The sequence below is a fragment of the Bos grunniens genome, chromosome 29, assembly GCF_055505025.1.
Source record: "Bos grunniens cultivar Pamir isolate PY7600 chromosome 29, Bosgru_T2T1.0, whole genome shotgun sequence".
Classification (NCBI taxonomy): Eukaryota; Metazoa; Chordata; class Mammalia; order Artiodactyla; family Bovidae; genus Bos; species Bos grunniens.
This window is the reverse complement of record NC_141193.1, coordinates 28,976,746-29,265,103: the sequence shown is the minus strand read 5'-3', so window position 1 is coordinate 29,265,103 and position 288,358 is coordinate 28,976,746. Positions and strand designations below refer to the sequence as shown.

At 38.8% G+C, this 288,358-nt stretch overlaps 4 protein-coding genes, 1 long non-coding RNA gene and 1 pseudogene across 13 annotated transcripts; 3 read left to right on the top strand and 3 right to left on the bottom strand.

Annotated features, from left to right (window-relative positions):
* Positions 1-26,981: 26,981 nt before the first annotated feature.
* On the bottom strand, positions 26,982-37,760 carry LOC147342460 (uncharacterized). Its single transcript, XR_015157999.1, has 2 exons — positions 37,515-37,760; positions 26,982-27,989 (listed from the first exon to the last, which is right to left on the bottom strand). It is a non-coding gene; the product is annotated as an uncharacterized LOC147342460 (long non-coding RNA).
* Positions 37,761-51,912: 14,152 nt separating this feature from the next.
* On the top strand, positions 51,913-64,361 carry CCDC179 (coiled-coil domain containing 179). The gene is made up of 4 exons (XM_086385720.1): positions 51,913-52,012; positions 52,603-52,647; positions 55,553-55,657; positions 64,163-64,361. The coding sequence occupies exons 1-4, from the start codon at positions 51,968-51,970 to the stop codon at positions 64,169-64,171; spliced, it is 204 nt and encodes a 67-aa protein (XP_086241846.1). The 5' UTR covers positions 51,913-51,967; the 3' UTR covers positions 64,172-64,361.
* Positions 64,362-69,246: 4,885 nt separating this feature from the next.
* LOC147342458 (uncharacterized) lies at positions 69,247-76,386 on the top strand. The gene is made up of 4 exons (XM_086385718.1): positions 69,247-69,901; positions 71,958-72,008; positions 72,683-72,796; positions 76,153-76,386. The coding sequence occupies exons 1-3, from the start codon at positions 69,616-69,618 to the stop codon at positions 72,793-72,795; spliced, it is 450 nt and encodes a 149-aa protein (XP_086241844.1). The 5' UTR covers positions 69,247-69,615; the 3' UTR covers position 72,796; positions 76,153-76,386.
* A 5,220-nt stretch (positions 76,387-81,606) lies between these two features.
* Positions 81,607-261,822, bottom strand: GAS2 (growth arrest specific 2). Of its 9 annotated transcripts, XM_086385717.1 has the most exons (9): positions 227,702-227,899; positions 221,063-221,227; positions 208,741-208,862; positions 185,487-185,628; positions 172,852-172,915; positions 158,220-158,361; positions 150,362-150,469; positions 132,981-133,034; positions 81,607-82,794 (listed from the first exon to the last, which is right to left on the bottom strand). In XM_086385717.1, exons 2-9 carry the CDS (start codon positions 221,205-221,207, stop codon positions 82,576-82,578), a joined length of 996 nt encoding a protein of 331 aa, XP_086241843.1. In that variant the 5' UTR covers positions 221,208-221,227; positions 227,702-227,899; the 3' UTR covers positions 81,607-82,575. The 9 variants fall into 9 exon arrangements, with proteins under 9 accessions (XP_086241843.1, XP_086241840.1, XP_086241834.1 ...); XM_086385714.1 differs by lacking the exons at positions 132,981-133,034; positions 227,702-227,899 and adding an exon at positions 261,654-261,822; XM_086385708.1 differs by lacking the exons at positions 132,981-133,034; positions 227,702-227,899 and adding an exon at positions 229,669-229,812.
* Positions 159,643-160,535, bottom strand: LOC147342457 (protein lifeguard 4 pseudogene; annotated as a pseudogene).
* A 70-nt stretch (positions 261,823-261,892) lies between the features above and the next one.
* FANCF (FA complementation group F) lies at positions 261,893-263,148 on the top strand. Its single transcript, XM_086385707.1, has one exon. The coding sequence runs from the start codon at positions 261,951-261,953 to the stop codon at positions 263,028-263,030; it is 1,080 nt and encodes a 359-aa protein (XP_086241833.1). The 5' UTR covers positions 261,893-261,950; the 3' UTR covers positions 263,031-263,148.
* Positions 263,149-288,358: the final 25,210 nt, after the last annotated feature.

Below are 288,358 nucleotides of genomic sequence, written 5' to 3'. Positions count from 1 at the left end.
ATGCAGTCACACACACAGTAGACAGCCACTGTTTCTTCATTTCTTCACCCATCTCCTTCTTGACCTCTGCCTTCAGAAGCTGACTTGTTCTACTGCATCAAAGCTTTTCCTTGGCTTCTACTTGGATTTACCCAATGGGTAGTCCCAACAATTGCTCAAAAGGAACAAGAACATAAGATCATGGTATTGATTCCACTAGCTGTCTGTTTTCAAGTAATCTGTGTCTCTTGGTCAAAGATGTTTGCTCCTATCAAGACAAGGATCTTATTTGACTTTGTCCCTGTATTAATTTTATTGGGTCCTTTCCCAGAGTTTTAAGAGTGTCCTCTGTAGTTGGAGAAGCTGTGAAGCTCATGCCATTGATCATTTCCCAAATCCATTGATAAAATGACAGAAAGTGGAGAGACAACAACTTGGGAATACACTCATTCATAGAAAGAAAAACAAGGGCTTCCTTGCACCATAAATGTCACATTGAAGACTCCAAGATTTGGAATTATGTAGACTTGGGTACTGTGTAATAATGCTATACTATTTAATGTCTCCAGTCCTCAGTCATTATCTTCTATAAACTGGAAATCAGAATAAGCCAGTATCTTTCTCATAAGATTTTTTGATAATTAAATGCATTAGCATATAAGAACAGAAGTAACTTACCATATAATTTAGTCTATAAATAAATTTCCTGAAACGCAACCTTTGCATTCATACATTCTCAGCTTATCAAAGAGTCCAGTGTCTGTTACTTGCTAACACCTTCCCCAGATATGATCAAAAATCCAAGTGCTTACTCTTCTCCAAAGTATATGTTTTCTTTCCTTATCTCTGGAACTAGAGCTTTCGTGGTAGCTCAGATGGTAAAGAATCTGCCTGCAATGCAGGACAGCTGGGTTCAGTCCCCCGGTTGGAACGATCCCCTGGAGAAGGAAATGGCAACTCGCTCTAGTATTCTTGCCTGGAGAATACCATGGACAGAGGAGCCTGGCAGGTTACACAGTCCATGGGGTTGCAAAGAGACAGGCACTACTGAGCACCTAACTCTTCCATTTTTCAGAGCTCAGATATGCCCCGTGAAGGCTGGGGGGATCGTAAAACTGCTTTTGCCACGTGAAGACGGTTCCTCTAAAACAAAACACTATGCTATGTGAACTGCACAGCTAGTGTCAAAGCCAAAGGCTGATTAACACAAATGATATAAGACAAGAATCCCAAAGGGATCCTCCACTTGCTTCTGCAGTCACATCTGAAGTGTGTGGCTAGATCTGAATTCCCTGCTCCAGACCTTGCCACAAGGACTAAAGCAAGTGCTTGCCCCAAGCCACAGTGGATTTCTCTGGAGCTGGAAAGAACTTCCTCTACCCCCAGGGCTGTGCTCAGCAGAATATAGTACTGCCCTGAAGCCCAGTTTGGAGTGGATGCAGCATAATGTGGAGAGAGAAGAGAGGATAATATTCCCACACCCCCATTCAGGAATGACACTGCTGCTTTAGCATCCCTTTGTTTTCTGGGCCCTGTCCTAAGGAGACAGTAGAAACTACTCACTTAATTCAACATATATCACCCTCAATTCCATTTGGTTTGAGTTCCTCTGGAGGCAGTTTGGAAAGATCCTGACTGATCTGGGGGAGTGGGATGCAGGTTGAGTACATTAACATTAAACTCTAGTGGTTATAATGCATCAATGAAATTAGGACTTAGGCCCAATTTGTTGTTCGCTATATCTACACGTTATGCAAAAGCATAAAAATAATATAAATGGGTTGTCTCTGGTCCCAGATAACAATAAAAAAATTATGATTCTGTCACTATCTTTGTAAGCTATTGACCTGTCTGAAATGTTTGCCTACATCTGATAGTGAATCCATTACATCTTCATATGTGTCTATCACAAAGTATTGTTGTTGTTCAGTCACTAAGTCATGTCCAACTCTTTATGACCCCATGGACTGCAGCACACTAGGCTTCTCTGACCTTCACTATCTCCAGGAGTTTGTTCAAACTCATGTCCATTGAGTTGGTGATGCCATCCAACCATCTCATCCCCCATTGACCCCTTCTCCTCCTGCCCTCCATCTCTGCCAGCATTAAGATCTTTCCAATGAGCTTCAGCATCAGTACTTCCAATGAATATTCAGGGTTGATTTCCTTTAGGATTGACAAAATATAGCAAACTATAATCGAAGCAAAGAGTAGAAACTAAAAAACAAACCAAATATGAAATAAAGAAAATATGTTTAGTTTGAGCTGTTGGAGGAACTCATCCAAATAACATGACTGCTGGTTGACCCATAAGCTGGATCTGGACAATAAGAAGCTCCTTACCCCCTCTCCTTTCCTTGAAATACACATTCTTCCCACTGTTCCCATAATGGAGCCATTTCAAGGACACAGCCTTGAGAAAGTGATGTGACATTAAGACCATCTAGACCAAATACATGACTGAACCCTACTGCTGCTACTAAGTCGTTTTAGTCGTGTCTGACTCTGTGCAATCCCATAGACGGCAGCCCACCAGACTCCCTGTCCCTGGGATTCTCCAGGCAAGAACACTGGAGTGGGTTGCCATTTCCTTCTATAAGTCATGAAAGTGAAAAGTGAAAGTGAAGTTACTCAGTTGTGTCTGACTTAGCGAACCCATGGACTGCAGCCTACCAGGCTCCTCCATTCATGGGATTCTCCAGGCAAGAGTACTGGAGTGGGGTGCCATTGCCTTTTCCATGAACCCTACTAAGGCTTCTGTATATAAAGAATCTGTATGCCAATGCAGGAGACACAAGAGATGTGGGTTCAATCCCTGGGTTGGGAAGATCCCCTGAAGCAGGAAAGAAGAACTTGCCCCAGTATTCTTGCCTGGAAAATTCCATGGAGAGAGGAGCCTGGAGTCGTAAACAGTCAGACAGGACTGAGCATGGATGCACATAAACTTTCAAGTTTCTAGTTGGGTGGATGCTGAGATCTACTCATCTTGTGGCCATCCAAGCCAAGTCTTGTATGTAAGTTCCCTTGATTATTAAACCTGCCACCTGCCAATCAGGAGTGTTTCTTTCCCCTCTCTGTATAGAGTTCAGTTGCAAGTTTTACCCAGACTTTGAACCAAATCCCCAAGGTTGCAAACCATCAACTGCCTGATTATTTGTCATTCATTTGGCCACATGTATTTGCAACCCTTTTTTATTAAGGACAATATTTCTCAACAAAGACACTACTGATAATTCTCTGTTGTCATGACCTGTTCTGTGCACTGTGGGGATGTTTAGCAGCATCTCTGGCCTCTATTCACGGGATGTCAGAAGTAACCTCACAGTCCAGCCAAAGCATAACAGTAAAAAATTGTCTACAGACATGACCAAATGCTTCCTTAAACATTCATTTAAGAAATCTCTACCTGGACTTCCCTGATGATCTAGTGGTTGAGAATCTGCCTGCCAATGCAGGGGACACAGGTTTGATCCCTGGTCCAGGAAGATTCCATATGCCTCAGGGCAGCTAAGTCCATGAGCCACAACAACTGAAGCCTGAGTGCCCAAGAACCCACATTCTGCAACGAGAAGCCACTGCAGTGAGAAGCCTGCACCACAACTAGAGAGTAGCCCTCACTCCCTGCAAGTAGAGAAAGTTTGCATGCAGCAACGAAGACTCAGGGCAGTCAAAAAAGAAAAAGAGAGAGAGAAATTCCTACCTAATGAGGCAAATATAATTTCCTACTAAGTGAAAGTCGCTCAATCGTGTCCGACTCTTTGTGACCCCATGAACTATAGTCCATGGAATTCTCCAGGCCAGAACACTGGAATGGGTAGCCTTTCCTTTCTCCAGGGGATCTTCCCAACCCGGGGACTGAACCCAGGTCTCACACATTGCAGGAAGATTCTTTACCAGCTGAGCCACAAGGGAAGGCCAAAGATACTGGAGTGGGTAGCCTATCCCTTCTGCAGCAGATCTTCCTGACCCAGGAATTGAACCAGGGTCTCCTGCACGGCAGGTGGATTCTTTTCCAACTGAGCTATCAGTTCAATTCAGTTCAGTCACTCAGTTGTGTCTGACTCTTTGCAACCCCATGAACTGCAGCATGACAGGCCTCCCCGTCCATCACCAACTGCTGGAGTTCACCCAAACCCATGTTCATTGAGTTGGTGATGCCATCCAACCATCTCATCCTCTGTTGTCCCCTTCTCCTCCTGCCCTCAATCTTTCCCAGCATCAGGGTCTTTTCAAATGAGCCAGCTCTTCGCATCAGGTGGCCAAAGTATTGGAGTTTCAGCTTCAGCACGGCTCCTTCCAATGAACATCCAGGACTGATATCCTTTAGGATGGACTGGTTGGATCTCCTTGCAGTCCAAGGGACTCTCAAGAGTCTTCTCCAACACCACAGTTCAAAAGCATCAACTCTTCAGTGCTCGGCTTTCTTTACAGTCCAACTCTCACATCCATACATGACTACTGGAAAAACCATAGCCTTGACTAGACGGACCTTTGTTGACAAAGTAATGTCTCTGCTTTTTAATATGCTGTCTAGGTTGGTCATAACTTTCCTTCCAAGGAGTATGCGTCTTTTAATTTCATGGCTGCAATCACCATCTGCAGTGATTTTGGAGCCCAAAAAAATAAGGTCAGCCAATGTTTCCATTGTTTCCCCATCTATTCGCCATGAGCTATCAGGGAATTCAAAATTCTCATTTTCCTGTCTTTCTTTGCAGTTGAAGTTCAGGGATACAATCCAGTCTCCTCAATTACATGCACCCATGCTGGTCTTTGAATCATATGTTAGTAACGCAAAACCAGTGACTGCATAAGATCCATTCTACAAAGGGTGGTATCAGTGATAAGCTACACCATATATCTAAAGATAGTGCCATGGACCAGTGTTGATGGTTTCTGCATAGTATACTGTGGTTCCCATGACCAAGAGAGTACCAGACAAGTTCTTCAGTATCATTTGGAGCAATGTTCTTGGATATCAGTTTCTAACCCTTTTAAGAGACTCTCAGAGTTCTTTCAACAAATTTTATGCTCAAATTACTGTTATTATTGCTGCTGCTTGCACTTAATAATCCTGACTGATACAGTCACTATTGCATAGATTCAAATGTTTCAGAAAACTCTGACAATGGCTATGAAATATCTATAATCTGTTTCCAAGTAGATGTTCTTATACATTCTTTTAGAGTGGCTCTTCAACCCCTTACTGATGTCTGCATATTGGAAGAGAAACACCATAGACATTTCATGTTGTATTAGAGAAACAGATTCTTCTGATTCTGATAGATGAAGATGACTTTTTAAGGGAAAATCTAGTTTGAAAGAAGAAGTGTGCCCTTTGCTATATTTTTGCATGGATTGTATAGGTTTCTGTACAATGTAACACCGTTATTCCTAAAAGATGATAACCGGTCCAGTGCCAAGCACTAAAAGGCTCTCTCTCAGAAAAGGCTTATTTAACTTGACTATAGGAAGCACTGTATATGAAAATTTCCTAATCATATTTTTGCCGCTTTCTGAACAGAATGTTGCTTTCGCTGGTGATTTTAGAATAGGAACTATTCTGTAGAAAATCACATAGCAGAACTTTGTATTCAGAGGCCTATAAATCCACTTCTTAACACAAGATACCTTCTGTGGTTCAGAGCTTAGGGAAAGGGGAATTGAAAAGATGCTTGGATATTAGAAAAAGGACTCATTTATCTCTCTGAAGTTGTGCTTTTAAGCCAGGATCACACAATCCTTAGGGGGTAGGAAGGCATCCAATAACCACCGGCCTTGGGCACCCTCTCCTTTTCATGGAAATACACTTAATTCTCTCACTTGACCCATACTCTTGCTTCTGCTCTCCCATCAGGAACTTATGATCTTTCATGTTTTATCTTTCATTCTAGCCTCAGGTGTACTTGAATGTTATGGTTTTTCCTTGTCTTTGAATCCCTAAGCTTCCTGGAAATTAACCTGTACTCATGCAGAGAATTTTTTCTCCTCTGGGTGATTCAGACGCCTACTTCTCCTTAATCCAGCTCTAGCCTGCTACATTCCGGAATAAATCCACCAAAATAATGTTACAGCCTATCCCCCAAGTGAAAAAGAGTATCAAACACCAAATTTATCAGTGAGAAGTCCTGCTCCTGAAAAAACAAAGGCTTCAATAATCACACAACTTGCTAATGAACTAAACTTCAATATAAAATTTAAAAGTTAAAAAAAAAAAAAAAAAAACCCCAATGACCAATGTGATGGTATTAGGAGGTAGGGCCTTTGATAGGTGCTTAGATCTTGAGGGTGGAGCCCTCCTGAATATATTGAAGAAGTGAAGTGAAGTCGCTCAGTCGTGTCCGACTCTTCACAACCCCATGCACTGTAGCCTACCAGGCTCCTCTGTCCCTGGGATTCTCCAGGCAGGAATACTGGAGTGGGTTGCCATTTCTTTCTCCAGAAGATCTTCCCAACCCAGGGATGAATATATTAGTATTCCTATAAGAGACCCCAGCAGGACTTCCCAGCCCCTTCCACTATGTAAAGATACAGTGAGAAGTCAGGAACCCAGAAGAAGGCCCTCATCTGATGACACTGGCACCCTGATCTCAGACTTTCAGGCTCCAGAATTTTGAGAAGTAAATTTCTTTTGTATTTTTTAAAATAAATAATATAGGTGAACTAAATGACACAGGCACTTACCATCTCCTCAGATCTGAAGACTGGACGTAGGAGGGGCCAGCATAGAAGTGGCCATTCAGCAGTGACACCTAAGATGCCTCCCGTCTCTGCAGCCATTGCTGCATCGGCAATTACACTCAACTTGACTGCGAGGTTGCTGCCACAGCTGGGGCACAACAGCATTCTGATCATAAAAAAAAAAAAAAAAAAAACCAGCAAAATGGAGGGGTTTCTACTTGCGTGGTTATCCAGAAGGGAGATTATTCTCAGGATACCCCTCTCAAACTTCCCTCATTGCCTTCCAACTCCCCGACAATGGATATCATGCTGCTGGGCATCTTATCACTCAAACCCATTCGGAATCCTGTTAGCAAGAAAGGAAGAGATGCCTTTAGGTGTTCTATCAAAAACGTCTGCCAGCCTCGCATTCAGCAGGAATAGAGAAAGGCATGGCAGGGGATGTGCTATCCTTGTTCGTCATATATTTTTCTCAAAAAAAAACAACCAGAAGAGAGTCAGAAGTTTGGAAACAGAATTTGAGTTTTATTCCAAGATGGAATATTCAATATTAGCGCCTGTGTAAATTGCAGTATGCAGTCCCAAACTGGAATCTCCTGGGGACTTCCTTGGCAGCCCGATTATGAAGGCTCCGTGCTTCCAGTGCAGAGTACTTCGATGCAGATGAGTTCAATCGCTGGTCAGAGAACTGGACACCACTGGCTGTGTGGCTTGGCCAGAAATTTTTAAAAAGGTGGAGAAGCATGGGGATGGGGCTTTCATCTTTGAAAAAAAAAAAAAAAGGAATCTCCTGCTTGTAAGAAGATCCTTTTGGATAAAGTCCCACAAGAAATCCTCTTACTAAGACCAACATCTCTGCTCTTGCTTTCTTTCATCATGGTTGTGCTGCAATAGAAGGCAGGAGAGACAACAGCTGCAGCAGAGCTGGGCTGTCCACAGAAAGGAGATGAATCAGGCCAGTGCTTTTTTTCCTGCAGGACCCTGGAGCACAACCCAAGGTGGGGTGAGCCCTGCAGTGGAGAGGAATGAGTCAAAGGCTGATGGAAACCTTGTTTCCTATGAGCCATGCAGCCCCAAGGAGCCGGGGTGATACATGTCCAAGAAGAAAGAATTCAGCTGAAACCATTCTGACTATAGGAAACACTGCTGACTTTCTGGGATATTTGCTAAAATAAAAGGCTTTAGGATAGACATCTAAAGTAGAATTTATCACAGAGCACAAACTCCTCAGTCAATACCTGTGGCCCTATAACTGCCGGTGTGAATGGACTGGGTGGGTTGAAATAATCCCCACACCAGAGAAACTTCTTTGTGAAGTTTCACTTTCTTGGTTTCACCTGCTGGAGAAAACAATTTTGAACCTGAGTCATCCGGCTTATTTCATCTGAAATAAGTTGATTTCATTAATCTTAATGTTAAAAGAAGAGTACAACATTGTTAGTAGTGATTGATTTTAAAATAGATAAGGATGGCCATTGTAATAATGTAAAAATGTACAGGAAACACCATCATTATTGTTCTATTCATCAGATTGAATAAAATAGATGATAATAGTATTAATCATTTGTTTCTTGAACAATATTCTCTGGTGTGCTAAACATGTTACTTTTATGCTTTATCTCTGTGCGTGTGCTCAGTTGCTTCAGTCCGACTCTTTACAACCCTCTGGACCATAGCCCGCCAGGCTCCTCTGCCCATGGGATTCTCCAGGCAAGGATACCAGAGTGGCTTGCCATTCCCTTTTTCAGGGGCTCGAACCTGCTTCTCTTCTGTCTTCTACATTGGCAGCCAGTCCTTAACCACTAGGGCCACCTCTAGTGGTTTTAAAACTCCTATCTTGGAAATAACTAATCTGAGGCTCCAAGTGATCTTCCCATGACTATGCAACACGACTAAACCACCACACACAACAGTAAAGAGATGGAGCTGGTCTTCAAATGCAAGCTTGTCTGACTTTAAAGCCCTTATATTTGATATTTCCTGAGATACTCTTTCCCATAAAACCACTTAGACTTCAGGCACATCTAAAAATGTCAAACATGAAGAAGAAGGGTTGAGGGAAGAGTCACAGAGATGAGTTGTCTCTTTTCTCATGAAAGCCACAGAAAGGGATGGGGCGGAAGACTGATAAAAAGTTGTCTTCATAACTTTAGGGATAACTATTGAGAAAAACTGCTCTAAACATTGGACAAAAGTAAACCAAGGGAATTAAAGCAGCAGCTACTGTTTTCACTGATGAATCTTAATATTGATAACATTCACAACACAACAGCATTACCTTGAATTTCTAAATTTTTCTCAATCCAATTAACTAATAGAAACATCTTCAAAATATGTCTGGATTTATCTGTAAGGGTGTTTTCAGATGAGATTAACACTTGAATCAGTCCATCCAGGAAAGTAGATTGGCCTCCCCACAGCAGATGGGTATCATTCAATCTGTTGAGGGCTGAATAGACCAGGTAGAGAAACTTGGAATTCACCTTTCTTGTTTCCCTGCTTACTGGGGCATCTTATCTGGCCCTCCAGACTAGGATTTAAAGCATCACTCCCCTGGTTCTTGGGCTTCCCTTGTGGCTCAGTTGGTAAAGAATCTGCCTGCAATGCAGAAGATCTGGGTTTGATCCCTAGGTTGGGAAGATCCCATGCAGAAGGGAAAGGCTACCCACTCCAGTATTCTGGCCTGGAGAATTCCATGGACTGTTCCGTCCATGGAGTGGCAAAGAGTAGGACACAAGTGAGCAACTTTCACTTCACCCCTGGTTCTTAGGCCTTCAGACTTACCCTGATTTATACTACTGACTTTCTTGGGTCTACAGTTTGCAGATCACAGATCATAGAACTTTCATATGAGCCAATTCTTAATAATAAACCTTTCTCTCTGTGTGTCTCAGTCCATATTGATCCATGAAAATCACAAGTTACAAAGTATTTCCTAGTCTATGATCCAGATTGGAGAAGACGATGGCACCCTACTCCAGTACTCTTGCCTGGAAAATCCCATGGGTGGAGGAGCCTGGTAGGCTCCAGTCCATGGGGTCATGAAGAGTCAGACACAACTGAGCGACTTCACTTTCACTTTTCACTTTCATGCATTGGAGAAGGAAATGGCAATCCATTCCAGTGTTCTTGCCTGGAGAATCCCAGGGACGGAGGACCCTGGTGGGCTACCGTCTTTGGGGTCACATAGAGTCAGACACGACTGAAGCGACTTAGCAGCAGCATGATCCAGATACCACTGATAAAAACTGAAGTCAACCATGAGTAGGGTTCAAGTGTAACCTATAAGTAGCACTTTCAGGTGCTGGGGTTGAAGGGGATAAAGCTTGTCAGCTCAGGCAACAAGGATATGAATTGAGACAGAGTTTCCTTAAAGGAAAACAGATATTGTTTTTACCTGAAGAAGGGTAAAAAGGTCTGCTGAACCAGCTAGAAAAATAATAACTATTTCAAATTGAGTAGATGAGCTATAGATAGATTGGTAGATAAGAGTGAGAGAAGCTAACAGAAAGAAAATAAAAGTGTGACAGAATGTCAATAACTACTTTGTCTGGATGATCATATTATTAGTAGTTTTTTGGAGCTTCCCCATGTGTGGTGGATACTTTGATTCTCAACTGCCATTCCACTCTTCTGCACTTATGTTGTTTGTTTATATTTTTTTCTAATTTTTGTTGGATTGCAGTTGATTTACAATGTTGTGTTAGTTTCAGATGCACTCTTCTTCATTTTGGAGGGTTTGGAAAGTTATCATCTAAATCCTCAAAATACTTTTGTAGCTAGTGTTCTGGATGCAAACTACTTACCATCAGTAATCCAAGGGCAGGATGTAAACCACACCATGTTCCAGGAGGGCCTTGAATATCCCTGGCTTTTGGTATGGGTGGAGTGGTGGTCTTGGAACCAGTCCTCCACAGACACTCAGGGAAGGTTGAAACTGCATCTTTACTTGTACAATTAAAAGGAGTAATTAGGGTAAACAGGCTTTCCTTGTAGCTCAGTCAGTAAAGAATCTGCCTGCTAGTGGGGAGACCCAGGTTTGATTCCTGGGTTGGGAAGATACCCTAGAGAAGGAAATGGCAACCCACTCCAATATTTTTGCCTGGAGAATCCCATGGACAGAGGAGCCTTGCAGGCTACAGTCTATGGGGTCGCAAGAGTTGGACACGACTTAGCAACTAAAGCACCACCACCAGTATTTCAGAAAGATTTGGAAGGCAGAAAGAAGAAACGGCCATTTCCCTATCACTCTTGACTCTTGCTGCTGACAATTTAAAAATGCAAAACTTTCCCATAGCTGCACTCCAGTGTCTGTGTTACAGGTCTGTGGATATTAAAACACAGAGTGACTTCCTAGTCTGGATTTCTGTTATCCAAGTCACAGCTTCACCTTGCTCTTTGTCCAGAGTGAGGCCGTTGTCACAGCGAGGAGTAGCGGCCGCCTCTGAGACTGTAGCTCGCCTTGTGGTTCAGCTCTGCATTACTCTGGGAGCCAGTCCAGAAAGCGTCCAGCACCTGTTCTTTCCACCCTCTCAAAGTTGTGTAAGCACATAATATCTTGTGTTAAGTTATTTTCTCTTTAAAATACTTGGAGTAATTTCTGTTTTCTAAATTAAGCTTTACTGAGTCACCTGTATTTTATTATGTTGTGACTATAAGAATAGTCAAAGCTGTGGTTTTCCAGTGGTCATGAACGGATGTGAGAGGTGGACCATAAAGAAGGCTGAGTGCTGAAGAATTGATACTTTCAAACTGTGGTGCTGGAGAAGACTCTTGAGAGTCCCTTGGACAGCAAGGAGATCAAACCAATCAATCCTAAAGGAAATCAGCCCTGAATATTCAGTGGAAGGACTGATGCTAAAGCTCTAATACTTTGGCCACCTGATGTGAAGAGATGACTCGTTGGAAAAGACCTTGATGCTGGGAAAGATTGAAGGCAACAGGAGAAGGGAACAAGAGAGGATGAGATGGTTGGATGGCATCACTGGACATCAATGGACGTGAGTTTGAGCAAACTCCAGCAGACAGTGAAGGAATGGGAAGCCTGGCATGCTGCAGTCCATGGGGTCACAAAGAGTCGGGCACAACTTAGTGACTCAACAACAATAAGTATTGTATCTTGTGTAACAAAAATATTCCTTTTAAATTTTATGCCATTTCTCTCCACTACAAATTCTTTATTTCAAATAAGATGGTCTCTTTACTCTTCCCAGAAATGCCCTCTGTTCATCATTACAGGCACGGTCCCTCTGTCTACTCAAGCTTGCTGAGAGAAATCATGGCATATAGGTAAGAGCAAAGAGTTGTACATTTCTTTGATTTCAGAAATCAAAGATTTCTGCCATATCCACCAGTAAAGTAACAACAGTCCTAGGGGAAATGGTGGCGTCCAACCTGGCAGGACGAAACACAGTGAAATAGAGCCGTGAACAATCCCTTGGGCCTAAAGAAAATTCTAGGTAAAAAGAGACTTTGTAGAAGGCTAGAGTTTCTGCTGGAGCTGGTAAGACCAAAATCAAGGATGATTTGGAAGTCTATGTTTACTTATTCTGATCCCTATGTGTGATTTCATTAGTATTCTTCTCACAACAGAGCTCTGAATTTTGACAGTGTACACTGGAAATGAATATCATCTTAGACTCTGTTTGGCCATGATTCATTTCCTCCTCTTTATTCTTATAGAAGAAAGTGAACAATAGATTGTATTATTCTGTGTCCTTCTTAGATTTTCTTTTTAAAGATAAATGCATGTGGGAAAAATTTGACCCACAAAAAAGTGTATCAAAAGGGAGGCTCCAATTTTCATGTTTGCAGCTGTTCCAATATGCACAGAGAAAACTGCTGCTACCAGATTGGATAAAGACTTTCTGATATCTTTTGATGTATTCACATCATTTTTTAAAAATGGGAACACTGTTTACTCACAAATAGTGAACACAAATTTGTTCAAAAGAATGAAATCCAAGATTTAAAAAGCCAAGTATCTAAAAATATGACAAATGTTTACAATAGGTGGAGAAATGTATAACTTCAACATGTTTAACCATAAGCTAGTAGTCAATTTGATGAGGGACAGAAAAGGGAATTCAAGGACCATTTGAACACAAATACCCATACTCTTTGCTAATCAATAATTTTTCTTTTTTTTTTTAATTTTTTTATTCAATTTTAATTAAAAAAAATTATACATGTGTTCCCCATCCTGAACCCTCCTCCCTCCTCCCTCCCCATACCATCCCTCTGGGTCGTCCCAGTGCACCAGCCCCAAGCATCCAGCATCGTGCATTCAACCTGGACTGGCATCTCGTTTCATACATGACATTTCACATGTTTCAATGCCATTCTCCCAAATCTTCCCACCCTCTCCCTCTCCCACAGAGTCCATAAGCCTGTTCTATACATCAGTGTCTCTTTTGTTGTCTCGTATACAGGGTTATCGTTACCATCTTTCTAAATTCCATATATATGCGTTAGTATACTGTATTGGTGTTTGTCCTTCTGGCTTACTTCACTCTGTATAATAGGCTCCAGTTTCATCCACCTCATTAGAACTGATTCAAATGTATTCTTTTTAATGGCTGAGTAATACTCCATTGTGTATATGTACCACGGCTTTCTTATCCATTCATCTGCTGATGGACATCTAGGTTGTTTCCATGTCCTGGCTATTATAAACAGTGCTGCGATGAACATTGGGGTACACGTGTCTCTTTCCCTTCTGGTTTCCTCAGTGTGTATGCCCAGCAGTGGGATTGCTGGATCGTAAGGCAGTTCTATTTCCAGTTTTTTAAGGAATCTCCACACTGTTCTCCATAGTGGCTGTACTAGTTTGCATTCCCACCAACAGTGTAAGAGGGTTCCCTTTTCTCCACACCCTCTCCAGCATTTATTATTTGTAGACTTTTGGATCGCAGCCATTCTGACTGGTGTGAAATGGTATCTCATAGTGGTTTTGATTTGCATTTCTCTGATAATGAGTGATGTTGAGCATCTTTTCATGTGTTTGTTAGCCATCTGTATGTTTTCTTTGGAGAAATGTCTATTTAGATCTTTGGCCCATTTTTTGATTGGGTCATTTATTTTTCTAGAGTTGAGCTGTAGGAGTTGCTTGTATATTTTTGAGATTAGTTGTTTGTCGGTTGCTTCATTTGCTATTATTTTCTCCCATTCTGAAGGCTGTCTTTTCACCTTGCTAATAGTTTCCTTTGATGTGCAGAAGCTTTTAAGTTTAATTAGGTCCCATTTGTTTATTTTTGCTTTTATTTCCAGTATTCTGGGAGGTGGGTCATAGAGGATCCTGCTGTGATGTATGTCAGAGAGTGTTTTGCCTATGTTCTCCTCTAGGAGTTTTATAGTTTCTGGTCTTACGTTGAGATCTTTAATCCATTTTGAGTTTATTTTTGTATATGGTGTTAGAAAGTGTTCTAGTTTCATTCTTTTACAAGTGGTTGACCAGATTTCCCAGCACCACTTGTTAAAGAGATTGTCTTTAATCCATTGTATATTCTTGCCTCCTTTGTCAAAGATAAGGTGTCCATATGTGCGTGGATTTATCTCTGGGCTTTCTATTTTGTTCCATTGATCTATATTTCTGTCTTTGTGCCAGTACCATACTGTCTTGATAACTGTGGCTTTGTAGTAGAGCCTGAAGTCAGGTAGGTTGATTCCTCCAGTTCCATTTTTCTTTCTCAAGATCGCTTTGGCTATTCGAGGTTTTCTGTATTTCCATACAAATTGTGAAATTATTTGTTCTAGCTCTGTGAAGAATACTGTTGGTAGCTTGATAGGGATTGCATTGAATCTATAAATTGCTTTGGGTAGTATACTCATTTTCACTATATTGATTCTTCCAATCCATGAACATGGTATATTTCTCCATCTATTAGTGTCCTCTTTGATTTCTTTCACCAGTGTTTTATAGTTTTCTATATATAGATCTTTAGTTTCTTTAGGTAGATATATTCCTAAGTATTTTATTCTTTTCATTGCAATGGTGAATGGAATTGTTTCCTTAATTTCTCTTTCTGTTTTCTCATTATTAGTGTATAGGAATGCAAGGGATTTCTGTGTGTTGATTTTATATCCTGCAACTTTACTATAGTCATTGATTAGCTCTAGTAATTTTCTGGTGGAGTCTTTAGGGTTTTCTATGTAGAGGATCATGTCATCTGCAAATAGTGAGAGTTTTACTTCTTCTTTTCCAATTTGGATTCCTTTTATTTCTTTTTCTGCTCTGATTGCTGTGGCCAAAACTTCCAAAACTATGTTGAATAGTAATGGTGAAAGTGGGCACCCTTGTCTTGTTCCTGACTTTAGAGGAAATGCTTTCAATTTTTCACCATTGAGGATAATGTTTGCTGTGGGTTTGTCATATATAGCTTTTATTATGTTGAGGTATGTTCCTTCTATTCCTGCTTTCTGGAGATTATCATAAATGGGTGTTGAATTTTGTCAAAGGCTTTCTCTGCATCTATTGAGATAATCATATGGTTTTTGTTTTTCAATTTGTTAATGTGGTGTATTACATTGATTGATTTGCGGATACTGAAGAATCCTTGCATCCCTGGGATAAAGCCCACTTGGTCATGGTGTATGATCTTTTTAATGTTTTGTTGGATTCTGATTGCTAGAATTTTGTTTAGGATTTTTGCATCTATGTTCATCAGTGATATTGGCCTGTAGTTTTCTTTTTTTGTGGGATCTTTGTCAGGTTTTGGTATTAGGGTGATGGTGGCCTCATAGAATGAGTTTGGAAGTTTACCTTCCTCTGCAATTTTCTGGAAGAGTTTGAGCAGGATAGGTGTTAGCTCTTCTCTAAATTTTTGGTAGAATTCAGCTGTGAAGCTGTCTGGACCTGGGCTTTTGTTTGCTGGAAGATTTTTGATTACAGTTTCAATTTCCGTGCTTGTGATGGGTCTGTTAAGGTTTTCTATTTCTTCCTGGTCGAGTTTTGGAAAGTTGTACTTTTCTAAGAATTTGTCCATTTCTTCCTCGTTGTCCATTTTATTGGCATATAATTGTTGATAGTAGTCTCTTATGATCCTTTGTATTTCTGTGTTGTCTGTTGTGATCTCTCCATTTTCGTTTCTAATTTTATTGATTTGATTTTTCTCCCTTTGTTTCTTGATGAGTCTGGCTAATGGTTTATCAATTTTATTTATCCTTTCAAAGAACCAGCTTTTGGCTTTGTTGATTTTTGCTATGGTCTCTTTTGTTTCTTTTGCATTTATTTCTGCTCTAATTTTTAAGATTTCTTTCCTTCTACTAACCCTGGGGTTCTTCATTTCTTCCTTTTCTAGTTGCTTTAAGTGTAGAGTTAGGTTATTTATTTGACTTTTTTCTTGTTTCTTGAGGTGTGCCTGTACTGCTATGAACTTTCCCCTTAGGACTGCTTTTACTGTGTCCCACAGGTTTGGGGTTGTTGTGTTTTCATTTTCATTCGTTTCTATGCAAATTTTGATTTCTTTTTTGATTTCTTCTGTGATTTGTTGGTTATTCAGCAGGGTGTTGTTCATCCTCCATATGTTGGAATTTTTAATAGTTTTTCTCCTGTAATTGAGATCTAATCTTACTGCATTGTGGTCAGAAAAGATGCTTGGAATGATTTCAATTTTTTTGAATTTACCAAGGCTAGCTTTATGGCCCAGGATGTGATCTATCCTGGAGAAGGTTCCATGTGCGCTTGAGAAAAAGGTGAAATTCATTGTTTTGGGATGAAATGTCCTATAGATATCAATTAGATCTAACTGGTCTATTGTATCATTTAAAGTTTGTGTTTCCTTGTTAATTTTCTGTTTAGTTGATCTATCCATAGGTGTGAGTGGGGTATTAAAGTCTCCCACTATTATTGTGTTATTGTTAATTTCTCCTTTCATACGTGTTAGCATTTGTCTTACATACTGCGGTGCTCCCGTGTTGGGTGCATATATATTTATAATTGTTATATCTTCTTCTTAGATTGATCCTTTGATCATTATGTAGTGTCCTTCTTTGTCTCTTTTCACAGCCTTTGTTTTAAAGTCTATTTTATCTGATATGAGTATTGCTACTCCTGCTTTCTTTTGGTCCCTATTTGCATGGAAAATCTTTTTCCAGCCCTTCACTTTCAGTCTGTATGTGTCCCCTGTTTTGAGGTGGGTCTCCTGTAGACAACGTATGTAGGGGTCTTGTTTTTGTATCCATTCAGCCAGTCTTTGTCTTTTGGTTGGGGCATTCAACCCATTTATGTTTAAGGTAATTACTGATAAGTATGATCCCGTTGCCATTTACTTTATTGTTTGGGGTTCGAATTTATACACCATTTTTGTGTTTCCTGTCTAGAGAATGTCCTTTAGTATTTGTTGGAGAGCTGGTTTGGTGGTGCAGAATTCTCTCAGCTTTTGCTTGTCTGTAAAGCTTTTGATTTCTCCTTCATACTTGAATGAAATCCTTGCTGGGTACAATAATCTGGGCTGTAGGTTATTTTCTTTCATCATTTTAAGTATGTCTTGCCATTCCCTCCTGGCTTGAAGAGTTTCTATTGAAAGATCAGCTGTTATCCTTATGGGAATTCCCTTGTGTGTTATTTGTTGTTTTTCCCTTGCTGCTTTTAATATTTGTTCTTTGTGTTTGATCTTTGTTAATTTGATTAATATGTGTCTTGGGGTGTTTCTCCTTGGGTTTATCCTGTTTGGGACTCTCTGGGTTTCTTGGACTTGGGTGATTATTTCCTTCCCCAGTTTAGGGAAGTTTTCAACTATTATCTCCCCAAGTATTTTCTCATGGTCTTTCTTTTTGTCTTCTTCTTCTGGAACCCCTATGATTCGAATGTTGTAGCGTTTAATATTGTCCTGGAGGTCTCTGAGATTGTCCTCATTTCTTTTAATTCGTTTTTCTTTTATTCTCTCTGATTCATTTATTTCTACCATTCTATCTTCTAATTCACTAATCCTATCTTCTGCCTCTGTTATTCTACTATTTGTTGCCTCCAGAGTGTTTTTAATTTCATTTATTGCATTATTCATTATATATTGACTTTTTTATTTCTTCTAGGTCCTTGTTAAACCTTTCTTGCATCTTCTCAATCCTTGTCTCCAAGCTATTTATCTGTGATTCCATTTTAATTTCAAGATTTTGGATCAATTTCACTATCATTATTTGGAATTCTTTATCAGGTAGATTCCCTATCTCTTCCTCTTTTGTTTGGTTTGGTGGGCATTTATCCTGTTCCTTTATCTGCTGGCTATTCCTCTGTCTCTTCATCTTGTTTAAATTGCTGAGTTTGGGGTGTCCTTTCTGTATTCTGGCAGTTTGTGGAGTTCTCTTTATTGTGGCTTTTCTTCGCTGTGTGTGGGTTTGTACAGGTGGCTTGTCAAGGTTTCCTGGTTAGGGAAGCTTGTGTCGGTGTTCTGATGGGTGGAGCTGTATTTCTTCTCTTTGTTCAGTCGCGCTGTGGGGAGGGAGGGAGGGATGCTGCAAACAAATAACACTGGCGTGCGCTCACAGTGCCTCAGCCACACTGGGTCTGCCCCCGCTCACGGCGCGTGTAGCCTCCCTGCCCACACTGCTCGGGCTCTAGGTTGTTCCGCTGGGAACAATCCGAGGCTGGCCCTGGGTTGGATGTACCTCCCAGGTCCAAGCCGCTCAGGTTCAGGCACTCGGGTAGTCCTCAGAGGCACAGACTCAGTTGGGCCTGAGTTTTGTGCTCTTCCCAGGTCCGAGCAGCTCAAGTGATGAGGTGTTTGGCGAGCGCCAATGCTGCGACTTATCGCCTCCCCGCCACTCGGTTATCTGGGTGTAAAACCGGCGCACCTTCTCAGGCAGATGTTAACCGTCCAGACCCCCAAAAAGTTTTAGTTAGCAAAGAAGCCTGCTTACAGTTTTATAGATAATGTCTCTCTGGGGCTGCGATTGCCCCCTTCCGGCTCTGGCTGCCTGTCACCGGAGGGGGAAAGTCTGCAGCCGGCTATCTCTGTTCAATTCTTTGTTCCGTGCACGTGCCTGGCGGTGTCTTAGGTTGGGGCTGGCTTTTCGCCTGGTAGATATCCCACAGTCTGGTTTGCTAGCCCAAATTATTTCGCTCAGATAGCGCTCAGGGTATTCAGGCCAGATTCTTACTCTAAGCGATGCAGCCCGCCCTGCGCCTCCCTGCCCAGCCCCCGCTTGCTAATGGCGCATGCAGGCGTCTGCGCTGCTTCTCCGCTGGGGAAGTTACCGTAGGACTCGCAATCTTCGAGTTTTAATTGTTTATTTATTTTTTCTTCCTGTTATGTTGCCCTCGGTGCTTCCAAAGCTTGGCACAGATTCGGCAGTGAGAAGGTTTCCTGGTGTTTGGAAACTTCTCTCTTTTTAAGACTCCCTTCCCGGGACGGAACTCCGTCCCTCCCTCTTTTGTCTCTTTTTTTGTCTTTTATATTTTTTCCTACCTCCTTTCGAAGAGCTGGATTGCTTTTCTGGGTGCCTGATGTCCTCTGCCGGCATTCAGAAGTTGTTTTGTGGAATTTACTTGACGTTTAAATGCTCTTTTGATGAATTTGTGGGGGAGAAAGTGTTCTCCCCGTCCTACTCCTCCGCCATCTTGGCTCCTCCTCTCAATAATTTTTCTTAACAATATATCCTGGATATATTTCCATCTCAGTGTATATTACACTAATTTATTCTTTTAAAAGCCTGTATTGTGGCCCATTTTATATACGTAGTATATTTAACCTATATCCTATTAATCAACTTAAAGATTATTTCCTTATTTTGGTTCATGAAAATATTATTATACCTCAGTGTACTTGAAATTAAATTGCTGTGAGGAAAACTCTTCAAATGCAGGTTTTGTTTTCAATCTACCAAAAATAGTTAAGAATTGTTTCCTGTATATAGTGTCATGAGGCCTGAGGGTAAATTAATATTTTTGTTTGTAGTTTAATATAAAATCTGGGTTGAGGCATAAAAGTTAGGAGCTTGTATATTAAGTGTAAACATCTTGATCACTTTTCTACAGCTGACTGAAATTAGGTTCATGAAACAAAGAACTGATTAACCACTTTCATTTATGGATGAACTTGAGAAGATATGCGAAATGCAGAATTTAGATCACCCCTCAAAAACAAACTTTAAAAGTTTTATGGTTCCCAAAACCAAATGTATTCTCAAAAATTTATCAGTAAATGTTATCAGTGAGCCAGTAAATGTTAAACAAAATAGTGTAATTTGAAACAGATAATTTCAGTTATCAAGGAAAAGAATACATCTGAAGCAATTTTAGTTACATTTCCTTTCAGGTATATTCCAAGAAGAGGTTGACAGTGTAAATTTAAGCTGAAATGAGTGGTACATGTTAGGAAGTCACATATTCTCTCAAGTCCTAATCACAATGAAACTTATTCCCCAAAACTCTAAGGAGGAAGTGTACACTTAGTGTACACCCATACTCCATTCAACGTTGGTCTCAGGATGCAATCAGCATGGCAAAGACAGAAATAATCTTTTGAACAAATTATACCTTCATAGCATCTCAGCAGCAGCAGCAGCATCTCAAAGCTCAAAGGGACTTCAAAGGCCATTTAATTGCCCTGCTGGTCCTTGACTTCACTTTTTTGCCCTTCACGAAATTGACTACTAGCTTATGATCAAATGTGTGTTAGCTATAGGCAGGTCTCCACCTATTGTAAAAATTTGTCCTATTTTCAGACACTCAGTTTTATAAATTTTGGATTTCATTTTCTCTGTAAACTTTTGGTCTTAGATCACCACTTTGGGTCCACAAAGAATAAGCTTCACTCGTTTTCACCTGACAGCCTTGTAGATGTCTGAAGACGGTGCTCATCTGCACCCTAAGGTTTCTCTTAAGAGTCACCATCTTGCCAGTGCAAGATTTTCTGAACCCATAAAATCAATTACACTTTCCAGAGTCCTCTGATATTTTTCTTTGGGCATTCATTCCATCAATCAACTAATATTTATTGAGAGCCTCCCATATGTCAGGTATGACATTCTCATTCATTAGAATTTCCTTCTCCATTCGAACAGTACAATAGCTGAGGCCAGAGAATGAAGGAGAAGGGGTGACTGGGAAGTAATGGATGCATGTGAAAGATATGTAGTAGGCAAATGGTGAGAATTCCAAAAAGAACCACCACCAATTTTTAGAATAAAAGTTTTGTATTAACATATGTTTAAACTTTATGAAGCAGTTTAATTTTTATTTTCTATCATTTTAAAGTGATTAGAGACTTGAACATTGACAACAGAATGTACAAAAAAGTTAAACAGTATTTCAGAAAAGGGTTCTCAAAAAACAATAGATGAGGGGGAAGGCGCCAAGATGGCGGAGGAGTAGGACGGGGAAAACACTTTCTCCCCCACAAATTCATCAGAAGAGCATTTAAACGTCGAGTAAATTCCACAAAACAACTTCTGAATGCCGGCAGAGGACATCAGGCACCCAGAAAAGCAACCCAACTCCTCGAAAGGAGGTAGGAAAAAATATTAAAGACAATAAAAGAGACAAAAGAGGGAGGGACGGAGTTCCGTCCCGGGAAGGGAGTCTTAAAAAGAGAGAGGTTTCCAAACACCAGGAAACCTTCTCACTGCCGAATCCGTGCTGAGCTTTGGAAGCACAGAGGACAACATAACAGGGAGAAAAAATAAATAAACAATTAAAACTCGCAGATTGCGAGCCCTACGGTAACTCCTCCAGTGGAGAAGCAGCGCAGACGCCTGCACGCGCCATTAGCAAGCGGGGGCTGGGCAGGGAGGCGCGGCGCGGGCTGCATCGCTGAGAGTAAGAATCTGGCCTGAATACCCTGAGCACTATCTGAGCGAAATAATTTGGGCTAGCAAACCAGACTGTGGGATATCTACCATGCGAAAAGCCAGCCCTAACCTAAGACACCGCCAGCCCGCGCACGGAACAAATGACTAAACAGAGGTAGCCGGCTGCAAACCTTCCCCCTCCGATGACAGGCAGCCAGAGCCGGAAGGGGGCAATCGCAGCCCCAGAGAGACATTATCTATAAAACTGGCTTCTTTGCTAACTAAAACTTATTGGGGGTCTGGACGGTCAACATCTGCCTGAGAAGGTGCGCCGGTTTTACACTCAGATAACCAAGTGGCGGGGAGGCGATAAGTCGCAGCATTGGCGCTCGCCAAACACCTCATCACCTGAGCTGCTCGGACCTGGGAAGAGCACAAAACGCAGCCCCAACTGAGTCTGTGCCTCTGAGGACTACCTGAGTGCCTGAACCTGAGTGGCTTGGACCTAGGAGGTGCATGCAACCCAGGGCCAGCCTCGGATTGTTCCCGGCGGAACAACCTAGAGCCTGAGCAGTGTGGGCAGGGAGGCTACACGTGCCGTGAGCGGGGGCAGACCCAGTGTGGCTGAGGCACTGCACGCCAGTGTCATTTGTTTGCAGCATCCCTCCCTCCCTCCCCATAGCGCGACTGAACAAAGAGAAGAAATACAGCTCCACCCACCAGAACACCGACACAAGCTTCCCTAACCAGGAAACCTTGACAAGCCACCTCTACATACCCATACACAGCGAGGAAACGCCACAATAAAGAGAACTCCACAAACTGCCAGAATACAGAAAGGACTCCCAAACTCAGCAATTTAAACAAGATGAAGAGACAGAGGAATACCCAGCAGATAAAGGAACAGGATAAATGCCCACCAAACCAAACAAAAGAGGAAGAGATAGGGAATCTACCTGATAAAGAATTCCAAATAATGATAGTGAAATTGATCCAAAATCTTGAAATTAAAACGGAATCACAGATAAATAGCCTGGAGACAAGGATTGAGAAGATGCAAGAAAGGTTTAACAAGGACCTAGAAGAAATAAAAAAGAGTCAATATATAATGAATAATGCAATAAATGAAATTAAAAACACTCTGGAGCCAACAAACAGTAGAATAACAGAGGCAGAAGATAGGATTAGTGAATTAGAAGATAGAATGGTAGAAATAAATGAATCAGAGAGGATAAAAGAAAAACGAATTAAAAGAAATGAGGACAATCTCAGAGACCTCCAGGACAATATTAAACGCTACAACATTCGAATCATAGGGGTTCCAGAAGAAGAAGACAAAAAGAAAGACCATGAGAAAATACTTGAGGAGATAATAGTTGAAAACTTCCCTAAAATGGGGAAGGAAATAATCACCCAAGTCCAAGAAACCCAGAGAGTCCCAAACAGGATAAACCCAAGGAGAAACACCCCAAGACACATATTAATCAAATTAACAAAGATCAAACACAAAGAACAAATATTAAAAGCAGCAAGGGAAAAACAACAAATAACATACAAGGGAATTCCCATAAGGATAACAGCTGATCTTTCAATAGAAACTCTTCAAGCCAGGAGGGAATGGCAAGACATACTTAAAGTGATGAAAGAAAACAACCTACAGCCCAGATTATTGTACCCAGCAAGGATCTCATTCAAATATGAAGGAGAAATCAAAAGCTTCTCAGACAAGCAAAAGCTGAGAGAATTCAGCACCACCAAACCAGCTCTCCAACAAATACTAAAGGATATTCTCTAGACAGGTAACACAAAAATGGTGTATAAACTCAAACCCAAAACAATAAAGTAAATGGCAACGGGATCATACTTATTAGTAATTACCTTAAACGTAAATGGGTTGAATGCCCCAACCAAAAGACAAAGACTGGCTGAATGGATACAAAAACAAGACCCCTACATATGTTGTCTACAAGAGACCCACCTCAAAACAGGGGACACATACAGACTGAAAGTGAAGGGCTGGAAAAATATTTTCCATGCAAATTGGGACCAAAAGAAAGCAGGAGTCACAATACTCGTATCAGATAAATTAGACTTTAAAACAAAGGCTGTGAAAAGAGACAAAGAAGGTCACTACGTAATGATCAAAGGATCAATCCAAGAAGAAGATATAACAATTATAAATATATATGCACCCAACACGGGAGCACCGCAGTATGTAAGACAAATGCTAACACGTATGAAAGGAGAAATTAACAATAACACAATAATAGTGGGAGACTTTAATACCCCACTCACACTTATGGATAGATCAACTAAACAGAAAAAAAAAAAAAAAGAATCTGCCTGCAACGCAGAAGACCCTGGTTTGATTCCTGGGTTGGGAAGATCCCCTGGAGAAGGGAAAGGCTACCCACTCCAGTATTCTTGGGCTTCCCTGATGGCTCAGAAGGTAAAGAATCCACCTATAATGTGGGAAACCTGCGTTTGATCCTTGGGTTGGGAAGATTCCCTGGAGGAGGGCATAGCAACCCGCTCCAGTATTCTTGCCTGGAGAATCTCCATGGACAGAGGAGCCTGGCAGGCAACAGTCAATGGTGTCACAAAGAGCTGGACACAGCTTAGTGATTAAACAATAGCAAATACACCTAAATACAATCTACGAAATAGAACATAGTCGCTGAGCAACTAAGCACAGCACACCACAGGGCATTTAATGCTCTCAAGATGTGGTCTTCTCTTGGGAGGACCTGTGGTCTTCCCAGCATTCTTGCCTAGAGAATCCCATGGACAGAGGAGCCTGGCAGGCTATAGTCTATGGGGTTACAAGAGTCAGGCGTGACTTAGTGACTAAACCACCAAGATGAGGTCTTAACAAGAAGTAATCTTTAGATGAATTCAATCCCAGTCAAAACTCCGCTAGGTTTGCTTTTCCTCTCCCCCTCCTTTTGGGATGACAATTGATAAACTGATTTTAAAATCTATGTGGAAATCCAAAGGACCCAGGATATTATCCTATTCCAGGACTTACTTTTAAACAATGTAACAAAGATGGTGCAATATTGTTGTAAGACCTATGGACAGCCCTTGGGAAGAATGAATACTCCAGAAATGCACCTCCCTCTCAGATATGGTGGTGTGATGAATTCAAAGTGCTGGTGCAATTCAGGGGAGAAAGGATGGTGTTTTCAGCAAACTGATGCTTGGAGCTATTAAACATACAGAAAAATAAACTTTGGCCTCTGCCTTTTGGCACACACAGAAGTTAATTCAAGGTGGATCACAAACTGAGAAGTGGAAACCAAAACAATGGTACTTTTAGAAGAAAGTATTAAAAATATTTTCATATTCTTGTGGTAGGTAGGTTCTTGTGGTAGATTTCTTAAAGACATACATACAAAGAACCTATAACCACAGAGGAAAATTGGATTTTGTTAAAACTAGGAACTCTAATCATCAGAAATTAAAAAAAAAAATAATTAAGAAGCTAAATGGCAAGCTGCAGACTGGGAGAACATATTCACAATATATGTGGGCAACAGGGAACGTATATGCAGAACAGATAGACAAATTCTACAAGTCATTAAAAACAAAACAATCCAGTTTTTAAATTTCTTAAATTTATTTAATTGGAATCTAACAATCCAATTTTAAAATGGTGGTGGGGGGAAATTGAACAGACACATCACTACTCAGTAGAGAAAGGCAAATTAAAACCTTGGTGCTGCAAATGCCAAGCACACATGAGAACAGCTACCGTTAAAAAAAGAAAGAAAGAAAAGAAAAAAAAAATTGGAAATGCAAAGTGATGGCAAAGATATGGACCAGCTGGAACTCTTACATGGCTGGTGGGAATAGGTTGGTATAAATTTGGAAAACTGGTTGGTAGTATCTACTCAAGTTACCCATATTCTTGTCCCATAACCCATCAGTTTCACTGCTAGATATATTCTCAAGAGAAATGAATATTTATGTCCACCAAGATACATTTACAAGAATGTTGATAGCATCCTTATTTATAACAGCCTCAAACTGGAAACAACACAAGCGTCATCAATAAGAGAGTGAAAAATAAACTGTGCGTAAAGGAATGAACCATGAGTATGTACCACAACAAGGGTGAATCTCAAAATCATCATGTGGAGTGAGAGAAGGAATACACAAAATAGTATATATGGTAAAAAAAAAAAAAAAAAAAAAAAACAATAGATGAAGTGTTTCAAAACATTTTTCCCCCTAATTTGGGCATGCCATAAAATATATCTGCTAATCTAGATCTTCTGATTCAGTGCTTCATCTTGCTGAGGGAGTCTTAGTGGAAGAATGGAAGAAAAGGAGCAAGGAATTTAGAAGTAGATGAGTCCTTAATTTAAAATATATATATATATAATTTTGAAACATATGAAATTAGAGAAACAGTCAAATTTAAAAAATTTACATAGAATCTCTTTTCTTTGCAATAACCGTGAGTTATAAAAGTAGAGTAGAAAAGTATTTCTTCCTTTCATGAGCTGGTGAGGATTCCTTTATCGTAAAAATAATAAATTTGAAGTTAAAAATTAAAGAATTTCAAACAGTATTGTTAACCACATCCTGATTCAAACCCTGGGGTTCACTAAAACGAAGTTGCCGATTTCAAATGCAGATCTTAGTTTTTAAAGATTGGTCACCTAGCACCATCTTCTGGCTATATAATAATTTTTGCTTTCTCCCTCACTACAAAATTGTCATTGTGTAACATATATGATTGTGGCGCCACCTGCTGGACATTCTTTTTCTAAACATGAACACATTCTGAAGAGTGCAATCAGAAATTTGATGCTATACTACCCTGGTATGACTTCTAGCCACTCTAGAAAAAAATAATAATATTTGCAAAGTAGCTAGACCTTCTGATTCTAAAAATTATTCTGAGTTATTCATCATACTATTTTAATATTATAAAGAAAATTATGATGTATTCTAATGATTGATTCTGATGGAGAAAGAAGGTTTATGTCCCTTTGGTAAGCCATTCTCTATTTCCTCTTTTGCTGTCCCTGTGCAAACTTCAGCCACATAAGAAATTATCCCCAAATAATTTGAAAGAAAAGTAAAATAATACTTGAGCATGCTTTGTACTGTTTTTTAAATCTTACAACTCTAAGAAATAAATAATTAGCTCCATCTTATGGACTGGAGAAGAGTGAGGTGGTTTTTTCATTGCTACTTAATGAGATTTGAGTAAATGTGGATTGTATTATACAAATATGATTTTTAGTATCTTGTAAAAAGTTTTCTCGGAGAAGGCAATGGCAACCCACTCCAGTAGTCTTGCCTGGAAAATCCCATGGACGGAGGAGCCTGGTAGGCTGCAGTCCATGGGGTCGCCAAGAGTCAGACACGACTGAGCGACTTCACTTTCATTTTCATGCATTGGAGCAGGAAATGGCAACCCACTCCAGTGTTCTTGCCTGGAGAATCCCAGGGATGGGGGAGCCTGGAGGGCTCCGTCTATGGGGTTGAAAGGTTGTTGCTGAACCACGCAAAGACACCGTGATTCTTGGCTTCCGGAGGAGAATTCAATCCGGGGCCAGAGATGAGGCTTGATCACTCAGAGCTTTTGTGTAATAAAGTTTTATTGAAGTATAAAGGAGATAGAGAAAGCTTCTGACATTGGCATCAGAAGGGGGTAAAAAGAGTACCCCTTGCTAGTGTTAGCCATGGAGTTACATACTCTAATTAGTTATTACAGTGAATCAAAAGAATGTCTGGAGGTTGGAAAGACCTCACTACTCCATAATTTACACCATAAGATAACAGGATTAGCCAGAAGGGTTTTTCCAGAGACTGTCCTCAAGCAGGATACATTATTGTTATATAATCCTAAGGAATGTAGAGGGGAAAAAAGTTTGTCCTTTCCTCCTCCTTGAGAATTCCAGACTCCTCTCTCCTTGGGGACCCATAGACTTCTTATCAACCTGCCTAGGAATTTACTCTCTCATTCCCCCCTTTTCTTTTAGGAGAATTATGCCAAGGGAAAGGGGCGTCGTTTTCGTTCCATAACTACTTCCTGCTGTTTAGGGGCGTGGCCCCTAAATTGTTGAGGCAACATATTCTCCTAACCTGCATATTGAGTGTCCCTGATCCAGGGGCCCCAAGTAATAGTTGGAGGAGTCTGTGACACTCGTAGGAGCTTGAACAACCATTTGTAACTTAAAAGCTTTTAGACGGTTAGAAAACCCCATTATACAGTTACAGATGTAAGGCAAAATAGTCATTAAACCAACTTAAAATCAAAATGAAAAGTCACATTATGTCCATAGTTACATCAGTCCATCTTAAGGTTGTTAGATGTCATCAGATGAAGAAGAGGCATCGCATATGATTGTTGTCGAAGGTATTCGCAGACTTGGAGAAAGTCTGTTCCTTGAAGTGGAGATGTCCACCACGGGAAGCCTTCCACTGATGAAAAGGGGAGTGCTCCACAGACCCAGCAGTTAGACTGATTGTGGAATGCAGCATAGGAGTGAGCCCAGGACAGGAAGGCATTGTCTTGAGGATCAAACAGCAGACTCAAGATTTTTTGGAGTCAGCACAAGTAGGCTCACATAGATTATCAGGCCCATCTGAAAAGTACAAAGTCAGAGCATAGAAAGTAAAGACATAAAATGAAGTCACTTAGTTCTGGTCAGGGTGGCACCTCTTAACTCGAGTGTGATGTACCCATGAATCAATTTCTGGCCCTTTGACAGCTGTGGGAGAAGAAAGAATAACCTCGTAAGGGCCTTCCCAGAGAGGCTCAAGGGATGGGCCCCCAGACACCAATGTTTTTATGAGGACCTTGGTTCCTGGCTCAAATAGAGGCTTGCTTGACTCAGAGTCTGGGTCAGGAGCTGTCTCCCGGAGTTCTGTTAATGTCTGTTGAAAAGCTGAGAGCTGAGTTATATAACTAGTTAATTCCAAGGCTTCAGGGTCTATAACAATGTCTGTGCATAAGAAAGGCCTTCCATAAATATATTCAAAGGGGGACAGTCCCTCCTTTTTTGGGGCAGTTCGAGCCCTCATTAAAGCTATGGGTAGGACTTTAATCCAATTGTCCTGCGTCTCTTGAGTTAATTTGCACAGATGTCTTTTGATAATGTCATTAGCTTTTTCAATCTTTCCTGAGGATTGGGGTCTCCAGGAACAGTGTAAATGATACTGTATTCCTAAAGCTTTAGACACCCCCTGAGTTACAGCAGCTTTAAAGGCAGAGCCATTGTCACTCTGAAGGCTCCGTGGCAGCCCAAACCTGGGGATAATTTCATGGATTAAAATCTTTATAACCTCCTTAGCCTGCTCACTATGACAGGGAAAAGGCTCAATCCATCCAGTAAAAGTAGAAACCCAAACTTGTAAACAAGAATACCCATTAGCTTTTGGCACATGAGTAAAATCAATTTCCCAGTCCTCTCCAGGATACTTTTCACTTCATTGTAATCCAGATTTTGCTAGCTTTTCAGTCTTTAGGCTATTTTTCTGATGAACCTCACACCTTTTGATAATATTCCTTAAAGTTTTCATTACATTTTTACCTTCAAACAAACGAGAAGCCATCTGGTAAGTACTCTCTGCACCCAAATGAAAACTCTGGTGTAAACCCTTAAAAATTTTCTATTAAGCACTTTCAGGAATTATTAATCGTCCATCCTCAGACTGTAACCATCCTTTATCAGTAATCTTTGCTCCTCTTTTCTCATATCTTTCTAATTCTTCCTCAGTACATTGTGTTTTTTTCTGTTTTTCAGGACCTGTCCAGATCAAAGGCGTCTGTAGTGAAGGGGTTTCGTAAAGTGCTTCTTTTCTGGCTTGACAGTCAGCCAGCTGATTACCTTCAGTTACTTTACCCTCATCTCTGTTGTGTCCTTGGCAATGCATAACAGCTACTTCTTTAGGACAATATATAGCAGTTAAAAGTCTCTCGATCTCTCTGAAATGCTTAATAGGTTCTCCTGTTGTTGTTTTAAACTGTCTCTCTTTCCATACTGTAGCATGAGCATGTAAAGTCAGATAAGCATACTTAGAATCTGTGTAGATATTTACCCCCTGCCCTTTGCTTAACTCTAGAGCTCGGGTAAGGACCACAAGCTCCACTGACTGAGCACTGGTTCCCTGGGGGAGAGATTTTGCTTCTAAAACCTGTTTAGCAGTCACCACGGTGTAACCTGCTTTACACTTTCCATCCTGAACAAAAGAACTGCCATCAGTAAATATTTCCATGTCGGGATTGTCTAGTGGGGTATCCGTTAGATCTTCCTGAGTGGCATAGTTTAAAGTTTGGAATTGGGAACAATCGTGATCAGGTGTTTCATTTTCCTTCTCAGTAAGGAAAGTGGCAGGATTTAAATTTCCACAAACTTTAAGCTTAGTTAACTGCTCCTTCTAACAACAATGACTGATATTTAAGAAGCCTACTGTCTGTCATCCAAATAGTAACCTTAGAATTTAAGATTCCACTCACATCATGAGAAGTCAGTACAGTAAGCTTTTGTCCATTAATTATTTTTAAAGCTTCAGGTGCTAATAAAGCCGCTGCCCCAATTACTCTTAGGCAGTGGGGCCACCCACCTGAAACTACATCTAATTTTCTGCTTAGATAAGCAATAGGTTGCTGGTGCAGCCCTCCGGGTTGTGTCAAAACTCCCAAGGCCACACCTTTTCTTTCAGTGACAAACAAATTAAATTCTAACCCTGTGGGCAAGCTCAGAGCAGGAGCTTGCAGGAGAGCAGTCTGAAGAACCTTAAAAGCCTTTTGAGTATCTGGAGACCAAACTAGTTTGTCAGTTTGGGCCTGCTGAGTTTCAACTATAAGTTTATATAAAAGCCGGGCAAGTTCCCCATAACCCGGAATCCAAATGCGACAGTAACCTGTGATTCCCAAAAATCCTCTCAATTGTCTTAAAGTCATAGGTAGGGGATGATTTAGTGTAGGTTTAATTCTCTCGGGGCCTATGGCCCTAGTCCCTCCTGATATGATTAGGCCCAGATATCTAACAGATTGTTGACAAAGCTGAGCCTTTTCTCTTGATGCCTTGTAACCACAGCCTGCCAGAAAGCTTAAGAAATCTTCTGAGGCTCGCAAACAAGCTTCCTCTGTCCAGCACAGAGCAAAATATCATCTACATATTGCAACACCACCCCTTTGGAGCTATTAAAGTTTTGTAGATCCCGTGACAAACTTTGTCCAAATAAGTGAGGACTGTTACAAAATCCCTGGGGCAAAACTGTCCAAGTTAACTGAGAAGCTGGATGCGTAGGGTCCTCAAAGGCAAATAGAAATTGACTTTCCTCCACCAAAGGCACTGAATAGAAGGCACCTTTTAAATCAATTACTGAGAAATATTTGGCTCGTTCTGGAATTTCAGACAATAGAGTATAAGGATTAGGCACCACTGGTGTAAAGGAACTACAGCCTCATTTATTATTCGTAAATCTTGAAGTAGTCTCCATTTACCATTTGATTTCTTTATACACAAAATAGGAGTGTTGCATGGACTGTTAAAGGGAATTAATAGGCCCTACTCCTTTAAATTTTCTATGATGGGTTTTAACCCTTCCTTAACCTCAGGTTTCAGTGGATACTGCTTCTAATGTGGAAATAAGTGCAGGTCTTTGAGCTTGACAACTAAAGGAATAGCATTTTGTGTTCAAGCCACAGATTTTCCATCAGCCCATACTCTAGGATTTACATTTTGCTCAATTAAAGGGAGAGAAAGGGAAGGCTCCATATTTATGAAAACAGAGGCATGGACCTTGCTCAGTATATCCCTTCCCAAAAGCGGTGAGGGAGACTCTGGCACGATCAGAAACTCGTGTGAAAATAGCACCGAATCCCAGTCACAACTGACAGAAACACTGAAGTAATACGTTTTTGCTCGTCCAGACAGTCCCATTACGGAAGCGGATCCAGAAGAAAGTGGGCCAGGGGCTTCAGTAAGCATGGAGTAAGTTGCTCCAGTATCTAAAAGGAAATCGATGGATTGCTCCCCCCCTCACAGTTATTAATACCCGGGGTTCCTCAGGTGTAATTAGGACGGGAGCTTGTGTGGGGACCCCCAGGGCACCTTCAGTCCTGATTGTCTTGAGAGTCCAACCCCGGAGACCTGCGCCTCTGGGGACAGTCTCTCTTCCAGTGTGGTCCTTTGAAGACCGGACGTGGAGCCGGGGCGCAGCTTAGATGCCTGAGGGCAATCCCACTTGAGGTGCCCCTCCTTTCCACAGTAATAGCAAGCCCATCCCTTTTCACCTGGGTCCCTCTGGACATTTTTCTCAGGCTGTTTAAGAACGTTTTTCATAGTCATTGCGAAGGCTTCTGCCTTTTCCTTTGTCTTTTTCTGCCTTTCTTTCTTTTCCTCATATTCCCTACCATAATAGACTGTCTGAGCCAGTTGTAACAGAGTATCTAAAGACTGATTTGGTCCATATGTCCATTTTAATAGCTTATGGAAGATATCTGGAGCCAACTGAGTGAGAAATCTATCCTTTAAGATCACTTCTCCCTCTTCACTTTCAGAATCAATCTCAATCTCTCAATCTATCTAGGAATTTACCAAGAGCTTCCTTCTCCTCCTGTTCTATGTCTGCCAATTTGCCATAGTTTAAAGGCTTAGCCCCACGTCCAAGGAGCTGTGGCTGCGTGGGCGCAGGAGGGCCTAGAGGAGCTATCCCACGTTGAAGGTCAGGAAGGACGAGGAGATACCCCTTGTCCAAGGTAAGGAGCAGCAGCTGCACTTTGCTGGAGCAGCCATGAAGAGATACCCCACGCCCAAGGTAAGAGAAACCCAAGTAAGATGGTAGGTGTTCTAAGAGGGCATCAGAGGGCAGACACACTGAAACCACACAGAAAACTAGTAAATCTAATCACACTAGGACCACAGACTTGTCTAACTCAATGAAACTAAGCCATGCCCATGGGGCAACCCAAGATGGGCGGGTCAAGGTGGAGAGATCTGACAGAACGTGGTCCACTGGAGAAGGGAATGGCAAACCACTTCAGTATTCTTGCCTTGAGAACCCCATGAACAGTGTGAAAAGGCAAAATAATAGGATACTGAAAGAGGAACTCCCCAGGTCAGTAGGTGCCCAATATGCTATTGGAGATGAGTGGGAAAATAACTCCAGAAAGAATGAAGGGATGGAGCCAAAGCAAAAAGAATACCCAGCTGTGGATGTGACTGGTGATAGAAGCAAGGTCCGATGCTGTAAAGAGCAATATTGCATAGGAACCTGGAATGTCAGGTCCATGAATCAAGGCAAATTGGAAGTGGTCAAACAAGAGATGGCAAGAGTGAATGTCGACATTCTAGGAATCAGCGAACTAAAATGGACTAGAATGGATGAATTTAACTCAGATGACCATTATATCTACTACTGCGGGCAGGAATCCCTCAGAAGAAATGGAGTAACCATCATGGTCAACAAAAGAGTCCAAAATGCAGTACTTGGATGCAATCTCAAAAATGATACAATGATCTCTGTTCATTTCCAAGGCAAACCATTCAATATCACAGTAATCCAAGTCTGTGCCCCAACCAGTAACGCTGAAGAAGCTGAAGTTGAATGGTTCTATGAAGACCTACAAGACCTTTTAGAACTAACATCCAAAAAAGATGTCCTTTTCATTATAGGGGACTGGAATGCAAAAGTAGGAAGTCAAGAAACCCTGGAGTAACAGGCAAATTTGGCCTTGGAATACGGAATGAATTAGGGCAAAGACTAATAGAGTTTTGCCAAGAAAATGCACTGGTCATAACAAACACCCTCTTCCAAGAACACAAGTGAAGACTCTATACATGGACATCACCAGATGGTCAACACCAAAATCAGATTGATTATATTCTTTGCAGCCAAAGATGGAAAAGCTCTATATAGTCAGCAAAAACAAGACCAGGAGCTGACTGTGGCTCAGATCATGAACTCCTTATTGCCAAATTCAGACTTAAACTGAAGAAAGTAGGGAAAACCACTAGACCATTCAGTTCTGTTCATTTCAGTTCAGTCGCTCAGTCGTGTCCGACTCTTTGCGACCCCATGAATCGCAGACCATTCAGGTATGACCTAAATCAAATCCCTTATGATTATACAGTGGAAGTGAGAAATAGATTTAAGGGCCTAGATCTGATAGAGTGCCTGATGAACTATGGACGGAGGTTAGTGACATTGTACAGGAGACAGGGATCAAGACCATCCCCATGGAAAAGAAATGCAAAAAAGCAAAATGGCTGTCTGGGCAGACCTTACAAATAGCTGTGAAAAGAGAAGCTAAAAGCAAAGGAGAAAAGGAAAGATATAAGCATCTGAATGCAGAGTTCCAAAGAATAGAAGGAAGAGATAAGAAAGCCTTCTTCAGCAATCAATGCAAAGAAATAGAGGAAAACAACAGAATGGGAAAGACTAGAGATCTCTTCAAGAAAAGTAGAGATACCAAGGGGACATTTCATGCAAAGATGGGCTCGATAAAGGACAGAAATGGTATGGACCTAACAGAAGCAGAAGAAATTAAGAAGAGACAGCAAGAATACACAGAAGAACTGTACAAAAAAGATCTTCATGACCCAGATAATCACGATGGTGTGATCACTGACCTAGAGCCAGACATCCTGGAATGTGAAGTCAAGTGGGCCTTAGGAAGCATCACTACAAACAAAGCTAGTGGAGGTGATGGAATTCCAGTTGAGCTCTTTCAAATCCTGAAAGATGATGCTGTGAAAGTGCTGCACTCAATATGCCAGCAAATTTGGAAAACTCAGCAGTGGCCACAGGACTGGAAAACGTCAGTTTTCATTCCAATCCCAAAGAAAGGCAATGCCAAAGAATGCTCAAACTACCGCACAGTTGCACTCATCTCACACAGTAGTAAAGTAATGCTCAAAATTCTCCAAGCCAGGCTTCAGCAATATATGAACCGTGAACTTCCTGATGTTCAAGCTGGTTTTAGAAAAGGCAGAGGATCCAGAGATCAAATTGCCAACATCCGCTGGATCATGGAAAAAGCAAGAGAGTTCCAGAAAAACATCTATTTCTGCTTTATTGACTATGCCAAAGCCTTTGACTGTGTGGATCACAATAAACTGTGGAAAATTCTGAAAAGAGATGGGAATACCAGACCACCTAATCTGCCTCTTGAGAAATTTGTATGCAGGTCAGGAAGCAACAGTTAGAACTGGACATGGAACAACAGACTGGTTCCAAATAGGAAAAGGAGTTTGTCAAGGCTGTATATTGTCACCCTGGTTATTTAACTTATATGCAGAGTACATCATGAGAAACGCTGGACTGGAAGAAACACAAGCTGGAATCAAGATTGCCGGGAGAAATATCAATCACCTCAGATATGCAGATGACACCACCCTTATGGCAGAAAGTGAAGAGGAACTCAAAAGCCTCCCGATGAAAGTGAAAGTGGAGAGTGAAAAAGTTGGCTTAAAGCTCAACATTCAGAAAACGAAGATCATGGCATCCGGTCCCATCACCTCATGGGAAATAGATGGGGAAACAGTGGAAACAATGCCCGACTTTATTTTTTGGGCTCCAAAATCACTGCAGATGGTGACTGCCGCCATGAAATTAAAAGACACTTACTCCTTGGAAGGAAAGTTATGACCAACCTAGATAGCGTATTCAAAAACAGAGACATTACTTTGCCAACAAAGGTCTGTCTAGTCAAGGCTAGGGTTTTTCCAGTGGCCATGTATGGATCTGAGAGTTGGACTGTGAAGAAAGCTGAGTGCCGAAGAATTGATGTTTTTGAACTGCGGTGTTGGAGAAGACTCTTGAGAGTCCCCTGGACTGCAAGGAGATCCAACCAGTCCATTCTGAAGGAGATCAGCCCCGGGATTTCTTTGGAAGGAATGATGCTAAAGCTGAAACTCCAGTACTTTGGCCACCTCATGTGAAGAGTTGACTCGTTGGAAAAGACTCTGATGCTGGGAGGGATTGGGGGCAGGAGGAGAAGGGGACGACAGAGGATGAGATGGCTGGATGGCATCACTGACTCAGTGGATGTGAGTCTGGGTGAACTCCGGGAGTTGGTGATGGAAAGGGAGGCCTGGCGTGATGGGATTCATGGCGTCGCGAAGAGTCGGACACGACTGAGCGACTGAACTAAACTGAACTGAAAGGCTTAACATGCACCTGCCTGAGTCCTTCAAGAATACATCTGACAAAATGACTCTGATCCCATCTTCCTTTAGCTGTGTTGTAGTCTCAGTCTGGTTCTGTAATTGGGACCGCCTGATTCCCAGTGGGGAGGGCGGTTATCTTGTCCTCCCTCTTCCCTACTGATTCATTACCAAACCATTCATCTCCATCAGTTCGGTTCAGTTCAGTCACTCAGTCGTGTCTGACTCTTTGCGACCCCATGAATCGCAGCACACCAGGCCTCCCTGTCCATCATCTCCATAAGCAACCGCTTTTCCCAAAACTCGAGTCTTTGAGTCGGGAGTCAGCTTTTGCCCCAAGATATACATCACATCCTTCCAAGTAAGGTCAGAAAGCAAAGTAACACCTTTAAAAGCTCTATTTTGGGGGGTCCTCTAAATAGTCTCCCAGATCCTCCTTGATTCTTTGTATTTCTTGATAAGAAAAAGGTTTATTAACTCTCATAGACTGATTATTTCTCCTGGTGGGTGCTTCATGAAGAGGCAACAGCTTGTGTGGCTGTTCCTTAGTCTCTCTGGCTGCTCTGCACATATGATCCCAGGGATAGATTGGAGCTTTTCTTTATCTCTGCTTTTCTTTATCTCTTTGTCTCCTGTCCTCCATCTCATCTAGCAAAGTAGGAGGAGAGGAGGGAGCCGAAGGTTTCACACCCAAATCTATACCCTTAGGACACAAGTCTGACATATTTCACAGAGAGGAAAAAGGGCAACACATAGGCTACTTCTACCCATTTCCCTTGTTTTCTACAGAACCAGTATAATTGTAAAACAGTATTATACTTAAGAGACCCTCCAACTGGCCACCATTTGCCGTCCTCCAGTGGGTACCACGGCCATGCAGTATCACATAGGAAGACCAGGTGTGTCTTCTTTAAGCCCTGGGGACCCTGGGGATCAAATCTATAGGATACAGTTTAAAGGAGTGAGGCTGGAATTGTTAGCTACCATCTGTAAGAGAGAAAAAAAGCAACCAGTGCCCTCTTTCTACTGGAGGCGTCCCTCCATGCTCTAGACAGACTTTACACCAAAGCTTTTTTTTCCTGGTCAGACTTAGTCTGTCCCTTACCGACGCAGGTGACATACTCGTCCCTCCTGGTTCTACCAACAAAATGGGGTGAAGATGCACTGGGGTAGACCCGATGGCATCCCTGACTGACGTCTAGCTCCTCACCATTAAAACCTTGCTTGCCTCTGATGCTACCCAGGGGGCAAACAGAGTAACCTTCTGGAATGCCTCCCAGGCTAAACTGCTGGGGAAAACATTCGTCACCTGAGTGCCTGTGTATGACCCTGAGTATATTCCTGACCACAATAAGATAGATACAAACATAAAACTGAGATGTTCCTTCCAAGCGTCACCACACAAGTATAAGAGCCTCCTCTGGTCCACTAAGAGCCAGCGTTACCAAAGGAAAAAAACCCGTTATAGTTCCAATCTGAGTAACCTTTAACCTCAGAGATGCTCTTGGAGATAGAACTCCATCTAGCTTCCAAACTTTCCATGCCTAGCAAGGCTAAGTGCTTCCTGACTATCAATCCAAGCTTGGGATCTAAGTAACAGTACATAGTAACAGCATAGATCACAAGTCCCTTGAAAGTCTATGATCCTACAGATTAGGTTAGTACTTCTAATTTCCAAGGAGTTATGAAATGGTCAAAGAGACCAAAAAGTTTTACCAAGAAAGGAGAGTTTGGTCCACATGCTTTACCCATTTCTGGTCGGTCCCCAAAAGGAGACATTGGGTGCCTCTTGGCATTGGCAGGTCGGTATAAACCCTCGACAGGTTTCTGCTATAGCCGTATGAGATCGAGCGGGACCACAGAGCAGGGATCCTCACTTGCTTAGTGCAAGGCATTTCATTCATTCACGCAAGCACACCGTAGAGTTAGTAAAGTACAGCAGAAAACGTGTTTGCTAGGAGAACAAAGAACTAGGTCTCCAAGCATCCTTACCTTGTCCTGAAGAATCCCAGATGAGCCCCCAAGATGAAAGGTTGTTGCTGAACCACGGAAAGATGCCGGGATTCTTGGCTTCCAGAGGAGAAGAATTCAATCCGGGGCCAGAGACAAGGCTTGATCACTCAGAGCTTTTGTGTAATGAAGTTTTATTAAAGTATAAAGGAGATAGAGAAAGCTTCTGACATAGGCATCAGAAGGGAGTATAAAGACTACCCCCTTGCTAGTGTTAGCCATGGGGTTATATACTCTCTAATTAGTTTTTACAGTGAATCAAAAGAATGTCTGGAGGTTGTAAAGACCTCACTAGACCTACTTACATAATTTACACCTTAAGATAACGGGATTAGCCAGAAGGTTTTTTCCAGAGACTGTACTCAAGCAGGATACATTATTGTAATATAATCCTAAGGAATGTAGAGGGGGGGAAAGTGTGTCCTTTCTTCCTCCTTGAGAATTCTAGACCCCTCTCGCCTTGGGGACCCATAAACTTCTTATCAACCTGCCTAGGAAATGACTCTCTTACGGTCGCACAGAGTCGGACACGACTGAAGCAACTTAGCAGCGGCAGCAAAAAGTTTTCCAATCTCCATAAATATGTTTCTTTGTCAGAACTTTATACTTCTTAGTAGAGTTTACTTTATTTCCTTCGTTAATAACCCACAGACTGAATGCCACACTTCTGTTTGTCACCCTGTGCTTCTTTCTATGTGGGTATCTCTAAAACCAACCATGAGATTCACATTTCACTCATTATACTTGGACACAAAAGTCAAAAGGAAAGGAATAATAAGTTGCCACCGTTCTAAAGTGTTGATTCGATTCAATCTAAAAACAAGAATGCTAAAACTTCTGAGTTAAAGAACAGATGCTCCATTAATCTATTCATACTAATCATATTTAATGTGTTTTAACCTTAATGGGAAATAGATGGGGAAACAGTGGAAACAGTGTCAGACTTTATTTTTTGGGTTCCAAAATCACTGCAGATGGTGACTGTAGCCATGAAATTAAAAGACGCTTACTCCTTGGAAGGAAAATTATGACCAACCTAGATAGCATATTGAAGCAGAGACATTACTTTGCCAACAAAGATCTGTCTAGTCAAGGCTATGGTTTTTCCAGTGGCCATGTATGGATCTGAGAGTTGGACTGTGAAGAAAGCTGAGTGCCGAAGAATTGATGCTTTTGAAGTGTGGTGTTGGAAAAGACTCTTGAGAGTCCCTTGAACTGCAAGGAGATCCAACCAGTCCATTCTGAAGGAGATCAGCCCTGGGATTTCTTTGGAAGGAATGATGCTAAAGCTGAAACTCCAGTACTTTGGCCACCTCATGCAAAGAGTTGACTCATTGGAAAAGACTCTGATGCTGGGAGGGATTGGGAGCAGGAGAAGAAGGGGACAACAGAGGATGAGATGGCTGGATGGCATCACTGACTCAATGGACGTGAGTCTGAGTGAACTCCAGGAGATGGTGATGGACAGGGAGGCCTGGCATGCTGTGATTCATGGGGTCACAAAGAGTTGGACATGACTGAGCGACTGAACTGAACTGAACTGAACCTTAACCTGTGAGTTGTTTAATGGTGTATTTTAAATGTTCTTTTAACTGGTCCTATATGTAAACTAGCTAGAATCCTACTCAAAGGCTGCAAGTGAGGACTCTCTCTTAGGTAGTGGAACAAATCATAGTAGGATGCAGTTAGGAGAAGGGATTCCCATTATTCACAGCAAGACAAAATAAGGGCAACCCACAGAGGGAAACAAAGCCATTGGAAATGAATCATTATGATTTGATTGAACCATATTTCCTTTTGTATATTTCCATCATGTAAACCAAAATAATAAAATCTTTCAGCTTTTATACTTTCATCAGTACTTCTGTTTTTGCAACTACAGGAATACTAATACAGTACTGAAAAAATACACACTGAATTAATAAATGTTAAATCACCTTGGTTAGTTCTCTTAAGTTCTCAGAGCTTCACCTTTTTAAAAAATTTAATTTTAAAATAAAGGGAATTATGCACTTTTCTTTCCTCCCAAGGCTTATGAAGTTCATATGACATGAGTACCATATGAAATAAATGATTTGTAAATGAAAGATTTAGAAACTTCTATAAAAGTGCTATGTAAATGTCAAAATCATGGTATCCAAATATGCCATACTGTTGAACAAATCAATAGATGTGATCAGCATAAGTTAGGAAGTGTTAATCGCTCAGTCATGTCCAACTCTGAGACCCTAACCCACTCCAGTGTTCTTGCCTGGAGAAAAACAGGGACGTGGGAGCCTGGTGGGCTGCCATCTATGGAGTTGCACAGAGTTGGACACGACTGAAATGACTTAGCAGCAGCAGCAGATATAAGGAGACATAAGAATTGGGCTCATAAAACCAGCTCCTGAAAATGTCTATCTAAAGACCAGTGCTGGCAGTTTTCTCCTGAGCACAGAGTGCCTCATTTCTGCTCTCCACCCCGAACTCCTTTCAGGGGGTGCTGAAGATCTGCATCTATAGCAACACATGATTTAACCCTTGTGAAGTAGATGGCAAGTGCCAATTTGTATTTGACAATAGTCAGAACTAGAGAATACATGAAGAAAAAGATTTGTAATCATGAATATGAATACAATCGTTCTTCACACAGATGACAGTGTTAGCATTATCTTTCTCATCCCAACCTCCTTAGGATTTACGACGTTAAGACTTTCAAGTACTTAAGCAGAGCTCTTTCCATCTGTAAAACTTAACTGTTAATTTTGTTCTAAAATTAAACTATTTGTGCTTTTTTTCCCAATAAATAAGTCAACTGAAAATTAAACACACAACATAAAAGCTGGAAATTGAGTTTTCTTCAGGGTCTCATTGACAGAGAGAGCCTGGGAGACAGCAACAGAAGTATTTCTCTCAGTCTGTAAGGAACACCCCTGATGGGGAGGTAATCATTTAAGTTGTGCTGGGAATGCTGATCAGGCTCCTCAGGTGGTTCAGTGGTAAAGAATCCACCTGCCAATGCAGGAGATACAGTTTCAATCTCCAGGAGGAGGAAAGGGCAACCCACTCCAGCATTCTTGCCATGGACAGAGGAGCCAGTGGGCTATAGTCCATGAGGTTGCAAAGAGTCAGACACAACTAAGAGACTAACCCTACAGTTCCGGGGTTACGATGAGTCAGACAAAGTTGAGCGACTGAATATGCATCCACGTGAAAGCTGATCACATCAGCATGACAAGTCTTTTTCTGTGTGTTGTGTGTTGTTGATGCTCTAAAGATCCAGAATACTCTTATGTGCAAAGATCTGCTGTTTAGGATGAAGCCAGAAAAAGGGTCATATAACCTAGACTTCTGTAAATCAGAAAACAAATGAGAAACTGAGAAAAGCGGGTCCCTACATGTTTCTCTAGGCTGACTGTATGTAATGAAAGGCAGATTTTTGAAAGATGAGAAAATGTTAATCAAACAAGGAGGCCATAGCTGGATGAGGCTCTAATGCCACTGAAGCCCATGTAAGCAACCCAAAATCTAAGCTTGTAAATACCACAGGGTTCACAATCAAGAGGCTAAGGACAACCACTCTGAAACAGCCAACTAGGCTTTAAACTGTAGACAATCAAATAATCTTTGTTTGCTTCTTCACTTTCTCTAAGCCTAGCCCCTTAGCTACTATCAACCAGGGCTCTTTAAACACTTCTGGTTCAGCATTGCCCCATTAAAATCAATTCCTGCTTTAATAAACTCATAAAAATTCCAATATGCCTCAGTTTATCATTTAATAGCATGATCCTTTGAAGTGTGTGTGTGTGCACATTTGCATGTTTCTGGTGATTTAATAATAAAGATTGGTTTATTTCTGGTAAGAAATTATGTTTGCAGTTCTTGCCAAACAATTTGCATTGTAATATACAATTGGTAAAAGGTTAAACATTTCCATTAAGAAAGAAAGAGGGACATCCCTGGAGGGCCAGTGGTTAAGATTCCAGACATCCAATGTGGAGGGCAGAAGCTCGATTCCCACTCTGGAACTAAGATCCACATGCCACATGGCGTGGCCAAAAAACTAAGGGAAAGAAAGAGACCATTTAGGAGGGCAGATATCCCCATCAGCTTTTTAAAAATCAATTTAACCATTTTTTAAATTCAGCTGTCATAGCCCAATGTCTACTTGTAGTACTGGTGGTGTTTGGTCACTCAGTCATGTCCAATTTTTGTGACCACATGGACTATAGCCTGCCAAGCTCCTCTTGCTTAACATTAATTTTCTTATACATCCATGTTTAAAACCACACTACATAAAAAAATATATTATTTAGAAATACTGCTAATTTCCATACCCAATTTTATTAAACTGTTTTATTCAACTTCTTCACATGCATTTTCAGCATCACTGTCTTAACTGTCACAAGAGCCTTTTTTTGAGCAATTTTCAATAACTTTCATTTTTACTTTCATCTCAGTGCCTCAAAATACAGCAATTTTAAAAACCTAGTTTAATGCTATTACAAGTTACTGCAAATTTATATACAGCCTAGATACTTTTTCATATAACATTACAAAAGCCTAGGTACTTTTTCATATAACATTACAATAGTCATTTTTTTTCTTTTCATTTGGTCTTCTTATGTGTGTTAAAAATCTCCAAAATATAGCCATTTATTCTGTTAGTTTTTAAAGTGATTTTTTAAAAAAAGCTTTGTTAACAAGACTTTCAGAACTTCAAAATTTGAAGTTGTACTTCAAGACTTCAAGAGATCATCACTAAATCTCTGTGTTTTTACTGATGTGGCTAGGTGACCTCAGTAAGTATCTAAAGCTGGAATTCATTAAGGCCAATTTCTCACTAATTCATTTTCCTAAAAAACTTTGTTTTTCAAAATAAAGTTAGTGAGAAGGAACTCTTAAATAGACTTCAAAAGCATTCTGACATAAGATAACTCATTGTTTCTGACCTTACATTGGGGCAGGCGTGAGAGGTGCAGAAGAACCAGCAAAGGTAAAGAGACTGAACTGCAGATCTAGTGCTTAATTTACGAGAAAGTATGACTAGATGGAAGCAGGGTACATGGCATATCCCCTCCTGAAAGCTCTAGAACCTGGAGGGTTAAGTGGAGAAAGGAGGAGAGAGACAAACTGTGACAAAAAGAGCAGTCATCACTGGTTTGGGGACTTCCAGTTGATTCGCTTTCCCCTTTCTAACCTCAATGTGAAATTCCATCTCTCTTCATTTAGTGAAAAAGTGAAAGTCGCTCAGTCATGTCCAGACCTTTGCGACCCCATGGACTGTATGTCCATGGAATTCTCCAGGCCAGAATACTGGTGTGGGTAGCCTTTCCCTTCTCCAGGGGATCTTCCCAACTCAGGGATCGAACTGGGGTCTCCTGCATCGCAGGCAGATTCTTTATCAACTGAGCCACAAAGAAAGCCCTTCATTTAACCTCACCTTTTAAAAGCACCAGATTCCACCCACAGCTTTCTTATCACCCAAGCTAATGTAAAGCTGACTCCTTACAAGGTCCCTCCCTGCCTAGAGTGAGTACCTTGTAGATTCTGACTTCTCTCTTCTTTCTTCTCTGTTCACTCATTACCTACACATTAATATAAAAGTAAATAAGGAGAAGGTGCCTGCCAACCTCTGATTTCCGATGCGTTGTGAAATTTCTCTAGTCCAAGCCTCTTACCTCCTCTCCTGCAGGTACCTTGTTTTTTTGGGTTTTTTTCCTGGTAGCCATCTCTGCCAGGCCCAAGCTTCATTCAGCACCATCACCAGCTAGCAGCTCACTAACTCTGCCAGCGCATCCCCATGCACAGGCTCAGTCAGAGAGACCTGTCTTATCTTTTGGTCCAGAAGGAATTCAGAGACCAGAAATAGTGACATATGATCTATGTCATACCAAATGGGATTTGTGGTTAAGACTGTCATAAAGAAACTGCCAAAGACAATTTCTCACAGCTAGTAAGGACAAAAAGTGTCACTTGTTCCTTCCAGCATTCTAACTGCAGTAACTGATTAATTGCTTTCCTTGCAATGGCCCAGTGACCTGGAGACTCAACAGGTGTGACCCTAGCTCTGCACCACAGAGGTGAAGAGCCCCAGCTCTAGATGGTGGAAAGGACAAGCAAGTCCTCATGAGACAAAGGAGAAGCAAGCAAAATCAACCCTTACCCAGGGCCAGGTTAACATATATGGTAGCCCTAAGGATGAAGATATATGATACCCATCCTATAAGTAATCTGAAATCAAAAGGCAAAACTTTATCTGTGGTAGGCTAAAAATTGTTCTCAAAGATATGTCCATGTACTATTCCTTGGAACCTTCCAGGGAACTTTAGAATCCTTGGAAAGTGAAGTGAAAGTGTTAGTTGCTCAGTTGTGTCTGACTCTTTGCAATCCCATGGACTAGCCCTCCAGGCTCCTCTGTCCATGGGATTTCCCATACAAGAATACTGGAGTGGGTTGCCGTTCCCTTCTCCAGGGGATCTTCCCCACCCAGGGATTGAACCTGGGTCTCCTACACTGCAGGCAGATCCCTTACCATCTGAGCCACCAAGGAAGCCCAAGAATACTGGAGTGGGTAGCCATTCCCTTTTTGGGGGTATCTTGCTGACCCAGGGATTGAACCTGAGTCTCCTGCACTGCAGGCAGATTCTTTACCTTCTGAGCCACCTATGGGGGTTGGAACCTAATGAACAATGCTTTATTTGGAAAAGGGGTCTTTGCAGATGTGATTAAATTAAGAATTTTGAGATGAGATTGTCCTGGGTTATCTAGGTGGGCTCCAGATACCATCACAAGCATCCTCTAAGAGGCAAAGATTAGACACACATAGAAGATAAGGATGAGTGAAGATGAACACAAAGACTGGGATGATGTGCCTTCAAGCCAATGAGTGCAGGCAGCCACTGGAAGCCGGAAAAGCCAAGGATCAGAGTCTACCCTTGAGTCCCTTGAGAGAGTAAAGCCCTACTGACACCCTGATTTCAGACTTCTGACCTCTAGAATAAACTTCTGTTGTTCTAAGCTACCAAGTCTGTGGTAATTTTTATAGCAGCCATAGAAAATTAATACAATAAACTATGAAATAAATAAAAAACAGTCCAACGAAAATGCTGGGGGTTTTCTTCTCCCTAGTTTAACTCCTTTTATTGATCTATTTATGCAATATTAACTCTAGAATTTGATAAGTCAATTTCTAAATTGGGGAGAAGTTTGCTGAACAAGGAAACTATATGGACTCGTAGCATAAAGCACATTCAGATTCCAATAATATATTTAAAAAATTTCATGATATTGGTGCCAACAAGATGAATATAATCAGAACTAGCTAGTATTTGGGTGAATATATAACTGAATAAATTCTACCAAAAGGTACTGGTGAATACTTCCTGATAAAATATCGGTGCAGCTTTCTATGCTGAGATGTACAGTATCCTTCTTGACCCTGTGCCATGCAAAGTTTTTATTAAAATTTGGATGATGATGTAACACAGTGACCAAGTGAGCAGATGACACAGAGGAGCTGTACTGTAGAGAAAAAAAGGACTCTGGATAGGATGAAGTGATAGGCTGGATTTTGAAAGATGTAACTTAATATAGACATATTTACAGTCTCTAATTTCACACTTTCACTACACATAGGTACAGAAAAGGAAAAATCTACTATAAACTTCACTCATAAAATAATAATAAAAATGATATTAAGTGCTACTATGTCCCAGATATTTGATGATAGACAGATAATTGATAGATATTTCTCCCACTTTGTAGAGTAGGCTCAAGACAACCTATACAATTTTCAGGTCCTAGGGCTTCCCTTGGAGAAGGCAATGGCACCCCACTCCAGTACTCTTGCCTAGAAAATCCCATGGATGGAGCAGCCTGGTGGGCTGTAGTCCATGGGGTCGCTAAGAGTCAGACAGGACTGAGCGACTTCACTTTTACTTTTTACTTTCATGCATTGGAGAAGGAAATAGCAACCCACTCCAGTGTTCTTGCCTGGAGAATCCCAGGGACAGGGGAGCCTAGTGGGCTGCCATCTATGGGGTCGCACAGAGTCGGACACGACTGAAGGGACTTAGCAGCAGAGCAGCAGCAGCAGCGCTTCCCTGGTGGCTCAGCAGTAAAGAATCCACCTGCAATAAAGGAGAAGCAGTTTTGATCCCTGGATCTGGAAGATTCCCTGGAGAAGGAATAGCAGCCCACTTCAGTACTCTAGCCTGAGAAATCCTATGAACAGAGGAGCCTATAGTCCTTGGGGTTGCAAAAGAGTCAAACAGGACTAAGTGACTAAAGAACAACAACAAATTGCCAAATGAAAATTCAGAGCCACTGGCTTAAAAATTAAGAATTTTAAAACAGTAAGAACCGAGCATCAATCTTTCTAAGCACTGAGTCCCAGTGTGTGACTACACAGATTGTACACCATGGAGTCACCCCTACACTAGTATTATTTAACATGGGACTCATTCATACAGGATTCTTTGGTACTAAAACTCCAGCATGAAGCATAGACACTGGAACAGAAGAATCATTCAGTGGATATAAATATATGTAGAATGGAAGAAGGGTCAAAAGAAAGAGCAATGAATCTGTCAACACCTGATTTACTTTAGCATTTTATCCCAGAATGGGAACAGACTTTAATCGTAAGAAAAATTTCGAGGGTTTAAAGAATCTTAAGACCTAAAAAAGTTTTGTTTCCTTAAAGTTATCAGAAAAAATAAAGTCACAGGGAAATTTTAATGTATATGAATTAGTCAAAATCCTCCTATGTAACTTTGGAAAATAGTCTCAAATTGAAAAGTAGTTATATTGAAATCAAAGTAAATAATAAAGTTTCTTCATGCCCCAAAATAGATTCCATGGTCTCTTGGAATCCCAGAAAACTAACAAAACAGAAAATCTTTGAATAACAGGACAAGATAGTCCAATGTGGACAATCCATTTGTATTTCTGCATAAGTTGTTTCATTTATGTGGAAAAGCTTATGAGCTAATATTTTTAAGAATTTGTACTGTATTTGTATAAACTTACAAAGTAAAATCTAATTATGGAAACATCAAACATGACAAGCTTTTTAAAAATGTGAATGAAATATTTAAATTCTTCCATAAATTCAGTTTCTAACTAACAAGCTTGGAAATACTTGGGATGATAGCAAAGAAAGCTGCAAAGACACAAACCTGAAATGATTTCATTTGAAAGACATGAAAGAATATGCTTAATATTTAAGCAAAGGAAAATTATGTAGGCATTCTATTTTATAAATATTATCCTGTTTTAGATGATATATATATGTAGCATTGATTAGTGCCATATTACTTTAACTGATTTATCAGTATATATTTATTAAATATCCAGAGAAAGCTAATTAAAAATACCAGCTGCAGTGCAGAAATACTCTCACAAGCTAACCGCACTTGCATTATGAAACAGCCATTTAAGATATAAAACAAAGATCAGCAGATTTTGCTTAGAAAATGAGACAAATAATTGCATGTGGGAAAAAGCTGAAATATTGATATTAAGAGTTAATGATGTAATTTATGACATTGCAAGGTCATGCTTCAGTTCAGTTTAGTCACTCAGTCGTGTCCAACTTTTTGTGATGCTATGGACTGCAGTACGCCAGGCTTCCCTGTCCATAACTAACTCCCTGAGCTTGCTCAAACTCATGTCCATCAATTCAGTGATGCCATCCAACCATCTCATCCTCTGTCAACACCTTCTCTTTCTGCCCTCAATCTTTCCCAGCATTAGGGCCTTTTCCAAGGAGTCAGTTCTTCACATCAGGTTGCCAAAGTATTGGAGTTTTAGCTTCAGCATCAGTCCTTCCAATGAATATTCAGGAGACTGATTTCCTTTAGGATGGACTGGTTTGATCTCTTTGCAGTCCAAGGGACTCTCAAGAATCTCCAATACCACAGTTCAAAAGCATCAATTCTTCAGTGCTCAACTTTCTTTATAAAAGTTCAACTCTCACATCCATACCTGACTACTGGAAAAACCATAGCTTTGACAAGACAGACCTTTGTCTGTAAAGTAATGTCTCCACTTTTTATTATGCTATCTAGGTTTGTCATAGATTTTCTTCCAAGAAGCAAGCATCTTTTAATTTCATGGCTGCAGTCACCATCTGCAGTGATTTTGGAGCCCCCCCCCACCAAAATAAAGTCTCTCACTGTTTCCATTGTTTCCCTATCTATTTGCCATGAATTAATGGGACCAGAGACATCCTGGAATGTGAAGTCAAGTGGGCCTTAGAAAGCATCACTACAAACAAAGCTAGTGAAGGTGATGGAATTCCAGTTGAGCTATTTCAAATCCTGGAAGATGATGCTGTGAAAGTGCTGCACTCAATATGCCAGCAAATTTGGAAAACTCAGCAGTGGCCACAGAACTGGAAAACATCAGTTTTCATTCCAATCCCAAAGAAAGGCAATGTAAAGAATGCTCAAACTACCGCACAATTGTACTCATCTCACACACTAGTAAAGTAACACTCAAAATTCTCCAAGCCAGGCTTCAGCAATACGTGAACCATGAACTACCAGATGTTCAAGCTGGTTTTAGAAAAGGCAGAGGAACCAGAGATCAAATTGCCAACATCCACTGGATCATGGAAAAAGCAAGAGAGTTCCAGAAAAACATCTATTTCTGCTTTATTGACTATGCCAAAGCCTTTGACTGTGTGGATCACCATAAACTGGAAAATTCTGAAACAGATGGGAATACCAGACCACCTGACCTGCCTCTTGAGAAACCTATATGCAGGTCAGGAAGCAACAGTTAGAACTGGACATAGAACAACAGACTGGTTCTGAATAGGAAAAGGAGAACGTCAAGGCTGTATATTGTCACCCTGCTTATTTAACTTATATGCAGAGTACATCATGAGAAACACTGGGCTGGAAGAACCACAAGCTGGAATCAAGATTGCCAGGAGAAGTATCAATAACCTCAGATATGCAGATGACACCACCCTTATGGCAGAAAGGGAAGAGGAACTCAAAAGCCTCTTGATGAAGGTGAAAGTGGAGAGTGAAAAAGTTGGCTTAAATCTCAACATTCAGAAGACAAAGATCATGGCATCTGGTCCTATCACTTCATGGGAAATAGATGGGGAAACAGTGGAAACAGTGGCAGACTTTATTTTTGGGGGCTCCAAAATCACTGCAAATGGTGACTGCAGCCATGACATTAAAAGACATTTACTCCTTGGAAGAAAAGTTATGACCAACCTAGATAGCATATTGAAAAGCAGAGACATTACTCTGCCAACAAAGGTCCATCTAGTCAAGGCTACATCTGTGGTCATGTATGGATGTGAGAGTTGGACTGTGAAGAAAGCTGAGTGCCAAAGAATTGATGCTTTTGAACTGTGGTGTTGGAAAAGACTCTTGAGTGTCCCTTGGACTGCAAGGAGATCCAAGCAGTCCATTCTGAAGGAGATCAGCCCTGGGATTTCTTTGGAAGGAATGATGCTAAAGCTGAAACTCCAGTACTTTGGCCACCTCATGCGAAGAGTTGACTCATTGGAAAAGACTCTGATGTTGGGAGGGATTGAGGGCAGGAGGAGAAGGGGCTGACAGAGGATGAGATGGCTGGATGACATCACTGACTCAATGGACATGAGTTTGAGCAAGTTTCAGGAGTTGGTGATGGACAGGGAGGCCTGGCGTGCTGTGATTTATGGGGTCACAAAGAGTCAGACTGAGCGACTGAACTGAACTGAACTGATGCCATGATATTTGTTTTACGAATGTTTGGTTTTAAGCCAGCTTTTTCAGTCTCCTCTTTCACTTTCATCGAGATTCTTTAGTTCTTCTTCACTTTCTGCCATAGGGTATTGTCACCACCTGCATATGTGAAGTTATTGATATTTCTCCTGGCAATCTTGATTCCAGCTTGTGCTTCATCCAGTCTGGCATTTTGCATGATGTACTCTGCATATAAGTTAAATAAGCAGGATGAAAACATACAGCCTTGACATACTAAAGTATGTCATGCTTAAAGTAATATAAAATAATATTAAGTTATTCAGCAATAACTACTGTATTTAATGTAGAATCCTCCACATATAAGTGGGGAAGATTTTATATGCATATACATGGCACAATATATATATATATATGTAGATGGCACAAAGTGATCCCACAAGCATTAAATTAGACAAATACTGTATAATATATTGGGGCTTCCCAGGTGGCAGCAGTGGTAAAGAACCTGTAATTCATAATCACTAGCATATTAGAAGTTTTAAAGTAGTCCAACAATAAAGATAGTTATTTATCTTTTTTTTTAACCATTTGACTCTTACATTTACCATTATGTCCAAAACATACTTGAACTCAGCACTCATTTTTAGGTAGAAAGGTTGTGTGGTTTGTTTACTTGTTTTGTTTTTTCATGTAAAATTACAAGTATTTCCGGAGTTTACTTTGAGAATTGCAGCTCTGTACCAAACAAATATGAGCATGTAGGAAGACTGCTGACATTTAATATTCAGGTGTGTTCATAATTTATTTTACAGTTAAATTGCATAGATTTTTGGCAAAGGCAATTTTTATGCAAATATGCTGCCCAGATTCAGACAGTATATTCTTTGCCCCTTTGCTCTTAGTCATATCACTGACTTAATGGACATAAGTTTGAGAAAGCTCCGGAAGATGGTGAAGGACAGGGAAGCCTGGCATGCTGCAGTCCAAGGGATGGCAAAGAGTTGGACATCACTGAGACTGAACAACAACAACAATATCACATTTTGAGATTTGAGTGAGGTGCAGAGCATTGACTGTCTGTAGTGTGATACAGATTATCAATATGAATAGTGGGGAGTTGAAGGACTGCAAAGTGATTTAGGGCATGATGACTGTTGTGCTACTTACTGGTCCCTTATCTTTCAGCTCTAAACCCACTCTTTCATACTCTACTTTGTAAAGCCAAGGTTGGGACTTCACATATTTATTTTTCTCTTTAGAAATAAAAGAGCTGAGGGGTGGGATGGGGAGAGGAGAGAGAGGCTCAAGATGCAGAGGATATATGTATAATGATAGCTGATTTGCATTGTTGCACAGCAGAAACCAACACAACATTGTAAAGCAATGTCCCCCAATTACAAAACAAATTTTAAAAAAAGAAAGAAAAGATCTGGAAATTTATTCAGCTGGATCCTTGTATGTTCAGCTAATAGTGGGTACTGGACAGAGACTGGTAAGCAGGTGAGAGCGCAGAAGGATGGGACTCAGACCTGTCCTCTTCGTCTCCTGTTACCCTAGCAGGGACACTTCATCTGGCAGTGACAGTTGACCCATCAGCAGTCATCCCCAGTTTCTAAATAATCTCTGCATGCCCAGAATTGATTTTATTGTGCAGTCTAATCTTTTAAAAGTAGTTGATGGCCCAGCACAGTATTTAGAGCACAGGCTCTGGAGGCTGATTGTGTATATAAATTCCAGCTCCCTCTCCAATTATATAATCTTGGCCAAGTTCAAGTTATGTATTGAGGAGGGCATGGCAACCCACTCCAGTATTCTTGCCTGGAGAATCCCTTGGACAGAAGAGCCTGGCGGGCCATAAGTCCATAGGGTCGCACAGAGTTGGACAGGACTGAAGCTGCTAATTAAGTGGGCAAGTTATTTAACATACTAGAGCCTTGTTTCCAAGAGGATAATCAGCATAGATGCCCCTGTTGGGTTGCTATAAAGAGTTAATGAGTTACATATGCATAAGTTCATCTAAGAGCACTGAACATAACCTCTACAGAAGTGTCAGCCATTATCAGGGTGCGAAGCAAGACTTGTTCTGCTTCTTCTAAAAGTGACCTGGAGATAGTGGGTTCCGAGATTTTAATAGAGGACAAACAGTTTGAAGGAAACGCTGCAAAGCCCCCAAAAGAAGTGGTGCAACATAAAAGAAGTGGTAAGCAGCGGTGAGGACCCAGTTTAAGCCAGAGACAGTGAATGTGCATTGCAGCCATCTTCAAGTTTTCTCCCTTCTGCCTGGGTACTGACCAGGAGAAGACAAGTACTTGGATGTATCCAACGGGAAGCTGTGACAGAAGAATCATGAGGTGATGGAACTAAGAAACCCTGAGGCTGAACCCAGGGACCATGGAATGAAAGCTAGATGTGTTAAGAAGGGAGGGGAACTCCCTGGAGGCAAGAGTAGATAGCTGAGGTCTGGAAAAGATGGAAAACCGGAGGGTGTTACTCGGATGTCAAAGCAAAGGAACCGGAAGGCTAGCCCACCTCGGGTGAGCTACTGACTTCAGCTTCCTTGCACTGCGATTGGAAGACCGCTAAGGGAAAGGGCGGGCCCCCAGCGGGTAGGATAAAGAGAATTGTGATGGAACAGGGCGGGGCTCGCGGGGGCCACAGCGGGCCACTGGGGGCGCCCCTCTGAGGACTGGGACGGGGGCCGGCGGTGGGCGCTGCGGCGCTGCAAGGCTCTGCAGCATGTGCCTGTGCTGTAGGGAGGACGACTCTGTCCAAGTCAACCCTGTGAGTCCTCCCAGGCCCTCAGCGCCGCCTCTGCAGCCCCAGGCCCTGCGCCTGCCCTCCCCCTTCTCGGAGGCTGCCTTGGCCCCTCTCGCTGCTTGCCCTTGCAAGACTACTGGTGGTTTGGGGTTGGGAAATCCAGCGGGGAGTTGCGAGGGGTGGTAGTGGGAGAAGGCCGACTGGATCCCGGGCTACAGGACCTACAGGGAGGTGGAAAAGCCCCGCCTCCTGCCTGCCGGGGCCAAGCACGTGCTGTCTTCTGTTGGTTGAATGACACTGACCCAGCGTGGCAATGTTCAGTACCAACTGAAACATGCTTGTTTGGTTTTTCTTGTACACCCTCTCCTTCCAGAATAAATCTCAGTAGTCCCGGTAGTGTGGTTCATAGATGTTTTTTTTCTTTTTCTCATAATACAATCTCATCTTCCACCCAGTGTACCCTTTGCTATTCTTATTCTGATCCTGCCTCTTGCAGTTGAGATAGTAGGCATCTATAAACAGAAAATAGTAGCACAGGCTTCCTATTATAATAACTGAATTTTTCCTTTGTTCATGCCCTTTTTTAAAATTTTTTAATCTTATATGTTATGTAGGAAAGCTCGAGCTGGCGGCATCCTGCAGAAGTCACTGAAAGGCAGGTAATATTTAAATAAATAATCCTGGTTATTTCGAAAGTGTGACTTTATCACGTTCCTTTCTGTGTGCTGATCCCTAATAGGACAGAAATTTTACTAGCTAGACCCTTCTGTGTTATGTTTGTTGAGACTCTGGAATCTTGTGAGTAGTATCTGAGTCTTAACTAGGATAACCTAAATGGTTTATTTTTCTCCTTTTTTTAATGTAACATTTTGTATGTGGACAGGGTGTATATATATATATATATATTTATACAGCATATGAAATTATAAAATATACCTCCAATTTAAGAAAATATATGGGTATCCTTGAACTCGTGGAGAGGCTGCTTTTGTGCTCAACCTGAGCGCAGCATCTCTCCCAGAGGTAACCACTACCTTGAATTTTATTTTTATCAATCTAATCTTTTCCTTTAATGCTCCTAAAAGTATATTGTCTTCTTGGTTTTGAACTTCATAAGCATAGGATCACACAAAATTCATTGTATGATTTATCCTTTCTTCTTAATATTGTTTTCAAAGATTTGTTCATAGTGTGGTATATAGTTATAATTCCTTTGTTTTCACTGCTATTAATATTTCATTGTGGCACATATAACAGTTCATTGATCCTTTCTCCTGTTGATGAATATTGGGTTGTTTCCAAATTTTCTAATGATGACCAGTGCTACTGTGAACTTTAGAGTACATGCTTTTTTTTTTTTTTTCCCAAGTGAAATCAAGGGTTTCACTTGATTATTTGGGCAAGAATAAAAGGATTGGACCTTACCATTGTTATGAAAAATAATGCCATATGTTTTTCAAAGCAATTGTACCAATTTCACATTGGCAGTGGAAAAGTTCCTATTATTCCTGTCTTTTCCACCCTACTACTCTGTTACCTTATCTTCCAAGCATTCTAGTTTCATCTCCGAGGTCTCTGCTACTTATAGATGCCAGCCATGCAATGGGGACATAAAACTCTGTGTGACATTCATCATTTAAGAGAACTAAAGAATGTGCATGTATTTTGTATTCTTACTTCTATAAAGAAAAGCCCTTTGGGATTTTAAAATGAACATTACCTTTAAAATAAAAGTAAACACATATATCCATGAGTCTTAGATCTGTCTCAGTTCAGTTCAGTTCAGTCTCTCAGTCGTGTCCAACTCTTTGCAACCCCATAGACTGCAGCACGCCAGGCTTCCCTGTCCATTACCAATGCTCGGAACTTACTCAAACTCATGTCCGTCAAGTCAGTGATGCCATCCAACCATCTCATCCTCTGTCAGCCCCTTCTCCTCTGCCTTCAGTCTTTTCCAGCCTTGGGGTCTTTTCTAGTGAGTCAGTTCTTAGCATCAGGTGGCCAAAATATTGGAGTTTCAGCTTCAGCATCAGTCCTTCCAATGAATATTCAGGACTGATTTCCCTTTAGGATTGACTGGTTTGATCTCCTTGCAGTCCAAAGGACTCTCAAGAGTCTTCCCCCACACCACAGTTCAAAAGCATTAATTCTTCAGTGCTCAGCTTTCTTTATAGTCCCACTCTCACATGCATACATGACTACTGGAAAAAACCATAGCTTTCACTAGACGGAACTTTGTTGGCAAAGTAACATCTCTGCTTTTTAATATGCTCTCTAGGTTGATCATAGCTTTCCTTCCAAGAAGCAAGCGTATTTTAATTTCATGGCTGCAGTCACCATTTGCAGTGATTTTGGAGCCCCCAAAAATAAAGTATCACATTGTTTCCACTGTTTCCCCATCTAATTGCCATGAAGTGATTGGACCAGATGCCATGATCTTAGTTTTCTGAATGTTGAGTTTTAAGCCAACTTTTTCACTCTACTCTTTCACTTTCATCAAGAGGCTAATTAGTTCTTTGATTTCTGCCATAAGGGTGGTATCATCTGCATATCTGAGGTTATAAATATTTCTTCCAGCAATCTTGATTCCAGCTTGTGCTTCATCCAGCCCAGCGTTTCTCATGATGTACTCTGCATATACGTTAAATAAGCAGAGTGACAATATGCAGCCTTGACGTACTCCTTTCCCAATTTGGAACCAGTCTGTTGTTCCATGTCCAGTTTTAACTGTTGCTTCTTGACCTGCATACAGATTTCTTTGGAGGCAGGTCAGGTAGTCTGATATTCCCATCTCTTTCAGAGTTTTCTACCGTTTGTTGTGATCCACACAGTCAAAGGCTTTGGCATAGTCAATAAAGCAGAAGATGTTTTTCTGGAACTCTCTTGCTCTTTCAATGATCCAGTGGATGTTGGCAATTTGATCTCTGGTTCCATCACCTCCACTAGCTTTGTTCGTAGTGATGCTTTCTAAGGCCCACTTGACTTCACATTCCAGGATGTCTGGCTCTAGGTGAGTGATCACACCATCATGATTTTCTGGGTCGTGAAGATCTTTTTTGTACAGTTCTTCTGTGTATTCCTGCCACCGCTTCTTAATATCTTCTGCTTCTGTTAGGTCCATACCATTTATGTCCTTTATCAAGCCCATCTTTGTATGAAATGTTCCCTTGGTATCTCTATTTTCTTGAAGAGATCTCTAGTCTCCCATTCTATTGTTTTCCTCTATTTCTTTGCATTGATCACTGAGGAAGGCTTTCTTATCTCCTTGCTATTCTTTGGAACTCTGCATTCAAATGGGTATATCTTTCCTTCTGTCTAATAGTGCCCGGTTAGTGAAGTGGAAATCAAAATAAAGAGTTTCATTTGAAAACTCTACTGAAGCTCCGAAGTGTTTTCTTCATCTACAAACCACACATTTGCAAAAGTTTTTCCCCTATTTCTATGTAGCTGTGTAAGCCATATCCACTGATTGTGTTTATCTTTTTTTGTGGATACAAACCAAAAATGTTGGCATGCTCTGTTAATACTGTAAAAGTTTTCTTTCCTTTTAATTTTTTCCTAAAGTCCACAGCTAAACGTATTGAGCATATGAGAAACCTATGGAGACAGAAGAGGAAATTTAATAAACGGTTTTCAAGGCCTGCGCCTGTTCCAGAACCCGGACTTCTAGTAAGTGCTCCACTGAAATTAACAGATCCTTAAATGCAAAACACATCATCATTTTTTTTCATTTATATAACACTCTAAATTCTGTTTTTCCCCTTTCCTTTGAGAAATTGGTAACTGCAGTCTGGCTGCAGTTGAGCCTCCATGAGTTTTTTACATGTAGTACCAATTGTATGCCTAATAACCAGTCATAGATCCAATGACTTTCCTTCCACTGGAAAGTCCTTTAGGTATTGGAAGAAAACTATTACCTCCCATCTTAGGCAGATTTTTTAGGGTGAAAACCCCCAAAACTCCTCTAATCAAATTCTCATCTGTTATTTAAGTCTTCTTTGTAGTTGTCTCTTGAAGATAATGTGGTCTAATGGAAAGAGTGGATGGAAAGATGGAAAATGGAAAGATCTTTGAAACCTTGATGTTCTGAATCCCTTTGCATGTATTATTAACTGTACAAAGTTATCCACTTAAATCTTCTCGATTATATTATTTGCAGAATAAGTCACAAAATCTCCTGCCAAATAGTTTTTCAATCCAGGCTTGAGCACTTGTAACATCAGAAAACTCTACACCAACCACAGCTTATTCCATCTTTCTTAATACCTTTGATATACATTTGAAAGTTCTTCCAGGGACTTATCTGATGGTCCAGTGGTTAGGACATAGCCTTCCAATACAGGGGCTGCAGGTTCAATCCCTGGTCGGGAAGCTGAGATCCCACATGCCTCATGGCCAAAAAGCCAGAACATAAACAGTAGAAGGAATATTGTAACAAGTTCAAAAAAGACTTTGAAAATGGTCCACATTTTAAAAAATCTTTTAAAAACTGAAACTTCTTCCATGTAACACTTTATATTGCCTCCATGAGCTTTTTACATGTAGTACCAATTGTATGCCTAATCAGTTCAGTTCAATCGCTCAGTCCTGTCCGACTCTTTGCAACCCCATGAATTGCAGCACACCAGGCCTCCCTGTCCATCACCAACTCCCAGAGTTCACTCAAACTCACGTCCATCGAGTCAGTGATGCCATCCAGCCATCTCATCCTCTGTCATCCCCTTTTCCTCCTGCTCCCAACCCCTCCCAGCATCAGAGTCTTTTCCAATGAGTCAACTCTTCACATGAGGTGGCCAAAGTACTAGAGTTTCAACTTTAGCATCATTCCTTCCAAAGAACACCCAGGGCTGATCTCCTTTAGAATGGACTGGTTGGATCTCCTTGCAGTCCAAGGGACTCTCAAGAGTCTTCTTCAACACCACAGTTCAAAAGCATCAATTCTTTGGCGCTCAGCTTTCTTCACTGTCCAACTCTCACATCCATACATGACCACAGGAAAAACCATAGCCTTGACTAGACGGACCTTTGTTGGCAAAGTAATGTCTCTGCTTTTGAATATGCTATCTAGGTTGGTCATAACTTTCCTTCCAAGGAGTAAGCGTCTTTTAATTTCATGGCTGCAGTCACCATCTGCAGTGATTTTGGAGCCCCAAAAAAATAAAGACTGACACTGTTTCCACCGTTTCCCCATCTACTTGTCATGAAGTGATGGGACCAGATGCCATGATCTTCGTTTTCTGTACGTTGAGCTTTAAGCCAACTTTTTCACTCTCCTCTTTCACTTTCATCAAGAGGCTTTTTAGTTCCTCTTCACTTTCTGCCATTAGGGTGGTGTCATCTGCAACCAGTCATAAATCCAATGACTTTCCTTCCACTGAAATGTCCTTTAGATATTTGAAGAAAACGATTACCTCCTGTCTTAGGCAGATTTTTTAGGGTGAAAACCCCCAAATTTCCTCATCCATTCCTCTTTTGCCTTAGTAGTGAGCCCCGACCTTATTCAGGCAATCTCTGGGATCAGATTTCATTGTAGAAATATTTGAGGTAGGTTATATTTCTGATCATTAAGATTTTTTTTCTGTTGGTTTTCTTTTTCAAAGAAAACAAACCTCTAATGAATAGCACTGTTAGATAGAAATTTGTAACTTCAGCTCCTTCTAAAAGAAACTCAACTGCCATGGTTTAAATAAATAGTACTTTTTCCTCCAAAGGAGAACTCCTGACCTAGGCAGTCTAGGATTGATATGATGAGTTTTAAAACCACCAAAGAAGTTTCAGGTTCCTTCCGTCTTTTTGATCCTTCACATTTTCACATGACTTTTACTCTCATGGTCTCAAAAAAAGCTTCTACAATAGGTAGAGATTGCATCCGCATTCCAAAAGAAGAGGATACAAGACAAAGGGAAAAAGTACACACCTGTTGAATTAGTTCTTGTTGATCAGGAGAGTAACTTCTGTATATGTGCATCAGTCAGTTCAGTTCAGTCACTCAGTCGTGTCCGACTCTTTGTGACCCCAAGAATCACAGCACACCAGGCCTCCCTGTCCATCACCATCTCCGGGAGTTCACTCAAACTCATGTCCATCGAGTCAGTGATGCCATCCAGCCATCTCATCCTCTGTTGTCCCCTTTTCCTCCTGCCCCCAATCCCTCCCAGCATCAGAGTCTTTTCCAGTGAGTCAACTCTTCACATGAGGTGGCCAAAGTACTGGAGTTTCAGCTTTAGCATCATTCCTTCCAAAGGAATCCCAGGGCTGATCTCCTTCAGAATGGACTGGTTGGATCTCCTTGCAGTCCAAGGGACTCTCAAGAGTCTTCTCCAACACTACAGTTCAAAAGCATCAATTCTTCGACGCTCAGCTTTCTTCACAGTCGAACTCTCAGATCCATACATGGCCACTGGAAAAACCATAGCCTTGACTAGATGGACCTTTGTTGGCAAAGTAATGTCTCTGCTTTTGAATATGCTATCTAGGTTCGTCATAACTTTTCTTCCAAGGAGTAAGCGTCTTTTAATTTCATATATATATATATATATATATATATATAATCTAGGTTGAAGTGATGGTTTTGTGGGTGTATGCATGTCAAAACGTTTTAAAGTATACACTTCAAATATTTGTGATTTATTGCATGTCAACTATACTTCAAAAAAGCTGATAGACACCCCACACATACAAACATACACAAACACACACACACACACACACACACACACACACATCTTTTATTCACCATTACACTATCATACAGGAGATTTTCACTGCCCTAAAAATCTCCTGTGCACTATACATTCATCCTTTCCCTCTTCCCTCACCTGTCTCAAGGCCCTGGCCATCACTGATATTTTTGCTCTCTCTCTAGTTTTGCCTTTTTCCAGAATGTCATATGGTTGGAATCATAGAGTATGCAATCTTTCATACTGCTTTCTTTTACTTAGTAATAGACACTTAAGTTTCCTTCATATCTTTTCATGATTTGATAAGTCATTTCTTTTTACCCATTGCATGGATCCATTCACCTATTGAAAAACATCATGGGCACTTGCAGTTTTAGCAATCATCAATAAAATTGCTGTAAACATTCATGGGGAAATTTTTTTTTTACACATAAAAAATGTGTAAAATTTTTTTACATGAAATACCTAGAAACACAATTGCTGGATCATATGGTAAAACTGTGTTTAGCTTTTAGGGAAAAAAAAAAAAAAACCCTGGAAAACTGTCTTCCAAAGTAGCTGTATTATTTTGTACTCCCACTAGCAATGAATGACAGTTCTCTGTTGCTCCTCACCATTGCCCACATTTGATGTCATCAGTGTTTGCAGATTTTAGCCATGTAGATAGTTGTGTAGTGATATTTCATTATTTTAATTTGCAATTCCATGGTGGCTCAGAATCCACCTGCAATGTGGGATACCTGGATTCAACCGCTGAGTTGGGAAGATCCCTTGGAGGAGGGCATGGCAAACCACTCCAGTATCCTTGCCTGGAGAATCCCCATGGATAGAGGAGCCTGGTGGGCTACAGTCCATGGGGTTGAAAAGAGTCAGACATGATTGAGCAACTCAGCATATTGACAATCATTTTATATGTTTATCTGCCAACTCTATAACTTCTTTGATAATGTGTCTATTCAGGCATTTTGCCCACTTTTTAATTGTTTATTTTTTATAGTTGAGTTTTGAGCCATTTGTGCATTTTGGATGCCAGCTTTTCATATGTATTTTGCAAATATTTTTTCTCAATCTGTCCTTTGTGTTTTCATTTTTTCTAGTAGTATTTTCCCAGAGCCAAAATTTTTAATTTTAATGAAGCTTAACATCAATTATTTCTTTCATGGATCATGCTTTTAGTGTATCTAAAAACTCATTGTGAAATCCAAGGTCTTATAGCATTTCTTCTGTGTTATTTTCTAGAATTTTTATAATTTTATACTTTACATTAGGTCTATGATACATTTTGAGTTCCTTTCAATGAAAGGTATAAACTGACTGTTTTTTTTTTTTTTTTTTTTTGCATGTGGCTGTCGTTCTGATTTTTACAGCACCATTTCCTGATCAAGCTATCCTATCTATATTGTATTACCTTTGCTCCTTTGTCAAAGTCCTGTTGACTATTTGTATCTGCGTGGATCTATTTCTGGGCTATCTATTCTGTTCCATTAAATAGAGTATTTATCTGTTCTTTTGCCACTTCCACACTGTCTTGATTACTGTAGCTTTATAATAAATCCTGGAGTTAGATTAGTAATATCAGTAACATAAGTGTCAGCCTTCTAACTTTGTTCTTCTCCTTCAGTGTTGTGTCAGTAATCCTTGGTCTTTTTGTTTATTCATATAAAACTTAGAATCAGTTTATAAAAATCCACAAAGTAACTTGCTGTAATTTTGATTGTATTGTGCTAGATCTGGAAAAAACTGACATCTTAATAATATTGAGTCTTTTTATAAATGAGCCTTGTTTATCAGATTTATTTAGGTCATCTTTGATAATTTTTTTTCATCGGAGTTCCTGATCTTAGCTGGGAACATCTAGTTACTCATCGTTAAATATGAGGTTAGCTGTAGGTGTTTTATAAATGTTCTTTCTTAAGTTTGAGACAATCCCTCTCTATTCCTACTTTGCTGTTGTTTTTTTTAATCATAAAGGGGTGTTGGATTTTGTCAAATGCTCATTCTGCATCTAGTGATATGATCACATAATAGAAGATCAGGGAAAAATCTCTTTGCTTCCAGAGTGGAAGGGGGAAACTGCCATTTTGAAATACTTAGGGCTCTTTGTTCTCCTAACAGGGCACACTCAAGGGAACTGATTTATCAGGATCTAATTTACCTTTTATCTAATTTGGCTTTTATCAAACTCTAGTTGACCTGGGGAAATGCCCAAATCCAGACCCTTCTACATAAGGTATGGAGAATGCCCAACTAAAGTTCTGATCTTCACTCAGTGAAATATGAAGGCTTCCCTAAGAGGGCCTCCCTAAGACTCCCCACGAAACTGAGTTTTTTAACTTTCAAGCTAATCCATACTGAGCCACAGCAACTTGTCCGTTAAAGTTTAAGTGTTCCTTCCAGTATGGTGTCAGCAGAGCAGTTTACCTTGGGACCTCAGTTCTCTGACGGATCTAAGAAAAGTTGTTGGTTTTCAGTGTGTTCAGCATTTTTCTGGTTATGAGAATGTGAGTGATGATTTCCAAACTCTGTACATGTCAGACTGGAAACTCCCACTTATTTTTCCTTGATCAAAACTGGCCACCCTTAGCTGCAAGAAAGTCTAAAGTGGTAAAAAAAAGAAAAATTGAAGTTGCTTTCTTGCTGCTCTAGAGAATTGAGGTTCTATTAGTGGGAAAAAGGACTTCTCAGGTGGCTCAGTGTAAGCAATCTGTCTGCCAATGAAGGAGATGCAGGTTCCATCCCTGGGTCGGGAAGGTCCCCTGGAGAAGGAAATGGCAACCCACTCCAGTATTCTTGCCTGGGAAATCCATAGACAGAGGAGCTTGGCTTGGCTATAGTCCACAAGGTCACAGAGTCAGACCAACTGAGCACAATTAGTGTGAAAGAAAATACCTTCATTTCCTTTTCAGGCCGAAACTCATCCTCTTCCCAGTTTTTCGAGTAAATGCATATTATGAATATAAATTCAGCCCCTTAGCTTTGCTTTCCTTTGTATTTCCATAGTCATGGGAGTTTATGTATTGCCACACAGGATCCCAGGATATGCAACTTTATATAGTTACCCCACTGTCTTAAATATCTACATAGCTCCTCTCTTGCTGATACACCTGTGTTTGTAATTCCACCCCCATGGTCATGATCTCTCTGATATGCATTAAAATATGCTTGCACAACATACGTTTGTTGTTATTCAGTCACTCAGTCGTGTCTCTTTGAGACCCCATGGACTGCAGTATGCCAGGCTTCAGTGTCGTTCACTATCTCCGGAGTTTGCTCAGATTCATGTCCATTGAGTCAGTGATGGCTATCTAACCATCTCATCCTCTGCCTCCCTCTTCTCCTTTGCCATCAGTCTTTCCTAACATCAAGGTCTTTTCCCAGGAGTCATCTCTTCACGTCTGCACAGTTATTCCATAGCAAAGTTTAATGATATGGGATGTGGGGGAGAAGGGAGCAATGATTCCTGAGACCACCTTGCTACAGGGTATGACTTCTGAGCCCCTTAACTCTTGATTCATTTTCACACAATTAGTTTGGTTAACCTTTCCATCCCTTTTCCAGTGCAGATGTCTCGTGCCATTGGTTTCCTCTTTTTGTGACTTGTTCTCAATTTCAAACCATTATGGCTTTCCGTTAATAAACTCCCTTTTCTTTCTTGAGCTGCCAGATGTGTCTTATAGAAATGTCTGCCGAATGTTCTTTATCAATTATCCTACCAGCCAGAGAGCTTCCAAAGACAACTGATATCTCTCACAAATACAAATATAAAAAATAAAATGCATGATCCATGAAAAGCCTGAGTTTGATCTGGCACTTAGTATTCATTGTCCTTAATACAAAATTTCTGAAATTATGTTCAGAACATCCAGTTATTTTCTTTTGGTGGTAGTAGGCCATTATCAATGTTTCCTTTTTCCACAAAAAGAACATGAGGGGGCTCAATGTTCCAAAGTATACACTAAAATTTTGTTTGGTTTAATTTCCAAACCACTGTGGACTGATCACTTTGTAACATACAATCAAAATGCTGTAGCAGTGTCAAATTATTATAAATGAACATAAATGCTTGTTCTCAATTTCTCTACTGATCTTGTTGCAAAATTGTAATGAATGTAATGGCTCATAATGAATGTAAAACTAGCACCAAAGCCAGACTGTACAGAATAATACTGCTTTGAAAAGTGAAAGTCACTCAGTCGTGTCCAACTCTTTGCAAACCCATGGACTGTCCATGGAATTCTCCAGGCCAGAACACTGGACTGGGTAGCCTTTCTCTTATCCAGAGGATCTTCCCAACCCAGCGATCAAACCCAGGTCTCCTGCATTGCAGGTGGATTCTTTACCAACTGAGCATATCATTTTTCACTTTTTCTTCTCCTTATCTTTTGCAAATTGTTGTGTTATAAGTAGCACCCCTACTAATACCATCTTCTCTTTTTCTTTCTACTTAAATTAATCTTTGGCCTCTGAAAAAAGTATATCAACAGTATTTGTACAACTTAAATGATTTGAGATGAAAATAAAGGCCTGAGTCCACACATATAAGTGCTTTACGTAAACATGGATTGTGCCCAGTAGGACAGAAGATGCATGATGACACCAGAGCATCCAATTGGAAAATGTTTGAAAAAACTTTTTGTCTGTTTATCTCTGTAACAAAATTTTCTCCTAATTATATCATTAATTATCATATTCATACATACCAAAATTATCCTGAAGTATTAAGATTAAATTCCTGCTGATAATGATATACATAAGCTTTCCATTTTCACTTATTTGTCACTCTTGTTCACTTCATTTTGGGACATTTCAAGACTTAAAACACTCAACAGGTAAATTAGTATACTTTTTCAGTCAATCACAGACCATAAAACTTGGAAAGAAAAATCCTTGTCTAACATCTCTATCACATCCATTATATTCAGAAATTCCTCTGTCCTGTCTCTAAATTGTTATTTTTGGTTTTTACAGTTTTTTCTATTTACAGCATTTGTTGCTTGACTCATAGAAAAAATGATTATATCATATTTATCCAGATATGATTTATTTGGGGCTTCCCAGGTGTCACTAGTGATAAAGAACCTGCCTGCCAATGCAGGAGACGTAAGAGATGCAGGTTCGATCCCTGGGTCAGGAAGATCCCCTGGAGGAGGGCATGGCAACCCACTCCAGTGTTCTTGCCTAGAGAATTCCAGGGACAGAGGAGCCTGGTGGGCCACAGTCCATGGGGTCGCACAGAGTCGGGCATGACTGACACGACCTAGCACAGCACACACAGCATGTGATTTATTTGATAATAGTTTTCTATTATCATGACTTATATCTGGCTTGTATGTGACTGTTTTAATTTAGAATATTATTTCTAATTCTTTATACAATTATTTTTTGTAAGAAAGTCTTTTAAGACTTTTCCAAGAGAATTTATAGTTTGTATAAATCTTTGCTTTGTACGTTTTGATTGAATTTATTTTTCTCTGTGTATTTTAATCTCTTCTAGTGGACATAAAGTTGAAGTCTGTGTGGAAGAAATCATGCCGGACCACAGATTTCTAACATCAAGTGGCATTTTATGATGTGATGTCATTCGAAAAAGTAAAGACAGTGCTCTTCCAGTTCAGCAAAATAAACACAGTGCAACCATCTAACACCTAAGCTACAGGGTCTAGAATTTTATTAAATACGATATCTTACTACCACTTTGGTAATTTGAGAGTGCTTCTTTTCAACAAATAATAATATGCATATGCCTTTGTAAGTGATGTATTCATGCTTACGTTTTTGCAACTGGATTTACAACTTATTTAGAGATTTAGAGTTATGCTTTAATAATAGGGGAAAATACATTTCCTCTGCTGTTTATTTATAATGACTTGTGTTTAAACAAGATGTTTAGAATATTTAAACAAGTCATAGAAGAGAGTTTTGTTTTGGTTTGTTTTTTATTGAAGTATGACGTATTGAAGTGTCGTTGACTAACGATATTAGATTCAGGTGCACAATGTAGTGATTCAATATTTTTGAAGATTATCTTTCATTTAAAGGTGCTATAAAATATTGGCTGTTTTCCATGCACTGTACATTATAACCCTGTATCTTATTTACTTCATAGGTTGTACCTAGGAAAGAGTTTTAATATAACTAATGTCTGTATCATATGTTGATATTGCAAATAAGCTATAGTGTAATTAAAATTTTCATTTAAGTTATTAGTAAAATTTGAATACTGAATTTTTACTTTTATGCAAGAAATAAGTCATTACCATATCTGTCTGTAAAATGCTTACTTACTTATATAAGTAATTTCTAACATGAAAAAGGAATTATCACAATTATTTTCTGATAAAAGAATAACCAACTATAGAATGAACATGAATGTTATATTCGATGACTGATGTGTGGTTTCTTAAATAAAATTTAAAGTGAAATACAGGAAATTCTGCTTCTGGGCATAATGGAAGTACCAGAATTATGTTTCCACAGTAAACAAACATAAAATAAGACAAAATTCTAAAAAACAATGGTTTCAGAAAATAGACAAAAGTCAAAAACAGGTTGTGATCCCTAAGAGAAGAGAACCAAATGAACTCCATTTACTGCCTGAGGAGCATTCCAGAGCAGTCCTTTATGCAGGGAAGAGGATCATAAGCAGAACACAGGAGTTTTCCTGATTGAGAAACAGGGATAAGGATTCAGGCAGTCTGAAGTAACTGGAACCTGTAGGGCAGAAATCCAGGAAGTAAGAAACTGCTGAAAGTAATTGGCAGTTCTGTCTTATGACCTGCATTTGGTCTGTGTTAAATGCTAAGCTGCATGTGTATAGGGTGAACTCAGCAAGGTCAGATCTGTTTACCCTTTTTGTACCATCCATGTGCGATATCTAGTGCCCAGTCAAGATTACTAGGCATGCCAAGGAGCAAAAAATTATAAAATATTAAAAAGGGGGGAATCAAGTTAATAGAGACACCAAAATGAAGAGAGGATGGAATCAGAAGAATCAGTGTAATCATCTATTATAAATATGTTGACTATGTTCAGCAGTTTAAGGAAAAATGTGAACACAGCAAGGAGAGGAACGGAAGACTAAAAAGATGGAACTTTTAACACTGAAAATATCTGGAATTTTAAAAATCCACTAAATGACATTAACAGTATATTAGATGTAAATAAAAGACATTGAAGGTCACTCCAGTATTCTTGCCTGGAGAATCCAATGGACAGAGGAGCCTGGCGGGCTACTGTCCTAGGGTTGCAAAGAGTCGGACACTACTGAGAGACTACGTATGAAAGACATTGAAATTGAAGATACAGCAGATAAAGCAATAGAAACAATTCAAACTAAAGCAATGAGAAAAAGACTGGGAAAATGATTAGTTGCTCACTGATCTGTGAGACATTATCATGAGGTCTAAGACATGAATAACTAGAGATATGTGAGTGGGGAAGGATGGAAGCAAAAAAAAAAAAATGCCCAAAATGTCTCCAAATTTGATGAAAACTAACCCCACAGATTCAAAAAGTGTAATGGACACCAAGCAAAATGAATTCCAAACCTTACCAAATTATCTCATAATCCAATTGCTGAAAAACATTGAAAAAAGAAAACAGGGACATGCAGCACATTAAATGCTGAGAAATAAGCATAAGAAAACCACAAAGGTCATGATAAATCATGTAACCAAAATGACATCTTTAAAAAACTGATTGAAAACATTTTTAAAAATCTTGTCAATCTTACGTGTTATTTGAAGCAAAATGCAGTTGTTGTTGTTTTTTTTTTCCAGAAAAGGAAAGCCCCCAAAATATCTATCACTAGAAGACTTGCAGGGCAAATTCTTTAAGTAGAAGAAAAATTGTCAGATTCTTGGACCTTCACAAAATGAATAGCTCTGGAAATGATACACATGAATGAATACAAAATCATTTAACCTTCTTTTATTTTTTAAAAAATAATTGTTTTAAGAAAAAATCAAGGTATTGTGGCAATAATAACATGCAGGATTAAAATGTATGATAATAACAAAGTTCCTTCTAGGAGGAAGGTGAATTTATCCTATACTTCTGAGTTTCATATAGTCTACCTGGTCAGTTACTCTAATCATAGTCATCTTTTTAAAATGCAAATTTCAGGAAGGTAATTCTTACTGAAAGAAAAAACAAAACAGGAAAAGATAACTTGGAACTTGACTTGTCAGGACAAATACAAATCTTAAGGTTTGTAAGACACTTAAGTGTCTTTTCTATAAATATTAGTAAAAGGATTAGTCATCTAAACAGGTGACCTCGATTTGTTCCATCCACCAGAAATACAATTTGAATCCAAAGTCTTAAAACTGATGGGTTTTATATTATTGTAACTTATTCATGGCTAAAATTTTAGAGTGGATACTATGAGGTGTTTGTTTGTGTCTGTATGTTTGTATTGTAGAGGTGTGGCATTGCCAATATTAATTTGTAAAAGAGCTCTATTTAATTGGCTTAAAGGAAATTAAGCATATATAAATACTCATAAATACAAAGAAACTTATCCACATGAACTTCTGAATCACATGATCTAGAGTTAATAAATTAAATGAACTAGATTACATTTTAATGGATGAAAAATTTCAGTTTGTCAGTTTAATTAACACAGACATCTCTTTAGGGTCATCAACATTAAGTATGATACTTTTGTTGTACCTAGGTTTACTCAAAATCAAATAAAACCATATTATTCCTGCTACAAAATTTGTCAGCAAGAAAAATAACTTGATATGAAAGTTTTAAATAAATTAAAGGTAAATGAGGTAGTTTAAGTGAACTCTTTAGGAATAATTATGTTTTGAGTATATCTGTCTAAAATCATTTCTCCAGATTTATTTGTAACTTGAAACTGCTTAAATTCAATGATGGAAATTCATTGAATATACAGATCATTTCCAAATAAGAAACTGTAACATTACTGAACAAAAGCTTCCTTTTACAGAGAAACTAAAAATATTCAGGATTATTAGTAAATATATTTGGTGCCACACTGAGATATTTTCTTTACAGAACACCTGTTTTAGAAATTACAATTAATATTCACAAGTTTGCCTATCTATAAATTGCTAATGTACATGTTCATAATTGCTTACTTAGTTTTCATTAGAAACTAAGGTTTTTAAGGTTAAGAATTACAATTAAAATATCTAATTACAATTAAAGTATCTAATTACTACTAAAAATTAATAAGGACAAAATCTTTGTATGCAAGGAAAAAGAAGGTATAAAGAATGGAAACACATGGGAAAAGAAAGGATTTTTGTCCTAAAGCTGTTTATTTCTAAAAGGAAAAGAAAATAAGGGACAAATTAATATGGATATAGAAAGCTATCTTTAGATAATGCCTTAGAAAGGCATTCTATGTGTTGGTCAGGGCTGATAAATAGTAGAATAAATTTAACTGAGTAAATGAGTTTTAAGTTGAAAGGTAAAATGGTACAAAACCTGAATTCAGCTTTCTCTCTATTAAGGAGACAAAGTTTTTGGAAAATACTGATCTTCTTTTGATAACTAATTGTAAAGTTTTTTTACCTTTAACCAGTAATCTGTTATGACTTGCAACATTTGCTTCTTGAAATCTTTTATTGGCACTTTGGTTAAGTGAATAAGTATTGTTCCACAGTGACATATGACCCTATAATATTTGATCAAATGTTTTGAAACATTTTTGATATTTTTGACAAACTTTCCAAATTTCAAATTCTAATCAAAGTTCTTTTGACCTCTAGCTAACTTTGGGATGCTTCAGAGATAACATCTGAAAAATCTGATGAAGAGAAATATTAAACGAATTAGGGTTACTTTGTACATGAAATTATATGTAAGCATTATCAAAGGAGTCATGATAAAACTTAGTTTATGTTGTAAGGGTAAATGTTATTAATATAGACATTCTGGAAATTATGGACCTCCTAAAAATCTAATATGTCTAAGTAAAATATTAACAACCATAATTCTAGTAATCATGCTGAATTTTGTAACTCACAGTAGTAACCAAGTTTCTTTGTCAACTGCATTGTAATCAGCTCTTCAATCATGTCTAGTCACTGTTTTACTCTGATGCTCTTGCAATAAGCACTTCATATTCAAAAGGATTCATAGAAAGGATTTTTTGACAAGTACAGTTTTCTGATAACTTTTACACCATAGCAATTAACTGGGTAAAAAAAATTAAATAATTTAAAAGAACCACTTGGTGACTTCATAAAGCTGTTAACAGAAAATTAACATCAAGAACCCAGTATGCTGGCATCAAGTTTCCAATGATATGTCCATTTGGCTGTGATATTTGTTACCTTAATTCATTAAAGTTGATGCTCAAGTGATTCTTATACCTATTAAATTTGAAAAGTATTCACTCTAAATATCTCTGAATATTTCAAACATTACTGCTACTCTTGGATGGAAAAATGCATCCAACGCACCAGAAAATAATGGACATCTCAACTAATGCTGCATTCACGCGGCTCAATTCTAAAACATAGTGATAAATTTCATGTTCTGCCCTCTAACTGGAGTAGTACTGAGAGGCACTTACAGAAATGCGTGCTGACATCAACTTGAAATCTTGGCTTTAATTTCTTGGAAGTCAGAGTCCCTTCTCACAAAAGAGATAACATAAACTATCCCGAGTCATGTCACTCATTTATACAGGGTCAGCCAACTGGGAGCTATAAAGAGTTTTGCAGGCTATAGCCAAACTTTTCCATCCCTCTTCCGCGTGCTGCCTTCAGCAGGTGTTTCCTGAGTCCAAGGCCTGGTCCTAGCGGAGCCTCTGGAGGTAAGGGTGGGGAGTTGCCTCAGAGGGGCGGGGTTTAGCTGCAGGGGCGGCGTCGAGGCGGGGCCAGAGTTGAGCCCGGCAACAGTGGGGCGGAGCCGAGCCCATGAGGAATGGTGGGGCGTGGGCGGAGCCGCGGGGACGGGGCGTGAATGTGGGCGGAGCCGAAGGGCGGGGAGTGTGAGTGGGCGGTGTCGCGGGGCGGGGTGCGGCGTTGCGGGAGAGGGGCGGGGCAGAGAGGAGCGGCGGGGCGGAGCAACCCGGTCACCAAGCCGCCCGGCGGGGGCGGAGTGAGCGCCGCAGACCTGGGACCCGCGTTTGATCGCGCAGTTCTCACGGCCTGGTTTAGGCGGACCGCGGAGCAGATCCCCGGCCGCGATCCCCATGGGGCTGTGTTTTCCCTGTCCCACCGAGGCCTCGCCTCCCTCGCCGGACCTGGTGAGTAAGGCTGCCTGCCCGCTTCCCCGAGTCAGCCCGCCGGCGCCGCGCGCACCTGTTCCCGGAGGGGCGCGCCGGGAGGCCCGAGCTGCGGCCACGGGACGGGCCGTTGGACGCGGCGGCGCGGGCCGGAGAGCCGCCGGTGGGGACCCAGCTGGCAGAGACGGGTGGCTGCGCCCCGAGGGACCTCGACGTCCTGCCTGCGGGATTTGGGGGCTGTCTCCGCGTCCGTCTCTCTCCCTCTGAAGGCGGCTCCGGTGTCTCTTTACCTTTCGCCGCCGGCAAAATCGGGAATTCGTAGGACGCAGGCGCACGCGGACGGTGCGCTGTGGAGACCACTCCTGGAGATGCGGTAGATGAAGTTAATATGTGAAAAGACATCCCTCTTTCTCCGTGAACTGAGGAGTTTCATCTTGTAGGAGATGTGCATTTTTATGTGTCTGTACCAGCTGTTTAAAGAAGGTGCTCAATAAAGTCTTGTATATTTCTGCGTTTTATTAGATATTGTGTTAGTGACTTTCTCTTTAGTATTTATCTACGTTCTATTTTAAAAAGCATTTTATGTAGTACAGAATATACAATTTGTAAGGTTGCCACGTTTAGCGAATAAAAATACAAGGCATCCTGAGATTTGAATTTTCAGTTTAACGAGAAATGCATCTTAAAAATATGTCGATTTGTCCCCATGCAATATTGGGGACATACTTGTACTAGAAAGTAGTCGTTATTTATCTGGATAATTGCAGATGTATCTAGGTGGTTTGTGGTATAGTACATTTATACTTTTTGTAGCTTTCTATTTTTAACAGCCTTTTTACCTTAATAATCCTTACAGGAAATTGCTAACAGAAAACCTAAATTTTAGGTTTATTAATATTTAGCTAAGAATTCTTTGAAGGAAATGAATTGTTTAGGGAAGTACATTAACTCTTCAGCTATTTGATCTTAAGTGCTAAAAACGACCTGGAAGTTGATATGAGAAAATTCACCTTGTCTTCCTTGCTACTGTTGCTTTTAAATGTTCTTAATTTTCTTTATCTGGCTGTTAATAAAAAACCAATGTGCCAGCAGTTGTTAAGCCCTCCCCGCCACCCCCAGAGATAACCACATGGCAGAATACTTAAATGTCACTTTATCTTTGAGGCTTTTCTTCACCACTCTAAATAAAATAGATCCTCCACTCTACCATCAACCCATCCTTCCATTTTGACCATACTCGTTGTATTTCCCAGAAGCACTTCCTTCAGTCTAATAAATGTATATTTATTTGATTATATATGACTGTCCTCATTGGAATGTAAATTCTATGTGGGTGGAAATATTTCTTTGTATTATTTCACTGCTGTATTCTCAGCACTGGGAATAGTTCCTAGGTATGATTGTTGCTCAATAAGTATCCAAAGAATGAATAAGTGAATGAATGAGTGTTTTGTGGAAAATCAAATTATTAACACAGCTCCCAAGAGAATGCTGTTTACTGTCTAATATATTTAAATAACTTATAACTTGTGATTAATCTAGGTAGAAAAATAATATTCATGGTGTCTCAACATGAAACAGTACATCTCAAATATCCTTCAGTCCTTCTTGTCCTACACAATGAGATTCATTCTCTTCATTCATGAACTTTTTCTGAAAATACCAGGCTGCCTCAAACTCCTTTTCAATTGGCAGTATCAACCGTGTATTTCCTTGCTTGTATTGTTCAATGTCATTTGTTTTATTATTGCCCTGACTAGTTTGTTAGCGCTTAAAAAAAAAAAAGTGCAAATAGATTATTTCACAGGCCAATCTGTGTATGTATGTATGAGATATAAAATGTGTATATATAGATATATGTCTCACCTTGTGCTTACTTAAAGGTACACTGATTGGGAAAATGAAATTCACAAAGTTGAGTATTTTATAAATGTTATAAGTAATGGCATTCCTAGTGGGACAGTTGAGGCCAGTACTATTTTTATAAACTATTACATTACTGGTAAGATAAAGTATAAAATATCAAGGATCATGTTTGGTTTTGTTTAAAACCATATTTTTTACACATTTTTTCTAGGAAGAAAAAAGAGCAAAGCTTGCAGAGGCTGCGGAGAGAAGACAGAAGGAGGTAACAGTAAAATAAAATTTGACCTTAGATGGTTAAATTTGTGCTTTGTTCTCTGTAAATGTCTATTACTGGTAGTATTCTCTAATGAAAATGATATCTGATATCTTACAAATTTAAAGATAAACATTTTTCAGAATGATTTCTGTGTTTCAGTAAATTCTTTTAATGCATTTATGTCATTTGTGTGTGTGCTCAGTCATGTCTACTTCTCTGTGACCCCATGGACTGTAGCCAGCAAATCTCCTCTGTCCATGAGATTGTCTCCACAAGAATCCTAGAGTGGGTCGCCATGGCCTCCTCCAGGGATTTGTTATTTAATGTATGACAATTACCATACACGTGTCTTCCGTTATGTGAGATGCCCCTTTAATAACATTGTTCCTTGAGATGAAATGACCGTGCCTTGTAAAGCACTGACAGTTGTGAAGTAATTTTAGGGGTGAAATATGTATGGTTGCAAAATACTCAATGAAGAAATTGTAGTATGTTTTATGTAAAGCTGTTTTACAAATAGTCTAATTCTTTGTTGCTAAAAAAAGAGACCAACCCCTCCCCTGCCCCCACATCGAAAGAAAAACCTGAAAGGCAAAAAGCAAAAGACACCTTCCGGACACAGAAAACTAATTTTTGTTGTTTTTCTACAATTTTGTTGTTTATCAATGATTTTTCTGAAGGCTGCATCTCGGGGTATTCTGAATGTTCGGTCTGTGGAAGAAAAGAGAAAAAAAAAGGAAAAAATAGAAAAAGAAATGGCTACATCTGGACCCCCACCAGAAGGTGGACTTAGAGTAAGTATTAAAATTTATTGAAGATTTGATTTACCTGGAATTTTTGAAAACTCAAGTAGCAATCCATTCAATAATTTCCTCCAGAAAATGATTATCAAAGAAATGTGAATTTAAAAGCATGAACAATATAGATTGGAAGAAGTGTCAGTTTATTTGAACATTTCAACATTCATTGGAATAGATTTGTTTTCTTTTTCCCAAAATGAAAACAGACTTTTCTTGTTTATCTTAACCCTATATCTTAATACTTCATATGTACATGTGTGTGTGTATATGTGTGCTCAGTCATGTCCAACTCTTTGCAACCCCACAGACTACAGCCCACCAGGCTCCTCTGTCAATGGAATATTCCAGGCAAGAACACTGGAGTGGGTTGCCATTTCCTCCTCTAGGGGATCTTCCCAACCCAGGGACTGAACTTGTGTCTCCTGCATTGGCGGGTGGGTTCTTTGCCACCTGGAAAGCCTACTCACATAATTAATGACAATCTTAACTGTGTAGAAAACTTAAGCAATATGGAAGGGTACAAAGAAGAAAGTAAAAATCACCCAAATTCAGTATCATTTTGACATCATTTCTAATCTCATTTTATATGTCAATTTTATAAAATTGGATTGTACTATAACCTGCTTCAAACTCTTAGTTTTTTTCACTAAATGAAACACAAATTTCTGAATGACTTGAAGTCACATATAATGTTACAAAAAAGGATATTTTTTTCTATAGTCAGAAGGTACTTCTTTCGCAACCCACTCCAGTGTTTGCCTGGAGAATCCCAGGGACAGGGGAGCCTGGTGGGCTGCTGTCTATGGGGTCACACAGAGTTGGACATGACTGAAGCGACTTAGCAGCAGCAGCAGCAGCAGCAGCCTAACAAAGGGCTTCCCTGATAGCTCAGTTGGTAAAGAATCTGCCTGCAATGTAGAAGACCACAGTTTGATTCCTGGGTCGGGAAGATCCCCTGGAGAAGGGATAGGGTAGGCACCCCAGTAGTTTTGGGCTTCCCCTGTGGCTCAGCTCATAAAGAATCTACCTGCAATGTGGGAGACCTGGGTTCAATCCCTAGGTTGAGAAGATCCCCAGAAGAAGGGAAAGGCTGCCCACTCCAGTATTCTGGCCTGGAGAATTCCATGGACTGTATTGTCCATGGGGTTGCAAAGAGTCGGACACTATGGAGCGACTTGCACTTTCAACCTAACAAATTTTGCATCAGCTTTTGAACTCTTAAGAGAGAAAGGAGCTTCTGTAATTAAAGCTGAAGTTTCCATGCAGTGAAGCCTATAGATTACAAATAAGTTAGGTCTTAGATTTCTTCTGGTCCCTTCAGAAGTGCGCAAAATGAGAGACATTATCAGTATTAAATTCAGTACCTTTTTTTCTTTGACCACCTTCATTGCTCATAGCATACAGTGAAGTTCAAAACTTTTGGCGGCTCAGAGCTTCCCTGGTGGCTCAGCTGTTAAAGAATCAGCCTGCAATGCAGGAGACCTGGGTTCGATCCCTGGGTTGGGAAGATCCCCTGGAGAAGGGAAAGGCTACCCACTCCACTATTCTGTCCTGGAGAATTCCATGGGTGGTATAGGCTGTGGGATCTCACAGAGTTGAACACCACTGAGCAACTTTCACTTTCAGGGATAACAGAAGGGAAAATATGAGATAGACAATAACTTTAATCCTCAAACCTTTTGGCCTGGGGCCATTTAGGGGCCGCTTTCAGATCCCTGGGTTGGGAAGATCCCCTGGAGAAGGAAATGGCAACCCACTCCAGTATTCTTGCCTGGAAAATCCCATGGACAGAGGAGCCTGGTAGGCTACAGTCCCCGGGGTTACAAAGAGTTGGACATGACTGAGCTACTTCTATCCTATTCTCAGGCCTTGAGTGTCCTGTGGTATAGGCTGATTCTTCCTAACCTGACTCCATAGTATGAGGAAAACAGGACCCTCTCTGTCTTCACACGCTCCACATATTCATCTGCTGACTAACTAACTGCCTCTTACAAGGACAGTTGGCATTGGTAATGCTTACTGTGTTCTGGAAAGGCAGCCTTATTTTATGAAGTCAGTGTGACGATGGCATCAGGACACAAACTAGCATCAGTTCAGGATATACCAGCAGAGGCGTTCTGGCAGATGCCACTGGCTCATGGGGGACTTTCACAAAAGGCTGGACCTTGGTTCTGACCTTGTACCAATAGTGATCTCTGAGATGGCGCTTGGCCCTCAGGACTTTTAAACTCCGCAAGGAGTCTGATGTCAAACCAGATTGAGAATCACTGCTCTAGTGTTTGTAATACTAGTCCTAAGGGCTATTTTGTTGAAAATAGAGTGCCATGGTAAAAAAACGTTTAAAAATACTGAATGAAGTAAAAGTGAAGAGTTGCTCAGTCATGTCCGACTCTTTGCGACTCTTTGGACTATAGTTCATGGACTTTACAGCCTTTCCCTTCTCCAGGGGATCCTCCCAACCCAGGGATTGAACCCAGGTCTCCTACATTGCAGGCAGATTCTTTACCAGCTGAGCCACAAGGGAAGCCCCAAAACACTGAATATTATGTTATATATTGAATACCTTCCTTGGAGATTAAAAAAAGCACAATATTTAAATCCGTAAGAAGTCCTAAAATAAAGGGAAGTAAATTTACTTGAATTCATCTTTAATTTTTAACTTTATTTAAATAAACATTTTTTAAAAGTATGTTACATCCAATAATGTTTCTTAATATACTTGGAACAGTAGAGACTGGTAAATACGTCTGGTATTATCTCAATGGCTTTTTCAGAACTTACTATTGCAAAATTTAATAAACTGGATTAAGCAGAATACCACGTGTAATAGTTTCTCAAGTTGAGACAGTCAAAGACTTTGTGTGTATTAGTCGCTCAGTTGTGTCCAACTCTTTGCAACCGCTTGGACTCCTCTGCCCATAGGATTCTCAAGGCAAGAATACTGGAGTACAGGTTGCCATATCCTTCTCCAGGCAAAGACTCTGCCAGACCATTATTTAATAATTTCTACCACTTCTTCACTCCCCTGCCTCAAACAAGAATTCCAGTTCCTTTATTTTTACTTTGTAGTTTCATTGTTTTTATTTTGTCTTGTGATGTTTTGTTTGACTGATTATCAGGTATTTGGGACCTAGCTGCTGCCCCTCGTTAACCTGTCCAGATATTTTCTTTCTTTCTCTGTGTACACCCTCTTATATTTGATTTCAGACTTTTGACTATAATATAAAATTTTACTAGTCACTGGCCCTCACAAAGATCATTTTACATTTGTATAGCCCAGATTCCTCTTTTACCTGTTTGTTCACTTTTTAAACAAAGTTTACTTTCCTCTATATTTTTATCTTTTCTAGTGGACAGTTTCATAAAGCACAGCATGAATGGAAGAGTCTACTGCCAGTAACTAATCTCTACAATCAAGTGGACATCCTCAATTTAATTTCTTCTCTTTGAATAAATGAAGATTCAGACTTTGTAATTTTAGTGCTCTCAAGTGCAGTGCTTTTTCAAAATTGAATACTGAAAATGCTTTTGATTGCGAGAGTTAGAAAATGTCCAGACCTTTCATTAAATTTTTATTTTCCCTACCTTTGCTCTTCTGTAGATGGTGGGTGATTTGCCTCTTTTTAGTAGTTCAAACATGGACCTAAATAGTGAATATATATTTGTATATTGCATGGAAAAATTCTGCATATGTCTCAGATATTTAAAGTTGCACTTGCATTTTCCCTCCTTTATGAAATGATCTAACTCTTTATAATTTGCTGCTTAACCTTATATCTCATTATTTCATTATATGTGAAGACTTTAGCTTAAACTTGCGGACTTAGTGCCTTTTAAACTGATCATCAGGGAAAATCTTGAAAAATCATTTGAAGGGCTTATATGAAGGAACACTGTAAATTTTTATAACTTACTAAGAAATTAATATTTATTTCTAGAGAACATAAAATATCTCCTAATTTCTATTTCTGTAGCTTATAAAATTAACATACTCTCTTTATAATAAAGTGTTTTTTTTTGCTTGCTGAATTTAAAATTATATATTAGTGATGCCATCAGAGGGCAGCGATGTACAATATACAGTATTGGATTCAACTCTATAAAGATCTTTGCAGTAATTGAATGAGTTTAAGAATGGATGGGTTATACTTAGTGCGAATGTGTTTGTCCAAATTTTATAGGTGTTTTTATTTTTTATTTATTAAAGAATGCTTATAAGATTTTTACAGATGTGAAATTGCCAAGGCCAGTATGAATGTATGAAAAAAGTATGTAAGTATTGTATTTAAAAAGGTCTACTTTAAACATAAAAATATTGCAGGGTAATTCTGTGTGATGCATTGCCATAAACTTTTTTAGATTTTTGTTCACTGGTAATATTTATTATAGCAATTTTGGTTTTTTGAGTTTCTTGATATATAATAAGCTAAAACAGAAGAATTACTGTCTGTTTTAATTTGGTTGCTCTTTTGGATGACAAGGCCACGGTCTGAGCCCTAAATTACAGTTTTCAGGTATTAAATGAAATAAGGATTGTAAATTAAAGAGACCAACTCACCTAACCTACAGAAAGGAAACTGAACTACTGTCTCGCTCATCCCTCCCACAAATCTTGTTATATTGCAGTATATGATGTATTTTAATTTTAAAGACTTCGAACTATAATATAGATCTCTTGACTCCTCAATTGGAAAAAATCACTTTCTTTGATTATGGAATGAAATATTCTGTGACTATCCAGGCAAGATATGTAGTTATAGACAGGTTCAATATTCTTTATCCTTTAGAGAATTGGTGGTATGTTTGTTCAGAAAGAATAGTGAAGTCATTGGATTGTATTTTAGAAATAAAATTCTTGTATGAACATGATTAATTTTTTTCAAGGCAGAAAGGAGAAAAGAACATTAATAGATGAATGGGTATGGAACCAGAGTATACCATTCCTAGAATGTGTGCATCCTTCCTTCTGTTTTAATATAGAAAAGACAGTTTGATCAGTGTTATAGCTTATAGTTTGGGTTAGTGTAGACAAAAGGCTTACATCTTGGGGATAATGCCCTATTTCTAATAGCAGTTTATATCCAAATACCATGCTTATTTACTGTTCAACCAAGAATGCTGTGCTGGTGAATTGCCTTCTAGTAACAGTGGATATGCCCTTCCAGTCAACCATGGCCTGCCTCCTTGGGTGTAATCGACTGTCCCCAAAACCACATGGGTTGCGTGCCTTTTAAGGGGTGATACTCAGATGTTAGGAATAGTGTTAGGAAGGAGAAGGAAAAAGGGAGACTGGATGCCTGATAGGAAACCAGTAAGTGACTACTTAAAAAAAATGTACACACGCACACACATTCTCAAGGAATCTTCCTCAAAGTTATAAATCAGTTTCTGATGAAACCTTAGCTTAGAGCCAATTTCCCATAATTGATAATTTAAATAGGAAAGCATTATAATTCTCGATATGTCACCTAAACTCCCCACCCAAATTACTAAAATAAAACTAAACAGTAAAATGCTTATATGTATTGACTATCTATCACATTAAGTGCTTAAACCACTGCTTGTTGATTCTAATCATCAAACTGTTACTATGGCTGATAACAAAAAGTTGTGTATTACCACACAGCCCCTGTGTTGACATGCTGCATGTTTTTTAAAACATCTGTGATTTTTTTGTTTCACTGATTGTATTTGGAATGTAATTTTCCCACACATGGATTTGTTATGAATGCCGTATTGGCTTACAGGGTACAAATATACATTTTCCTATACAAAAAACTGGCTTTGGCCGTTTCTGTTGAACAAATTTTTTTATTTTTACTACATCTTAAATCATTTATGGGTTGGCAAGTTTCTTTTCCTATACTCTAAAAAAGAAATGCTATTATTTGTCTCCTGTTCTTTAGAGAAATACTATAATAAACTTCATAGTGAGTCTGTGTATATACATATATGAAGTGTAATCCCGACTTTGCACAGAGTGAAGCAACACCCCTGCAGCTAAGACGTGGCATGGGTGAGATTTTTGTTCATCATTTTCTAATGCTACGGTCAGGCCATTTTTGCAAGCTATGGATCTATTATCCCACCTAAGCCAGGACAAACAGACTTTGAATTACAGAGGAAGTGATGCTTGGCAACAGTATGGGCCCAGTATGTTTGTAATGTGAATTCCAATATTTGTTTAGTATTTCCAATAATATTCTTCTAGCAATATGCAGTCTTGTGGCATTAGGATAAGGAGAAAAAAGAGTTCCTGTTATATGAATAACTTTAGCTTTTATAGAGGATTATGACCAAAAGCAATTTAATAACACCTTAAATGATATCTTATTTCTACATGGAAAGTAGTTATAGAATCTTCATAGAGTTCTATGAGAATAAAATATACTTACTATTTATAAAAGAGAGAAAAATGAGAAAAAAAAAAGTTAAAAAAAAAAAGCTTTCCTAGTCTTTTATTCTTGAACTTCACTCTGGCATGCAGAGTTTAATGGTTTCTCAGATTATTATTTTGTGATTTTGTTTTTTATTTTGTGTTAAGTAAAGATAGAAGATATATATGTCTGACACATATGTATAAACTTAGCAGCAGCATTTTTAATAATGAAATATAGTATTTTCTAAAAAAAAAGAGTAAATGTTCTAGCTATCATCTTTGGTACTTCAAAAGAATTGGCCATAAGCTATGAATTTTCCTTTTCTGCTCCAACAATTCAAGTTATTTTCACTGATAAGAATTGTGCTGTGCCCTTAGAAGAAAAGGTAACTCTTGTTGGTTTTAGATTTAAATAATGTCTGCATAAACAGATCAGTAAGAGGTAAGTAAACATGCATGCCTATCCAAGTTGATATTTAAGGTGATTCCTTGGACATCTCCAAGCAAGCATCTCAAATTCCCATGATAAGTGTATTTGCTTTAAGTTGATTGAGTTGTGGTACAGTTTTCTCTGATTTTTTTCAAAAGCCATTGACACAATCAATTTGCATTTATAGCAGACTTTGAAACTAATGCGTTTAGTAGGGTAGCAAAATGCAAATCATTCTATGCTGTGCTGTGCTAAGTTGCTTCAGTTGTGTCTGACTTTGCAACCTCATGGACTGTAGCTCAGTAGGCTCCTCTGTCCATGGGGATTCTCCAAGCAGGAATACTGGAGTGGGTTGCCATGTCCTCCTCCAGGGGATCTTCCAAACCCAGGGATCGAACCCAGGTCTCCTGCATTGCAGGCAGATTCTTTACTGTCTGAGCCACCAGGAAAGCCCAAGAACACTGGAGTGGGTAGCCTATTTCTTCTCCAGGGGATTTTCCAGACCAGCGGACAAACCCGCATCTCCTACATTGCAGGCAGATTCTTTACCAGCTAAGCTACCAGGAAAGTCCAAATCATTATACAGAAAAAGTCAATTCTGTATAATACAAGTAATGAATAATCTTGAGGCTTCCCAGGTGGCGCTAGTGGTGAAGAGCTCGCTGCAATACAGGAAACATAATGAGACCATGTTTGATCCTGGGTAGGGAAGATTCCCCTGGAGGAGGGGCTGACAACCCACTCCAGTATTCTTGCCTAGAGAATCCCATGGACAGAGGAGCCTGGCAGGTCCATAGGGTCACAGTCAGACAGGACTGGAGCAACTTAGCACACAAGAACAATGAACAATCTGAATCTTCAAACACTGTAAATCATACAATGTCATCACATAGGATAAAAATACTTAGGAAAAATGAAAAGATCTGAATTAGAAAACTACAAACACTGCTGAGATTTTTTTTTTAAATATATGAATGGTGAGAGCATTGCATGTTCATGGATTGAATGACAGTTCTGTCAAGATGGTATTCTAAAATTGATCAATAAATGAAACACCCCAGCAAGCTCTTTCAGAGAAATTAATAAATCGATCTAATACTCATGGAAAATGCAAGATTTAGGATAGTCAAGACAATTTGATAAAAGGATCTAGTGATTTTCACTAAGAAGTCAGTGAGTAAGAGCCATCTACACTTAGTCATTTCCTTCTGAATATAGTCTTATTTCTCCAGATTCTTTTTCAGTGCCATTCAGCTAGCAACTAGACCCCAATGTCAGTTGGGACTGTGTTCTTAGTTCCACTTAAAAAGACCATTGTAGATGTGTAGACAGAATAATGCCACTTCCCCAGAAGATGGGACCCATCCTAATTCCTGGAATCTGGGACTGTGTTACATAACACAGCGAAAGGTATTTTGTAGCTGTGATTCAGTTAACGACATTAAATGGGGAGATTATATTGGACTATTCAGGTGGACCCAATCTAACCATGTCTGTGTGCTCAGTTGTGTCCAGGTCTCTGTGACCCCATGGACTGTAGCCCACCAGGTTCCTGTGTCTATGGCGTTCTTCAGGCAAGAAGACTGTTCCCTTCTCCAGGGGGTCTTCCCGATCCAGGGATGAAACCCAGGTCTCCTGCATTGCAAGCAGATTCTTTACAGTCTGTTTTAAAAAGTTTGTGTCTGCTTTGATTAAATCATTCACGTGACAGATACTTCTTCCCTGGCTTTCTGAAGCAAGAAAGGGGTGGATTCTGTTGTTGCTGAAAAAAATGAAGAAATGACAAATTAACTCTGCTTATTCAGGGCAGCACTCGAAGGACTGTTTATAAAATCTAGACTTTCTGCTAAGAGAACAAACAGGACCACCACTCAGCTGCCCAAAGTGAAAAAGTACTAGGTAACCGTAATTAAACACTTCCTGTAATTCCCAGGGGAAGTTGCTATTTGCAGATGATCTTTATTTCAGAATGAAGCATTGATAATAGAGACGGGAAATGTTTCAACATTTATCTTTTTAATTCTTGAATCAGTGAGGACAATATCTTGCTGTTTATGAGTACAAAACAGCCCTGTCCTAGGTATACAAGGGTATACATAAGTCTGTAACATCATTAGCTACAGTAAAATTACTAGACAGCACAGCAAAGTAGGGTTAACTAAAGATACATTTTAATAAGAAAATGCTTTGAAATAACATGAAGTCAATGGACATTTGACTGTACAGTTTATTCTGTCAAAATATAAATGTATGTCAGCTTATGTGTGTGAATTACACAGTCAGTTTCAACACAGCCACGTGCCTAGGATTGTGTGAAACAACTCATAAGCCATTCTCTAAGGGGTGTTGTGAAAACTTCCAAAAGTACCCCGGATATTTGGTCAGAGCTAAGGGATAAACTTTAAGGCAATCTTGCAAGTGAATGTAAACTTTTCTAAAGTGGCCTTTCCAGTAAAGGATTACTGTCGTGAATACTCTGTACTTTATAGTGCCATTGGATATTTTTAGTAGCACGTCATCACACTAATTGTCACTTTTTAAAAATCAGCTTTAAAATCCTGCAATTATAATTTTAAAAAAAATGTCTGGGGTGCTTTTATTCTGTAGACTTTGGGCAGGCACTTTCTGTTGATTTTCCTGTAAATCCTATTTTCTTCTAATAATTTTTATCTTTAGCTAGAATTGTATTGCTAAGATTGTGTTCTAAATACTGTGTTCATATATTGAGAAATAATAATTAGCCTACAATTTGTCTAATTTAAATCTAATTTGAAAATTTCTTTTTAGAGGTCATTTTCTACAGAAGCATTCAAAATAAATAGTGCTACTCTTTGAGCATGTTTCAGCATGATGACATTTTTCTGTCTTTTTCCAAAGTAATTTGTAGAGCATGTGAACTAAACTGACTACTGGAGATGTAGATACAGGCCATTATGAGAGTCCCCTCGTAGTGACCACCTGGTTTCACTTAATTTCCTTCTTAGCCTTATAACTGGCAGAGACCACCAGGTAATTGTCTGGATTCATGTCCTTAAGGGTTGGAGATTTGCTCTGGACGGGGGATGTCTTGCCATCCACACGGGATATCTGCAGCATCCGGCAGGGGTCGTGTTTCAACAAATACCCTGCGAACGTTTCCCATCCTCCTCCCACGCGGACCATAACATGCTTGTTGTGCAGCATCTGGGGAATGAAAAGAGAGCGAATGAGTGAAATTCTGAGAATTCCTGCAGTATCTCAAATCAGCTTCCAGCTCTAGCGTGGTTACTGTTTTCTGTTTTGTTTTTCAAGCCCCCATTGTTCTTCCACTTCTTGTCTGAGTCAGCATAGAGTTTATGAGAGAAGCTTTGTTTTTTCCAGGCAAGTGGATCATGCATGGTTCGCATCCCTGGGTTGCAGCTTTGCCCTGCTGTGGCCATCAGTAGGTACAATCCCCTGTTGGTTCAGTGAGTCTAGAGGCTCCTCGCTGACACCTGAGGCTGCATCATAGCCTCCTCATTGTCCCATTTCCTGCTTGCTGCCTCAGATAAGAGCTCCTTTCTCCCCACTTGGTTATTCCCCCCTGAACCAGGACTTTCAAGACCATGGAAATGCCTGCTGTAAAATATATAGAATATAGAATTGGAATAAAGAATACAGATATATACGTGTGTGTGTTAGTTACTCAGTCATGACCGACTCTTTGCGACCCCATGGACTGTAGCTAGCCAGGCTGTGCTGTCCATGGGATTCTCCAGGCAAGAATTCTGGAATGAATTGCCATTACCTTCTCCAAGATCTATGTATATATGTATATATGTAAATATATGTGTGTATATTTACAGATCTATATGGGTTCCCGGGTGGCTCAGTGGCTCAATTTACCTGCCAGTGGAGGGGATGTAGGAGGCATGGGTTCGATCCCTGGGTCAGGAAGATTACCTGGAGGAGGAAATGGCTACCCACTCCAGTATTCTTGCCTGGAAAATTCCATAGACAGAGGAGCCTTGCGGGCTACCGTCCATAGGGTCACAAAGAATCAGACACAACTGAGTGACTGAGCACACACGTATGCACAAATATATATATAAATGCAGTGCTTGGATGCAATCTCAGAAACGACAGAATGATCTCTGTTCGTTTCCAAGGTAAACCATTCAATATCACAGTAAACCAAGTCTATGCCCCAACCAGTAACGCTGAAGAAGCTGAAGTTGAACGGTTCTATGAAGACCTACAAGACCTTTTAGAACTAACACCCAAAAAAGATGTCCTTTTCATTATAGGGGACTGGAATGCAAAAGTAGGAAGTAAAGAAACACCTGGAGTAACAGGCAAATTTGGCCTTGGAATACGAAATGAAGCAGGTCAAAGACTAATAGAGTTTTGCCAAGAAAATGCGCTGGTCATAACAAACACCCTCTTCCAACAACACAAGAGAAAACTCTACACATGGACATCACCGGATGGTCAACAGCAAAATCAGATTGATTATATTCTTTGCAGCCAAAGATGGAGAAACTCTATACAGTCAGCAAAAACAAGACCAGGAGCTGACTGTGGCTCAGACCATGAACTCCTTATTGCCAAATTCAGACTTAAATTGAAGAAAGTAGGGAAAACCACTAGACCATTCAGGTATGACCTACATCAAATCCCTTATGATTATACAGTAGAAGTAAGAAATAGATTTAAGGGCCTAGATCTGATAGATAGAGTGCCTGATGAACTATGGAATGAGGTTCGTGACATTGTACAGGAGATAGAGATCAAGACCATTCCCATAGAAAAGAAATGCAAAAAAGCAAAATGGCTGTCTGGGGAGACCTTACAAATAGCTGTGAAAAGAAGAGAAGTGAAAAGCAAAGGAGAAAAGGAAAGATATAAACATCTGAATGCAGAGTTCCAAAGAATAGCAAGAAGAGATAAGAAAGCCTTCTTCAGCGATCAATGCAAAGAAATAGAGGAAAACAACAGAATGGGAAAGACTAGGGATCTCTTCAAGAAAATCAGAGATACCAAAGGAACATTTCATGCAAAGATGAGCTCGATAAAGGACAGAAATTGTATGGACCTAACAAAAGCAGAAGATATTAAGAAGAGATGGCAAGAATATACAGAAGAACTGTACAAAAAAGATTTTTATGACCTAGATAATCACAATGGTGTGATCACTGACCTAGAGCCAGACATCCTGGAATGTGAAGTCAAGTGGGCCTTAGAAAGCATCACTACAAACAAAGCTAGTGGAGGTGATGGAATTCCAGTTGAACTATTTCAAATCCTGAAAGATGATGCTGTGAAAGTGCTGCATTCAATATGCCAGCAAATTTGGAAAACTCAGCAGTGGCCACAGGACTGGAAAACAGTTTTCATTCAGTTTTCATTCATTCATCCAGTCAGTTTTCATTCCAATCTCAAAGAAAGGCAATGCCAAAGAATGCTCAAACTACTGCACAATTGCACTCATCTCACACGCTAGTAAAGTAATGCTCAAAATTCTCCAAGCCAGGCTTCAGCAATATGTGAACCGTGAACTTCCTGATGTTCAAGCTGGTTTTAGAAAAGGCAGAGGAACCAGAGATCAAATTTCCAACATCTGCTGGATCATAGAAAAAGCAAGAGAGTTCCAGAAAAACATCTATTTCTGCTTTATTGACTATGCCAAAGCCTTTGACTGTGTGGATAACAATAAACTGTGGAAAATTCTGAAAGAGATGGGAATACCAGACCACCTGACCTGCCTCTTGAGAAATTTGTATGCAGGTCAGGAAGCAACAGTTAGAACTGGACATGGAACAACAGACTGGTTCCAAATAGGAAAAGGAGTTCGTCAAGGCTGTATACTGTCACCCTGTGTATTTAACTTATATTCAGAGTACATCATGAGAAACGCTGGACTGGAAGAAACACAAACTGGAATCAAGACAGCCAGGAGAAATATCAATAACCTCAGATATGCAGATGACACCACCCTTATGGCAGAAAGTGAAGAGGAACTCAAAAGCCTCTTGATGAAAGTGAAAGTGGAGAGTGAAAAAGTTGGCTTAAAGCTCAACATTCAGAAAACGAAGATCATGGCATCCGGTCCCACCACTTCATGGGAAATAGATGAGGAAACAGTGGAAACAGTGCCAGACTTTATTTTTCTGGGCTCCAAAATCACTGCAGATGGTGACTGCAGCCATGAAATTAAAAGACGCTTACTCCTTGGAAGGAAAGTTATGACCAACCTAGATAGCATATTCAAAAGCAGAGACATTACTTTGCCAACAAAGGTCCGTCTAGTCAAGGCTATGGTTTTTCCTGTGGTCATGTATGGATGTGAGAGTTGGACTGTGAAGAAGGCTGAGCGCCAAAGAATTGATGCTTTTGAAGTGTGGTGTTGGAGAAGACTCTTGAGAGTCCCTTGGACTGCAAGGAGATCCAACCAGTCCATTCTGAAGGAGATCAGCCCTGGGATTTCTTTGGAAGGAATGATGCTAAAGCTGAAACTCCAGTACTTTGGCCACCTCACGTGAAGTGTTGACTCATTGGAAAAGACTCTGATGCTGGGAGGGATTGGGGGCAGGAGGAGAAGGGGACAACAGAGGATGAGATGGCTGGATGGCATCACTGACTCGATGGACGTGAGTCTCAGTGAACTCTGGGAGTTGGTGATGGACAGGGAGGCCTGGCGTGCTGTGATTCCTGGGGTTGCAGAGTCGGACATGACTGAGCGACTGATATTATCTGATGACTTCTTTGGTGGCTCAGATTGTAAGGAGTCTGCCTGCACTGCTGGAGACCTGGGTTCAAGCCCTGGGTTGGGAAGATCCCCTGAAGAAGGAAATGGCAACCCACTCCAGTATTCTTGCCTGGAAAATCCCATGGACAGAGGAGCCTGGCAGGCTACAGTCCTTGGGATAGTCAAGAGTCAGACATGACTGTGTGACTTGACTTCACTTCATATATATATATATATACACACACACATATATCATAAATATATACATGTACATTTCATAGTGATTCAATTATACATATATATGTACATACCTGTATTCTTTTTTCCAATTCTATCCCATTATAGTTTATTTTAAGATATTGAACATAGTTCTCTATGCTATATAGTCAATCCTTGTTATCTGCTTTTGGAATATAATGTTAATGATCCCACAAATACTCAATGGAAAATGGAATTGAAGATGCACTCAGAAAAACTGAAACCTTCCCCAGTCACCCACTGTTGAGGCTTTTGAGGAAAGATTTTATGGAGTGACCAAATAGTTACGTTTGTCTTTTTCTCATTCTTCCTAGTTAGCATAGAATACCTCCTCAAAACAAAAACAAACAAAAACCTTACTTTCAGCTGCATGAACCATTTAGAGCTCCAGATTAACAAGACTACAGATTGAAAAGGTGAAACGTGGTTATTTAACATATCTGAGTTGTGGAGGATTGGCACAGTGAGCCAAAGATTTGATCTTAGTAAGAATAAGAGGGTGTACCACACGCTCACGAAAGACCCTGCTGACTTGTCTCCTGCCCAAAATATTACAACAATGGCAATATAATCTTGGGAAGTGGGTGTAGGTTTGGGAGAGGATTTGGGAAGCAGTTTTCCAGGTCAGGCTTCCTTGGTGGCTCAGACAGTAAAGAATCCTCCTGCAATGCGGGAGACCTGGGTTTGATTCTGGGTTGGGAAGATCCCCTGGAGGAGGGAAAGGCCTCCCACACCGCTATTCTTGTCTGGGCAATTCCATGGACCTGGCAGGCTACCGTCCATGGGGTCCCAAAGAGTCGGACACGCCTGCATGACTTCACTTCGCCTGCTGTGCCTCCCCAGGTCCCACCAGTGACACCACGTTCCTGTTGTGTAGGATGAAGATAGTGAGACCCGGATCTTTGACTATGATTTCCTGACTCCCAGTCTAGTGCTCTTCCCACAAGGGTTCCTCCTTATAAAATCCATCAGGGCATTTGTAATTTTACTGGCCTATTGTCATTTCACAAGTTCCTGGCTTTGTCTCTACTTCCTGATTTTAAAACTTGGAGTTCCTGAGAGAAAAACAGAAAAGGCCAGTTTCAAAATAACACTTTGACCCGAGGTGTTCCAACATAGCTGCTTTTGCTTATTGTTGAAGTCCTGGCACCTATCCTTGCAAACTACCTCTACACATCATTGGCATGATGCCCCTGGCAGAATGCCCAAGTTCACTTGACTATCAGCAGTCTGTTTCACCAGAAAGAAACAAGCAGTCAGAAGGATTTTTAAACTATCAGTGAATTCTGGAAAATAGAGACAGAAATGCTTTTCAGCCTAGAGTATAAGATTTGGTACAAAGTGCTTGCAGATTCTTTCATGCATCCATAGGACCATAGAAAGTGGATCCAACTTGAGACAGAGTCATTCTGAATATGAATAACACAGGAATTAAATTTCTGCCCACCTCATCTTTCATACTCTTCCTATAGCTAATCAACAACTTACGTTTTGCTAAAGAAAGCCAGTGGTCAAAGTGGGCAAGTTTTAAGCATGGGATGAAAATAACAGAGCTATAGGTGGTTATAGCCTGATTATAGAGATTTGAATCCCATGCCTTTCTTTATAACATGGTCAGTCTCAAGAAAATAAAAAAAAAAAAAGAAATGAATGCCCACCTGGTGTCCATAAACAAATCCATTATTGTTTAACCTAAAAGCAAACAGTGATGACGTATGATATATTTCCCGTGTTTGGACTCTCACAGGTGTGAGCTCAGAGCAGTGTTCATACTGTCATCGTAGAGTACTACTTTTCATGCGTCCTTCCATACTACTTGCCTTGTCTAACATAAGGTATCAGTATCAGTATTACTGCACTTCACAGTTAGTAAAACTGAAGCTCTTAGAAGAACTGATACTCTTATGCAAGATCACAAACAAATCAGTGGCAACACTGGAACAAGAACCCTTTTATCTGTTATATCATATCCACTATCCACTTTCTGTGCAAAGCTTCTAGATTTGGATATTCAATCTACTTCAGATCAGATCAGATCAGTCGCTCACTCATGTCTGACTCTTTGCAACCCCATGAATCGCAGCACGCCAGGCCTCCCTGTCCATCACCAACTCCCGGAGTTCACTCAGACTCACGTCCATCGAGTCAGTGATGCCATCCAGCCATCTCATCCTCTGTCGTCCCCTTCTCCTCCTGCCCCCAATCCCTCTCAGCACCACAGTTTTTTCCAATGAGTCAGCTCTTCACATGAGGTGGCCAAAATACTGGAGTTTCAGCTTTAGCATCATTCCTTCCAAAGAAATCCCAGGGCTGATCTCCTTCAGAATGGACTGGTTGGATCTCCTTGCAGTCCAAGGGACTCTCAAGAGTCTTCTCCAACACCACACTTCAAAAGCATCAATTCTTCAGCGCTCAGCCTTCTTCACAGTCCGACTCTCACATCCATACATGACCACAGGAAAAACCATAGCCTTGACTAGACAAACCTTTGTTGGCAAAGTAATGTCTCAGCTTTTGAATATGCTATCTATGTTGGTCATAACTTTCCTTCCAAGGAGTAAGCGTCTTTTAATTTCATGGCTGCAGTCACCATCTGTAGTGATTTTGGAGCCCAGAAAAATAAGTCTGACACTGTTTCCACTGTTTCCACATCTATTTCCCATGAAGTGATGGGACCGGATGCCATGATCTTCATTTTCTGAATGTTGAGCTTTAAGCCAACTTTTTCACTCTCCACTTTCACTTTCATCAAGAGGCTTTTGAGTTCCTCTTCACTTTCTGCCATAAGGGTGGTGTCATCTGCATATCTGAGGTTATTGATATTTCTCCCGGCAATCTTGATTCCAGCTTGTGTTTCTTCCAGTCCATCGTTTCTCATGATGTACACTGCATATAAGTTAAATAAAGAGGGTGACAATATACAGCCTTGACATACTCCTTTTCCTATTTGGAATCAGTCTGTTGTTCCATGTCCAGTTCTAACTGTTGCTTCCTGACCTCCATATAGGTTTCTCAAGAGGCAGATCAGGTGGTCTGGTATTCCCATCTCTTTCAGAATTTCCCACAGTTTATTGTGATCCACACAGTCAAAGGCTTTGGCACAGTCAATAAAGCAGAAATAGATGTTTTTCTGGAATTCTCTTGCTTTTTCCATGATCCAGCAGATGTTGGCAATTTGATCTCTGGTTCCTCTGCCTTTTCTAAAACCAGCTTGAACATCAGGAAGTTCACATATTGCTGAAGCCTGGCTTGGAGAATTTTGAGCATTACTTTACTAGCGTATGAGATGAGTGCAATTGTGCGGTAGCTTGAGCATTCTTTGGCATTGCCTTTCTTTGGGATTGGAATGAAAACTGACGTTTTCCAGTCCTGTGGCCACTGCTGAGTTTTCCAAATTTGCTGGCATATTGAGTGCAGCACTTTCACAGCATCATCTTTCAGGATTTGGAATAGCTCAACTGGAATTCTATCACCTCCACTAGCTTTGTTCGTAGTGATGCTTTCTAAGGCCCACTTGACTTCACATTCCAGGATGTCTGGCTCTAGGTCAGTGATCACACCATCGTGATTATCTCTATACATGGGCATCACCAGATGGTCAACACCGAAATCAGATTGATTATATTCTTTGCAGCCAAAGATGGAGAAGCTCTATACAGTCAGCAAAAACAAGACCAGGAGCTGACTGTGGCTCAGACCATGAACTCCTTATTGCCAAATTCAGACTTAAATGGAAGAAAGTAGGGAAAACCACTAGACCATTCAGGTATGACCTAAATCATATCCCTTATGATTATACAGTGGAAGTGAGAAATAGATTTAAGGACCTAGATCTGATAGATAGAGTGCCTGATGAACTATGGAATGAGGTTCATGACATTGTACAGGAGACAGGGATCAAGACCATCCCCATGGAAAAGAAATGCAAAAAAGAAAATGGCTGTCTGGGGAGGCCTTACAAATAGCTGTGAAAAGAAGAGAAGCGAAAAGCAATGGAGATAAGGAAAGATATAAACATCTGAATGCAGAGTTCCAAAGAATAGCAAGAAGAGATAAGAAAGCCTTCTTCAGCGATCGATGCAAAGAAATAGAGGAAAACAACAGAATGGGAAAGACTAGAGATCTCGTCAAGAAAATCAGAGATACCAAAGGAACATTTCATGCAGAGATGGGCTCGATAAGGTACAGAAATGGTATGGACCTAAGAGAAGCAGAAGATATTAAGAAGAGATGGCAAGAATACACAGAAGAACTGTACAAAAAAGATCTTCACAACCCAGATAATCACGATGGTGTGGTCAATCTACTTAGTGACTTCCAAGTCACTAATTTAGCTCAAGCAAGGAATTATCAATGCCAGAAATAGTTTTAAATCACTTAAGTGGATTAAATGCTCATGTAATATGATTTATAGTTTTACTCTAATAAACTGTAAATAAATATTGCATTTAATTTCAGAAAATTAGCCTTTAGTAGTCCTAATATGTGTCAAGTACAGGTAATAGGATAAAATATATTTATAGATATGTATATGTTGGCATAAGAAGAACTGGGTTTTGATTCTCTGTTCAATGTACATATTACCGTTCCTTTATTTCTGATGCTTCATAATGTTGAACAATTTTGCATTCCCCATTCCAAAAGATAACTCCTTTTGATTAACAGTGCCAAAGCACGTGTGGATTGAATATGCAGTCTAGTTGTCTGTTACTGCATTTCTCTTGAGTAAAGAAAAACAGAGCTGCTACAAATATCCTGCCACACTGCATGTTGCAGAGCAGCTGTTTTTGCACACTAGGCCTATTGTAACATTGCTGTTTTCTACCATCAGCCTCATTCCTCACTGTGCCCTTGATTCTAACAAAGGTAAGATGATTCATTATCAACTTAGCAACATCTCTAAATGCTGAAGGGAAAAAGAACAAAACAACAAAAATCTTGTCTCCACATTTTCCCAAAGGCCTTAATAAAGTTTTATAAGCAGAGCTGGGTTATCATAAAACATTTTAGTTTTTGATGTTTTTGAGTGACATACATCCCTTGCCCAGGGAAAACAATCAGTAGGCCTCAAAGTTATGTTTTTGTTTTTTAAATAATTTCTTCCAGTAATGAGAAAAAGATCACCTGTTTTTATCAAGGACATCTTGCTTTATGCCTTTGTCCTCGTAATATGTTTAATTATGTATCATTTTCTTAGGAGGCCTCTTGCCATCTGCCAGAGAAAGGGAAACTTTTTCTCGGATGACACAGAGTCACAGTATCACAGCACCTACTCTGTGCCAGATAACCTACAAATATACCTTCCTGAAATAAGGAGGATAAAAGACATTGAGGTCATTGGCAATGGTCTCATTTCACAGATGTACCAACTGGCAGAGTGAGGGTCACATAGGTGGTTCCTGAGAGCCAAGCTAGAAATCACATCTCCTTTACTCCCAATCTGTTCTTCCAAAAGTTAATATTCTAAAAATGAATCCAATCTTTAAAGGTGGGAGAATCACTTAATATATTGACCCAGCAGTGGTTTATAACACTCTCAGATAAGTCTTTTGACTTACTGGATTCACTGCACATCTTGTTAGACTATAATATGTTAACCTACAGCCCACTTTCTAGTACCACCTTTCAATCTTATCTTCCTAACACAGTCAGGTAACAAATTATCCTATAAACAACAACTTCTGTAGCTCATCCAGATACTTAAAGAGAAAAAAAAAATGGGTTGAAAGGAAGTAAGTTAATTCTCCTATATCAACATAAAACATAATGGAAAATTCAAATGTTGTAGAAATGATTAATCAAAAGCTTCCTACAAATTTTGAGTTCATAGCAGGCGGTCTAGTGGTCTGGTTCTTATGATGTGTGATAACAGGACTTCAGGAAAATTATTTTTCCTTTCTAATTATTGAAGCAACAGACTGGAATCATATAATGTGTAGTTACTAAGAACTTAAAGCAAGAAAAAGTATGTATATTTCTTTTTTCTTGGGGACATTAATTAGTCATCAAAAACAATTACATCAACTCACTTTTTGTTGACAAGGCACAGTTGATATTTATGTATGGATCACAGAAAATCATATGTTTTACTAAATGAAAAAAAATGGCCCGATAAAACAGTCAGAAAATATTGTGGATTTATTGGTAATGTATTTGTGTTAAAGGTGACTGGGCTACATAGAGCTGTTATATTACACAAACAGAAAACAAGAAAAACACCATCAACAAAAAGAACTAATAGAAAATGTCTTTTAGGTAAGCAGAGTTCAAAGTTAAATGCTTTCTGTCCTATCTGATAGCTTTATTTCATAAATTCCCCAGCACAGATCTGCTTGTGTGTTCACCTCTGTCCGAAATCACCATTCCTGTGAAACACTTCAGGTGTCACCACCTCATAGGGGAAACACCAACATATCTCTTTCATTCTGATTTGAATCTTGTGTCTGTGACTTTGAAGACCCAGGGAAGCAGGAGTGTCTGTGTCTGAATGCCAATGTCCTTAGACCTGGAGGATGTGAAAGCGTTCCAGCGCAATGCCCTCACCATCGCTCACACTTCACCAATCCACCCTCCAGTCCAGGGCCACAGCGAGCTTTGTAAGAGGAAAATCTGGCCAAGCTCCTGCCCTGCCAAGGTCCTGGGGTGGTTCTGCACCGTCTCCAGTGTTTCTCAGCCATGTTCAGATCCAGTCCCCCTGAGGAATATGACTTATTCTCATCATCACAAAAGGCTGTGGGAACAATTCTGGGCAAGCAAAGGTGTGAGTGTACAAGCAGGCCTGAGCGAGTGTGTTTGTGTGTGTAGGGCCGGAACAGAATCTTGCATATCTAGGATGGGCAGAACTACACATAATCTGAAGAGACAATTTGTGAATGAGTCTGATACCTACCTCCCTTACCTCTGTCCCTCTCCTGCCCCCATGAGAACAACTGGCCTGAGTCAGCAAGCACTTTACGGTCCTGCTATTACTGTTTTCCCGCGTTCTTTCTCACTGTGCCTGCGCGATCACATTCTGTTGGGCACGTGGCACACTGCACAACTCTGCAGCTAAGTGTGGCCCTATTTTTCTGTGTCCATAACCACCCTCCAAATTATTTACCCAGCGAATATTCTGAACTCCTTAGAACACCCTGAAAGGTTCATGCCTTTCTACATGTAGAGGATTGTTACAGATTCACCAGGAGAATCAAAGTAGGTCTCTTCAGTTGACCAACAAATATTGGTTGAGTGCCAGACAAGTTTATTCCTTGCTAAATTTTATACCCTAAGGACCTAGGACAGTGGAAAGTACACAAAGGGCACTCAATAAATGCTTGTTAAGTGGATGAATGAACAATGTTAACACCTGCTAATGCTCCACCCAGGTGTTGCTGCCTTTATACAATATTTTTACATTTTCTGATCTTTAGATTACCTTCTTTGGATCTTGAGATTTTCCTGCACAGACCTCAAGCAAAGTACCTCGAATACTTTATTGTCTTATTTCTTGACCTTCTTTCTGACCACCCTAAAGGGTCACATCCTATTTAGCTTTGTGCCCAGTCGTGTCCGACTCTTTGCGACCCCATGGACTGTAGCCTGTCAGGCTCCTCTGTTTGTGGAATTCTCCAAGCAAGAATACTGGAGTGGGTTGCCACTTCATTCTCCAGGGGATCTTCCCGACCCAGGGATTGAACTGGGGTCTCCTGCATTGCAGGCGGGTTCTTTACCAGGGAAGCCCTCAGCTTTGTATATATGGCAACTATTATCATATGTAATATGTAAAAGACATGAGTTATTCACAGAAAGATAAGAAAAGACAAAATGCTTTGTCTTTAACAGAAAGAGTCAAAAAACAGGTTGTGAATGATAATCCACATCAAATATTGCTTAGAGAATTCCTTTGAGAGAGACAGATTGGGGGTAAGAGTATGAAGCTTTAACAGGGATCATATTTTTTTTTTTACATATTCATTAACCCTTTTATTTTTCCCAAATTCTTAGTTGCTATTATTATTTAAACTTTTTATTTTATACTGGAATATAGAGATGGTTGGGCTTCCTAGGTAGTGTTAGTGATAAAGAACCTGCCTGCCAACGCAGGAGACACAAGAGACATGGGTTTGAACCCTGGGTCGGGAAGATCCCTGGAGATCTGGAGAAACCACTCCAGTATTCTTGCCTGGAGAATCCCATGGACAGAGGATCCTTATGGGCTACTGTCCACTGGGTTTCACAGAGTTGGACATGACAGAAGAAACTTTAGCATGCATGCATAGAGATGGTTGGTGGCATCACTGACTCAGTGGGCATGAATTTGAGGAAACTCCAGAGACAGTGAAGGACAGGGAAGCTTGGCGTGCTGCAGTCCACGGGGTCGCAAAGAGCTGGACACAACTGAGCGACTGAACAACAATCCATAGATGATTAACCATGCTGTGACAGTTTTGGGTGGACAGCAAAGTGACTCAGCTATACATATTCATGTATCCATTCTCCCCCAAACTTCCCTCCCATCCAGGCTGCCACATAACATTAAGGAGAGCTCCATATGCTATACAGTAGGCCCTAGTTGGGATCATATTTGAAAAGGGGATATTGTGCTGAGAGTCAATAGAGCAATGAAGAGGAGAGAAAGCAGAAAGGGAAAGATGGAGAGAAGAAGGAAGTGTCCTGAATGAATCCAGAAGCATGTGATTCTCTTCATTACCTCCCTTAACAAGTTCTGATAACACTGGAAATGCATATTTTAAAAGTATTTTTCACTACAGTAACAAACTGCTTGATAAAATTTTCACCCCCTCCTCTTTCTCTTTCAGTGCTTACTTGTTTGAGGTCACTCTCATTAAGCCCTTCCTAATCAAGTGACCAGAGAGGCTCGTATTTCTGCCCAGTCTGTGAACTGCTCTCCATCTGAGCCATCCTTTTAAGAGGCAACCATCTCTGATGCTGACTGAGGAGAGGAGACAATCCTCCTAAATTTAGATCAGTTTGGCTTCGTGGGACGTTATATGCTTCCTAAACGTCCTTGTCAACCCTGTTCATGGTGTGTTTTTACAAGCCATCATAACCTGAGTGAAAATATTGTTTTTAGAATGCAGTCATTTGCTCTCCAGAGAAAGAGTGTTAAATTAATTTATAGTACAACAGACTCTGTCTTCATCGAATATTCTACTGAAATGGCATATGGTGAAAATTGGACAACTGGGAATTCAGTGCTCTGCCTAAGGTACGCTGACACCTGGAGGAGTGAAATGGCAGGTGTGCAATCCCTAGTGGGTCATGACGAAAGGTCAAAACCTCCATCTTCAAGATAAGTGACGACGTGACCTAGGAATAGGGCAACAGAGGCTTTCTTAACCACAGGTGACATGTGAAGCCTCCTTTTTGTCAAAGGTTGGGGGTTCATCTCAACTTCTCTGGCTATTTGAAATTAGAAATGGTTAAATACTACCCAATCAATAAGCTTCTGGAATTATCTCTTTATTGTTTACAAAGCATTTGTCATGTTTGTCGTCTCATTTTTATCTACCTAATCGTCCTTTGGTTTATTATGCTGTTTTCTTAGATAACACTTGAGATCTGAACAACAGTCACCAGAGCAGAAGCTCTGTTTCATCTTTACCAGACTGCCTAGGTATGGATACCACTAACTAGCTGTACAACCCTAAGACATTATTTAATCTCTCTGTGCTTCAGTTTCTTATCTGTGAAATGATTATAATTTAGAGTGTTTTGTATGAAGATATTAATATGTGTAAGCATGTAGCCACATTGCCTGGGGCGTGACACTGAATAGCAACCTGCTATTATTATAATTATTATCAAAAGAATAGTACTATAATAGTGATGATGATGATGATAAACTTCTTATGGATTTTATTTCAGTTAGTTCTTGGAGCTACCCTAAGCATCTTGTATTATTATTGATATTTACAAATGAGAAAATGATAGCTCAGAAAAGTCATGTGAATTGCTCAAAGTCACTTAGCTAGAAAGTGACAAAGTTTAGATTTGAACTTGGCTTTCTCTTACCTCAAAGGCAATACTCATTACCACTAAACTATACCCCCTAAAGTTGCTTCACCAGGAGTCATGATTGTCTGGGGTCTTATCTAGACTCTTCCCTTGGACAATACCTCTTTTCTTTAGGAATAGCTGTTGCCATTTTATAATGTCTCCATTCATGATCATATCAAGACCCAGAACAGAATAAGGAACTTAATACATGCTTGGAAGAATTTATTTCAAGTTGAACCTGATGTTTAACCCATACAAAAATACTGAAACTTAGGTACACTGTACACTTAGGGCTTTGTTCTGGGCCCCATACTCTGAAAGGAAACTGCAGAGCAGAAACCTCTGACAGCTTGCAAAATACTTTCAATTAAACCATTTCATTTTGTTATCACACCTGCCCCAGTGGTTTGAGAGGTTAATATTACTGTTTCCATTGCACAAATGGAGAAAGGTTCTCCTCTGGTAGCTCAGATGGTAAAAAAAATCTCCCTGCAATGCAAGAGACCCAGGTTTGATCCGCGAGTCAGGAAGATCCCCTGGAGACAGGAATGGCAACCCACTCCAGTATTCTTGCCTGGAGAAGTCCATGGACAGACTATGGGGTCACAAAAAGTCAGACACAACTGAGAGACTAACACTCTCACTTTCAGAGAGGTTAGGTGGGTAGCTCATGGGTACACAGCAAGAGCACAGACCTAGTCTTCTGATTCCCAGTTTTGCGATTTTTTTTGTCTTTGGTAATAACATATCAGGGGGAATATAATCCTCAAACCCTTATTTGAAGGGTGAACTGTTGCAGTATCCTAAATGGTAAGAACCAATCATCCAGCATGAACAGGGCCTTGAATCTGAAACCCTCTGGCTCTTAAGGCTGACCAGAAAAAAAATCCCTGGCCTACTTCTGTGATTTCCTTCTGGAGGGGTAAAAAGTTTAATCCTCAGACTCAATATGGACAAATGACTCTCAGTAACTTCTTTCTAGAAGCAAACATGAGAAGAGCAACTAGCAGATGAGTGTAATGATCGACTGGCAAAAAGTTCCCTCTGCGTCTGTCTGGAAATATGTGTAGGAGCACTGACTGCCAATTGCCTGTCAGGTCTCATCTCCTCATCATGTAAGGTCTCCATTTTCCCACTTCTGCACCGAATGAAATTGAGAATCCTTAGCTGCAATCTAATTACCAGTCTGTGGCACCATTTCAGACATGGAAGGCAAAGTTATGATAAATATTTAATAGAACACTCAGCACAGTGAAAGCAACGAACTGGAAAATGCTGGCGCTGGAAATGCACAGTCGTCTAGAGGGAGGATTTGTGGCTGGGATGTCTCCAACTGAAACTAGGCTTCATCCACCCGAAGGATGCAACAGCTATTCAGGAAGGAGACGTGGGCTCCAAGAGGCAATGAAAACTCACCCCTTCCATTAACCAAACGAGGTCATGTTTGACTCAGTCTGAACTCCCATTCTCTCTTCTAAACACCTTTACCAAAAGCCAACAGACTAGAACCAGTCCTGGGAGAGCCAAAGGTTAACATTTGCTGACAATGATGTACAGCACTGGTTTCCAGCCTGGTGTCCTCCAGGTCCTGAAAAGGAACAACAGTGTCTGGAATCTAGATGCTGGAAAAATTACTACTTTACCACTGGTTTTAATGTATCTTTAGTATTTTGGTAGATCCATTAAAACAGAAAACAAAGTATTACTAAATACATTCAGATCTTTTATGTCGACAAAATACTTGAAAACACAAGTCTCCTTTCTCTAAAAGCCCCATTGAAATGAAAGGCAAGGCATAAAAATGTTTTGAAGCCACCAGGGCAAAGGACATTGAGAGGATGTAATAGAAGACAAGAAAGGTCAAAGACAGTTTTAGAAGATGGAAAAAAGGTAAGTGAATCATAACTGACTAAAGGTGGAGAGAGCTGAAACTAAAAACCCAAAATGACAGCTGACAAAAAGAAGCAAGTCAGATCATGCCTTGAAACTATAGGAAACTCAGGTTTTAAAATCATCAGGTACTTCCATCAGGTGAGGAGAGAAATGTAGCTAAAAGAAAGGGGAGAATCGGCTGAAAATCAGTGTAAGGATCATTTAAGAATTGATGCTTTTGAACTGTGGTATTGGAGAAGACTCCTGACAGTCCCTTGGACAGCAAGGAGATCCAACCATTCCATCCTAAATGAAATCAGTTCTGAGTATTCATTGGAAAGACTGATGCTGAAGCTGAAACTCCAATACTTTGGCCACCTGATGCGAAGAACTGACTCATTTGAAAAGACCCTGATGCTGGGCAAGATTGAAGGTGGGAGGAGAAGGGGATGACTGAGGATGAGATGGTTGGATGGCATCACCGACTCGATGGACATGAGTTTGAGTAAACTCCGGGCATTGATGATGGACAGGGAGGCCTGGCATGCTGCCATTCATGGGGTTGCAAAGAGTCAGACATGACTGAAGGACTGAACTGAACTGATCCCAGATTTACTGCATCCCACGCGAGATGTGCTATGCTATGACTATTCCCCTGGTACCAATGACCACATCATCACAGCAGGGGACTGCAGGTTCATTTTTGTAGGAACTGAATCAGAAAGGACTAGGGGATGACTCAGGCACAGGATGGAGAGATGGACAGATAGACGATAAAGCCAATCCAGCAAAGTGTTCACTGTAGAACCAGATGGTAGTTCGATGGGTATAGACTTCTCGGTGTTGCTTCAAAATTTTTTCACAATAAAATGTGAAAGGAAAAATCCATCCTGAATCTGAATCCAATCTGTTTCCAGCATCGCCGCTGCCACCTCCCTCATCCCAAGTCTCCTTCGTCTCATCTGGATCTCTGCAATAACCTTCCAACTGCTCTTCCTGCTTCTGTTCTGCCTTGTTGGTACATTCTCAGCAGAGAAATTAGAAGGATCTTATTCAAACAGAAGTCAGCTCAGGCCACACCTCCACTCAGAACCCTGCGCGGCTCTCCATTTCACTGGGAACACACTAGAGAGTCCTTCAAATGCCTCCCAGTTCCTGCGTGACCTGGACTCCTGTTACTGCTCCGACTTCATGTGCTACCACTGGGCCCTTCAGACGCTATGAGGCAACCATCTGGCCTCCTTGCATTTCTCAGACACTCCAGGCCTCTCCAGACACGCTCTTGACTTAGTGTTCCTCCTGTCTAACAGACACTCTCACTAGATGACTGGAGGGCTAGCTCTGCATCTCTATGACCTTGCTAATCTCTCATCTGCTCAATGAGCCTACCCTAATACTCAGTGAAAAGCACTGAAAGTGAAAGTGTTAGTTGCTCAGTCGTGTCCAGCTCTTTGTGATCCCACAGACTACCTCACCAGGTTCCTCTGTCCATGGGATTTCTCAGACAACAATCCTGGAGTGGGTTGCCATTTCCTTCTCCAGGGGATGTTCCCAAACCAGGGATTGAACCTGGGTCCCCTGCATTGCAGGCAGATTCCTTACCATCTGAGCCACCAGGGAAGCGAATTACTCTCAAGGGAAAGGGATAATTGGGGAGTTTGGGATTGACATGAACACACTGCTGTATTTAAAATGGATAACCAATGAGGTCATACTGCATAGCACAGGGAACTCTGCTCAATGTTATGTGGTAGCCTGGAGGGGAGGGGAGTTTCGGGGAGAATGGGTACATGTATACATATGGCTGAGTCCCTTTGCTATTCACCTTAAATATCCCAATATTGTTGGCTATACCTCAATACAAAATGCTTTTGGTGCTGAAGACTGTGCTTTCACTCCAGAGGGATGCAGGTTGGATCAGGGGACAAAGATCCCACATGGCACAAGGCCAAAGTAAAAAATAAATAAATAAATTGGGCCAAGATACTGAAAAATCAAAAAAGTCCAAATAAAAATAAAAACTCCTGCAGTCTCTACTCTCAGCACTCCCGGCTTGCCTTACCTTGCCCTAGTTTTCCTTTCCTGCCCCAGCAGGAAATAAGCTCTAGGACTTACATATTTATTATGTTTATTGGACCCATCTCAACTAGGATTGCTAGAATATAAAAAAACAGGACACCCAGTTAAATCTGAATTTCAAAAGAGCAACCTCTCAATCTAAGTATGTCCCCTGCAATGTTTAGCACATATTCATACTAAAAGGTATTGTGGTTTATCGGAAATTCAAATGAAACTGAGCATCCTGTAATTGATCTGGTGACCCTACACACACACACACACACACACACACGCACATGCACACACATGCAAGCACACACTCACAGGAATATAAGGTCCTCAAGGAAGCCAGGGATCCTCTGCTTTGTTCTCTGATATATTCTCAAGGCCCAGAACACTGCAGGTTTCAGAGTATATGTTGATTAAATATACGCTGGATGAATGAATGATTACATATTTCTTAGGATGTATGCTAAGAAAACAAGAGAGTAATCCTCAGAAGATGTGTGATGCAGGAAACAGGAAACCCAACACCAAAACAAGTTTTTAAAATGTCTCAGATGATGCTGTGAGGCTGACCTGCAGTGGGAGGATATACATGGAGGGGCCAGAAATGAAACCAATAGATGAACTGGTGTGTCTGCCTGTGACATTATCATGGTAATGGGCTTCCCGGTCCTCTCAAGGGATCTGATAGGGGTTTTTAATTATACTTTGGCCAAAAAAAAAAGAGATTATCAACTTCAAGCAAAATAAAAATGGTTAAAAAAAGGAAAAGTAATCATGACACTAGAGTATTTATGTAACAGTAATAAAGCAAATACCGAATACAGTACTGATTTGACCATCAGTGTGGTATCATCTCAGCAAATAGGAGGAAAGGAAGATGTGTGAAGTGGGGTTAAGGGGAGCATGTTGCTGCTGCTAAGTCACTTCAGTCGTGTCTGACTCTGTGCGACCCCATAGATGGCAGCCCACCAGGCTCCGCCATCCCTGGGATTCTCCAGGCAAGAAAACTGGAGTGGGTTGCCATTTCCTTCTCCAATGCATGAAAGTGAAAAGGGAGCATAAAATTGCTAAATCGCCATCTTCCCACTCTTGCTACCTTGGTGTTTATGGGTAGACCACAGAAAATGTCTAACATTTAAAAACTGAGAAAGAACAGTTTAATTACATAGTTTAGAAATTTGGAGACAAATGAAAAGAAGAAATAGCTTTCAGAGGTGAAGCTAGTTGCCCATAGGGAGAACTCAGGGGAAGAAAAGAGTGGAAAGGCTGAAGAGGGATGGGGCAGTTTTGCTGTTTTCTGTCATAACTCAGCACCCTTTTATTATCTATATATATGTGTGTGTGTGTGTTTCTTCAAAAAAATTAAAATTTCATTTAAAACCCTCAGTTCTGCTACTTAGGAAACAAAAACAAAAAGGGAAACATAGAATTTCTAGAACACCAACATAGGAAAAATATCCACACGTTATTTTAATGCTATGAAACGTTTATACTCTTGCAAACTCGCTGACAGGCTCATATACTTCACTATAAACAGATGCAGTTTTACCTGAAATTACTGCACATTTAATTGTGGTTTTTTTTTCCCTTTTGACATACTTCAGGAGTACTAGGTAATGGAAGACGATTCAGAGTTGGGGTCCAACCTGGCTACCTAATTGCAAATGTTTACTAACATTTCATTAGGACTTTTCCACTTGCAAAATCTTTTGCACCACCATTTCATTTGATTCTCCAACGTTCCATTAAAAATTATTTTCATATTATTCATATTTGGATTTCTCCCAACATTAAACAACATCATAATATCCTCAGATAAGATGGTGACGTGAACTCAGGAAGGAAAAGCTCTGACATTCACATTGTTTCCCTATCGTTTGTTTTATCCTATCCTGTTCCTGCTGACTCTTGAACTATTATAAGTCTACGTGTATAAGCCTTAGCATTTCTCTTCCAGAAGCTTTCTCTCTTCTCTCCATGATCCCTGATCCTTCCTGCTTCTCCCTCCACTCTGATAAGATGCCAATCACTGCCTTGCCTGTGGGCTTCCCTGATAGCTCAGTTGGTAAAGAATCTGCCTACAACGCAGGAGATGCCGGTCCAATTCCTGGGTCAGGAAGATCTCCTGGAGAAGGAATAGGCTACCCTCTCCAGTATTCTTGGGCTTCCCTGGTGGCTCAGCTGGTAAAGAATCTGCTTGTGATGTGGGAGACCTAGGTTTGATCCCTGGGTTGAGAAAATCGCTGGAGAAGCGAAAGGCTACGCACTCCAGTATTCTGGCCTGGAGAATTCCATGGACTGTACAGTCCATCGGGTGGCAAAAGAGTTGAACACGACCGAGCAACTTTCACTTTTCCTTGCCTGTGACCCTCACTATCTCCAAAATCTTCTCTGAGGCACAGAGACACAGAGGCATTGCTCTTCCTTTCAGTTTTTCATGCTGTTTAAACTATTCAAGAGCAGAGAAGAAAAATACACACCGATCTCATCAATATATAGGGACTTCCCGGGTGATTCAGTGGGAAAGAACCCGCCTCGCAATACAGGAGCTGAAGAGACCCGGGTTCAATCCCTGGATTAGGAAGATCCCCTGGAGAAGGAAATGGCACCCCACTCCCGTATTCTTGCCTGGAAATCCCATGGACAGAGGAGACTGGTGGGCTCCTTTTTACCTTTCCTTTTCTTTTTTATTGGATTGCAATTGCTTTACAGTGTTAGTTTCTGTTGTACAACATCATGAATCAGACATAGGTGTGTATGTGTGTGTGTATATATATATATATATATATATATATATATATATATATAATCTCCTCCCTCTTGAGCCTCGCATGCACCCCCCTATTCCACCCCTCTAGGTCATCACATAGCACCAAGCTGAGCTCCCTGTGAATACGGTATTTTAAAAACCCTTTGTCTTTCCCTTCCATGCAGTTACACTCCTTGCTACGTGTTTTAAATAGACTGTGTTATTCTGAACTCAAAAATCTCTCTTTACTGAATATTCTATTTTCAGTCTTCATTTTCCAATAGGAGGAGGTGAAAGTTAGAGCTCACTTCCAAATTATTCAGTCTTCCTAAAGACCAAGTGCAGAACAATTAATCAATTCATCACTGACTGGGTCTACCATCCTTGCTTCAGGGACTGGTCACATGTTAACTTATAAATGAGCCTACTGTTCCCTAGGGCCACCCCAAGATCCCCATAGGGAGAATGATGCAAACTCTCCTGATAAAAGTCACACATAACTAATACCCTAGGAAAGGATTACCTGACACTGCTCAAATTCATCATTTTCAGACAAGAACTTCCAAAGCATGCATGTTTTCTTTGCCCTCAAATTCATTTGCCTTCGAGAATTCAGGTGTCTCTTTTTCTCTTACAGTTTACATGACATTTTTCACCAGTCCATCTTTCTTTGCACATTTCCATAATTTTATATCTCTCTTCTCTCAGTTCTATAATTTTCTCATGATTTTGAAAAGTCTTTCATACATGCATGTATGCGTACGAGAAATGTGTGTACACGTGTGTTACAGCAATAAAAGGTAGAGCAATGATTTTAACACATTTATCCCATCTGATATGAATATATATATACATCCATTACCGTGTCTTTTTTTTCTTCAACTATTGTTAGAGAGAGATTGTTTGTCTAACTAGGGCCTGGCTGACACAATGGAATACTTTTCATCTAGTTTAGTCCATCGCTCTTAAATAATGTGAATTTTCTCATCACAGAACCCACAGAACAATTCCTCAGCCATGTGGATGCCTTGGCTACTTCCTTCTCTCTCCTCAACAACCCGTGGCCATGTGATGACATGTTCCTGTTGTATTGGGTTGACCAAAATATTCATTCGGGTTTTTCTGTATCATCTTATGAAGAAAACCCAAGCGAACTTTTTTGGTCAACCCAATACAAGTATCTTCCCATACCTCAAGAACTTACCTGCACAGCTTTACCTCTCTCTGCATGTCAATGAGGAACCATGATTTTTCTGATTAAACCCTTTCCTGTGTCCTTTTATTCCAAGTTAAATTATGATGTTGAAGGAGCAGTTATACCTGTTTCTCAGTGACTAGTCTATCCTTCCCAATGCTTTGTTTCAAATTCACCCACACCTCCAGTAATGTTATTCAGTTGCTAAGTCCTGTCTGACTCTTTTGCGACTCCACAAATTGTAGCCCACCAAGCTCCTCTGTCCATGGGACTTTCCAAGCAAGAATACTGGAGTGGGTTGTCATTTTCTTCTCCAGTAATGTATGTGTTAACATAAGGGCCTCAGATACAGACTCTGACTTTAATTTGTTAACAAAAATGTCACCACTGTAGACAGCTTGAAGCCATTCCCTTATCTGCAGTTTAGGTCTAAGGGATGATAGCAATGATACAACTCGCTCTGATTCTGCTCTATCTTCTGTCTTAAATGCCCTCTTTGGTTTGTTCTAATATCTTTTAAGGCCACTCAGAGTTCTTTTCCGGAGAAGGCAATGGCACCCCACTCCAGTACTCTTCCCTGGAAAATCCCATGGACGGAGGAGCCTGATAGGCTGCGGTCCATGGGGTCACTAAGAGTCAGACCTGACTGAGCAACTTCACTTTCACTTTTCACTTTCATGCACTGGAGAAGGAAATGGCAACCCACTCCAGTGTTCTTGCCTGGAGAATCCCAGGGACGGGGGAGCCTGGTGGGCTGACGTCTATGGGGTCGCACAGAGTCGGACATGACTGCAGCGACTTAGCAGCAGCAGCAGCAGCAGCAGAGTTCTTTTCTGTCATTTTGTGATCTATGCCTCCCTAGCATCTAACCACCTTCTTCCAAAGCAAGATCAAAAGCAAGAATTTTGTAACTAATGTTAAAGGTATGTCAGTGGCCTTCAGAAATGGATGCCTCATATTTTGCCCGCTAAGTAGTTATTAAAAGCATGACTGTCTGAGGGCCTTAAGACCTCAGCCCTGAGACCTACAAGTTGAGATGGACTATCTTTGGCAGTGGTCTTTGAAGTGTGACATCTTTACCTAATGCCCTCCTCTACCCTCTTTGCCTAGTTCTCCATTTAGAGAACTCTCCGTGCCTGCTATACCTTTACAAGCTCTTTGTACAATTTCATAAAACTCCATTAACCAGCCTCAGCACCTTCACCATCTATTAATTCTTAACTCTCAAACCTACTTCCCTTTCTTCCCTGTCTCTCCCATATCCTAAGAGCTGTTCAGGAAGGGAATTTAATCTTGTCTGACCTATCTTTCTTTTCTTTTCATGTTGAGTCCATTTGATTTTTTAATTTAACTTAATTTTAATCATCACCCACATCCCTTTGTCAGGCTTGTTCTGATAAAGGTTTGCAGAGGATGTTATGAAAGCATATTGGAGATACATACTTTCAGCCTAGTCTTGAGGGGCAAGAGTTCTTGCAAATATTTGTTGCAGGAAATGATCTGAGTCTTGAAGAAAAGTGGAATTTTGCTGGATAAAGAAGGGGCAGAAGAGCATTGCAGGCTAAGGGAAAAGCATGTGCAAAGGGACAGAAATATAAAGCAGCACAGTCTGAACATGACACTGAGTAGTTCACTGTTGTTAGTCCATAAATTCTGTCTGACTCTTTGCAACATCATGGACTGTAGCCCACCAGGTTCCTGTCCATCGGATTTCCCTGGCAAGAATCCTGGAGCATGGTGCCATTTTCTCCTTCAAGGGATCTTATCGAACCAGGGATCAAATCACATCTCTAGCATTTGTATATCCAATTCTTTGTGATCCCATGGACTATACAGTCCAGGGAATTCTCCAGGCCAGAATACTGGAGTGGGTAGCCTTTTTCTTCTCCAGGGGATCTTCCCAACCCAGGGATTGAACCCAGGTCTCCTGTACGGCAGGCAGATTCTTTACCAGCTGAGCCACAAGGGAAGCCCACCCAGCATTGGCAAATGGGTTCTTTATCACTAAGTCACCAGGGAAGCCAGTTCACTGTTATCATGGCTAAAATGTGAGAGGGATCAGGGGGAGACTGTTAGGAGATGCAGATAGTGAGGTAGAGTGACCAAGTGTAACATGACCTTGAATTATATGCACATGGGAGAAAGTGGATCACTGATGCGTTTAACACCTGGAGTAACAGGCAAATTTGGCCTTGGAGATGGAATGAAGCAGGGCAAAGGCTAATAGAGTTTTGCCAAGAGAATGCACTGGTCATAGCAAAACCCTCTTCCAACAACACAAGAGAAGACTCTACACATCGACATCACCAGATGGTCAACACCGAAATCAGATTTATTATATTCTTTGTAGCCAAAGATGGAGAAGCTCTATACAGTCAGCAAAAACAAGACCGGGAGCTGACTATGGCTCAGATCATGAACTCCTTATTGCCAAATTTAGAAAAATTGAAGAAAGTACAGAAAACCATTAGACCATTCAGTATGACCTAAATCAAATCCCTTATGATTACACAGTGGAGTGCGAAATAGATTTAAGGGCCTAGATCTGATAGATAGAGTGCCTGATAAACTATGGATGGAGGTTCGTGACATTGTACAGGAGACAGGGACCAAGACCATCCCCATGGAAAAGAAATGCAAAAAAGCAAAATGGCTGTCTGGGGAGGACTTAGAAATAGCTGTGAAAAGAAGAGAAGTGAAAAGCAAAGGAGAAAAGGAAAGATATAAGCATCTGAATGCAGAGTTCCAAAGAATAGCAAGGAGAGATAAGAAAGCCTTCCTCAGCGATCAATGCAAAGAAATAGAGGAAAACAACAGAATGGGAAAGACTAGGGATCTCTTCAAGAAAATTAGAGATACCAAGGGAATATTTCATGCAAACATGGGTTTGATAAAGGACAGAAATGGCATGGACCTAACAGAAGCAGAAGATATTAAGAAGAGGTGGCAAGAATACACAGAAGAACTGTACAAAAAAGATCTTCAAGACCCAGATAATCACTATGGTGTGATCACTCACCTAGAGCCAGACATCCTGGAATGTGAAGTCAAGTGGGCCTTAGAAAGCATCACTACGAACAAAGCTAGTGGAGGTGATGGAATTCCAGTTGAGCTATTTCAAATCCCAAAAGATGATGCTGTGAAAGAGCTGCACTCAATATGCCAGCAAATTTGGAAAAGTCAGCAGTGGCCACAGGACTGGAAAAGGTCAGTTTTCATTCCAATCCCAAAGAAAGGCAATGCCAAAGAATGCTCAAACTACCACACAATTTCATGCATCACACACGCTAGTAAAGTAATGCTCAAAATACTCCAAGCCAGGCTTCAGCAATATGTGAACCATGAACTTCTAGATGTTCAAGCTGGTTTTAGAAAAGGCAGAAGAACCAGAGATCAAATTGCCAACATCCGCTGGATCATGGAAAAAGCAAGAGAGTTCCAGAAAAACATCTATTTCTGCTTTATTGACTGTGCCAAAGCCTTTGACTGTATGGATCACAATAAACTGTGGAAAATTCTGAAAGAGATGGGAATACCAGACCACTTGACCTGCCTCTTGAGAAATTTGTATGCAGGTCAGGAAGCAACAGTTAGAACTGGACATGGGAAAACAGACTGGTTCCAAATAGGAAAAGGAGTATGTCAAGGCTGTATATTGTCACCCTGCTTATTTAACTTCTAGGCAGAGTACATCATGAGAAACGCTGGGCTGGAAGAAGCACAAGCTGGAATCAAGATTGCCGGGAGAAATATCAATAACCTCAGATATGCAGATGACACCACCCTTATGGCAGAAAGTGAAGAGGAACTAAAGAGCCTCTTGATGAAAGTGAAAGAGGAGAGTGAAAAAGTTGGCTTAAAGCTCAACATTCAGAAAACTAAGATCATGGCATCTGGTCCCATAACTTCATTGGAAATAAATGGGGAAACAGTGGAAACAGTGTCAGACTTTATTTTTTTGGGCTCCACAATCACTGCAGATGGTGACTGCAGCCATGTAATTAAATGATGCTTACTCCTTGGAAGAAAAGCTATGACCAACCTAGATAGCATATTCAGAAGCAGAGACATTACTTTGCCAACAAAGGTCCATCTGGTCAAGGCTATGGTTTTTCCAGTGGTCACGTATGGATGTGAGAGTCAAAGCCAAGCGCCGAAGAATTGATACTTTTGAATTGTGGTGTTGGAGAAAACTCTTGAGAGTCCCTTGGACTGCAAGGAGATCCAACCAGTCCATCCTAAAGGAGATCAGTCCTGGGTGTTCACTGGAAGGACTGATACTGAAACTGAAACTCCAATACTTTGGCCACCTCATGCGAAGAGTTGACTCATTGGAAAAGACCCTGATGCTGGGAGGGACTAGGGGCAGGAGGAGAAGGGGACGACAGAGGATGAGATGGCTGGATGGCATCACCGACTTGATGGACATGAGTCTAAGTGAACTCCAGGAGTTGGTGATGGACAGGGAGGCCTGGCATGCTGCGATTCATGGGGTTGCAAAGAGTCGGACAGGACTGAGGGACTGAACTGACTGACTGACTGATGGGTTTAAAGCAGCTGGCATGACAAGATTTCTCTCACCTGAAGACCTCCAGCAGATCCAGAGAAAAGTCAAGTCTTGGAGTAAAAGAGATTGGGTAAGAGATTTTTACAGTATTTAGGAAGGAGCTGAACTGACTGAGGCTTGGACTGAGCTGAAGAGAAAGGGAGGATTTTACAAACTCTGAATGGGAGGTGGGATAATATGTTCGCATTTTTTACAAGCTCACTGTAGCTGCCCTGTGATGACTACATAAAAGGAAGACAGAGTAGATGAAGTAGGCCAGTTTGGAAGCTATTGCATGGTCCAAGTTGAAGATGGTTGCCTGGGCTGGAGGGGTGCGCCTGCTAGAAGAGTTCTCTTCGTGTCCCAGTTACCTTATTCTCAACTTGCCTCCCCCCTACACCCCTCCCCACCAGGACTCATGTTATCCTCTTCCAGAATACACCACAGATGCACAGATGGGAACTGTCTTCCTCTCTGATATGATGCAAGCCAGGCAAAATGCGGATGCTATACGTTCCCCATTGACAGAGGAAAAAAGTGAGAGACAGGAGGCAAACTGCCTTGCCAAATATTTCACTCCTTTAGAGCAACTTCCGGGAGAGGTTCTGTGGTCCATGCTTTTATATTACGCCAAGTTAGAAAAACACTTCATTATAAGTAATGTGTTATAATCAACCTTCACTCTAAACTGTCGCTTAGTTTATAACTCAGTATGCAACTGGGTGTAATGGGTTGGCCAAAAAGTTCATTCAGGTTTTTCCATGCCAGTATGCAGAAAAACCCAATGAGCTTTTTGGCCAACCCCATATAAAGTGGGATGATTTTCTAGTCTGGGGGGTGATCATATGGCCTCAGGAAGTAGGGTTTTTCTCTACTGCAGCTGATTGATTACTGACTATTGATTATTGATTATTATTGATTATTGACTATTGATTATTGATGATTTTCTAACATCTGTCATGTTAGCATCATTCCTGATAACATGACATCTAATAGGTTCACGTTCCTCTTCTTCATCTATCACAATCGTAGTCAAAATAGTTATGTAAAGCTTTATTTAACTTCTTTCTCCATCACAACTTTAATCGATTTTGGAAAAACAGGTCAACTAGCATTACCTCTCTAGTGACTGGCATGATCCCCAGCACAGAGCACTAACTAAAAACATCTATTAAACAATAACATATAATTATTGAGTACTTACTAATTAGCAGACACTGTGCTAAGGAATTTAAATGTGACATCTCATTTATTTTCATACTAATTTCTTGAACTAGGTATAGCTACTGTCTTCAATTTAGAGTAGAAGAAAATTAAACCTAGAGATGTTAAGTTATTTAATCACAAAATTTAGAAAGTAGCAGAACTGGGATTCAAATTCAGACCACTTATTAATATATGATACTGCCTCTCTTGAATATATGATTGAATGAAAAAAGTCAATGAATAGATGGGTTGAATTTGCTGACAATTCACCAGGCATCATATAATCTGTCTTCAACTAGGGCAAACACTAGACTTAATGAAATTGGGTCATTTGTAGAGATATGGATGAACCTGGAGTTTGTCAGAGTGGAGTCAGAAAGAGCAAATACTGTACATTAAGGCATACATGTCAAATCTAGAAAAATGGTACAGATGAGCCTATTGCCAGGACGTGAGTAGAGACACAGACGCAGAGAATGGACATGTGTGTGGGGCGGTGGGGGGTGGGGGAGCGACAGATTGGGAGATCAGGATTGACATATATAAGTTATCATAAAATAGATAGCTAGTGGGAACCCACTTTAAAGCACAGGAAGCTCAGTTCGGTGCTCTGTGATGACCTTGACAGGTGGGATGGAGGGAGTGGAAAAGAAGTCCAAGAAGGAGGGGATAGTGTGTGTTTGTGTGTGTGTGTATGATTCATTTTATTGTATAACAGAAACTAGCATAGCATTGTAAAGCAGTTGTACTCCAGTTTAAAAAATACTTTAAAAACTAAGAAGCATAAAAATCACCTATTTGTAAGTAATTACCATAATATGGTTTCGCATTTGTTTCTTAACCCAGGGACATTTGGTAATTTCTGGAGACATTTTTGGTTTTCTCCACTAGGAGGGGGAGTTGCACTGGCATCTAGGGGACAGAGGCCACAGCCGCTTCTAAACCTCCTCCTACAGACGTGACTTGGCAGCAGCAGCTGCACAACGCATAGGACAGCCCCCCACAATAAGGAACTGTCTGGTCCACTATGTTAATTGCGTCAAATTTGAGAAACCTTGCTCTCTATCATATGGTTCTTCACATGAAGCCAAATCATATTGAAACCACTCCTGTTTAAGAAAAAAAAAGGAGAAGAGATGAAGGGGAGCAGAATGCCTCAGCATCACCCAGGTGATGCAGAGATATGGGAGGATCCAGCTCCTTCTATTAAAAAAAAAAAAAAAAGAAAGAAAAAAAAAATTCTCATCAGATCACACAACATGCAAAACTCACTAAATCACATTTTCCTACAGAAATAACTGCATGTGAATTTGAGCAAACCCTGGGAGACAGTGTGCAGAGGAGCCCGGCGTGCTACAGTCCACGGGGTCGCAAAGAGTTGAACACAACTTAGTGCCTGAACAACAACACAGAAACAACAAGAATGGTGACAGAGGACAAGTGGGGACAACATTCCTTCTTCCTGTAGATCAGCAATGCTTTGCTAAAATGCAAAACCGAGGAGGAAACAGTCACCATTTCATGTTGTACATATGCCCTGACACCTTAAAGACAGACACGTCGCCTGACCAGCAAGGAGCCGGTAACCCATTCTGCTTGGGTCGGCAGGTATTCACTATTACATACTTGAAAAGGGAAGGGAAACAAATTCCTACAGATACACTCCAATGTGATTTAACGTCTGTTTCAAAATGATTAACAAGGTACCAAGCCGGTTTCCAACCCTGAATACCAGGCAACGAAAGGAAGGCATAGCAAGACTGCAGTTGTCAGATCTGGACTCTAGGTGGCAGCAGCACATAAGCGCGTGGCTTCACCCCTGAAGAACTATTTAGTGCTGCATTGTTTAAATTCTCTTGGAACAAAAGAAGTAAACACGATTTCCCCCAACAGTTCTCACCAATGCCTTGTATTTCTTTTACTGGACTTAAAATTATTAAGCTGCCTTTGTTTTCTGAACAGTGTAGCCTGCCAGTCTCCTCTGTCCATGGAATTCTCCAGGCAAGAAGACTGGAGTGGGTTGCCATTTCCTTCTCTGGGGAATCTTTCTAACCCAGGCATCAAACCTGGGTCTCCTGCATTGCAGGCAGATTCCTTACATCTGAGCCACAGGGAAGCCCCCTGTTTTCTGAATAAATCTTTTGTATTCTTGAATAGTTGTTTCCCTATGTAACAAATATTAAGTGTACACGTGAGTATGCATACATATAATTATATATATGAACATAAATTGCATATATTATATGTAATTATATAAATTATACATCTGCCATTTATAATAGTGATGTTGAACATAATCCAATAATATTTGTCACTCTTTGTTGAGCATTTTCTCACTTAATACTTTTAATCATCTTATGTGGAATGTATTAGCTTTTTCCTTTTGTAGTTTAATTTCCAAGGATGAAAAAGATCAAACAGCTTGGCCAGGGTCAGACAGCATAATGAGCACCAGAAGTGAGATTCATATTATACATTTCAGACAGCCCAAAGTCTGTGAGCTTTTTGAGGTTAGGGATTTTATCTTAATTTCTATTCTTCCTCACCAAACATAGATAAGTGCTACAAATGTATTGCATCAGTTGCAAAAACAGTTTGTGCCCATTTCCTGGTGTTAGGGAAAAATAATTCATATGGGAAAATGAAGGCAAATACTAGGGTGCATGTTAAAAAGATTACCAGGCCCAACCCCAGACTAGTTAAATCAAGCATTTCTCATGAAGGGGAGTTTTCTTAAAGGTCTCCAGGTTATTCTAATATGCAGCAAGTGTTGAGAATCCATAGGGTACTGACTATGAGAGTCAAATTTTCAGTAGTTTGAGACGCCTTTTCTCACTTTTTGATAAGTTCTCAAAGACAGAACTGAAAATGCCAAATAGCTATGGAGAAGGTTATGAAGGTGATGTTTGCCACTGAAGGAGACACAAGTTTGCAGCCCACTAAAGCCATTAACATCCCATCCAATCTGTGGTCTATTCCTTTTGTGATTTTGGGACTTCAGTGACAGAGGCAGCAACCTGTTTTTGTCTATTTCCATAAACAGCTTATCCATGCATGGGTGACATTCATAGAAGTTTGGTGCGGTGGTAAAGTATCTGCCTGCCAATACAGGAGACACAAGATACATGGGTTCAAATAAATCCTGGAGAGGGTATGGAGAAAAGGAAACCCTCTTACACTGTTGGTGGGATTGCAAACTAGAACAGCCACTATAGAGAACAGAGTGGAGATTCCTTAAAAACTGGAAATAGAACTGCCATACGACCCAGCAGTCCCACTGCTGGGCATACACACCGAGGAAACCAGAATTGAAAGAGACATGTGTACCCCAATGTTCATCGCAGCACTGTTTACAATAGCCAGGACATGGAAGCAACCTAGATGTCCATCAGCAGATGAATGGATAAGAAAGCTGTGGTACATATACACAATGGAGTATTACTCAGCCATTAAAAAGAATACTTTGAATCAGTTCTAATGAGGTGGATGAAACTGGAGCCTATTATACAGAGTGAAGTAAGTCAGAAAGAAAAATACCAATACAGTATATTAACACATATTCATGGAACTTAGAAAGATGGTAAAGACAACCCTATATTCAAGACAGCAAAAGAGACACAGATGTAAAGAACATACTTTTGGACTCTGGGAGAAGGCAAGAGTGGGATGATTTGAGAGAATAGCTTTGAAATATGTATATTACCATACGTGAAATAGATCACCAGTCCAAGTCTGATGCATGAAACCGGGCACTCAAAGCCGGTGCACTGGGACGATCCAGAGGGATGGGATGGGGAGGGAAGTGGGGGAGGGGTTCAGGATGCGGGACACATGTATACCCATGGCGGATTCATGTCAATATATGGCAGAAATCACCACAATACTGCAAAGTAATTAGCCTCCAATTAAAATTAATTAATTAATTTTAACATATAAAAAGATATACGGGTTCAATCCCTAGATCAGGAAGATCCTCTGGAGTAGGAAATGGCAGTTCAGTCCAGTATTCTTGCCTAGAAAATTCCATGGACAGAGGAGCCTCACTGGCTAAAGTTCTGTGCTGTGCTTAGTTGCTCAGTTGTGTTTGACTCTTTGCAACCTCATGGACTATAGCCCGCCAGGCTCCTCTGTCCATGGGGATTCTCCAGGCAAAAATACTGGACGGGTTACAATGCCCCTCTCCAGAGGATGTTCCCAACCCAGGGATGGAACCCAGGTCTCCTGCATTGCAGGTGGATTCTTTACCAGCTGAGCCACCAGGAAAGCCAGGGGTCGCAAAGAGTTGGACATAACCGAGCGCACACACATGCAGAGTGGTAGATATAGTTAGAATCATTTCTGCCCTATATCACTGATTATACTCTAGGACCTCAGCAACAAGTCCAAGGTACATCTTGAGATATGATTAATTATTAATACTAACTCCAAATTACTATTATTGAACACAGATCCTCACAAATAATGAATAAGCAATAACATTTTGGAGAATGAGTTAGTGGACGAATGGACTTAGAGTGACTTATTTAGTGAAGAAATCCCTGACTGGTCTTTTAGTTAATCTTCAAAAACCCACCTCAAGACTATTTAGTTATCTCTACCAATATTTCTATCTAACCAGTTGTTTAAAAAATAAAGATTGATTTGACAGCTCAGATAAACTTCTCCTTTCCCCATTTTTTTTTAAAAACACCACTGATGTAAATGTAGAACTGAACTCAGAAATAAAGGTCTGAGAAGCTTTGTGGTTGTTTTAACATAACTATGAGATATAATGAAGAACATTCCAAGCTCTTCTGAGGTGGCTCAACAAAGGTGGCTTGCCTTTGGGAAGATGAGAGAATGGGGTTTATTTTGTTCGTTTGTTTGCTTTGGTTTGCCTTGGCCAAACTATGAAAAACTATGTCATTCTGCAGGCCTTATTCAAGAAGACTGACTCCTATGTATTGTGCTCATTATGTTAAGAATCTATTCTGAAGTACATATAACTAACTCATAGTCAATGTCAGCATGACAGCAATTTCTAGACATGTTAACATGTTGACATCTTCCAGAATTATAATGCCAATTCCCACATAAAAGTAAAACCATCCATGTTAATTGTTTCTTTGTTTTGTCATTTATATTCCCGTAGACTCCTCATCCTGAATACTGGCACTCAGGAAGCTAACAGGTCTTCCAATGAACGTGGCATAACATCCAGTACTTTGAATGGCAGAGAGCCCAGGGCAAAAACTGCAAGAGCTGCCCTAGAGTAACGAAACTAAAGGTGGAGACACCCTTAGCAGAGTCCCCAAAGAACCTGGTAATCCATACAGTGTATCAAGGCACAGCTGTGGAGGTGACGGGGGCATTCCCCGATTCCCAAGACATCAGCAAAGGCCTTTACTCAGCACGTATATTATTCTGTTCTGTATGTAATATTGTTCTTAAATATTAAGCAGGTGGTGATTCAGTACCTTCTGGCAGGCCCTGTTATGAATAGCTCTGATACAGCAGGAATGTGTCAGGAGTAAGGAAAAGCAGTTTCCAATGAGGATACTATGTCAGAGTGAATCAGAGAGACTGAGTGAGTGTGTGAGAGCGGACGGAGTACCCTCCCACCCAGAAGGTGGATAAAGAAGGGTGAGAGGGCACTAGATACCTTGTGCCACTGATCGTCTTTATCCACGCAGCCTGCAAGGATGTATTTTCTGAGTGTGTGGGTTGTTTGACTTCTGCTTTTTTCTGTCAGCAGCAAAGATATTGTGAAGCGCGAGTCTGTGATACACAGAGTAGGTTGGACTGAGACGAGAAAACAGCCACAACTCACGCAGGCCAAACAAGCTGTCCTTGGCATTCAGAATCCTGAAGATGAAGCAGTTACAGCATAACAGGAGGATTTTGGAGTTTTAAATATCCCTCCACCTTTTTGTTCTCCAAGAGTAAGGCTGTTCTGGCAATTTAACCCCAGGCTTTTGCCTGTCTCAGGTTTACTGGAGCCTTCCGTGGCCAGGCCAGGAGATGAAATATGGTCTGCAAACGACTCTAACCCGTGATTTCAGAGGCAACAACTAATTGAGAAAGAGTGTCAAGAGAGATGCTTCAGTAATGAAGGTTACACGCCCTTAAAGGCAGGTGAAGACGGAGGAATAGACCCATTGTGAGAACACGTGTGCAGGACTAGGCTTGATCCCCAGGCCTAGTGGAGGAAGGACAGCGCCAGCTTCTAGAGCACCCAGAGGGCATGGCCAGGATGGCGAAGAACCTAGCAAACTGTGGTTGTGAGAAGGGCGGAGTGGACTCCATAGAGTGGTCAGCTGCCACTTACAGTTTGTGTGTGTGTTAGTCACTCAGTCGTGTCCAACTCTGCGACTCCATAGACTGTAGCCCGCCAGGCTCCTCTGTCCATAGGATTCTCAAGGCAAGAATCCTGAAGTGGGTTGCCATTTCCTTCTCCAGGGGATCTTCCCAAACCAGAGATCAAACCTGTGTCTCCTTCATTGCAGATGGATTCTTTACCATCTGAGCCACCAGGGAAGCCATTTACAGTTTAAGCAAGTTCTGCTATATGCCAGGCTCTTAAGGTGCAACAGTCCAGAAAGCAGATATGTCTATATCCATTTTGTAGACAAGGCAACTTAGGCTCACTGAAGAGCAGGAATTTGCAAGACAGCACTGTCTGTGTAAGACAGAGAGCCGGGAAGGAGAAGTCTTGGTTGGGTGGTGAGGAAAGTAAACTACCTAAGCTACCAAGTACCTTACAGATCAGTATCCCATGCTTTCTTTAACACAGATGCTGACAAGAAGGGTTTAACAATACCATGACTTGCTCAAGATGGTTTTGCCCAGATCACCTGAGTCTCATCTTTGTTGAGTCTTCAAACAGTGCTACCCAATTGATTTTCAACTAAGAAACTGTTTTACTTAATTTTTCTTTTAAACCCTCATGTTTTGGTGGAATAAGACAACTTTGATGATGATGGTGGTGATGATAAATAACCATTCTTTATTAAGTGACCACTAGTGCCCACTACTAGGCTAACAGTCCTCTCTACCTCTCACAATGAATCTGTCATAAATATCATTAATCCCGTGTACAGATGAGAACATTCATTCTCACAATAGTTGCATGCCTTAAAGTGGCAAAACAGGACCAGGGCTCCATCTTATATTTTATTCTAAAATCTGCATACTTTTCCCATATCGTGCTAAAAAGAATTTATCTGCAAAACTTATTCATTAAGAAATAACTTAGTCCCCATTTTAACTAAGCAGAAACAAACAAAAATCCTATTTAGAATATCCATTGACTAGTATAAAGAAACCTAAATTACAAAGAAAGGCAATGCCAAAGAATATTCAAACTACCACACAATTGCACTCATCTCACATGCTAGTGAAGTAATGCTCAAAATCCTCCAAGCCAGGCTTCAGCAATACATGAACCAAGAACTTCCAGATGTTCAAGCTGGATTTAGAAAAGGCAGAGGAACCAGAGATCAAACTGCCAACATCCGTTGGATCATTGAAAACGCAAAAGAGTTCCAGAAAAACATCTACTTCTGATTTATTGACTATGCCAAAGCCTTTGACTGTGTGGACCACAATAAACTGTGGAAAATTCTGAAAGAGATGTGAACACCAGACCACCTGACCTGCCTCCTGAGAACTCTGTATGCAGGTCAAGAAGCAACAGTTTGAACAGGACGTGGAACAACAGACTGGTTCCAAATTGGGAAAGGACTGTGTCAAGGCTGTATATTATCACCCTGCTTATTTAACTTACATGCAGAGTACATCATGAGAAACGCTGGGTTGGAGGAAGCACAAGTTGGTATCAAGATTTCCAGGAGAAATATCAATAATAACCTCACATATGCAGAGGACACCACGCTTATGGCAGAAAGTAAGAGGAATTGCTGAGCCTCTTGATGAAAGTGAAAGAGGAGAGTGAAAAAGTTGGCTTAAAACTCAACATCCAAAAAACTAAGATCATGGCATCCAGTCCCATCACTTCATGGCAAATAGATGGGAAAACAATGGAAGCAGTGAGAGACTTTATTTTTGGAGGGCTCCAAAATCACTGCAGATCGTGACTGCAGCCATGCAATTAAAAGACGCTTGCACCTTGGAAGAAAAGCTGTGACAAATCTAGACAGCATATTAAAAAGCAGAGATATTACTTTGCCTACAAAGATCTGTCTAGTCAAAGCTATGGTTTTTCCAGTAGTCATGTATGGATGTGAGAGTCAGACCTTAAAGAAAGCTGAACACTGAAGAATTGATGCTTTTGAACTGTGGTGTTGGAGAAGACTATTGAGAGTCCCTTGGACTGCAAGGAGATCCAACCAGTCAATCCTAAGGGAAATCAGTCCTGAATATTCATTGAAAGGACTGATGTTGAAGCTGAAGCTCCAATACTTTGGCCACCTGATCCAAAGAATCAACTCACTAGAAAAGACCCTGATGCTAGGAAAGATTGAATTCAGGAGGAGAAGGGTATGACAGAGGATGAGGTGGTTGGATGGCATCACTGACTCGATGGACATGAGTTTGAACAAGCCCCGGGATTTAGTGATGGAGAGGGAAGCCTGGTGTGTTGCACTCCATGGGGTCACAGAGTTGGACCTGACTGAGCAACTCAGCTGAACTAAACTGAAATTACAGTTAATTTAGGTCAAATTATTATTATTTTTATAATAATTTTTATTTATATATTTTTATGCAAATAATATTATTTATATAATAATTATTCTTCCCATTCTGGCTCAGAGGGTAAAGTGTCTGGCTACAATGCAGGAGACCTGGGTTCAATCCCTGGGTCAGGAAGATCCCCTGGAGAAGGAAATGACAACCCACTCCAGTACTCTTACCTGGAAAATCCCATGGACTGAGAAGCCTGGTAGGCTACAGTCCATGGGGTCGCAAAGAGTCAGACAAGACTGAGCGACTTCACTTTCATATAATTATTAGATTATTATAATAATTTGACCTAACGTCTATGTTTTGGTGAGCTTACGTACCCTTGACATTGGTGAAAGTACAAGTTCCATCTGCTTTTTGAGATACTGAATTTAGCCTATGAACTCCCATTTCTAAAAGCACAAGACATGAGAAATCATGATAACTCAAGGTGAGAACTACTTCATTATATATTATTGAAAATAATTCCTGCTGATTTTATATTCTCTGACTTTACATCACACTGAATTAAATTATAAACCTCAAGGAGTTTATTCACACATTTTTAGCTGAAAGCACAGACCAGCATTTGTGATTTGCTTTCCATTAAGGTTCCCAATAAAAATCTCTGAGATGCTGAAGGCTTACGAATTTCTTTCTACAGAAACAAAGGCTCTATAAATCCTCAAGAGCTTTAGTCTCTTAGAGAAAAAAAAAATTACAAAAGAGGAATGATAGATGAGCCTTGCTAGAAATTTTAATTAAACCTCTGTGACTGAAAAATTCTGAATCAGGCCAGTGGCAGCTGCACTCAGACATGACCTGCTACCACAGCAGAGGCAGGGACACGTGTCAGGAAATAGACATCCTGAGAGAACAGTCACAGTACCCTTGAATTTCATTTCACCTGGCTCTCCATAAGGTCCAGCTTTGAAGGGCCTTGTGGGAGACCTCCCTAGCTCAGAGAATAAGTCAGAATACAAAGAAATCGGCTCTTGGTTGCTTAGTGACAGGAGAGTATGGACCACAGCATGTCTTTGGTGTGTGTGTGCCGGCCCTTGTTTGTCAGAAGACAGGATGCCCTGTCACTCTGCACTGCTCGCTGCAGTGATTAAGTAATTAAAAGCCCTGACCATGGAAGTTTCCATCTGAAACTTCTCAAAGAACTAGGATTAAAGAATACAGGCTATCCACATAAATATTATAATAAATGCTCCTCTTCTATGGCAGGCTTTACCAACAAGGCATTTAGGAGATGCCTGCTTTCTTATCCATACTTCCACATGTTCACTCTCGGGTTTTGACATGCTCTGGGGGACAGGAGGAAGAGCTTGAACTTGATATGACATGAACATGGTTCCATCTTGACTCCATCACTTATTAGCTGTCTGACTCTAGTCTGTTAATCTCTTCATCTAGCTAGCCTTGGGGATTGTTTGTGATAAGGTCAAACTGCCCTTAATTCAAAGTGCTTGGTAAATAGCCAAGCATTAAATAAATATAAAGTGCTGTAAGTAATTTTTCCTTTATTTCTAAACCACACTTGCTCTCCTTTACCATATGTACTGAAAGTTAAAGACTTATATGGCTGATTGAATTTAATCTGGCTCTAAATTAGAATTAAAGTGCTTGCAAGTCAATACATTTCATGAAAAAGAATCCTATACTTTATTGCAACCATCTTTGTTGTGAGAGTCTCCTGTATGGATCCCAGTAAAATAGCATAACAAAAACAAAAACCACACTCAGAAGAACAGATCGTTTTAGTATCAATATGAAGTAACTCTTGGGCCTTTAATTTTCACGACAAATTACAGAATCAAAGCGTTAATTTCAAGGCCAAGTTAATGCTTGATGACATGCTAGGTGGTCATTCAGATATGCCCGATCTCTGTGTTGTGTATCCCAGTTTCCTGGGAAAGACATGGTGGATCCCTCGACACTCTTATTTTCCTCTGTGTGTTAGTCACTTGTCGTGTCCGACTCTTTGCAAACCTACTGACCATAGCCCACCAGGCTTCTCTGTCCGTGGAATTCTCCAGGCAAGAATACTGGAGTGGGTTGCCATGCCCTTCTCCTACTTTCCTTTAAGGCAGTAGAAATCTAAATTGGACACACCACTGCCTGGAATAAAGACTAATTTCTCAGTTTCTCGGGCAGGTAGATATGACTACATATCTAAGTTACAGCCAATGAGATGTAAGCACAAGACTCAAGTGAGTCAGGGATTTTCTGTAAATGTCCCTTCTTCATCCTCCCCTCCATGATTCTGCTGGAAACACAGAGCTACCCAGGACCATATACCTGAGACCCACCAGTAGCGACAGGTGTTGAGCTGGAAAAACTGAGTCCCTGAGAACTTTGAGGAGCAGAGTCATCAAACTAGGGCTGGATTTTTATGATGGAGAAATAAACTATCTTTAAGTCATTGATGTTTTGCTTGTTTCTGTTACAGCCAATTTACAAAAATTACTTTTCCACCGATTCGTTTTCAGAGTCCCTCAACTTTCAAAAAATCTGCATTATGCCTTAATGATATCTGTTTATTTTAGTGCAATACATTTGATAACTATCGATTAGGCAGCTTTGATATGCAAAAATAAGTATAGGAGAATATGTGGCATTGAGGAACCAGTGAGCAACTCCAACACACATCACACCTAAGATGCTTAATGGTGAAAGAAGGGGACGTTCCAGCGTGCTTAACAGAAAAACTTAATCTATCCGGGCCCAGTGTGGGGAGGAAGGAAGGTTTGTTGGGGGATGAGACATTAGCAATAACAACTAAAAAATGAGATGTTAAGCGATGGACAGAGAGAGGAGGTGCATTTCAGAAAGTGGAACCATATTTCCAAAGGCCTTTGAGCAGGAAACAGCAGAGAATGCTGAAAAAAGGGAAGTCAGTTTAGTTAGAACAGAACAATGGCAACACCGGTGAAAAGAGAGTCAAGGTCTAAAACTTCTCATTCTATTCCTTGTTGTCTCTCCATCACCTTCTAAGCTACAAGGATGGGCCCCAAAATGAGAAAAATGACTAGATTTCATAAAGAAGAAAATCCTAGGTCCTGCGTTTCACAATTTTCTTGTGGGCGAGGAGATAGAATTTAAACCCACACCATAGAATCAAAGTATTCCCTGATTCTAGTTTTTTGTTTTTTGTTTTTTTTTCCCCCAAAAAAGGATAAGCACTGAAGTAAGAAAAGATAACACTTAATGGGATCATTGTTTTGCCCTGGTTTATATAAGAATGAACAGACCCAACTAAAATATGCAAGTCATCCCTCTCAACAGAACTCTGCTTGTTCCCCTCCGCTTCCAGTCCTTCTCATTTACAAAGATAAATAAATAAACGAAACTCTCTTCTTTGACAGAATCTGGCTTCTCAGAATTTTTGGTTTCCTACTTCAGAAAATATTAATGCATTTCACTGAGCCAGTGTGGGCCGACATACATTTACCATCTTTCACGGCACTGAGAAGAGAGAAAGCTTATTAAAAGGATTAAATAATCCACAGAGGACACTAGAGGGCGGGTGTCTCATTTGAATTTGCTGTGATGTCTGCCCATAGACTAACAGCCAACCAGGACCACATTAGGTAGGCACATCCAGGGTGTTCCCATTTCCCAGAACTGTTCAAATATAAGGTTAAAAAAAAATTGCTATCCTGCTCCTCAAATAAGCCAAGCTTTGTATTTGCTTTTCCTTTTACCTCTAAACAGCTTTCCCTGTTATTTCTCAAGTCTGGCTCCTCCTTAATGTTTAAGTGTCACTCCCAGTATCATCTCCTAGGAGAGGTCATCCCTTAGAGCTTTTCCTAAAATAAGCTCTCCTAATCCCATTGCTTTATGTTACATCAAGTGTTTCCTTCTACATTCACTAAACCCCAAATTACCTTGTTATATGTGCTTACTTGGGCTTCCCAGGTGGTGCTAGTGGCAAAGAATCTACGTACAATGCAGGAGACCCAGGTTCAAGGGAAGATCCCTTGGAGTAGGAAATGGCAACTCACTCCAGTATACTAGCCTGGAAAATTCCATGGGCAGAAGAGCCTGGTGGGCTTCAGCCTATGGGGCCACAAATAATTGGACATGACTAAGCATACAGTTAATTGTTGACCAGGGGATTTTTGCAGAAACTAATACTTGTGGCAGAAAGTGAAGAGGAACTCAAAAGCCTCTTGATGAAAGTGAAAGAGGAGAGTGAAAAAGTTGGCTTAAAGCTCAATATTCAGAAAACAAAGATCATGGCATCTGGTCCCATCACTTCATGGGAAATAGATGGGAAACAGTGGAAACCATGTCAGACTTTATTTTTTGGGCTCCAAAATCACTGCAGATGGTGACTGCAGCCATGAAATTAAAAGACGCTTACTCATTGGAAGGAAAGTTATGACCAACCTAGATAGCATATTTGAAAGCAGAGACATTTGCCAACAAAGGTCCGTCTAGTCAAGGCTATGGTTTTTCCTGTGGTCATGTATGGATGTGAGAGTTGGACTGTGAAGAAAGCTGAGCGCCGAAGAATTGATGCTTTTGAACTGTGGTGTTGGAGAAGACTCTTGAGAGTCCCTTGGACTGCAAGGAGATCCAACCAGTCCATTCAGAAGGAGATCAGCCCTGGGATTTCTTTGGAAGGAATGATGCTAAAGCTGAAACTCCAGTACTTTGGCCACCTCATGTGAAGAGTTGACTCATTGGAAAAGACTCTGATGCTGGGAGGGCTTGGGGGCAGGAGGAGAAGGGGACGACAGAGGATGAGATGGCTGGATGGCATCACTGACTCAATGGATGTGAGTCTGGGTGAACTCTGGGAGTTGTTGATGGACAGGGAGGCCTGGTGTGCTGTGATTCATGGGGTCGCAAAGAGTCAGACATGACTGAGCGACTGAACTGAACTGAACTGAATAACTTGTGGCTGGCAATTTTTATTTTGGCTGGCCCAAAATTAATTCTGCTATTTCACTAATATTTCACAGGTTATTACATTCGATAGTTACACCTCACACACCTTTAGAGTCCTCTAATTTTCATGAAATGTGGGTTTTTAATCCCTCTTCTGTATAAGCAAAAGCTGGAGTATTCTCCAGCACCAGGAGTTTCATTTTTACTTTTCATATCAGAATCAATCACTAAGATTTTTCATGTCTTTTTGTTGGTCTAATATTCACACTGTCTGAATCAAACTATATTCTGAAGAACTATCATCTTCTGAGAAACTAGTATATATGTTGTTCAGATAATCAGAGAAAACACCTGCATAAAATTCACAGAAAAATTACTCTTCACTTAAAATTTTGCAAAGTGTCATTTTTGAAAATATTATGTTTACAATATAATCAAGTACAATACAATATAATAGAACCTAGTGGAGCAAAATGTGAATGATTACAATCATAAGTTGTATAGTGAAGCCCTGATCAATTCTAAGCTCTAACAACTTAGCGTGGTGATGTTAATTGTGTTGTGTTGTATTGTTGTGTGTGTGTGCTCAGTTCTGTTTGACTCTTTGCCACCCTATGAGCTGTAGCCTACCAGGTTCCTCTCTCCACGAAATTTTCCAGGCAAGAATACTGGAGTGGGTTGCCATTTCCTACTCCAGGGGAATCTTCCCGACCCAGGGATCAAATCTGCCTCTCTTACGTCTCCTGCTTTAGCAGGAGAATTAGGAAGATTCTTTACCACAAGCATTACCTGGTTTAAAAATGTATTGATACATCTCTGGTCAATGTATCTGTCTCTTATAGAAAATATACTCCTTAAAGGCAGTGACCTTGTCTTACTACTCAAGTCTCAGGACCTAAAAAAGAATTTGTGGAGTATCTGGTGAATGAATGAAAGAGTGGTCAGTTCTTTAAAATGGGTATGATCATAATTTACATTACAGATGACTCACAGAGATTTTATCAAATAACTTGATCAAGGTTTTACAGCCAGTTGATGGAAGAATCACTTGACCTCAGAAAATCTTTTAAGCTATATATGTTTCTTCTCGTAATTTTTTTTTTGTGTGTGTGGGGGAAGTAATGTATATTAAGAAAATCATCATTTTCAAAATTCTAGTTTCTTCTTTGACTCTTCCCTCTGTTCTGTCAATATCCAATCAAGTCCACTCTTAAACTGCTATCTATACTGTCCATCCTTTTTCTTTCAATTCTCTCTGCACCATTTTTATTACTGGTCACATTCTGGGAACTATTGGAATAGCCTCCTACTTAGTTTCATTGCCTTTCGTTGCCTCCCTACTTAGTCTCATTCGTTCTGCTCCAATCTCTACCTCTCCGTATGTCTCTCCCAGATTAACTGCCTTAAACTTCGACTTTATCATGCTACTGAGTCACATCTCCAGTTGCTATCTTTGCTATTAGCTTAAGTTGCACATTTTTTGGCTTTTACATTCAAGGCCCTCCCTAGCTGTCCCCAGTCTTTCTCACGTTATTCTCTCCTTAAACTCTCTACATGATCTCCAGTTAGATAGCCCCACTCACTATTCAAACATCTCTAGAGTTCTTCCTATTCTTCAACCATTCTTACCCTATTATTCTCCAAAAACATGCCTTTCCACATTCAAATTGCATTCATTTATCAAATCACTGGAGAATTTCCACCTTCTTTTAGAATGTTTTCCAGATAACTCCAGTGTACATGGGTCCACCTGTCTCCAACTTCATTAGTACCTAGAACAGTGCCAAGCTCACTGTGGGTGCTTAGAAAATTTTTGTCCAGTGAATTACTGAACACATAGCAGAAATCATGCTCTGTCTTATGGTAGCTTTTATTTTGTCTTATTTTATCTATGCTATTAACTCTTGGATCCCTTTCCAACTGGATCTTTGAGGTCTGAGATCATAGACTCCTATCCAGCTCCTCATACACAGGAAGCAATGCCTCTTATCTGACAGATTACCCATCATGCTTTAACCAAGTGAGCCTAATATCATACTGTATTATTGATAAACTTACACTCTCTGATGTGCTTTATGGCTCAGGATTTAACAACTACTACACACATAACAACTGACCCTACAGAGAGGAGACACTGGAGATTCAAAGTATATCCCTCCTTTTTCTTCTGTTAATATTTCACCATCATTATTATACTGTGAAAACAAATTACCAATGTGAGCTATTTCTTGTTCAAATTCTAGCTGCAATTTTTTCTAACTTTTGTGATCCTCATGAAATAATCCCCTAATAGTTATGGTGTGCCAATAATGTAAAGACAACAAGCTAGCCATAGAAACTAGTATATAATAGAGTCCATACACTTCAGGGCAGCACATACAAAAGACATACCAACCAATGTCACTTCTTCTCAATACTATGTGAGTATTGTCAGTTAATAAACGTCATGGAAATTCAGAGGAAGTATAAATTAATGAAGGCTGGGGCATTGCATGAAGATACCTGGAACTCTCTTCAACAACAGTGTAATAATTAATGAGCCTGCTGCTGTTGCTAAGTCGCGTCAGTCATGTCCGACTCTGTGTGACCGCATAGACGGAAGCCCACCAAGCTCCTCTGTCCTTGGGATTCTCCAGGCAAGAACACTGGAGTGGACTGCCATTTCCTTCTCCAATGCATGAAAGTGAAAAGTGAAAGTGAAGTCACTCAGTCGTGTCCAACTCTTAGCAGCCCCATGGACTGGAGCCTAGCAGGCTCCTCCGTCCATGGGATTTTCCAGGCAAGAGTACTGGAGTGGGGTGCCATCGCCTTCTCCAATTATTGAGTCTATGTACATGTAAATCTGGTCTATATGGTCCCTACCTGCTATAAATGTGTAATCTGTGATTTAACTTTAATAGCTTTACCTATGCTTTTAAGAGAAAGACAAATTGATGATATTGACAATTTTCTCTTTAATCATTTGGACATTGATTTAACCCAATCACAAAGAGGCCTTCCCAACTACTGTCACCAAAACAGCAACACACAGTACCTCTCTTCCACATTATTGTGTTCTGTCTCATTCCTTACTAGTCCATGAAAATAGTTAAATTTATTTATTGACCTATGTCAAGAGTCACCAAAATACAACAAATATGAACCTCATTCTACTTTTATAAATAAAGTTTTATTGGAACGCCATCATATTCACTCGTTACATATTGGCTAAGGCTGCTTTTGTGCTAACACAACAGAGTTGAGTAGCTGTGACAGAAACCGTATGGCCCCCAAAGCCTAAAATATTGATATCTGGCTTTTTACGATCTTACCCTTGGCTTATAAGTTTCTTGTTCATTTCCTCACTCTCAGAACATGAAAAGAGAGTTTTTGTTTACTGCTTTAACTGTGACATTTGTACCTGGGACCTAATAGGTGGTTCATTGCTATTGCTGACCATTCTTGGGGACTTAACAGGAGGAGGGTAAATAGTGTTAACATAGATCCATGTGAATTCAGCTGTGCATCTGGAATCACTGCTTTCTGGGTATGCATGTAATAAACTCATATATAGAAATGTGTAAATGGCCAAAGAATACTCTAGGGAGGATTCTTGGCCCAAAGAACAGTTTTCATAGAAAATACCTTGGTCTCACTGCTGGGCTTACTGGGGGCAGGGTATTTTTTTATAGCACTGCTATGCTAAATGAAACATGCAATAAATCACCAGGCAGGCCTGGAACTGAGAATCTGGGTAACATCTGGAGAGTAAGAGTTTAGGGTAACAATTCCTAAACAAACTTGTTGATAAGAACACAAGCCTGTACCTTTTTATTAATTTATTGTATTCTTGTCAATTGATATTACCCAGAGGTTTTAAAGAAAAAAAAAAAAAAACCACAACAGTTATGAAAACACCAATTTCCCAAGAGTCTCTTTTAGTTTCTAGATATAGCTTAGAATTTTATTCTACGTAAACTTCTCACCAAAGAAACTTTATTAACAAGTGGGAATTCTGATCTCCTGAAACGCAGCCAATGCCTCTATGCTAGGCAGACGTGTCAGAATAAGCCAATGTCAACATGTCAATTTTCCAATATTCTGTTTGAGGTACAAAGATGAACTTAATAGTGTCTCAGTGTTAAACAACTACATACCTAGATAGAGAGCTTTGTCTGGGAGGTCATAGTATGTATTATTTCTGGAAGTTTTATCAGACGGTCTCCAGGTTGAGCTGACATTGTCATGACCCATACATGCCCCAAGCTAATATGGTTGGATGTATTCCACTAATTTTATATCATTTCAGTTCATTCTCCACACTATAGCCTAAGCGATTTAAAATATAATCTAGTCCTATCTCTTCCTTTCTAAAAATTCCCCAGAATCTCTACATTTCCTTCAGGAGAAAGCCAAAGCCTTCATAATACATGTAGTCTGAGATGGCTCTGTGTGTCTGCTCACATGTCTTGCCTTACCACAAGATTCTCATCTCTCCCTCCTCCCCTTGTCCTCCTCTGAAGGCCGAATGTCTAAGAATTTTGGTAATGTCTTATTCTCTCTAGTCTTATTCTCTCTAGACCCCCTTCATCACTTTCTATTTCCTCCCTAACTCTTTTCTCTGGTGCTCCTGAGCCCCTGTGCTTGCTGTTCCCTTTCTGAATCTGATTGAAACACTTTCCCTTCCTTTTTTTGGCTAACCTTTGCTTATTATTTGAGTCTCAGCTCAGACTTTTCTTTCTCCTGATAGCTTTTCTGGATTTCTGAAGTCCAGATTAGATAGAAAAACCCTGTGGTAAATAACGTACTATTGGGAACACCACCCCATATCTAACTCCCTAAAATGTATCACATGAAAGACACATGAAAGGTAGAGCTCTAACTTAACTGTGATGTCTAACCCAATGTGATCTAAATTCTTCAAATCAATAGATTAAGTACAGATTTAAGTATTCTCCCGTCTCCCAAGCAATTATTTGTCTCTTAGATAAATCTATAATTGTGTCACTATCAAAAAAATATATATATACAGGAATTGTTCTTTTAAAATATGGCAAAAGTGCTCTGTTTAAAATGACACACTATAGAGGCTTCCCTGGCAGTCCAGTGGTTAAAGCTTCACCTTCCAATGTAGGGACTGTGGGTTTGATCCCTGGTCAAGGAGTGAAGAACCCACATACCCAAAACCAAAACATAAAATGGAAATGATATTGCAACAAATTCAATGAAAGAAACTTTAAAAATGATCAAGATAAAAAAAAATTTTTTAAATAAAGAAAATGGCACACTAAATGTATGTTAATTAAAGACATAAGATGTGTTTTGAAAGCTCTTCACTTTTAGGAAATCAAAGAGGATGAAGGCAAGCCACTTGTAATAAATAGCTCCAATGCCTAAGAATACGAGAAAACACCTGTTTTTCTGGAGACATACTTGTACTAGAGTAAATGGGATTGGAGATAACAATAAGAAGTTGCATTAAAATAAAAATGGAGCATTCATGTGTTTAACTAGAAATGTCTGGGCAGCAAACACCGGGTGGAGGCATGTTAAGCACATCAGCCTGTCCCTCACTAGCTCTGGTTATCCAGATGTTGCTAAAATTTAAGTGCCATAACCTAAAATGATGCTTGCCACATTTTTTGTAATCTGCTATGGGTAGAGGGTCAAAAACGTGGTATCTTGGGAGTAAAGAAAACCAATCTAAGAAGTGCCAATAATAGGAGGCAGGAAAGGTGATTTTGCTTCAGAGAGAACAATAATTTACACCAAACAAGTCCCAAAGTGGATGCCTAACGCCAGGCCTGTACATACCCAGCAAGATCTGAAGGTGGTATAGATATCTGAGACTGAGATCAAGGTATGGCATTAGGTATAAACAGCAAAGATGACTAGAGCATAAGTCCCACCTGTGGAAAGGGGTCAGAATGAGGCAAAGAGAACTGAAAACTGGGAAAAGAATCAGATGATGAGACTCAGAAATGAAAATAGTTTGGCAAGCCTCCCTAGCAAGAGTCAGAAGGGCCACAGGGCTGAGATTCTGCAGGGAATAGTGTGAGAGCAAAATGGGACCTCAAGCAGTGACTGCAGCACCCAGGAGGAAGAACTAGGAGCTTGGCATCTGTTGGGCTCCTGGTATTTCAGCCCTGGGGTCCAGGCTTTCTAAACTGTGCTTGTCACAGCCTAGCAAGCTCTTCCTGTTCTCTCAGAACTGCCTGTGTTCAAGGGTGAAAGAACAGATAACTCCCAAGAGGGTCTGTATCCACCAAACGTAAAGCTCAGCTCCAAACATTTGCTTTGGGCATTAGAGGGTCTCTTGAGAAACCTATATGCAGGTCAGGAAGCAACAGTTAGAACTGGACATGGAACAACAGACTGGTTCCAAATAGGAAAAGGTACGTCAAGGCTGTATATTGTCACCCTGTTTATTTAACTTCTATGCAGAGTACATCATGAGAAACGCTGGGCTGGAAGAAGCACAAGCTGGAATCAAGATTGCTGGGAGAAATATCAATAACCTCAGATATGCAGATGACACCACCCTTATGGCAGAAAGTGAAGAGGAACTAAAAAGCCTCTTGATGAAAGTGAAAGAAGAGAGTGAAAAAGTTGGCTTAAAGCTCAACATTCAGAAAACGAAGACCATGGCATCCGGTCCCATCACTTCATGGGACATAGATGGGGAAACAGTGGAAACGGTGTCAGACTTTATTTTTCTGGGCTCCAAAATCACTGCAGATGGTGACTGCAGCCATGAAATTAAAGACGCTTACTCCTTGGAAAGAAAGTTATGACCAACCTAGATAGCATATTGAAAACCAGAGACATTGCCAACAAAGGTCCCTCTGGTCAAGGCTATGGTTTTTCCAGGGGTCATGTATGAATGTGAGAGTTGGACTGTGAAGAAAGCTGAGAGCTGAAGAACTGACGCTTTTGAACTGCGGTGTTGGAGAAGACTCTTGAGAGTCCCTTGGACTGCAAGGAGATCCAACCAGTCCATCCTAAAGGAGATCAGTCCTGGGTGTTCATTGCAAGGACTGATGCGGAAGCTGAAACTCTAATACTTTGGCCACCTCACGCGAAGAGTTGACTCATTGGAAAAGACCCTGAGGCTGGGAGGGATTGGGGGCAGGAGGAGAAGGGGACGACAGAGGATGAGATGGCTGGATGGCATCACCGACTCGATGGATGTGAGTCTGAGTGAACTCTGGGAGTTGTTGATGGACAGGGAGGCCTGGCGTGCTGCGATTCATGGGGTTGCAAAAGAGTTGGACACGACTGAGCGACTGAACTGAACTGAACTGGGTCTCTGAGGAATGACTCCAGGAAGCGTGATTATAGTGCATTTCACTTCGATTAAGAAAATGTCAATGTCAGTGTTGTCATCCTATGTTTGTGTTTAGATTGAAAGAAAAATGAGAGACCAAGATGAGGACCCACTTCCAAAATTTGACAAAGTCTGCTTTCTTCCCTACTCCTCTTCCCAAGGGAAAATGGGAAGGTAAAGAAAAGGAAAGAGGAGAATTCTGTACTGCTCTAAAACTCTCAAAAAGAGATGTAAACTGCCTCCCAAAGAACTAACCTGTGAGCTCCTTTACAAACCTCCTATAAAATCGACACTGCCTACTGAAATCATACCAACTTGAAATATTTTCTATAGAGATGCACCCTAAAATAGGAAGCACCGTGATGAAGGTTATCAGAGAACTACATTCCTGATGTACTCATGCCTTTTTAAAAAACACTTATGAAACGTTTTTGTTTTGTTTTTTTTTTAAGAGAGAAGCAGAGAGAAGTGTGGCAATTTAAGTCACGAAAAGAACAAAGAACACAGAGAAACTTGTCAGGAATACCTTCTTCTTCAAGACATTTAAAGAATGAAAAGGGAAATTTCACATCCAGCAAGCAAGAGTGGTTCAATTGATTATGGTGATAGATGGCAGTCAAGGCTATCATAGCCAGGTCAGAGCAGCGGATTAAGGTTTCATATTTAGTACTAACTTGCTTCAAAAGTCATTATACAATGACTTTCAACAGGTCCAAGGAAAGTTATGGCTGCTGTTTTTCTACCACCCAACATGATCATGCACCCTAATATTCTAGAATATTTTCAGGTTCATTGAAGAGATTTTAGAAGTGATCTAAGGAAATTCATTTCCTTCTCCTTCTTGCCAATTATTAATGTGGATAACCAATTAAGTTATATGCCATTGATAGAATTATCACTAATGTGTGACCAATTACTTATATAGTTAAGCATGATCTTTATAAAGAAACACACCTTACAAACAATATCCTTGAGATTTCTAAAAGTTCTTTGCATATAGCACATACTCATGTATTTGATGAATGAGTGCAGAAATAAATTACAAATCAATAAATGCATTTAACAATACATTGTTGAGATCTAATCTAGTTCTCATAATGTAGTTTCAAGATATACCCATCCTGTTTAAAGAAAAATTGACAAAATGGGACTTTTCTAACACTTATTTATGTGAAATTGACAAGATTTACTCAAGTAAGCTATTTGTGGATCATAATTATTAATATTTAAAAACGAAAAGTGAGCCAATATTTATATCTACACTGATAGCTTCAGGGCTTCAAATTAGAGACTTACTCCATTGCTATCTCTGTCACTTTTCATATAATAAACTAATAAATCACATGTATTAGTTAAAACCCTGCTGAATGATCTGGAGGTTGGATATGGTGTCAGGAGCCAAAATTTGGCAAAGATCCATGGGGTTCATGTGTTAAATCACAAAAGGCAATTTGTACAATGGGAATAGAATGGAAACAATCTGAAATCACACGGCATTTCATTTTTATTCCACAAGTATATTATTTTAAATATTTTCAGGCAAAGGCTAAAATGACATTGCATACAGAAACTAAACCCAGGTTTATACTTTCAAATAATTTTGATAACAAGCTCAGTAAAGGAACACACTGGAGCAAGGAAACTGCACTAAGAAAAGACACCCACCCACCATAAGCCCACGGTTGCCATTTTTATAAACTATTATGGGAATACCAAAGGAGAACCAGCATTTTAAAACTCTCACCGAAAAAGGAAAAAACAACAGGTACAAAACTCACTTTTGGATGCTCAACTTCCCTCACTTGATGGGAGGCCAAGAGTCCACCACGAAAGCAATGTGGAGAAGTTCTCCCCTGAGTTTTTAAATTACTAAATCATTACTTAAACTATCTAAGTGATTACCTTCAACGTCTGCTTTGCTTTGGCTATGGAGACATAGTCACAACCATGAAGACCCTACTGAAACAAGAAGATAGGAAGTTCATAAAATGCTCTCTGTCCCAACAGCAGAAAGGCGCATGAATGTTACCTGAAAATGCAAACTGTGATCTTTTTTGACAAGATTAAAGAAAACCTTTACTTTCAGGTTATAATGACTATTCTTACATTTCTTCATACCCTAGAGTCAAAGGAAGGTTTAATGCCTAATAATCTACATGAAGTGATAACTAAGGCATACACAGTCTAAGAATTGGTAGACACTTTAAAACGTAAATGTTTAGAACTATCCATTTTTGGGGGTCCTTCAGTCTCCTGTTCCTTGCTGAATTCTTACTTTAACAACAAGAGATATACGTAAGGAAATAATTTTTCCCCAAAACAGACATCAAGTCTGTGTCTCGATTCCACAACTGAAATATACCAGGCTCTAGAGAAGGTTTCATGAAACTGTAGAGAAAATTGTTATGTAAATGCAGTCTTTATTTTCTCTATGAAATTTCCTGTTTTAGGTGAATATCCTGCCATCTTGTTCTGACTTCCCTACTTACTTGACCTCTTGCATTTATTCAAGGTTTCACCATTATATTTCCACTCAGAAAATTGTGTGACATGTGTGTATATTAATACTTCCTTCTGTTGAAATTTAAAATGTACACAGGTAGTGTATTTATGCAGATTAGAAATCTCACAATGGTCACATATTCACCAGGAGATGCCCAGTTTATCTGAAAGGTGGTTGGTTGAAAGTCCTTCAGTTATAATTGAAGGACATGTCCCAGATTCTCTGCCTAAGCATCAGGGTTTCAAAATAAAGTTATCCTTGGGAAACATTCATTTCCCCTCCCATGATTAGATGTTATTATGGCTGTAACTTACTATTTAAGGTTATCTTCCATTTTTTCCTTAGAATATTTCATCTCTACCATATATGTGTGTGTGTGTGTGTGTGTGTGTGTGTGTTATCCATCAGATCTATGGATGTTGTACATGAAGAAAGATCCCACTCAATCCTTGCTGCCAGTAGGTCAATTAAAAATTCAGGCTTCTTTGGAATTCTTCCAGTGCTCATTGTGGGATTTCTTTTTGTTATAAGATGTTGAATAAATACAGGAGATAGATGAGCTACCCAAGATTGGTTAAGAGCTCATTCCTCTCTTGGCGTCTGAGAACACTTTCAGCTCCTTGTCATGTTGGTTGATAGGGAAATTAGAAGAAGGTAGAAAGATACTTTGTAAATATCACCATGGCAGCAGGATTTTGTGATATATTCATTGTGGTCCAAAGTGCCTCTGTGCAAGGCTGAAGCCTACTTTAGCTGTAGGTGGACAGGCCAATAACACTCCTAAAGCTCTGTGTGCTATATGTTTTCATAATTTCTCTATTAATCGAGGATTTCAAAAGACCATGATTATCAAAAGAAGAGCACCAGATGGGTAACATTATCGTTGGCTAACTGGCACCCCACTCCAGTACTCTAGCCTGGAAAACCCCATGGACGGAGGAGCCTGGTAGGCTGCAATCCATGGGGTCGCTAAGAGTCGGACACGACTGAGCGGCTTCACTTTCACTTTTCACTTTCATGCACTGGAGAAGGAAATGGCAACCCACTCCAGTGTTCTTGCCTGGAGAATCCCAAGGACAAGGGAGCCTGGTGGGCTGCCGTCTATGGGGTCGCACAGAGTCGGACACGACTGAAGCGACTTAGCAGCAGCAGCAGCAACACATTGGTGGATGATGACAAATTACTGTGTTATTATTTATCTGGGTGTTGCAGTTTAGAATGGAGTCCTTGGGGTCCTTATGCCTAATGCCAAAGTTAGAAGAGAATTTGAAATCCCAGGTCTGCCCTTTACCTGCCTTCAAATGAGGCCTTGGAGGTACTATCCAATTATCTCTGCCCCACATATTTTATGAGGCTGGGTTTCAAGAAAAATATGAACAAATGACTATGTTTAGAGTGAAAGTTAGAGACTGTTAACTCAGGTGTCAGTTTCTGTGAAAATGAAAAAAAAATTGTAGAGCTAGTTTAAAAAGAGAAAGCATGAGAAAGTCCTTTACATGGTGATATTTCAAATAATTATAATTTCTCCATGGAGTTTATAGCCCCCTAAAATGTGATGTCTGTAATACAAGCTAGATTATAAAACCTCTGGGCAAGAGAGAAGGCATTTCTCCGTAACAGCCAAGAGTGCTGGAAGGACAAGGTGTGAGAACCGTGAAGGAAGATTAGAAGTTGGCAAGAGAAGCTGGTATATAAAAGGAAATGAAAGTGAGAGAAAGCTACAGCTAGGAGAAAAGTCATATAATGTAGTAATTTCTTGCTGGTGTTCTTTTAGGGAAACGGGGGTAAATATCTTTAAATAACTCACTGTAATTTATTTATTTTTTGGGTAACATTAGGACTTTCATTAGAGTAAAACAAATTGAGTACATATCCTAACGTTAATATTAAACCCAAATTCTTATATCTTGTTCCTCCCCACATCTACATAAGGAATCTCCTCAAGGTCTTAGTATGCCTCTAACAAGATGGCAGGAAATGACAGAATATATCCTAAACAACATACACCCAAGCTTCAAATGAAAATGTTACTACTACTATAAGTGGAACACACCATTCTAGTGAATAAAAATTTGAAATGAATCAGTAAGGTTTCTTCACTAAAAGTCTTGACAGTTAGATGATGAAGGTACCTTCTGGATCCAGAACCAAGCAAGATTCCATGATTTACTGAGGAACTGAAATGCAAAATGTCAACTATTAGAAGGGAAAGACAAGGCAAGGTCTATCATGACTGAGTCTGCAGAAACTTAACTCACTGACTTTATGAAAAAGATACCACAAAATAAATGAGTCCTAATTTATTACAGTCAATGTTGTAATGGTAAAATTGCTACCATGCTATGTTCAGTGCAAACTCAAGATAGCTAAGTTATAAAGTATGTTTCTTAATGAATCTAGCTGCATCCTGTTTATGTAACTTGGCCCTTGGAAGGATGATACACAATTTATAATGACAGATATTTCATAGGTTTGTTCTTTGGCTCCTAGAAGACTCATCAATAATTTAACAACATGACACCCTTTCTGTAAAATTGCTTCATATACTTTCACTTAGTAAAACTCATTTTAAAAATTACTCATATTTATATCAGCATAGAACATGTAAACCAACCAAGAAATATTCTTGTTGGGAAGACTAAAAAAGGAAGAAAGAAAACTCAAACTTTACAATTTCACATTATTATGTAATGCAAGGGAAATGATTCTTAAATCAAAAACAGAAGAAAAAACAAAGAGTTTCATTTATTCCAAAAATTTAAACAATACTTCAAAGGGAATTTTACTGTGTGATGTTTTCAGTTCAGTTAAATTCAGTCACTCACTCACGTTCGACTCTCTGTGACCCCACGGACTGCAGTACACCAGGCTTCCCTGTCCGTCACCCACTCCCAGAGCTTACTCAAACTCCGGTCCATTGATTCGGTGATGCCATCCAACCATCTCATCCTCTGTCATCCCCTTCTCCTCCCACCTTCAATCTTTACCAGCATCAGGGTCTTTTCCAATGAATCGGTTCTTCGCATCAGGTGACCAAAGTATTGGAGTTTCAGCTTCAGCATCAGTCCTTCCAATGAACACCCAGGACTGATCTCCTTTAGGATGGACTGGTTGGATGTCCTTGCAGTCCAAGGGACTCTCAAGCATCTTCTCCAAAACCACAGTTCAAAAGCATCAATTCTTCAGCACTCTGCTGTCTTTATAGTCCAACTCTCACATCCATATATGACAACTGGAAAAACCAAAGCTTTGACTAGACGGACCTTTGTTGGTAAAGTAATGTTTCTGATTTTTAATATACTGTCTAGGTTGGTCATAGATTTTCTTCCAAGTAGCAAGCATCATTTAGTTTCATGGCTTGCAGTCACCATCTGCAGTGATTTTGGAGTGCCCTTGCCAAAATAAAGTCTCTCACTGTTTCCATTGTTTCCCCATCTATTTGCCATGAGGTGATGGGACCAAATGCCATGATTGGTTTTCTGAATGTTGAGTTTTAAGCCAATTTTTCACTCTCCTCTTTCACTTTCATCAAGAGGCTCTTTAGTTCACTTTCTGCCATCAGGGTGGTGTTGTCTGCATATCTTTAGGTTATTGATATTTCTTCCACCAATCTTGATACCAGCTTGTGCTTCATCGAGCCCAGCATTTCACATGATGTATTCTGCATATGAGTTAAATAAGCAGGGTGACAACATACAGCCTTGACATACTCCTTTCCCAATTTGGAATCAGACTGTTGTTCCATATCTGGTTCTAACTGTTGCCTCTTGACCTGCATACAGATTTCTTAGGAGGCAGGTCAGGTGGTCTGGTATTCCCATCTCTTTAAGAATTGTCCACAGTTTGTTGGTGATTCACACAGTCAAAGGCTTTGGCGTAGTCAATAACAAAGAAGTAGATGTTTTTCTGGAACTCTCTTGCTTTTTCAATGATTCAGCGGATGTTGGCAATTTGATCTCTGGTTCCTCTTTTTCTAAATCCAGCTTGAACATCTGGAAGTTCTTGGTTCATGTACTGTTGAAGCCTGGCTTGGAGAATTTTGAGCTTTACTTTGCTAGCATGTGAGATGATTGCAATTGTGTGGTAGTTTGAATATTCTTTGGCATTGCCTTTCTTTGGGACTGGAATGAAAGCTGACCTTTTCCAGTCCTGTGGCCACTGCTGAGTTTTCCAAATGTGCTGGCATATTGAGTGCAGCTCTTTCATAGCATCATCTTTTAGGATTTGAAACAGCTCAACTGGAATTCCATTACCTCCACTAGCTTTGTTCATAGTCATGCTTTCTAAGGCCCACTTGACTTCGCATTCCAGGATTTCTGGTTCTAGGTGAGTGATCACACTATCATGGTTATCTGGGTCATGAAGATCTTTTTTGTATAGTTCTCCTGTGTATTCTTGCCACTTCTTCATATCTTCTGCTTCTGTTAGGTCCAAACCATTTCTGTCCTTTACTGTGCTCATCTTTGGATGAAAAGTCTCCTTGGTATCTCTAATTTTCTTGAAGCAATCTCTAGTCTTTCCCATTCTATTGTTTTCTTCTATTTCTTTGCACTGATCACTGAGGAAGGCTTTCTTATCTCTCCTTGCTATTCTTTGGAACTGTAAATCAATTGGGTATATCTTTCCTTTTCTCCTTTGCCTTTCACTTCTCTTCTTTTCTCAGCTATTTTTAAGGCCTCATCAGACAACCATTTTGCCTTTTTGTATTTCTTTTTCTTGGGGATGGTCTTGATCACTGCCTCCTGTACAATGTCACAAACCTCTGTCAATAGGTCTTCAGGGACTCTGTCTATCAGATCTAATCACTTGAATCTATTTGTCACTTCCACTGTATAATCATAAGGGATTTCATTCAGGTCATCCCTGAATGGTCTAGTGGTTTTCCCTACTTTCTTCAGTCTGAAATTGGCAATAAGGCATTCATGATCTGAGCCACAGTCAGCTCCTGGTCTTGTTTTTGCTGACTATATAGAGCTTCTCCATCTTTGGCTGCAAAGAATATAATCAATCTGATTCTGGTTTGACCATCTGGTGATGTCCATGTGTAGAGTCTTCTCTTGTGTTGTTGGAAGAGGGTGTTTGCTATGACCAGTTGGTTCTCTTGGCAAAACTCTGTTAGCCTTTGACCTGCTTTGTTTTGTATTCCAAGGTCAAATGTGGTTGTTACTCCATGTATCTCTTGACTTCCTACTTTTGCATTCCAGTCCCCTATAATGAAGAGAACATCTTTTTTTGTGTGTTAGTTCTAGACAGTCTTGTAGGTCTTTATAGAACCGTTCAACTTCAGCTTCTTCAGCATTACTGGTTGGGGCACAGACTTGGATTACTGTGATATTGAATGGTTTGCCTTGGAAACGAACAGAGATCATTCTGTCATTTTTGAGATTTTGAGATTTGTCTATTGGTGGAGCATTCTGACAAAACGTGGTCTACTGGAGAAGGGAATGGCAAACCACTTCAGTATTCTTGCCTTGAGAATACCATGAACAGTATGAAAAGGCAAAGAGGTATGACATGAAAGATAAACTTCTCAGGTCAGGAGGTGCCCAATATGCTACTGGAGAAGAGTGGAGAAATAGCTCCAGAAAGAATGAAGAGGTGAAGCCAAACCAAAAACAACACCCAGCTGTGGATATGACTGGTGATGGAAGTAAAGTCCGATCCTGTAAAGAGTAATTTTGCATAGGAACCTGGAATGTTAGGTCCATGAATCAAGGCAAACTGGAAGTAGTCACATAAGAGATGGTAAGAGTGAACGTCGACATTTTAGGAATCAGTGAACTAAAACAGACTGGGATGCATGAATTTAACTCAGATGACCATTATATCTACTACTGTGTGCAGAAATCCCTTAGAAGAAATGGAGTAGCCATCATAGTCAAGAAAACAGTCCAAAATGCAGTGATGTTTTAAATGTATGGAATTTAATATTTAAAGAAATATAATTTAATCCTGGATCAGCCACTTACTAGCTGATGGGAAAATTGTTAAATATCTGTTATCTGTAGCTTCATCATCAAGAAAATGTATAAATTAACAATCACACTGATTTTTTCAAAAAGTATTAATGAAAAATACGTGTGCTAAGTTGCTTCAGTTGTGTGTCTGACCCTTTGAAGCCCATGGACTGTAGCCTGCCAGGCTCCTCCATCCATTAGGTTCTCTAGGCAAGAATACTGGAATGGGTTCCCATGCCTTCCTCCAGGGGATCTTTGCAAGCCAGGGACTGAACCTGGGTCTCCTGCATTGCAGGCAGGTTCTTTACCATTCTTTGAGCCAGCAGAGAAGCCCCAGTGAAAATATGACATAATGTATAAGTAAGCGCAATTTGGCTTTCCAAGTGGCGCTAATGGTAAAGAATGCCAGTGCAGGAGACATAGGAGACAGTGGTTTGATCCCTGGGCTGGGAAGATCCCCTGGAGGAAGGCACAGCAACCCACTCCAGTATTCCTGCCTGGAGAATACCATGGACAGAGGAGCCTGGTGTGCTATGGTCCACAGGGTCAAATAGAGTCAGACACAACTGAAGTGTCTTAGCATAGCACACACAGCACAGTATACTTTACAAACCACACAAAAGAAATACTCTACCCTCCATCAAGTAACACAATTAGGAAAAAGTATTATAAAAAATTACTCAAAACTTATGTTTAGGGAAAATGATTTCAAAAGGATTAACTGCTATGCCAAAAGTTTTCAGATTGTACTTTGTCACAATCTGTACATAAAAAGTACTTTGTACTTTTTAATAAAGGGTCTAATTTAGACCCTTTATTAAAAATACTAAAAGGTAGAAAAGGCAATTTCATCTCTCCAACCCACCATATCATGGTCAGAAAATCCTTTCATATATAACAAGATTAATGGGATTTAATATTGATAACATAAAAGCAAACTGGAAATGGAAATATATAACTGAAGTAATTTGAGAATATCCCTTTGTTCACTCACCAAATAAATCATTTTTTGGGAAAGATCTTTCAAATCTGGTCAATATATTGGGAAAAAAATCAGTAACTATGTTGAACAATGTGAAAACCATCCTGGTTTTTCTGATTTTTTTGTGTGTGTGTGTTGGGGTGTTATTATTTTCTAAGATTGTTTCTTGGGTAATCTCTTCTAACAGGCATTGGCTATTAAATTCCATGCTTTACCAAACCACAGCAGCAAAGGAATAAGCAAATTAGGAACTACCATTAAGTACAGGTCAATTATCAGTGGATGTTGAAAGCTGAGCAGAATACTCACAGCACAACATGCCAAAGACTAGATAGTCTGAAACAGAATGAAAAGCATATAGTTAAAAATATAGGCTCTGAAATCAGATATGCTGAATTCAAAGAAAGATTTCAACTCCTATAGCTGTGTGACATTTGGGGAGTAATTAACTTCCTAATACTTGGTTTCCTTATTGTCTATATATATACAAAAGAATCCATGATAAATTTGGTACAATGAATTTATCTCAATGGCAGGAAGGCACAGCAATGCAGAAAGTGGGAATAAAAATCATAGGTCCTATGTATTTCCTCAATTGAAGATGCTTACTTTTCCAATGTTTTTGTAAGTTTACATAATTTTATTTGTGGCTAGTAAAAAATATTATCCATTTATTCTAGATGTAGTGGAATGGCAAAAGAAAATGATTCAAGGTGAAATAGAGTCACGCATGTATTGTACAACTTAAAGGCGTGGTAAACTTTGCTGATCCAGTTGGATATAAGTAAAAATGCTTACCAGTTCAGTTAAAAGGTAGACATAATATTTTTTTTAAAAATCTACTCACTGCTAAGTGGCAAATATTGGCAAATTCTCAAGGAAAAGAGTTTTTGGTTTTGAACTCATTTATTTATTGTTCTTCACACTTGATATACTTCTCTAACTTAAATAGGAATATAGAGAATGGCCCAGATATATTACTCTTTCAATTCTTTTAAGAGATATCAAGTTGTGTTTTTTTATTGTTTTCCAATTTAGTGTCAAATGTAGTATTGGGTGCAATCATGGACAAAGTCTATGATTAGAACATAGTTTTTCTATGTTTAAAGGTTTTCATTCTCAAGGAATAAATTTCAGAAAGGTTAACATCCATTCAGCTGATTTTTTTTATAGCTGTGGTCAATCACTATTTGTTTATTTTGCATTCATCCAAGATATATACTTTTCTCTGAAAGAAGAGGTTAAGAAGACATTAACATTTGCAAAGTCCTTTGAGAGATGTGTTACCAAAGTGTAAATGATATCCTATTGGGCCAGCCTCATTGAACATGAATAAATTACAAAGAAACGAGAGTGTCTTTAATGGAGCAAAGACATTATTAAGAAGAAATCTTAAAGTGTTTGAATACATTTTAAATGTTCTTGCTTGCTTTACCTGAATTAGTGTTCAGTTTTGAGGCAGTTGGGCAAAGAAAGGTACTCAGTCTGGAAATATTCATGCCGTAATAGCAGCCATGTTTCTTTCATCATGGATTAGAACATTATAAATGCTTTGAGATTTTATACATGTATCAGAGGCAAACCTGACCATTTTTTCCCTAAAAGTAATATAACCCATTAGACAGTTTTGAAATCCGAATCGCTGCTCCCATAAATTGCTAAATTATATGAAATATTTACATCCTTGCTATTCAAGAAAATGAATTTTCAACATTCAACTACTGAGGAAGGGCTGTTTATGCAATGTTTCCACTAAGATAAATGAAAGTTTTACTCCTTGCTACTTGTTTAAAACTCCTTGTCATTTTTATACAAGAGCCCATTTTTCATTACCAGGAAAGGTACGCAATTTGAACCATGTTACTTTTTATTCACAGTAAATCAATATATGTCATAAGAGCAGAAAAGAAAGTCACATTACTCCCTATCATTGGCCCTTCCCTTAGAGCAAGTCCCAGAAGACATTGCCAGGTTGGGTTGCTATAGCAACAGAGCTCTGGTACCTCTTTTGCTTGGCTTATTATAGTGAGTTGTTTTCTACACAGAGGTATAACCCTGAAGATTTCTTATAGTAAAGAAGAAATTACAAAGAATCAATAATAATGTGTGTGGCTTTTCCATTGATTTGTGATGACTTAACTCAAAACTAGTATAATGAAGGTGACTGCATAATATTTCAAATCCCTTTGCTGAGTTCCAGTGAAATTATTCATTGCCTTTTCTTTAGGCTTCCTAAGTAGTCAGATTTCCTAAAATATGAAGAAAAAAATATTCAGACGCTTCAGAGTGTTAGAATGAAAACTGATATGGTTTACCCAATTATAAAAATCTGCTATTAAAATGTATTAAAATAATATTAATCCACTTAAAATATCAATAATTAGTAAAAAGACAAGAAAACTATATTAGCAATGTAAAAAATTATCTTTTGACTTCCTTGAAAAAGATATAAGATATAATGATGTTTTCTTCCAAATATCAACATGAGTCAGCCATAGGTATGAACATGGGAATCCATAGGTCCCTTCCCTCTTGAACCTCCCTCCCATCAAAAATTCTGTAAAGCAATTATCCTTCAATTAAAAAAAATAAATAAATAAGATATAATGGTGGAAAGTAAGATATCTTATTGTCTTATATAGGCCATATAAACCATTTTGAATAGTGTCTGACATACAGGTAAACACCTAATAATTACTATAATTTTTATTACTACCACAATACAGTCAGGCAAACAAATTAAATCCTTTGCCTTACACTGCATAGTACTACTGATTATGCAATTGTAATACTTTTTGTATCTGAATATTTGTAAAGTAAAAATGATACAGGAATACACTACTATATAGTTGAGCCTTAAACTTATTGGAAAAAGGTGCAAGTCCTTTTTACAGGACTAACCTTGTGAATAAAAATCTGCATCTAATGGACATGTCATAGGCAGGTAGCTTAGAATGGAGTATGTTATGGATTTGGGAGTCAAAACTTAGATTTTGTGCATCATACTATTTACTTAAGACCCTAACCATAATTAGTCTTTGTCTTTTCATGTATAACAAAAGGATAAAAACATTTTCCCAGCTCAGTGGTAGAGAAGTCAGTGAGACAATGTACATAAAGCACCTGTTATAATGCCTGGTGCAAATGATGTTTATTAAATTTTAGCTGCCTTTCTTTTAAAGTTTTCCAGGCATTTCCTTGAATCATAATTTCCAAATGGAATTTACATATAGAACAGTATAACGTCAACATTTCTTAGAAATACTTTGATATGTGTATGCATGTGTACTCAGTCTTGTCCAGCTTTTTGCAACTCCATGGGCTGTATAGCCTGCCAGGCTCCTCTGTTCATGGGACATTTCCAGGCAAGAATACTGGAGTGAGCTGCCATTTCCTACTCCAGGGGATCTTCCCAACCCAAGGATCAAACTCATGTCTCCTACTTCTGCACTGGCAGACAGATTCTTTACCACTATGCCACCTGGGAAGCCACACTTTGATATAAATAGATTTTAACTCTGGCAAACTGCAGAAAACTTTCATATAATTTTATGTTACAAATTCTTTTTTAATTGATTTGATTGATAATGTCTTTCCCAAAGTATGTTTTCATGACCTCCTAGCCCAGGATAATGCTCTGGGGAAAACAGGTGGCATAGGGACCATTTCCATGTTCAGATACATTCAGAAAATGTTACATAATACATCTCATTCTCATGATTAATATATCACATTAATATATTCAGCCCCCCAGGAAATCTCAGATAATCCCAGATAAATAAATCAGTATTATTTAGTGTTACTACTACTACTACTAAGTCCCTTCAGTCGTGCCCGACTCTGTGCAACCCCATAGATGCCAGCCCACCAGGCTCTGCCGTCCCTGGGATTCTCCAGGCAAGAACACTGGAGAATTTCCTTCTCCAATGCATGAAAGTGAAAAGTGAAAATGAAGTCGCTCAGTCGTGTCCAACTCTTGCGACCATGGGATTTGCCAGGCAAGAGTACTGGAGTGGGGTGCCATTGCCTTCTCTGTTATTTAGTGCTAAAGAGTATAAATTCAGGAGTTGGACCTTTGAATCCTACTTTCATCACTTCAGTTCAGTTGCTCAGTCGTGTCCAACTCTTTGTGACCCCATGGACTGCAGCACACCAGGCCTCCCTGTCCATCACCAACTCCCAGAGTTTACTCAAACTCATGTCCTTTGAGTTGGTGAAGCCATCCAACCATCTCATCCTCTGTCGTCCCCTTCTCCTCCTGCCTTCAATCTTTCCCAGCATCAGGGCCTTTTCAAATGAGTCAGTTCTTCACATCAGGTGGTCAAAGCTCTGGTGTTTCAGCTTCAGCATCAGTCCTTCTAAGGAATATTCAGGACTGATTTCCTTCAGAGAGATCCAACCAGGCCATCCTAAAGTCCAAGGGACTCTCAAGAGTCTTCTCCAACACCACAGTTCAAAAGAATCAATTTTTTGGCACTCAGCTTTGTTTGTAGTCCAACTCTCACATCCATATATGACTACTGGATAACCATAGCTTTGACTAGATGAAACTTTGTTCGTAAAGTAATGTCTCTGCTTTTTAATATACTGTCTAGGTTGGTCATAGATTTTCTTCCAAGGAGCAAGTGTCTTTTAATTTCATGGCTACAGTCACTATCTGCAGTGACTTTGTAGCCCAAGAAAATAAAGTCTCTCACTGTTTCCCCATCTATTTCCCATGAAGTGATGGGACCGGATGCCATGATTGGTTTTCTGAATGTTGAGTTTTAAGCCAATTTTTCACTCTCCTCTTTCACTTTCATCAAGAAGCTTTTTAGTTCTTTTTCACTTTTTGCCCATAAGAGTGGTGTCATCTGCATATCTGAGGTTATTGATATTTCTCCCGGCAGTCTTGATTCCAGCTTGTCCTTCACCCAGCCCAGCGTTTCTCATGATGTACGCTGCATATAAGTTAGATAAGCAGGGTGACAATATACAGCCTTGACGTACTCCTTTCCCAATTTGGAACCTGTCTGTTGTTCCACGGCCAGTTCTAACTGTTGCTTCTTGACCTGCATACAGATTTCTCAGAAGAGAGGTCAGGTGGTCTGGTATTTCCATCTCTTTAAGAATTGTCCACAGTTTGTTGTGATCCACACAAAGGATTTGGCATAGTGAATAAAGCAGAAGTAGATGTTTTTCTGGAACTCTCTTGCTTTTTCAAAGATCCAACATATGTTGGCAATTTGATCTCTGGTTCCTCTACCTTTTCTAAATCCAGCTTGAATATCTGAAAGTTCACAGTTCACATACTGTTGAAGCCTGGCTTGGAGAATTTTGAGCATTACTTTGCTAGCATGTGAGATGAGTGCAGTTGTGTGGTAGTTTGAATATTCTTTGGCATTACCTATCTTTGGAACTGGAATGAAAGCTGACCTTTTCTAGTCCTCTGGCCACTGCTGAGTTTTCCAAATGTGCTGGCATATTGAGTACAGCTCTTTCACAGCATCATCTTTCAGCTTTGAAATAGCCAACTGGAATTCCATCACCTCCACTAGCTTTGTTCACAGTGATGCTTCCTAAGGCCCACTTGACTTCGCATTCCAGGATTTCTGGTTCTAGGTGAGTGATCACACCACCGTGTTTATCTGGGTCATGAAGATTTTTTCGTATAGTTCTGTATATTCTTGCCACCTCTTCTTAATATCTTCTGCTTCTGTTAGGTTCATACCATTTCTGTCCTTTATTGTGCCCATATTTGCATGAAAAGTTCCCTTGGTATCTCTAATTTTCTTGAAGAGATCTCTAGTCTTTCCCATTCTGTTGTTTTCCTCTATTTCTTTGCACTGATCACTGAGGAAGGCTTTCTTATCTCTCCTTGCTATTCTTTGGAACTCTGCATTCAAATGAGTTATCTTTCCTTTCTTCCTTTGCCTTTTGCTTCTCTTCTTTTCACAACTATTTTTAAGGCCTCGTCAGACAACCATTTTGCCTTTTCCATTTCTTTTTCTTGGGGATGGTCTTGATCACTGCCTCCTGTACGATGTCACAAACCTCTGTCCATAGTTCTTTAGGCACCCCATCTATCAGATCTAATCCCTTGAATCTATTTGTCACTCCCACTGTATAATTGTAAGGGATTTTATTTAGGTCATACATGAATAATCTTTTGGTTTTCCCTACTTTCATCACTTATGGGGTCGCAAAGAGTCAGACACGACTGAGTGATAGAACTGAACTGAGCTTCATCACTTATTTGCTTCTAATCTGGGAAGTTACTCAACCTCTGTGCTTCTCAGCTGTACAATGAGAATGGCAACATTGCACTGAGAAGTTAAAGTGAGATATATCACAGGTGCTAAGACAGAGGCTAATAGAGTCAATTATCAGTAATAAGAGTTATTAAAGAAATCTGTTTAAACCCATGGTCATACCCTTCTTTTTTATGAATAATATTTTTTAACATCTTGTAGAACTATAAATCCTTGAAACACATTTTGAACAACGCTATTTAGGGTAGTGGTAAATTGTAATTAAGCAAAAAAATTATTCATTGTATTAGTGCCCAAAGCACAAAAAAAGTCAGCTGTTTCACCACATGTGAGCCCACTGGCTTGCCCTCATGCTCCACTATCAGAACACGAGAACTACTGTGTTAAGTGTAAAGATCTTACCCCCCATGGAAGTTCTATTCACTGGAGTCATTTACATCCAATTCATGCATTAGCACAGGTCAGTTTATTGTATTAGATTATTTGCATGTCACTAAAAACTGAGCCTTGAAGGAAAGGGATATCAAATGATAAAAACTTTAATGACTATAAAGTTTTTAGTCATTAAAACTTCAGCAGGGAGAAAACTGAGCATATGGCTCACTGATGGGGTCTGAAAAGAGAAGGGCATTTATATTAATATGTTTATACATTTCCTAGGGCTAACTGCAAACAATTTGTGTAAGTTTTCACAATGGAAAAATAAAATAGTAAAGAACAATAAGGAAAGATGAGAGCTTCATCCAAGGAAAAACATGCTACAAGTTCACAACAAAATGCAAAGCCCTCCCTGGTCTAAACAACTCCATGGTGCCAATAAACCTCTCTACTCTTGTTCAGAAGATAAAAAGCTTAGATAAAAGATCAGAAAAATGAGCACTGAGCTAATTAATCTGATACATTTTAGAAGTCCATTTATTTATTCTCACATTTGCAACTGTATCAGGTTGCTGACTTCTCTTCTTTTAAAGAATCCTTATTTTTAATATCATCAGAAATAAATGTAGAACAGAAAAAAATCATTCACTCATAACTTAATGCCTTCTGAAAATTAAAAAAATATTTTCAATTATTCCTATTCCCTTTAAGTCTTAATCACATTGGATTTATACACAGATATTTTTATATGTAAATACAATTTCAAAGTCTGTTTTCCCACTTAACATTGTATCTTCAGTGTTTTCTCATGATACAGAGAAGTCTTTAAAATAATCATTCCTAGTACCTCAATGATTATATACTTCCATGATCAGATATGCAAGTGACTTCTAATTATACTGTTAAAAACCAGATCTTTTCATTCATACAGTTAGTGCTCTCTTTTAGATTAGTGGTTTCAAACTTTAGGATGCATCAGAATCATCTAGAAGGCTTGTTAAAGCACAGGTGTCTGGGCCCCACCCTCAGAGCTTCTGATTCAATAGGTCCAGAGACAGGCTCAAGAATTTGCATTTCTAACCATTTCCCAGATGATACTGTTGCATATCTGAGGACCAGTTTTTAAAATTATTGTTAGATTGTTTACATGGAATAGTATCGTTAAAATATTTACATGGAGTTGCATTGAGGTTGACAAATCAAATAGTATAGACATTTTCATGGCATCTAAGACATATTTCTGAAAACCTTACTACAAGCTTATACAGCTTTATATTGCCAAGTGATTTTTCAGTACTTGAGGCCTGGGTAGTTACCAACTAAGTGAATGAACAAAGAACAAAGGAAAATTCTTACCTCTCTCCTCCACAAGATCATGACATTAGGCTGAAAGCCATCTGTTTACATTTCAAAGATACACAGCATGGCTAAATAGAAATACCTAAATCTCTGTTATTACGGAAGTCAACAAGGAGGTTTCATCATCACTTCAAAGACAGTGAAAAATAATTGATATATTTAAACCTTGGAAGAAAGCAAATTTGTATCTGTACCATAGACAGAAATCGACTGCATTTAACTTTGTTGGTCTATTCAGTTCAGTTCAGTCGCTCAGTCGTGTCCGACTCTTTGCGACCCCGTGAATCGCAGCACGCCAGGCCTCCCTGTCTGTCACCAACTCCGGGAGTTTACCCAAACTTATGTCCATGGAGTCAGTGATACCATCCAGCCATCTCATCCTCTGTCGTCCCCTTCTCCTCCTGCCCCCAATCCCTCAGGGGATAGCATCAGGGTTTTTAGGTAGTTCAAAAACAGTGCTGCTCATTGGAAGGTACAATGCCAAATCTGGGGCTTTGAGAAATTGTTTTTGATAAACTAGAAACATGAATTCCAACTGTAGCAGGGGATTATTAGCATATTTGCCTAAAAGTGACAGTTAAAAACCTTGGAGATATCCTCTTGTACTAAAGGATTCTTTATATTGGGTAGAGATTTCTCCCTCACCTTTAGAGACTTGCGCATATAAATTAACATATCTACATAAGCATATAGATGCATTTACATAAGTAAACATTAGATAGCCATGTATGCAAAGTATCCAATCATACATTGGTTTCTGCAAACCCACATAAAGCGTACGCTTAGCAAAGATATCATCTGCAGAAACGTCTTCTGGGTTCTTTCTCAGTAAACCATACACATTCCTAATTTTTCATTCTTATTGGTTGTTATCGTACTGACTCAAAAGCATAATGAGAAAATGTGTTCACAACAACAAAAATATATAATAATCATAATCCATACATAAGTCATTGGGTGTTGTCAACAAACTTTGGAATTTGGTTAGACGTGAAATTGTTAACTCTAGCTTATGCTGAAAACAGTAAACCAGCAGTAAATGTGTTAGATACAGAATTATTAAAAGAATTGTGCAATTATGACTTTCTAAGGAATAGTGTTTTCTATGTCAGTGTTTTTTAGGGATTGTTTCTCTCTTGGTCTTAGGGAAAGCAACAAACATTTTGAGAGATTAAATTCTCTTGATGATTAACAAAGCAGATCACAGCCTGAAATGTTACTTTATTAAGTCAATAATTACAATCAAAAATTGTCCGATTTTTAATTAGGATGACTGAAAAATGGCCAGAGGCCACCAAATCTTTCATTGGCACAGGCCCCCTATTTCTTTATTCTAACCCAGAAAACTACTAAAATAATGGCAGTCATCATTTAATCACTCTATTGTAATGAGTTTTGACTTTCCTCACCCTGGTTAATAACCCAAACTTTTTCAAAAGTTATATTCAAATAATTTGAAAGTTATCAGGACCTATGGGTTGATCATTTCCCAAACTTAAGATATGGAAAACCAGGGCAGAATAGTGTTTCTTATTACCCATTGAAGCAGATTTAGTTCCTTTGAAACTAAATGCCTAGACCAAAAACGAATTTGTTTTCTCTTCTTTTCCTCATTCAGTTTGATTCTATGATCTGTTTGGTGTATATGTAAAAAGATAAAGTTGTATTTATTTAGCCCTCAGCAGTAATTATGTATGATAATAAAAATTTCCATATCTCATGTTCAAACCCAATTGTAAGCACCACCTGGGAAGTTCCTGCTTAGTTACTGGTCATATTTTCCCTGTAACCCCCAACTCCAGTTCTGTACATGCTCAGGAGAACAAGCTGTCAAGTGAAAAGTGAAAATTTACCCTAATAAAAAGGATCTTCTCTCCGACGCGGTATCTTCCTTGAGAGAGCCTCTCCACGCAGAACTTGCTTGGGCATTTGCAAGGAGGATCTTCAGAAATCCGCTTCACCTGAAATGGAAGAGCTGGCGAGTTCATTCTGCTTAATCAGATTCCATTTAGATTAATTTGTTTCACGGGTTCAAAGGCCCCTAAACCATTAATGCGTTTGAATGTGTTCTCTATCAGCCTATGGACATGATGTGAGCACAGAAATATCATATTAAACCTGAACTATGTAAAGGTCAGGCCCTGAAGGTACTTTGTGCAGGCCAGTAACTGCACGAAGGCCTAAGCGGGCTGATGGCAATGATAATACCGGAGGATAATCGGGAGCAAATCAACTGGCAGTGTAGGGATGATGCGCTGGGGTCTCATGTTTAGTGAATTAAGAAGACTGTGTACATTGTGTTGCCAAGAAAGTCTACTGATGGCTGGAACAGCATCTATGTTAACATAGTGCATATGCTTCCCTATCATAATTTTAATATTAATTTTACCCATTTTCAAAATACATGAGAGTTTAAATTTTATTATTATTTTAAAATGAGACTACTGCTTCACCCTATTTTGAACTCTTTTTGTCATCTTTAATTCATCCAGACTAATCTGGCAATTCACTCCTCAGTAATTCCCATCTTCCAAGACCTATTCTCATAGCAGTATCTCACAGTTTATATGTATTTTATAGAATCCATGTCTGACTATCAAATTTTCTCTGTTTTATCTCCATGTGCATGCATGCTAAGTCACTTCAGTCATGTCTGATTCTTTGTGACCCTATAGATTGCAGGGCTTCTCTGTCCATGGGGTTCTCCCTACTCTTTAAAAAATACAAATACTAAATGATAAATGCAAAATGCTTATAAATAGTTGTGACTACTAAAGACGATATATAGTCCATGATCTTAGGAATAAGGTTTATTTATGTTTTCTTTTGTTGGGAACCTCCCATGTTGTGTCTCATACCTGTCCTCTCTTAAAGTCACCAACCAACCAGACAATAGAGGCTTCCCTGATAGCTCAGTTGGTAAAGAATCTGCCTGCAATGCAGGAGACCCCAGTTTGATTCCTGGGTCAGGAAGATCTGCTGGAAAAGGGATAGGCTACCCACTCCAGTATTCTTGGGCTTCCCTGGCGGCTCAGCTGGTAAAGAATCCACCTGCAATGCGGGAGACCTGGGTTTGATCCGTGGGTTGGGAAGATCACCTGGAGAAGGGAAAGGCTACCCACTCCAGTATTCTGGCCTGGAGAATTCCATGGACTGTATCGCCCATGGGGTCGCAAAGAGTCGGACACGACTGAGTGACTTTCACTTTCGCAACCAGACAATGCAAAATAATACCTTGTGTATTGAGTCAAAGTTTCCATAGATGGCAGATCTAAATCATGCTCAACCTACATTTGAGAAGCTGCATAGAATAAATTTAGATTCTGAGGAATTGGTTTGGATACCCCTCATCCAAATCCTTACTTCCACAAAGACATGATTCCTAGAATTTTGTCATCAAAGAAATTCAATCATTTCTTCAAATAGTTTGATGTCTGACTTCAATCAGCACTCCACTAAGCAAAAACTGTGGGAAGATAACACAGGAACTCACTTGCATGCTGGAATAAAGAACTTACACCACTTGCTTTCCCTATAACAAGTGAGGCTCCAGAAAGTATGAAAGCATAAGACATTAGAGGGGAAAGCTAGAAAAAGTGGGGGGATCCTGAAGCAAAATTTATCTTAAGAGCTATACAATTATGGGGTCTTTGCTGGTGGTGCAGTGGCTAAACTCTGCACTCCCAAGGTAAGGAATTAGGGTTCGATCCCTGGTCAGAGAGCTAAGATCCCACATGCCTCAAGGGCCAAAAGGACCAAAGCACAAAACAGAAGCAACTTTAAAAATGGTCCACATAAAAAAAAAATCTTAAAAAAAGAGAACTATACAATTATGTCTCATGGATGCCTAGAAAGGAGAACCAACACTACTGCTGGGAAAAAGAGAACCAATTTCAGGATATATATTTTCATCAGCTCCTTCTAGAATTCCTAATTCTGTCAACATATAAACCTACAATTCTTGTTACTTGTTTGTGTTACAGCACATTGCATCTCAGTGGCTGGTTCACCTTCATGTCTCTTTGCCAGATTGTGAGTTACTTGAGGACTGAGATAGTACTTCATTCTAGTTTTTAATCCTTGAAATAAAACACAATGCCTTAATGGCATATAATATGTGTTCAATAAATACACATTGAATAAATAAGCACAGGGACTTAGACAGGACACAAGAGCAAATTAGTGTGACAGATCAACTGGATTCAAAGAATTTTAGAGATGGCCTTCATTGAAAAAGTGACATACCTAATTATGTTAGTGATTAGGCCCATGTCTTTGAGTTCTGAGTTTTTCCTACCACACAATACTTGGGCTATTGATACATCTACCCACTTCCCCAGTATTAATAGTATTCTATCCCTAGGAATTTTTTTTAAGAGATATTCTTGAACAAGATGGCGATAATAGAACAAGAAGTACGACATTCCCTTCTATGATGCAGAACCATAGTCTGGGGTGGAGGTGAGGTTACAGGACCAATGAATGTGTACTGTTGTAGACATTTTAAGTATTCCAATATGTGTATCTCTTTTTATATGTATTTATAAACATGTTTTAAAACTATAAATAAATATGTAAATATATCGGGTTTATTGAAAACAATTGCTAGAAGTAGTACAGCTTTTCTTAGCACCACAATAGTTCCATGATAAAAGAAGGAAAGGAGGGGGAGGAGAAGGGATGGAGGAAAAGAGAAGGACTTTGGCCACCTCCCCCCAAAAATATCCAACAATCAGCATCATAAAAGCACATGGCCCAAACCTTAAGAAACTCATGTTTGGCATAGCTTTTCTGCAGCTTAGTAATTGAGCAGACATTAAATTGCTATTCAAGTGGTTCCTCTGCTAAGAAATGACAGTCACAAGTGTGTATGGAAAGTATTTCCATCTTGAAGTGTTTTTAGACAAAATACAGAAACTGTTGGTATCAAATGAAATAAAATACAAGAAACATTTTCTCAAGTGGTCTGTCCTTCTCTAATGTCTTCCTAAGCTTTGAAAATACACTAGCTTTTTTTTTTTTAATCACGGGCTTTTGTGTAGTTGTGTGAGAGCTGGAGGCAGAAATGGAAGAGACAAGGCCAGGCTGTGGGTAATGGAAATATATTGTTCAGTAAACAGTGACTGATGACACCTGTGCTTCTTACATTACCTTGGGATAAGTCAGTCTGGCAGGTGTTCTGTTTTTGGCCAGGAACCCAGCCAGTATTCTGCTGAAATGGGATTTCAAGAGGAGCCTGATTACTCAGAATTATACTATCTCTCATCCCCAGACTGAGGAAGTCGATGGAGAAGAGGAAGAAAGTAAGACTGGTTTCTTAGAACTGTATTCAACTCATTGTGTGGGAACAGGCTCAACACAAGGGAACTAAATCTGACCCCATCATTTTATCACAGCTGAGTCACTTTATCAGGACATCTGGGGAATAAATTAATCTGAATGACTCCACTGTGTTCTGTTCCTCTTAGGATGTCTTGCTTGATTAAAGAAGGTGGGGTGTATTACCCACATTAAGGGTCACCTATTTTTCCCCCAATTTTCCACAAATCTCCTAAGTCAAACAAGGAAATGTGAAGATGCATTGAAAGTTTCTAAACTGGCAGTTATTGTTGGAACTATTCACTGGAATATGACATTTTAACAAGGGTCTGTGTCTCTTTTTTTTTTCCCCTCCTTCTTTCTTTACTCTTTTCTCCACTTTTTTCTTTTTCTTCTTCACTATTCTTCTTTATTCTTTTTTCCCTCTTTTTTGATGTAAATAATATCTCTAGAGTATAAATATTCAATATTATTAAATAAACACAGGAACTTTGCAAGCAATATTTTTATACCCCCATTCTAAAGCACATGTTGGAGTATGTGAATTGCAACTCCCCAATGGCTATCTATGCCTCATATGCAGGGAAGCAGTTGCCATATGAACTATTTCCTTTTCATATTTGACATTTGAAGCTCTGATTTAAACCATTAGTGAGGCCCAAATGGTTTCTCTCTCTGTTCTACTGTCCCTGAAATAAAACACTTTGGTGAAAAACTCTCACTTAAACAGAATGCAAATATTTCAGTGCAGTTTCCCCAGTGTAGTATGAAGGAGACTTTAAGAGGCTTCTGTGGCCAAAGAAGCATGGAAAATTCCAGGTTAAACAAGATCTTATTATAGAACTCATTAGTGCCTTTCATACGCCAGAATGCATTGCCAAACTCTAGGTAGGGACTACAGTAAGCTGTATTTCTTAAACTAACCTACCCATGGAATTATTCATGCCATGGGCCATCTGGTGGTTTGAGTGTTTGATTAAACATTCTTTGAGAAATGCTGGTTTGAGGACTGCACACACACAGCATTCTAGCTGGCAACAATACATAAGAATCCACTTAGCACATTTCCTACATTCGATGAAAACCCCCTAACTATACAGACGGTTATGTTCCCAAACCCTGAAAAACTGTAAAGGGAGTTTAAAGCTTCTCGAAAGCCCCTTCCTTGTTTCCAGCTGCAAGAACAGAGCCTGGCATAGTGAGAGCAACGACAGAATGAGTCTTGCCATTTTGAAGACAGTCCCTAACTCACGTATGTGCTCTGAACTGGATTATTGGTAAAACTTTTCCAAAATCCCTTTCGTAGTTGTTTCACCACCTTCTTCCCCTGTCCTTCTCCCCTTCTCAAGGATGAGGGGTGGCCACACGGGAGACAAGCTGGTGAAGAAAGGGAACCATTCTAGCTACTTTGCCCAGGCTCAGGTAAACAGCCCAAGGGGCAACATCTCCTCCTCCTTCTGCTAAGTTACAGCAGAGTTGAGAAATGCACATTTTCTCCAGAGCACAGGGCCATTCCAGACAAACAGAAAAAGGGAGAATCTTTTTCAAGCTTTGATTACTCACATTAACAATGTATCCAATTAGCATGGCACTAGATATAGCTGAATAAAATACGGTCCTCGTCTTTGAGAACAAAGACAGTACCTAGAGAAGAACAGGTATTTATGCCCAACATGATAAACACTTCACTAAATGTATAAGAACACTTGAGGAACCAAGGACATATTCGTCAATTTTACCGGGAATGAGAGATGCCAAGAAAACTTTCTATAGAAGACCGTGCAGCCTGAATTTTAGAAGATGAAAGGGTGTCTAAAAGTAGAAACCAAAAGTGAGCAGGGTGAGGACAGCAAATGAGGAAAAACACAGGGCATAAAATAAGCCTTGGGCATTTGGGCTTAGAGGACAGGTTTACAATAGATACATTACTATGCAAGAATGAACCCAGAGCGTAAAAAAGGCTGGGAAAGACAAAATCGGCCACAACATGGAGGCCTTATGTGACACATACATGAGTGCGGACTTTACCCTGGACATTATAGAGCTCCCATAAAAATTTAATCAATTCTGAATTCCCTTTAGGTTGATCTTTCTGGTAGCAATAATACTTGTGGAGAATTACGAGACCAGAGTGGTCAACAGGGTCAGATACACCGGAAAGTGGTCTCATAATTTGAGGACTAAAATATTCATTTGATTCACTAATTCATTCATAAGGAGGTTAAGGGTGATGCTGGCCAGACCTCTGACTATAATGCATTAAAGAAAGTGAATGAAGGTAACAGCTTAGAGGAAAAGGACTAAGATCAGAGTAGTCCCAGAAAAACACTTTTATAAGAGAAAGACTAAAAGGAAGATCTTACTCTAAATGAAGTCTAATCAAATCTTCCCACCCTCTCCCTCTCCCACAGAGTCCATGTAAAATATCATGTATGAAACGAGATGCCAGTCCAGGTTCAATGCACGATACTGGATGCTTGGGGCTAGTGCACTGGGACGACCCAGAGGGATGGTATGGGGAGGGAGGAGGGAGGAGGGTTCAGGATGGGGAGCACATGTATACCTGTGATGGATTCATTTTGATATTTGGCAAAACTAATACAATTATGTAAAGTTTAAAAATAAAATAAAATTTAAAAAAATAAAATAAAAATGAAGTCTAATCAAAAAAGTATAATTGAGAAAAAAGAAAAGTTGTTCTTACCAATATATAATGTGCCATTACATACTATTAATACCAAGTTACTCAACTACCTTACAAAATAAAAATGGAATAGTAGGATGCAAGGCATGTGACTGATTTTTAAAAACATTCCTGTGATTTTAACATCCTTTTAGGTGCATTATCAGAGAAGGCAATGGCACCCCACTCCAGTACTCTTGCCTGGAAAATCCCATGGACAGAGGACCCTGGTGGGCCGCAGTCCATGGGGTTGTTAAGAGTTGGACATGACTGAGCGACTTCATTTTCACCTTTCACTTTCATGCATTGGAGAAGGAAATGGCAACCCACTCCAGTGTTCTTGCCTGGAGAATCCCAGGGACGGGGGAGCCTGGTGGGCTGCCGTCTATGGGGTCGCACAGAGTCAGACACGACTGAATTATATTGAAGTGCCCTGCCTATCCTTTCATTTCTGAGTGGACTGAACATAGGAAAACTAAATTAAACTGGTATCGGATAAGATAACTTGATGGGCTAAGTGTATAATGTGCTGCCCTTAGCAGAAATGGGAATTCTCAATCTGTCAGACAAATTGTTATATTTCTGTTCATCTAAATATGCAATATAGGTTATAGTGTCACACAAAAGAGAATAAAAGGTGGGGGAATCTTTCTATATCCAACAGCACCAATCAGTCATTTCCCCAGATCTTTTCAGTTCAGGCCCGAGGGAAAGAAACTCTCAGCTAAGAGCCAGCTGTCCTTTTCAGTTCTGCCTACTCCTCATAAAGGGCATCATGGTTGGTGCTAGCTTCTAAGAACTCTCCCCGTGTATGTGAGACATACTGTACATATTGTACCAAAGGATCTTATCCGTGTATGTGAGACATACTTCAGTCTAACATCCCCAAGGTTTCCATTTTTCACAAAACCCAGAGGCAGTTCTGACATTCACACTCCAAACATATGTGCTGAGAAGTAAATGCATACATGTAATCAGACACACCACTAAAGACCAAGAATGACTTAAGAGACAACAGAAGTAGCCAGGGAATTTTACTTCATCCTGTTTACTGTTACACCCAGAATCTGTTTTCTGTATGAGGAGGTAATGAAAATATTTCCTAATCTGCCAACAATGGTGACTCAAGGACTCTGTTAAGTAGAGGGAGGGTGACCTCAGAGAGTTAGACAAAATAGGGTTGCAATCTAAGCTTCTCTCTTCCTCTCAGCAGGTAATTCAAGTCTCAGATTCCTCAATAAAAAACCTGCCTAACAAGATCACCTGAAGAACAGTGGCAGACCACCTCCCACCCTGGTGCAGAGTCAGTAAAGGACAGTTGTCTTCTCCATTGCATTTTGCCTTTCCTTCTTTAACAGTCCTTAAGATCCCACGCCTTCAGACTTCTTATCAATGAATAAGGGAGCAGGAACCAATAGTATCAAGGCTTAAGTGTTTTCAAAGACAATTTTCAGGAGCTGGACTTACTATCCTAAAATTTAAGGTACTACTCAGCAGAATTAAGTGATGCTGTACTTTAAATAAGATAAGTGGCTCAGTTTTGAGTCTTGAAACAAATTGCAGGATATAAATTTTCTCATAGGACTCTAAAAGAAATTGCAGTAACATTGGAATAGGTAGAGGTGAGACAGAGAGGAGACAGAATAGAATGAGTTCTGAAGTTCAAAAAGGAGCAAGTACTGGTAAGAAACCCGATGAATTTTACTTACTGCATCATCCAATAAGTTTCCTGTACTCTTTTTTCCAGAAGACTTTGAAGAAGGAGAAGGTGAAGGAGAAGGGGCAGAGAGTGTTTCTTCTTGTTCTATCTCTTTTTCCAATTTTATCAAACCAGGAGGCTCCACACCATACCTTTTTAAAAGACACCAGACAAGTAAACATGCATAACTTATAATAATGATGCACTTGACATACATTCAATTATGAACACCACAAGACCAAACTGCTAACTTTTCAAAATAACATTAATTTTTTTCTGGCATTCTGGTAGGTACTTAAATTGTAACCCTTTTAAGCAGGAAGAAAATTTTTATATATATACATACATACATACATACACATACATAAATATACATACATATATATACACACACATATATGTTTACATGTTTACAGGTATATGTGCTCAGTGTCCTCAGTTGCTCAGTTGTGTCTCTTTTGTGACCCCGTGGACTGTAGCCTGCCTGGCTCCTCTGTCCATGGAGTTTTCCAGGCAAGAATACCGGAGTGGGTAGCCATTTCCTCCTCTAGGGTATCTTCCCAACCCAGGGCTCAAACCCATATCTCTTACAGTTCCTGCACCGCAGGCAGATTCCTCAGCACCACACCATCTTGGAAGCACTCCTGGTTCATAGCTGTGTCTTTTCGCTGTCACCTTGTGTGGCAGAAAGGGTAAGGGGTCTCTGTGGAGTCTCTTTTATAAGAGCACTAATCCCACTCATGAGAACTCTGTCCTCATCCCCAAAGCCCTGCTTCCTCATATCATCATAGCAGGCATTAGGTTTCAATGAACTATTTGGGGGGACACAAACATTAAGCCCAGTGTAAAGTCCTAACTTCTAGTACCTCTGAATATGACTGTATTTGGAAATAGAATCTTTACAAGGAGGTAATTAACATAAAATGTGGTCATTAGGGTGGGGCCTATTCCAATATGTCTGGTATCTTTATAAGAGGAAATTTGGACACAGACAATACAGAGAGATGTCCATGTGAAGGTATAGGGACATGACCATCTACCAGCCAAAAGAGGCACCTCAGAAGAAACCAACCCTGCTGATACCTTGACCTCAGAACTATAAGAAAAGAAATTTCTATTTAAGCCACACAATCTGTGGTACTTTGTTAAGGCACCCTAGGAAACGACTGTAGTCAAGAATTTGCCAAAGTTTTGTTAGTCACTGGCATACTGCTATAATTTTTAGAGGAAACCTATACTCTATAAAACCAAAAGTGTTAAATTTTAAGTCAAAATATCTGTTGAGTAGATTTTTAATTCTCAATACATCATTTTATAATGAAATGTCATTAACATTTTAACATAATTTTATTGCAACACTGAATAATTCTCTGGAATTTATCTTCTATACTTTTTCTTTTCTAAATGAGGTTAAAATCTGTTAATAGTAAAAGGAGATTTATACTTTATAATATAGTATACAGCATATAAATAAAATCTTAAAAGTATTTAATAGTTAATTATATCTCAAAATTTAGTACTTAATGAATCAGTTTCTATATAGTGCTTTCAATCACTTTCTATTAATTGCTTCCAAAACTTGGAAAGGTGTAAAAGAGGTTGAGGATATCCAAGTAGAGGCTGATAGCAGCTAATACATACTCTTCAGGTGACAGCCTATACATCAGTGAGTGTGTGTCATAGATGATGAATCTGCAGAAAAGAAGGGCTCCTACAGCAGCCAAGGGGCTTCCCAGGTGGCACAATGATAAAGAATCTGCCTGCCAATGCAGGAGATGCAGCAGACATGGGTTTCAATCCCTGGGTTAGGAAGGTCCCCTGGAGAAGGAAATGGCAAACCACTCCAGTATTCTTGCCTGGAAAACCCCATAGACAGAGGAGCCTGGCGGGCTACAGTCCCTGGGGTTGCAAAGAGCTGGACGCAACTGAGCACTGAGCACACATACACAGAAGCCACGACCAGCTCCACTATTTCACCATAACAAAACACCTTCAAGATTCCTGACAAGAACAAAATCCACAAACCAGAAAATAGGCCTGCTCCAAATTTGCTGCAATCTCTCTTAGACTGCAGAGTATACACAGTTGAATCAGGAAATACTGCATGGGTCAGTATAAAATCTTGCAGGACAAGATATACATCACGGAAAGTCACAATGAAGGCCACAGTCAGAGCTTCCAACAATATAAATACAAAAAGCAGGTATGGGTTAAGGGGATGCTTATGTCTGTTTAAAGTCATGGCTAAAATCAGACCAAAAGATCCAAGAGAAAACACCAAAATTAAGGCCAGACTTTCATGTACAAAGGTCCATTTGGTATTAAAAAAATGCAGATGTCATTGTAATTAAGTTAGTTACAGCTATATATGAAAATATATATGAACAGACTCATAAGAACCTACAAAAATAAATTAAAAGACTCCATGTAGTACATTGATGAGTCAATAACATGAATTACCATGTTAATTTTGTCTTCAAATTTCAGATTTATTAGCTTTAATGATATTAGTGCTGTAACTGAACTCCTATTTTGAATATAAATTTTTTAATGATGGAAATAAAGTCAGAGTCAAGTGGAAAACAGCAAACTTTCCAAATAAAAGTTCTTAAATGAATTTATAGAGAAGAAATTCACTGTTAATTGTATACCTTTATGGACTCAGAATAATGTAGAATGGGTTACATAGCATCATCGATTATCCTCTTAGGAACAACATAATGAAAGCATTTATAGTGTTAGCGAGAAAGAAAATGAATACAGAGAAAAAAAAAATTTAAAATGACAATATGGTAAAATTATATGCCGTAAATTATAAATGTCACAGCAGTTTAAAGACAGAGATATAGTTGTTAATAGCATTCACCTCTCTCCTAATCATATTTTCCTTAGAGTAAATGTGAAATTGATTTGATTTCCTCAATACATATCAATTGTATATTATAATGCCTAGGTGGGGGAGACCAAAGATAATTCTAGAGGATCTTTGAGTTCATGTAGTTATATCCTTTCAGTTTTATAGAATAAATAAAACAGACCCAGAGAAAATACAGAACTAGCTAGGAAAAGGACAAAGACACGATACAGGTTTTGTGACTTCAGGTTTTCTCCGATATTTTAATCAGGTGATCACATGTTAAAAAGAAGAGGAAAAAGTAACTTGGCAATTAAAAAAAAATAGGCTATGGATTGCCTACAAAGTAAATAATCTACAGAGAGAGAATAAATATGTTGGCAATATGTCCCGTACCTTAGCGTGACTGAATAGTACATTAAAAAAACACTGTTAAATGTAAAAGTTTAGATTATCACTCTCCCGTTCTAATGGTTTGTTCATTTAACTGACATTACATACGCGTCAAGTGCTCTTTGAGAGCTGGAAAACATACCAGAATTTGGTACAAAACAGTTTAAACTGGCACAACTCAAATAATAATTGCTGTTTTGATAACTGCTTCTAGTGAACAGAGTAATTTTTAGTTACATAAATCATTAGCGAAAAGACTTTAGGCGCTATCACATTTCAAACCTTTTAAACAGATTAGCCAGTTAATAGGACGTTTGTAGAAACATGCAATTGACTGCAGATTCTGTAACAGTAGAGACCACTGTCTGATTCACAGCCGCCTCAGCAGGTCGTACGAATCCTGGCTCCCAATAGGTACTTAATAGCTACTGTCTGAATGGGGAAAAAACTCTGGATCCTCCTATAGCAATGTGTTCAGGTTCCAGAGATGAATCAGAGTTCATTGTTTTGGATCTTTAAATGTGTATCACTTTAATAAAACATATCAACATTAAATTTAAATAGGTACCTTACCCCTAAAAAGTGTTCTTCTAGAAGACTTTAAACCTTATTCAAAACTAAAATACATTTTTAACTTTCTAGAGCTCACTAATTACATTTTACTCAACCCAGTGTCTCATACAGTTGACAAGTACCAACAATATTCACTTAGAGATCTGGGTATCATTCTTCCCTGAGGCAGACTTGAGATAACTGTGCCATTAACCTACTCTTTACATTTAGCAAATCACCTTAAGATGTAGCAGAAGAGGGGGAGAGAGGGGGGAGGCAGGAAGGAGGGAGGAAGAGGAAAGTTAAAAGAATAACTGCAAACTGAATGTCTTCCATGTGTCTGGACCACTGGGGCATCTTGATATACATCATTTCTGAGTCTCTGTTTTATTTCACTAAAAAGTGAAAATTCTAATTCCTGTGTTTCAATACAGTTAGAAGGAATAAAAACAGTATCCATTACATACCCAGTACAGTGTCTGACACAGGGCACCACCTCTGAAATGGCTATTGATAACTGATGTATCAAAGCTTGCAAACCAGGAAACTGCAACATTGAGGTCCTTTTGCTGAAGTTTTAAGTTTTTTTTAATATATTATGCCATCCAATGATATAATGAAACAGTCTCATAATTAAGATGTAGTTTTGTTTTTTATGAGAAATGGGATATTCCTGCTGTATCAGTAAACATGGATGTCACAATCATCAGCAATTCTAGTTCTTTAATATGAGCTCCTGAGCCCTAAGGGCACTCAGGAAGGAAAGGATTACCTGTGCGCCAACAGCCATTAGACTGAAACCCCAAGGAAGTTCAGGACGTGAAAAACAGGATACTGGCCCCAGATAGCTGCGATGCATGTGAAAGGCATGATTTCAGTGAGCCCAGACTTTTGCATCGTCCCATAAAAAAGAAAAACACTAAATTCCTTAACCTGAGATATCTGGCTTCCTTTAATTAAAAACAATCGTTTTATGTTCAGACTGTGGGTGTGTGCTAAGTCACTTCAGTCATGTCAGATTCTTTGCGACCCTATGGGCAGTTAACTCATCAGACTCCTCTCTCTATGGGATTCTCAAGACAAGAATCCTGGAGTAGGCTGCCATGCCCTCCTCCTGAACCAGGGACTGAACCCGTGTCTCCTACATCTCCTGCACTGGCAGACGGGATCTTTACCATGGGCCACCGGTAAGCCCATGATGTTCAGACTACTTGCCCTTTGGGGTAAAACTTATATATAACCTGGCTCCTCCCCATGCCTCCTTGGAGCACTTCTCTCAGAGTCACTTGAGATGTTGTCTCCCAGCCATGAAATCCTAAAATTACCATTGCATAAAACATAACTTTCAGCTTTTAGATTGTGAATATTTTTTAAATTTACAATATTGTTATGTTACTATTGTTTGTATCCTTTACCAAAAACTCACATCAGTTCAGTTCAGTCACTCAGTCGTGTCCGACTCTTTATGACCCCATGGACTGCAGCACGCCAGGCCTCCTTGTCCATCACCAACTCCCAGAGTCCACCCAAACCCATGTCCATTGAGTCGGTGATGCCATCCAACCATCTTATCCCCTGTCGTCCCCTTCTCCTCCTGCCCTCAATCTTTCCCAGCATCAGGGTCTTTTCAAATGAGTCAGCTCTTAGCATCAGGTGGCCAAAATACTGAAGTTTCAGCTTCAACATCAGTTCTTCCAATGAACACCCAGGACTGATTTCCTTTAGGATGGACTGGCTGAATCTCCTTGCAGTCCAAGGGACTCTCAAGAGTCTTCTCCAACACGACAGTTCAAAAACTCACATAGGCTTCCTTTAAATTAATTTTCTCAGAATTGTGGGATAGCAGGAATATCTCAGTGCTGAAGCATAGCAGAAGTTATAAATTAATTTTTGCTACTAACTCACTGGATGAACTTCAACAGGCAATCTTTTTTAATCCCTCTAGACTTATTTAAATTCTTAGTTCCAACAAGGTATAACATTTTGTTATATTTAATGTTCTTAAGAGAATAACATAAACTGGGCAGTGATGCTAGAGGAATTTAACACTCTAGAATTCACAGCCAATTAAAAGTCAATCATAAGTGAAAACATCATATTGGAAAATATAAATTAGGTCAATTGGAAAATACGATTTCATTTGTAATTGTAGGTGGATTCATGCCACCTTTTAGAAACAGGTTGGTTGGGTTGAACAATTTTTTTTTCCTTTTAATATTTTAATAAAATGAAATAATATGAAAAATGTTATTAAAGTACCAACAGGTTCCACTCCATGTCCGAAACAAAACAAAGTTTCAATGAAGTGGAAAACACCACCACACATGGAAAACTGTGCCCTGGAGATTTTTCTTTATCTGGGAATGCTGAAAATTAGCTATGCCACTGAACATAGAAAATCAGCACTAAGCCCCAAATCTCTGCTTATACTGGCTTTTGAATACTTCAAGCTGTATAAGGTACAGTCAGCCAATCCTGAAATACACACTTAAGTACGACTCATTGGCTTCCTGTCTGTCTGGAGATGTCAACAGGCTGTAAATCATGAAATTCCCCTGCACCTGAAGCCAACTTAGTCACTAAAAGGTCTTTTTTTGGCTCTCCAAAAAGCTGCTTCACTCTGGTTTCCATGATTAACCCTATCCCATGCTACATTTTGATTTTGTCTAAAGGTTTTCAAAAATGTACACTGTTGCCTATTCTCATTCAACTACAAGATCTCAAAGCTCTGTAGGAGGAGCAAATGTTACTTTCAAACTGAATAAGGGTCAACTACTATTGTCTAGAGGTTCCCTTGTGGCTCAGCTGGTAAAGGGTCTGCCTGCAATAAGGGAGACCTGGGTTCGATCCCTGATTTAGGAAGCTCCCATGAAGAAGGGAAAGGTTACCCACCTGGGTATTCTGGTCTGGAGAATTCCATGTACTGTATAGTCAGTCCTTGGGGTCGCAAGAGTCAGACAAGACCGAGTGTCTTCCACTCTCACTTTCGCTGTTGTCTATTCTTGCCCAACTACAAGATTTCACAACCTTGTAGGGGAAGGAGCAACTGTTGCTTTCACACTGAATAAGGGTCAACAAAAGACAGCAAGAAGGTTGGATCTGCTAAAAGCAAATCTTTGTATACCCCAGTGACATGAAAGTAGGGAATATACTGAAAGGGCAGTGTCGTATTATCATTTTTGGTCTCATTAAAAAAAGTGCTAGGGAAAGGGTCTTGTGGTTAATAACTTCATGATGAGATCTTAGACATAGACTTTACATTTTTCTGACAAAGGATATACCTTTTGAGATTGGTCTAGATGAAATAATTGAGCCCCCAAACTAAGCCCTGAACTAGAAAATTTACTCAAACTATTTACTAGATGATAATTTTCAAAACACATCTGGGGTCTATTTTATTAGACCTGGCTGCTGCTGCTGCTAAGTCGCTTCAGTCGTGTCCAACTCTGTGTGGCCCCATAGACAGCAGTCCACTAGGCTCTTCCGTCCCTGGGATTCTCCAGGCAAGAACACTGGAGTGGGTTGCCATTTCCTTCTCCAACGCATGCACGCATGCTAAGTCGCTTCAGTCATATCCGATTCCATGCGGCCCCATGGACAGCAGCCCACCACGCTCCTCTGTCCACAGGATTCTCCAGGCAAGAATACTGGAGTGGGTTGCCATTTCCTTCTCCGATTAGATCTGGAGGGATAAAGTTTAGACATTCCCCTTTCTTAAGGCATATAACAGATCACTTAAAGATTCTTGCAAGATAGTTTTTGCCCCATTTTTATTCTGCTTTAAAGTCTGGATGGAAGTTTCACTCAAATGAAAATAAATTTTATTCTTAGCAGTAAGAGTCAAGTTCTTTAAATAGGATGAGTTAACTAATAACCCCGGTGTAAGAATATTTTCTTTTAAGTAACATTTCATTATGTCACAAATTAAAATAGGAGGAAATATTCACAAAGTATATTTCTTTTAAACAGTCATAAATTTTGTTCAAAATGAAGCACTCAAAAATAAAAATAAAAAGCTTCCCTCTGATGTTGACTATTTATAATAGTAGCCCCAAACAAAATTAACAAAAGTTCTTTTTTACTTTTATCATAAAGCTAATCTTAATTTTTCAGTCTTAAAAAAAGGCTGAATTCTTAGTAATTTTTTTAAAATAATGAATATCAAAACACTCTCATTAAACAGATTTTTGAGGTTTTACTGACCTGTTTTTGCTGAGTGTTTTACTTTGCAGAAGGCAAACATGCATATTTTAGACACAGAAACTGACATGGTTTCTGAAATATTAATGGAGGGATTTCACAGTGATGATACCTCTTTGTAGTTGAAAAATAAAGGGAAGTTTTACCCATGAGAGCAAAAATAAGTGGTCTCATTCTCCCATTTCAGAACTCAGAGAAGCCCACAGCTCTCATTCTCCCATTTCAGAACTCAGAGAAGCCCACAGCTCTCAAGAGAGCTTCACAGAGGGTTCCCAGGCAAGGAATATGGCAGAGAATTAGAAACTTTTAGTTAATCATTTCTGAAGTGATGTTGATGCTTTTAAAATGACATTTATGTAATCCTGAGAAATAAATATTTAGGATCAAACATAAAAAATCATTATCTATCAGTAGAAAAAACACAAAATTCGCAACTTTGTGTTGGGATTTTGTCAGGGTCAAACTGCATCTGTTGTGTGTACAAATTAATATGATTCTTGTGTGTACAAATTAATGTGTTTGGAGAGCTCTCCAAACATCACTTCTAGTTTTGGTTAATGCTATCTTAATTCAATAATGCTGTCCTAATTCAACATCATGGAAAAGTAAAAGGGGAAGGAAGCACCCATACAATAATCTAGATAAAGGTTTACTATGTCAAAACAAAAATTTTGGCCAAAATAAGATGAGAATGATGAATTTCCCTTTTTTTTTTCCTTCAACTATTATGCTTCAACACAGGACTAAGCTAGTGTTGTTTGGGTGTACTGGGTGACTGTTTTTAAAGTACAATTGAACTTCCACTAAGATTTTAATAAAATCTTCAAATGTGTCCAAAGAGAAATTTACACAGACATTTATACTTAAATGTTAGTTCTATCCATTTGGGTATTCAGCTGTTTAACTTTATGCTGCATACAAAATAACAACCTGAATAATCTCTCAGCCTATTTTCTCTTTTTCATGGTATGTGTACAATATTTCATAGCACTCAAGTAGGTAAGGAAGATAAAAAACAAAATTTACAAATTGAACACTGTAATGTGTTGTCTTAATCCTTGGATCGCTGCTTTGTGAAATTAGTAAAGTTTTTATAATGCGAATAATCTCTGCTTTTACTAGTACACATGGTCATTAGTGTGGTTAGAAATGTAGCCACCCATTCTTGTAAATAATAATGATAATGAACATAATAATAATAAAGGCAGAGGAAACTTTTGGAGGTGATACTACATTTATGGCATAGATTGTGATGATAGTTTCATAGATGTATACTTACAACCAAACTCATCAAGTTGTTTACTTTAAATATGTACAGCTTATTGTATGTTAATCATATACCGATAACATGGCTTTAAAAAATAAATGGAGCAACCCAAAATCTCAATTTTAAAATATTTGAGGAAAAGCATACACAAAACACTTCACCTTCAAATTGACCAGGCCATTATGATTCCCTTTCCTTAACCAAGATGTTGTTTTAAATACTATGGCGAGGGATTTTTCACACCACACTCAGAGCTAGAGGAAAAGTGATTTCTAACGGGATTTTGTCATTGGGTGGCAAACTTTTCCTTTGGTGACTCGATCATACTAAAAATGTTTAGTTCAGCAGGATTCCTAACAGAGTATTCAGTTAATAGCATAAATTCAAAAAGTGAATCCAGAAAATAAGTAAATGATGTACACTAAACAGCAGGAAAATGAAAACTCCCAGCTAATTCTGCAGAAAGCGGTCCTCCTTCTTTTTACCTCTGTCAGTTCAGTTGCTCAGTCATGTCCAACTCTTTGCAGCCCCATGAACTGCAGCACATCAGGCTTCCCTATCCATCACCAACTACTGGACCTTGCTCCAACTCATGTCCATGAAGGCAAGTGATGCCATCCAACCATCTCATCGTCTGTCATCCCCTTATCCTCCTGCCTTCAACCTCTCCCAGCATGAGGGTCTTTTCCAAGGAGTCAGTTCTTTGCATCAGGTGGCCGAAGTATTGGAGTTTCAGCTTCAGCATCAGTCCTTCAAATGAATATTCAGGACTGATTTCCTGTAGGATGGACTGACTGGTTTGATTGCAGTCCAACGGACTCTCAAGAGTCTTCTCCAACACCACAGTTCAAAAGCATCAATTCTTTGGTGCTCAACTTTCTTTATAGTCCAACTCATCCATACACGACTACTGGAAAAGCCATAGCTTTGACTAGACAGACCTTTGTCAGCAAAGTAATGTCTCTGCTTTTTAAAATGCTTTCTAGGTTGGTCATAGATCTTTTTTCAAGGAGCAAGCATCTTTTAATTTCATGGCTGCAGTTACCATCTGCAGTGATTTTTGAGCCCCCCCCCCATACCAAATAAAATCTGTCACTGTTTCCATTGTTTCCCCATCTATTTACCATAGAGTGATGGGATGGGATGCCATGATCTTAGTTTTTTGAATGTTGAATTTTAAGCCAGCTTTTCACTTTCATTAAGAGGCTCTTTAGTTCATCTTCATTTTCTGCCATGGGGTGGTATCACCTGCATATCTGAGGTTACTGATATTTCTCCTGGCAATCTTGATTCCAGTTTGTGCTTCACCCAGTTCAGCATTTTGCATGATGTATTCTGCATATAAGTTAAATAAGCAGGGTGACAATATACAGCCTTGACGTATATGACACTATACTCCTTTCCCAATTTGGAACCAGTCTGCTGTTCCATATCCGGTTCTAACTGTTGCTTCTTGACCTGCATACAGATTTCTCAGGAGGCAGGTAAGGTGGTCTGGTAGTCCCATCTCTTGAAGAATTGTCCACAGTTTGCTGTGATCTGCACAGTCAAAGGCTTTAGTATAGTCAAGAAAGCAGAAGTAAGTGTTTTTCTGGAATTCTCTTGCTTTTTCAATGATCCAACGGATGTTGGCAATTTGATCTCTGGTTCCTCTGCCTTTTCTAAATCCAGCTTGAACATCTGGAAGTTCACAGGTCACGTACTGTTGAACACTGGCTTGGATAATTTTGGGCATTACTTTGCTAGCATGAGATGAGTACAATTGTGTGGTACTTTGAACATTCTTTGGCATTGCCCTTCTTTGGTATTGGAATGAAAACTGCGCTTTTCCAGTCCTGTGGCCACTGCTGAGTTTTCCAAATGTGCTGGCACATTGAGTGCAGCTCTTTCACAGCATCATCTTTTAGGATTTGAAATAGCTCAACTGGAATTCCATTACCTCCATTAGCTTTGTTTGTAGTGATGCTTCCTAAGACTCACTTGACTTCACACTGTAGGATGTCTGGCTCTAAGTGAGTGACCATACCATCGTGATTATCTGGGTCATGAATATCTTTTTTGTATAGTTCTTCCATGTATTCTTGCCACCTCTTCTTAATATCTTCTGCTTTTATTAGGTCCATGCCATTTTTCTCCTTCATTTTGCCCATCTTTGCATGAAATGTTCCCTTGGTATCTCTAATTTTCTTGAAGAGATCTCTAGTCTTTCCCATCCTATGATTTTCCTCTATTTCTTTGCATTGATCACTGAGGAAGGCTTTCTTATCTCTCCTTGCTATTCTTTGGAACTCTGCATTCAAATGGGTATATCTTTCCTTTTCTCCTTTGCCTGTAGCCTCTCTTCTTTTCTCAGCTATTTGTAAGCTATTTCTCAGCTATTTGTTTTACCCCTATAACAACTTTCAGAGTCAGGCCTATTTGACCCACATATTTAGGTTATCAAAGTAACAAAATGGAATATGCCATTTCAGAATATTCTAATGATATAATTAAAATAAACAAGTACACAAAAAAGTTTTCTGCCTAATCTAATACATAGGAACTCTAGACAACCTCTCTTTTTCTCTAGCATTTCAGGGCTAGCAGCTCATTTACTGAGATTCTACTTTGTGTGTCTTCCTCCCTCTTATATTTTTTGAACTTGTTATTGGAGTATAGTTGATTTACAATGTTGCATTAGTTTCAGGCATGCAGAAAAGTGAATCAGTTTTATATATATATATAACTCCATTCTTTTTAGATTTTTTTCCCATATAGGCCACTACAGAGTATTGAGTAGAGTTCCCTGTGCTGTACAGTAGGTTCTTACTAGCTGCTGCGGCTGCTAAGTCGCTTCAGTCGTGTCCGACTTTGTGCGACCCCATAGACGGCAGCCCACCAGGCTCCCCCGTCCCTGGGATTCTCCAGGCAAGAACACTGGAGTGGGTTGCCATTTCCTTCTCCAATGCGTGAAAGTGAAAAGTGAAAGTGAAGTCGCTCAGTCGTGTCCGACTCCCAGCGACCCCATGGACTGCAGCCTACCAGGCTCCTCCATCATGGGATTTTCCAGGCAAGAGTACTGGAGTGGGGTACCAGTGCCGTCTCTGTCTTATTAGATAACTATTTTATATATAGTAGAGTATATATGGGACTTCCCTGGTGACTCAGACGGTAAAGCGCCTGTCTACAATGAGGGAGACCCAGGTTCGATCCCTGGGTCGGGAAGATCCCCTGGAGAAGGAAATGACAATCCACTCCAGTACTATTGCCTGGAAAATCCCATGGACAGAGGAGCCTGGTAGGCTATATAGTCCATGGGGTCGCAAAGAGTCGGACAGGACTGAGAGACTTCACTTTCACTTTTCAGAGTATATATGTCAGTCCCAATCTCCCAATTTATCCCTCCCACCTTATTCCCTGGTAACTATAAGTTTTTCTACATCTGTGACTCTACTTCTATTTTGTAAGATCACCTTTCTCAGGGATATCTGCTGAACCCAAAGACTCAAGGCTGAGCCCTCTGACTCAAAGCTCTTTGTCCTGCAGGACAGCAGGATTAAGCATGGTGGAGGAGTGGTTTAGCAGAGTCTTAGAAGCAACAGGTACCTTTGTCTTGCTCCCTCTCAGAACCCAAGATAGTGACAGAAGGAGAGTGGGGTCCTAAGGACTGTCAGACACTATGAACTAAGCCTGAGTAGTAGAGGCTTGAGCAGATAGAAGACTAGAGGACCCTCTCTAGAGGCTGTCACACAACAAAGCTGGGAAACTTACAGCAGGGAACAGGGACATCCCTAAGTATCTCAAATTGATTTTTTCACTTCTTGTTGAGTGGAGCCTCATTTCTATTTAATTAGAATTGCTTTTAAATAAAAACAATCCTTCTCTCATCCAATTACTATGGCAAAGTACAATCCATACCTTATGAACAATTTGTTAAGATTATGTTGACTATGATGTTTTAAAGAACATGGGATTACTTCTGATTACAGTTGATCTGTTGGATTAAAAAAAAAAAAGGGCTATTCATTGACAGCAAGTTTTCTGCCCATTGCTGTAATTTCCTGATGTACACACCTTGTATTTTATTTTCCGTGATTTTCTTTATAGCTTTCCCTTTGAGAATTAACACAGAGAGCAAGCTCTTACTTTATCTTATTAATTCATCTTAACACTACAAATATATCCTGGACTGGATGAGAAAACATCACCTAATTAATTCTGAAGTTTTATCTTGCATCAAGATTTATTCAAATATTTATATCTTCTTTTATAATTCTTTGGGCTCTGTAAAACTGTCAGAAGCCTTGTTTGATGAAAGGAAACCAAATCAAGTCAGCTGGGCTAATAAAGTCTCTTCCTCTGATTATTTAGCTATGGTTATGATTTCTACAAGTACTTTTGGTTTTTCTTTTCTAGAAGAAAAGTATTCCAAAGATGTCTCTACATATGCAGGATTATATTCTATGCCTTTTTCCAATCAAAATATGGAGATAACTATAAACCTATTAATTGATGCTTTTGAACTGTGGTGTTGGAGAAGACTCTTGAGAGTCCCTTGGACTGCAAGGAGATCCAACCAGTCCATTCTGAAGGAGATCAGCCCTGGGATTTCTTTAGAAGGAATAATGCTAAAACTGAAACTCCAGTACTTTGGCCACCTCATGAGAAGAGTTAACTCATTGGAAGAGACTCTGATGCTGGGAGGGATTGGGGGCAGGAGGAGAAGGGGACAACAGAGGATGAGATGGCTGGATGGCATCACTGACTCGATGGACATGAGTCTGAGTGAACTCCGGGAGTTGGTGATGGACAGGGAGGCCTGGCGTGCTGCGATTCATGGGGTTGCAGAGAGTCAGGACACGCTGAGCGACTGAACTGAACTGAACTGATAAACCTATTCATCTACTCAGGAGTAGAGACTGAAAAGAACTGAGGGATCGGCTGCTAAATGGGGAAAGTGAGGAAAAAGGAACAAAAGAGGAGTCTGACAATCATTAAAGACTAAACAGCAAGAAAGCAGTGAAGGAGCTGGGAGACAGAGAGAGAATAATGGGAATCAACTTTCCACTAAGGGAGGTGTATTGTCACATACGACTTCACGTACAATATCCTCTCCAATTTCCCAAGAAAGAGTTGCAAGGAAAATATACTCAATTAAAAGATATTTAGAAAATGTTTAGACATACTGAGTTGGACAATAAGGTCACGATGTGAAGAATATTGGTAGTCCATTTTTAGTTTGAATAGTTGTTCTCGAGATGTTCATACTGATCATCTTTGAAGAAGTTGCTCCTCAACACCTAAGTTAAATATCAGCAATGAAAAACCAGCAAGCTTCTGAGTTGCCTGGATACTGAGAGGGTCCACATCTTACATAGCAGCAGTAGTATGACCTACCTGGCTGCAATCCGGCCAAGCTCTAGCAAACAGAGACACACTTCTCTGGGTTGCTTGTGGAGGACTGAAAAAGAAGACGAAGGCGGACACTTTTACAATAGAAGGGATTGGACAGCAGCTCAATGGGGAACATGCTTGACCCCCCCGCCTCACACCTCAGGGTCCCAGTAAGGGAGCTAGTCTTCATTCTGATATTCACAGAAACCATCCTGTCCCACAGTACACTTAGATCTACTGAAGTCCTAAAGCAGTTTTCAAAACTCTTTGCCTAGCTTCCCTACCAAAAATCATGAGCCTCAGGAATCTCACTCTGAAAATATTTTCTTCAATTAGTCAATATTTGTATGTGAATATTGAAAACATATGTAGTTATAATTCTGATATAAGTAGTTGATGAATACTTAAAAACAGCAAACAGAAGACTATGAAGCAAAGATTGTTTAAAACTTCTAACTCTATCTTCACCAGTGATATTAGCAGAAATAATGCAATGAATAAGGATTAAAAATTACATATCACAGCCCTTTGTTATCCTCCAAACAATAATGTAAGGTGAGCTCTCTGAATCTTGATATCTTCTCCTATTTTGATTATATTTTAAAAGGAAACACTTTCAACTGACTGAATTTTGTAAATATGTACAAATATATACCGTCAGTCAGTTTGGGCCATAAAATGAGCAAATCAGAAGATGGTTCTTTGCAATACTATTTATTTTCTAATATAATCTGATTACTTAATAAATTTGTTTTACCAGTTTCTTTGGACACATTCAGTAATGCTGACAAGTCATACTTGCATTTGTTGAGGCTACCGGAGGAGTATGTGTTGCTCATACTTTTTTTTTTTTTTTTAAACTCAGACTAGAAAAAAATTTTTAATGTTATTATATACAATACCTAATAAAGACAAAGATATTAGGGGGAAAAGATTGTATTGAGAATGCTCTTTACATAGACACAATATCCTGATAAAAGAAAATATGAGTTTATTGATAAACTTTAAGAAAAATAGCAATATTGCTTCATCTTTTTTTGTGGATTAGGGGGAGCCTTCTCTGGTGGCTTGGATGGTAAAGAGTCTGCCTGCAGTGCAGGAGAACCAGGTTCAATCTCTGGGTTGGGAAGATCCCCTGGAGAAGGGAATGGCTACCCACTCCAGGATTCTTGCCTAGAGAATTCAACGGGCAGAAGAGCCTGATGGGCTACAGTCCATTGGGTCCCAATATACTGATAAAAGAAAATAGTAGCTTATTGATAAACTTTAGTATAAATAGCAATATTATTTCAATTCTTTTATTTATTTATTTATTTTGGCAATGCTGGATCTTCATTGTTGGGCAGGCTTTTCTCTAGCTGTGGCAAGTGGAGGCTACTCTCCAGTTGCAGTGCATGGGCTTCTCATTGCAGTGGCTTCTCTTGTTGCAAAGCATGGGCTTTAAGCAAGCACACAGATTTCAGTAGTTGTGGCCTTTGGACCCAGTAGTTGTGGCTCCTGAGATCTAGAGCACAAGCTCAATAGCTTTGGCACACAGGCTTAGTTGCTTCACAGCACGTGGGGTCTTCCCAGATCAGGGATCAAACCCATGTCTCCTGCATTGGTTGGTGGATTCTTCACCACTGAGCCACCAAGGAAGCCCTGCTTCAATTCTTAAATACACAATTTTATAATAATTTAATTTCCCAGCATTATTTCTATCCCCCCTCCAACTTAAATATCTAATTTCTTCTCTCCACAGGCTATGACAATGGCAATATTTGCCACTGACACCAGAATGGAATTTGTTGGGGCTGTGTGGTGAATAGAAAAATACATTTACTTAGATTGTGAAAGTATATGATTTTACTTGGCTTTAAACAAGCAAAAATTATTATCTTGCTATAAAATGTAATCTTTAAAGCTTTTAAAAATGTTCTAATATCATCAGCAATACTCATTGAAAAGAACTGATTATGGGAAATCTGAATTACAGAGTAATTCCATTCTTGATAATATAAATTTGAGCTTCAGCTAACACTTGGTGAACTGTCATAAAACCCAGGTTGGGGAAGTCGAATATTACTTCTAACTAAAGGGGCTTTTAAAAAAGATATTTAGTACCTCTAATTTAAGTGCACCGTTAGATGACTCTGGCTGAATGACACAACTTTTGATATATTAAATCAACTTCAGTGCAATGAAACATATGGACTATAACACCACATGGAAATCAATTTCAAACAGAGAACAATAACAAACATCACAAAACAAAAGCAAATAAATGAAAATCAATCTTCCTGTCTAGTTCATCAGTTTCTTCTGATTTGGACTTTTTCTCCTGTCAGTGGGCTTCCCTTGTAGCTCAGCTGGTAAAAAATCTGCCTGCAATGCAGAAGACTTGGGTTCGATTCCTGGGTCAGGAAGATTCCCTGGAGAAGGAAATGACAACCCATTCCAGTACTCTCGCCTGGAGAATCCCATGAACAGAGGACCCTGGCAGGCTACAGTCCATGGGGTTGCAAGAGTCGTACACAACTTAGTGACTAAACCACCGCCACCGCCACCCTGTCAGTGGTACAAAATAACAAATAGGAAAAGGGAGTACATGAAAGTTGAGGAGAGGAAGATGTTTAAGGCCCTGCTAACACACTCAGCTTCAGTGAGAACTGTGTGAAGCAAGTAGTTAAAGCTTCAGGAGACTTGGATATAATCTCGTGCATTTTGCGATGGTAACAGTGACAAAATATGAAAATTATTAGTGAATGGACCAAACTGTGCCCATGAGCAGTCAATACCAATCACATAAAGCAACTCTGACCCAACGATCATGATCCTTTAACCAAATTACTGTGCTTAATTGGAGGACTCTATAAGCATTGGAAATAAACAGAGATATTCTATGGAAAATATAATTAATTCTGAAGAAAAAAATCATGTGGGTAATATGACAATGTGGTATGTAGCATGCATTGCTATTGCATATCCGGCTATCCATGTAAAACAGCTTTTGCATGCCAACACTCAAATATCAGTTCTACCATGGACTCATTAGAAAATCAATTTGGAAAACTGAAAAGTAATGGCATGATTCTCCTTTTTATATCCTTAATATAACCAGCTTATAAAACTTGAACAAATGTCTCACTCAGCACCATATCTTAGGGAAATGATAATAGAAAGATTATGTTTTACTTCCCAGTTTTCTTGGAAATGTTATCTTTAATAAAGCAGTTGCTTCAAAACATACCCATAATATTGTCTTATCATGCCTTGGTTCATGATGGCCACAAATACTAATATCATGTTTGATACATAGTAAGCAATGAATGAGTTAAATCTGCAGAGAGGATAACCTAGCACAATAACAAGAACAGAGTAGTTAGTTACTCAGTAAACACTATGTCCCAAAATACCAAGGATGATAACCATCATGGATCATGACCGTGTCATGTGGTTATAATGGTGGTTGTGACAGTTAAGCTGAATAAAGGCTAAAATCTTACCTAGCATCTTTAGAAAATGCAAGAATTTATATTATGTTAATGTTTATTCAATTGTAAGAGCAAACATGCTTACCTTACTCTATAAAATTAAATTCAAGAGTCTTTAAGTATCATCTGTGCAATGTGCTGTGTGCTAAGGCACTTCAATTGTGTCCGATTCTTTGCAACCCTATGGACTGTGGCCCGCCAGGCTCCTCTGTCCGTGGGATTCTCCAGGCAAGAATACTGGCGTGGGTTGCCATTCCCTTCTCCAGGGGATCTTGCCAACCCAGGGATCGAACCCAGGTCTCCTGTTCTACATTATACCAAAGAAGTGATTGTGTTTGGTTTTTGCACTGTAGACTAAAATTAACAGATGGAAAGAGTATAGTGGCCATGGGATTCGAGCCACAGAAATCTGGTTCTGCCTGTGAGCTCTAAAATTTACTAGTTCCTAATTTGGGGAGATCATAAAATGTCAGTTTTCTGAGGGAAAATAATGGTGTGTATCTTGTAATATTTTTGTGTGAGTTAAACAAAATATTATTCATTGTTATTCTTAGCCAGTGCTTGGCAGATAGGAAAGACTTCCCAAAGTTAGTTTTCTTTCTTCATTATTATTACTTTTTGTTGTATATTATTAGCTTAAAGATTATCTTTATTTGGCTTAGTTAATATTAATGTTAATAACTAATAACATTTTTTCCTGTAAGCATTTTTTTCTGTGCACCTATCATGTGAAAGCCAGCTTACTAAGCAGTAGAAGAAACCTCAGAATTTAAAAAAAAAAAAAAAAATCTGCTTTTGATCATTTAAGCTTTATAATTTAAAAGTTATTATGATGAGTATATTTTGAATATTTTGTCATGTTGTATCATAAATAGCTAATTCTAAGTTTAATCAAATCTAAGGTTAAGTAGGTCAACTTGGCTGGCATATATAGACAGACATAAAGCATATATCCTATTATTATTATGGATTTTTGCTAGGTATAAAACTTAAGTAAAAATTATATTAGAACATGTCATTTTATGAAACACTAAACATCTTACCATCAATTTTCCTCCATTTCTAGGAATAAAATAATTTAGATAAGCCCATTTTCAATAAATTACCTAAGCTGATTATATATATATATGGATGCATATCTTTATCTGGATGATTAGAAAGAAAACTTTTAGTATATTGCATTTGAACTAAAGACTTTATGTTGTCGCATGTACTACTAATTTTTGATACTTTATTGGTCTTTTCAAAAATATAAGCAAATTTCTAGTTATACTGAGGCTTATGGTAAAAAAAATTTTTTTTTCATTCTATTGCCACATCAATAATATGGCCTTTTGCTTTGAGCTCTGAGTAGAAGGGTTCTTCCCTGGTGGCTCAGCAGTAAAGAATCTGCCTGCAATGCAGGAGCCACAGGAGATGTGAGTTTGATCATTGGGTTGGGAAAATTCCCCTGGAAACCGACTCCAGAGGGAACTCACTCCAGTATTCTTGACTGGAGAATCACATGGATAGAGGAGCCTGGTGGGCTACAGTCCATGAGGTCGCAAAGAGCTGGACATGACTGAAGCGACTTAGCATGCACCCATGCATTCATGAGAAGAGAGGATCACTATTGCCTTCTCTCCTCTGAACAAATTTTCTTTAAAACAAATAAAAGCTGTCTTAGTCACTGGTGATTTTTATGCAAAAGGTTTTTATCACTGGAGGCTTCTTTTAAAATAATCAAAACCATTTTGAAAAAATGTATAAGGCAGAAGCCCTCTGGGAAAAGTAACATAAATCTCTATTCAAAAATATGTGGCAAGAGACTCAATCTTATAACCTAGATTCTATAAAAATCTCATGGGCATCAAATGTCAAATGGAATGCTGCTAGCTCCAGGAATAGAAAATGAGACCTTCCGCTAAAGCAAGGGGTAGAGTTTCAATGTCACAGAATCTGCAAGGATAAAATGCATTAAACCGTGAATGTATAGTTTAGCTATATAGCTATTTAGTTGTAACAGATGGACAAAAAATGAAAACATGAAAATATCATTATCTATTTGGTTTAATATATATTAGAAGCAATAATATTCATGCTGGTTTTGAAGGAAATCTATATTTCAGATTTATGTTTAAGATGAAATTTGAAAAGATTATATTTTTGAGTGAATATTAAATTGTGAAAATATCATAAATTAATAGCTTCCCACTGTCCTAGAGAAGAGAACAGGTTCTCATACTTAGAAAGAATAACATAGTAGAAGACACAGTAAACTAGACATCAGAAGAATTGGGTTCTACTCCAGGCTACATAATCTCATCTCTAAAACTTGCTTTCTACTTACTCTTTCTTATGAGGTAATTTTATGGGTAAGCGCATTTGGTATATGGCAAGCACTCAACAAATTGTACACCTTTGTACTTAAGTGATGATCTGCAGACCAGTAGCATTGGCATCAGCTGGGAGCTTGCTAAAAATGCAAATTATTGGGTCCCATCCCTTACTTATTGAGCAAAATTTAAATTTAAACAAGCTTTCCAGGTGATGAATATGTGCATTAAAGTTTGATAATCATTACACTAATCAATGTTATGATTATTACCATATATGTCAGTTATAATTCTATATCTATTCTGGTTAAAAATATTCAAATGTGATTTGATTCATGGAACATGCTCTAGAAATGTTTAGGATAACGGTGATGACAGTGATGATGATGATGAATGGAGGAAGAAATAATCTGTGCACTGGATTAGCCCTTAATGGGTTTTATGGCATTTATCATCTTCCAGGATCTATAAGGTAGAAAAGATGCCTGCCAAGAAAATGAAGGGCTGGCTCTCTGAAGTCATGTCACTCCCTGTAACTCACACACAGAGATCTTTGCATTTAAATGTGGGAAGCAGCTAGCAACATAGGTGACTTAAAAACTGATCTGAGAGAGGCTAAAGAGAAGAAAAGTCAACAAAGCATAAACCCCACAAACTCATGAATGCTGAGTGTGTATGTATCCAGATTTCTCAGAATCACTGTTCACAGTGAAAATAGGATACAGCATCCATATAATTCATATAAAAGGGAGAATTCATTCATGATCTCATCAGGAATGGAAGACGTATAGAATAAAACGTAGTTAACTGCCTCTGCCATCAAGTCAAAAAAACGTCCCAGAGCAAGGAGTGCCCTTTCTGTCTCAACACCCAGACTTGATGTGACATTAATGGGTTAAGTCACTATCACTCAGAGCAGCAAGTAAGAGTCTCTTCTAATTTTGCTTTCATTTATACTTTATTTTTCCTTTTACTTTAAATCATCATATGAACTTCTAACATTATCTCATACAAAACATAACTTTCTGTAATACTGGAGGGACATGATCTTCAGAGGAAAATGAAGCTGAATTTAAATCCTAGCTGTGTCACTGAGAAGCAGTATAAAACTGGGCAATTTATTTAATTCTCTTGGTCCTAAACTAGCATTTCCATTTATAAAATTAGTGGTTGTTGGGAGATTAGAGATGGTAGCACATATCCACTGCTTGATTATCATTACTGAAAATATAGCTATTATTATTGAATATTGCACAGTGAAAATTTGATTCTGGAAAAGCTAGAAGGCTGTCACTTTCCTGATTCAACCCTGACTCCATCAAATCCTTGATATACCTATTACTCCTGGGAGATATTTAGTTTTCTCACTCAGATACCATACTACATTTGTGCTGACATAGGGGCAAATGGCTAAATTTGGAAAAAGTTTCTGAGCTCAAATTCAGAATTGAGATGCTGATAAAGTACTTTATAAGGATAGGTGTTACAAAACCCAAAGTCTAAAATAAATTGTTCCTGGGAAGAAACAATGTGAATATAAATAACCCAGAGTTGATCTGGTATCCTGAAATTGTTATCCTACATTAATATTAATAAAAGTAGGTTTCTTTCTACAGAAATATTCTTCCAGTCCTCAATACAGACAGCAACAACGACCACCACATGGGATGCTTTATCAAACACTTGCAGGCAGGCATAAATTCTTTTTCTGATGCAGTAGGTACAAAATGGAAAATGTTAATGTTTAAATATTCACACACAATCCTTTTTACTTTTGTGTAGTGGGATCAAACCCAGTACTGTAGGTAGGTCAGTGCTTGACCAATGTTCAATAGAACAAAGAATTGTATAAAACCTATTCTTCAGAGTTATGCATCAAAAAAAGATAGTGCTACATAGCAAACACCAATACAGAAGATAGAAATGAAAAATCACACACATTTGCATGCTAGCACAGCAGAGAGCAAACCCTTTTCCTGCTGAGTAGATTCTTTCTCAGAGAAATAGATGAAGCATAGTCATTGGCCTCCAGATCCTATAATTATCCAATAACATAGTGATATTGACACAATTTCAGCAAGCAGAATTTGTGCATTTTTCAAATATCCCCTCCCCCATCCTTTTATTTTCTCAACTTTCCAGCTCAACCAGAATGTACATAAGTAAAGAAAAATAAACAGATCTGGGGGAAAATTTAAGGTCACTTAGCAATTTCTAATCAGTGGGCTAAAGTAAATTACAAATAACAAATCCTCCATGCAAGAATATCATCCATTTAAAGAAATAGTTTCTACTTAAAATATCTTAGAAAAAATCATACAAGAGCATCAATTTTAGGACCCATAACAATTTTTTTTAATTGAGAATAAGTCATATATGTCTGGTCCTAATGTCCAACAGCCCTTACAATACACTGATGTAGAAAATTCACTGATGTCAATAAATAATTCTCTATGCAATTTTATTGCAATTAAGATTGCAATTGTCTTAATATGAGTAAAATTGTTTGTGTTTCAGACTACATGCCATACCTGTTTACTGCCTAAAGTGTGTTAATAGAGAATTGAAGAAGAAAATATTACTTACAATCCAATTACTATTTGTCTTACTTTCAAATTCTGAATATAGCATTTTATTGTTATTTACTAGATGTAGATGCTGAGACCTCATGTTTATATTATATCATAATTTTCCCATATTATTAGTCTCAAAATATTATGAATATTATTTTTCTTGGTATCTATGAATGACTACAGTCTGTTTAAGCTACCACCAAATATCTTCAGTTCATTCATTTTTTTTTAACTCATAAAAAAATGTTTCAATAGACATTACCTATGTCTACTTCCCTCAAATAAACTTTTAGAAGTAGAACAACTTGATGAAAGAACATGAGCACTTCTGAAGTCTTTAATACATAATGTCAAATTGCCCAAGAAGACAAAACAAGGCAAAAATTTTCCAATTATTTTTCAGCAATATATAGAAGATCGCACTTTCCTCAATGTTTGATACCTTAGTAATAAGTCAAATGCAAATTCAATCTGTGAAAAATTAGCGAGGATTAAGAATTGAATATTTAGTGTTGACTTTCCTCTATACTCAACATTAAATATACAATTCTTAATCATCACTAATTTATCATAGTTTTTATTTGCATTTGACTTATCACTAAGGTATCAAACATTTTTATCTCTCTTTTGGGCTTTTATAAGTCTTTTATGAAAAAGTTTTGTATGACATGTATCCATTTTGCTATTGACTCATTTCTGAAATACTATTCTGGGATATTAGTTAACTCATAATCTAAGAACTGACATTTGACAGAGAAAAAGCTCTCTCTCAAGAATGTCTTAGAAGATAAACGGCAGGTTATGCTCTGTATGTGATTGCATCATGTGGTGTAGAGAGCTATCTGCCAAGAATCAAAACAACAAGCATGAGAGAAACATATGGAATCAGATGCTGTCTATACTCCCCAGTTCATCCCTGGCATCTTTCCCCACCCACTGAGATTTCTTGTCATTAGCTGTCGTGGAAAGAGAACAGACAGAGTGAGTCATGAATTAAGATCCTCTCACAAATAATCGTACCAAAAAAAAAGCACTGCCACAGAGGGTAACGTATCAGTTGCCACAAAGATAAGAATGCTTTATGCAGGCAAAGACCTTTGAACAGCTAAAGACAGAAGCCTCTTGGTACACACTCAGTACAGTGATCTACCCTATCATTCATTCAAACAGATTTTTCCCCTTTAATCAGGGCATCTTTTCATTTTATTTGCTGGTCAAAACACTAGGACACAAAGGCTGCTCTTCATCTTGTGTGCTACTGAAATGAAATCTTAAGGTAGGGAAAAAAGAAGAAACCCTTGTCCTAAATTCCCTTTCAAAAAGTGAAGTGTGAAAAGACATTAAGCAGAGTACACAGTGTTACTGTTGCAAGAAAATCAGTTCTGCTGCAGCATCCAAGGCCATCAGCCGTGGCTCAATCACTTCCTCACCCACAGGGAATAATAAGAAAAATCCAAGGAGAATGGGTTCTACTTGGGGAAACGGATTTTCTCATTGTCCTTCTTCGTGATTATCATGAATATCTATGGACACAGCTGTTTCCTTTCTCTGAATAATCCTAAAGTCAATACTATCGTATTGGCTCCTTTCTTCCATCTCCACAAGACCTATAATACATCACCTCATGTCCTATTCTAAGCAGCAGAAATTTCAAATTTACCTTTTCATTAAGGAACAAACTAGAAAGCTGAATTATCTTATCTAGTTTGGTACTGAGAGGATTCAAAATTATTTAAAAATTTTTATCGCCTTGAAAAGTTGGTTTTATTAAACTTTCTTGACTATATAAATACATTTTAATTGCAAGGTATAAGCAAAGCTATACTATAGACTTTACTATACTATACTATAGCAGAATCAAAGATATTTTAACAAAATACTTAACAGTTATTGCATGTAAATTACCATGGGTTTTCTTTTTTATGAAGTCAAATAGGGTGAAGAACTCGACCACTTAAAAACTCTTCTTGACATAATTTTATATGCTACACAGTGTGTATTTATGTACGAGGACAATTATCATATAAACTCAATTATGCTTTATTGTTTCAAGATAAAATGTACTATTTATGACCCAAATGGGGTTTTAAAAAGTCATCCAAGCTTCTTGGAGTCCAGTTGAAAGATTTACTAGTTCAAGTAACAAAAAAAACTTATGGATAGTAAAAAAATTGAGACAAGACCATATTTATATTCATAGTTTCTAGTAGTCCATTTGGCCTACAGAAGTCACTGAAAAATTCTTTCTTGAATGGAAACCTGTGCAATGAACAAAGGAACAGACAATAAGTCAGTTTCCCCATGTGGCAACGTAGGAGGACTCCAGGATTTTAAATCATGATGTTATTTGTCCACCCCTGAAAGTGTACTTCTTTTACACTTCAGTTCAGTTCAGTTCAGAAGCTCAGTCGTGTCCAACTCTTTGCGACCCCATGAATCGCAGCACACCAGGCCTCCCTGTCCATCACCAACTCCCGGAGTTCACTCAGACTCACGTTCATCGAGTCAGTGATGCCATTCAGCCACCTCATCCTCTGTCATCCCCTTTTCCTCCTGCCCCCAATCCCTCCTAGCATCAGTCTTTTCCATTTTTAAAAATACTAAGTGTATTTTAAATACACAAAACTAACTCATTTTTTTAAAATTTATGGGTATATGTGTGTGTATACCCACGGACATTTAATAGCTCTTTCATGGGTTTTTCCCCAAAATAACTTTGCCTCACTCCCTTCCTATAATCCTCCACTCACATAAACCTATAAACCTGAAAGTTAAAATCTATTTGTAAAATTACCAAAGCCCTGAAAAAGAACTATATCCATATATATCTTCCACCAAGTTTTTTTCTTTTTTTACTTTGATGTGAAGAAATGGTAAGAACATTCGAAGTCCATTCATACAACGGGCATTCACTTAGCACACTGTTGTATAGGGTACGCTACTGTACAATTATTCCGGTTTATTTTTTCTTTCAGGTATAAAATGTTCTCCTAGTCTAAGTTCATGTTATTCTTTTCTCTGCTTAGAGACTTCTCAGAAATTTGATGACAGTCTTTTCGGTACCACATTAACTCCTCTTCATACAAATACAAATTTCCTTAAGTACATAAAATGAGTAAGACTTTAGCTGCCATACCATCCGTTTCCTAGGCTCAGCAGGGGAAGGAATTCTGTTTTGTGAGGCTTCAAGGCAAAGAATATTCTCAATGCTAGGAAGGTAATTTGTATACTTGTTCTCTCTGAAGGATGTTCAGCTTACTTTGATGTTAACATTTGGTATTATGTGGTTTTGTAAATTGATTTTTTGTTTGTTTTGTTTTAATTTATTTATTTTAATTGGAGGTTAATTACAATGTAAATTGATTTTTAAAGCCTCAGGCAAAAGAACCAAAGCATTTCCCCCACCCCTTAAATGTCTCCTTTCTTCACTTAGTTCCACCTTACTAAAACTGGTCTTTAATTCCAATATTTTCCATTATAGAGTACCACTGGGGTAGATCTTATATAAAAGATTTGAACATTTAAGGGTACCAAGAAATGTCAAAACACTAAATGGTCCAATGTACATTTTCTCCCAGGGAAATATAAAACCAGGCTCTGTGGTCTGGAAGTGCATTTGCCAAAATTCAATCATAAAACAAAACAAAAACCCCAAAATTATCTGGGTAAGCCTAAGCACTAAGGTATGGGCTAAGACTCTTTGAGCCTGACTCTTTGAGACCCCACCTGTCTTTTTATTCCATCATTTTCAATTTGCCCTAATCTCTTGCTTGTTTGCCTAATTTTTAACTAGCAAAAAAACAAATTTCACTAACTATAAATAAGCTTAACTAAAATATGTTTCAACAAAGTGCTTATGAGTGATAGTGTTTGCATAATTTTTTAGAGGTGAAAAGACAGAAGTGCTCATGATCGATGGCAGGAACACATTTAGCTATTCTTCTAGTCCAGGTAAGAGCCTGATGGTAAAATTTAACCCTACATTTTCCAAGAATCCCCCCATTTTGTATTGTATATGCTTATTTTTAGCCAGGAAAGAATTCTGCTACTTATGTTCCTGTTATTTTATGCACAAAGTGACCAAGCGTAAGAGGCTGAATTTTTATACCTTCAAAAATGCAAGTTTACAAAAACTCTACAAGTTTACAACAAACTACATTTTTTTAAGTTAACAAACTGTGAAATGAATCACACAAATAAGTTAATCTTGAGAGTTATACTAACAAACAATAATTTTAATATCATATCAACTAAAATTCTAAAAGAAATATACATACCCAAACCTTCCGATTCAAATAGACATGTTTCATCTACTCCTAAATCTCGGCACCAGGATAAGAAATTTGCTGTATTGTCTCTGGCAAAAAAGGAGCCTGAGGGTGCACTGGCTTTGCATGGAATCTTCTTCAAGGGTAGATTCTGAAAAACAAAGAAATCTCACTCTGGTGGAATATCTGGCAGTCATCACAGTGACACATTTATGTTTTCAATAAAATGCTTTGGTATGACCTCACAGCAGTAAATAGATTTGTGAATAGCTGTAGGAAAGGATATGAAACACAAATGAAACTTAGTTGGTAATCAAGAGAGTATGAAAACCTATGCCTGTAAACATAAACTTGCCTTTTTAATATCTAGAAGTAAATATACATAAATCCTTTCCCTGGCTCAGACTGCCACTCTCTTTCTCTTCTACTGTTTTTCATGGCAGGGGCGGGGGTGGGGGAGGGACTTCTCTTTCATCTGTGTATTCTCAGTACTTCTCATAAAGTATGTATAATTGTATTTATCATTTGTGAAAGAAGAATGAAACACAAATATGAATATAAACATAGATAAAATGTAACATACACACCTCCATTCTTGTGTGCATACATAGACACACAATAAGAATTACACAAGAATTATAAAGTCAAAAGAGAGCAACAGAATTATCTAACCTCCAGAAGACTCTTATCACCAATACCAAGAAAAGGAAATATTAAAAATTTTTATCTTTCAACAATAACATTCTACCTTCATTCTTCCAGACTATTTCCTTTTAAATCACAGATCATTGCTGTATTATGTAATACAAAAATAATTCTGGTTGGATTTCTGCTATCTGAACTTGAAAACATATTTACATTCTGCATCATTTCTCTTCCAGGATAAGAAAACACTTAAGATAAGGGAGCGTGTGAACCTGGACAGATTCTTCTATTATTAACCCCCAAAATTTTAGCCCTAGAAAGCTCCCTTACCATACCAAATGTTATAAAGAATTGCGTGAGGTATTTTTTGTTCCTATAATAGAATATAACCAGTTTTCATGGCATTCCATGAAGTCAGGGTTTGATTCTACATGATGTGAAAGCCTGAGCCAAGTATTTGATGATTTGGGCTAGACAGAGCTTTGCCTCTGAAAGCAAAAAAGATCAAGGGAGAAGCATTTTATGATTTAAATTCGTATATAGGATTATTCCTTCTATTCTCTGTGAACAAGAAAACATAAACAAAATGTTGTTGACTGTTGAGGTCATTTACAAAGATGGTTATAAAAAATGAAATGTGGTCTTTGTGTATTGGTGAAGCCTGCAAATATCAAAATATTACTAGGCTTTTCCTGTCCAATGATATTATAGTTACATAACTAATATATTCAGTTACTAAGTCACTCAAAGAGTGTGTCTGTCTAATATCCAAGATCCATCTCTTTGTTGCTAAGTTTGTTTTAGGCTTAGACATAAAAAAAATTTTCATGAATATACATACATTGAGGAGAAGGGGACGACAGAGGATGAGATGGCTGGATAGCATCACTGACTCGATGGACGTGAGTCTGAGTGAACTCCGGGAGTTGGTGATGGACAGGGAGACCTGGCGTGCTACGATTCATGGGGTCACAAAGAGTCAGACACGACTGAGAGACTGAACTGAACTGAACTAATATAGATACATATAACAATGTGCATGCGTGCTCAATTCCTCAGTTGTGTCTGACTCTTTGCAACCCCATGGACTGTAGCCCTCCAGGTTCCTCTGTCCATGGGATTTTCCAGGCAAGAATACTGGAGCCTACTTCAGGAAATGACTTCTCAACCCAGGGATTGAACCCGCCTCTCTTGTATCTCCTACATTGACTAGCAGATTCTTTACTACTAAGCTACCTGGGAAGCCCACATATAATAATACCCCTTAACCAATTTGGTTAAGTAGTGGCTTTCAAAGAAATGTTTTCCTACATGAATTGTAAAAGCAATAAAAAATAGCATAGTATAATATCACCTTTATAAAATATTCATGAACATCAATTAGTCAATATTTATTAAAACTAAAATACATACATCCTTAAATCTAGCAATTTACTCCTAAGACTATATCTTACAAATATAATAGTATTTTATATTTTGTACTATATCTTGCAAATATAAGAGTGTTTAAAATATATGAACAAGTATATTTGTTTGCAATGCTGACTGAATAGAAAAAATAGACATGAATGTGTCAAGAAAGTGATGGTTGAATAGTACATAATACAATACATAACACAATACATAAAACAATAGAATGGACCTCTGTGCAATAATTTTTAAAAAATAAGATAAATGTATATCTGTTGAACCATAAGATGCTCAGTACATACTCTTAGGCAGATAATATACAAACACATATGTACACCACAATTTCATTTTATGATGTGTGTGTATACACACACATACACAGTGTTGCTGCTGCTGCTGTTAAGTCGCTTTAGTCGTGTCCGACTCTGTGCGACCCCATAGACAGCAGCCCACCAGGCTCCTCTGTCCCTGGGATTCTCCAGGCAAGAACACTGGAGTGTATACCTGTGCCGGATTCATTTTGATATTTGGCAAAACTAATAAAATTTGTAAAGTTTAAAAATAAAATAAAAATTAAAAAAAAAAGAACACTGGAGTGGGTTGCCATTTCCTTCTCCAATGCGTGAAAGTGAAAAGTAAAAGTGAAGTCGCTCAGTCGTGTCCGACTCCTAGCGACCCCATGGACTGCAGCCTACCAGGCTCCTCCATCCATGGGATTTTCCAGGCAAGAGTACTGGAGTGGGGTGCCATTGCCTTCTCCACATACACAGTGTAGATGGCCATATATGCAGTTAAATTGCATATAAATATGTTGGATTATAAATATGAACACAGTGTTTATTTATATAACATTAATTTATGGAATATTCAAGTAGGATATCCATCAAATTAATAGTTATTACCTTTGAGGAAGGTGATTGATGCATAGAGGATCATTTACATCTTACATAATTCCAAAATATGTAGTAAGATTTTGAGTGACTTTTACGTTTTATCAATATTTTCTGATTAAATTCACTTCTAAAGTCTTTTAATTCAATCCATTACCTCTTAAGTGAATCACCTTCTAGGGACTGGGAGTCCGATTACCTGAGTTCAAACCCAGTTGTGTCACTTTCTCGCTACAATAGTTTTTGAAAGATTACTTAATGTTTCTGTTCCTCAGTCTCCTCTTCTATTCAACATGTATAGGGGAAAAAAGTGCATCTCATTGACTATGTGCGTGTGAGTGCAAATTAAATAATATAATTCAAGTGAAGGAATGAGTTAGACAAGGCTGTGGTCTGTGTGGTGCTGGAGAAGACTCTTGCGAGTCCCTTGGACTGCAAGGAGTTCCAACCAGTCCATCCTAAAAGAGACCAGTCCTGGGTGTTCATTGGAAGGACTGATGCTGAGTCTGAAACTCCAATACTTTGGCCACCTCATGCAAAGAGTTGACTCATTGGAAAAGACCCTGATGCTGGGAGGCATTGGGGGCAGGAGGAGAACGGAACGACAGAGGATGAGATGGCTGGATGGCATCACTGACTCGATGCACATGAGTTTGAGTGAACTCTGGAAGTTGGTGATGGACAGGGAGGCCTGGCATGCTGCGATTCATGGGGTCGCAGAGAGTCGGACACGACTGAGTGACTGAACTGAACTGAACTGAATTGAAGGAATATGTGTTCAATAAAGGTTATTATCATTGCCATCAATGCACGAAAAAATATATTGAATTGCCTATGACTTCCTTCCCTTGTATTTTCTTAAAAGCATTTGATTTTTTTCTACTGTAGGTATAAGAACTCAGGAAAAGATTGGCAAACGATTTATTTGTATCATTCCCCTAAACTTGAATTTCATCTTTTAAATAGTTTTCCAGTAGAACTTTCTGTGATAATATTGGTAGAAATGTTCTATACCTGTGCTACCCATTGTAATAATCACTAGTAATTACTAGTGGCATGTGGCCATTGAGCACTTGAGCTGTGGTGATTGTGACGAATTTCTAAATTTTATTTCTTTTTAATCAATTTACACTTAAATAGCCACATGTGGCTTGTGGCTATCATATTAGGGAATTCATAATATGGAAAATAAAGGCATTATTTGGAGGCTTAGAAAGTCCAATATTTGACCACTTGACTACTTTCCCTCTAACTAATATTGTCCCCGTTTATTTCAAGCCCCCTCAAATCCAGTAGCTCCCCTGGATACAGTTACTGAGATACACAACCATGTTTCTCATTTGGAAAGAGTGGACTTAGGTGCTACATAGTACAACATGTGCTGCCCTAGTTACCACACTGTGGGTGTTACAGCTTCAGAAGGGCAATAGTGATAACTATATTTAGAATACTTATAATTTACACCTACAGAACCAGGATATTTTTCATCATTTTACTGCCACAGAGCCAGATACAGTGCTTCACACATAAGCAGTCCTGACTGTTGTTTTCTGAAACACGTGGTAGGTGGGGAAGGAACAAACTAGCATTGTGAGTGCCTCCATGCTCCAGGCACACAAAACCTATACTTTCATACAGATCATGAAATTCTCATAATGTAATGAGAATTACATGTAATTTCTCATAATGTAATCCTTTTTAATTCTCAAAAAGTAATGCCATGAATTAGGTATATAATAGTATCTCCATTTTCCAAGATGGAAAAACTGAGCTCATACATAGTTGAAATCAAACCATTCAGCCTCTTATACCCACACACTTCTAACTGTTCCATGAAAGCTCACTATTGCCTGGAATTTAATATATTTCAGCACTTGATTTATTTCCCAAGGTTTTAGCCAGGTAGCATTAAAATAAAGAATTATGTATTTTCTTTCACCTATTAAACCTAGAAAAAATGGAGAGAATGGTATCTGTAGTTCTCCATAGGCAGTGAACTGAAAATTTAATACTAGTAGTTTATTTTTTTAACTTTACTAGTAGTTTAAATAATCCATTTTTCACAAAAGTTTGAGACAAAATATTCCCCTTGATTACATCAAGTAGACATTTCAGATATAAAACAGAAGAGATATATAAAAAAAGAAATGGAAATTGCCAAGAACTAATATCTTTCCTTTTCCAAAGGGTATATAGAATGTACTTTCAAATATGCAGGCAATAAAGTCACTCTTTCCATGATGGAATCAAAGTTTCCACTGTATCCCTTTGCTCCTTTTAGTTTTACCATATATTTTATTGAAAAAAAAAAAACTCTCAATAAAATTATTTCATTGAACATTCACAGTACCAAGGTATATGAACATAACTACCCAGTGGCTTTAGAAAGGATGAAAATATATTCTTCAAGACCAAATTACTGAAATTAAAAATGGGAAAAATTGTTTCTAGTACTGTCAACTTCGTCTGGGGACTCCTCAATAGACTTCATGCCTCAGACAGAGTGAGCTATGATTTAGGACAATAGCAACTGAACTTAATGGCACTGAATTCAAAATCAATCTTTCCTATCCTTTCTCTCTCCAAGATACATTACACTCTAGAGAATAGGTTCCACAGCAAAATTCGGTGTAAATTTCATGCTGTAACAATATAAGAATATTTACATAAATTAAAAAATATAATTAAACAAGGTTTCTCACTAAAATTCTGGTGAAAGTGAAACTGTTAGTCACTCAATCATTTCTAGCTCTTTGCGACCCCATGGACTGTAGCCCACCAGGCTCCTCTGTCTAACGGGATTCTCCAGGCAAGAATACTGGAGTGGGTTGCCATTCCCTTCTCCAGGGGATCTTCCCAGACTAGAGACTGAGCCCAGATCTCCTGCATTGCAAGTGGATTTGTTACCATCTGAGCCAGCTGGTACACCCTGTAAAGTACCCCTGATACACCCTGTAAAATCATAAAGAAATTATTTAAATTAAAAGCTAGAAAAAGATGTTAAGTATCTTGAATTATTTGAAATTATTGCTGGTATAAAATAAAATGATACTGGAAATGAAGGTCTAGTGCTCAAAATTCAGGTTTAAAAGATGAGATGGACAATAAAATGTTAAGATGTTAATTAATTGAAAACTTATGTCCACACTATAACCTGCACACATATATTTACAGCAGCTTTATTCATAATTGCCAAAACTTGGAAGCAATCAAGATATCCTCAGTAGGTGGAGAAATAAATTGCTACATATGTAGAAAATGGAATAATAGTCAGTGCTTAAAAAAAAAAAAAGATCTATGAAAAAACACAGTAGAACCTTAAATGTATATTACTAAGTAAAAGAAGCCAATCTAAAAAGATTTCATATTGTATAATTCCAACTATATGACATTCTGAAAAAGGTAAAACTATAGAGACAGTTTTATCTTTGTTACCATCGGGTTTCCCTGATAGCTCAGTTTGTAAAGAATCCTCCTGCAATACAGGAGACCCTGGTTCGATTCCTGGGTTAGGAAGATCCGCTGGAGAAGGGATAGGTTACCCACTCCAGTATTCTGGCCTAGAGAATTCCATGGGTTGTACAGTCCATGAGGTTGCAAAGAGTCAGGCAAGATTGAGAGACTTTCACTATAGAGACGTGAAATAATTAGGGGTTTAAGAGGAGGGAGGTAGGATCAAGTGATTCATTGTGAGATTCATCACACTGGGTTTTTAGGGCCGTGAAACTATTATGAATGAGACTATAATGGCATGTATATGTCATTACACATTTGTCAGACCCCATAGAATGTACAATACCAAGAGTGAACCCTAAATGGGTTCACAATGGACTTTGGGTGACTGACAATGACACATCAATGTGGATTCATTGATTATAACAAATGTACCGTTCTTCTATACTTTTTGCTCAATTCTGCTATGAACCTAAAACTATTCCAAAAATTAAATTCTATGAAAAATTTATTATTAATTGACAGTTATTTAAGAAGCACCAGATGCTTTACAGTGGAGAAAATATAAGAAATTCAACAAGAAATGGATTCTTTCCATTTTTATTTGCATTGTGCCTAATTTTACATATACATCCACATGGGAATCATTATCTAAATGCCATGTTACTATAAAAAGCTTCTATTCTCCCAACTAATGGCTTACATATGACTAGACAGAGATTAGCTTAAAAATTCCTGAAATCTAGTCCTACACTTGAAAATTCGGTTAATTGGTGAGGCTCTCTAAAAATTTTAAATAGAAATTTAATCTGCTTCAATTCAACCAATCATTATTAAGTCACAACTCTACTCCAGTTCTAACATTAGGTACTGGAGGCAGACAAGGCCAAGGTTCATTTCTGGAGACTCTCAGTTTCTTTGAGAACGGACTTAAAACCACGGTATTATATGGTAAGAAATACAAGAGAAGTTTAAGTATTTGAACAGAAGCTTAAATTTGGTTCTTTGGAAAATGTTAGGATGTGTCTTTAACTTTGGGGAGAGGTTGATCAGACATCATTATAAAAAGTCTCACAAAGAAGCAACATTTTACAAAACTGAAGGATTTAAGTTCTCACCAAACCTAAAAAATGAAGAGCAATGCGTTCCATAAAGTGAAAATCTGACAGACATGGGTGTTATGATGGGTATAGAATGCATGTGGAGGAGAAAATGAGACCAGAAAAGTAAATTAGCCCAGGATCACAGGGTATTTTATGTCTACCAAGAATTGCTAATATTGTAATTGCAGTTCAGTTCAGTTCAGTTCAGTCACTCAGTCGTGTCCAACTCTTTGCAACCCCATGAATCACAGCACGCCAGGCCTCCCTGTCCGTCACCAAATCCCGGAGTTCACTCAGACTCACGTCCATCGAGTCGGTGATGCCATCCAGCCATCTCATCCTCTGTCATCCCCTTCTCCTCCTGCCCCCAATCCCTACCAGCATAAGGGTCTTTTCCAATGACTCAACTTCTAGCATGAGGTGGCCAAAGTACTGGAGTTTCAGCTTTAGCATCATTCCTTCCAACGAACACCCAGGACTGATCTCCTTTATAATGGTCTGGTTGGATCTCCTTGCAGTCCAAGGGACTCTCAAGAGTCTTCTCCAACACCACAGTTCAAAAGCATCAATTCTTCGGTGCTCAGCTTTCTTCACAGTCCAACTCTCACATCCATACATGACCACTGGAAAAACCATAGCCTTGACTAGACGGACCTTGTTGGCAAAGTAATGTCTCTGCTTTTCAATGTGCTATCTAGGGTGGTCACAACTTTCCTTTCAAGGAGTAAGCGTCTTTTAATTTCATGGCTGCAATCACCATCTGCAGTGATTTTGGAGCCCAGAAAAATAAAGTCTGACACTGTTTCCACTGTTGCCCCACCTATTTCCCATGAAATGATGGGACCAGATGCCATGATCTTCATTTTCTGAATGTTGAGCTTTAAGCCAACTTTTTCACTCTCAACTGCAAGTTATAAACTCAAATACCCAGAAGTAAGGCAGATTAAATAACAGAATGAAGTGACTAGCTCTAAGAGACTATAAGAAGTGGTGGAGACTGTGGAAAACTGAAGAGCTCATGCTATGTCCAGGAGGAGCAACCATATTTATTTAGTTCTAAGTCATTTCTTCCACAAAGAAATGCAGTCACAATTTCTTGTTAGATCTTCCAATTTTTTCAGAATAATTTGGAAATCTGGATAGTTTAATATGAAAATACTCCAGATTTAAACAATCAGATCTATAGGCAAATATATGTGGTTTCCAGTTTAAAATCTCCATGTTCATAGTGGGGAATAATTTAAAAATAAAGAGATAAATACCATTTTAAATTAAGCAGTACTAAATCAGTTATATGCACACTTTGGAAAATTAACTAGGTCTTTTGTTGTCAAAGTGGAAGGAAGGAATAAAAAAAGGTTTTTTAGACAATTCTACAGAAGTCTGGGCTTCCCTGATGGCTCAGACCATAACAGATCTGCCTGCAATGCAGGAGACTTGGGTTCTATCTCTGGGTCAGGATGAACCCCCCGGGGAAGGGAATGGATACCCCACTCCAGTATTTTTATCTAGAGCATTCTATGGACAGAGGAGCCCGGTGGGTTATAGTCCACGGAGTCACAAAGAGTCAGACACAGTTGAGCGACCAACACTTTCACTTTTTTTTTGCACAGAAGTGAAAAACAGTCACTTTTCTTTTGCCACTTCCATCTTGGAACACCTCTAAATCACAGCTATAGTATTCAGACTGAAAGAGTGAGGTCTGAATGGAAGGAAGAGAAACATTCTGTGAATATGAAAGATTTCTTAGAGAGGAGTGTTAGACTGTCAGGTGTGATAGTCTCTCAGAGTCTCAACAAAATTAACAGTAGTTGTTAAGTATTACTTTTAAAAACTCAAACAAATTGATGATACTTCAGAAAATGTTTTTGAGAGTGCATGTCAGTTTTCTGTGTCCTTTCTACAATCAAGAAATTACCTTAAGGAAATAGGAAAACTTTTTCAAAATGCATCTTAAATTTTAACTTTCCAACAACGTTCTGTACATTCTAAGGTATGATAATTTATGACTATTGGCAGCAGATTTGAAGTTCACAGGGTTCTAACATTTTGGTGAAAACTGCTTTTTAGTACCCATCCATGTGATATCCAATAAAGAAAAGCATTTTCAAAAGTCCAAAGATTGCCTTATAGATGGATTCCAGGAAATTCTTTATTTTAGTGCTGATTTCTAAACACTTTTTGAGCAGACTTTTTAAAAATAATTTATGGGACTGCAGAGTTGGGGCATTGTAAATGCCCATAATGGTATCTCCACAGATGCTCAGTAAATTTGGAACACTGGGATTTAAACTTTTAATAATTCAAAGAGGAAAGTTTTAAGGCTGCAAATCATCAGCAATAAGATGGTGATCAAGAATGCTTGTTTAATCTATTTAACCTTTGGAACTTCAAGTTCATCATTTGTAATTTCTTATGAGAATTAAACAAGATATTTTGGAAAATGCCTAATACCAATCCTAGACCATAGTTTATCTCCAATTAACGTTATTTTTTTCAAATACATGTCTACTTTTAGTCTATTTACACAAAATACCCTGATGAGAGTTGAAAAACAGTTACATCACCACATCTGTAATTAATAAAATAAGCCCACAAATACATAGGAAAAGTTTGAGATTTTACATTCATGAAGAGAAGTGTTAGTCCCTTAGTCATTTTGGACTTTTTGCGATCCTATGGACTGCAGCCGCAAGGCTCCTCTCTCCATGGAATTCTCCAGGCAAGAATACTGGAATGGGTTGCCATTTCCTTCTCCAGGGGATCTTCCCAATCCAGGGACTAAACCCAGGTCTCCTGCATTGCAGGCAGATTCTTTACTGTCTGAGCCACCAAGAAAGCCCACTTATAAAGACAGAGAGCTGCTTATAATACGGCTTCCATGGTTTGTATTAGCTTGGCTTCCACCTACTGACCTTAGGACCACGGTCCTTCACTCTTCTGTAGCCACACTATGGAAAAGCAGCTTCCACAGTGGCTTCTATAGCCTTCCTTAGGCTTCCACTTCCAGAGTGGCTTCCATGGTCCTTCAGTCTTCCACAGCCACACTAGCTTCTGTTCCTACCTTCCCATCCTCCCCACTCTCCCTGCAACCACACAGCCCTTACACAGAACTGTTCTCTGCCCTTTCTACATCTCTGTCCAATTACCTCCCAATCCCTGATGATGGATCACTTACTCCAAAACACCACCCCTCAATTCTGCTTTATAATTTCTTAAAATCCACAATGTTCAAGTGCTCTTGCTCCCATGTCCCCATATGAGATTAACTGATAAGCAACTGTCTCCCCCCAGATGGTTTAGTCCAGGAGGAAGGGAACAGTGTATGGTTTTGTTCACCATCTTATCCTCAGCATCTCTCAAATAGTGCTTATGGAAAATTTGTTGGATAAATACCAGTCTGAGTGTAGCCAAAGCATTTGCCCAGCAAAAGGCAACAGAATGGAATGGTTACAAGCACAAACTTTGGAGCTAGGCTGCCTGGATTTGAATCTGGAATCTTTATTTACTACTTATGTAACTTCAAGTATGCAAACCAACTTCACTTTATGTTAAATGGCATTAATAATAGTGTCTACATCATAGGGTTGCTATGACGGATGTATGAGTTTATATGAAAAGTTCTTGAAATGCCTGACATGTAGTAAGGTATAAATATACGCTTGTCAGAAAACTGAAACAAAGGGAACCTTTTTAAAAAATGATATAAAATTCAGCCTGTGGCTTCAGTGAACTGTTGGGGGTTTTAATGATCACTAAAACATATAGACATGGTCTCAAAAATATTCCTCATTTCCACTTATATATCTTGCCATCCAAGATAACTATCAAATTATTATATTTCTCTCCCAAACATAACTTCCTTCTGTTAGTTTTGTCCCCACATCATCGTAGTTTTTCAAACCTCAAAAAGCATAGTTTTGCTTTGATTCATCCCTCATCCCTTCTTACTGTGGCCAATAAATAATCAATCCAGCTCACTGCCGTTTTCTAATAAATATGTATTCAAATATCCTGCTCTGTGCAATATAGTATTGACATTCTTACTCTAAACACTCTAATATTTTATGTATGAACAAAGGCAAAAACTTCACAAAATATTCTTCCTATCTTTAACCCCAATCCTTCTAACAAAATCTGAACATCATCATCATATCAACTTTTCTAAATGTAATGCTTTCAGTCTCCAGCTCACTGTCTGCAAATGATTCAAATGCTTAAGCCTTGTAGCTTTGAGGTTCATCAGCTTAATCAGTCCATGTGCCAAATTCTCTTCATGAACTCTTCACATCAATCAAGTGTTCACTACTCCTAGAATATGCTTATATCTTTCCAACTTCAATATTTGGTTCATTAACCACAAAGTTACTTTGTATTTGCCTTTTCTCTCTGTCCATCTATTAACATCAGGTCTGGGAGATTCAAATTTCACTGCTTCCACAGAAACTTCCTGAGCACGCTGACAAATTGACTTGTTACCTGAACTCCTATAGAATCTCCTATCTGTATCAGTAGATGTTGGTGTACAATGATGTGTTTCAATTTAAGAGTTAAGTCTACAGATGTTTGTGATTAAAAAAAAAAAAAAACTACTGATCTAATGGTTTATAACTGAATATCTTTTAAGGACTATGGCAATTAAGGCATATTCAAGGTTAATACTAGAGTCCCCCTCTTACTCATTTGCTTATATTTTTCTTGAGCAGAAATTAAAGGATTTGTATGGCAGAGAGTCCACAGCACTTCCTGGGTACCAATGGGGGCATATTGCACAGTATGTAGAAACCCATGATCTTCCCTCAACTCAACTCTTCCCCAGCCTTTTCAATTGTAAAATAAAACACTGTCATCCATTTCTTTCTTTATGAAATCCTGAACCAGTCTCCCTTAACTAGTCTATCTAATTCATCACCAAATCCTACCAAGCCCACCAAGAGTATAGCTCAAAACCATCTACTTCTTTCCAGTATTTCTGCTACCATCCTAGGCTAAATGGTCAATAGCTTTCTAAGTGGGTCCTCAGTCCCATTTTCACCTCTTCTAATCCATTCTTCACACTGCTAATGTTATCTTTTTAAACACATGATCATGTTCCTGCTTAAAACAGTGAAATGGTATAGTTTTGTTCTTAAAATAGAAGACAACATCCAACAAAACTTAGCTCTGGTCTCATCTCTTGATGCTCTACTATTAAGTTATAGTATCCATACATTCATTTACCTTTAGTTCCTCAAAGTTATTCTTTGATATTCAAGGGCTTTCATATGTGCTATTTTCTTTACTTGAAACATTCACTATTCCCTCTCTGCCTAATGCCCATTCCTGTTACAGAATAATAGAAAAATATTTCTACAAGACTAGGTTAGGTCTTCTTACTTGCTCATATAACTTGGACTTTCCCATACTTAGATGTCACAAAGCTATAATTTACTGCTGGCTTAATTATTAGCTTAAAGTTATTCTCCCTTCCCTGCCACTCCACAAGTTACCTTGTCCTGCATATTTTAGTTGTTTAATAGATGTTTATTGAGCAACTGATAAAGTTTCACCAATGCAATATATGTTATGGTGAAACAAAGTTTGAAAACCATTGACACATGCGATTTATTGAGTACTTACCATTGATATCTGCATTTTTATACATTCATATTTTATTTTCATAACTAGACTGTAACCCGTTGAGAGGTGACAGTAATGCTTTACTGTTTTCCTTTTTAGTTATGAACATCTTGAACACAGTTACCATTCAATAACTATTTGTTGAAAAATCTAGAAGCTCAACCTTAAGGTACTTTATATAGAGTGGTTAGGTGTCAGCCAAGAGATGACATCTGAACAGAGATGTGAAGGGAGTGAGGGGCGAGTCACACACACGTGTGAAGGAGGACAACCCTAAGGAGACAGAAAAGGAAGTGCAAAGGCCCTGTGGAGGGTGGAACCTGCTTGCTGGGTTCAGAGAACAGCAAGGAAGCTCGCACGCCTGCAGCAAAGTTGGGTGAGGGGAAAGTCACAGGGAATCATACCAGATAGGGAGCTGGGAAACGGAGCGCATAGTGCCTTACAGACTGTTAGCAATATTTCAGCTTTTACTCCACGTATGTCAGTGTGCCATTGGAGAATTTTGAGCGACGAGTTGAAATGATGTAACTTAAGTTTTAATCTATCTGATGATTTAATCCATGTAAAAAGCTTATTTGGCCCAGAGTAAGAATTTAACAAATGCTTGCTTCATTATCCTATCACAGGGAATTCATTTAATCTGAGGGAAAAAGGTCAGACATTTACTTTTCAGTCTTTATAAACAATAAAGCAAATATGACAACATGGGACAAAATGCAGTATTGTTCCTCTTTTATAATTGACAATTTAGTTTATATGTATGTAATTATACATATATAAATGTATACACAAATTGCTACTTATTTCTTATATGGAGCAGTGGGGCTAGCAAGCTATTCATTGGACAAGCAGCCTATGCTGGTGTGAAATTAGACATGACTAGCAAAGTAATATAAACACTGAATACATACTGGACAGCTTCATGCATGATATGTAATGCATTTTCAAACTACTAAGTGAAACAACAGAAGGCATTCATGTAGTCAGCCGCTAAAAGCTTAAGATACATTTGAAAAGCCCTATATACTGTAAACTCAGTTACCTCATCGAAAAAACATTATGCCATTAGCCTGTAATGTACCGGTCCCACCTCTCTTGGACCACACACACGTCAATATGGTGAGTACTTATATTTTAAATCACCTAGCAATCTCCAGACATGTTTAAATTAAAAAGAAACCCTTTTCCCCCGATTTTCAGCCACTTAAAAATGTTCTTATTGTAAAATCTGGGTATGCTCTCCATTAATAAATGGTATGCATAATCATTATTGATTTGTTAAATGACCTGAATTTCTCCAAAGCATTTAGTAACAGCTCATTTTAAATTAATTAATTTTCTTCTTTCCATATGGTGAGAGTGACTTTTCTTGACACAATATTCTATATCCACAGTGCTTTGAAACAGCAGTGACCACAATGAGTGCTATCAAATATCATGAAAATAGTTCCCCAATTACACTATTTTTTACAATTTCGTCTTGCCCATGTGCCTGAATGTGGTTAAAATGCAGGATGTGAGCATGTAAGTGGAATAGATGATATCATCATGGAAATATTTGATCAGGTTTGCTTTTATGCTCGGGGGGCAACAATCTGTTGGTGCTCTGATGCAGATGAAAAAATGTGGATGTCTATGCTTGTGTGTGTGTGTGTGTATGAGCTTCCTTCTAATCCAGGATTTGTTTTAATTTTTTTTCACGTTTTCCGGAATTTCAGTTCAACATGCTTTATTTTTTGTCTTATGCTTCACATATCTTTAATGCAACCCTCATTCACACTACTAAATAGTATCCTACACTTGGAACTTTTGAAACAGTTTTCCAAAAAGATTTGAAGGAAAGGCCTTTATCAGCAGATCCACATAAACTTGTAACCTCTGAAACTTGGCAAATTTACCTGGCCTTTCTTCTTCTCCCCCTCATTTTGGATTGTGGGAATTCTGTCGAGTTTTACAATGGGGCTAAAAACATCCTCTCTAACATCTCTTAGCACAAAAAGCTCATCAGATGTAAACTCCAATGTAAAAGGAACATTAGAACTTAGGGGTAAATGACTTGTTTTTGCTCATACAAAAAGGTCAGCACCTACTGGTATAGGTAAGTAAGAAAGAAGGTAAACATAACAATAATAAATTATATTTTACTTGATCTGAAAATCTATCTACTACCACATACATATATTCTCCCTGCATGCACGCTAGGTCGCTTCAGTAGCGTCTGACTCTGTGCGGCACCATGGACTGCAGCCTGCCGGGTTCCTCTTTCCATGGGATTTCCCGGGCAAGGATATAGGAGTGGGTTGCCATACCCTCCTCCAGGGGATCTTCCAGACCCAGGGATCAAACCCGTCTCTTTATGTTTCCTGCATTTGCAGGCGGGTTGTTTATCACTAGTGCCCCCTGGGAAGCCCTTTATATTCTCCCTAACAGACAGTAAATCCCTGGAGTAGACTATATTCCTTGAGAGTAAATTCCTTGGGTCTATCTTTATGCCATACTCTTTCTCACCAACAACACATATATACATAAATATCCAAATGAATAATATTATCTCCTGTTCCTAAAATAAACTCACCAATTATCAAATTTTAAAATGACATACATAAGTAGGACTCAATTATTATGAAATATTTATATTTATAATATTCTATATTATTAAAGGCTGATAATATGTGAACTTGCTACCCTTTATGACCATTTTTATCTTTCTTTTTGAGTTATCTATTGGTAAATAAAATAACACAATTTTGGAAAGCCAATAGCAATATTTATTGCTTATTATTCCTGAGCACTGAAATTCTCTGATTCCCTCTTACAGTTTTACAGAAACTTTACTTTTACCTTGGTTGTTAAACAGTGTTTTGGTAGATAGCTAATTAAGGGCTGAGATGAAACAACAGTTCTTTTAGTGCCATTTCGCTCACCAACTGTTTTATTGGACTGGAGGGGCAGTTATTGAGAAAAAGATGCAAAGAAAAATAAGAAACAAACATGGCAATTTCATCTTTATGGCTTCTTCTGTGATTGAAAAACACAATCCTTAATTGCTATAACAATACTTCATTTCAGGTCAAAACTATCTCTTGAGAACCTGTCACATGAAAGGCCCTACAATTATTCTTCCTCTTAATACTCAATGGTGAACAAACTCATAAAACTATTGGTTATCACTCATCTCATCTTTATTTTATTTTTCAGGAACTATGGCAAACATCATAAACAGGCATTGAAATAAAATTCTCAAAGTGAATAAAACATTTGGATATTTTAATATGTTCCTTGTATCATTATTTTTAGTTGTAGCTAACACTCTGAACTCAAATAATAAATGTGACATGTGAATATAAAATAACACCTACAATTGACTAAAGAACCAACCTCCTCCACCGTTCCTTACTAACTAGTCTAGACCTCCACGGTCTATTGCTCAGGCCACCTCTTGTCAGTGCTTTTAATGTCCTTGTTCTTCCACCCTAAAATCCTCCAATCTCCTGCTTTGTCCATTCCTTAGAAAGTCAATTTTGTTCCGTATGATTTTGTATTAATAGGTCAAAGACTTTTGAGCCAAGCAAAACCAGCAGAGGAAGGAATTCCCAACTTGATAAGAATTGAAGTCTTAAGGATTAAAAAATCATCTCATAATAACATCTGGATCTATAAGTAAATGTCTGCATTAGTCCATTGATTCATTCATTCACTTATTTATTCATCCAAAACATGTCAACTGAGCACCTATATGCCAGTTATTATAATCGACCCATATATGAATGAAACACAAACCATGTTTTCAAGGATCTTAGAGTAGAATAAAGGAATAAATAAAGAACAAAACAAGTCAAATGCTAAATATCATAATATGGTGCAGTGCTCTAACAGATAAGAGCCAATTTGATGACCCAGAGCCCAGTGAATGAAAGGAATGCCGATCTCAAGCCTTTACTGTAAAGCTTCCTTCTAATAATCAAAGTGACCTCAACTGTTTCCTATGCTTTAGGGAGACGGCTATGCCTTGTGGGGATCAGGAGATAGACAGGTACCTGACCTAAGTCCATGTTACACTATGACCATTGTGCCTATGAACACATCAGTGGTTGATTTTATTTTTTTTTCCTGAATGTGTATTTGGTATGGGTATTCTTAGCAGTTTTCAGAATTTTTATTCCCTGAGACAGGGAATAAATTCATATTTGATAGAAGGACCAATTAAGATATCACAATTTTGAAAAAAATTCAGGAATTCATGCTACTATCCAGATGTAGTTGTTCCAGATGTGGTCTTTTCACTGAAATGTAAGAATAAATATTCTGGGACTTGGCATGCAACTATTGGTAAGGAAAATGTAATTTTCTTAATCCTGACAAATAGAAAACTCCAGAAGCAGTTTACATATACTTGACAAAAATAACAGAGCACTTACTGTCTTGCACATCAGCTTCAGCTCTGTGACATAACCTATAGGAACCATGAGGATTTCAACATCCCACAAGATATCAACTCTCCCACTCTCATGATATTTTACTGATTTGATCCTGAAGAGCAGAAATAGGAGGAAATCTAGATGACTTCATAAAATATATTCATTCTATCAGGTGTAAGATAAATTCCATGAGTATCCAGGAAGGGAGTTTTGCCAACAAAAAAAAGTTTCTGAGTCCAGTAGAGTAGACAATGTAGGGAAATTGCCTTGTTTGTAAAGGACATCATTCAAGGGTTCCTAGCTAGCTATGGTTGTCTGATGGAGGTTGAATCTCAGTTTTAGGATACTAACGCCAATGAAACTTGAATGGTTTATAACAAACTTAGTGCCAGATAATCAACTTGGTCCTATTTTCAGTTGTACTCAGCAATACTCTACCATGGAGTAAAAGTGTCACCTATGGGATTAGTTCAATCAGGCCTGAAGAGCCAGGTAAATTCCATTAGCACATTATTCACTTCCTATCCTACCCACCTTTTCACACTACTTTTCTTCCTCAGTCTGCATATATAAATCCACATCAAGTCTCCTATGCCTAGCTGACAATGGGTGAAAAAATAGTCAGGAATGTTTTCATATCATTTCATGTTATACACCAACATTTATGCTATAGCACATAAGCCCCATTCATGTGTATCACTTTTTGCCTGGAAAACCCTATAAATAGAGAAGCCTGGCAGGCTGGAGTCTATAGCGTCACAGAGAGTCAGACATGACTGAGCGACTAAGCATGCGTGCCCTGTAAGAAGGCACAGAACAGAAAAAAACTCACAAAGATAAAAACGTTAAGCAAGACATTTCGTTATCCCTAAGCTAGAAATGAAAATTTTGTCCAGTGTTCAGGGACTCAGAGAAATAAGGACAAGAGAATTTAACTTTTATAATAGGAAATAATTGACTTTATTCAAAATTTGACGATATTTATATTTATTTCCTTTAGCTCTGAGGAATTTGACTTTATTACTGACTTTCCTGTTTTTTTCTTCTTAAACCCAGGCAGCAAGATAGCCCATCAAAAATCATTTATTTCTATATCATTCTACCTATATTTCCTTCTTCTTGTCATGATTTACTGTTGGTTTAATACTGGCAATATATTGGCATTTCAAAATCATGGATTTCTTAAGAAATATTCAGTTATTTTAGTTGCATAGCTAGATACAGATTCCTGTACAATAATCACAGCTGAGATTTTCTTTTCAAAAACCTTTTATCACTTCTACCAAATTTTCCTGTTCTGTCCGAGATATCAGCCATACACACAAATTTCTCAATTTCTCTGAATTCAATCTTGATAAGATATTCTCTGAACAAAATGTGCTATTGATTTTTGAGGGGAAAAACTCTAATATTTATGTTGTATTTAATTCCTGGATAATACAACATCCTCAGGTACTGCGATCTCAGGTATTCTCGATGGGCAAATGTACTCTGGGTATTCTATCTGACTAGGATGTTCTTTCCCCTTTGCCGTAAACAAGGGCTGGATTCCACATTTAGACACTGAAAGCTCAGTTCCTTCCTTGGAGCATAATGCAGCATTTACCAAGTAACAGAACTTCTTTTTTTTTTTTTTCTTTTTCCCTTCATGTACTTCAAACCTGATCTAACCACCCAGGGCTCTTTGAAGTCAAAGGAAGCTCTGAACCTAGGGGAACTCTGATGTCTAGGGTAGAGTCTCTTAAGATAAATGAGACAAACAGAAAGGAATGTTAGGAGAAAAAGAGAGGTTGAATCTTTTGAGTATTTTTGCACCATGTCAATGCCCCAGTGGTTCAGAGAATCGTGTACACAAATCAGCAAGTTATGACTGAGAAGAAAAACAGTAAACATACAATAACAAAGTGTTCCTGCAATTGAACTCTTTAGACCAGGACATGAAAGTTCATATGTAATATAATGATTACATGTAAGATGTAATGATTATTTTGTTTTGACTGGAGATGCCAAGTTGAGTCAGGCAATTAAGGGTCAAAAGGCATAAAACCTAACCGTGGACTTACCACTTGTTTTGGTTTTCAAATCTCAGCAGGATATTGGAAAGTTAATTCTGTTCAGATTTTTGCTGTTAAAGTTCCTCAGTTCTTGGATTATTAAAATTTATTTTTTATAATGAATTGATCAGATTATGGTATATTTAAACTAATCAAAACCAAATTATACATTCACTTGCAGCCCACTGGACTCAAATGCTTCTACCCAACTATGGCCTAATTTTGTGAAATCTCTGCATTGCTCCCATGCAAAATGAGAAAACCCAAAGGCTAAGATTAACTACTCACAGCTAAAAACGTAGAGTGGCTATTTTTTAAATTGATCCACTGATGCTTGGAAAGAATCATAGGATATAATTTATTTTCATTCAGGGTATTTTATTAAGTCAGAATAGGCTATGAGTCATGCATTTATAACTAAAATATTAAATACGTAAACTGTCTAACCTATTTATTCAATTTACTTGCAAATATTAATAGTGTTTAAATCACTCTTAACACAGACATGCTTCACACATACCAGACATAACTTACTCACTCTAATGTGTTTACACAGCTGTAAAATTCCCAAATTAACCATCAATCAGGAAAAGTAAAAATATTACTATGAGAATAAGAACATGAGATTTAAGCTGCTGTAAAAAAATTACAAAGGACTTCCTACAACGTGACTTTAGATGGGATCAAATTTGTTGTCGATTTTTTTAAGTTATTCTGTTTTAACATCTTCCTAAACATTATAGTTTCACTAATTCAGCAAAGTAATTGGTCAGCTCATTATCTCTTCCACAGTTGTTCTTAAATTTCAAAATGCCAAGGTGGAAAATAATTACTTACACATGTAAGCAAACTTAATATTGTGACCTTAATATTGTAACCTTCAATTTGAAAGTCTCCCTTTTTTCCTAAGGGAAATAGTCCATTTAAACTCAACTACCTGGGTTTTAGTAAGTCTATGCTAGTTTAAATTTAGATTTAATAATAACAAAATGCTGTAGAATCTCAAATAACAACTATTTCTGTTTATAGACAAAGATGGATCGAAAAACCATGAATTGTGACAAAATTATATTTATGAACAATAGCTATGAAGATATTAGCCATTTGGCTTTTCATCTTTTGGAAAATTTCTCGTAAAAGTCAAAAAAAGAAAAACTAGCTGTCTTTGCATTTTTCATAAAATAAAGCACATGCTATTTTGATTTAAGCTGCTTTGGAAGTAAGTTGTGAAATATATGAATTTTGCCAAGGGCACAGAAGGCAATTCAGGCAAAAGCAATTGTGTTAACTTCTAACTCAGAATAAATTTGACTTTCTAAGCACTGAAAGTTAGGTCATAATGGGTTTTTAAAAATCTACACTTGTTTAATTATGACGATTGAGCTTTTATGCTAAAATATGTTTATCATAATCAAAATACACTTGATTCACTTGTATTTAATACACTTTTATTCACTTAAATGACTTAGGGTCAAGAAAGTTGTTTAATAAAATCTTGTTGCAGTTTTACTCACTTTGAAAGAAAATTTTCCTTTGTTTCTTTTTATGTTTTATAGTCTTATTATAAAAATAATATAATTTGAAATAAATGTTTCAAAGGAAATAGCTAACAAACTCAACCTCTAGCTATCCTTAATATTATATATTTTTATGGAGATTTGGGGCAAATATACTTATATTTGGATATAACAGTTACATGCTAACTCTAAACTTTCACAAAATACTTTTTCTTCTGATTTCCTCTAGTAAATCTAAAATTCTCATCAGGATCTTTTAACTCTCTCAAATGGGGAAGAGAGGTAATGTTTATCATAAGTTTTTTTGTGTCATACTCTCTGGGAGGCACAGATACATGCTTTTTAATCCTATTTTACAGATAATGAAGCCAAGGCTCAGACACACCCACTCAATAAATAATAAAACTAGAACCCAAGCAAAATCTGTTCAATATCAAAGCCTTTGTGCAATAGAGTAATGCTTTGGGGGCTATCTTACCCTTGACAGTCTTATAATTCTATTAAGGGATCTTAGTTTCTGTTTTAAAAAGCAGAAGTTTACAAAATAAAACCAGAAAACTGTACCTTGTTTACACTTTGTTAATTGGAAGAGTTCACGATCTTAATAAGGAGACAATGAGCTTTCTTTTCTCAACAATACATAATACAAATAGAGGTTGCAGGATCTAGCCAACACGAAGGTTATGCTTTCAAACAAGTTTAGGCACAATACTTTTTTTTCCTCTGTTATTTGAGAGTAAATTTTCTATACACACTGTCCTTCTAGGCATCATGTTTTCTCATTAGTGAACAGAAGTAGAGACCAATTACGTTATCATGGAAGCCACAGAGAAAAATAGGTGTCCTAACAGTTGTAACATTAAATTTGTATTTTCATAAGCAATTTCTTCATGTCTAAGCTATGCACAGAGAACCAAAATGAAAGAGCACTTGTCTTGGAAAGAGGCCCACTATGCCAAGTTCTTGCTCCATCATTTACTAGCAGGGTGATCTTTCACAAATCATCTAATCTGCATCTAAATGCAGAAAAATGAACTCAGTGGTTCCCAAACTTTGCTGCACGTCAGAATCACCTGCAGAGTTGTTTAGATACCCCAGCCCCCAGGTCCCTCTCCATATGGATTAAATTGGGATGTTCAGGTAAAGGAGCCAGGCCCCATAGTTTTTAAGGATCTTCAGGTGATTCCTTGGCCCAGCAAGGTTTGGGAGCCACTGAACTAACACTTTCACAGAGCTGATTTTAAGATGGAAAAAAAAAAAAAATGGAGGGGCTTTGTATATTATGTAATACTTTACAGAGTGATATAAAAAACTAAAGAAAAATTTATCCCCAAACTAACTACAGTGCTATAAAAAGAAATATATTAATTCAGGGAGCTTGATCTTTGGTTTAGATTTTTAGTTCAGTAATCATAAAGAAACTTTACATAATCAGCTTTTCTTTTTCTTTTGCCAGAGTTGCAGAAAGTTTTTTTTCTTTTTCTTTTAAGCTGTCTTAATATTATTTTAACCTCATTTTTTCTTACCCCTTTTCCTTCTCTATATAAAATTAAGAAAAGTTTCATCTACATTGTTCCCTTCAAAAATATCTAACACCACACTTTTATTATGTGTTTATAATAGCTAGGGAAAGTATTAAAACAATGTGCAAAAAAGAAATCTGAACAGTCAGAAAGAAAATAACTTGTCCATAGTTACTTAGTTCAATCTACTGCTTACTTAAAAAGAGCAAAAAAATTACATATTCCAGGTATTTTGTTCCAATATACAGCCATAATAATTCTATTTGGAAACAAAGACCTATTCAGGATGTCTTTCTTAGCTAGATTTTGTTCATTGCCTGATGACATATTATTTCTCTGCTATATTTTAAATCAATATATCAGATTCAACCAGTTTTTATACAGTATTTGTTTCCTATTAATGCCAATTTCCATAACCTTCTATTTAATTAAACTTAACCAAAAGGATCATCTGTAATTAGAGTACAAATAACACGGTACCTAATTAGAAAGCACTCTCCATGTTTTGTTGTTAATAGAGGAATTAATGCATCCATTCACAACAAAATCCTCCAATTAAACTCAATTTGTAAGCTATCGCAAATGCAGTCCGCCATCTGACAGTGAGTGATTTTGCCTTGGGATCTTTTACCTTGGTGGGCTTGGTAGTGTCCATGCTCTCTTTGAATTTCTCCTGCACAGTTTCTGCAAGTTGACAGAGCAAGGCACCATTATCCAACTTCTCCATAAAAGTCTCTGCTGTAATTTCCTTCCCTGCAATAACAAAAAGAAGTCTTATAAAAGCACAGTCATTCCCCAACCCAAACGTGACATTCATGCCAACATATTTGATGCAGTTTTAATCACCAAAATTCCATTTACTGCTGAGTTACATATCTGGGATAAGAGATCACTGAAAAAAAAAATGGCTTCTTTGGAATTTTGTTTTCCTTTGGTCTCAATTTGATCTCTTTATGAGCCCAATTCTTTTATCTCCTCATATCTAGGAAAGGAAAGTGAAGTCACTCAGTTGTGTCCAACTCTTTGTGACTCCGTGGACCGTAGCCTATCAGGCTCCTCCATCCATGGGATTCTTCAGGCAAGAATACTGGAGTGGGTTGCCATTTCCTTCTCCAGGGGATCTTCCCAACCCAAGGAACGAACCCATGTCTCCCTCATTGCAGGCAGATTATTTACCCTCTGAGCCACCAGGGAAAACCGCTCATATCTAGAAAAACACTGAAATCCTTCACAGTGGCCACTGTTTCTCATGACTAGCAAAAAGTTTCATGAGACTAGCAGAAACCTTCTGGAAAAATATGTACTTGATTGCATGTATTTCCCTTTCACCAAAATCACATATGTACTGACCTTTCCTCCCTGCCTCTTCAGAGCAGTCTCTCAGAGCTATCTGAGGTGCTGTCTTCTCGGCTGCAGTCCTCATTTTGCCCCATTTAAACTTAACTCACAACTCTCACTTTGTCCATTTTTTTAAGTTGACACAATAATACAGGTAAAGTTAATGCAAGTAATAAACTCTCTATAAGAAATCACTATCCCTCTAACCATTCCTCCCCTTTCTGACCCAGTGCCTAAAGTATGGAATTATCAAGTTCATATCCCTGCTTTTTTGCCTTTCCTCATAAACATCCATAGCTTCAATTACCAGTCTTATGAACATAATTCACAGTTATCCATCTCTGACATTTCAATGGGTAAAAGTTATTTTCCTTCTTTTTTACATGCTCCCAAAGTATATTTTCTTTCTTCTGTTTTTCTTTCACTTTGTAAAAGCCTTATGGGGATATGATTCACATATCTTACAACTCACACATTCAAAGTACATGCTAAGTCATTTCAGTCGTGTCCAACTCTGTGCGACCCCATGGACGGCAGCCCACCAGGCTTCCCCGTCCCTGGGATTCTCCAGGCAAGAACACTGGAGTGGGCTGCCATTTCCTTCTCCAATGCATGAAAGTGAAAAGTGCAAGTGAAGTCGCTCAGTCGTGTCCGACTCTTAGCGACCCCATGGACTGCAGCCCACCAGGCTCCTCCGTCCATGGGATTTTCCAAGCAAGAGTACTGGAGTGGGGTGCCATTGCCTTCTCCGTCAAAGTACATAATTCAATGAATTTGAATATATTCACAGAATTGTACAATTATCATCACAGTCAATGTTAGTACATTTTTGTCAACCCCCCAAAGAAACTGTATTCTTTATCTCTCCTGATTGCTTCATCCCCTCAGCTCTATAAAACCATTAATCTCTTCCTTAAATGTTCCTCAAAACTCCCTTCCCAAAGCGCTTTCCTTTTCCTAGTTTTGTAATTCTCAGAATACAAGTTTCCTTCTGTTTCTAGAACCATAATCTTAATAAAAAATTTATAATCTGATACCTAAACTCTATCAACAAGAGCAATGACTAGTCTTCAAGTCCTCAACTTCTGTCTCCAGAACATACAATCACCACCAAAGTTGATATTGCTAAACACAATCCTCACTGAGTCAATCTTCATCTTTGTGGCATAGTCCCTTATCTTCTCTTCTACCTAAAAGATAAAACATATACACTGTGATCCAGTATACTAAGTCTTCTCATATGTTGCTAGTCTACCTTTCTATTTGAACTGCCTTATACCTCGCTCCTGGTCTGCACCCTGCCTTCCCAGGTCCATTAGCAGACCTTGCCATTTCCACTCTGGTGCCTTTGTTCTAGGCATGGCCTCTGCCTGCAACACCCCCTTATCTTTTATCTGCCTAGCCAAATTCTACTTTTAATCAGAAATACAGAGAGATTCTCTGAGCACACAATTGATTGCCTTTCTATATGTTCATACTTATGAGTATCATTCAGTCTGACACTCATCAAACTTCCTTTATGGCTGATATGCTTTGCATAAAGTTCCTGTCATCATCAGTACATTAAAAACCTTTAGAGGTATATATATCCTAGAGAGGTAAGCAGAATGTTACTTACATAGAATGTACCTAGTAAATTTGTTCAGTGGGCATGTGAATTAACAAATGAAGAAACAAACTCTTGTAAAACTCTGAGAAAATGTTGGGTATTATTTTTGTGAAGAGTAGTTAAGGCATTTGCATCAGTTCTAATGAGGTGGATGAAACTGGAGCCTATTATACAGAGTGAAGTAAGCCAGAAGGAAAAACACCAATACAGTATAATAACGCATATATATGGAATTTAGAAAGATGGTAACAATAACCCTGTGTACGAGACAGCAAAAGAGACACTGATGTATAGAACAATCTTATGGACTCTATGGGAGAGGGAGAGGGTGGGAAGATTTGGGAGAATGGCATTGAAACATGTAAAATATCATGTATGAAACGAGATGCCAGTCCAGGTTCGATGCACGATACTGGATGCTTGGGGCTAGTGCACTGGGACAACCCAGAGGGATGGTATGGGGAGGGAGGAGGGAGGAGGGTTCAGGGTGGGGAACACATGTATACCTGTGGCGGATTCATTTTGATATTTGGCAAAACTAATACAAGTATATAAAGTTCAAAAATAAAATAAAATTTTAAAAAAAAGAAGTTAAGGCAAAAAAATAAAAAGGAGGTATTTTAAAGTTTTACACAGAGAGTCATAGGATTACATTTTATCTTGAGAAAAATGTATGTAGTTCAATTCTGCAAACACTTAAATATAAACCAACTGGAACAAGAGATAAACTACTGGCTTAAAGTTAAACTCACAATATCTAATTCATTTGGTCTTTAAGAAACATCTGTTTTAAATGATTTTTTTTATAGTTTGGGGGGGAAGGGCAGGTGAAAGAGGAAAAAGAATTACTTTTTTTATGTTCTTTTTTCCCTACTGGATAGTTCACATTTTAGCCCTCAGTTAGGATAATGATTTCTGCAGGTGGCAAAACATCAGTAGCTCTAAGTACTCACCACAGAGATAGTCTATACAGAACTATTACTACTTCAAAATTGTATGCAGTTCAACTCAATTCAGGAATTAAAGTAGCAGTCTCAAGATACAAAAAGCCAGCGTAACAGAATTTTTATTATATATTCACCATATTGGATTGCATTTTCTAACAATAATAAGAAAGTTATTTTACAAACAAGCATAAAAAATAAATATTAGAAATATTTTTTTAATATGTCAAGGTAAAGAAGGTAAAATTTACCTAAACTTAAAGATTCTATTATAATGTTAAGTGACAAGGGTACGTAAATTTAAAAGAACTTCTAAGTCATAAAAAGAAAAATGACATTCATTAAAAAGTCATTAGCAATTTACCAAAAGGTATGACTTTTATTTTTTCTGAATTATACCTGAAAAAATTTTTGTTATCCTGCTTTTCATGAATATTTGAGGAATTTTACATTGAACATCTGTACCTAATGAAAAATATATTAGGTGCCAGCTTTCAATTCTGTATATTTTATAGCTCCAAAAGGTGGGACTTTTTCTTTTGGCTAAAGCAGACACTATTACATACTTCATGGCTGAAATGTATGACTCAAATGAAGGAAAAGTGCAAGCAGAGAATTTTTTTAAACCTTCACATATAACATATTTTCCATCCAACAATTAAGAATCATAAAATATATACTTTAAATATAGTGTATAATTTTAAGAAATCAACTATAATCCTTATATGGGATGATATATTATCATACTTTCTGCATTAATATTACCAAAAATATATTAAAAACAGAATATAAAGTTGATTGAATTTAATCACAACAAATCCAACAGAATAGACTACGAATTACTAATTACAATTTCTCAAGGGAACTCTATACAAAGGTAAATCTCTGTCACGCAGAACCAGATCTTTAATATAAATTGTGTAGCTGGCTTGAGACATTAGATGATGCATGCTAGAAATAGTAGGATTCTAGTATCGTAGACTTATTTCTTCCCCAATCCTATCTTTCCTTTTTTTTTTTTTTTTGCATAATTAGGGAAAGAAGGGGTAATGAATAGATACAATTAAATGATGGTGGCGTACCAGCCCACACTGGGTTGTCTATATTATTGGCTTGAAGGTTAACCCAAAATAGCCAAGTCTAGAAGAAATATGTTTACTTTCTGGGTTCATAATTCTGGACTTTGATCTTCACACCATCAGTTCAGTCATGACCAGTGCCAGTAGACAGAGATCAGGGAGGTTGGTTAAATATTGTGATCAGTCACTTCCTCTTAAAATATGAGGGCACAATGATATGAGATAATCATCTACTGAAATATTTTGTCAGGTAAGTAAAATCAGCACACATACTTGTACATACAAGTGTATTTCTCCCAGAAATGTGTGCTAGCCATCATTTCCATAAAGATTATCACCTTTATCTTTTATTTGGCTAGGAAATAATGTTTTCCTCCTAGTAAGTTAGCAGTTTCCTAAAATATGACAGTATCTAATAATGATATTTAACATTTGAGTTCTCACTATATGTCAAGCACTTTACATGAATTCATGTTTTTAATCTCACAAAACCGCAGGGCGTTTATATTGTATCCATTTTACAGATGATGAAATTGATGTATTTAGATTAAATAACTTGCTTAAGCTCACACAGTGAATCTGGCTCTTTAACCCAAAAAGTCTAGTTATAGAGTCTACGTTCTTAACCACCATGCTTGGTTAGTGTTAGCTAAATATACAAATGACTATTTCCTATAATAGTGCATTCAATGCAGTTGTCTTTTTCTTTGTAGAAAACTTCACAGAATCTTTCTCTCTAGAAACTCCCTCAGAAAAAAATCAAGACAGAATGGGGCTGAAGATAGTGGTGCCGAGAAATGAACAGCAGTCCACCTTTCAGACTGGTGAATGATGGAGAATACCATTTAGGCATGCTCTGATATGGAAGGGCTTTTTATGTGGCACTAGTAGTAAAGAACCCACTGGCCACTGCAGGGCGGACATGAGAGATGCAGGTTCCATCTCGAGTTGGGTAGATCCCCTGGAGTAGGAAATAGCAACCCTGCAGTATTCTTGACTAGAGAATGCTATGGACAGAGAAGCCTGATAGGCTACAGTTCACAGGCTCACAAAGAGTCGGACATGACTGAAGCAACTTAACACAAACACACGAGTGCCCTGATACGTAGCCTAATTCACTGCACAAGAAAACCTGTATATTTTATCTTAAGGGTGATCCAGATATGATCAAATTCTACTCCAGTCTCCACTGCACCTCTCAATCATGGTCTACTTATCCAATTAGAGAACTCAAAGCAACTTGTCTGCTATCAACTCAAATTAGTGTCTTGAGACTGAAATGTAAAGGTTGTAAGATAGGAAATGATGGATTATACCCAGAAACCCCAGATCAGCACCTGCTCCACACAGATTCAGAGTCTACCCCTCATTTGTATCAAGAAAAGACAGAGTCGCTTCCACTGGAAAAGTTGGGTGAAAAGAATTAGGGAGTAACTGCTCTGAAAGGTGTCAACTTGTGAACATAAACTTGATTCTTTAAACTTCTGAACTAGCATAAGATACCACCTTTCCTAAGGAATTTTTATTGACTACATCAAGAATATGAGCTCTCTGCAGGATAAGTACTTAGTAAAACGGTTTTACGAAAAAAGAAAAGAGAGCTGTTCCTACCTTGTTAGACAGCAGCAACTCCACTAAATAGGTGCTTAACTTTTTAATGCTAAAAATGGGATTTTTAGAAATAACTGAAAAAATAAAAATATTAAAATAGGTTGGCCAAAAAGTTCATTCAGGTTTTTCCATAAGATGGTACAGAAAAACACAAACAAACTTGTTGGCCAACCCAATATATCGATCACAGTAAGCATATAACAACTGAATTTTCTTTTATGTGCATCTAGGAAAGTCTAAGAAAGGGGAAATCACTCTAACATCAACTGTCATAATGCATTTCTAATTATAAGTAAAATCAATTTAGCTTAGCTTGATTTGTCATATACCTTTTGATTTACTCAAAGTCCCTGCATATATCCAAACATATACACCTATACTCTAACAAATTAAAATCCTTAAGAACAATATCAATTTCTGTGATGTTTAACACCTACAAATCTTTTTTCAAAAGTATACTCCCATGTGATTCATGTGGTGTTATTAATAATTGAAGATAAAGGTAGACCATCATTTTCAAATGATTAAAGAAATACAAATGAAATAAACAATTTGAGAACTTTTATGTTAGTATATGGAGAAGGCAATGGCAACCCACTCCAGCACTCTTGCCTGGAAAACCCCAGGGATGGCGGAGCCTGGTAGGCTGCTGTCTATGGGGTCGCACAGAGTTGGACATGACTGAAGAGACATAGCAGCAGCAGCAGCATGTTGCTATATTTATTTCAAAGTTAAGTCAACAACAGTCTTCAGGAGACCATCAACAATGATGTGTGCGTGCATGCTCAGTCACTTCAGTTATGTCCTATTCACAGCCCGCCAGGCTCCTCTGTCCACGGGATTTTCTGGCAGGAATACTGGAGTGGGTCGCCATGCCCTCCTCAAGGGCATCTTCCCCACCCAGGGATCAAACCCGTGCCTCCTGCGTCTCCTGCATTGCAGGCAGATTCTTTACCACTGAGTCACCAGGGAAGCCTAAGCCCCAAAATCATGAAATACATAGAATGTGTCTCATCTATTTAAATGATAAGTAGTTGCTATAATCTGGGACTATTAATTTAATAACATACTGCTTACTCAAAGTGACAAGTCTTTCCCCAAGGTTTATTTGTATAATCATTTGACGTTCAAATATGTCTGAAGGACATAATTAACAAATCATGAACAAAAATAACAAAAACAGAAAGCCTAAAATAAAGTCAAATGTGTATATTTAATATATAGCAAGGGATAATGGTCAGATAAATGTTTAAGAGGCAAGATTCTTTTGCTTCAGGTTTATTTTGCTGTCTTTTCTAAATATTGGTCATAAAACTCCACAGTGCCAGCTATTAGAAACCATACTTGGACTACAAAGATATAGGAGCAGTCAGTAAATATCACCTGGTGATTTTCTCATGAATCAGACTGGTATGCTACCCTATAAACAAATCCTAACTATTATGACAATTTATTCACCTTCATTATTTATCATAAGACAGGTTTATATCATAATATAAAATTTTTAGTCTGCCATTGCTATATGTGCGTGCTTAGTTCTGTCTGACTCTTTGCTACCCCATGGACTGTAGCCCACTAGGCCCCTCTCTTCATGAAATTTTCCAGGCAAGAATACTAGAGTGGGTTGCCATTTCCTGCTCCAGCGGATCTTCCCAACCCAGGGATCAAACCTGTGTCTCCTGCATTGGCAGGCAGATTCTTTTACCACTGCACCACCAGGGAAGTCCAAATTTTAGTCTAAAAATTAGCTATTGCAAATTTGCTATTGTTACTTTACAGCGTAAATTTTAATATTGGTCTATGAATCAGTGAGGGGAAGGCAATGGCACCCCACTCCAGTACTCTTGCCTGGGAAATCCCATGGACAGAGGGGCCTGGTAGGCTGCAGTCCATGGGGTCGCTAAGAGTCGAACACAACTAAGCGACTTCACTTACACTTTCCACTTTCATGCATTGGAGAAGGAAATGGCAACCCACTCCAGTGTTCTTGCCTGGAGAATCCCAGGGACAGACGAGCCTGGTGGGCTTCCGTCTATGGGGTCGCACAGAGTCGGACACGACTGAAGCGACTTAGCAGCAGCAGCAGCATGAATCAGTGAAACAACTTTCTTCTCTATCAAATAATTTTTATCCACCCAAAAACCTGAATGCAAAATGAGTGTTCTTTAAGAAGTTCCATCTTTTAATGGACACTTGATACGTAGGAACAAAAAATATGAATTCAGAATATCATTAATATTTATTGAAATACATAGAAGAAAAAAAGTTACAGTTTAGTCAAGTATTACTAAAAAGAAAGAAGAAATTTTTCTACAAGTAAGGTCCAAACTACAATGGTAAAATCTTATTAAAAGCTTTAATTTAGTATGCGAATTTCTACCTCACCAAAAAATTCAAATGCTTTATTGGGAGATCGGATGAATTTTGAAACTACTTTCAACCTTCTGTCTCTAGGCTTCAACCAACTATCCCTAACCTTCAAGAAGATAAAAATTAAAAATTGAAAGAAGGTTGTATAATAAAGTTTGCAAATATTTCTGGGGTGACAAAATGACTAGTAAAAATTATCTTAAAATTTGCTTTAATGGCTCCCTTCTAAAATATATGAATGTTAATTGTATCTATCATGTGTAATAAAAATATATCATAGCCATGTATTTTTCTCCCTTCCTTATTATCACCATTCTAGAACATAATGTATTTTATTACCTCTGAATGCTTTATCATTTTAAATAATCTCAAGCTATTGGTCTACTTTCCAGGTTACCATGAGGATATTTACTTAAAATTTATTATTTTCTACTCTTATAAATTCAAGTTAACAGAAGGTGGTACTTGGAGATTAAGATTTTTTTTTTCTGAGAAAATTTCACAAGCTATTGGTTGCATTTGTGTTACCAACAATTAATATTGAAAACATTAGCCTTCTTATTCTTTAAAAGAATGATTATTCATTTATGTAAATTGGTTTCTCCTTGTTTGTGCCTATTGATGATTTTAAACTGGGTCTTAAGAGATGGATTTCTTGGAAACTTAGACTTTTGGAACTGGAATGGACATTAGAGATCGTCTGCTCCAATCCCTTCATTTTATGGTTGGGGACACTGAGCCCAGAAAAGATAGCTGAGTGACTTTGGGCAAGTTTCCTACCCAGTGCCAGAGCCAGAACCAGAAGCCAGGTCTCCTGACTCCCAGTCAGAAGCCAGGTCTCCTGACTTTTAGTCCAAGGATATTTCCATTACACATACACTGACTCTCTATTCTTCGAGGCTGTCTTGGGCTGCTCACACTGATCAAGCTACTTTGTAAACGATCACATTCACCAAATAAAATGCTTCTGATGAAAAATCATGGGACTTTGAAACATACCTGTGTAATCAGGCTATACTCTAATTAATCATGATTTCTCCCTGCCTAGAACATTTCAGGGACTCCTCATAGATCGTGCAATAAATTATAAGCTCCTCAACCTGGTCTTCAAAGCAGCACATGCTCTAGGTCCAACAAATCTCATATATCTCCCTGCCCCTCTCCTTTAATCTATGCTGTTGACACAAGCTTTCACTCTGTTCTTACAATACACCAAACTCCTTCCTATCCAACACATACCTTTCTCTCTATCCAGGCTCTTTCCCATGATTTGTCTGCTTAGCTATTAATTATTCTTTAGATCTCAGTTTCCAATATGTGAAGCAAAAGTCACTCAGTCATGTCTGACTCTTTGCAACTCCCTGGATTGTAGCCTGCCAGGCTCCCCTGTCCATGGGTGTGGGTAGCCATTCCCTTCTGCAGTGGGTAGCCATTCCCTTCTCCAGGGGATCTTCCAACCCAGGGATTGAACTCAGGTCTCTGGCATTGCAGGCAGATTCTTTACTGTCTAAGCCAACAGGGAAGGCCCTTAAAAAGGATTTCCCCCAAGCCCTTGTTTATTTGCCTCACTCCCACCTCCTTGTTTTCACATTCTTATTACAATCTATATCTTATACAGTTTATAGCAAATCCAATTAATTATTCATTGTCACTTATTTAATATTAATTTCATATTCAATCTACTCCAAGCTCTATAAGAACAGAGAATCTGCCTATTCCTAATCACCACTCCACCCTCTAGTACTCAGAAGACTGTGCTGCAATACAATAAACACAAAAGCTAGTATTTGCCATAGTTAGCTGATTACTGTATGTCAGACCTTGTTCTAAAATGGATGATCTCAGTTGACTCTACAACAATCCTCCTGAGGTTGGTACTAGTTCAGTTCAGTTCAGTCGCTCAGTCGTGTCCAACTCTTTGCGACCCCATGAATCGCAGCACGCCAGGCCTCCCTGTCCATCACCAACTCCCAAAGTTCACTCAGACTCACATCCATCGAGTCGGTGATGCCATTCAGCCATCTCATCCTCTGTCACCCCCTTCTCCTCCTGCCCCCAATCCCTCCCAGCATCAGAGTCTTTTCCGATACTAGTATTACACTTATTTAACAGATGACAAAACCCAAGCACATTCAGATACTTACCTGATATCACAAAGCTAGCAAGTGATGGAAATGAGATTTGAATTCAAGCATTCTGATTCCAGAGTCCATTTTATTCAAATAATACATTATGCTGCTGCATACTCAAATATTTGTTGAATAAATAAATAAACTTACTCACCAAATCAAATTAATTGTATCACTAGACTGAATAAATGGAATACCACCACCACACATAGAGTTTATGTCAGGCGCTATTCTAAGCAGTGTACATATTTTAATTATTTAATCTCACTGCAACCCTACTCTCATTACCACTTCATAAATGAGGAAACTGAAGCACAGAGATTAAATAACTTGCCCAAGATTGCAATGCTAGTAATTGGCAGATCTGGGGTTCAAACACATGCAGTTTATGCCAAGTCTGTGCCTTACTGTATACACTGCCATGCTTGTGAGAGCCCATATCTGAAAACAGCTTGAAGTCAATAAAATGCTAATAAAACAATAATCAGTGAACACACAAAAGAGGGAGGAAACCCATCTGTTTAAGTTAAACTGAGTTCCTCTGTATAATGGAGATAAATGCTTTTCCCTTGAATAAATGAAAGATGGCCCTTCCTTCTGGTGGATACAGTTCCATAGCACAGTGAAGGTTATTTCTGAGGCGTGATGGACGTTAAGGATGCCTTCTACATTTCTCCTCTCACCCCTTAATTAGGCTTCCTCACAAAAGATACCACCTGCATTTATATATGTGGTAGCTCTGGTTAGATGACATAAAACTGTTGAAAACGTGAAGAAAAAGGAAACTCTAGGATAAAGGCTTAAAAAATGAAAAGCAACATAAAAATCCAGGGCCATGGTGAGCAAAAACAAAAATCTTGCTAAAGTGTGCTCAAACCTCACAAAACCTTGTTAAATTTCAGATCCGCAGGGCGCTCTTCTCTTCAACTCTTTCATTTCAGTGGCTAAAAAGTGAGAACAACATTTACCTTGAAGGAATCCTTTCAATAATAAGATCATGTTGGTGAAATCTTTTCTGTGAATGATAAAGCACCATGCAAATCCTATGTATATTCAATATTCAAATCTTATATTTTATGAACTCTATAAGGATCCTTTTTTCAGGGCTTAAATCAATTTTGTCCTCTGCGAAAAATTACTAGTGAAATAGTATTGTTTTATATGATGATCCTTTAACTGTATGATTCTACTTTGCACATGGTTGAAATTATATTCTATGACTATGCCAGCACAGTAGAAACAAAACAAACAAAAAAAAAGAGGCAGCCTTAGCAGGAAGCAATATTTTTCTCAAAGACAGTCCTTTTGGAAAAGTATTTAAAAATAAAAGTGCAATGAAAAGAAAAATTTTAGGTCAAGGTTGGATGACTCCAGTCAGCTCATTTGGACAAAGGAGAGGAGTCATTGTTCCAGAGTCTGGGTTTTCAGCAGTTTTAGAGAGTTGGACATGACTTAGCGACTAAACAACAGAAGATGTATTATAAAATGAGAGCAAAGAAACCAAGTTTTAGAAGCCAGATTTCACAGACTGTGGCTCTTGTGCAGTGTCGAAAGAATAGGCCAAACTGGCCAGTTGCATGAAAGAAAAGTAAAAATAAATCAGATCAGCAAGCGTGTAGGTAAAATAAGCAATTTGACCACATAGTTCCACAATCCAATACATTATATTGGAATAACTAAGCACAGTTAATGTAAGAGACATTGGGAAATTCATTTAAATTTTCCACATGCTTCAGGTATCCCAGATGCGAAATGAAACTGATAAAAGTTTTTCCTTCTAAGGTGCTGTCACATGCTTAGGAGAAGGATATTACAGGAGCAGGGGGAATAAACTTGTTATCTTTGCTGACAAAACGAGGTCTTATAACCTTACCTAACAGATTGGTTAACCACAAGGCCAGATCTTCTTTCATCGGCAGCAAATTAGCTTCATGTCTGCTGGCCAGCCACTGGCTATACTGATGCATATCAGAAAGGCCAGGTCCACTGCGTACCTTTGGGCTCAGAGCAGTGCACATTATTTATCCACTTGTAATACCTGTTTTGGAAACAAAAGAGCAATTGCTTTTTATACAGACTTCTCTTGTTAAAACCTTGCTAAAAATGGCACAGTAAGGAACAGGATCTGCAGACTTTTGGATGACAAGTCAGGTTATTAATTATTAACCCCCAGGAAACAACCGTTTGCTCTATCAGTACTGGCCCTTGTCAGTTTTGACCAACTATTTGGTCAGAAACAGCAGCAATCAAAGGTCAAATAGAAAAATCAAACAGTAAGCTCTATGCTTGTAGAAAACATCACATCTGGAAAAAAGTCAGTTTTGAAAGCAAGAAATTCCATTAAAATTTTGGTATCCAAATTGTAAACCTCCATTGTTTGGGTTAATTTTTGAAGCCATAAATTTCCACAGAATTTTAGGACTGAATACTAGCAATGACAGTATTTAGAAAATTTCTTATCGACATATGATCACTACTCTTCAAACTATTACCTATGAGATTAAGCATAGCACTTGGTTCTTTACAGATGGCCAAGTGATCATGTACTTACACTTTAAAAGAGTTGGGTGGGACACAGGAGAGCTTGCACTTTTTAAAAATTTTTTAATTGAAGAATAATTGCTTTACAGTGCTGTGTTAATTTCTGCGGCAAAAACAACATGAATCTGCTATAAGTATGCATATATAGTTAATGGAAACAAAACCCAAAGAGGAACGGTGACTCAACCAAAATCATAGGGTTAGATCATGGCAGAGTCAGCTTTGAACTTGGGTCTTCATACTGTAAGACCATTACTGTTTTCAGAATGACACATTTTATAATAGTGTCATCAAGTACCCATATTATAATTCAGGAATTACACCTTAATTCTAATAACTATCATCACAGGTTTTCTTTTGTCTTACTTTGTACCTTCCCACTTCATAAGTTTTGCATACCAGGGTTTATTTGTAATCATCTTTAGCATAAAAGTAATTACATATATCTACACAACAAGAAATAAATCACTCACCTATGAGTAACACAGTCCTCAAAGTGGGTTGCAGGGGGAAAAAAATGTATGAATATATAGTTGGCCTCGAATGTAACACTACATTCACTTTTTGCATTATTTATACGACCTAAGACTGTAGATATAATAATGGGGCAGTAAAGTAATAAACTCATAAGTTTAACTATGTGTTTAACTCCATTCTATATGCAAATAGTGCCTATAAAATAACCAAATGTATTATGACTGAATAAAAGGAAAATGTTTGCAACTGGCAAAAAGTAAGATTTATATGCTATAATAGGGTTTTCAGCTATATTTATTACTAATGGTACTTTAAGTTTACTGGTATAAGTTGTATATAGCCTTGTTGGTTTTAAAATTTGAAACCTTACATAGCATTCTTTTCCAATTAATCTCAAACGCTTCTCAGCCTAGGTTAATTTTTGTCTTTTAAAGACAGCTTTAAAAAAAAATTAGACATTGGTATTCACAAAAATGTAAAATGTGATGGTCTTCCAAACATTTTGCTGCAAATACCTAAAAAGTGCCATCAGTATATAATTTAAAAGCACAATTTCATTTCCAAACAAATTATGCTTTGATTTCTTTTTTTGCACAAAAAGAATTACTATAAATTTTCTTTGAAAATATCTTCTGTAAATCTCTAAAGTGGTAACTAGTGAAAATGTGCAATATTTTATCACCCCTTGCCCTATTCTATTAAATTGTCATTACAGGTGCCAGGATATTGCAATTGTCTATTTTCTTTTGCCATTTATCATGAGATTATTCATATAAAGTCCTAAAAGTTTTCTCCAAAACCTGTGACTAAACCAGAAGCCTAAAATATTTTTGCCCTGGTTCTTTAAAAAATAGGTCCAATACCAGTAAAACAAAACACCTCCCAGTAGGTGTTTAGGATCCCTACAAGCTAAGCTAGCCTCAGAAACAAGCATTTTAATAATACATTTAAGCCCGTGATTCATACATTTAAATAACTAATTGAAATCTTAAAAGGGTTACCTCTAAAATGCCTTTCTTCTCAAGACACAATCTCTCCCACTACTCTCCTGAAAGTGAGAAGTGGGAGTTCAGTAACTTTACCTACATGCTATTATGGGCTCTGCAACTTCCATTGAAGCATCAGAGTCCTATTCTGCTTTGTAAAAGCAAGAAGACACCTCAAATTCTTAAGCTCATTGTCCAGCAGAGAATTCATCAAGGGATAGTTTACAGTAAGCCTAATGGCATGTAACAGTTTCAATGAGCCAGAGGGACACAATCTGTCCCCTCAATACTTCTAAACAGTGAAGGTTTATTTTCCTTGACAGTGGCACATTTATTTCTCATGCAGTCTGTCCCATATTTTGCCAGAAATGTAATTCAAACTATCTTTTAATATTTACAGGTGATTATTAAGTCAAAACAATAATTCAGCAATGCTTGTTATACTGCTTTGTGTATAATCAAAATTATATTTAAAAAATGAAAAGAAAAAAAAACAGAATCATATTTTCCCAGGTGACAAAGGTGGAGAAAAGTTTAGTGGGCAATTGGCATATGATAGAAGTTAAACGATTAAACATATGCCAAATATGTAGAAATCTAAAGTCACTCATAGATAGGGACTCTTGTTTAAGGAACTCTTCTTGTTTAAGTCCCTTTTGAAAAAAACTTAGGATTTTCATCCAAATTCTTCTGATCCTTTTTTCACATTTTAAAACACCGTCAAACTTGGCTTGACTCTACGGTTTAGCTGTGAGTCACTACTTGGTGGTCTTGGATTTAAATGAGGCTGAGATATGAACAGGAAAGATGGGCATGGGCCCAACTAGCAGGACCAAAATTTGGACTGTGAAAGAATTACCCATGGTGAAGCAGTTTCCAAATGAAAGGATTAAATTGGGGTGAGCAAAGGTCAAATAAATTTAAATTATCCAGATAAAAAGATCACTACAGGATTATAAATGTTTTATAATTTTCAACAAATGTTTAATCCATCTGAATGAGTTGAATTAGCTCACAAAGAACAGATTACAAGGGAAATGTCACTTCTGATCTTTTGAATATATTCAAAAGTATGTGAAAACCACTAGAGATGCCAAGGGGTAGCTTTTAAAGATAGGAAATGAAATGATGAACAATACACTGACTTGAAAAAAAAATAGGTTTTGAAGAAAGAAAAAACTTTCTTCTAGAACATATCTAAATACTGGAAGATGTTACTGTTAAAATTTCTATAATCTAAATATTTTAAAACTTGATAAGTAACTTTGGTAATACAAAGCAAAATCTATGCTTTGAAAAAAAGGAGTAAGGATTCAAAAGCTTCTTCTATGGCTTCTCCAAACTTTATGGGTCTATTGAAAATGGATAAATCAACCCTCAGGATTCGGAATTCAGAAAAATAAAACTTAAAGGGAAAAACATGCAGAAATTTAATACAAAATTCTTCAAAGAATGTGTGTGTGTGTATTTTTTTTCTTTCTTTCCATAGACGTGATTCTGGAATAATCATTATGAATATGATGAGACTTGAACTAGCCCAGGGGGAAGAAGAAAAAATTAATGACTCCGTAAGTAAAATATCACATGTTTGAAGACTTGGTTTAGTCTGTTGTTTCAGAATCCCAGCTGAAGACATCAGTTTTGACTCTGAAGAAAAGTTACCTAGACTTTTTTGCCACCTAGAGGTGTTCTTTGATTATAATCAAAATGGTTTCTGATCTATCTCTAGTCTTTGTTGATGTTATTTTAAAAAATCACATTATTGCATGGAAAATAAATTGGAAAGAAAGAAAAATAAGAACAAAGTGAAACACATACCCCTACTGTCTGATATTTAATTCTGTTAAGAAGCCTTATTAATAGAATATTAGAGCTGGAATCAGAAGTTCTGAAGTCAAATACTAGCTGTACCACCTTGCTATTTAGTAGTTGTTCTATTCTAGCCCTGTGACTTTTTCTCTTTGTACTTGAGTTCTCCAGTATGTACATTGGAGGCTAACACCTCACATATACTTGTGAAAATGAAATATTTGTGTCAGTATTTGGCATATATTTTATATTCAACAAATACTTGCTAAATTGAAATCATCACCATAGGAAAGATGCCAAAATAAAGCTTCCATTGACTTATTTTTGAAAGAAAAGAAATTTTGTAACAAAATAGGGATACTTTGTAGAACTCTAAATCACTAAGAAAAGACAAAGGATAAGGGGGAGAAATGAAAACTGATAAAAGTATTGATGAAGAATTCCTGGCAGTCCCAGTGGTTAGCACTCTGCACTTTCACTACTGAGGGGCGGGTTCAATCCCTGGTCAGGGAACTAAGATTTTGGAAAAGGAATGGTATAGCCAAAAAAAAAAGATAAAGTATTGGTGAAATAAAACCATAAATAATTGAAAATCCCAACTTTTCTTCATATTGAGAGGTATGAAGACCCCAAGATGATGAATGAAATGTTGAGCTCCAAGATGGGTAATTTACATGTGTTTTTGACAGCAAATTTTGGTAACATATTACACTTCACTTTAGCAGCAAAGACTTATAAGCCATTAAGATCGAGGAATGCCGTATCTTTTAAATTAAATGTGACAGATGTCACCTCCGCCAACACACACACACACAGATGCCTCACTGTGGCCATTTAAAACAGAGTGCTAATGAACCCACAGTCAAGGGTCCTATCACTAAAGGCCACCTTTGTTCTCATTTAGAGCATTGACCTCACTTTTATCTAGTCAGTTTTGTGTGCTATAGGAGTAAAGCATGAAGAAAACAAATTTAATAGGCCAATTTCTTTTAAAATGAAAGTTAAATAAATAAAAACACCTTAAGTCAAACACCCTTCAAAATTCCCAACGTAGAAAATGCTCTCTTTCAAGTTAGACTCAAAAAATTAACAACCAAGGATGGCTCTAGATGGCTCTTTCATCATTCTGAGTTCTTTACATCTATCGGATTCATTTTGGCTGACCAATAATAGCTCTACAAAGCTATATATTCTCAACCAATGTCAGGAATGCAAAATTTTACAGAGAATAAAAGTCCAAAATTTAACCAGGAAGGTAATTTTAGATCTTGTAAATGGACCTTTGCTTCTGGCTAAGGGGAGTGAGCAACTTGTCTGAAATTGAAAAGTGCCAAGCATAAAGGCAAAATGATACTAGTTACTACTTTTCCTAATTACGTAATGAAATCTTTAAACTCAAATGGGTCTTAGACTTACCAGCCAAATTCATGGTAATTAAAAGGGACTGTAGGCTTAAGATGTTTTGGCCGAAGTAACAAGTCTATTTAGTCACAGTCATTAAAGGTATCCTATCCAAGCCCTCCTGCTAGGATATGCTAACACTCAAAGAATGCTAACTCTCTTTCAGGAGTCCCTTTCTTACCGTTCAGCCCCATGATGATTTGCCTTGAACCAAATGATGGTACACCTGCAATAATAATTCCTTCTCAAATCATAACCAAAAAATTAAGACTGAGTGGGAATTAATTTCTTGTATTTTCTTGGCATAAAAGATATTTAAAGCTTTGCTGTTTTTTTAAATTCTACTAAACCATTCTTTCAAACAATTTAGCTCGTTCTTGGACTCCTACCAGATAAATTTCAGACTTTATTTGAATAGAAAGCCATCTGAAAGTCATTAATCAATTAGGATATTTAAGGACTTACATCCAAATTCATCTAAGTTGAACATTAATTCATAAAAAGATGTTGTTGTATGTGTACGTATGTGTGTGTGTGCACTGTTTGCAATAAAAAAAGATTTCTGTTTTCCATAACTATAATGTAGTTGAGAGTTAGCAGAGTTCTACATTCTGTTGAATATATATGTAGTCTCATGTAAGGGGAGAGCGTACGTAAAAACTCAACTGACTTGACTCTGAAAAGATTTAGGACAGAAACATTACACAAGCATCTTACTCTTTTTGCCAAGAGATATTTTCTACCTTTCTCCAGTTCTTTTCTCTAGTCAGAAAACACTGAGTGGAAAATCTTGATAGCTGTCTAGCAGAAATTAAAGGAAACAGCAGGATCTCTGTACCACCATATCAAAACCACAAAGATACCAAAATAACCTTACCATAGGCTCCAGTTTTAACTCCCCCTGCAAACAAATTTGTTAGAATCTCATTGTTTGACTTCAACCAAGGTAACTTTGGCCTTCCTAAAATTATGCATAACATACTTAAATAGAAGAGCTGACATTGTGCCATAACTGCAAGTTTAACTAAGATTTCCTACCAACATACTAGGAAACTCAGTGGCAATCACATAACTTTTTGTACCAGATTAAAGTGTGTCTTGTAAATTTATTTCCCAGCAAAGTACAGCCCACATCACAAAGTATGGTCGTTAGGGCTAAAATGAAGCACTAAACCCCAAGTTTAGCAGCACACAAGCTGAAATGCAAGCTTTCAGAGCCCACTCAGGGAGCGTATGCAAAGCCTGCAGTGTGCATTGCAAAGGCTGCCTGTCCCATGCCTCAGATGTCTGTCCCTTACCTTGTCTTAGGCACTGAGAACCAGGATGCCCATGTTGGAGAGGACCACCACAGTCACCACCTCCTCCTCCTCCACAGTTAGGGGGGAGCATTCCTTGAGAAGGAACTCATTGATCAATTTCAAAGCCAGGCTGGACAAACCAGATTCCAGCTGGAGTTAATCAGTGTCCACACTGCTAAGAGGCTGGGAGAGAAAGGCAGTGAGCAGATGGGATGGTTCTCAGCCTGGCCTCTGTGAATCTCAGGGGATAGGTGGGGAGGGAAGGTGGACTTCCTCTGCCTGGCTGGCACCTCCGACCTGTCTGAGCCTTTATTTAACACTAGGCAGCCTAATGGGTGTTCCTGTACACATGCAGATCTTATTTCCTGGGCAAAGATCTCCCAGAGTTGATCTGGCTTTGCTGGAGAGGGATCTTGGGGAGAGGAAGGAGATGACAAGAGAGATAGTAAAGTTTTGCAAACACTTGACTGTAAGAGGATGAAGATGCAGGGGCTGAGAGGATGAAGATGAAAAGGGTGGTAGGGAGGAAAAGCTTTGATTTCCAAAGAGTTTAATGGACAACCACTCCTCCTCCCTAACCCATAAGAAACCCATAAGGTTTCTACCATAACGTAGAAAACAGAATCTGTTAACCTCTGCTTTTGTTTCCTCTATAAGACAGTAGAAATGTCTGGGCTAGGCTGTGTGTGTGTGTGTGTAGTCGCTCAGTCGCGACTGACTCTTGGCGACCCCATGGACTGTAGCCCTCCAGGCTCCTCTGTCTATGAGGATTCTCCAGTCAAGAATACTGGAGTGGGTTGCCCTGCCCTCCTGCAAGGGATCTTCCCAACCCAGGGATCGAACCCACGTCTCCCGCATTGCAGGCCGATGCCTTGCCATCTGATCCCCCAGGAAAGTCCCTGGGCTAGGCTAATGGCAGTTTATTCGGCGTATAGAATTTAATCTTGCCAGGATAGTTAATGCTTCCAAAGCCAAGCTGGCTCTTCGGCTCCCCGAACAATTCCAGATTCCAAAACCTTGCTCTTTGGATCCAAAAATCTCCCCAAAGGAGGTTGATTCATAGGCTAACCTAGCGTTTGTTTATCCATGTAATAAAAGCTCAACTCTGTCAAATTCATCAATGGGACACAGCATCACCCCAAATCACGCGTGTCTCATTGTTTCCTCCCAACCCGTCCTCCCTCCCGGACTCAAGTAAAACACTCAGGATCAATCCACTAAGACCATCCCCCCTCCGCCCTCCTCTCCTCCATGAGAGACAACGCTGAGCAAGCAGACAGGGACCCTTCTGCACGACTGCCTAAGTGTGCATTTACGATCGTGCTAATTAGAAGTCCCTACTTCGGTAGCTGGTTGGCTGAGCCGCCCCCAGCGGGGGCTTCTCTAGGCGGCGGTCGCTGGGACTCCTCCACAATAGGGATGAGGAACACATGGTTGCTTCCGGGGAGTCAGAGGGTCCCCCACCTCAGTGATCACCCACCCAGAGCCAGAGCCCGTCCCGCAGTCCGCAGCACGCCACCCTTCCCACCCGCGTCCCCGAGGTTATTTGCCAGGACGCCCCCACCGCCCCCGCCGTCCCCCGGGCTGGGATGCAGAGTGTGCGCACCGCGGCGGCAAGAGGGTGGCGGCGGCGGCGTCTGCGAGCGGGGCCCGCCCGCCTGCTCACCCCACGTCCGGAGCTGGGCTGCTGGCGGCGCTCAGCGGCGCCGGGGCTGCGGGCTGGGCTCGCGCGGCGTCTCGGGGCCGGCCCCCTCCCTGCGCGCGTGCTGCTGCAGCAGCTCTCCGCACCCAAGCAGCCCGGCGGCGGCGGCGGCGGCAGCTCCAGCCGCACGGCCCCTCTTCATACTTCTCTGATGGCTCCTCTCGGTGCTGTTTGGGAAAACGATTTTTACCCCCGCCCCGCTGCCAGAAACAGATTTCCTACATTTCATCAGTCCACGCAGACCGAGCGGAAGTCAAATGCTTACTTTTTCTGGTGGACAGCAAACGCAGTTGACACTGATTTACCCTTCAAACGGGGAGAGATTGTATTACAAGCCCTTGGCAGCAATTCCGAGGTTGGGGCCAAGCTCCAGCCCCCTCCAGGTCCCCCAAACACTAACCTAAGAGAGAAGGGGGCGGGAGAGGCGGGGGTGTGGGGGGGCGGGTGGAGATCATATTTAACTCAGGGTTTTTCACAGAGTCAATGGCTTTAGCACAATATTAAAATTGGGTGTTGGAAAAGTTTTGCTTTCCTGGCCAGTGATTTTTGCAGACTCGGAGACATGAGCTTTCCAGTAACTTCGGCCACTCTTCGTTCCAAATTGAAACAGTCTGATTTCTTACAATTCCCTTTAAATATCAGATTGTATAAGAGGCTGTTATTCATGGCGGCTGTTTTCGCTTTACACAAGGAAATACACTTCCACCTTTCCTTCTCTCAGTCTGGGCTCAGCATTACGTTGAATGTCATAGACAATTTTCTCCAACTGTTGTTTATTAGGGCACTATTCTGAGATGAAAAGTCTTCCTGTGAAGCAGACAGACAGACGTGCAACTGTCTGTCTCCTTCACCTCTAGTAGGCATGTGACCTCTTGAACTCAGGGTCCTAATTCCCTCCAGTTAGTTACTCCTTTCCATGGAATGTTGTTGAAAAGGATCACTTTTTGTTGTTGTTATTGTTCATCTGTTCATCAGTTTCACAAGCATCTCCATCCAAGGATGGTATGGCACAGGTATTCTAAACTTGTCTTGGATACCATGTTTAAAACCGTGAAGCTCAGCTGGTAAGGGATGTGCCTACAAATGCAGGAGACTCCTGTTTGATTGCTGGGTAGAGAAGATCTCCTGGAGAAGGGATAGGTTATCCACTCCAGTGTTCTTGGGCTTCCCTGGTGGCTCAGACAGTAAAGAATCTGCCTGCAATGCAGGAAACCTGGGTTCCATGCCTGGATTGGGAAGATCTCCCGGAGGAGGGCATGGCAACCCACTCCAGTATTCTTGCCTGGAGAACCCCCATGAATTCTACAGTCCATGGCTTCATAAAGAGTCTGACACAACTGAGCGACCAAGCACAATATACCACCACCCCATCCCAACCTCCCCAACACCTCACACACACAAAAGAAACTACCCGTGCGTAGACAACAGCCAAGTGATGTGGATAATTTTAAATATAATTGGAAAAATTCATTTTGCACTTATTATTGCTTTCATCTGGAAATGGTTATTTGCTCTAAAACATCTAGAAACTTAATCAGTTCTTTGGTTGTAGTAGCAGGGCAAATCATGAAGGGGAGAAAACAGATGGAAAAGTTTGGTGAAACTGAACTCTAAGCTTTTTATTTTAGTTCAATTGGGTATTGCAGTTAGCTCCATATTTCTCCTTGGGCTTCCCCATAAAAGGGTGGGGGGGAGCCATTCCTCATTTTAAGGAGAAATGGCATCATAAAAAGGCCTACCTTACTGCTTACATATGCCTCAATAACAACAAAACATACAGAATGGATTACTGATGAATTTGAGTAATCACTGTCAAAATAACATTTTTTTCAAAATTTAACCAGATAGATATGAGTGTTCCTAGAGCCCCAACAAAGAACTGTTAGTTTCTAAACCTACAAAATGGAAGTAAAATCAAACATCCTTGACAATTTTTCATGATCAAAATATCACCAGCCAATAAATTAAGTATATCCAAAGCATATAATAAAAGTTTAAAAAGTTTAACACCTAGATTTTCAAAAGCTCAGATTCTCTTCTACTATCTATATAAATTTTCTTGTCACATCATTCAACATTGATATTTTAAAAAGTGAAGTGCAAAGACAATAATTTTGTTGATTAAGGGAATTTGTTAAATCCAACTTGGGACAATCAGGAGTCTTCCAGAAGCACTGGGAGAGAATCATCATCCAAATTACTCCCTTTTATGCCTCTTTCTTCCAGGTATTTTACATTTTAAATTCTCCATTATATCAGACCCTCTGTCCTTTGAGCAAAAGCCAAAAGAAAAATACGAGGAGAAATATGTATTTTCTCTCTTAGTATCTAAGAGTTGATACTGAATACTGAATATTCTTCTGGTGACAAAAGAGAAGTAACACAAAAGATTTCTGAAGAGGCAGCAAAGTGGATTTTCATTTGATTTTTTCCACTTGATCTTTATTTTGTTTTTGAAAATCAAATTTCTACTTATGTATTCCAATCCGTCACTTATAAAAATCTGTCAGAAAACCTTTTTGTCCAGGAATTGTCTTGCCTTGTTCGCAACCTAAACACATTTGTGTTAGAAAATCCTAGTGACTTGATGATAACTTCCCTCATGTGAAGGTCAAGGAAGCTAATGTCTCACCTAATGGAGTGAAAAGTGTCTAAATACATTCTTGAAACATAATGGCATAAGTGGGGATGTAAACTGATGCAACCACTATGGAAAACAGTATGGCGTTTTCTTTAAAAAACTAGGAATACATCTACCATATGAGCCTGAAATCCCACTACTAGGCATACACACTGAGAAAACCGTAATTCTAAAAGACCCATGTGCCCCAATGTTCATCACAGCAATATTTATAATAGCTAGCACACGGAAGCATCCTAGATGTCCATAGACAGATGAATGGATAAAGAAGTCGTGGTACATTTATACAATGGAATATGACTCAGCCATAAAAAGGAACAAATCTGAGTCAATTGCAATGAAGGTGGATGAACCTAGAGCCTCTTATACAGAGTGAAGTGAGTCAGAAAAACAACTATCATATATTAACATCTATCTATGGAATCTAGAAAAATGTTACTGATGAACCTAGTAGAGAATGGACTTTGGACACAGTGCGGGAAGGGGAGGGTGGGATGAATAGAGAAAGTTGCATTGACATACATATATTATCATGTTTAAAACAGATTGTTAGTAGGAAGTTGCTAAATAACACTGGGAACATCTGGCACTCTGTGATGATCTAGAGAGATGGGATGAGGGGAGGGAAGGGAGGCTCAGGAGGGGATATATATATATATATGTAAACATCATATGTACACATAGCTATACTTATACATATCTATACACACAGACAGACACATATACCCACACACAATTACATATATATATATATATATGTATAATTATGGCTGACTAGCACTGCTGTACAGCAGAAACCAACAAAAAAATTGTAAGGCAATTTTCTACAAATTAAAAAAAAAATGTTCAGTGAGTGTAAATTATTGTCTAGACAATAAAGACAATCTCAGTTCAGTTCAGTTCAGTCACTCAGTTGTGTCTGACTCTTTGCGACCCCATGAATCACAGCACGCCAGGCCTCCCTGTCCATCACCAACTCCTGGAGTTCACTCAGACTCATGTCCATCAAGTCAGTGATGCCATCCAGCCATCTCATCCTCTGTCGTCCCCTTCTCCTCCTGCCCCCAATCCCTACCAGCATCAGAGTCTTTTCCAATGAGTCAACTCTTCGCCTAAGTACTGGAGTTTCAGCTTTAGCATCATTCCTTCCAAAGAAATCCCAGGGCTGATCTCCTTTAGGATGGACTGGTTGGATCTCCTTGCAGTCCAAGGGACTCTGAAGAGTCTTCTCCAATACCACAGTTCAAAAGCATCAGTTCTTCAGTGTTCAGCTTTCTTCACAGTCCAACTCTCACATCCATACATGACCACAGGAAAAACCATAGCCTTGACTAGACGGACCTTTGTTGGAAAGTACTGTCTCTGCTTTTGAATATGCTATCTAGGTTGGTCATAACTTTTCTTCCAAGGAGTAAGCGTCTTTTAATTTCATGGCTGCAGTCACCATCTGCAGTGATTTTGGAGCCCCCAAAAATAAAGTGTTACACTGTTTCCACTGTTTCCCCATCTATTTCCCATGTAGTGATGGGACCAGATGCCATGATCTTCGTTTTCTGAATGTTGAGCTTTAAGCCAACTTTTTCACTCTCCTCTTTCACTTTCATCAAGAGGCTCTTTAGTTCCTCTTCACTTTCTGCCATAAGGGTGGTGTCATCTGCATATCTGTGATTGATATTTCTCCTGGCAATCTTGATTCCAGCTTGTGCTTCTTCCAGCCCAGTGTTTCTCATGATGTACTCTGCATAGAAGTTAAATAAGCAGGGTGACAATATACAGCCTTGACGTACTCCTTTTCCTATTTGGAACCAGTCTGTTGTTCCATGTCCAGTTCTAACTTTTGCTTCCTAACCTGCATACAAATTTCTCAAGAGGCAGGTCAGGTGGTCTGGTATTCCCATCTCTTTCAGAATTTTCCAGTTTATTGTGATCCACATAGTCAAAGGCTTTGGCATAGTCAATAAAGCAGAAATAGATGTTTTTCTGGAACTCTCTTGCTTTTTCCATGATCCAGCGGATGTTGGCAATTTGATCTCTGGTTCCTCTGCCTTTTCTAAAACCAGCTTGAACATCTGGAAGTTCACGGTTCACATATTGCTGAAGCCTGGCTTGGAGAATTTTGAGCATTACTTTACTAGCGTGTGAGATGAGTGCAATTGTCCATAGTTTGAGCACTCTTTGGCATTGCCTAAAGACAATCTAGTTAATAAAACTAAAGACAATCTAGTTAATAAGAAAAACTAAAGACAATCTAGTTAATAATAAAAAAAAAGTCAAACCAAATTTAAAGAAAACAAACTTTTTTTTCCTCTTTAAGTTATCACAGTTTTGGAGACTCTAATATTGAGAATTCCTGGGTTACTGTGTGTTTCAGGTGTCTGAACTTTCAATGTTGTCTTGAACAGGAACCATGCCTTTTCTCTAAATGTAAGTATATATGCATATGAGTGTATATATACATATATGTTTAAAGTGATCAATACAATTATTTTTTTTTCCTTATTTATAGGCTAACTTCCCCTCACTCCTCAACCCCAACTCCCCACTCATGGAAATAATTACATTCACTTATTCTAAAAAGTGGGACAAACCTTCAATACATGATGGAGATTACCGAGAATTTTGAAATAAGTTAAATAATGTGGGAAGAGACACTGGATTAAAGTAAAATAAATTTCCAAAGGTGACCAAGACGTTCTTCCATCCATGAATAGCTTCAAAAGGGCACTTAAAGATGACAAGTGATAGCTTTAGATGTAAGAAAAATGATACAGAAAGCAGCATAAAAAGACATGCAATGGTGCTGAAGAAATGTAATAAGTGGATGATTTACTAACTTAAAGCAATGTAATAAGTGAAAACATTTATTTATGTTTTATTGAAATAATTTATTAGGGCTGCAAAATATATTTTCCTACCTAGCTAGTGTCTTGGCCTGTGATATAGGCCTTCAATTGCTTTACATTGAAATAAAATTTTTCAAATGTCAAAAGACAAACAAAGTGGATTTTATAAGTCCTACTATGAAAATTACAAATACTGTTAGGGATAAAAAGTCAATGCTATTACTTTTCATCACTGTTCATATATAAAGCTACAAAGGATAAATTAAATGGGAGAAATTTCTCAGGAAAAGTTTAAGATTTACTATCAGTTTGATATGCAACTTACTCTCAATGGAGAACTTTAAACTTTATAAGTATAACACAACAGTAGCACAGATATCCGTTCCCTACTGGGCAAAACCCATATTTTTGCAAAATGTGTGTTATATATGAGCATATGTCTTCTAATTTTTACACAGGGGATAGACTGAAATCATTTCATGAAATATATCATGTATCTTGTCTCGTTTAAAAATATCCTATGCAATATATACAGTTATGTGATTCTTCTTGTGTAGGTCAGAGTTGTGTTTTTTATTTTTCCAAATATTTGTGTGGTTTGTTTCTATTAAATCTTTTATTAAAATATCATGCTATCCTAATTGAAAGAAGTTTGAATTTAATGTCTAAATGAAATATTTTTATAACTTTGTTTTTTTTACACCGCTTTCATCTCCAGCATCTTAAATACCATTAAGCCTTAGAGTAAGCGCTCAATAAATAATTGCTGAATGGACAGATGACCATTATAGAAGAAGCCAATCTGTTAGGAGGCTTACTACTTAATTGGTTAGATTTTTATATATTGTTTTGAATTTAGTAGTTTGGAACTGGAATAGAAAAAACTAATGTTAAAATAACATTATAAATGATAGTTTCATTTCCAAGTTCGAATCATTTCATCTGGTTAAATGCAAGTAGATTTCAGTAAAACAGATGCATGCCTCTGTGCCAGGTTTATAAATGAGGTCAGTCTATGTCACCTGTCACTTCATTAAAAACCAAGGTTGATTTGGACTCAAGGTTTAATCATAACCAATACTATGAGTGAGTGAAAAGTAATAGAAAATATTACTACTTCAGGGGCTTTCAAAAAAAATTTTTTTTTTTTTTAACCATGATCCACAATAAGAAATACATTATGGAACAGACATATGAAACCACACTCAGAACACAACCAAAACATGTTTCACAAAACAGTACTTACCTTCCCCAATTAATGCACTCTGATATTTTTCTGTTTGGTTTTAATCTTTTCTGTGCCATTCAGTTGAAAAGAAATGCTGCTGTGGAGCTACTAAATTTATTTCACAACCCACAATTTGAAAAAAAAATATCTGACTTAAAAACTAAGCTGAGGAGAAAATCAATCAAAATTGAGGTAGAACATCAATGAACAGATGGTTTCATTATAAAGAACAGAACAGATGTGCATACATATATTCTCAGCAGTAGACGACATGATGTAATATCCGTCACAATATCCCCAACACTGTACACCTCACACCTCCATGCCTTTGCTCATGCTGACTCAAATGATCTTTACCTTTTACTTTCTCCCTTTGAAGAAATCAGATTTCTTCTTCCATGAAGATCAGCTTAATCATCACCCTCTTTGTGGTTCTCTTGATTTCCCTGGCAGAATGTTGCTGTGCCTCTGGGTCCAGGGCTCTGGGATATTTTCTATTTCTTTTATACCTCATTGAGGATGTAGTATCGTGATTGTGTTCTTATGCACCTATCTCCTGTACTAAATTGTAAGTCCCTAGAGAGCAGGAACTCCCTAGGGTTGATGAGGTTCAAGCAGGTTGATGAGACAGAAGGGGGAACTGTGCCCATCAAAAGGGAACTAAATGGAAATCCCAACGTAAAGATGGCAACAGCTATTAATTCTGCATCATTGTGGATAGACACATTTACATTATAAATGAAATTTTCCTGTCACATTTCTTGGGACTCTACTGCAAGTAGACATTGATACAGTTATCCATTTGTTTTTTAACCCTGATAATTATAAATTTAGGATGACAAGTTTTCCTCCCCTTATAATGGGGTTACTGTGTCATTTAAGCTGAAAATATTGTAAGTTACTTTAATATACCTAACCTACCAAATGTCATAGCTTAGCCTAACCTATGGGAGAAGGCAATGGCACCCCACTCCAGTACTGTTGCCCGGAAAATCCCATGGATGGAGGAGCCTGGTATGCTGCAGTCCATGGGGTCGCTAAGAGTCAGACATTACTGAGCGACTTCACTTTCACTTTCCACTTTCATGCATTGGAGAAGGAAATGGCAACCCACTCCAGTGTTCTTGCCTGGAGAATCCCATGGACAGAGAAGCCTGGTAAGCTGCAGTCCATGGGGTCGCACAGAGTTGGACACGACTGAAGCGACTTAGCAGCAGCAGCAGCCTAACCTATATTAAACACGCGCAGAACACTTACATTAGCTTATAGTTGGGCAGAATCATCTAACACAAAGCCTATTTTATAATGCAGTATTGAAAATCTCATGAAATTTATCAACGACTGTGCTAAAAGTGAAAAACAGAACGGTTGCATGGGTACAGGATGGTTGTGATTGTATCAGTTGTTTACACGGAGGTCACATGACTGATGAGGAGCTGTGGCTGCCCCGCATCGTGAGAGAGTAACAGAATATCACCAGCCTGGGAAAATATAAAAATTCAACATTTGAAGCCTGCTTTCTACTGAATGCATTTTGCTTTGGCACCATCTTAAAATCAAAAAATCATAAGTTGAACCATCCTAAGCTGAGGACCATCTGTATTTTGTTGAAAGATGAGAAAACTTGCTGAAACTTCCATTACTGAGACTGTAACTTACACAAACATGGAATCTTTGCTACTGCTGATTTATATGAAACAGAGAAATGAGTTGTAAACTTATCAAAGGGCTTTCCTAGTACCAAAGAGTAGAGTGAGCAACAAGCCAAGAAAATAGTACATCTAAATCGAAGTGAATGAACTGTGCAGGAAAGGGTCAGAGTCACGGGGCTTCTCTTGGCATTAGGAACTGGTGCCCTCCTGCTGTTACCACCATAGCCACATGGACTCTCGAGCCATTTGCAAAGAGATTTCAGTGACCATTATTCCCACTGAAGCTGCCGAGGAACAGACATACTAATTGTGCTAATAATTGTCACTGCAGTTAAAATAATAACCAAGTCCAGATTTGGAGACAGACAGGTCAGGTTCTAACTTCTTCACTTGCTGAAAACCATAGCAAATTACTTAACCTTTCTATCGATTTCCACATCTGTGAAGTGGAGTTAACAAATAGCCCCTCTCATAGGCATTAGTTGAACATTATATCAGATCAGATCAGATCAGATCAGTCGCTCAGTCGTGTCCGACTCTTTGCGATCCCATGAATCGCAGCACACCAGGCCTCCCTGTCCATCACCAACACCCGGAGTTCACTCAGACTCACGTCCATCGAGTCAGTGATGCCATCCAGCCATCTCATCCTCTGTCGTCCCCTTCTCCTCTTGCCCCCAATCCCTCCCAGCATCAAAGTCTTTTCCAATGAGTCAACTCTTCGCATGAGTTGATCAAAGTACTAGAGTTTCAGCTTCAGCATCATTCCTTCCAAAGAAATCCTAGGGCTGATCTCCTTCAGAATGGACTGGTTGGATCTCCTTGCAGTCCAAGGGACTCTCAAGAGTCTTCTCCAACACCACAGTTCAAAAGCATCAATTCTTCGGCACTCAGCTTTCTTCACAGTCCAACTCTCACATCCATACATGACCACCGGAGAAACCATAACCTTGACTAGATAGACCTTTGTTGGCAAAGTAATGTCTCTGCTTTTGAATATGCTATCTAGGTTGGTCATAACTTTCCTTCCAAGGACTAAGCGCCTTTTAATTTCATGGCTGCAGTCACCATCTGTAGTGATTTTGGAGCCCAGAAAAATAAAGTCTGACACTGTTTCCACTGTTTCCACATCTATTTCCCATGAAGTGATGGGACCGGATGCCATGATTTTCGTTTTCTGAATGTTGAGCTTTAAGCCAACTTTTTCACTCTCCTCTTTCACTTTCATCAAGAGGCTCTTTAGTTCCTCTTCACTTTCTGCCGTAAGTGGTGTCATCTGCATATCTGAGGTGATTGATATTTCTCCCGGCAATCTTGATTCCAGCTTATGCTTCTTCCAGCTCAGCATTTCTCATGATGTACTCTGCATAGAAGTTAAATAAACAGGGTGACAATATACAGCCTTGACGAACTCCTTTTCCTATTTGGAACCAGTCTGTTGCTCCATGTCCAGTTCTAACTTTTGCTTCCTGACCTGCATACAGATTTCTCAAGAGGCAGATCAGGTGGTCTGGTATTCCCATCTCTTTCAGAATTTTCCACAGTTTATTGTGATCCACACAGTCAAAGGCTTTGGCATAGTCAATAAAGCAGAAATAAATGCTTTTCTGGAACTCTCTTGCTTTTTCCATGATCCAGGAGATGTTGGCAATTTGATCTCTGGTTCCTCTGCCTTTTCTAAAACCAGCTTGAACATCAGGAAGTTCACGGTTCACATATTGCTGAAACCTGGCTTGGAGAATTTTGAGCATTACTTTACTAGTGTGTGAGATGAGTGCAATTGTGCGGTAGTTTGAGCATTCTTGAACATTATATAAAATAATAATAATAATAATACATGTAAAATAGTTTGGTAGTGGTAGTAGAGTCGCCAAGTCATGTCTGACTCTAGTGACCCCATGGACTACAGCTCCTCTGTCCATGGGATTTCCCAGGCAAGAATATTGGAATGGGTTGCCATTTCCTCCTGAAGGAGACCTCAAACCTGGGTCTCCTGCAATACAGCTGTACTCTTTACTGACTGAGCCACCAGGGAAGCCAAAAATATTTAGTTTACTGTCTGACATATTGCAAGTGTGACATTAAGGCTGTGTCCTCAGTCATGTCCATCTCTTTGTGACCCTATGGACTGTAGCCTGTCAGGTCCAGGTTCCACTGTCCATGGGATTCTTCAGGCAAGATTATTGGAGTAGGTTGCCATTTTCTCCTTCAGGGTATCTTCCCAACCCAGGAATTGAACCTGTGTCTCCTGAATCTCCTGCATTGGCAGGTGGATTCTTTACCACTGAGTCACCTGAGAAGCTCAGAAAAAAAAGCTAGGTATTTTATTATTAACCAAGGAACTAAATCATCTTATTGACTCATTATAAAGAATTCTCTGGGATAAAGAAGTTATCATCATTAAAAATAGAGAAGATCAGAGAATTTTATGTATCCTTTCTCTGAAGATGACATTACATTATACACCCTTTAGAAATCCATATTTGGACATTCATTATTTAATCATCCATTCTTCTATCTCTGTGTAATTTTTCTATATAGATGAAGTTGCAGGATCAGATCATAGGTTAATAGGAAAAATGAGCCATTAAACCACACAGGTAGGAGTCAGATTCATGTCTGAGTTTGACTGGTTTGAAGGTCTGGGTTCATTTCCCTCCTTCCTCCCTCCCTTTTTTCATTTCTTTCTTTCTTCCTTCTATCCTTGCTTTCTTTTCTCGTTCTTTATAAGGAGGGAGAAGAGTCTACACATTAACTGAATTTATGTTCAAATGTTTGAAAGTAATAATAAAATACTCTGAAAAAAAAAGTCGAATCATTTTTTAAAAGAGGATACTGTTTCTGTTGGGCTTCCCTGGTGTCTCAGTTGGTAAAGAATTTGCCTGTATTACAGGTGACCTGGGGTTTGAGCCCAGGGTCAGGAAGATCCCCTGGTAAAGGGAATGGCTACCCACTCTAGTATTCTTGCCTGGAGAATTCCATGGACAGAGGAACCTGGTGGGCTCCCCTGTGATCTCCTGAGATCATGGGATCACAAAGAGTCAGACACGGCTGAACAACTAACTCACATTGTTTCTGTCAGGTATCCTAACTCAGCTAGAGGTTCCACATCACATAGAATTAAGCCAAATCCCTTATAGCAGGATGAGAAAGAACTCACACAAAGAACACAGCAGGAGACACTGAGAAAAGGCTTTTGAGTAGGAAAAGTGAAGAGAAGGTTTCAAACTCTGCACAAAATTATCTCATCTTTTGGAATTAGCTGTAGGAGAGGACAGATGGGAGTCTAGGCAGACAGCTATTTAATTGGCTCCTGCGACCTAAACAGACTAAATAGCCTAGAGACTGAAAGACACATATTAAATAGAATTGGCTTATACGATTATGGATGCTGACATCCCAAGATCTGCAGGGTGAGCTGGCAAATCTGGAGTCCCAGGAAAGCTAATGATGCAGTTCCAGTCTGAAGACCAGCAGTTTCTTCAAGAGCCAGGAAGAGCAAGGTCTCAATTTGATTCTGAAGGCAGGAAAAGGGTAATATTCCAGTTCAAAGTCCAGTCAGGTAGGAGAAATTCTCACTTACTCTGAGGAGATTCAGGCTTTTTGATTCTATTCATGCCTTCAACTGATTGGATAAAGCCCACCCACATTAGGGAGGACAATCTGCTTTACTCAGTCTACCAACTGAAATGTTGATCTCATTCAAAGGGCCACTAGAATAATGTCTGACTAAATATCTGGGCACCCTGTGACCCAGTCAGAATGACACATAAAATTAACCATCACAGGGGAAATAGATGGAAAGAAGCATTGGTGCTGATTTAAATATTCTAATCCTTGATTCTCAGCAATCTAAATTCCATCATGTTCCATGCAAATTAAGATGCTAGGATGAAAATAATCATGTATTAACTTGAAAAGAAAAAGAAAAAAAAATGAAAGTAGTATTTCACTGTGGTGGTTTAGTTGCTAAGTCATGTCCAACTCTTGTGACCTCATCTACTACAGCTTGCTGGCTCCTCTGCCCGTGGATTCTCCAGGCAAGAATACTGGAGTGGGTTGCCATTTCCTTCTCCAGGGGATCTTCTTGACCCAGGAATTGAACTCGGGTCTCCTGCATTGCAGGCAGATTCTTTATTGACTGAGCTATGAGGAAAGCCAATATTTCACTATGTTCTAGTTGAAATGAAGTATGATGACTTGAGTTCTGACATATACTTTCAGTACATGTTTAAGCACCAAAAGATGTTAATGAATACAAAATAAATGTAAATATTCAACTAATCTTGCAATATAACAAATGTGCATGCATGCAGATATGCTCAGCACTGTCCAACTCTTTACAGTCCCATGAACTGTAGCCCCCCAAACTCCTCTGTCCATGGAATTTTCCAGGCAAGTATCCTGGAGTAGGTTGCATTTCCTTCTCCAACATAACAAATGTAGCCACTGTTCATTTACATATATTAACTAGGATTTTTATCTCTTTACATACATTGAATAGAAAATCAATATTATATCTTGTATCTCTTTACATATGTTGAATAGAAAATCAAGAAGAATCTTTTTTCTGAAACATCTTTCCCTTTAAAGTATCATTTATTCTGCTAGCAACAAATTAATGAGGCATGCCTTGTTTTTTTCTGAGGCAAAGTCCCTAACTGCATAGAACTTATATTTTCCCAAAGACAGAAATTAAACAAATAATCCAATAAAACTAATATACAACATATCAAGTGACAATAGATGGGCTCTGCAGAAAAATAAAGTATGGGGTAAACGTGATGGAAATTGCTGAGAAATGGCAGATGTTATAGGTGGTCATGGAAGGCCTCACTGGTAAAGTGACATCTGAGCCGAAACCCAAAGGAAGTAAGTGCACTATGCAGATTCCCTAAGGACCACTGCAGACAGAGGAACAGCCAGTGCAAAGTCAGAGGCAGGGGAATGCTGCAAATCAAATGTTCCAGAAAAATCAAAAAGGCTCCTATGGCAGAGATGAGTAAAGGGTGAGTAGAAGGAAAAGTCAGAGAGATTAGGGGGAGGGCAGTGGTCCAGATCCCATAGGGCCTTGTAAAGAACTCGCCTTTCTCTCAGCATTTGAACAGAGTGACGTGATCAGATTTACAGTTTAAAGCTGTCACTCACTCCTGGGTAGAGAACAGACTGCAGGAAGACTTTGATTAAGTTCAGGGAAAATGGTTTAATATCTATTGTAATAATCCAGGTGCGAGGTAATGGTGACTTGGACTTAGAGTAAGGAATCGAATCCTGGATATCTTTTGAATGGTTATTCTTTTCTCTTTGCTTCACACTCTTTTCTCTCAGTTTAAACATTTTGTAATGAAGATGAATTATGTGAGCATCAAATCCCAGTCTACAATACATCACGCATGACATATTCCACTATGAATTTATTTATGACTTAAATTTTATCAGTGATGGATGACGAGGCAGTGTGCTAAACAGACAATGAGGACCCCTAAATTTTTTCTGTAAGGAATGCTGTAGTTTACTGAAGTGGAAAAGACTTTGGAAGAAGTCATCTTGTTTTGTTTTGCCTTATCTTGTTTTGAGTGGGGTGGAAACTAGGTTTCTAGTTTTGCATAAATTTGATATTGCTATTTGATATTCAAAGGAAGCTCTTGTGTGGTCAGTGGAGCCCAGTAAGAGTGTGAATCAAAAACAACGGAGTCTTTTAAAGGCAAATGTTATGTATACACACAAGTATTCAGTTTCTATTCCTCCTCCTTACAAATACATCAGATTATATAAAGGCTCTCACCTACAAGACTGGGGAATTGCTGAACACAAGTAAAAATATCCTCATTTCTAATTGTTTAGTTACCAATTGTTTTAGAACTCTTGGGGAGACCTAGTTCATTCCTACATTGTGATTTTAAATCTTCATAAAATGTTTTAGGAATAATGGATGATTATGGACCAAGGTATAAGGCTCACATGATTGGCTGCTGCATTTGACAACCAATGCCTTGGGGAAGAAAGAGTGTGAAGAAACAGTAGTCGTGACCTAGAGGTTAAGAAAGAAAATAAGCTCATAAAGAATTTGTGATTCAGGAGATAACCTGCTTTTTTCTTCCCTACAGCTTTCTCTGTTCTTCTTTCCCTTCTTTATATTTAGAGTGTATCTACTCTCTTTGTGTGCATGTGTGTGTGTACCTGACACAGGAGCCTGGCAGGCTACAGTCCACGGGGTCGCAAAGAGTCGGACATGATTGAGTGACTGAGCGCACACACACATGGATATGCTCATTTCCCTTTCTGGTCCAAGAAAATATACCATAGTGGCAATTGACTGTTTTTATGCTGTCTTGACCCAGTTTCCAGGCTCTGGGTTGAGAGTCTGGTCAGTTCCCCTCTGAGCAGCCAATTACATGTGCACCCTGATCACTTCCCTTATTGGGCTCACATACTCTGAACCACAGTGGACTTGCCCTAATCTTCATGGGGCCAGGAATCAGAACCTGGGAGATCCCCTCGCCAATACCCTGGGGGTCCACGAAAGATTTCAAATGAGCCAGTTCACAGGGAGCAAAAACTAACTCAGCCCAGCAGTTTGCCATACAGAGGCTGCCCCCTACAGCTCCAGCTTGCTGGCACCCTGTGCCAGGATAAAACTGCTTCTGTGGCTCTGCCTGGCAGCCTTCTCTCGCTTGGAGCTGCAACAAAGGATTCTGACTTTCGTCTATCCAAGGGTCAAGGTGTTTTGATGTGTCCTGCCATGAAAAGAATCCTTACGTTTTATAAAAACAAGAAAAAAGGGATGGAGAACTCTGTTTTTATCCTCACTACTTCCCTTTCTTCACATCTACACTCCTAGAATTCCTCTCCTCTTAAATAATTTCTAGATTTTTTCTACTTCCTGTCCTTTCTCTTAAAATGTTCCTTCCGTCTATCTCCTATCTGTATTTCCTCAGTATAGAAATACAACAATCATAAGCCCCTGTGCTCATGAATTTCTGTAATTTATTTCAGGATACATTGTCAAAGTTACAAATAAAAAAGAAGACATGAGTTATTAAAACCTTACTAGGGTAAAAATAAAAATGAAGATGTTAGGCATTAAAGCTTGGAAGTGCTATAACACACACGTGCACACATACACACACATACAATAGTGACAGACATCATTAGTGGGAGAGTAATAAGCAATACCTTTGCATGATATCCATTGTAACTTGAACTACCTTGGACTATTTCCACCAAAAGCCATTTTCTCTAGCTTATAACACTTATGGCTTATGAATAAAGTGTGGAGATAGTTTTCATTTGTTAATACTGTTTTACCCTTTGTTGTGGATTTGTCAAAGCATAAAATTTACTTCTAGATGCTTTTTAAGTTTTTTTTTTTTTTAATTCCAGTCATTCTTTATAGTTTACCTGGTTTACACATTTCTTTTTTTCCTCCAATGTATGAATATCCTTTTTACATTCAATTTCTCCTTTATACAATTCTGTTTTATTTTTTCGTCCCTATTTTTCCCCCACATCAATCTTCTTTGCATCATCAGATAACATTTCCAGTGTTCTATGCCTAAGGCAGATCTTCTTAATTGGTGCTAGTGTCTGTCATGTACTGAATTAAGAACAATAGCGAAGGCAGTTACCCAACTCTTCTCATTAACGACATGTGTTGCTGCAATTCACAAGATGATAGTAAACTTGAAGTTTCAGAAAATACAGCCAAGTTTCTGCTAAGTCGCTTCAGTCGTGTCCAACTCTGTGCGACCCCATAGACAGCAGCCCACCAGGCTCCCCCGTCCCTAGGAGTCTCCAGGCAAGAACACTGGAGTGGATTGCCATTTCCTTCTCCAATGCATGAAAGTGAAAAGTGAAAGTGAAGTCGCTCAATCGCGTTCGACTCTTAGCGACCCCATGGACTGCAGCCTACCAGGCTCCTCCATCCATGAGATTTTCCAGGCAAGAGTATTGGAGTGGGGTGCCATTGTCTTCTTCAACAGCCAAGTTTAAGAACCCAAAAATCTAAAACCAGAATCAGAAGAGACATCAGCAACTAGTGTACGCTATGGTTTTATAGTTTGTAGAAAGTATAGATGGCGATTGAAATACAAATTTCTAATTTGTTTTCAAACATTTGTAGTTTCTTGTTCATGAACAAATTTGATCCGCAGTTTTATTCAGATAATAGGACACTAAGACAGAAGGTAGATGAGTAACCACCACCCCCACCCACGCCAGAGAAAAGCAATTGGAGACTCATTCCCTATGGATCTAAACTCCATGATGAGACTGGCAGGACAATTAAGGAAAAAGGCTGGGTCCTGCCTATATCACACATTTCTTCTTCTCAAAGTCAGGAGACCGCCTAGACTACACGTGCACAGAAAGGCTCCTCGGAGACCAAAGGGGAGTGATGTCAAAGGATGTTCTCTGCCCGTATGTCTTTTGGGTAAAATCCATCCTGGCTAAAGAGATGCATACACACATGTGGGAGGATCCTGAGGTGTGCCAAATATGGACTGTGAAACAGGAAAATCAGAACGATTGGCCAAAGGAAATTCAGAAGAAATGCCCCATAAAAGCAATTCAAACCACTAGGAGGATGCAACTCAATGACCTCTCTCTCCCTGAGTCCACCCATGTCTATCCACATGTTGTAACTTTTTCCCTCTTAATAAATAGTTCACTTGCTTCACTACTGTCCCTCTTTGTGGGAATTCTTTCCTGCAAAGCCGAAGGGCCAGGGCCCTTGTCACTGACCACTGGTCTAATGGCTACCATCCGGTGCTTTCACCGCCACAACCCAGCCCAATCTCCACTGGGAACCCAAGCCCGCTCCAAGCCACTGCAGGCCAAGGCCACCCTAGATCAACACCTCGTAAAGATATTTTTACCACCTAGTAAATAAAAATATTTCTATGAAACGAGAAGAAAGTATGATCCAAGGAGCACAAGAAATACAAAGATATACTAGAGGCATGATATTTACATAATACTCTTCTTCAGAATTATTAATTTGTAAAATCTCATATACTCAGTCTTAAGTATTACACTAATTTTGCTAATTTCAGTAGTTAGTCTTAAAGAGACATGGAAGGTAAGGAAATACAGCTAGGCTCTGTACCAAAAAAGTATATGATTTACATCTTATGGTTTGGTTTCTTTGCTGAACCAGCAGAGGCAGCATTTATGAGACCTGCCAGAACGTATATTAATTTTTTCAATGAAGTGGAGTTTATAAGTGGAACCAAATTATATATGAGAACTATACAGATGTCTCCATAAATAGAGACAGTCATTTTTTCTAAAACAAATGCCAATTTCCACAATTTGGGGAGCTTATGATTTCAACAAAATACAGTAATTTTTTATTTTATTCTTGCTTTCAATTATGGAATTAAAGAATGGGTGGAGACTCTAGTATGTTTTTGGAATGCTTCTTGCCATGTCATAAACTTATCTCAGAAGGTTTCCTATATACTTTTTTAACTATTAGGAAAATATTAAGCACTTAAGTTGAGTACTATGGGACTACAAAGACGAATCAGACAAACTATTTCCCTTGAAGAATTTTCCTTGGGTGAAGGAAACAGACAAATGAAGACTTAGGTTAAGGCAGATTCTGCTGCTGCGGCTGCTAAGTCGCTTCAGTCGTGTCCGACTCTGTGCGACCCCATAGACGGCAGCCCACCAGGCTCCCCCGTCCCTGGGATTCTCCAGGCAAGAACACTGGAGTGGGTTGCCATTTCCTTCTCCAATACATGAAAGTGAAAAGTGAAAGGGAAGTCGCTCAGTCGTGTCCGACCCTCAGCGACCCCATGGACTGCAGCCTTCCAGGCTCCTCCATCCATGGGATTTTCCAGGCAAGAGTACTGGAGTGGGGTGCCACTGCCTTCTCCGAAGGCAGATTCTAGAGAAGAGCAAACAGAAGCAAGATCAGCATTGTCTCTGGAATCAGGGTAAGTGTAGTTGTAATAAGGGTGACCCTAGAGGATAATGTTGGAGAAGGAAATGGCAACCCACTCCAGTATTCTTGCCTGGAAAATCCCATGGATGGTGGAACCTGGTAGCCTACAGTCCATGGGGTCGCAAAGAGTCGAACACGACTGAGCGACTTCACTTCACTTAGAGGATAAGGTAGAAGAATTGAATCCACGCATGGAGGTGTGGAAGTATATACAGTCTTCAGGGAATGAGAAGCAGTCTGGGGAGGCTGGGGATTCAGATAATAGAGGGTAGTAATGCGGATGAGGCTCTGATAGCGATTTTTTTTTTTTTTAATGTGGACCATTTTTAAAGGTTTTGTATTGACTTTGTTACAATATTGTTTCTGTTTTAAGTTGTTTTTTTTTTGGGGGGGGGAGGGACAAGGCATGTGGCATCTTAGCTCCCCAGCCAGGGATCAAAGCCACACCCTCTGCATTGAAAGGTATAGTCTTAACCACTAGACCACCAAGGAAGTCCCGGATTTTAGATGGTCTCTTAATAGCGTAACTCAAGTTTCAATTCAATTAATTTTCTAACAGATTTGCTTTATTAACTCAGAGGTAAACATCACACAGCTACATTTTTTCCCTCTGATGAAAACTTCCATTTTCTAACCACTAGAAAGAGTTATAAAACACTCCATTGACCATAACTCTTTATGGTCTGTTCTTTTGTTTCATAATATAAAGACTGAGGAATGCACTTCACATTGAGAAGGAATCTGCTTTAGCAGGAAAAAAAATAAGTAAAAATTATATTAATTACTTCTCATCACTTTGACCTACACATTCTTACAGGTTATTTTACGCTTACTTAGAAAGAAAACCACTTAAATAATTTCAAGTAGAGGGGTTTAAAATATTATTGGACCATTCAGTGATAATGACCTTGTCATGGTCCAGGCACGGGTTGGAAAAGAATTTCCAGACATGAGACAGAATGAGAGGGAAATAAAGTTTATTAGAATAGGAGAGGCTGTTAGAACAGCGGGCCTGCTCAAGGGAGAACTGACATTGAACAGAGGTCCTTAGTCCACTTTTATACCCAGGATACAAGGAGTGGGACAGGGGTCTTGCGGGTCATTTCTTGATTAGATGAGCCTCATGTGCTGGGTGGGGGAAGAGTAGGGCAAATACCTTCTCCCTAAGGGATAGGAGGGGAGACAGGTTATACTGTTTCATTAATAGTTACAACTTGGGGGAGGGAAGGACGATAAGGGTCTGGTTTTTCCATTCCTGCTTTCCAAGATCCTCCTTGGTTTTACCTGCTCTTTCGTCCTTGGGTCACTACAGACCTCACAGTGTTCAGCCAGGTTTTGACTTAAGCACCTTCACCTGGGTATCATCTAAGGCTCCAGTTACAACTGTTGTATAACAAACCACCCCACATTTAGTGATGTAGAATAACTACCATATAATTTTGCTAATGAATTCTATGGAAAATATTAGACAGAGCTCTGCCTGGATGGCTCATCTCTGTTCCACAGAGATCAGAGAGAAAGAAGGAACAAGGAACTAACGTCAAAAGGCAGAACAGAGAGGGAGAGGCAGTGTGGAAGAAAAGCTGGACAAAAGCACTTCAGTTTTACAGTCAAGTTTAGTTTACAGTTAAGCAGAGGGGCAGGGTCCCCTAGACAAGCCATTAGTTATAAAGAAAAGCAAGTCAAAGAAACAGTTTCCAACATGGAGTCAGAATTGGCTTTCTCCTGGCAACAGCTGAAAGAGGAAACAGCCACCCACTCCAGTACTCTAGGCTGGAGAATTCCATGCACAGGGCCAGGCTACAGTCCATGGGGTCACAAAGAGTCAGACATGACTGAGCGACTAACAACGCAACAGTGGGAAAACTCAAACAGTTAAGGATTGGAACAATCTGTAGGCTTTGGCACTCTCATATCTGGTGCCTGGGGTTAAATGAATGAAGGGTTCTCCTTGCAAACTGGCCTTCTATATAGCATGATGGTCAGATTCCCAGAGGGAATGCTGTTAGAGGAATGTCCTGAGAGCAGGCAGTCAAAGACAACCAGGTAGAAGATGCATGGCCTTTCAGGATCTAGCCCCAGGAGTCACACAGCATCCTTTCTGTCATACATTATTAGTCAAATTGGCCACAAGTTTATCCTTTAAATATTTGGATGGAAGACCATCAAATATTTCCAGGCCATGTTTAAAACTGCCATACCTAGTATCTTAATCCTAACTCAGTGAGTGATAGTCCTCCGTCATACTCGACTCTTTGAGAGCCCATTGACCGTAGCCTGCCAGGCTCCTCTGTCCATGGAATTCTCCAGGCAAGAATACTGGAGTGCGTTGCCATTTCCTTCTCCAAAAAGGTTGATGAAAGTGTGTGAAATACTTAGCATTAAAAATGGTTAAAATGGTAAAATTTAAGTTATGTAAAATTTAAAATGTAAAAACTAAGTTTTTACAACAACAGAAAAAACAACATTTAACAACCAGGAAAAGAATTTGAATAGACATTTCACCAAAGATGACATACAAATGGCCAAACAATCACAAAAGTACTGCTTAACATGATTAGGAAAATGTAAATCAGTCTCAGTGAGATACTACTTCACACCCATATAATCAAAAAGAAGAATAATAACAAGTGCTGCAGAGGATATGGAGAAAAGGAATCTTCATATATTGTTGATGGAATTGCTGTAAAATGGTACAACCACTTTGGAAAAGTGGTTTGTCAGTACCTCAAAAATTAAATATAGAGTAGCCATATGATCCAGCAATTTTACTCTTTTGTATATACCCATAAAAACTGAAAATGTTAAGTCCACGCAAAAACAATTGGTTATTTGAAATTTTCTCCTCTCTTAGACTGGGTCTTCCTGATGCAGGTTCTGTTTTGACTCGGTTGTTTGTTTTGATTATACTAAGTCTCTTGAGCTGTTTGTAAATTTTGGTCACATCATCCCTTGTTGGTCACATCACTAACAGATTCTATTATATTCATTACTTTAACCCAAGGGCATAATTTGGCACATAACACGGGTTCAAAAAATATTAGTTGAAAAAAATGAATAAACTATTTCCCAAAAGGATTTTGCTTGCCTCATTTTTTTGTTTTGCCAGTCCTGATGGGTAGAATATCCTTTTCATTTCTCTACCAATTCATATATATATGAATATATATGGGGCTTTCCTGGTGGCTAAGATGGTAAAGAATATGCTTGCAATTCAGGAGACCCGGGTTTGATCTCTGGGTTGGGAAGATTCCTCTGGAGAAGAGAATGGCAACCCATTCCAGCATTCTTGCCTGGAGAATCCCATGGACAGAGAAGCCTGGTGGGCTACAGTCCATGGGGTCACAAAGATAACAGTATTTCAATAAGAAAGAGAACTCTCTAATATCAATTGTATTGAGTAGCTGTTCTAGGGGCCCTGCAAACATGATTGTATTGTATTGTATGATTGTCACAAAACAACTTTGTGACAAATATTATAATCTCCTGTTTGTGAATGAATGGACTCAAAAGTTGAAGTAACTTGCCTGCTGCTGCTGCTGCGGCTAAGTCGCTTCAGTCGTGTCCGACTCTGTGCAACCCCTTACCTGAGGTAAATGTAAAAGCAAAAAAAGGATTAATCCCAGGTGTTAATCCCTGAATCCAACTTTGTTGAACTTGACACTTACTGAACACCATGTATCAGTGGTTATGTTAGGAACCAAAGGTATAAAACTTAGCCCCTACTTTATAGGAGCTCAAAGTCTAATGAAAAGAAGTCTACCCTTCATAGAAAGTACGTATTTCTTCCACCCCATCACCTTGCATTCCTCTGTCCTGTAAGGTACTACAGAAAGTACTGTGGACATTAAAAATACCAGTAAAGACACTTATCTCATTCAAAAAGTTAAAGCTGGAGCAGAGATGCACAAATCCACTTGAAAATGTAATTGGCCTATGTATTCTTGCCCTTTGTGTGGAAGAGGGACCTGCACAGTGAATGACTACTGAATTCAATCCGGGTGGTCGCAATACGACCAGCATGGAGATGGATCCAGTTGGTTCATGTCATTAAACATTTGGATCATAAAACAAACCTAACTTCTACTGAAAGACAGTAAATGGTAAATGACAAATTAACAATCCAACCACAAATGTTAAAAAGAATCTGGAAGTGAAACAGATTACTTTCAGCTGGAACTACCTGGAAAGGCTCATAAAAGAGGGAGGATTTGGTTTGGGTTTTGGAACATAGAAGGAAGTGTTTCATGTGAAGCAGAAGAGAAGACAACCTGTGGAGGATTCATTTCGATATTTAGCAAAACACAATATTGTAAAGTTTAAAAATAAAATAAAATTTAAAAAAAAATGATTCCAGATGCAAGAAACACTAGCCACAATAGTTGAGAAACGAAAGAACAAGACTGTGCTGGGCTAGAAATAAGGCTGGGGATTCCCAGGCAGTGCTAATGGTCAAGAACACACCTGCCAATGCAGGAGACATAAGAGACATGGGTTCAATCCCTGGGTCGGGAAGATCCCCTGGAGGAGGGCATGGCAACCCACTCCAGTATTCTTGCCTAGAGAATTCCCATGGGCAGAGAAGCCTGGCAGGCTATTGTCCACAGGGTCACAAAGAGTCGGACACGACTGACACGACTTAGTACACACGCACAGAAACAAGCTAGTTTAGTAAAATTAGAGGTAAGGTGTATGTTAAAGGAAACATTATAAAATAGAGCCTGCATAGGTTTCTAACTATTTTTGAGCTCATGTGCTATGCTATGCTGTCAGTCATGGCTGACTTTGTGATCCCATGGACTGTAGTCCACCAGGAGCCTCTGTCCATGGGATTCTCCAGGTGAGAAGGCCGGAGTGGGCTGTCGTTTCCTACTCAATGGCATCTTCCCAACTCATGGATCTAACCCGTCTCTTGCATCTCCTGCACTGTCAGGCAGATTAAAGAATCTGCCACAGCACACCACTTAGGAAAACCTTTTGAGCTCCTATACTACTTAAAATATTAGCACCCTTTCACTGAGCGCTTTGTATTAAACAAAGCTGGTGAGTCTTATTCTAACCGTCTATGGAAACAAATGAGAGCAGAAATGGAAAAAAAAAAAGTCAAAAAGAAAGAAGGAAGACAAAAAGAAGGAAGGAAATTTTAGCATAAGAAAGCAAACTTGGCAGTGTACAAATACTACTTAACTAAGCCACTTACCATGGGTAGAGCATAAAGCAGGCTGTTTGGTTTCGGGATTATTGTCTAAAAGAGATGCCACAGAAAAACAATTTAGCATAGTCAAATATCTTATGACTCTGTTTCCAAATACTTTACTTTTCTCAAAATAGAACTTTCTTTTGGCAGTTCAATTGCCTATTTCTTTTAACGCTGTGCTGGCCGTTCTTCCAATGCTTTATCATCTGGGTATGAGATTAGTATTCATAGTTTATGTTCCTCAACTATATACCTAATGAGATTATAAAGGGCAGGAATGCATAGATTTAAAGTAGAAAATACTTGGACTGTTAGAAGTTTAGTGCTAGATTTAGTGTCCTCTGGGCTCTAAAAAGTAGAGAAGAATAAGGGGAAATTTGGCAGCCATTACAGGCAATAAAAGGTAAATGGATCTTAAAGCACACAGTTAGAGGTATTCAGTCATCCTGTTAAATTAAGCTCCCCTTCCCTTTTCATTAAAATCTGTAAACAAACTAAGTAAAATCATCACATCAGAGAGCCGGAGAAGAACATAATGTTCACGTTAATCATTTCTTGTTATACAGAATTGCAGATATTAACTGATACTCTGGTTGCCTGAAGGATAAGAACACCAAACTGTTTTTCTCTTCACTAAGAATGTTATGCTTTAAAAATTATAATATTTACTAACACCTTTTTTTCTTACTATAAGGTTTGGCATTCTTTATTTGCTTAAATTATATTGTTGCTTGCCATCCCTAACTTTATCATATTTTAATTATTATTTAGGAAAATGTATCTCTGAAAATTTTCTCAATACTTCCTATTACACAGTCAAGTTCAATCTACTACATATATATATTTATGTGTGTATACATATTATTTTTTTAATCTTGTCTTTACTATTATTACTACCTTCCACTTTCTGCTTTAGAATCCTCTGTACATTTTGTCTTGTTCTGAACTTCTGTCATGTTCTAACATGCTGAATTAGCCACGGAATACTGAAACGTCTTCAAAAGGATCCGACTTTTACCAACATCCTGGTAACAGAGATGATGTTCGGTTGTATACATTCCCTCCTCTATGTCCAGCATCAATAAAACACATGAATACAAGAATTACTAAAAGTAGGGGGAAAGTGAAGATACACCATATTCTAAGATAACCAAAAATAGGGAGTTTTACCCAATGGATCTGTTTAAATAGAGATAAGCAAACTGCTAGAAAACACCATTCGTTAATCCACTCAAAAGAAAAAAGGGAAAAGAAATATTAACTATGGCACTTTTGCTTTAAACATTCTTTTTGCCCCTTAAGTGGAGTGCTTCATCAAATCCAGGGGAATATTCCCTTTAAAGCCATTCTTTATGCTTAAAATCTGGTAACTAAATGATAAAAGCATTACCAGAAAGAATTTTTACATACCCATAAAATGTCTCTGTGACATTGTGAATTTTGTTTTAATCACTTATTTGTCTTATTTCAGCCAGTTTGTTTTGAAATGCTAGGAACCTGTGGGTAAAATACTCCCTGACACTAATGATATTAGCAGACTAGCTCAATCTAAGAACTTAGATTAAGTCTGGAAGGTATTAAAAAGTTTCTTGATTACTTTTCCACCATATTTGCTACCCAGTGAGAGAATATTAATTATGAAGATCAATTCATTTACTACCTTTTTAAAGAAAGTATAAAATGAGTTGTGCATTTGCATGTACTAAAAGGCCTATTTTTCTTAGCTTTCTTTTTTATATATTAATTCTCTTAGGACATTTCTGGTTATATGTCTGGAAACTTCAGCCATCCAGAAAAAAAGAAGGCTGGGAAATAATGAAAAAAATGTGCTGAAAGAATTCACATAAAAGTTTTGGAGACTTGAAAATGGGAACAACAGACACAAAAAGTTATTGAACCAGGAAAAAAAAAAAAAGGCCTTCCTGGCAGGTACCTATATAGCAATACACTGATAACTAACTGTGGGATAAAAATAAAGGCACCTAGACATTATTACAGTTCTCCTCCATGAAATCAAAATTCTAACTCAAAGGTAAAGAGAGAATCAGATTCATATTTTATCTTTCTGGTTTAAACAGTAGGAAAAAAAATTACCAGTTGTAAAAGAAAAATGAAATCTTAAAAATAAATTTAGTTCAATTATTTAATTCAAGTATCTTCTTAGGAATTACATCTTCTATGCAATTCTTAGGAATTACTTCTATGCAAATACACACATAAACACACATACAGAGGATGGTGCACAATTTGTGTATTGACATATAATGTTAAAACTATATAGAATCAGTTTATGTTAATATGAATCTCACCATTGGCCCTTAGATACTGATATTTTCCAATAGGGTGTCCAAGCAGTGGAAAAAATATAATAATGATAAGTCAGATGAGTTTCTTTCAGTGGGATTAATTACTTTCTTTCTGAATATTAGCAATCCAAGAGATATTAAGTTAAATGTTAAGATTCTAGGAATTGGATGAGAGATTATTTAAGGAAGGGGAGAAATTCTTATTTAAATTCTGCTTTTTGAATAATTCAATCCATATTTTTTATTACTCTCATGCAACCAAGATATACTCTGGAGTTACCATAGTATTCACTAATCACTAATAAAATACTCTATTACCTAATTTGCTAACCCAGGGGATCCTGAAGGTGTGAGGAAAGACAGTAATCTGAGATTAAAAAACAAATTCATACGAGTTTCCACTGAGCCATGATTCGCTCTTTTTTCCCCTTCTTTTCCATTTATAGGCTTTAGTTGAAATCAATACCAATTCACATTCCATTCCAAAGGTAAAGGGATTTCACTCAATCACTTGAATATGCAGAGTAATTTTGATTCTTCCCTCCATTAAGATCTAATGATTCTTCTTCAGAAGGAATTTTCAAGTCTGAGCACCACTCACTCCCCACCCCTTCTTAAATGTTTCCTCTGCTACTTCCTTAGTGAAACTGTCATTTTGTACACCTGAACTACTGCAATGTATCTCTAGTGGATCTCCATTTATAGTCATTTGTGTCAGCTGGCTACAACCAATTTTCCATGTTGCTTTATAACAGATATGACTGTCATTCCTGTGCTCTAAAACTTGTCAACAGAATCTGAATGCCAATTGAACAGACCCTATTCCTTATTGTAGTATTCCAAGTTCTTCACAATCTGGGTCCATCTGCAAACCCTCCATTTTCCACACATCAGACAGGAGACTTTCAGAATTATTTCACAGGCTTACAATCTATCTATCTTTTATCTAGCTATAGATATATGGATGTATGCTAAGTTGTTTCAATCATATCTGACTCTTTGAGATCCAATGGACTGTAGACTGCCAGGCTCCTCCGTCCATGGGATTCTCCAGGCAAGAATACTGGTGTGGGTTGCCATGCAATCCTCCAGATCTTCATGACCCAGGTATCAAACCCACATCTCCTGCAGCTTCTGCACTGCAGGCAGATTCTTTACTACTGAGTCACCAGGGAAGCCCATAGATATATGTATATATCTACAAATGGATACCTATAAACACATATAAACTTTCTAAAGTAGATGTTTAAGAAAATAACTGCAAACTTTAAATTTTTTTTCAAATAAAGAAAACACAAAATTGCCTTAAGACATCAACTTATTAAGAAATACTTTTTCCCTTCACTTAAATTTAGCATACTTATGAAAACACTTCACCTTGTTCTGTCATCTATTTTTCATATATCACTGTAATAATGATGACTTTGTCATAGATTGGCAGGAGTGTCTGGCAATGACAGGTATTTGGGAATCACTGAGGTAGACTAGTCATCATTCCCTAAACACACACTGATTGATAATATTATGACTCACAGACTTATATTAATTATGAGAATGGTTGAAAACACAGATGACTGTATCAGTCAAGACCTTGGCAGGAAACCAGCACAGTCAGCAGGGATTCTGAAGGTAATTTAACAGAGCAGAAGCAAGGTCAGGGTTAAGGAAATCAACAAGGTCTGTTAGAGCATCCAGGGATTAGCAACAGCAGGAAGTCCCTGGGGCTGCATGGAATACTAGAATGTATCAGAAGCTCAGGGAGGCCTCAAGGAATTTGTAAATGAAAGAACCAGAATCCTGAGCCCTTAGTAGAGAGCAAAGAAAGAAAAAAGCTACATCCCTTGCCTTTTTCTGATGGTCAATGTCTCTCATTGGTCAACTCAGCATCAAGCCAGAGGGCCAGGGGGACAAGGCTGACAGTGTCAGTAAGGATCAGGCCAGTTCTCTGCACAGAACAGGGAAAAGAAAAGAACACGGCTAGGGAAATATGGGAAGGGCAAAAGGAAAATATCTAATCAACCAATTTTCTTCCTGGCTTATTTGCAGAAAATTTAAGGCAAGCTAATTTGAATTGCAGTGGTCTTTATTTTGCCCCCTTTCCTTAGCTAATTGTGTTAGAAAGCCTATATTGGAGCAGTGCTATCCAAAATCTTTGTGTGTTATGGCACATATCAGTCAACCAAAGCGAATTTCGTATGCATACAAATAGTCCTCAATTTACAATGGTTTCACTTAAGAATTTTCAACTTTACAATGGTGCAAAAGTGATATGCATTCAGTAGACTCATACTTTGAATTTTGATCTTTTTGCAGGCTACAGCTATGTGGTCTGATTCCATCTCCTGATGCTGGGCAGCTGCAGTGAGTGACAGCTCCCAGTCAGGCATACAATCAAGAGGGTCAACCATCAATACTCTGACAGTCACTCTGTACCCATAAAACCATTATGTTTTCTTTTTTTTTTTATATAGTGCTCAATAAATGTCATGAGATACGTGACATTTTATTATAAAAGAGGCTTTGTGTTACATGATTTTGTTCAATTGTAGGCTACTGTAAGTGTTCTGAGCACATTTAAGGTAGGTGAGGATAAGCTATAGTGTTTGGCAGGTTAGGAGTATTAAACGCAGTTTTCCAAATTCCCTGACATATTGACTGCAGCACTTTCACAGCATCATCATTTAGGATTTGAAATAGCTCAACTGGAATTCCATCACCTTCACTAGCTTTGTTTGTAGTGATGCTTCCTAAGGCCCACTCGACTTCACACTCCAGGATGTCTGGCTCTAGGTGAGTGATCACACCATCACAGTTATCTGGGTCATTAAGATCTTTTTTGTATAGTTGTTCTGTGTATTCTTGCCACCTATTCTTAGTATCTTCTGCTTCTGTTAGGTCCATACCATTTCTGTCCTTTATTGTGCCCATCTTTGCATGAAATGTTCCCTTGGTATCTCTAATTTTCTTGAAGAGATCTCTAGTCTTTCCCATTCTATTGTTTTCCTCTATTTCTTTGCACTGATCACTGAGGAAGGCTTTCTTATCTCTCCTTGCTATTCTTTGGAACTCTGCATTCAGATGGGTATACTTTTCCTTTTCTCCTTTGCCTTTTGCTTCTCTTTTTTCTCAGTTATTTGTAAGGCCTCTTCAAACAACCATTTTGCCTTTTTGCATTTCTTTTTCTTGGGGATGGCCTTAAGATATTTTTAAGCTTACGACTGGTTTAATGAGACAATCCCACCATAAGTTGAGAAAGATCTACATACAAAAGGCTTGGTGAAAAAAATTCTTTTTGCATTCTCTTTATATGATATTTTAAATAGAGATGATTCTACATATTAAATTTATACAAAACTTCCTAACAATATTTAAGACTAAAATTTTCACATAGGAAAATTAATCATGCTTTCTTTCATATTTTTTTAGTCTTGGTTTTGATGCTTGAAAGGGTCAGTCACAATTCCTGAACAAGACCTTAACAAAGTTCTCTTCTTATTCTTAAGACACCTGACTAGAAATGTTGTTGATGAAATAGGTAAAACCATTTTTTACAGCCTTTTAAAATTTATATGGCATGTGGTTGTATTTAAAGAAAAGATCTTTTTTTCCTTTCCTTATAAAGGCAATAAATGTTGTGAATATAATGTTAAACACTACAATAATGATGGAAGTGAATGTCAAGTCCAAAAAAAACTTCAAGTCAGGTGTCCCAAAGTTTTAATGAAGTTCTAAATTTCAGAATAAACATGCATTGTCAGGGCAGTCCTTATGCTGCTAGCTTTGAGGCCACTTAAAGTCACATCCACTGCAAGTGTCTCAAATTTGTGAAAACAGAGATTTAGGGCCACTATCTAGATCCACACCCACAGATCTCACCTTCTAATCCTTCCTCCAACACCTTCCTCTGAACTCACAAGTGTTTGCCCTTTCTCTCTGGACATTTAGAACTCCACTGTTAACTTCTTGATGGGCTGCGATGTGCACTCTCTCTAGTCATTGAATAGATGCCCAGGTGGCAGACCACGTCCAAAGAACTGAAGAGTGGATTATCAGATCTCTCATGATCTAAGCAAGGACTCCAGTCTCCCAAACTCCACTCAGACTCCCCAAGGCCAAAGGAGATCAATGTTTCTGACATACAACTGTAAACCTTCCCACCGTACACTGATCGAAAACTTTAAGATCCAGAAAAACACTCGCTTAGTTATAGTCAGTTACCTTTCTGAAAACAATTCCAAAGAGTAAAAAGATCAACATTGTTTTTTTTTATAAGATATATAAATGTAATATTTTTGAGATTTGGTACGATATTCTACAATCTGATCAGAGACTAGGTATAGGAATATAGGATGCAAGATAAAGCCATTGGTTCCTGGACTTCATTGTCAAATTACCCTGTACATATCTAATGTCCTCTGTCCATTAAAATTCATTTGATGACTTTCCCCCTTTGAAAGGGAAGCAAGTAAAACAAAGAAATTCCACTAAGACATATAATCACCTCTGAGAAAAAGAGTTTGCATCGTCACAAAAAGTGCCAAGTTTGTTTGTAAAGTTTCCATAAGAAATCTGTCTTCAAAAGTTGTGTCAGCTTGTTATTTATTGTTGCTACTGGAGAATATAGAGAGACCTACTCAAAACTCAGTCTTGAGTCAAGTAACTGAGTTAGGATCAGGTGTAACCACTGCCCACAGTATTTGCCCTCAGAGTGATTGCAAAATGCCAAAGCACTTTCCTTCCATGAAACTGATTCTAGAATGAGAGGAAAAAACCCTCTAAGTCTGCTCTGCCTGAAGATGTAGTCCAGGTCTGCTTGTTCCTATAAAAAAACATTATTTCCACAAGCAGAGGACTGAAATAAGTGTCAATATGTGAATATACTATTGTTCAGAGTAATACAAAGGGGCATCAGAATACTATGTTTTCATTGGTCTCCCAGTTCCATAGTGTCCTATAATTTCTGACGTAATGCATACCTTAAAATAACTAAAAATATGAAACCTACCCTAGAGCATGGCACAACTTGATTTTTCAAGTCTTAACAGTCCATAGGAAAAGAATGCATCAGAAATCTCTCAGGACCAACAATAAATATGGCAACATCAAGCTGTGTGTTTCTTTGCTAAAATTTTCTCCACTTTTGACCATAGAGTGTTGGTGGTTGCTCTTTTATATTAGGGAGGAACAGAATTTGGAGAAGACATGAGAAGATATTCACTTCGGAGGCTTATATAACATTAACAATAATAGCAGTGTTCAGAGAGTGTTTATATGCCCCATACACCGGTGTTCTGAAGAGCTGGTATTACTTCAGTATATTTAGTTGAAAGCAACAGAAAATAAAACTGGCCAAAGAAATGGGAATATATAGTGTTATAATCTTAAACAGGGTTAATTTGAGAGTTGTCATAATCCCATGTATTCCTTGTGATTCTGAAATTCTATTGGTTCAGGAAAAGAGATGGATCTGGTAGCTTTGGGCTTCATATAAATATTCAACAGCATCAGGAGGAAGAAACAATTTCTTAAGCATGCTTGATACCCAGCTTGTATACAGCTGCATTGTCCAATACAACTATCACTTCATATTGGTCAATGTTCATGATCTACCAACTCTGAAGAGTAAGAAAAGTAACCATATAGGCCTCACTGATTAGAATTGATTCACCTGGCCATTTCTGAACAAATTTCTGTCCTTGGGAACTACTAAACATTGGTCCGCTTAAGACTGGGTTTCCTAAATTAATTACTAAATTAAGGGAGGGTTGGATTACCACAATTAGCTCAAATCGGCCTACCCCTCCACTGTGAGCTTCAATCAGTACTCAAAACTGCATCTTTATTATGCAAAGAGAGTAAGGGTAATGATAGAATGGATACTAAAAGATCGCCAAAATAGTAAAGATGGCATTTCACATTTATCATTTTATTTAATCCTCACCAGGATCATATGAGGTAGGCTTTTTGTGAAAGCCTCTTTTTCTGATGCTTGTTTATGAATGCTTAACTCCCACAGTTAAATGCCACTTAGTTCAATTAGTTGGGTGAAATAAGAGTCAATTTAGCTATTCTGCCTTGTAAGTTACAAAAACGAAAAACAACAGTGAAACTCTGAAATAAAATTTTAAATTCCTTTAACATTTAAGAAACTGTTAATCTTGAAGTTTCACGTAACCTAGAATTCAAGTTCTAATAATGAAAGATAAGTTCAAGGCCCAGGCTTTAGCATAGTGTCTGGCATTAAATATTTGAGTCAGTACCTTTTTACTAAACTGAAATGAACTTAAATTTTCATTTAATAACATTTTCTTATATGTAACAGCACGTCTCTGGCTTTCCCCAATTATGATAAACCTTAACACAGTTTTACTCACGCAAAACTCAGGAAATTTCTACTAGAGATTTTTTTCTAAAGCGAAAGGAAGCACGGAGACCTCCGTAAATAGCAGCAGCAGCAGCATCTCCCACGTGGATCCGGTAATTCTCCAGTCCTAGCCCTTCATTCAATCTTCCTTGCTTAAAAATCCCCTCAACATCCATGGTGAAATACAGGCCTTTGCTCAGGCTTAAATTTCCAGGATTTCAGGTACCCGGGTTAAGGCCGCTGTGAGATTGACAGGCATTTTACCCAATAGCATTGCAGAGAGGCGTATCATTTGACCGACGCACCAATCAGCACGCAGAGTCTCCGTCGCCACGGTGAAGACGGAAGTAAAGCCCTGCGGCGCCCCATGGACTCACTCCCGGAGCAGTTGGATCGTTTCTCTGAGGTTCTGGCTGTCTCCCGCACAACCCACGTCAGCACTTGGGACCCCGCAACCGTTCGCAGGGCTTTACAGTGGGCTGGCTACCTGCGCCACATCCACAGGCGCTTTGGCCGCCACGCCCGTATTCGCAAAGCTCTGGAGCAGCGACTGCAAAACCAGTGGAAGCAGGAGGGTGACTCTGGGCCCGCTCCAGCCCCGGACTTGGCGAACTTTCAGGCCCTGGGGCACTGTGACCAGCTGCTATCTCTGCGACTGCTGGCGAACCCGGCCCTCGGGGATGCCTCCTTTCACTGCCTGCTCCAGCAGCTCTTTCCCGGCCCCGGCGTTCCGGACGCCGAAGAGGAGGCGCTCCAGGGCAGCCTGACCCGCTTCGCCCGCTGCCGGGCCGCTGCCCACATGCTGCGCTTCCACGCCTACAGAGAGAACCCGGTCCTTCAGAAGGACTCAGTGATGAAGACGCAGGCGGAGCTGCTTCTGAGGCGTCTGCAGGAGGTGGGGGAAGCCGAAGCTGAGGGTCCTGGCAGGCTTCTCAGCCGCCTGTGGGAGCGCCTGCCCCAGAACAACTTCCTGAAGGTGGTGGCGGCCGCGCTGCTGCTGCCGCAGGCATCCCCCCGGCTCCAAGAAGAGGAATTGGGTGTAGGCAGCCCCAAAACACCGGGAGACGGGCGTCAAGAACTGCTTCGTTGGCTTCTGGGGAAATCAGATATCGTGGTTGCCTTTTGCCGCAACCTCCCAGCCGAGCTTTTAACTTCCGTGGTGGGGCGCCATCCAGAGCTGTCCCCTGTCTACCTGGGTCTGCTCACAAACTGGGGTCGCCAACTGCACTATGACCTTCCGAAAGGCCTTTGGATTGGAACTGAGCCCCAGGATGTGCCCTGGGAGGAGTTGTTCAGCAGGTTTCAAAGCCTCTGTCAGGCCCCTCCGCCTCTGAAAGATGAAGTTCTAACTGCCCTGAAGTCCTATAAGGCTCAAGACGGAGATTTCGAAGTCCCTGGTCTTAGCATCTGGACAGACCTGTTGTTAGCTCTTGGGAGTCCTGTGTGATATTGCACTGGGGAAGAGAAGTTTTCAGCCCAGACCCCAGTTCTCTGTGGGCAACATTGTGTTACTGATTACTCGAATGTATGGTTTACAAAATTAAAATTCCTGTTTTCTCACCACATCTCCTGTACTTTCATGTGTCCAAAATATTATTTTAGGTCCTAATATATAATAAAGTAATTGTAACTTAATTACAAATATGTAAAGTAACTGCCTTGTAGTGCCATGGATTTTCTGGATAGAGGAGGTAACATTGCAAGTATCCTACCTAAAACCGTAGAATTAACAAGTGTTTTAGAACGTGCGTTTCTAATAATCCTGAAAATATATGTGCTTGTCCCAGAAAAAGTAGTTTTCCAGTGACCAACAAGACACCGTTTTTACATTATTAATGCCTTACTTTTGTAGGTTTTTTGTTGTTGTTGTTTTTTTTAAGTCCTCAGAAGTGAAGAGATTTCTTTAACCAACAACATGTGTTGTCAGAAATAGTTTGGAAAACCAACTGGCCTAGTTGGACTTTAAACCCTGGATTTTGGCCTTGTTAACCTGACATTCTAATAAGTTAACCAGCCTTGTGTGCCTGCGTGCTCAGTTGCCTCTGTCTCTCTAGGACCCCCTTCCAGGCTTCTCTGACCATGGAATTTTCCAGGCAAGAATACTGGAGTAGGTTACCACTTCCTACCAGAGGGGATCTTCCTGACCCAGGGATCAAACCTACATTTTCCTGCATTGGCAGTTGGAACATGTGTTATTCAGAAATTTTGTTTTTCATTTCTGCAAATTGAAAGACCAATAATTTAAAGCATTGCCTTAAAGACAAGGAAAAAAGTTTTTAAAGCATAGAAAATGCAAATCTATGCCTCTGGATTTGATGGCCAAAGAATCAAAACAGACTTCTAAATTAGTACTGCTTCTGCCATTGAGGTTAATACATCACAACCTTGGTGTTAGAATTGCCTTATGTTAAGTGTTGAGTATAAAAATAAAGTTCTCCCACTTTTCCCTTGGTGATTGTCCTATGGGGGCAGTTTAGAATATTTGTTTAGTATATGTAGGAACCTAATTTTGTGAGTTTACCCAGATGCTCCACACCTGGCAGAGTGATTCCCAATCACCAAATTTAAGAATAATGTATTCATTTTTATTAGGGGGGATACTACTTCCTGTTCAAGATGTTTTCTTCCATATCCAGGTTAGTTGGTTGCAAGATTCTTCAGGAAATGTAAAAAATCAGCAAGTTGATTTGAGCAAAAAAATTTGTATAATATAGGATTTTTTTGTTCTGTAGTGAAATCTGGAAGAAAGTACTGTCCCACTAGCAAGTACACTTTCCCAGATAGATAATCCTGTGTTAACACTAAACAAGTTTGTATTTCCTGCAATTTGATTCCCTTTTCTAGCTCTAATCCATGTAGGCCGTATTTTAGATTTAATTTGCCATGATACAAGAGTAAAGACAATTCCTTCTGTTCATTACCTGAAGGTCTTTTTTCAGGAAACATAACTCAGTGAAGAGTTCTATTCACACAATTTGTAATATTGACTCATTACCATAAAATTTAGTTTTAAAGAGTGAGATTTTGTAAACTTATTTCCCTATTTCTGCTGCTACATTGCACTTTTATTTAAGATAAAATGATAAAAATGGTTATTGACTAAAGAAAAATTTTAAATCTATTTTTATTTTTAGTCTCCATGCTATGTTCATTACATAGGTAACCATATTTAGTCTTCACAGCAAGATTGTATTGTTATAAATGTAGATATAGGCTAAAGAATATTAACTACAATACCCGAGCACACAGAAAATAAGCAACATGAGAGTAGAAGCTAATCTGTTATTTCCCCCCACCTAGAGCCTAGAACAGTGCCTGGCATGGCTTGCGGGATCTTAGTTCCCAGACCAGGGATCAAACTTCAGCAGGGCAGTGAGAGCCCTGAGTCCTTATTACTGGGCATCCAGGGAATTCCCTTTAATTTCTATTCTTGATCTTATTTTCAAACAAAGTTCAGTTGTTAAGTCATGTCTAACTCTGGGAACCCATGGACTGCAGCATGCCAGGCTTCCCTGTCTATCACCAACTCTGGGAGCTTACTCAAACTCATGTCAATAGAGTCAGTGATGCCATCCAACCATCTCATCCTCTGTCGTCCCCTTCTCCTCCTGCCTTCAATCTTTCCCAGCACCAGGGTCTTTTCCAAGGAGTCAGGTCTTCACATCAGGTGGCCAAAGTATTGATGTTTCAGCTTTTAGCATCAGTCCTTACAATGAATATTCAGGATTGATTTTCTTTAGGATTGACTGGTTGGATCTCCATGCAGTCCAAGGGACGTTCAAGAGTTTTCTTCAACACCACAGTTCAAAAGCATCAATTCTTTGGTGCTCAACTTTCTTTATAGTCCAACTCTCACATCCACACATGACTACTGGAAAAACCATAGCTTTGACTAGACGAGCCTTTGTCAGCAAAGTAATGTCTCTACTTTTTAGTATGCTGTCTATGTTGGTCATAGCTTTTCTTCCAAGGAGTAAGCATCTTTTAATTTCTTGGCTGCAGTCACCATCTGCAGTGATTTTGGAGTCCAAAAAAATAAAGTCTGTCACTGTTTCCATTGTTTCCCCATCTATTTGCCTTGAAGTGATGAAACTGGATGCCATGATCTTAGTTTTCTGAATGTTGAACAAACAAAGTTGAACTTAAAGTTAAGGACTTAAAAAGATGATACTGATATAGGAATTTTATTATCACTCCAGAATCTATATCTAGGAAGAAAGTGAAAGGAAGGAATGGGAAATTGAATAAATGAATTCAGGATACTTATGAAACAACAGATAAAATGACTGCCTATGTATGTTGTTTTTTGTTAATATTATGGAGGACAAATATCAATGCTCTGTTAGAACTTCCCTCAGGCTGGCTGTATATTTATTAAGTATATTAAAATGTTTTAAATCTAAATGCTGTTGTCTAAGAGCTGGCTACTTACTTAGGTTCTGATTCTAATGGAAAATGTGTAATATTTGACTTTGAGTGTAAAATGTGTAATATTTGAATAAATAAGGCTTTGCATTTGTATGCTGTCATATAGTATACAAAGTTCTACAGTTAAATAATCTTAGCAGAACCTCTTGATATAACTGTTAGGGGAATGTGCTGTGAACTTCAAATTTTATTAATCAAAGATTTGAGACTACAGTTCAATTTGTCATGAATTTGAGCAAACTTTGGGAGATAGTGGATGATAGAGGAGCCTGGCATGCTGCAATCCATGGGGTTGCAAAGAGTCAAACACAACTTACCGACTGAACAGCAACAACAAATAATGACTTTAAGTGGTAAAGTCAACAAGGATCTGGATCTCCTCTAACTTATATTCACTCCACAAATCATTTTTTGGGGGGGTAGATTGGTGATGTGAAAATCAATACAGGAACTGGCACATAGGAGAAAATATATTTATCAAATATTATTTAAATTCAGGTTATTATCTACTATTATAACTTTAATCTGGCTTATTCACTTTCAAAGTCAGAGTCTCCTCATCTATAAAATGGAAAAATTCTAGCTTGTGGTTGTCTGGTGGAATGGCAAGGGAGGTTGGATTGGGATATTTGGGACTAGAATGGATAAACAGCAAGGTCCTATCATATAGCACAGGGAAGTATATTCAATATTCTGTAATAAGTCATAATAGAAAAGACTATGAATATATGTGTATATCTTAAACACTTTGCTGTATACCAGAAACTAATAAATGTATTATTAATCAACTATGTGTGTGTATGCTCAGCCATGACTGATTCTTTGTGACCCCATGGACTGTAACCCACGAGGCTCCTTTGCCTATGGAATTTTCCAGGCAAGAACACTGGAGTGGGTTGCCATTTCCTACTCTAAGGGATCTTCCTGACCCAGGGATCAAACCCACATCTCTTGTGTCTCCTGCATTGGCAGGCAGATTCTTTACCACAGAGCCACATGGGAAGTTCCCAAACTATCCATGGGGGTGGTGGTTTAGTTGCTAAGTTGTGTCTGACTATTTGTGACCCCATGGACTGTAGCCTGCCAGGCTCCCCTATCCATGGCATTTCACAGGCCAGAATACTGGAGTGGGTTACCATTTCCTTCTCCAGCTATACAATACTAAATCAACTATACTTCAATTAAAATAATTCCCCAATATGATCTTGGTTCAAGAAATTTAATCAGTTAGTATTTTATTTTATTATATTTTCAGTGAGTTTATGACATGCAGACAAATACAGAAATGTTATAATAAATTGAAACTTTTATTTATAAAATTTTTAAATAAATTTTTTTTTATTTTCTTAAATTTTAAACTTCTAATTTTGTACTGGGGTATAGACAATTAACAATGTTGTGACAGTTTCATGTAAACAGCAAAAGGGCTCAGCCATACGTACACAGGTATCCACTCTCCCCAAACTCCCCTCCCATGCAGGCTGCCACATAACATTGAGCAGAGCTGCATGTGCTCTACAGTAGGTCTTTGTTTATTTATTTCTGGCTGTGCTGGGTCTTCGTTGCTGCACGGGCTTTTCTCTGGTTGTGGTGAGGGAGGGCTCCTCTCTAGTTGCGGTTCTCCAGCTTCTTATTGCAGTGGCCTCTCTTGCTGTGAAGCACGCATGGGCTCTCGGCTGCTCGGGCTTCAGTAGTTTGGCACGTGGGCTCATTAGTTGCGGTTTCTGGGTTTTAGAGCACAGGATTAATTAACAGTTGTGGCACATGAGCTTGGTGGCTCCACAGCACGTGGGATCTTCCCTGACCAGGGATCAAACCCATGTCTCTTGCATTAGCAGGTGGATTCCTTACACTGAGCCACCAGGGAGGCCCTGAACCTTTTATTTTGTAGTGAGACTTTCTGCTGTAAAATCTTGCTTTTCCCCCCAATGTTTCCTCTCCTGCACTTTTTCTAATGTCTCTCGTGATTCTGATTAGGCCTATATTAAATCTTCTTACACTACTCTTATTCCTACAATCTCTCTCTTTCCTAGTTTTTATCTCCTTACTACTCTATGCTTATGTGGAAACTGCTGTTACCTCCTAGAAGACATTTCCCTATCTTCATTTTGGTAATCCTATCTCAGCCCCTGATGGCTCAGCGGTAAAGAATTCACCTGCAATGCAGGAGACACAGGAGATGTGGGTTCGATCCCTGGGTCAGGAAGATCCCCTGGATGAGGAAAATGGCAACCCACTCCAGTATTCTTGCCTGGAAAACAGAGGAGCCTGGTGGGCTATAGTCCAAAGGGTCACAAAGAGTTGGACACGACTAAGCTACTGAGCATGGCATGGCTCAGCCCCAAGTTTCCGCTAGAAGTGGCCACCCAGCTAGAGAGTAAGTTTCCCAGTCTGTCTTGCAGTTAGTTATGTGTGGCCATAACACTAGACTTTGACCACTTGTGTATAAGCAGAATTGATATGCACAACTGAAGGTTCACACTCCAGAAATATGAAATCATTTGCCTTTAACGCTCTGTTTGTCAAACTGGCTGAAGGGTCACGTGGTACTGGTGAGCTACCTTGAATTACAAGGCTGAGAAAGATTGGAACAACTGCTGAGAAACATAAGGCCAGTGTTCAGGATGGCAGACCAGAGCCCACTTGTCCCATGTATCTTGTTATTAGAGAGAGAAATACGTTTCTCTTTACCCTTCTTTTATCCAAATCACTGCTTTGAGGTGTAGCTGTCACATCAACTTTGCCTATATCCTCGGTAAATATATTGGTATATTCTTATAATCCACTCTTATCTATCTGATGTTTAAGTAATCCATTATGTTTTAAATTTCAACAAACATTTTTTTTCCTATAAGTGTTCTTTGGCTTTTTACCCTCTCAAATCTGTCTGGTCATTTTGTATAATCTGATGTTACATGTTTATTTTTTGTGATTCCATTTTTTTTTTACATTGTTATTTTATATTCTGTAGTAAGGCCAGTGTAATAATTTCAAAACCTCAAGTCCCTGGGGATCTAATCCTGTTTGTTGTTTCTATGATTCTCACTCATGATAATTTGTTTCTTTACATATTTCTTTATATATATTGTGAGTTCACGTTTGTTTGGTTTAATCTATGGAAACCAAGATGTCTAAATAGGGTATTCTTTCCCCAAGAGGGCATTTTCAATGGTTTCTGTCAGTAGTGAACACATGTAACCTAGGGGCACTTTGGCAAGGTTTCTGGCTTAAAGCAAGGAAATTTGACTTCAATTTCCCTACCTTGTGGCTTGCTCAAAGTATAAGTTATAAATCTGATTTGCATACTATTCACGCCTCTTTGCTTTTGGAGATATATATATTTGACGGAGAAAGACATTCTGGAAATTTCCTTTATTTCTTAAAATTTCAACAAAGCATTCGAAGCATATATTATTGAGAATCTAAATGTTTACAGCAGTTGAGTCCTGCTGCCGCTGCTGCTGCTGCTGCTAAGTTGCTTCAGTCGTGTCCGACTCTGTGCGACCCCATAGACGGCAGCCCACCAGGCTCCCCCATCCCTGGGATTCTCCAGGCAAGAACATTGGAGTGGGTTGCCATTTCCTTCTCTGGTTGAGTCCTACTGAACATATACTCACAGCTTTGCCAAAAGCGGACGGCCTCTCTTTAACCCTTGCTGCTCTGAATTTTCCCCTCAATACTCCTCTTAAAGAAGTCAAGGTCACCCATCATCTTTATCATCCCAAATTCAAAGGATATTTTTCTGATCTCAAGTAATTTGACTTAGTAGCATTAGATGTTTTGACCCCTTTCTACTTTTTGAAACTAGGCTTGAAATTCTGCTCTCAAAACTTGTGTGACATTCCTCTATCCTGGTTTCCTCTTACATTTCTAACTATATTTTTCTCATTCTGATTTTTTTTGGCTCCTTCTCCCTGAATCAATCTTCCCCAGGATTTCTCAAAGTTTAATAGTCTGCTTCCTCTCCTGTACATGCTCTCATCCCTTTTCCACGGCTTTAAATACTACCCGTATGCTTCCAACCACCCAATTTACATCTGCAACCCAGAGCTCTCATCAGAACTTCAGGGTGAATGTCCTCACTTCAATGTCTCACAAGCCTCTCAAGCCAAATATATGCAAGACAGAATTCTTCATATCCCCGCAGAAGCTTGCTTATCCCTATGCATTTCTCAGTAAATAGCCAGAAACCTGGGAATTATTCTTGAATCCTTTCACTCACTTAGCCCTCATAGGCAATTTATTAACATATTTCACCTTATCTAAATTTCTACTCATTACTCTAGGATAGGACAGGGTGACCATAGACTCTTATTTTCCCAAGACAAATGGGGGTTATGCCTGTTGTCCTGGCATAATTGATACAAGTACAGTATGCTTTTTCATTCTCTAAAATGCCCTGATTTGGCTGATAACTCATATGCTCACCCATCTATCACATCTCTGCCAGATCACCACAATGAGTTGGCTTCTCTATTTGCTTTTTAGCATATTTTACAGTCCATTCTCCACCGAAAAGCTCAAGTAGTCAATTTTCAGTCATGTTCACTGAGAAATTTAAAGTCAATGGGAGAAAAGTTACACAGACTTTCATTACTACGTCTATCTAGACTAGCATCTGTACACCCATACTTCTTCTGTCTGTTGATAGTAATAAGCTATTCTATATTAAGCCAATTTCTATACACTTCAGCCTCATGGGAATTCTTTCAGTTCTTGGAGTAGAGAAGCTGAGCTTTTTCCTGTCTTAGAAACTTCTTATATTGTTAGTTCAGCCAAGAATGTTCTCACCTAGTCTTCACTTCACAGCTTAATTTCATTCTCTCACCATGATCCTCTATCTAGACATGTTTCACCCTGTTATTTTCCTTCAGACCACCCATTTTCCTACAGTTGTGTTGTTCATGTGTGTCTGCCTTTTCTACTAGAGTATAAGTTTAGTAAGGACAAAACTGTTGTGCTTGAATATTCAAGGTTTTCACACTATACTGGCAAATATTATGTGAAAGCTCAGTCATGTCCAACTCTTTGTGACCCCATGGACTACACAGTTCATGGAATTCTCCAGGCCAGAATACTAGAGTCGGTAGCCTTTCCCTTCTCCTGGGGATCTTCCCAACCTAGGGATCGAACCCAGGTCTCCAGCATTGCAGGCAGATTTTTTACCAGCTGAGCCACAAGGGAAGTCCAAGAAAACTGGAATAGGTAGCCTATCCCTTCTCCAGCAGATCTTCCCAACCCAGAAATCGAACCAGGGTCTCCTGCATTCCAGGTGGATTCTTTACCAGCTGATCTACATGTATTTGATACCTATTTATGAATACATAGGAATGGAGCAAACATTTGATTACAGCGTCACCCTGTAGGTCGTATCTTTAAGAACTATAAACCATTTTAGTGCTGGCTATGACGAGTATAAATCCAAACAACAAGAATGGGGTCCCATTCTTGGGATGGGTATATGGTAATGTTTCCAAACTAGAACCAATCAAACTGAAAAATCTCTAAAAGCTTCTTTGCTGCATTTGAGTTGGATCAACATTCATCAATGTCAGATTTAGTTGCTGTGGTTAAACTGCCCAGTTATACCTCTTTTATGCATTTTTGAGCTCTGAAATAGTGTATCAAAGCTCTAAAATAGTAACCAGTTTATAAATTGAATGTCCCATCTTCCCTTGCACATTGTGGATATAAGGTATTCATATTAACATAAATTAGTCAATGCATATGCTTTAGGAAGAAACCATTGATTTCTCTCAGAAATTAATTGGAAATAATCAATCCCTGTGTTAGTAGTGTGGCAGTAGCATCATTTATCAGATGCTAATTGTCATAGTGGACCTAGAATACCCTTTTGGCTTAGAAATACGGTAGCCCTAAGGGAAAGTAGCTTGAATAATTACAATAATTAATGTGCATACAACTGTCTCTTGAAGCTTCATTACTCTCAATATTGGGGTAAAGGTTTGAGTTCAAAAGAGCTTTCAGTGTTTTAAAATCTTATTATGCTTTTATTCTTTTATGTCATGAAGGACCAGAACTAAATCGTAGACATTTTTTAGATGTAGTAATTCAGAAGTATAACCATAGGGATATAAAATGTGAATAATTAGTTTATATTTTATATTTATACATATAATACAAACAGGATTATCGTGTTCTCAATGAAGTCTATGATAATCTCAATGTCAAGCATATATTTGATATTTGAGTTTTATACATCAGTATTCAAAATAAATGTTTTCTAAAGTTAAATTTGTTTATCACTACGAAAATGCTTCTCACCTCATATATATATATCCTTTCAATTTGATATTTGTGTTGCAAAATGTACTTATTTATTCAATAAGCTACTTACATCTATGATTTAATGCACTAAAATGATATAAACCATTTTAATATATGTTTTGATGTTATAAACCAAATTTTTTATTTCTTAAAAAATACATCTGGAAAACAATGTGAAGGTATAGATATATGCATAGATCAATAATGGATCTTTTATCCTCCTTAATTGTTCAAAGCTCTGAGGGCAGATGTTGAAATAATGATCATTATACCAAGCATCTGACACATTATCAATACTTATTTGGTAACATATTCTGTTTGAAGCTATACATGTATTTATGAGCATTGACAATGTGCCAGAGTGGAATAAGAATACAGCATATTGTTAGTTTTCACTGAATACAGAAGTAGTCATGGACAAGAATGAATAAATGTTCTTTGTTAACCTCAGACACATTAGATACCTTAAAAAATGTTAACTGAATTTGAATCCACAACAGATGCTAAGATCAGATTTCAAATAAACTATCACTAATAAATTGACTACTAAAATGCAGATATGAAAAACAATGCAGAACTTGTAAGACTATAACTTATAAGACTATAAGTTATTTTATAGTCTTGAGAGATCTCAAAATTTTGTAAGAAACATTCTTGGCAGAAAGAGAGTATGTTTTCTTTTCTTGCTTTAAAAAAAGCATATTGACAGTCTTTGATGATCTTCAAAAATATTCAGTAGTGTATGTAAACATTAATAGCCAAGAGAGGGATAAGGCTGAAGGTACATGTTCTCTGATTTGTTTTTCCAATAATTGCAAAAACATGTGTTCCTGACACTACTGGTTTGAAATTGTTGTTGGAAACATAAAATAAATTACAAGTGACTAACAAGAGCAATTTACAGAAGATACACGATCTAGTTCACTAGTCAGCAGGCATATGGAATTACTATAGTAACCATAACTAATGGAGAGCAGGCGCCGTTTTCTAATTATAGCTAGAAGCACTGGACCTGTGCACCGCACCAGAAAATTGGTCCCCGTAGATTCGAATGTTTTCACAGTTTGTCATTATAGACGTTAGCTAAAGCAGGAGATTTGAAGAACGGCAGTTTCTGCAATTTGTTAAAGGTATTATACCCATTTCTAATCTAGTTCTGTGAAAGGAATATTACAGTTACTGTTACAACATTGCAATTAAAGGATATTTTTGATTTCATTTAACAGTTAAAGAAATTTTAAAAAACAATGTTTTTTTATGATGGAAAGAACTAAAGTATATATGTGGAGACAAAAAGGGAAATAAATTAAAAAATTGTTAAATGGTTTCTTTTATGACTAAGAAATGGTACATTTTCAAATACTGAAAGAAAAGATATGTCAACCCGAAATTCTATACTTGGCTAAATTATTTTTCAGTAATGAAGGAGGAAATCAAGACTTTATATATATTATAAAATATATATATGTAATTTAATAATATATATAAATGTGCCTAGTCACTCAGTCATGTTCAACTGTTTGTGACCCCAAGGACTCTAGCCTGCCAGGCTCCTCTGTCCAGGCTCCTCCTGGATTCTGCAGGCAAGAATACTGGAGTGGGTTGCCATTTCCTTCTCCAGGGATATATATAAATAATAATATATAATATATAAAGGGCTTCCCTGTTGGCTCAGTTGGCATATCTGATGTCTCAGGGTGAGAGATGCTGCCTCCTGGGGTCAAAGTTCTAAATGCTGTTGGTTTAGTCACTAAGTCGTGTCCAGCTCTTGCAATCCCATGGATTGTAGCCCACCAGGCTCCTCTGTCCATGGGATTTTCCAGGCAAGAATACTGGAGTGGATTGCCATTTCCTTCTCCAGGGGATCTTCCCAACCCAGAGATCAAACCCAGGTCTCCTGCATTGTAGGGGGATATTTTACAGAAGTCCTAGAAATTCCCGCCAAATAAAACACACTTCTCACCTTCAGGTTGTGAATATGTTTTAAGTCTATATAACTAATCACTGAACAGATGATTTAATGAACACTTGCAAAAGGACAGAATAACCAGTTCAGTTCAGTGCAGTTGCTCAATCGTGTTCAACTGTTTGCAACCCCACGAACCGCAGCATGCCAGGCCTCCCTGTCCATCACCAACTCCCAAAGTTTACCCAAACTCACGTCCACTGAGTCAGTGATGCCATCCAACCTTCTCATCCACTGTCGTCTCCTTCTCCTGCCTTCAATCTTTCCCAGCATCAGGGTCTTTTTCAGTGAGTCAGCTTATCGCATCAGGTGGCCAAAACATTGGAGTTTCAGCTTCAACATCAGTCCTTCCAATGAACACCCAGGACTGATTTCCTTTAAGATGGACTGGTTGGATCTCCTTGCAGTCCAAGGGACTCTCAAGAGTCTTCTCCAACACAGTGGCCGCCAACAAAGATTCACTAAGAACAAATCGTGAAAGAAGGTTACTTGATTTATGTGAGGCCTACTAGGCTAATGGACTTCTCTGGTGACTCAGGCAGCAAATAATCTGCCTGCAGTGCAGGAAACCTGGTTCGATCACCTGGTTGGGAAGATCCCCTGGAGAAGGGAATGGCTACCTACTCCAGTTTTCTTGCCTGGTGAATTCCGTGGACAGAGGAGCCTGGCAGGTCCCAGTCATGGGTTCGCAAAGAGTCAGACACGACTGAGTGACTAACACTTTCTTTTCCCTTTCTAGGGTAATACTCTTGGCAATGCCATGAACAAAACTTATGACTGGGGCAAGGGACTTGGCAAATTATATCATACAATTTTTGTGTGCCAGATGAAAGAATGTGAGTTAGTTGATTGTTGATTGAATCTATTGGTTGTATGAAGTAAATCTCCTTCCACAACTTACCCTCTGCATACTAGATTTATTCTGCTATGTCTTTTTTGCTTTAATAATAGTACTTATCACTATTTGAGATTACTTATTTATTTAATTATCCACTTTTATGGATAAAAACTGAGGAATACAAAGGTAAATAATTTAGTCGAGGATATATATCTATGATTACAGTATGGTGTTACCTTCCTTTGAGGGGATTAAAAATGATGAGTTCTTATGGGTATATGAGTAGATGTTCAAAACTCAAAAAGGCATACCAGATATTGGACTTATAATTCTTAAATTCCCTTATAAGTTCCACTAGATGGTAAAGCTTTTCTGGGGAAGCAAGCTGAGGGAAGTATACTGTTTAGATATATTCAGTCCTGAAAATCAGAGTGACTGGGGCAAATCTAGGACTGATATTAATTAAACAATCCTAATTGCATTATTTAACAGGCAATTTCAATGATTTTGATAAAATTCATGAAATAATTTAAATAGTTGAGATGATTTAGTGGTCTAATGATGCTAATATAAAAATAGATATGTTCCAAAAGGTAGTCAGTTAAGATATATTTTATATATAAGTTGAGAGGTTAAGGTTCTGTAGACAGCTGATAATATGAAATTAGAATTTAAAGAGTTAGAAATACGTATATAGCATTTGACATAATTAGCACTGAGAAATGATGGGCATAAGGCTGAATTAGCTCTCTAAGAAAGTTGGCATAAAAGTTTTGTCCTTAGCCTTGGGCTTCTCGTCTTTAGCACTGACATCTTATATGCTGAGAAAGTCTGCTAGAGTTATGTTAAAAGAAAGAAGAAAGATCTTAGGAGCTGACTTGCAGAAAGATGAGGGGACGAAGGGAAAAGATGTCTTGAAAACTGGAAAGAATATTTTAAGAAGAAGATGGTCCAAGGTGTCTTCTGAAAATAGAAGGTTGAAAGGAATGAAAGTTGCCTTGGATGGGACTAAAAGAAGGGTTTTTGTTAAACTGAGAAGCAGTGATTCCTCAGGGATTGAGACAAGATGGTTTTCAGAAGACTAAAGAGAACATGCCAATGCAATAAAATGGTAGGAAACAGATCACAGATCACTGACTGACTTACTAAGAACAGAAATATTACAGATTGTTTGCTAAGAACCCTGTATTCGGAACCCTACTGAGGAACAGATATGGTTTCTTCATCTGAAAAATACGAGGCTTATAATTGTACCTACTAACAGAATCCTTGTAAGGATAAATAGTATAATGTATACTGTTTACACATGAAAAGAACTCAATGCGTGATAAATGCTATCATGGAAAAAAAGTTGTAGGAGGCAAGCAATAGTGTGTTATGGTATGTATTTTTGTGAATATGCATATTTAGCATAGGTTCGTGAATATATGGAAGGGAGAGCGTAATAGAGATTTGTGGTTTATGTCTTCTAAAATACAGTGTCTCTTCAAATAACAGCACCCCATTTTTGGCTTTAGGGAAACTACACTTTCTCTTTGTACAAAGTCCTGCAGGGCTCTGGTTAAGGTAATCTGCTGTCATCTAGGCCAAAATCTGAGGGGGAAAAAAAAAAGGTTGGACTCAATTCACTTTACTCATAGTGTGCTGATAGACTTGAGCTCATCCTCGGGATCTTTAGAGATTCCCTGGTTTCTAGCCCTTTCTTGTTTTTCTTTCAACTATTTCCATAAGTCTGTGAGAGATTCATAGGCTTTCGATATGTTATCTTTTCCTTGGCTGATAAAGGGCAATCTCTGTTGTTTGTGACCACATAAACCTATCTGATATGAAGAGGAACCAGGAAGGAGTTAGAGATTTAAGACATACATTCAGTTCAGTTCAGTTCAGTCACTCAGTCATGTCCTACTCTTTGCAACCCCATGAATCACAACACGCCAGGTCTCCCTGTCCATCACCAACTCCCAGAGTTCACCCAAACTCAGGTACATCGAGTCAGTGATGCCATCCAGCCATCTCATCCTCTGTCGTCCCCTTCTCCTCCTGCCCCAATCCCTCCCAGCATCAGAGACTTTTCCAATGAGTCAACTCTTTGCATGAGGTGGCCAAAGTACTGGAGTTTCAGCTTTAGCATCATTCCTTCCAACGAACACCCAGGACTGATCTCCTTTAGGATGGACTGGTTGGATCTCCTTGCAGTCCAAGGGACTCTCAAGAGTCTTCTCCAACACCACAGTTCAAAAGCATCAATTCTTCGGTGCTCAGCTTTCTTCACAGTCCAACTCTCACATCCATACATGACCACTGGAAAAACCATAGCCTTGACTAGATGGACCTTGTTGGCAAAGTAATGTCTCTGCTTTTCAATATGCTATCTAGGGTGGTCACAACTTTCTTTCCAAGGAGTAAGCGTCTTTTAATTTCATGGCTGCAGTCACCATCTGTAGTGATTTCGGAGCCCAGAAAAATAAATTCTGACACTGTTTCCACTGTTTCCCCATCTATTTCCCATGAAGTGATGGGACCAGATACCATGATCTTCGTTTTCTGAATGTTGAGCTTTAAGCCAACTTTTTCACTCTCCTCTTTCACTTTCATCAAGAGGCTTTTTAGTTCCTCTTCACTTTCTGCCATAAGGGTGGTGTCATCTGCATATCTGAGGTGACTGATATTTCTCCCGGCAATCTTGATTCCAGCTTGTGCTTCTTCCAGTCCAGCGTTTCTCATGATGTACTCTGCATAGAAGTTAAATAAACAGGGTGGCCATATACAGCCTTGACGTACTCCTTTTCCTATTTGGAACCAGTCTGTTGTTCTATGTCCAGTTCTAACTGTTGCTTCCTGACCTTCATACAGATTTCTCAAGAGGCAGGTCAGGTGGTCTGGTATTCCCATCTCTTTCAGAATTTTCCACAGTTTATTGTGATCCACACAGTCAAAGGCTTTGGCATAGTCAATAAAGCAGAAATAGATGTTTTTCTGGAACTCTCTTGCTTTTTCCATGATCCAGCGGATGTTGGCAATTTGATCTCTGGTTCCTCTGCCTTTTCTAAAACCAGCTTGAACATCAGGAAGTTCACGGTACGCATATTGCTAAAGCCTGGCTTGGAGAATTTTGAGCATTACTTTACTAGTGTGTAGATGAGTGCAATTGTGTGGTAGTTTGAGCATTCTTTGGCATTGCCTTTCTTTGGGATTGGGATGAAAACTGACCTTTTCCAGTCCTGTGGCCACTGCTGAGTTTTCCAAATTTGCTGGCATATTGAGTGCAGCACTTTCACAGCATCATCTTTCAGGATTTGGAATAGCTCAACTGGAATTCCATCACTCCACTAGCTTTGTTCGTAGTGATGCTTTCTAAGGCCCACTTGACTTCACATTCCAGGATGTCTGGCTCTAGGTCAGTGATCACACCATCGTGATTATCCGGGTTGTGAAGATCTTATTTGTACAGTTCTTCTGTGTATTCTTGCCATCTCTTCTTAATACCTTCTGCTTCTGTTAGGTGCATACCATTTCTGTCCTTTTTCGAGCTCATCTTTGCATGAAATGTTCCTTTGCTGTCTCTGATTTTCTTGAAGAGATCTCTAGTCTTTCCCATTCTGTTGTTTTCCTCTATTTCTTTGCATTGATCACTGAAGAAGGCTTTCTTATCTCTTCTTGCTATTCTTTGGAACTCTGCATTCAGATATTTATATCTTTCCTTTTCTTCATTGCTTTTCGCTTCTCTTCTTTTCACAGCTATTTGTAAGGCCTCCCCAGACAGCCATTTTGCCTTTTTTGCATTTCTTTTTCATGGGGATGGTCTTGATCCCTGTCTCCTGTACAATGTCATGAACCTCATTCCATAGTTCATCAGGCACTCTATCTATCAGATCTAGGCCCTTAAATCTATTTCTCACTTCCACTGTATAATCATAAAGGATTTGATTTAGGTCAAACCTGAATGGCCTGGTGGTTTTCTCTACTTTCTTCAATTTAAGTCTGAATTTGGCAATAAGGAGTTCATAGTCTGAGCTACAGTCAGCTCCTGGTCTTGTTTTTGATGACTGTATAGATTTTCCATCTTTGGCTGCAAAGAATATAATCAATCTGATTTCGGTGTTGACCATCTGGTGATGTCCATGTATAGAGTCTCCTCTTGTGTTGTTGGAAGAGGGTATTTGTTATGACCAGTGCATTTTCTTGGCAAAACTCTATTAGTCTTTGCCCTGCTTCATTCCGTATTCCAAGGCCAAATTTGCCTGTTACTCCAGGTGTTTCTTGACTTCCTACTTTTGCATTCCAGTCCCCTATAATGAAAAGGACATCTTTTTTGGGTGTTAGTCTAAAAGGTCTTGTAGGTCTTCAAAGAACCGTTCAACTTCAGCTTCTTCAGCATTACTGGTTGCGGCATAGACTTGGATTTCTGTGATATTGAATGGTTTGCCTTGGAAATGAACAGAGATCATTCTGTTGTTTTTGAGATTGCACCCAAGTACTGCATTTCGGACTCTTTTTTTGACCATGATGGCCACTCCATTTCTTCTGAGGGATTCCTGCCCACAGTAGAAGATATAATGGTCATCTGAGTTAAATTCACCCATTCCAGTCCATTTTAGTTCGCTGATTCCTAGAATGTCGACATTCACTCTTGCCATCTCTTGTTTGACCACTTCCAATTTGCCTTGATTCATGGACCTGACATTCCAGGTTCCTATGCAATATTGCTCTTTACAGCATCAGATCATACTTCTATCACCAGACACATCCACAGCTGGGTATTCTTTTTGCTTTGCCTCCATCCTTTCATTCTTTCTGGAGTTATTTCTCCACTAATCTCCAGTAGCATATTGGGCACCTACTGACCTGGGGAGTTTCTCTTTCAGTATCCTATCATTTTACCTTTTCATACTGTTCATGGTGTTCTCAAGGCAAGAATACTGAAGTGGTTTGCCATTCCCTTCTCCAGTGGACCACGTTCTGTCAGATCTCTCCACCATGACCCGCCCATCTTCGGTTGCCCCACAGGCATGGCTTAGTTTCATTGAGTTAGACAAGGCTGTGGTCCTAGTGTGATTAGATTGACTAGTTTTCTGTGAGTATGGTTTCAGTGTGTCTGCCCTCTGATGCCCTCTTGCAACACCTACTGTCTTACTTGGGTTTCTCTTACCTTCGGTGTGGGGTATCTCTTCACGGGTGCTCCAGCAAAGCGCAGCCATTACTCCTTACCTTGGACGAGGGGTATCTCCTCACCACCGCCCTTCCTGACCTTCAACGTGGGATAGCTTCTCACTTCCACTGGATAATCACAAGGAATTTGATTTAGGTCATACCTGAATGGTCTAGTGGTTTTCCCTACTTTCTTCAATTTCAGTCTGAATTTGGCAATAAGGAGTTCATGATCTGTGCCACAGTCAGCTCCTGGTCCTCTTTTTGCTGACTGTATAGAGCTTCTCCATCTTTGGCTGCAAAGAATATAATCAATCTGATTTCGGTGTTGACCATCTGGTAATGTCCATGTGTAGAGTCTTCTCTTGTGTTGTTGGAAAAGGATATTTGATATGACCAGTGCATTCTCTTCACACAACTCTGTTAGCCTTTGCCCTGCTTCATTCCGTATTCCAAGGCCAAATTTGCCTGTTACTCCAGGTGTTTCTTGACTTCCTACTTTTGCATTCCAGTCCCCTATAATGAAAAAGACATCTTTTTTGGGTGTTAATTCTAAAAGGTCTTGTAAGTCTTCATAGAACCATTGGACTTCAGCTTCTTCAGCATTACTGGTTGGCACTGAGGCTTGGATCACCATAATATTGAATGGTTTGCCATTCAATTTAAGACATTAGTGAAAGAATAAGAGAGGAGAGAATTCAAGGCAGTGGATAGAAGATATGTGGGAGCAGAAAACAAGCTCCTTTTCATCTAAGATTAGAACATCAAAGAGGGGAGAACACAGGCATGAGAATAACTGAGATAAGAGAGAACAGAAGACAAGACTGTTGAAGTGAAAGGTTTTAGAGAACTTATATGAGAACGCACAAGTGGATAAATGGCTTTGATCTCAGTAAAGAAAAATAGTATTGATATGTAGTCATCTGCCGTAAGGATGATGGGAAGGAAGTAGGACCTTAAGAAGAAAGAAAGCTTGAAATAACCATAATGAGGGGACATCTGTAAAGAGAATTCATAAAACAAGAAGGATTTTTCAGGCTTTGGCGGGACAAAGGGGAAAGAACAATGAGTATGCAAACATACACCTTTTTTCTTATGCTAAAACCACCCAGTATCTGTAAGCCTTATGTAATCCAGGTTCCTTGCTCTTTGGCAGCAAGTAATGATGAAAAATAATCATACCAAGCAAGTTGAAAAATTAGATTTTCAGTTACAGTAAGATGTTTGCATCTAAAAGAGTGATGGAATCTTGGGAATTAGTGGCACAGTACCACAGTGATCTCACAGCGTGTTGTGCCCTGAAGAGACAGAAAAATAATCACATCCATGTCACATCTGTCAGAAAGGTGCTGGAAACATTATGTATTACCTAATGGCTGCCTCTGTCATTGAAATGTCAAGGAGATTAAAAGGAAAAACTTGAATTATTTACATTCAACACCATAACTTTAGGAAAAATATCTTTTAGTTTTTACACTTGATTTTATCTCAACTCTTTAGTCCAGAGCTGAGCAATAGAACCTTTGTGATGATGAAATGCCTTATAATGACAAAGATAACACAAATAACCTGCACCATTCAGTCTTGTAGTCACTACAGTGTTATAGTCACGTGTGCTAAGTGAGCACTTGAAATATACTAGGGTACTTGAGGAATTTAATTTTTCATTTTGTTAAACTTAATTATAATTAAGTTAAATTTAAATAGTCCTATGTGATTAAGTAGTTACTGTCTTAGAGAGCACAGTTCTAAATCATATCTACCTTATGCATGTAATGTTATTCTAAAACCATACATGTATGATACAGTATTGGATCATACAGTATCCAAGAACAATCCAAATGGATGGTATGGATAATAATCAAGAACAGCTAAAACAGCTAGGATTTAATTATAATTTCAGTTGTTTTCAAAAGGAGTACTAATTTTTGTCACGTATGCTAGTGTTGCCATGTATTTCCAGTTTAAGTTAAAAAGAAAATAAGTCTCTAAATTCTAAATTCACAAAGATAACTGTTATCAAAACCATTATAATCACAAAAGATAAATATAACACATGTACAATATTTTTTGAGAATTGTACAGTATGTATCAATGTTTAAGAAATAGTTTCAGTATAAAATGTCAGGGATGTGGGCACATTATTCAGATATTTCTATACTGTGTCATATACCTAGCAATGCAACTGCAAGCTTTGAGAATGATTTCTCTGCTTTCAGAAATACGCAATCAAATGAGGGACCTAGCATAAGTAATTTTAAGGTAGAATTGTAAAGGACCTACATCAGAGTATAGATGAAGAGAGATTAATTCAATCTGGGACATCCTGTTAAAATTTTAAGTGGTAGACAGAAAGATTTGTTCCTAACCATGGAGGTATTATATGAGTTATTATACTAGAATTATAAAATATGGGGAATAAGAATTTATATCTTCTGAGGTTCTTACAAGGACTATTTCATTATTCCATTAACTTCTAATTTCTTAGAGTTACACAAAAAAGATAAAAATCAAAGATATAAATTCTTATAAATTTTGGTTTCTGTAATAAAATTGCACTTTACTGAAGTCATGAAGAAATTCCAACAATAAATATAATGTAATATTTTATGTAGTTTTGTTAAAATTGTCATTATATATTTTATTATGCAGACTATATGTATTATAATAAATATATTAACTAAATAATAATTGAATCAAGTCACATTTCTCTAGGCCATTTTTAAGAGAAGTAGTGACAGACTCTTCAGTACATTAGTGAACATATATGTTTATTAATTAACATTTTTATCTTCTGTGATGCATATCCTAGATTATATATGAAGCACATTTTTGTAACTTGATTTTTGCAACATTTTTGTAACTTAAACTTTTGTAACTTTTAAACTTTACCTTTGATAATATTTTTACTTAAATTGATGGCAGGAATTTCCACAGCATTGATTTAATTGTGCTCCTAATGTGCCTATCAGTCTGGAAAAGTCTACCAACCCATTTAGCAATGCAAATAATAAAATTTGAAATGAAACCTGAGTACATATTAAAATATACACAACATAATAGATTATTTGAACTACGTTCTAATTTTTAAAGATGCAATTAACAAAACTTATTTTTCAATTCTACACATATTTTGCTTTTGAGTCATTTTTCTGGTACATACATCTATTTTTCTAGGGAAGACCAGTGATTATGTGAGAGATGACATATTTCTACCGAGTACATGTGAGTCATACAGAGTGTAGAATTTAAGAAAAATTTTTGGTCCCAGTTTTCCAGTGTTGTATGCCACTTGTCAAATCTCTTCATATTTTAACTGCTGAAACAGCTTTTTGGTGAAGCCATGCAAATCATTCATCACTATGATTCAATGCTGAGTGTGAGTGTTGTTTACACATAATTCTGGCTACATGTTTTTAGAATAAAGAGGTGGCTAGAGAAGAGTTTGTGAGGACTATTTAAGTTGGAGACAGGTTCTACAACTACTCTGCTTCCTGAACTACATGAAACCAGTTATTGAAAAGTTCACTACCGCATTAAACATAGCACACACATGACTTTAAATCAAGAAAATACAGTTAGCAGTTCCTAAAATATATTTATAATTAAATTTATTATAGTATATATTTCTCTAGTGAAACAGTTAAGAATCTTTAAACTGCTGAGCAACTGTGTTGATAACAATGAAAACAGTATGAGTCCATTGTAAATATGCCCAACAAGTACACGTCACAAATTTTGTAAATCAGTGCATAATATTTTGCACTTAATCATCCTTTAAATTAAATGACTATATCAATACATAACATCTATTTGACAAACGAACCCAGTCTTCCTTTTTCATTTTGTTATTCATGCATTTAATTTTTCATTCAGTCAATCAATACCTTACCATAACTCTTACTGTGTAAGGCCCTGAACAAGAAATTAGCAAATGCATAAGTGTGTTCATTGTACAGTGTAGGCATTTACTCATAAAACTATGTTAACACTTAAGTTATACTAAGTTCCAACAGTGGAATACAAAATTATGAAATTTAAGGTTTCTTGTCACTAAAAGTTATAGAAAGCAATTTCATCCACTCGTAACTATGAGACTTTAATCAGGTTAACAGCAATTAATAAATAATTTGTTTTGACAATGGAAGTTTAACCAGGACCCTAAGCTATACATTTGCTAAGTGTTTAGTTTTATGTCAAGTAAGCTTTTACTTATTTGATTTCTTTTCTTAAAATTCTATTTATTAAAATATTTGTAATCACATAAATAATAAATGGAATGCATGAAAATGTTAATCTAGTTATTTGTTCCTACCTGTAAGTACTGGAAATAAAAGAAAAGCAAACCAAAAAATGGAAAAGAAAATAACTTAAAAGCTGGCTTTAAAATGATAAAATCTAGAAGAGGATGGACTGTCATACTAAACTTTGCCTTTTGTACTGAAACATTTGCAAATGGTGCTTCCCTGTCAAGAGCCTTGGGAAAAAAAGATCTTACATGGCAAATACTTACTAATTTCTAGTTTCAATATAGCGAGAAAAAGACTGATCTTTCTGATTTTGAGAGTATAAAAAAAAAAACTAACTTAAAATTCAGATCAGCTTGTTTTTTTTTTTAATGTAGAATACTATACAATACTGGGTGAATCATTAAATTCTTTACATTCCATTTAACTCATAGTTCAGTAAGTATGAGGGCTTCCTTGATAGCTCAGTTGGTATAGAATCTGCCTGCAATGTAGGAGACCCCAGTTGGATTCCTGGGTCGGGAAGATTGGCTGGAGAAGGGAAAGGATACCCACTCTACTATTCCTGGGCTTCCCTTGTGACTCAGCTGGTAAAGAATCTGCCCGCAATGCAGGAGACCCAGGTTGGATTCCTGGGTTAGGAAGAACCCCTGGAGAAGGGAAAGGCTACCTTTCCCTGGTCGGTAGTCTGTCCTGGAGAATTCCATGAACTCTATAGTCCTTGGGGTCACAAAGAGTCGGAAACGACTGAGCTACTTTCACTTTCTGTAAGTATAAGAACAAAAAACCATGTGAGGTATGCAATGAAAATATTTCTTTATTGAATGTAATTTTCTCATTACTCTCATAAACTATCAAAAGTAACAGAGCTATGAAGCTCTCAAAATCAACAGCAAAACAAAATATCTTGATCTACAAGAAGTATTATGATGCAAAAACTGAAAAATGGAAAATGAAATTTTTGACTTTAACCTGGATTGATGATAATTCTCCTTAATTGGTAATAACTGCTGCCTGAAAAGCTGAGCTAAGGATTTTGAAACTTCTTGGGGGTTCCCTGTTTGCTAATTGACTACTCCACAGGGATGACGGAGCAGGAGCATGTGCACGTGCACCCGTTTTTAACACTGTATGTGTGCTAAGTCGCTTCAGTCGCGTCTGACTCTTTAGGACCCTGTGAACTGTAACCTGCCAGGCTCCTTTGTCCATGGGATTCTCCAGGCAAGAATACTGGAGTGGGTTGCCATGCCCGCCTCCAGGGCACCTTCCCGACCCGGGGATGGAAACTGAGTGTCCTACATCTCCTGCATTGGCAGGCGGGTTCTTTACCACTAGCGCTGCCTGGGAAGTCCGCGTAAATTTTCGCTAGTATTTCTGTGATGATTCAGTGCCAGTAAGTCTCTGTCCTCAACTTAGTTCCACTGAGTCACATCATAAGTAAAGATCACTCATATCTTTACGTAAAGTGAATGGTATGGTAGGGCTAGAGTTCCGTGACTGAGCAGGGACAATTGTTCAGAAACAATATTGGTGAATGTGATTATTTTTCTTTTTACCTGGCATGTGGTTCTTTTATTGAGGCAAAGAAACCCCTCCTGCTGATTTAGTTATTTTTCACATTTATAAGGTGTAAGGATAGGCTCATATGGTAGATCCATAAAAAGCAGTCAATTGCAAATAACTTATAAAACATGATTTATTTATATTAGTTCCACATTTTCTTTTTTATATAAAATGTATTTTTGTATATTTTGCCAATGTTATTGTATTCTATCATTTAAAATTTACAAAGGTTGTGGCTATGCTTTGTTTTTTAGCTTAAGATGAAATTTATTACTTTTAGCTGAAAAGACACTTTCACAATGGGGATACCATATGGCCCAGCCAAGGTAGGCTGCGTTCCTGCTCTTGCTGGCCTTGGCTGACTGTCGTATCTGTTGATGTACCTTTTCATCAGCTGAGTGCAATAAACAGTCTCTACCTTAGGGTCTCAGAGTGTAGCCAAGCATGGAATTTCAGAGGCTGACTTTTCAAGTGAGCTCACCTAAGGTCCTGCCTGTCACATCTCAGTAGTGTTCTTAATATTTTCATTTTTAATTTCAAAAACAATTTAAATCCATAAAAGCAGCAAAAATAATAAAATTCAGCTTCACATTGCTCTGTCACCTATTCTCAGTTTCTCTTCATTTTTCAGAGTTAGCACCTTTAAAAATTTGGTGTGTATTTTTTTTAATATATAAATCATGTGATACATATTATCTAGTTACTTGCTTTTTACACTTAATTTTATATATATATATATGTATATCTTATGTATATTTTGGAGATATTTCCATCTTTGTTCCTATGGACCTAATTCATTACTTCTAATCACTGCATAGTATTCTGTAATGTGAATAGATCATTATATATATTTTATAAATATATAAAACCATTCCTATAGTAAGAACATTTAGATTTCCAATCTATTGTTATCGTAATACTATGATATACATTCCTTTGCAGACATTATTTTATAATGTTAGATCTGCAGGATAGGTCCTGGGTCCCAAGGCATAACTATTTTAAACTTTAAAGCTATCTCCAAATTTCCTCCTCAAAAGGCTATTCTCATTTACAAATGTACAGATATCATTTGACCCAACAACTGTATTCTTAGGAAATTATGCTGCAGATATAGTCGCACCTATGTGATACAACTTGTATATACTATTTTTATTGTGTCATTATACTCAGCCATCAGTTATGTCACATCTAAACAATGGAATACTATGAAGCCATACAAAAGAACAAGAAACCTCTCTGTGTTTGGGTAAAAATTAAAGTACAGAGCATTATATATTTACTTGTAAATGTATAAAATATTCCTGTAAAAATTCACAGAGGATTTGTCAAATCAATTATCTGTAAAAGATAAACTGTTGGCAGGAAAGTAGGTGGGAAGGTTTATTATATAGTATTTTGACCCATGTGAATATATTATCTATTCAAAATTAAATAAAACATATAAAAACTAACTTATTAAGTTTATATGAATGTATTCTTATCTTACATGATAACCTCTCACTTTAAAATGTATTTCCCTGATTATCAGTGACATTGAGCATCTCATATATGGTGATTACCCATAGGTATTTCTTCTTTGTGAAATATCTTATCCTCTATACCCTATTTTTATTTCAGATACTTTTAGCCTTCTTTTATATTTGAAATGCTAGTATTTTATGTGTTAAAAATGTTCTGAATACTTTCTCTCCAGATTGACTTATTGTTTAGCTGTTTTTATAGCATTTTTAATCAAATAATGTTTTAAGTATTTAAAAGCCAATTCTGCTTTTTCTTTACAGTCTCTGGCTTACTTAGGAAAGCTTCCCCTACATTATCAGAAACATCTTTCTCTGTCTTTTAAAATTTTATAGTTTTTGGTTTTTATATTTCTTATGTATATTTTTGTTTATATTTAACCTACTAACATTTAAAGTTGACTTTTATACCATCTGTAATTTATTTTTTCCTTGGGTATAAATGGAGCTCCCATTATCCACCCACTATTCAATAAGTAGTCTATATTTTCTCCATGGATTTACAATACTAACTTTTTATATCTTAAAATCTTCATGCAAATGCTTCTAGATTCTCTATTCTGCTTGACAGATCTATTTGTTTTTACTAAAACTACTCTGTTTTAATTGATATGTCTTTATAGTGTGAGTTGATATCTTGGAAGATGCTTGCTTGCCTTATTTTTATCGAGATTTTCGTAGCTATTCTGTCACATTTTCTACTTCTTTCATTTGAGAAATATGATCTTGTAGATATATATGTGTATATACCCCAAGTATATGTGTTATACACATGCA

Bases quoted from the DNA above. Each gene is read 5' to 3' on its own strand.
- LOC147342458 (XM_086385718.1), top strand. From the start codon at position 69,616: ATGTGGGCGGAGCCGAAGGGCGGGGAGTGTGAGTGGGCGGTGTCGCGG. The intron at 69,902-71,957 runs GTGAGTAAGGCT...CATTTTTTCTAG, and splicing joins CGCCTCCCTCGCCGGACCTG to GAAGAAAAAAGAGCAAAGCT. The intron at 72,009-72,682 runs GTAACAGTAAAA...ATTTTTCTGAAG, and splicing joins CGGAGAGAAGACAGAAGGAG to GCTGCATCTCGGGGTATTCT.
- CCDC179 (XM_086385720.1), top strand. From the start codon at position 51,968: ATGTGCCTGTGCTGTAGGGAGGACGACTCTGTCCAAGTCAACCCT. The intron at 52,013-52,602 runs GTGAGTCCTCCC...TATGTTATGTAG, and splicing joins ACTCTGTCCAAGTCAACCCT to GAAAGCTCGAGCTGGCGGCA. The intron at 52,648-55,552 runs GTAATATTTAAA...TTTTTCCTAAAG, and splicing joins CAGAAGTCACTGAAAGGCAG to TCCACAGCTAAACGTATTGA.
- GAS2 (XM_086385717.1), bottom strand. From the start codon at position 221,207: ATGTGCACTGCTCTGAGCCCAAAGGTACGCAGTGGACCTGGCCTTTCT. The intron at 133,035-150,361 runs GTAAATTTTCAC...TTGTTTCAGTAG, and splicing joins AGAAGATCCTTTTTATTAGG to GGTCTTCATGGTTGTGACTA. The intron at 82,795-132,980 runs GTAATCACTTAG...TTCATTCCCCAG, and splicing joins AAGCAAAGCAGACGTTGAAG to ATGCTGCACAACAAGCATGT.
- FANCF (XM_086385707.1), top strand. From the start codon at position 261,951: ATGGACTCACTCCCGGAGCAGTTGGATCGTTTCTCTGAGGTTCTGGCT.